We start from the raw sequence: 211,522 nt of genomic DNA, 5'->3' as shown, positions 1-211,522 counted from the left end.
TAATTCCATCAGAAGAAAAGTCATCTGCTACTTTCATGTTTTATTTAGAGGGGGAAATGTAAATATGACTTTTCCTTCCCACAGTGTTGCACAAGGTATGAATACTGTTGTAACCATTAACCCCCAAATACTCTGTGATTCTGAATTTGTTTTCCAGTCCAGAAAAGCATAATCATCACAACAGTGCAATTAAATATTTTGGTAAGCCATTTTTGTGTGGGCCATCTGTAGTCTACTCAGTGGTTAGATTAAACAGGTTTAAACTATGATTTGTCGGTCCATAATTTGTTAAGCTGATATTTCCTGATCCAATTTCAATGGCGTTAACCCAACACTAATCTTCTGTAGTTATTGTGAAGTTTGAAGGATAGTTTTGCCAAAGCAAAACTTCAGGAACCTGTTCCTATTAAAATCTGCACACACTTCCTACAACCTAAAGACCCCTCATAAGTATAGTCTTGTACAGTGAGCCATATAACTGTATCTAGTCAAGCTTTTGTGGCAGGCAATTCCAAACTTTTGAATGTCAGTGTATGTCAATGTGTCTAGTATTTAGGGCTGTACAATTAATCCAAATACTACCAAACAAATGGCAGGGTTATTATCTAAAATCGCAGGAGCTGCAGAAATCACATCATAATTTTATATTTTTTCAGTTAAAATGAAATGCAAAAATTATTATTACAAATGAAATTGTGATTCACAGCGCAGTCCAGCAAAATAACCACAATATGGCTTTTGTTGCATATCATGCAGCTCTACTAGTTTTCTCTGCAAACTAAACTAAAATGATCACTCTTATAGCTGCCGGAGCTGCAATCATTTGCTTAATGTAGAATACTGTACTTGTTTATTATTCTATTCAAGTGGGGTTTTTTATGTGCACTGTCATGTGTCCTTTTTTTGTGAATGTCAATATGTACTATATGTTTCCAGTCTCTTCTAATGTTTTGATGAAGACCCAAAAATATTGGGCTTTGCTGGACCAAGGCCACTAAATCTTTAATTCTCAGCATCTAATTTTCTTTTGTTGTTAGATTATGTTCCACAATGTTCAGTCAACAGATGTAAATTGAATCTAAATTTATATTTTATTCCATATTCTTCTCTGAGATGAGGGACAGAAGGGCAGTTTGAGGTGTGTGATGTCCTTGCAGTAAGCATAAATAACCACAGGGTGTCACTCTTGCTCAATACACTGGACTCCTGTTTACTTTGACCGGTCCAGAAGATGGAACTGGACTAGCATTCTTGCTCATACCATCTGTTTTGTGTGGTTTTGCATCATTTCTGAACACATGTCTCCTTTTCCTGCATATAAGCATGTATTTATATTCAAAGTTATAACTACTTTGGTCAAAATTAACATTGTAAATGGTTGTAATTGTTGACTGAAAGGTGGCTCTTACAAACGTGATATCAATGCAATGCAGTATGACATTTAATGAACACAGAATAGACACAGCTCAAGATGTAATTGTACATATACTCAATTCTTAATTTCTACTCGCACATATTTTTCCTTATTCTACCCAGGCTCCTTTGTAATGGGCAAAACACTGTTGAATGGGGAGATGAATGAGGATGGGGGGTTGCAGGCTTCAAACTCAATTAAAACATGTAGCGATAAATGGGACAGGCGGTGTCCATAAATAATTAAAATGGCTGACATGTCAGTCACATTAAGGAAGGTTGGCGACATTTATCGTCATGGCAGTTGGATAGTGGCGATGATGAAACTGTTGACTTCCCAGTCAGGAAGTAGGTCACAGCATTATTAAAGATGTAGCCTCTTAGTATTACTGTGCTAAATATTACATAGCTTTTCATTTTTGACACACACACACGACCACTGTATCACTGTAGGTTATATTTATTTGCACTACATGTAAAATGTTTTGCACACAGACCTGTGCACACACCTCCACCAACACTCACACACAAACACTATCCATCCTGGTGTAATAACATCACCCTATCTCGTTTTACCATCTCAGTTTTCTACCAGTGGGTTTGACTTTGAACAACATCCACAGAGAAAATAAAAGAGAATTCTTTCATAGACAAACACCAGTCCACGGTGTATAAAGGATATTGCTGTTCAGTGTGATATTGAATTCTCTGAGTGTGTGTAAGAGTGCCTAGTTCTTTGCCAGCAACAGTTTCTTTTCAGTGCAGACACTCAAAAAGAGAGAAGAAAATAGACTCTGTTCTTCACTCCTCCCTTTGAAACTGGATGTAACTATAATAAAGTTTAGTTGAGGTTAGTTTAAAGAACCCTCCTGTGTCAAAACACGGTCTCAAAGACATCAGGTGCTAATACCAAATTTCTGACTGAAAGTATTATGTTGTATGAAGAGCTCTCATTTATAGATAGTGGGCATACACTCTCAGCCTTGGCTGTTATTTCAGTGGTGGGGCCAGAGAGCTAAAAGTTAGAAGAGGTCCTAAAAATATCATCTCTGTGCATCGTCCAAGATAAATTTGGCAGCAGGAGAAGACTGAGACTGAGAAGAAGAAGAAGAAGAAAATGGGCATCAGCGTTGTTCTAAAATAATAACAGCAAAAATAGACTATAGAAAATATAGAGGCAGCACAGTACATGTGATGGTTGCTGATGCATTTTATCCTATCATTTAGCTCCAATTTATTTTACATCCAGTGTTGGAAAGATTACTTTTGAAATATAATAGGTTACAGATTACTTGCTAGTAATATAAAAAGTAAGTGATTTTACTTAAAACAGAACTGCATAAATGTTGCACTCAAATTTGACCTAATGGCTTTGCTGCCTCGCAATGTCCAAAAATATATCAAGAGAGGTTATTCCTGCATGATTAAAAGATGAAAAGTAACAGAATGGATGCTACATATTGCATATAAGGTTTTACTGAAAATAATATATTGAAATCACCAACATTTTTTTAGTAACTGTAATTTAATTGAATATTTTTTCTCATTAATTGTATCTAATTACAATTTATTTTCTCATTTTATCACATAACTTTGTTACATGTAACTCATTACTCCCCAACACTATTTATATTTAACACTGATACGTACAATATCTATGATATTTAACAACAATCAAGTTTACACATACTTAACATGCTTTGTTTTTGCTACCATGAGTGCAATAAGTAACTATATTTACATACTGCTACTTTTTTTTAAAGACATTTTTTTGGGGCATATTTTGCCTTTAATTGATAGGAAAGAGTGAGAAGTGGGGAGAGAGAGGGAGTGACATGCAGCAAAGGGCCACAGGCTGGAATTGAACCTGGGCTGCTGCAGCAACAGCCTTGTACACGGGGAGCCTGCTCTATCCACTAAACCATCGCAACCCCTTCATGCTACTACTTGCTATTTGCAGAGATAAGAAACTGTACAACTTGCAATACTGCAACTTTCTTGTCTCTCAGTTTATTTGTGACTGTTTTATCTCACACAATTTGTGTGTACAGTATTTAATTCCTTTTATTTTTGTTTTCCCATGTGTCATTTTGTGTATTGTAGATTCTCATAGTGTATACTGGTTGAAAAAAAATCCATATTGTGCATCTGTTCTTGTGTATACATCTCTTCTTTTATCTCTTTAAATTGTTAACTAGAAAAAAAAATCAAGCTCTTCATGTTCATCTTCTGATTCTTGTGTGACTGTAGGTTATAGTTTGATCTAGGGAATAAAATAATATAAAGGAGAAAATAGAAAAGAATTTTTACATATTTCTTTACATAGCAAACAAAAGACACAAGAGGGCAGTATTGAAACATATAAAAAATCAAGGCGGCGAGGCTCTCCTAGCTATCAAGGCGCTGCAATTTAACCTCATGACCAGCCACACACTTGACTGCTGCATAATCCTATTGTTACATGTTCAGCAGACATATTGCAATGCAAAACACAGGCTGGTTTAAAATACCTCCCAAACCACCGGCCTGCTCAGTTTTAACAATCATGTCAGATTTATTTGCAAATTACACCAACATAAATCTTGATTATCAAGTTTGGGTCTCGCTCCAGATCACATGAACTGCGCCCCAGCTGCTTTGGAAGGTTGATTCAGTCCTTCCTAATGCATAATCCATGAGTTTTTATTTTTCCCTTGAAATGTGAGTTGTCTCTTTGAAGTGTTTTGTGGTATTATTATACTGTGGTTTGACGAGTAATAATGTTGATGTCTTGTATGAGCTGTAATTACTGGATCTGGAGGTAGGAGGGCAATGCCAAAATGGGCTTGAAGTTTCAGTGTGGCCGTGCTTTGATGTTTCATGGGTGGGTGGGTGGGGGGGGGGGGGGGGGGGGGGGATGCGAGGCGAGGCAGCTTTTCCACAGGAGAAAATACCCACAAGTTGCTGAACTTTGTCTGACAGACAACGACGTGAGTAACTAACCATAATGAAGCATAATGGCAAATAAAACAACTGTTCTTTTGAAGAGACTAGCCGTTTAACATTTGGCTTTGGTAATCAGAAAATGATAAATACTCTCATCTCGGGGTAATTATGAGTATCCTATAAACACTCATCAAATAATAAGCTTTCATTTTGGTATATACGTGTAAAACTGCACTGAGAGGGATAATGGGCTTTGTTTGCACTCAGTAAACCAAACCAGCTGCACTGCACTGCGTGATAATATTGTTTTTGTTGGTGCCATCTCTGGCAGACTTTCTGTGTTTGTAATCCACCGGCTCTTCCTCTTCTGTACTATAATGTCAACACTGTCCCCCAGTTCTGCGTAATGCAGTGACCTGAGTAAAAGCGTCCTTGGCTGTGAATGTTGTTGAGTCAACTGGAGGTGTGTTTGTGTGTGTTTTTGGCTGTCAGCGTGTGTGAAGGCCTGCGTACATCAGCGCATGTATCCATCTGTGCGAGCGTGCATGTGAACATGTGTGCGTCACCGCATGAGGTGTCTATGAGTGTATCTCCTGTGTGTGTTTGCGTTGCTCTTGAGCCTCATCCTGCAGAGGTGACTGTGAAACGATGGGAACAGACATTACGGTCGGAGGAAGAGGGGTTAGCAGGCAGGCAGGCAGGATATCCCATCACATTAGGGCTGCTGCTGCGCCCACTTCCTTCAACTCTTCCCAGGAAGAGGTCAGCAGAGGTCAAGCAGGCTCCTCCCTCTGTCATTATCCTTCCATCACCTGCCGTCCTCTCCCTGCTGACAACAGAACTTTCGCTTCTGTCTCTTCAACCTTTACTCTCGCAAGCAGCTTTAGCTCTTTATGAGCGCCCGCCCCTTTTCTTTTTTTCTTGTCTGACTCTGCCTTCATGATTCTCACATCTTTTTTCCTCTCCATCTGTTCCCCAGCTCTCTTTTATTTGCCTCTTTTTGCTCTTTTGATAGCCCTACATCACTCCCAATTTCCCTCTGTCATTTGCTCAGAGAACTCAGGGGTCTCTCTTTCTGAGATCTTTTGTTGAGTCTGCAGCTGATCTCTAGATTGCAACAGAGATACGAAACACCCACTGCTGCTTTCACAGGCAGACTGGAGACTGAACTGAATTCTGTCAGAGGAGGATCTCTGGTGAGTTTTTAGCAAGAGAGGAGAGAGGACTGGCTGTGTATTGTGAGCCTGAAAGCACAGCCTAATGTGTGTCAAAAATACAGCTAAAATCTGGGGCAAGTGGTAATGCAATATAGATGTTATGTCATCATGAATATTTCATGCAACACAACAATGTACTGCAATAGAATAATATATGTATATTGACTAACCTAAGCAACAGAGGTGATAATTTGACATCTTTATATTCTGTGTCATGCAAATTTAAAGTGAAATCTTTCAGCCATCTTGGCAAAGCATGACAGCTGCCTGGAAAAATGTCATTCACTTAATTCATGTTTTAAACAAAACGTCAATATTTTACTGTGTCTGTAAGTATGCCACTCAAATTAGTGATTTGCTTCTTACTTATCGGATTTGAAATCCACAGAGTTGCACACATCTTTATACTGCAGATCTCTCCCTGTTTTGAGCACTAAGACGCTCCGCGGTTCACTCGCATTTGAGTTGTATTTGCCTAGATATGTTTTGACTTTGTTTGAGCTCAGGTCTCTTAATCATCAGATGCTTTGGCATCATCCTTTGTCTGGATGCCTCCTCCTGTCTGAGGGAATGTGGAGTGAACTTGCTTAATGAGGAGACAAGAATATTTTTCCATGATTTAAACAGAGATCACAGAGCAGACGTCCAGAACACATCTCTCTCAAACAACACACATCTGATAACAAATCAGAAACAGTGTAGAGAGGCTAGATGAAAAACACTTACCACAGGAATTGTTTCTGTCTCCTGTCAAAAGAAACTAGACTCGCATATGAGAGATGTCCACATTCAGTACACATGGAGGATGGTGCAAAGTTTTCTGACATTAAGTATACAGTTTGTATCACCTTCAGTTAAACGATCCATAAATTGGGTGAATATCATGCTGCTAAACACAATTCACTTTAGTTGACCTCAAATCAAGAATCACATAATGTTTAAACACTAACATGTCCATATTTTCTACAACATCAAATTATCTGTGAAATGTGCAATCCAGCATTTAGTGTCTATGACAGATTGTTGAGTTACGGCTGTTGAATACACCTGTAATGGCTGTGGTTGGGCCATTATCCTCCATGATATCTGGTTATTATGCCTGTCTGATTTATGCTGCTTCTGTCGACCCTCACCCATAGTGACCTACATTCACTTTCATCTCACCCATCAATCATTTAGCGGTTCAAAGCAAAGGTCTGTCTGTGGAGGAACGCAGCGGGCTTGATCATAATGGCATTAATTCTCCACTGGCACCATTAAAAAAGTGGCCAATAATATGTATCTAAAGGTGCTGTCACCGTAGCGCCGTGGATAAAAGGGAATACAAACTACAATACATCAAGGGATGATAAATGGGAAGCAGATTGTTTTGACGACTAAGCAAGCTGGTATCATCACTTGCAGTAAATGCAAATACTGTGGTTCTTCAAGGTCAAAGTCCAATTTAAACAAATTCTGCTTCCTGTAATGCTGACCCCTTCATCCATTCAACCCCGAACAACCACTGTGCAGAGATAATGCAATAGAAATAACCCCTGCAGACTCTCAAGAAAAAAAACAACAACGACTCAGCGGACAATAGTGGTGACAGAATATGTAGCTGAATGCAGTGGCACGCTATTTACACACAGCAAGGGTCAGAGACAGACGTGGAGATAGACGGACAGGCAGACAGAATGGGAGTGAGAAGGAAAGACAGAAATGCAATGGACTGAAAAATAGATGAGCACTATGGGTGTGTAAGGCTGGATGACTTATTCAGTAGGGACTGTGTGTACATGTCATTAAATCAGCCACTACCCACATGCAGCCGCCCAGGTGAAGTTAAAGGAGGAGCTAAGTGAGAGAACTGAGATGCTGGGGTCGAATCTGGATCCGGATTTGGATCTGCATCAACGGGCCGGGATGGAGATGGGAATAATAATATGCACTGTCAGGGGAACATCTGCTTCCACTTTGTATGCTATTGTAGTTCTTCTGAGCTATACTGTGCTCTGCGGCATCATTTCCTCATAAAATCAATTCCATTCAACACCTGATATGCATTCGTAGGTGCAATAAGGTAAGGTGAGGTGCACTGTACTCCCATGGTGTGTGTACACAAATATTTTGCTTGCTCATGTAGCAAGGAGACAAAGGTCGGCTATGCTTACAGCAACACAATGTGTGATGGAATGGTAAAGCTGGACAAACTTTTTAAATATTCACCCCCCAAAAAACAGCAATAAATCACCCTGTTGCATTAATTATTCCCAGTGTAGCAGCCTAGTCGCAAGAGGAAAATGTTGGCACTATGCAATTCTGCAAATCCCAAATACGTTACATTTACACGCTCTATATATATCATAGCAACTTTCCTTTTTTGTGTTTTAATTGTTTTTTTTGGCTTTTGCCTTTAATCGATAGGACAGTATTGAGTGCAAAAAGGGGCGGAGAAAGAGGAGATGACCTTCAGCAAAGGGCCACAGGCTGGAATCGAGCCCACGGCCGCTGCGGCAAGGACATTGCATTTGTACATCGGAAGCCCGCTCTGTTCGCTGAGCTAGTGGACGGCCATCATATCAGCTTTTCTGAAGTGATGTAGCATATGAGCTGACTTTGTCATTGTATGATGGGGTGGGTGGTGGATGGTGCGTCACCTAGGCAAGACACCCGCCAAGCTGCAGACTGCTGGTAGATAGTGCCACAAAAACTGATAGTGTTTACCAAGACATAGCTGCATTTCACGCCAAGATAGTGGCCAGGTGGTTATTGTGCCTGCTGTAATGTGCAAATGTAAGGTATCTATGGTTTGTGGAAACGTACAATACCAACATTTTTTCTAGAAATTGGGCTGAGTGTAGATACACCTCCAAAATCATTTTATGGTACCATTGTGGTAAATGGACCTACGCCTTTCTAGTCATCTGACCACTCAAAGCGCTTTTTACACTACGAGTTACATTCACCCATTCACACACACATTCACACACTGGCGACCGAGGCTACCATACCAGGTGCCACCTGCTACTCAGTTTTTAACACACTCACACACCCATGGAACAGCCATTGGGAGCAATGTGGGGTTCTGTATCTTGCCAATGGATACTTCGAAACCAACAAGAATCTCCTGATTAGTGGATGACCCGCTCTGCCTCCCTGTGATAAAATGAATGTTAAATACACTTTTATTTCTGAGTGGGACCAGTATTGCCTAAAGTCTCATCTTACCTGACACATCTTCTACTCATAATGGATTAAGAACTGGCCTGTGGGCAGAGAACAGTGAAGTGTGGATGGATGAAGCTGATCTCAGGAGTTGGTTGGAGCGAGGACTGTCTGGCCTCTACTCTTCACAGCTTGTCTGGCTCGGGGTTGTGTCTGGGCTGTGGCTGGTTGTGAGAAGAAGGCCCTCAACAGCAGGGCCAAGAAATTAGTGTCATCTGGTTGAAAAGAAAAAAGCTATTTAACACATGAATTATCAGCACACAAAGCAAAAGCGCACGTCCTGATAGCGTACAAGTTTTAATTATATATAACATTAGAATGCCAACATGTCTCTCAGGGCTTACATGAAAAGATTCTGCTAATCCATGCGTGTAATTTTTTTTACAATGTTTTACAGGCTTTGAAAACTGGTAATTTATGTCACACATTTTTGTTAAAGTTTCTTTTGGTGCATAAACTCCCACACATAAGCAATTTATAGGTTGAAAAACAGAACACACAGACACTGACCTTTGAAAAGCAAAAGTCAGAACGGGAAATTTCATCGTTACAATGCCTAGATGCCACTCACATCCAGGGACACACCGGTGTTTAAGTACGAGTGATTTTGTGTTGACAGCACCTCCAACAGGGAAGCAAATTACAAATGGAGCCCATCAGGACTGTGAGGGACCGAGCTGGCAGGCATGAGGAGACACGGGGATTTTCAGAGAGAGTTTTTTTTTTTTTTTTCTAACCTGAAATGAAACAAACAATTTACAAAACATATGCAAATTTATTCTGAGCCAACAATAGGGGTGAAGGTAAGCTCTATATAATAATATACATAACATTAACTGAACAGACTGAACTGAATACTGAGGAATCATATATATCTATGATGGCTGATCGGACCATTTTTGAAACATAGGGGTCACTCAAAGACAAACAGTATCAGCTAAACTACAAAGAAAACAAAGCAAAACAGGACAATCAGTCTATCAGTATATTATTACAGCAAATAACCAAAACAAAAGCACCAACAAACTGATTATCTACAGAAATCCTTCAAGTAGAAATTCCCACCCCCACCCTCTCCCACCAAGATGTGGCAGGCACTTGGTACATTCTGATTAGCCACTTCCTGTTTATAACTGCTCTGATTTAGGTGGTGCACCTTTTGTTCTAGCCTGACAAGATGACCCTCCAGCTGCAGCACCTTCAGCACCGGTAATTCAAAGACATAGAAATTAAAGGCAATTTAAGGCAAACTTATCTAAAGACAAACTAGTGTGAGTGTACAGAAGTTCACTAAATGTGTGGGCTACAAATATGAACCAATGTACTGCCAACAATGCAAAAAACTGAGTGTGATGTATGAAACAAAAGCAGTGTGTCATCATTTTTCTGTTTGCAAATGTAAGCGCAATGTGCATAAGGCCAAAAGATCAAACTTAATGAAGCGAAAATGAACTATTATGTGTGAACTGTAGGGAAAACTAAAGTGTGTGCAGGAGGGAAACTGACATTTAAATTGCCAGTGTGTGTAGGATTTAGTGGGATATATTGGCAGAAATGGAATAAACTATAATAAGTGTGTTTTCCTTGGTGTATAATCACCTGAAAATAAGAACTGTTGTGTTTTAATTACCTTAAAATGAGCTGTTTATATCTACAAAAGGAGCGGGTCCTCATCCAGAGATCCCCATGTTGCACTGCCATGATTCTAACTACCCACTAGTTTTGGCATTTTTGTGTCAGCCACTGTAATTATCAGCTGCTCCGCATGAGAACATCAAAAAAACAGATTTTTAAAAAGTGAAATTGCTTTATTCAGTTTTTTTTTACTGTTTTAAATCACCAGGTCTGTTTGTTTTGGAGAGAAAGACACCTCTGTGGATAATTCACCACCTGAACAAATAACACTGAAGGAATCTTATCCTGGAGAAGTTTCAGCTGGATGCGATCTGCAATCCTCACCACTAGATGCCACTAAATCCCCCTAAATCTCACACACTGTCCTAAAAATCAAGTGTGTGGCACCAGGTGTGGCCATCACAAGGATGGATACAAGCATACATGTTGTCAGTAACCTACATATGAGGGGAAAATTGATGAATAAATCATATGTCAAGTAAAGGACTGAAAACTATCTACTACTATCAATAATAATGTGTTTTATGATGGTTTATTAAACAAACAGCTGAGATAATTAAAGCACTATGAGATTAAATGAAAAATTATGTGTTTACAGTTAACAGAAAATATTGGAGCCAAAAACTCACCCTCTTTGTCAAAGAAGCCACCACTCCAGTAAATGACCAGGTAAAATAATGTGAAACGACACCCCTGTGCTAATAACAACTACCAGAAGTGAAAGTGACCAAAAGAACATGTGCAGCCAAAGAAAATTATAAACAACAGAGGCTAAATACATATTCTGGCTCCTACAAGATCAATATCCCAAATCCAGTGAGACACAATAGATAATTCAAAACAACAAAATAGTATTTGAGCATGAAGAGTGCATGAAGAGTCATTCTTAACCTTGTGAACACGTATCACTGATGATCTATTCGAACTGAAGGGTCATTTGGATATGACCTCCCCCATATATGTTATCACCAGACTGATGTTCTATCCTCTCAGTGAATATTGAGCTTAGAGCAAGGGTCTTAAATGTCTGTAAGGCCAAGGACCCCCATAGATTTATACATCATGTTTGTTTCTGAGGCGGACAGTATTTCAGAGTCTCCTGCTTGAAAAGTTACCAACTAATCCATCATGAGTCATAAGACGTACACTAGAAACAATAACTAACTGTTAACTAACTAGTTTGCCTCGCTGTTATGGGCAGGTGCTGCATAGCAATTAAGCATTTGCTAGCTACATAATTGCACAAAGATTCATGGGTAACAGTCAGCAGTTAAATTACAGTTGCAGTTTTTTTTTTTATGAATAGGGCAATTTATCTTTGCTAATAATGAATTGGATTCATTTTAATCTGCATTTTTTAAAAAAAAAAAAAGGAAAAAAAAGAAGAAGCTGAAATTAACACTTGATTTACCAAACAATAATCTGGTGGCCACCTTGCAGTAACCCTGAGGACCCCCCTCAGGGGTTGCGGACCCTCTGTTGAAGACCTAGGGTTTAGACAAATAAGAATTAATCCAACAGTGTTGCCGTTTGTTTACGCGATGACCCAGTTTGTTTGCTTGAAACCTTGGGGATATTCTCTCTTCACCTCACAGCTCCATTTGCAACGGACGTCAACAACCTCTTTCTCTCTTCTTTCAGACCTCATAAGCAGCTTGACGTCCATTTGTGAGGTAGATGAGGGAAGGGGGAAAACATAGACTCACGTGCACAAGCACTCAGCCCCCCACCCACACATAACACTCACATGCACACATACATACGCACGCATACATACACACACACCCTAAGTCCCATCTGAGATTCTAAAGACTATGCTCTCTAACTGTCACTCCTAGTTACAGACCTATCATGCAGAAATGCTGACTTATTCATGGCTTTCATGCAAACCTGGATGCACAGAGGAAACTGAAGCTGGCTGGGGCGAGGCCCAGCAGGCTCGTGTGTGTGTGTGTGTGTGGCTTGTTTTATAGTACTATGCTTACTGTACCTTACTCAGCCATGCTTTACATCATTTTGCCATTACAGGTGACACACACACACACACACACACACAGGGTATACTGTATTTGCTGATGCAGATGCCTCTGGCTTACACTCTGAGCCCATTTCTAATAAGGCTAATAAGACTTTTGGCAACTGTTGACCACATATTGATGACAGGATAAAAAATAGTTTTTACAGTGAGTAAGGGAGGATACATTTTATCCTTGTGTTATCTCATCATATTTTTATATCACACTATATTCAGTGATAGTAGCTGGGAGCAAGGCCTTCAGATAATGGTACCCATCTGGTTTAGAAACGCCTTGATCAGGACCCTGTTAGCGGCCAATATGCAGCACTATAGCAGCATAGAATCATTACTAACAGGGTAACTATAATTAATGATGATAAAGAATAATTAAAATGGTTAAAAAACATTCACACATACACCAAGCCTATACCTGTCATTGTTTAGAGGTGAAAATAGTGCTAAGCACCTGATGTTTATGTGTCTGTATGGAAGTTGAGCAGCAATCAGTCATCTCTGAATACAAATCAGTTATCCAAAACCTTTTGCCGCCAGCAGCAGGGCTTCTTGAACTTGTGGAGCTGATGGAGGGAAAAAAAAAAGTCAACTAGAATTTTCTTGGAGACCAATTAAAATGGTGTGAAAGTGTTGCTTGCCAGTTGATGGTGTTAAAAATGTGAATGCTCTTCCCGTGACACTGGGTGATTCTTATTTCCTGTAATTCTTACCATTGTCTACTAATTATCATAATATATCACCACCGAAACTGCGTGTGTGTGTTTGTGCTGCATATGTGTCTGCGTGTGTGGGTGAGGGATCTTTACAGCATTGAATTCATAACTAGGGCATCTGACTGTCACTCTCTACAGGCTTTTCTTATGATATATTCCGAGCTCTGCTTACAACTGCGAGCACTGTATACATGCGTGTGTGTTAAACTGTGTCGGTGTGCGCACAAACATGCATATGAGTGGATGTGTGAGTGACATCTCGCTGCCTGAGATAACTAATGAACATTATTCAGCAGCTCAGGGGCAACAGTATCTCAGTTTATTCTGTTTTTCTGTAGTAAGTGACAGTCCATCACGCAGGATCTGTTAAATATTGCTCTCTAGTTACTCACACACGTAGGTAAAAATGTACATGCATACTGGAATTACACAGATGAATACTATAATATCCCTCAAAAAATCCTGAGTTTAGTTTTTTGCGATTTTTAGATGCAGTCAAAAGTAAATGTTTCCAGCTGTTTTATGTTATATCTTTTACCTGGTGTTATAATAGTTTCTGATTTGTCTTTGGGGGCGTTATGGTGATACATGAGTACTTTCCACATTGTGGCCCATGTGCTTATTGTTTAAAAAACGGCTGTTAAAAGAATCTCGAAAGGGCAGTTCGCAACAAAATCAAAAATATATTTCCTCTTACCCATAGTGCTATTTATCAGTCTGGATTGTTTTGGTGTGAGTTGCAGAGTGTTGGAGTTATTGGCCGTAGAGATGTCTGTCTTCTCTTGAATATAATAGAACCAGATGGCACTCAGCTTGAGGTACTCAAAGTGACAAAAAATTCAATTTGAAAAACTCAACAGCAATGTCTCTTTCCAGAAGGAATTTGTGCATCTACTCATGGACAAGAGGCTCGTGCTTGTGACACCCTGAGGTGTAAACATTAATGGCATCTTCCTCGACTAGCTCGGTGATGCTAGGTGAGCTAGCAGTAGATGCTAGTACAGTGATATGGTCAGTGGGTGTGGGTCTGTAGAAAGAAAATAGTTCCCAAACAAAACTGCTCACAACAAGGTCATGATTTCTGGAAAGAGACATTGCTGCTGAGTTTAAATGTATTTTTTTTATTGCTTTGAGCACCACAAGCCGAGCACCATCTGGTTCTACTATATTAAAGAGAAGACAGACATCTGAACGGCCGATATCTCCAACACTCTGCAACTCACCTCAAAACAATCTAGACTGATAAATAGCACTACAGGTAAGAAGGAAAATATGTATTTTGAATTTTTCGTTGAACCATCCCTTTACTTCAATTCTTGCTGTTTAAACACCCATGAATTCATACTGTATAATTTCCGCAGTTCAGTTTATATATTAGTTTAGTTTTGATTATGTTTGATGAACCTCTGCTGCGAACAGACTCAAGGGTTTTGGAGTGAATAATGTACAGTGACAACAGCTAAATAATTTCCCTCTATCAGGCCTAAGTGCCTAAAATACAGCTGGGACACCTGTGTACACCGCTGAGCAAAGTGTCTAACAGTGGAACACAGTGGTGAACACTTCATCTCCGACGCTCTGTGCAGTTTGTAAGATTTATTTAAAATTTTATGGGCCGCACAAACAAATGTTTCTTCTGCTGGAAAACTGTGACGCTTACACTGTAAATTTATTGATTTTACTTTACTATAGTACATCACATTAATGTAGGGAGCTTTGGGGATACATGACAAACAGCATATTTAGATGACAGTTCCTCCAACAAATCTACAATATGGGACACTTTTATATAAATTACATGTGGGCATGGGTGGATTATGAGACAATGGGCCCCTGGGCACAAACATACAGAAGGTCCAACCACCTCTCCTACATATGAACTAGATGCACAGACTCTTAAGTAGTTTTGCCTCTTTTTCTTATTGTATTAAATCTCTGTCATAATGCACCTGTTTGGTTTTGTCTCTTTGTGGCAGTTTTGTGTCTCTTTGCCTTTTTTGTGTTGCTTTTTGCTATTTTGCATCTCTTTGTGGTCATTTTTAATTAATTAATTAATTGATTAATTAGTCTCTTCTAATAGCTTTTATGTCTCTTTGTAGTCATTTTGAGTCTCTTTGTAGTAGTGTATCTCTTTGTGGTCACTTTGCGTCTCTTTGTGGTCTTTTTGTATCTCATTGTGGTCATTTTGACACTCTTGTAGCTTTGCATCTCTTTGTGGTCATTCAGAGTCTCTTGGTAGTTGCTTTGCGTCCCTCTGTGGTCATTTTGAGTCTCTTTGTAGTAGCTTTGCATCTCTTTGTGGTCATTTTGAGTCACTTCGAAGTAGCTTTGCGTCTCTTTGTGATCATTTAGAGTCTCTTTGTAGTAGCTTTGCATCAATTTGTGGTCATTTTGAGTCCCTTCGAAGTAGCTTTGTGTCTCTTTGTGGTCATTTTGAGTTTCTTTGTAGTAGCTTTGCATCTCTTTGTGGTCATTTTGAGTCTCTTTGTAGCAGCTTTGCATCTCTTTGTAGTCATTTTGAGTCTCTTTGTAGTAGCTTTGTGTCTCTTTGTGGTCATTTTGAGTCTCTTTGTGGTAGCTTTGTATCTCTTTATGGTCATTTTGAGTCTCTTTGTAGTAGCTGTGCATCTCTTTGTGATCACTTTGGGTCTCTTTGTGGTCTTTTTGTATCTCATTGTGGTCTTTTTGTATCTCTTTGTGGTCATTTTGAGACTCTTTGTGGTGTTTTTGAGTCTCTTCCTAGTCGGCACATGTTCATTTGAGTGACATTTCAGGGGTCAGGTTCAGGGGGTCCTGAAACTCAAGCCCCCTGGTCCTGTGCCCAGTAGGCCTGCCCATTAATACATCTGGTTCCTGAGAAAACTCTAAAGTGCTTTGTTTGTTTTTCATGACAGTTCCACATTATGAAGGGAATGAGTATCAGAATCCATTATATTGCCAATGCATTTTCACATACAAGGACTTTGCTTTTGTGTATATGTGCATAACATAAACAGGAAAGTGGAAAAAAAAAGCATGAGCTCGTTTGTTGTGAAAGAGCTCCGGGTACTATAGCAAAACTCTGAATTAACAAACAAAACAGAATGCACAAACGCATCCGGGCAGCCATCTGCGGAGCCATCTCTTACTTACAGTATTCATGATATGCACTTCAGTAACCCCCATGGGGTAAAAATCAGTTCATACCTCAACATTAATCTACGATGGAAGCAATTAATTCCCATTGTTCTTGTTAATTTGTGATTGTGCAGTGGTTAGGCATTTCTTGTGAAAATCCAGTTTGAATTTGAACGTTATAGCTCTTTGTATATCAGCTGTTTCATCGAAATATGTTTTCCCCCGAGAGCAGTCTTTAATTGTGTTTATTTGGGACCATATACAACAACATGACTCTCACATAAGGAGAAGAGATGCATTGCACCAGATTTTGCTACTCACTAATTTCCATCTATAGTCTACTTTGTGACATATTAAATCTCAGCAGATGGAGTCTGTCAGCTGTACAGCTGTCTAATATCATCCCAGACTCTTTTTGCTGATAAATTGGCCTGGTGCCATTCACAGTGAAGAGGTTTTTTTTGTCCTATCAGAAATCAAAGATTTCTCTTTTGCAAAAAGGACAGGATCTTAAAATATGAATGCACTTTAAATTAGCTTTTCTCCCCGCTGAATCAAACTTTTACCTCACTGTGTGTGTACTATAATGAACACCTGGCAAAATAACAGAGCTTCTAATTTAATATAATATTTTGGTCCCTCTTATAGCCCTGGGGTCTCTGCACACTCTCAATACATTGGACTGAACCTGCACAATGTCTCCAGAAACTCATAGTATCACTTCCAAGCCTGTGGCTGTTTACCAGTGTTTGACTGGATCCTTATAATCCCCACTTTCCTGTCTGTTTTCAGCACGATCCACAAGTGAGTATCAATTATGAGATGACAGAAACAGCAGAATACAGTCTATGCTATAAATGTGAATACAGCTGCCGTGCTCCCAGAAGTCACATATGGAAAAGTTTAGCAATCAGCAGTATGTTAGCCACAATTTCTAGATGTAACTACTTGTTTACTCTTTTCCACTTTACACCCTTTGGGGAAAATAAACAGGCTGCGGTGCCCATTACTACTACTGAGAGGAGCGGTAGCAGACAGATTCAGTGATTGGCCTGCAACAGTACAATAACAGTTACCACTGTAAATGGGCTCTGTTCCTTTCTCAGCTGTCTGTATGATCCACAGGTGAGCAGCAGCCATTAGGACTCTGGCAGCAGCAGTGGTGGCAGTTTTAACAAATGATGCTCCTCCAGTGGTCCAGCTGTAAAACACACAGCTCAGCAGGCCTCGAATAGACATCCCATCACCTACATCATATTGTGATATAAAAGCACAGCAGAACACCTGTGACTCCAGCACACCCTGAACGTCACACAGTCCAACAGATACACTGCAGGCTGGCCATGGGTTTGTTATTGCTTAACAAGCTGATTCTAAGGTTTTGTTTTGTGTGGGAACTGGACACTGTTGGGGTGTTTGCATTTGAATTATGTCTCATTAAGTTAAAACATACATACACATTCAGTGTTTGCATATCTGCCACAGTGGTGGAATGTAAGTACATTACCAGTAAGATTTTGAAGTAGGCCTTGAATTTTGAGGTGTTGGTACTTCACTTCAGTATTTCCACTTTACCTCATACTTCTCATTCACTGCTTGTTTTCAAGGAAAATATAAAAGATGGAACGGTCATGAGGTCCGTGACAGCGTTCAGTGAGCCAGACTTTGGTGTCAGTACTATTGGAATTAATGGGGCGAGCACTGCAAGTCACACTTTAACCCATCATATCCTTGTTGTTTCAACTTTGACTTAAAAATCCTTCCACTGGATTAAATAACACATTACGTTATGTCGACCGGTGTTTTTATCCAAATATGCACGTTTGTTTTCCTTGTTATTAGTCTGTCCTGCAGCTGCATCTCAGCCTCTGTTGACAGAGCCATGATCTGTTTGGAGACCAATAACAGAGAAAACAAACGTGCATATTTGGATAAAAAACATTGGTCAACATCACGTAATGTGTGTTTTTTAATCTGGTGAAATGATTTCTCGGTCAAAATCGAAACAACACCAAGATATCAGGGGATAAAGTGTGATTTGCAGTTCCTGCCCCATTGACTCCAATAGAACTGAAACCAAAGCTCCGTGAACGCTTTCACTGACCTCATGACAGTTTCTTCTGTCACATTTTTCTGCTTGTTTTAAGGAAATATTGCACTTTTTTTACTCCACTGTTATTTTACAGTTACGGCTGATTGAGTTCATTAGACAAATTGAGAAACATTCACTTAGTCAAGGCCGTGGGTGCTTACATGGAAGAAAAAGTCAGTAAAACAAAATGAAGCCCTAATTAGTATTTCTATTATGGTCTTCTACGGTAGGTAAGTTACTACTAACTAAATATTTTGCAGATTCTGGTTTTACATCTTATAAAACATGAGGCATTTTAAAGATTAAAATACCCAGCAGTTTGTGAAGTTGTTGAGATTAGCACCATGAGCAGCTACAACATTAAGTAAATACTAGATGCAGCCATCAGTGCTAATAAGACAATAAAAGCACCACTCTGTATAATGAGTACTCTACTTTAACTAAGTACAACAAGCTGACAATATTTACCATAATGTGTTTTCACTTGTGTAAAAGTCTGAATATACTCTTTGTGGATCTCTACTGATTGTGGTGGAAAGTAACTAAGTACATTTACTTGATTACTGTACTTGAGCGCTCTTTCAATGTAGCCTACTTATATTTTACTTGAATATTTCCACTTTATGTTACTAAATACTTCCACTCAGAGGGGTAAACATTACTTTTTAACTCCACTACATTTATTTGACAGCTGTAGTTACTTCCCAGATTATCATTTTGGCAACACTTCCATGTCTTAATGCATTATAAACATACTTATAATGCATTACGATCTGTTTATAGCACTTTAAGCTTTTATAAAAAGTCATAATGCTTTATTATAATCATAATATATTATAAAACATTTGTAATGACTTGAAATGTCATAACAGTTTGTAATTGCTGATCACTGTGCTTATAATTATAAATATACAGTGCTATACACAGATTATAACACATTATAGGTATGTTTGTGATGCATTATAGACATGGGCTTGCAAAAAATGTTAGAAAATGACCAGTAATTATGAATTCTTGATCTTAAGTCATTATAAAATGCTTTATTATGTGTTACAATATTGTTATAAAGCATTAGAAATATTTTTTTTTGATTTTCTACAGTGCTATAATGCATTAGAAGTTTGTTTATAATACATTATAGACAGAAACTGTTAATAAAATGTTATACAGAATGCAATACATTGTTAAACATTAGGATAGTAGCTTTAAACTTTTTTGGATTGTAACCCTTTCTATAAAAAAAGCAGTGTCTAGTTGAGGCCCCTTGTTCACACTGACATGTTTACGAGTTGTTAGCAGCTCCATCAAAGAGACAGTTCCCCTCTAAACTTCTCAGATTGTGTTCTCAATGTCATCTTGTCAGTGTGTGTGTGTTCTAGGGCCTCATCCCACATTTCACAAGACAGCAAAGACTAGAGAAAAGTTCAGTTCAGTTCAGAAAAGTTCAGTTTTTCTGCAGAATAACAACATTTGATACTTCAAGTACAGTTTGCTGATTATACCTCTACAGAAGTAGGGTTTTAAATGCAGGACTTTTACTTGTAAGTATTTTCACATGAATGTATTGGTACTATCACTTAAGTACAGGGAGAACTTCCTCCACCAGAGAGGTGAAGTGTCAGAGACGCAGGAAATTACTGCATGTTGCTACAAAGACTGTCACTGTCTGGAGGCAGGTGGGCGCAGTTCTTTTAGTATCTTCTCAGAGCAGCACAGGGGTGTGAATTTGTTACAGGGAATTACTGGAGGCCAGTAAAATGAGCAGATGTGTGTGACACTGGGAAGGTAATGTTTAGATCAAGTTCCAGGGGTTAGAGACGAGACAGGCGGGTTTAAGAGCTGCTGTATAGTCTACTGAGGAGATTGGAGGGGGGAAAAAAAGCCTGGGTATGGAGCTGAGCTGAGTCCCTGCAGAATCGCTGGTGTGTGCCTGCTGTCTGTCCCAGCCGGGGATGTGATGGTTGCTCTATTTCAACCGTCTCTCCTCCACACACAGAGTCCTAATGCGCCTGGGACAACTTTAGCAAGATAAGCGAGATAAGCTCTGACACGAGCATATTTCCACAGTTCAAACTAACTGGTGTGTATCTTGACATTATTGAGCTCGAATTATACCCTGCCCGCCTCCCACACTTAGCAACACTTCCACTTCAAAGTGTGTGTGTGTGAGAGTGTGAGAGAGAGTGAGTGAGATAGAGAGGGAGAGATTAAAGAGTTAGTGTGTGTGAGATACAGGGAGGGTTGTATGTAGTTTGTTTTGGTTCAGGGCTCGCAGCATTTGCATTGATGTTAGCAGATCAAAATGCTCTTCACATCTGGTTTTGTGTATAGTATCCATAATGATACACCTGCATGTGTCATTGGCACACAGCAAACTTGCACTCAAACCCATCTCTCACACAGAATTTTAATGAAGCCTGCTGTACATTATACTGTAAAATGAGATGTATGATATATGAATGCACTGCAGGCACTTAATTGCCAAAGAGGTGCTTGTATTTGCATACGCCTCAACCACATTTTAACTCGTCTGTTTATGATAAGATATGTTTTTAACAAACCGTGCAAACAGAATCCAAATCTGCCCGAGAGAAACAACAGAGTGATTATGTTTCCGGCATCACGTGCACAACCCTGCCTGCCATTTGCTTCAAGTGCGTGATGGTAAATGAGTTTTGCTTTTAAAACAAATTACATGATATCAGATGAGGAAAGGACTGGCAGGCATGAGCGCATTAGTTTGCATTACAGAACAACGGTATAGTGTTTGGCATCAGGCCTGTGGAGGCAGCACTGTACGGAGCTGTTACAGTAACAAGACAGCAATAGTGCCTGACAGGCCACTACTCAGGAGCACAATTACACACACACACACACACCTACACACACACTGCTGCTTTCACAGGTGGCCTGTTATTATATAATGATAAACCCAAAGCCTCACACACATTAGCTTTGCCCCCCACACACACACATTCGCAGGTGCTGGTCTAGCGGCCAGTCTGCGACGAGCCGAACTACATAGGAGAAACATGGATTTGTAACTTGAAACTGCTTTATTACTGGTTTTAATCTCCTGGTTTCATTTGTTTTGGAGAGGAAGAGACCTCAGTGGATAATTGGGCTCCCAGTTAAAACCTCCTAGACCAATAAACACTGAAGGAATTCTAACCGCTTGGCACATGGGAGAAGTTTCAGCTGGTTGCAATCTGCAGTCCTCACCACTAGATGCCACCAAATCCATCACACTGCTCCTTTAATTTTAATGTTTTTATTGGAGGGTAACCAATGCACATGTTCTAATACTGAGGTTGACATGTCCCCTGTGTCCCCCCTGAAATCTACACCTATGATGTCTACACAGGTGTGTGCAAACTGTAATGTAATGTAACTGAAAGCATGTGCAAGGAGGCGTGTTTGTGTTTCGTGGCAGGCTTGCAGTTTTCAGTCTGACAAATTGATGTTGATTTTGGCTGGGTTAAGGCCCGGAAAGTGTGTGTGTGTGTGTGTGTGTGTGTGTGTGTGTGTGTGTGTAGGAGAAAGAGAATATGTGGAGCATGCATCCCTAAAATCAGATTGTGGCCTAAATGTACCATAAATTGACGCAGCAACTTTTTGAACTTTGCTGTTGTTTTCAGATTTCACCTGATGGTGGCCCCTCAGATCAGATCAGGGCCAAGTGAAATAAGGGCCCATTTGTTAAAAACTACAAAGCATGTGTTTCTGTGTGCGTGCGCGCGTGCCAGCCTGGGACCACCAGGGAAGAAAGGGCAGTCTAGAGAGCAGAGAGATCAGACAAGAGACGCTCTGTACCTGATCACACTGTGATTCGCATCCACTGCGCACAAAAACCGGCCTGCGTCTTTATTGTGTCCTCAAAATCACCGTTGACAGTTTGCATGACACAGAGCCAGCGCATGTTTCCAATAAACCAGTTAATCTTATTTAAATTTACAACTAACCTCTTTAACGTTTTCTTTTTTCCCCCATTCCGTTTCGAAACTATTAATAGCGCGCAGGCTTTCTCCTTCTCCAACACGCATTCTTATGAAATGCCGCTGCGTAAAAATAGAAATACAGTTGTCCATAACTGGCACCCATTGACACAATACCTCCCGTTCCAGGGCCGTAGCTCCTCCCAATGTATGTGTGAGAGAGTGTGTGTGTGTAGCGGGTGGGTGACAGCTGGGCTCGCAGCGCTCCGCTCCAGTCTGGTAAGAAGCTTCATCTCCAAATAGGATGACCGTCGGCTTTTGTGGAAGGGACTGCATTCAGCTCCGTAGCTAGTTCTGGGACAGCCGGTTCGTTCAGTTTACCTGAAGGGAGTTTAAAAGCCAAAACGTCGCTTGTTTCTCTCTAGTGTGGATTTCCGATGGATATTCCGATTTGAAGAGGTGTGATTTGAGCGCGGCATGTAACAAAAAGAAGCGCATGAGAGAAAAAGTAGCGCTCGTATTGTTATTCTGAAGCGAGCACCGTCTGAACTGCTTTTAAAAGCCGTACCTCATGGATTACTAAAAGACAGAGCTGTAAAATCACTCCGAGGCATATCCATTCATGAGCTGAAGGTAAGATTTCTTTGTTTATTTCAAACTTTAGGTGCGCTTAGCGCCTGTACCAGTCTTTCTCCAGCCCCGGAGGCTTGTTTTCTGTACAGCCAGGCTGCCGGGCGACAAGTGCACACGCTTCACAGGGTTACTTTATCAACTCAGGGTGATTTCGCGTATTTATATGGCATTGCTAAAGTTATAAAATAATCACAAAGTGGCTATTTTTCGGTTCAAATGAGATCTGCGATGCTTTCCTACAAGAAAAAAACCCCACACTCTGCCGATACAAACAGAGCACAATTTCGTGCGTAATCCCTCTAATGCTGTTTACCCTTATGGAATAAAGAAGTGTCAGTCTCACAGGACATATAGCGGATCACATTGGGTGTAAACGCAAGCAAAACAATAACACTATCATTCCGGGGAGCAGGTACATGCACGGCAAATAAGAAATGTGGTTGTGGGAACTTGCCCGGACCGACTGTTGTCCTCTTGGTGCTCCGTCTGAAGTGCTTTTTTTTAACAACCTTGCTGACTCTCTAAAGATGTAATAAAACCACAAGAAAAAAAAAGCAGTTGTAGGTTGGAAATAAATATGAAACACTGCAGTATTTACATATGAGTCAACTAAAATATTCATGCCTAATTTGCTGCGAAAATGCTTAAACACAGAAGTGCTTGCTCCGTTATCACAGTGCATGATGGGATTTTCATTTGCCATTAATTTTCACATGATTGGAAATTCTGAATTAGAGTAGCAATTTACATGTAGACTAATGATGCAGCCGGTGTTTACAGTCCTTTTTTCTGTTTCTCATTCTTTCTCTAAAACTAATCTGAATCACAGAGATGTGCTGTGAATTAATTAGTCATTTTACATGCAGATTTTAATCATTCTTAAGTGAGTTACTCTGCAAGCTGAGGCTTTTTCTCTCCCTGCTTCCACACACATGCACACGCACATACACACACACTGGTTAGGGTGTGTTCAGGGATTTCAAGCTACCAGGAGGCGGAGTGGTCACCATTACTGTGGTCCAAAAGATCAATCAAATGTTTGTAATTCTGAACCAGGAGACAAAATTGCACTGGTCTCAGAAGTGGATTTGCCATTAAATGAAGTGCTGCTGCACATTATTTCTTTAACAAGCTGGGAGAGGAGATAGAGGCCTCACAAACCACATCCAGCAGACTAACTGCCAACACCCAGTCACTCCCAGTGGTTTCCCTCTCTTCTCTCCTCTCCTCTCCTCTCCTCTCCTCTCCTCTCCCAGTATAAGACCCCCCCCCCCCCTCCCAGAGGCACTGGGGAAAAGCTGGAAAAAGGATTCAGCAACTCTAAATGTAGGTTATAGATTATCAAGTGTGCAAGGGGTGATGATATAAATGTGTGAATCTGGGGAGTATTGAATGCCCACAGCAAAATGCGCCTCTTGTCAGCTGATTTTCAGCAGCAGCTCATAGTGTTTTGGAAACGTGATTCTAGTATTAGCCTTACAAAAAAACAAGAAAAAAGAAAGATTTCATGCCAGCTCTGAGAGGAAAGGCTGTTGTATTTCATCTGTTTTTTCCTGAAATCACTAAAAATATTTGGTGCTCCCGTACATATATTTTCATCTGTGACCTTATGTTTTATTGCAGTCAGTATACATACTATGCTGGGTGTTACACATAGATCTTGAATGTGAAATAGCAGAATGTTTTACCACTGCTCATCCTACAAGACCAGCCTCAAGGCATTCAAATGTCCTGGAGGCATTTTTTGAGATGTTGCAGGGGCTGTAAATCCCACCCCACTGTTTCATAAAGGGTACAACACCACAAACCAGAGTGCTAATCCCGCTGTTAACACATTATACATTGACATGTTGTGGTGCTGCTGATACATGAATTACAGCATGATTACCTTTGTCACAGCCGCCCGCCTGTTCTCCTCCTGGTGAGGCAGAGTAGAGCACAGCGACCAGAGTTGTTGCTTGTATTTGGAGCAATGCTCCGTGGAGCATTTGATCCGCCGATCCCCTAACAATGGCAATGGGGATGGCATTGTGTGTGACTGATGTGGATTTGTCACACTGTATGTGTGTGCATGTGTGTGTGAGAGAGGGGCAAAGAGAGGCAGAGTTAGTATTTACCTTTGCCAGTTAAGGACAGATGCAGTCTGAATCTGAATACAGTAGTTTTGAATAATTGATAAATGGCTTTGCTCCCGAATTGGCCCTCTATTATAAACAATGAAAGCGGTCAGCTGCTGTTAACCATTGCTCCTCATTCAGATAGTGTCAATACCCAGCATTCAATAGTGTGTGTATTTATGCATATTTTATAAAAGCCATGTTTTATTGATGCACGTCCTTGGTGTGTGGGCTGGCTGGTGTTTTTTTTTTGTTTTTTTTTTTTCCTCCAAACAATTAGAGTGCGAGAAAGCATCAAACCCCTCTCACTCATCTGGATGTGATTTATTGATGCTTAACCCATTTTCCAGATTCCACCATCTTTCTAAATTGCAGCTGCTTCAATTACACTGCCTTTAACGCTAAATGACAAACCCGCTCCAGTTCTAGTGGAACATGAAAAAAAAGAGGAATAATCATGAGTGTGCTTATGTGTTTTAGCACATTTTGTTTCAGGTCAGCGTAATCAAAGAAGCTTGTGTTTTAATGGAGCTGTCCATCACAGATGTTACATGGCACATTTGCTGGTTTTAGCTGCGCTCAAGTTGGCTCTCCTCGCGGAGTCAGTGGGAGTCTGTTGTGATTCAGAAGGTGAAAAAAGAAACAGGAAGAGATTCTGACACGCTATAACAAATTACACAACTCCCTCTCTGTATAAACATTTTACTTAACCTTCTGCTGCTCCATTCCTCTCTTTTTTTGGTCTCGATTTCCCTGACCCTCTGAAGATGAACCCATTATTTGATAAATGCATTTCATTTCATCTTGGAAAACATACTGAATGATATTATACAGAATCACAGGAGATGGCAGACCTACTTTTAGATTTCCATGTATCTGCTTTGTTTATGCATTTAAGCCAGTCGTTTATTTGCTCACCACCCACCATCCTTTCAAGTTAACTTGGAACATATTGCTCCCTTGTTTATAGGAGATGATAAATTATATTCAGGGCACTATAGAGGCCTAATATATCTCACCGTGCAGTATGGTCCAGTGTGCTCTATTCACAGCATGGCTCATTGAAAATGTAATCACTCGCTGATCAGTTGCTTCAGCGTGTTGTTTCATGCTCTCTGTCTTTCACACACACACACACACACACACATACACACATGCATGGAAGCATGGCGTTTCATTGTGTTGTTCTAACTGGCTGCTTTCCTCCACTTAGCCTTAACCCTTGCGGCTCGCTATAAATGACTCTATGGTGCATCCATTGAATTAACCGTCCATGTGTTAAACACTCTTCATACTCGTTACATTAGCATAATTGATTGAGCGTGTTGTCTGTGCCAAGAAAGCCAGAGGCAGGAGGAACCGGGCGCAAAGGCTTATTTGGGCCGGGCGCTGCAAGTCAGTGGTAGAATTGGCGCAGGGTCTGTTGGTGTTTTGGCTGTTGGGTCCTTGGCAAAGCTTTGTTGTTAGAAATTAAGTGAATTAGAAAGTGATAGCCAGCCCATCTACAAGGAGATTGTTGAGGAGCCAAAGTTTTACCGCGTGCGTGCCAAATGAAAACATTCAAAATCAGCTTTTAACATCAGGTTTCTCTTTGAGGGAGTTTGATATTTTAAATACTTAGTACATGTAACATTAACATGCAGTAATACCTTTGTCACAGTTGAGTTTGGTAGCCTGTCATTACTCAAATGGAACGGAAAGGAAATGCATTTGCAGGGATAATCCAAAAGCAGCGGGGCTTTGTGTGATTTCCTGAGAGATGGATGAATGACTGGCCTTGAAAAGAGCCGAGTCTTGTACTTCGAATCAGATGATTTAAATTGCAGTACACAGCATTAAAATATGATGTCCTAGTTCCTGTCCTGCTGTTGTGCTTTTACAGGTGAGAGCGGCCAGCTGTGAGTCATGAAGAGAGCCACAGTCTGTTAAGACTCATTAGGGCCGCATCCGCTGCTGAGGCTGTGGTTATTTCTGTGGTTAGGATGCTTGTTGGAAGTCAATAAGGAGGTGTGTGTCATGAGGATGTTAAACTCTGCCACTTCTTCTTTTGCTCGCTTAGCCCTAACTCTGCTGATAACTCATGTGTCTTCGTGTTAAGTCAGACCCTTTGCCATTTTCTGTGTGTGTAATGCCGCAAAGCACGCAGGGTGGCTAATGGTGGGGGGGTTTGAGTGTGTGTACTCGGCGTGTGTGACTCTCTGTGACTAAGCGTGCATGTTTGCGTGCTGTTGTTCGAGTGCATCTGTCCCTCCTCCCCAGGCCCCAGCGATTGGCACTGCATCTCTCATCTATTAATCATAGAGAGCGCTTGCTCTCTCATTCCGTTGCCATAGTTTCAGGACCTGAGACAGTGTTAGGGGTGCCTGGCTGCCTGGAGAGAGGAGAAGTGAGAGGAAGAGGAGGAGGAAAGGAAAGGAAAGGAGAGTAAAGGAAAGAGGTGTGACTGTGGAGGAAATGAGGATATAAACAGTGGAGCGAGGGGGAAGGCAGTACAATTGAAACAGAGCAGAGGAGGAAAGAGAGGAAGTGATTGAAAGAGCAATGGCAGGCTAACACACCGAGCAGGTCCTCACACCGTGCATGAGTGTGCTTCAAGAACCAAAATGGATTCCATTTTTATCACAGCAGTGAACCCTCTGTTTCCTTCTGTGCGTGCATCTTTTCAGTCTCTCTCCCTTGCACACGCACATATATAAACTCCCTCTCGCTCTGTGCTCTCCTTCCTAAAGAGAGCAGAAGAATATATTCACAGTAGGCATCATCGTGTGAATAGCACGCTCGTGGGGCTGGTGCATCTCCAGTGTGTCACAGTACATTGAGCGGCTGTTATTTCACCTTGCTTTACAATGGGAAAGCCTTCCACTGAGCTGAGATGGAAGATGGGCCAGGGCCTCCTGTTTCATGCTCAGTTGGATGTGTTGATGGTAAATCATGCTGGATTCATGTGTTATTCAATGATGGATCACTACGGAAATAAACCACAATGGAAATTTCCAAGGCGGGGAATACCTCTTGCTATCAAGCCTTGTCTCTCCATCTCTGTCTCTGTATTTATCTGCCTGCCTTCCTTTCTTTTCCTGTCCTGTTTTCTTTCTCTCCACCTCTCCTCCACATTTAGATTTTTCTCTGTGCAGAAGAAACACTGAACACACACTGCTACTTTCAGAGAAGGGCTTCTTGTTTTGGCTGTAGGCTTTGTACCTCCCATATGACCTCATAATCTCATTTGGGTCTTTTAATGGCTAACCATGCACTAATGTGGTGGTTGTATTATCGCCTTGTCTCATCACATCATACCCTGCTTGTGAGCATTTCCAATGGGAGCTTTCGGAGAGTGGGCAACCGGCAGCACTGTAATCATGGGATTCTCAGGGCACACACAACCTCCTTTCTCTCAAATGCGTGTACACAATTACACATAAACTCACTCATACTCGCACAAAAGACACATGTAAGTGCACACGGATTCGCGCGCTGGGGCAGTTTCTTTCATGTCAGAGGAATAAAAGAAAGCTTGTCATTGTTGCAGTGGTGCACAGTGAGTGCCAATGGGCAGAAACCCAAGAGTACCTGATTGTAGAGTACACTGTGTAATTCTCCCTTCACCATGTATGGACTTTCTGCAGGGGAATTACCATTAGGGGACAGAAGGACAAAGGAGGAAGTGATAGGGTGCGTTTGCTTTTTGTGCTGATGGCACCGGGGCGCTTTTGTGCCTTTGAAGTGATGGGATTGCAGGTGACATCATAGCAGTCGCATTCTCAGGTGCAGCAGGTGAATTAATCCAGGTGGGGGATGAGGCAAGGGTGTGTGTGTGTGTGTGTGTGTGTGTGTGTGTGCAAATCCGCCGTGTTAATGCTCTTGAGTATCTGTGGAAGCAGGCATGCATAACTCTGTGTGTGTGTGTGTGTGTGTGTGGACGTGCATTTGTGTGTGTGCATCCGTCATCAAAGCAGAGGAAAGCCGGTGTGTAAGGTGATCTGTATGCTCATGGCAGAGCAGCAGTCGTACTCTCCCAGAGGCTATAAGCCTCGCTGAATGTGGAACAAGCAGCTTCTTCTTCCACAGACCCGCTGCTGGTTTCCATGCGCTGGCCAAACAAGGCTAGACAGATTTGGTTTATTATCCATGTTTCTGGATTTCCTCCACTGCAACATTTCTGTTCAAATTATCTGTCAGCTGGGATGAAGTTTCACATAATCTAATATTGCTTTCTATCTTGTGATGCAAACATTTAATAGCTGGCCCCAAACCTGGCAGGACGGGCTCAGCTCAAGCAAGCATCCACTGATATCCTAGACAGCAGGTAATTTGTAACAACCGTCCCCAGCTCATCTGACACACTGATGATGATGATAAATTGCTTGTAATTGGCCCTGGGTGAATATTAATTATTTCCAGGTGATTGGTAAATCTTTACAATAACTTGTAGTTATTCTGACACATAAACATGAGACGTAATAAGGAAAGACTTTCACAATCTGCCATACGAAAGCAATCAAAACAATTACGATGCGTTCAAGTTAGTCACTAATACCTGAAACCTTACACAACCAGCATTATTAACATTATTTATATTCGCAGTATTCCTTACAGCAAATAGAAAAATACAGACTGCATGTGTTTCTTCAGAGTTTTCCTCAAACCCTGTTAAGAAATCAGTCTTCTCCTGGTCACAGTGGCTGGCAGACTACAAGTGATTCCCCCGAGGGTCCTCTATTTCAGAATCCAATCAGGCAGAACTCGGAACAATATTACCTCTGTGTGTGTGTGTACATTTATTACATAGCTAATGAACAAATTGCAGCCATGTGGCATGGCCTGGTGGCGTGGTTGCTGAAAAAGAAAAAAAAAAAGCAGGCTCACACTCCACGCACACACTCCAGCCTTCAGCCACTGTCTACCCCTTTCCCTCTTTTCACCACAACACACACACACACACACACACACACACACACACACGCACACACACGCCCAACCACAAGGCCCCCAGTGTTCTTGGCCTGTCTGTCCATCAGCTCATGCGGAGCGCTGGGCTGGGAGTACTTATCATCACTCTGCTGAGTGGAGGCCTCACAAAAGGCCCACTCACATCACACACACACACACATACATGCACACAATTCAGTCAGCACAGGGAGGCTGCTCGGTACAGCCAGGGCCGCGGACTGATTAAATGTATGGTGTGACAGCAGCCTGAGCCGACACCGGGAGAAAGGGAGCCTGATAGGCAAATGGGGACTAGCGGGCAGGTAGACAGGTAGGAGGGCAAGCCTATCTCCAATGAAATACTTTAATTTGCTTTGCCAAATATCTCATGGAGGAACTGTTGCCTGATTATATTCACTGGGAATGTTTTTACAGTCCAGGAAGTGTAACATCCTCATACGAAGTCACAGAAGAGGTCAAGGTGAATGGTTGGTATTCAAACCCAGGAAAAATGGTTTTGGTAAAGTGAAGGCTCACTGGCTCGCTGCCTTGCTCTCTCAATGTCTCATGCTTCAAGTCAGCGTTGACCTTTTCAGTTTTTAACCACAAGTGCACTTTTAACCTCAACCATGTCTTTTGAGTTGCCTCAACATAACCATAAAATGTGAAAGGAAAAGTTTGACATTTTGTGAAATAACACTCATTTGCTTTCTCGCTAAAGTTGGACATACACTGTACGATATGAGCCGATATTTGAGCTGCATGACTCATGTTGGAGTCAGACCGAATTTCTGCTTCGTTGGGCGTTGTTCGCTGTGCAGTGTACAGAGAGGATGAGAACCAATCACAGCCCGATCAACTGCTCCCAACTGGCTGTTGGACATTCAGATGAATTCCTAACATGTCAGGAATTTTGGTCAGCTGTTGTCAAACTCTTGCACAGCAGAGCCATGAGTCGATTCCCCAACATAAGTGCCTTGCTGTGCCCACATGAAGTGGCATACAATGCAAAGTGCCATAATGTGGACGGAAATTATGGAGGCCAGGTTGGTCAAGCTGTGGAAACGGTATATGTGACTCTTTGATGTTTCTTCCCCCTCCTATCACGACGAAAATGAAATGCAAATGCAAACAAACTGGTACCTGACTAGCAGCTTTCAAAAGAATCTTCATTGAACACTGAATGGCTGCAGGGGCCAGTGGGCCTTTTTATTTTCAATTTTACATGTGCAGTGTGAGCACATAAATCGTGAGCTTTGGCCTTACATCGCAGAAGATTAACTCGTATAGTGGGAGTTCGAATTGAATTGAACAACATTTCTGAGCTCAAATCGTACAGTGTATGCGCAGCTTAAGAGTTTTGTATAACATGATTGTTACCACTGTTTCGTCTGTATGGTGAATATGAAGTTATAGCCAGTAGCTGGTTAGCTTAGCTTCGCACAAAGACTGGAAATAGAGGGATAACAGCTAGCCTGGCTCAGTCTGATTGTAAAAAAAGTTAAATCCATGGTGTAAAAGTGACATATTGTGGTTTCACAGGGAATAGGTGTCAGACTGATTTTTGACTGGCAGGAGTCGATTCCAGCAGCAGAGACTTCAGGAAGCTGCTGTTCCCAGTACAGAACACCCATTAAACCCCAAGGTGTCATTTTTACACTTTGGTTTTGTAGAGGTTAAACACACAAGCCAGTCTTTGGAGGTGCTGCTAGGCTGATTGTGTTACTTTTGACAAGGCCAGACTTGCTGTTTCCCCTGTCAACAGTATTTGTGCTAAGCTAACCGGCTACTGACTGTAGTTTCATATCTGCCATACAGACATGTGTGGTATCGATCTTCTTGTCTACCTCCGGGCAAGAAAACAACTGAGTGTAGTTCCCAAAATGTCAAACTATTTCTTTCATCATGCATCATGATATAAATATGTTTCTTATAAACATTTTGCATTGGCATCGGACGTACACACAATATGTTATATATGAAAATGTAATCCAAATATCAGCATGTTTCTTAAAATGTGTCAGTGCAAATTATTGTGGTTTTATATGAATGTAATTTTCAGGAGACAGGAGGAAACCTTTTCGGAAAGAGACAGGCTGGAGAAACAGACAGACAGACAGTGATGGAGATACTCAGGGGTTAGGGGGCGTTGAGGAAAGCACAGACTCACAGGGGTAGCTGGGATATCTAAGTAGACAGGTATAGGGAAGGCAGCCTGTCAGAGAGAGTAATAGAAAGAGGCTGGACGGTTAGCGAGGGGAGGCGGGTGGTGAGGTTTTTAGGCACACAGAGCAAAGGAACTCAACACATCTCCTTTTCAAAATGAATTCTCGTGAAAAGAAATAATATTTCACCTCGCCCCCATACAAGCCCCTTTAATCTGGACAAAAGGTGCTCTGTATGTGGGCAGGTAATCAGGCGAGCAGTTTGATAGGCAGGAAGACAGACAAGCTGTGAAGCAGGAAAAGAGAAGTTGTGCCTTGCATGATAATGTATTCATTCATCCCCCACTCTGATAATGTTCACAGCATGCTTGGCTTGATTCATTCATCACAGTCTACTGGGGGCCTTTTTACGTTATTTGTTAAAAAGCCTCTTTGCTTTTCTAAACCTGTTAAGGTTTTGATTTGTGCGTTGACTGGATTATTCAGGAGGTGATTGCTTCTGGGTTTTGTGAAGGTGTGTGAGGCTATGTGCATGCTTTTGAGCTAGTGTCTTATTTGTGTATGTATGCAGTCTTGGCGCATAAATAGGCGTGTGTAGAGACTGAGAATTCTGCAATGAGGCCTATTTTGGTCTCTGAGTAGTTTGGTTTGATTGGGCAGTGCAGCAGCTGCATACTGAAACGCTGTGTCTTTTGATCTACTCTCATCCTCAACTAATCTGCGACCGTCTCATCTGTATTCGCTGATAAGTACTTTGTGTTTGTTTCTTGTGGGATCTGTTTAATTTCATCCAAATAACCGAAAAATCCTCAGTTTTATTGATTGTGGTATTATACAGCAGTTGAACCCTTGATTATTTAATTGGGTTTGGAGTCTCAGGAAGAAGGCATGGCTACGCGCCCAGCTCCTCTGAAGAGAGTTTGATGAGTCAAAACTGGTCAGACATCATCAAAGAGAATTATTCCTGTTTTCAGAGGAGATTATTAGACTGTGTGTGTTCGAACCTGTTTGCATAAAGGCTTTAAGCTGCTGTTCTCAGCTGTACGACAGGTAGGAAAAACAGAAGACAGACAATTCATTAGACACCCCCTCTTCAGTTTCTCTCCTTCTCCATCTGCGTGTTTGTGTCAGAGTACACGTGAGCTAACACGGGTTGCATGAGATCTAGTAATGCTAGCTAGTCTAGTAACGCTAGCCTGGTAACTAGATAGGAAGACAGGACAGCAGGTGAGGCCTTGGACTCATTGTCCCTTAATCATTTACAGCGTAGTTGGGACTTATTAATGAGGAATTGCTGTGTTTTTTTTTTTTACAACTTTGCCGAAGTAATTTTCTTTTGTCTGTTTTGTCTCTTGGTTTTAATTAATATCCATATCAGGAGACTGTAACCAGGTTTTCAGCCGTTTTTAAACTTGTATAATTACTATGGAAATTAGAAAACCTCAGTCCGTCTAACTTTTGGAGCATTATTTTTTTATAGTTCCTCCTCAGCCACTCAGTTATTAGAGAGAGTATCATTGCTTTTGTCTTGTTTTTATCACATGGTTCCACTACCGTGTCTCCATCTTGAGTTTACTCTGCAAAGTTACAGTATGTTACATCACCTCACATGACAACAAAGAAATCAGACGGCAATGAAAGGAGGTGGGATGAGTCTTTGGAGGTGCAGCTCTGACCTAGATAAGATTTGGAGTTTGGAGCGTTGAGTTGATCCTGTGGTGTAGGCCTATTGTTGTCATTCAGTCTGTACCTGACTTTCATCTTCATCCTTCTCTCTGTGCGGTGGATTTGTGTCTCTGTTCAGTCCTGTGAGGTGCAGTCATCCAGGGCCAGCTGAATTCCCTCAAGCTGACTGGTTGATTGTTGCAGACTCTATCTAGAACAAACAGGTTTTCATGCAGCCAGCTGATAAGATGGGACATAGCGGTGTGTTCACACTGGCGCCGCTGCAGCACTCATTTGTATCACACATTAACAGGTGAAGGACTTGGTGTGTGTTTGCAAGTGTGTGTGTGTGTGTGTGTGTTACTGAGGCTGTCTAACTCTGGGTGACCCAGACTTTGGTAAATGAACAGTCACAGATAGCACAGACTACTTGGACAAAGACATTTGTAGGCACTACAACACTGTGAAGAATGAGTATGCAGTTAGAAATAATTAGACTACTTGTGTACATTATCAGTGACACACACACACACAGGCAGTGGTGACAGAAGTATTTAGATCCTTTAGTTAAACACTTCACCCACAAAATGACCATTTGTATATCAGTTAGTCATTCCAGGTTTCCTTGAATTTGCAAAGAAAACTTTGTGTTTCTCGCATGCCTCCACAGATAATGGCTAACATATTGATTTATGGATTGATGGAGGGCCACTTTTAGCCAACAGCTAAACTATATCAAAACACCCATTTACAAACTCTCACAACTCGTGCAGTATAGTCTCATTTATCCAGTCATATGCTCAGTACTTCCCAACACGTTTTCACCTAAACCTTACTGTTTAAAACTAAACTGAAAGCTGAACTTATCTGCCAGACTCCAATACTAAGGGTTTTAACAAAATGCATGTGTTTAGGAGGCACTGAACAAATCACTGAGACTTGGATTATTCTGCACGAGTTGTGTGAGAGTTTGTAAACCCATGTTTTGATAAAGTTTTGCTGCTGTTAAACATGGTGCCCAATCCATCATGAATCAAAACATTTGCAGTTTTCGGTGGAGACATTCAAGAAAAACAAAGTATTCTTCGTGAATCCAAGGTAACATGGCAGGACTAACTGACAGACCAATGACCGCTTTGGGGATGAAGTACCCACACTGTGAAAACGCTCTGTAGAAGGTACAATCAGGAAAATGTATTTAAGTATTAAAAGCAGAAGTACTCAATACAGAGAATTTTAAATCAATTTAATAAATCAAAATAATGAAAATATGCTAAATAAAAGATAAAGCAGCAAGTCCTCATATTTGAGAAGATGGAACTATTAAATGTTTTTTGCATAAAAAATGACTTTAAGGATTATCAATAACAGTGACTAATTGTTTCAGCTGAACTTGAATATTTTCAAATGGTTTGTGTGCCAAGATTACTAGGATTAAAAAGTATAATATTTCCCTCTGAAGTGTAGTAGAGTAGAAGCAGAAAGTGGCATGAGATTAAAACACTCAAGTAAAAGTACAGTACTTAGTTACATTCCACCACTGCACACATCCACACAGTTCCTAGGCACACCTGCATGCATAGATGGATAACTGAATGAGCCTACCAGGCAAAGGGCCAGGACTCAGGGGCCCGAAAGGTCAGGGGCCCCCTGGCATTCATCTGCATAATGTCACCTAAAATTACCGACCAGGACGAGACTCAAAATGACCACAGAGAAACAGAAAAAGACCGCAAAGAAATGTTAAGGGCCTGCAAAGAGACACAAAATAACTACATAAACAAGCAGAACAACCAAAAAAGACACAAAATGACCTCAGAGAAACACAAAACTACAAAAAGATGCATAACAACCACAAAGAGTAACAAAACACCAAATATCACCACATAGTCTGTGTCTTGTTCCCATGTAGGAGAGGCGGTGGGGCCTTTCACATGTCTTTGCCCACAGGCCCTGTGTCTCAATAGCCACCTATGCCTGCATGACATCACATGCAGACACATGCACACCAGCCTGCAAAAATAAACATGAGCATGTGAACTCAAGAAAACATGGCCTACAGCTGATAAACCTGTGACAGCGGAGCAATTAAATGATATGTTTGGAATGTGTCTTATGTTAGAATTTAGTACATAGCTGGGATTCTACTTTTATTATGGCAACCATGGTTTTATGTGCTGTCTAGGTGTCTCGTGGTACATGTTGAGCATAACTTGGAACAATATATGTGGTGCTTTTACGCTCAAGAAAGACTGAGAAAAGCCTTTTTAAGAACATCGCGGGAGCCAATTTAGCACTGCATACAAGCATGTTATTTAAATTTCATAGAGGCGATTCACTCACCTACAGTGTATCCCACTCGTAATTCCCCAATTTTTAATATTTGAATAGTTCATATTTCATTCAGAGCCGTGAGATGTGTTGATTGCGGAGGGCAGAAAACTGCGGGGTTTCAGCTATTTCCATTTCCACTTTACACCAGCGTCTCAGCTTTGTTCAGGGTGATTGTCTGTACGAAGCAGCCTACGTGGCCTCAATTATCTTGGGAGGCTGTATTCCTTACCTCCACCACTTGCATAATAAGGCGTGACTTTCTATTTGAGTGCTCTCATTGCCTGTCCCACCCTGGAGGCAGTCAGATAGTTATTCCTTCATCACGGTGATTTCCATGCTTGTAACACTGGGCTAATTACTATAGTAAATACTGCCTGGGCTGTGACTACAGCAACAACTGAATGGGAAGGGTGAGCACGGGGGAGATGCATTTAATTAATTGATTTTTATTTGGAATCCTCTGCGAATGATTGGAGTCAGTCTGACACAACGGAGGAAGAGGGGCGCTATTTTTATCTAAAGCACCTTACCGGATAGCAACAGAGTGGATTTTTAGCATGGATGAATCAGTCTGTTAACATACTGTTGTAGAGTGCAAACTTCGAATAGGTACTAGGATGTACTGGCAGTCAATTTAGGATAACACAAAAGGAGCAAAGTCTCCCATTCTGTTCTGGCCGAGCAATTTCTCATCCGCCTTTCATCCCTAATTCTTTGTGCCACTATATTGAGATTAAATAAAGATTGTGGTTGGGGGAGATATCGATTTTGGTGGCTAGAACGGTAGCCGATTCTCTGGAGCTTTTTATAGCCATTAGCAATAGTTATTCATTCCCTGGGATGCATTGTGTTACATCTAAGGAGGGTGTAGGAGCTGATGGTGAGATTGTAATCAATAGAAGCATTAATACTGTTGTCTTTCCTCTTCTCACGAATGACCACTGCCTTCCCCTTTTAGACCAAACCACTGCTATCATGAGTTGAGCTCATGGCTCAAATGTGCTGAGATATCGTCATCATATGATATGGTCATAAGAGTGCAGTAACAAAACCATTGCGGGAAGGTTACTCATAGGAACAGCTTGCTGACTACAGTAGGCCTGCCATATGCCTCAAGTAAACAAAGCTAAAAGGAGATATTATTCACAGCAGGATGTAATGAGGAGCTGAATGCGGAGAAAAAAGGGGGAGACCCGACAAGTGAAGAGGCTTTGGTTACCCTTTTAACTGATAGCTATCTCTCAAATGGACGGAGAGAGGAGCGCACCTGTATTGCAGTCATTTGTATAAGAGGACAATTAGTGTATTTCATTACCTGGTGGATGATGGAACTTTATCCACCTCTGAGGGGGTTTTATGATGGAGTTTGATGAACAAATATGTGTGAGAGATAACAGGCTTTAGATAAGCTTTTATGGCATTATGACGGTTAGCTGGAAACTCTAGATGATGTTCACGGACACATACATGCATTAGTACACACACTCACACTCTGGCACGCAAGTATGTGCACAGAAGCAATCGTATATCATAGATACAGCTTCTCAATGTCACACATACATTCAGAGCTACACAGCTATGCTATGGGCTGGGTTGCGTATGTGGTATCTACTATCAGGGTTTTGGGCTGGGTTCTGTGTATCAGGTGTCGGTGAGTCGGACATGTGCTGGGAGTCGGGTGACTCTGTGGTCAGATGAAGATCTGATCCGTGAGAAGCCTGATTCTCTGACTCAGGTTTTCTTTGTTTTGTTGGTGTCAGATGCAGCTGGAGAACACAATTAAATGATGAAAGGAGGTGAGTCAGGATGTATTGACTGGAACTATTAGTGGATCAGTTTATCGAGAAATATTTTGATAGTTGAGTAGTTATTAATCAGTAGGCCTTTTATTACTAGACTAAGTGATAAATTGATTAATTGAGAAAATAAATGGCAGATTAAATCATTAGGAAACAATCATTATTTGAAGCCCTGGTATGGATACAGCATAATTAATGCATCATGCAGTCACACAGGTCTCATTTACACTGTGGATACTTGGATACTTGTGATACGTGGATACTATTTTTTCCACATCACTTTTTTAAAAACATAATGAGAATGCTTTGAAAAAGTTTTCTCTGTACAAGAAAACATACAATACATCCTAAATACAGAAGAAACAAATGTGCATTTTCCAAAAATGTAACATAAAAAAGTCCCCCTAGGCTACTGATTTTAAAATGACCTAAAAACATGCATGTGCTGATGAGTAACTTGATAGTTTCTTTTTTGACTAAGTTTTCCATTCTCCCTCTGTAAACATGACAACACATGTATGATATTAAAGTCCAGGGGTTTGTAATTTAATGAAAATTAATTTAGGTGGTGCCTGTAACACAGAAAGGACTGAGGACTAAATCATGCCTATATGTGTGTTGACAACTCATTAAATGAGAAAAGTTGATCGATGTACAGGAGAATAAATATTTGAAAGCAATACAGACTCCCTGAGAACCTTACTGCATTATGTTTAGTTATATATTTATATTTTGAATCATCACCTGCGGCCTGAATTTGGTGCTTCCTTCACATAAATAAAGACATTTCCACTATAAATTGGGGCATAAAAATTCACCAGAATGCAGGAAATAAAGTGTTTGATGCTCAGAACTTCCTTGGAGCCCCCATACTGTATGTGCAGCCTTCAAGGTTATGTCCTTTTGATGCATCGTTTTTTCCTGACTCACTGTAATAATCTACTTTGACCACATACCAATTCACTCCTACACTGACTGAAAGTACAGATGTTGAAGAGTGTTTAAAGGATATTATTTCCTTTGACCCCTTATGTCCTCACCACTTTTCAACACACACTGACACCCTTGTTTAATCATCATCATCACCATCATCTTCTAACGTAACATTTATCAAGATAGAACGTTTTATCCATATCGCCTGCTCGTGGTGCAGCACTGGTATCTAAAATCTAATCAATCTAATGCCTCAGTCTCAGGGAGAATATTGAACCTCACACACTCAACACAAATAGAAGATTGTTTTGGCTGATGGTTTTTGGCACCATCACTCCCTACAACTCAGCTGGGAGCACTAAGGTATGACACAATGCTGCTGCATAATATAACACTTTGTCACACCATCTGTTGTTCCCAATTTCTTTCAATTACAATATGTTCGGGAATTTGAACATCAAAGTGCGGCCAAAGTAAGAACACTGAGTCATGGTTTGTAACAGCATGACGATTTCCTCAATTACAGATTTTGGCGATGTGGTGAATGTGGCATTTCACCTTCCTTTGTGATGCGATGAAAAGACGTGTCCCAGTGAGTGTAGAAAGATCTGATTGCAGGGTGTATTCAGTGTTTCCTGCACTGAAACATACTATGGATCTGATATTTTCATGTTGAGAAAAGAGAAGAACATGATTCCTTTGAGTGTTCAATCGAACCTATCTGATTGTGTTTCTGCCCACCCACCCTGCAGGCCAAGGATGTAAGCTATAGCGGTCGATCACAAAGAGCCATTCAAGAAACTTCCCCCCCTAGATCAAATGTATAGATAAGAAAAACAAAGTTGCATGATATTTCCCCCTCCTCTCTTTCAGTCGATACGGCCGTTCTTTTGTATGTAGCGGGCCTTTTCTCTCAGCCTTTAAGGCAGAGAGATGCAGAGGAAAGTATCGAGTCACCAGAAAAGCGGATCTACCTTCCTGCGGGGTGTGAATTCCAGTTTTGTCACCACAGGAAATATTACTCACATTTGCAGTTTGCCCTTGCACACATGCAGATATTTTGACCAGGTAAGACAAGACAGGAACATTTAGTGACGTCTGCGGTAAGAAGTACTTACTGCTGTGCTGGATTTGAATGAAAAATGTAAATTGGTCTTGTTTTTGTCTGTCTGGTTTATGCTAATTACCCGGTTCTTTTTTATTTACTCTATACAAACCTGTTGTCAGAACCGCAGCCTCTCCTGTGCACGAGAGGATGCTTCCAAGAAAAGGTCCAAATTCCACAGGGTCTTTAGAAAAGCAAATGGAAAAAGCTTTCATGAACAGAGCGCAGCTGAATCACAATTCTGTTGTGATCACCAACAGTAGCAAAACAAACATTTATTTACATGAGAATGTCTGCCAATGACTTGAAAATAGCAAAAAAAAAAAAAAAAAAAAAAAAAAGAGCAAGGAGTACCTGTTCTCCTCCCTCTTGAAGATTTCGGTTGTTGACATACTGTAAGATTTGAAGTGTTTCTGTGAGGAGGAGGCGGATGAGGAGAGAAGAGAAATAGATCTGCCTTTGGTGGAGGTTGGCCTCTCAAGTGCACAGTATGGTGCTCTTGTAGTTGAAAGTGTGTGCATGTGTTTGTGCGAACATGTGTGTGAGTGTGTGTACATCAAACGTTTTTGTTTCATGTGTTTTCTCTGTGCTTATGCCCGCCCCGCTGTGAGCTTGTGTGTACTTAGGTGTGCGTGAGCAAGCGTCTTTGCTGCTCTGTCGACCCCCCATGAAGTAAATATTGCAGCGCTGGGAAAGCAGACCCAGGTGGACCAGGCCGGAGCAGCAGAGGCGAAACAGGGCAGACAACCTGCACACAGACCCTTCTTTATACCCCATTAATAACAGAGTTCCACGAAGGACAGCCTGAGGCCAGAGAAGGTCTGTCAAGGTAGTTCATTGTGTGGTAGGAAGTGAGTTGTTCATATGGTAATAGCTGCTGGAGCGGGTTCCTTCAAAGCCCGTTTGTTTTAGTGAAAGTTGTAGTCACTCATTGAGGGGGACTGGATGGAATGTGACAGGGTGCACTGCTGTTTAGTTACTGTAGCTTAATTGACCCTGAGAAAGGCGAGCGAAGGCGGGTGAAGGAGGAGGAGGAGGAGGAGGGTGAACGGAGGGTTAGTGCAGAAAGAGAGTGGGAGAAGAGGCAGAGGAAGGGGGAGGGAATGAGAGAAACGGATGGAGCAGTGGGGGACAAAAAGCGAAAGGAGAAATGGAGAGAGACAGACGGAAAGAAAGAAAAGAGCGGACGCTTCATTATGGCAGAAGCAGCTCTCCGCTGGAATCTGTTTATCTGTTCAGTCGACAGTAAAAGTCTTATTGGTGAACACACAGCACAATGAGATGGATTCCTCTGAAGTCTCCTCTGCTAATGAGCCAACTTGTCCAGAATCATCATCTTTCTAATTATTTACTTCATTTTTATTTATGGTTCCATTTATGCTTTTTCTGTTTATTGCATGCTGATCCGCTGTTTTATTTTCTGGGTCAGGGAAAAGCTGAGTCTTGTCTTTTCTCATTAAGCTCCATTAAGATAACAGTCACAGAGATGTTGTGGCTCAGCAGGGAAACATTTTTGAAAGGTTTTTGGCAAAATGGAGAATTCTCCACCTATGGGATCATGGACCTGCACTTACAGTATGTGAGGAGCCTCTCTTCATGGGAACAGATATTTGCTGTACTTAGGCACAGCAGTAATTTGAGCTCAATACTAATGTCAGCATGCTAAAATGCTGAAGTTAAGCAGGTATAATGTTTACCACGATCATCATCTTAGTTTAGGGCGGCACTGTTGCAGCTTCTTCCCATAATCCAAAGACATGCAGGTTAGGTTAACTGGTGACTCAAAATTGCCTGTAGGTGTGAATATGAGTGTGAATAGTATGTGTCAGCCTTGTGATAGTCTGGCGACCTCTCCAGGGTGTACCCCGCCTCTCGCCCAATGACACCTGGGATAGGCTCCAGCCCCTTCACAACCCAGAATGGGATAAACATTTACAGATACTGGATGGACCATCTTAGTTTAGCTTGTTAGCATGCATTTGCTAACTAGCACTGAAGACACAGTTCAGCTGAGGGTGATGGGAATCTCCAAAGAAATAGAATGAGGGTAGAACAGACATTCCTCTTCAACTCAACACAACAGGATAGTCAGAGTGGTGGACATTTTTATGTGTACCGTTGCCATTGCAGAGAATTTCGACCATTGTAACCGGGCAACTTCTGCATAAACTTCTGTAGAAACAGACTTGTGACAAGTGCGAACTCACTGAAGTAAGGTTTGCATTAACGGTTTAACGAGCAGTGGAGTAGGCTAGTGTGAAGCACGGCGGGGCATTTTTTGTCACCATTACTACTTCCTTGTTGCTAGGAAGGAAGTGAGGATTGCTAGATTTAATTGCTTCACATATCTGTTAGCAAGTCATCGAGTTCTATTCATTAGTGTCTCAAACTAGTGACTGTGACGCACCTTACAACTCTGTTGACATGTTCTGTCACCATAACAACTATCAGCATCATTTTCTTTTGAACTAGTGAAATGACCACAGCACACAGTTTGATGCCGGTACTCTCATTCTGTTTCTTCTATAGAGATTTAGATTTAGATTTTAGTTTTGCAGGTATTTGGTCACAAACCAAGCTTTTGGACAATGGCAATCCATCCAAAAGTTTTGTGATATTTCAGCGGTGGACCAACAGGCAGATTGGCATTGCCATCCCTAGAGCGGCTCTGCTAGCATGGCTAAAAAACAGATTTAAAACATCCAACCTGGTAACCTAGCTGAGCTTAACTGAACTATTATTCACAGTTTTGTGATAAAAGGGCCCTTACTGGGACTGCTATACCCGCTGAGATCATTAAAGTTTAATCTTAGTGTTCACTCAGTCTCGGCTGCACCAGTCCCCTTCGGAAGAGGAAGCTTTGATAATACTTTATTTGTCTAAGCTTTCATATTCAATGTCAAGCTGTTTCTTTTCCTAAAGAACACAAAGTTGTTAGTGGACAGAGATATTGTGTGTGTTTCTGTGTGTGTGTGTGTGTGTGTGTGTGTGTGTTTGACTGTCTGACATTCCCCTGAAGCCATTACTAGGTAGGTCTAATCTGACAGATGTGATGGATGATGACACAGAAGTTCCACACACACACATAGACGTATTGTGCGTGGGCTGCACTGCCACCTTACACCCTGATCTTTAACTCAAACATTCAGGGAAACAGTTCAGAAAAGACTTGCAAGGCCGCAGACAGAGACATAAAGAGTCAGATAGCCAGTCCTGTTCCCATCTCCTCAGTATGAAATCTCTCTTCTGTCTCCACTCTACCCCGAGGTCACGAGCTAATCAAAAATGTAGAGACCTCCACAGACCTTGGTCAGCTTCCCCATTATTTGGGTTAAAGCTGAGCTGCAATCGGCGGAGCTATTTTAAGGCGCCGGCTGCTGCTTGCCCTGTACTTCCTATATCTCTCAGTGGGAACACGGAGTCATTGATCTATTGCCTAGCAGCCCTCCTGCACCCCCCCGCCCCTCCTCCCTTCACTGAGAACCCACAAAGCATCTTTACCCTGCAGCTTTCACCTTCAGATGGCATACCAGCTATACTGTGAGGAAACAAAATATCAGTGTGAAAGAAAATCAGTTTGAAAATACTTTAAGTGACACCGTCAGCCTCACATCACAACACCCCGGACCTCTTGAATGACGGTTCTGCTTAGCGCTTGCTATGAATTGTAGTTCATAAATTATAGACCCTGAGACCTTTGGCCTGTGCAGTGTTTGGGAATAGAAAAGTATTCCTCAGGTATGTGAAGTGAAACAAAGATAAAATGCTGCCTGACTCTCCAGCCAAGCATTAAATAGCCTGGCTGAGCACTACTGCTGCTGATGAGGAACAAAGAGCACATGAGCCTCTCTGTGAGGAGTAGATATTTTTCTGTTTCTGGTTTACTGTATTGCAGAGGGGAGCTTCTGGCTGTTCTTAAATATATATAACGACTTTTTGGAGTGGATCATTTAACTGCAGAGTGGCTGCGTACATTTTCTGTATTGGATATCCTTTTACAGAGCTGGGGATCTGAAGCGCTTTTTGTGGAAAATACTCTTTTCCTCATACATTTTGGACAGTTTGGCACTATAGTACAGTACCTATCCAAGTGTAGTGCACATTTTAACTGAATTTACAGAAATCTGCAAAAGAAAATGCAAATAAATGTGCGTTAGGACCGATTGTGACATTCTGAGCCGGTTCAGATACCAATGTTTAAAATAACAACTTGGCCAGTAGCTGATGATGATGCTGATACTAATGTAAAGTCATTCAGCCCTTCATTACACCATCTTTCAAAGTGCACAAATTCAATCATACACATTTATGAAATAACAATAAAACCTTCTTTCACATGTGCATGGCATCCGTTGCCCTCTTACCTCATGTCGTAATGTCAGAGTCGTGTCCTGCCAGTGGCTTCCTCTCCAAATCAACAGCTGTGTAGGCTAGGTAATGTTGTCGGAGTGCAGCTGCAAGTCACCGACACTGATTCCTACGCATCAGGAAAACATTAGCCACTATGGCATTTATGTTTGTATCATGTATTAATTTGAGGATTGTTACAGTCTCCTCATCGCTATATATAATAACACACCATTATTTTTAGCGTCTTCAATGGAGAGTAAGCTTTTGTGACAAATAAGTCATGTTTCATGTCGCTAATTTCATTTTCATCTCACTTTATCGCATTTTGTTTTCATTGATGCATCAACTTTTCCACCTCAGCAACTCAACCTCAACATTTTCTCCCCTCAAATTTACAGCATTTCCACCCTGATTTTTTTAATTGCAAATGCACATAAAATTCTCCATAAATGTCACAATAAAATTTCACAGTGGGTTGTTTCCAATAACTTGTGATGTTTATGTGACCAGGTATGAGGTCATTTTGCAAGGCGTCACCTGTTCTGGCTTGTTGGGACTGAGCTCAGTGACACTAGGGGAGGAGGGGGGAGCAGCAGGAGAAAGGATTGCTGCAGAAAATTAAGGTCCACATATATCCCACATTCATCTTCCTCTCTCTCTCTCTCTCTCTCTGTCTTTGGCGGACTCTTCTCTCATGTTAAATTCTTTAAGCTCTCTGCTGATGGTCAGCCTATAAGGAGGTTAAAGGAGAAAGTGGCACGGTATATTCTGGCGTATGTGTGTCTGAATAGATGTGTATTTATGTCCTTGTGAAGGTTAGTACCAGACTGTCTGCATGTAGCTCGCGCTCCTAATCTCTCATATAAAAAGTCAATAGAATCTAACTGTTTTTCAAAGAGACAAGGAGACTTAAGGGATGTTTGAATGTTAGAATAGTTGAAAGACGCAAGCTAAGTCATTCAGATGAAATCCTCTTGAGTCTGAGTTGAGACATAATGAATCATTTTGACTCATGAAAGCCTTTATCCATACTACAGATAGGGGGAAATTTGCCTTTTTAGTACATGCTTGAAATAAATATCATCAGATGGCTTTCAAAAACCTTTTCTTTTCCCTTAAAAGCTAATCCAGCGCCAATAAGCAGAGGGGGGAGGGGTTCGCCGATGTGATAACGCAACTATTGAGACATCTCGTCACTGTGACGTGTTTTGCTTCACCAGCAATCATGGCTGTTTGTTCAAATGTTCCCCCCGCGCCTTCTCAATCACCACTTTAGTTTACATAGCCTGTCCCCCCCATCTGAGGCTCTGGCTGCAGACTCTCCTGCTATGTCTTTGTTTGTTTTGGTAATGGATTCCAAGTTGCTATTGTTGTTTATGTCACTTGGTGATTGATGGGAAAAATTCACCTTCTCTTAACCCCCTCCCCTCCCAAAGCCATCCTTGTATGCCTTCCAGGATGAACACACAGCGAGACGAACAAGTCCCATCCTATTCTCCTGACAAAATGACTCACTGGCTTCCGGATGCTCGCTTTTTTGGACCAGCGGGCCGTGCCTTTAAATCAAGAGGCAGAGCTCTCTGAAAACAAGGTTGAATCTGTGTGGCTATGACAGTGCAGCCTCCAAAAGGAAGGTTGAGATTATATGCGTGGACAGTTTGGGGGTCCCTCTATTCATCGGGCATGTCACCCCATGGGGGAGGACTAATTGGTGGCCCCAAAGAGCCCCCTGTTTTGTCCCCGGTGCTCACAAAGGCGTCGGGGTGCGGTCGCACAGAGGATGGGGGTGGAGGGACGCAGCAGCGGAGATGGAGAAAGGAGCAGGTTTCCCATAGAATAGTTGGCTGGGATGAACTGGAGGGGGGCCTCGCCACTGGGTTGCAAGGGGACACGACACACTCATTCACTCGCTCATTCACGCACACACATATACACACTCTCAGTGGGGGACTCTGGTGCCAGTTGCTGGCCTCCTCCTCTACAAATGATCCAAGGCTGACCCACATAGTCAGCCATGTGTGAGGCTTCCCTTTATCCTGCAGCCCAGTTGAAACATTGAGTTATGGGTGTTCTCTGGTGCTCCCTGCCTTCTCGGCTGGGACCGCACTGGGGCCCCATGTGGGCTGACATTGTTCACCCCGACCCAAGGACAATGAAGCTGTTGGCTGTGGAGTGAGAGAGAGAGAGACAGGGAAGGAGGGGGGGAAGAAGAAGAGAGCGAAAGAGATTGAGATGGACAGAGTGAATAATTGAGAGAGGATGGGAACGGTTGCAGATGAAGAGATAGAAAGTGTTTGGGGTAAAAGAGACAGAGAGAGATTGCATCTTTGGTTACGGAGGGGGGAGAGATAAGAATCTTGGATGACAGAGGTGAGGGGACAGCGAAAGATAGGCATGAGAGATACCAAGAGTGAGACAGATGGTGAGACAGACAGCGAGCAAAACGGCCGAGCCTCTATGAGAAAGTATCGATTGCAGCGTGTGCTGGGTGTCTTCAGCTGTCGTAGCTGGATTCAGAGCGAGGTCGTTAGTGTCTGCGAAGCATGGAGCCACGGACATTAGTGGCTCTTTAACAAACTCTGTATTGATTGGGACTTAGTGGAAGACTTACATGTATACCATGGGATAATGTCCTGTATGTAATTAGCACCATTGGTCTGATAGTGACATTGCACAGGACACAAGGCCCGGAGTAAAAGGGGGAGACCATCAGTTCCAATCAGAAAGATGTAACAAGTAAAAGCTTAATTTCATAATTCCTCTCCTGGCAATTTTTATGAGCCTTTTAGCCTGTCTGCCCTCACCAATATTCCATCTAGATTCAGGCGTTTTTTTGTGGTTAAAAGCAGCTGATGAAGCTGATACTGATAGTTTATCTTAAACGCATAAAGAGGATAAATCAAGGAATGGGAGCTACGACTGTATCATGGATCATTTAACGCGTTCTCATTCTCTCCTCGCCTCCTCCGTTTCTCCCTCTCCATTTGACCGTGATTAGTGACTGGCCCGGCTCTCAAAGAGAGCAATATAATTGACAAATGACTTTAGCTAATCAAGTGATTGCGGTGATTATTACTGAGAAAAAGTGTTACCTCATATGCAGCATAGCAGCTAAAGCACACAATTACAAAGTGCATGGTGGCGTCCCCAGAAGTTTTTCATAGGGGTGGCCAGATGGGGCCACTGAAAATCTTGGGGTGGCACACCAGAACCAAAAGCCATAAGTGAATATGAGGAATTAGCTGATGCTGTTGAAGTATATAGGCTTGTTGAAAACTATGTCAATATGAGACTTAAGGAACTGAATACTGATATACTTTGGTTTCTTACTTTACAGTTACAAAACCTTTACTGGAAACATGCCTTCCCATTGTTGTTCCCTCACCAAAATGTAGCCTTTGAGGTGTTATTTAGCCTCACCAACAGACTCTGCCAACATGGATGGTGCCAATGGATCCAATGGATGCCTTAGGTTGTCTAGTTCCACAACATAGCACTACCTTTGCACCAGCTTAAAAGTGAGTGCAACGAAGCCTTTCAAAGACACCAATATCGGCTTCCAATTATTTTTGCTAGAGGGGGTCAGTGGAGGTGGGGGGACAGGGAGTGGCCCCACTGTGCAAATATTCAGATGTAGATGTAGATGTACTTGCTTTTACACATATTGCTCCTGCAGAGTATCTTCTGTAAAATGTATGCAGCGGTAAGAGTACAGGGTAGTAGTCGTCTATTGCATGTGTGCACATATGCATGCCCACACTTACTGAATTAGATGTTTACATTACCCAAGGCAAACAATTTTATCTGTCAGATCTCCATTTCTTGAAGTAGTCCCTCTGAGCTATTTGTTTTGACGTTTTGCAGCATTGGTGTCCACAGTCACAGATGAAAGATGGTGCTGAATGGAATGATAAAAGCTCCTCACAGGCAGCTGATGTATGTCAGCCGTCATGTTTTTAGGTATATCTGCGAAGATCAAATGCTTGTTCGTGTTGGACAGCAAAGACTTTGTGGAAGTGTTAGGTGGCATCTTTAGAATAGAGTTTGGTATCAAAGGCTTTGTCGCAGTTAATTGTTTTTAGCGTTAAAGAATATATGGCCAAGTACTGATTTACATGCCTTTGTGTGCATCAGTCAGTAACGCTTTTATGTTGATTCGTTAGAGTTTCAGTTTTATTCTTGGCTCGCTTTGTTACTTTCACTAAACAAAGGATTGCATGGTTCTGACCCAGTGTGTCCGTGTATGGGTTGCCATTGATGAACACTCCCCATGTGCATCTTCCAGCACACACACAAAACCAGTAGCATGTCATCAAAAGCTTAGACTTAAGCGCTGTGTGTATGCAGCACGCTCCCTTCTGGAAACCATTTTAGAGTGGGGTAAAACCACATGAAAGGTCTGCCCCTATCCTTCCGCCCATACCCCCATCCCTCCATCATTTTTTTTCCCTCCTTGCCTGCTTCCCTCCGCTGCTGTTAGAAGATTAGACAACTTTACTGGATCTTATAATCAGAGATGTCAACCACAGATGAAAATGCCCAGACAAATGCATTTTGATAGCTCCCAAGAAGAGGGAGACATATGCAGGCCATTACGCTTTTTCCTCAAAGACAGCTGCTGCCTCTGGATCTCAGGACTCCCTGAAAGTCTCTGGCATAAATGGAAGGTAATTACCATATCAGAGATCAAGACTCTGGGCTCTGACACCACTTTTTCAATTACTCAGAAAGGTTGTTAAGATGCAAATTCAACAAAATGGCTGAAACCCCCAGAGAGGGATACAGTTTCACACCCAAAGCCGCTTCTTGAGTTTCTTAGCTCATCACATTTTGACAGACAAAGACGGAGAAAGGGGGAGAGATAGAGGCTGGGTGGGGTGATGCAGGCTATCTATAATTCATTCTGTTCGTTAGCGTGACAACCTAACATCTCATCCGAGCACAAAGTTCTCCCAATTGAGTATTCTTGGTAGTGTGTGTCTTCGTTTGCATGCAAAATCACTTCATGCAACCTTGATTCAGGTCTAGTGTTGTGCTGGTATTGTGCGTAGAGTTTGAAATCAAAAATCCGGTGCATGTTTTTTTTGGAACTTGAACTTAAATCTCTCCTTACAACAAAGTGGCTTGTTCATTAAATATACACAAGAAAGTTTGTTTGTCTTTAAACAATGATCTGTATTTTCCACTCTGCACTGGTGTTCAGCCTGAAATCACCTCATTCAAATTTAATCTGTAAGTTTGTTTTCAGACTTCTAATATTTAGTTTCCTTGGATGATACCTTGTAATGAAGATGAATTATGCAGCCGCGATGTACAGAGTGGTGCTATGTGTCTCTGGCCATAGTTATGCAAATCTTGGATTCTGCCTTCAGCATGAGCTCAGAGGAAATGATTTAAATGTAAGTGGAAGACTAAAGATTGTGAAAATTACACAAAGACTACATGCATTCATGGCAAACGGCACAGAGATGACAGAAAAATGTTTGCATTGTAGGACAAAAGATAACAACACAGCTACTCGTGGTCCTTCATAGAACAATAGAGCTCGAGCTGACCGCCCGACTGACTGTGCAGCCCATCAATGGCAACCTTGAAAAAGCCCAGCGCTCTTCTCTCATGGACCTAGCGAGATATGAATGGTATGAACAATGAAACTGGCATCGCTTGTGTTTTCTGCCTCTGAATCATTTTTACAGGAGTTGAATAAAAGTGGAAATCAAACATGTTTTGTGATGTGTCGAAAACGTCTTCAGGAGATATGACTGGACATTGTGTTTGTTTATAATGTCTCCCTGTGGGATAAATATGGATACAAGTAACAGCAGCAAGACAGATGAGGGCAGGCGCAGAGGGAACCAGTAGAAACAGTAACTGAAAGATGTGGATGAGCAGCTTGGTTTGACTGGCGCTGCCAGGAACGCTGGGAACACTGAGTGTGTGTGTGTGTGTGTGTGTGTGCGCGCGCGCGCGTGCGCGCATGTTTTTGTGTGAGTGTGCCAGGGCCTGGAGGAGGGAAGTCTTTCGCTGAGGTCATGCCATGTAGGCTTCTACACTGGGGCCCACCCTGCCTGGCAGCCACACACACACACACACACACAGATAGAGACTTAAAGAGACTCCACGGCTCTGCGGTATGAATGGCTGTCTGTTAACTCTGTGTTGCCCTCATCATGATGGCCTCATTATGATGAAGCTGAATTGTATGTGTGTGTTTGTGTAGTTGGTAAGAGAGGGAGAATGACCCATACAACGACATAAAGGCCTTCATGTGCGTTCATGTGCAGCATGTTCATGTAGTGTGTGTGTGTGTGAGTGTGTGGCCTTGCTCCCGGGGTATTCCTATGTGCTGGAGTGCTGGAGTGTATCAACAGGATGTTTCTTCTCAGTGAACACTTGTAGGATGTCTTCATAAGGAAGAGGGCTCCTACAGTTTCGTGGAAAGCACTGAAGGGCTTACGTAATAATTCATCAGGACTACATATTATGCACATATACATAAAGTTCGCTTGCTTTTCATTGTCGGTGCCATGCACAGTCTTTCCCTTGACAATCTATACACAGAGCTCATGCATTATGCAGATTGCACAAGAGGACTAGTTTGCTGTGTGAGGAGAGAAAAGTATGACTCCATAGCGAATTATTACAGCACACAATGTTGTTTACACATTCTTACATATTCAGAAAGAAAAGGCAAGAGAGATACGATGATTGGAGTGGGGTTTTTTTTCACTTCTCCCTTGCCTCCCTCCATCTTTCATGCTGCTTCTTAGAGTTAATAAAAACACTTTGGTTGCGAGGGGGGCTTTATTTGCATTTCCACGCCATGCTTTTCCATGCCAGTCTTTGTTTTCCTTTAAGTAAACATCTGTGTATCCTGTGTGTAGCGCCCTCTCTTTCTTCACCCTCTACTTTCACTATCCCTCTCTCCTCCTCCTCCTCCTCTAGTCTAGCACTTATCTCATTACTCCCTTGCGTAGATTATTTGTGGCGCCTCCTCACCTCACCCCTCTTCAGCCCCCCCCACACATTCACAAGAAACCCTCGTATTTTCACCCTGTTCTCTGCTCCCTCATGCCCTACTTTCTCCTCCCTCTTTTCTCAAGTAGTGTCATCCCCCTCGCTCCCCTGTATCCCATGTGCACACTCCCCTCTTTCTCGTCACCCATTTGTGCTGCTCCCCGTGGATAGAGCCCCCATGGCTCCACGGCTCCCATTCACTCATTGGTGCCATCGCGGCAGCATAATAACTTTTAATCGTCAGTCCTCCCCGAGCTCCCAGTGTTTCATTATGGCCTTGGCTCTGCTCCCTGCACAGGCGATTCTGATTGTTGCTGGAGCTGCTCTCAGTGAGCTTATGTCGGCCTCCTACTTGATTAGAAGAAAAGAAAGAGCGAGCACATGAGGAGGGAGAGTGAGCTGAGGAAGATAAAGACCGAGCAAGAGATATGTTTGCTCTAGGAAGGCTGTGAGAGAAAGAGGGACAAACAATTAGAAAAGAGAAACGGCATATCACACAGAATTTGAGAGCGTTGCCCAGTCTGCACAGCGAGCCTGCAATAGACGTCACCTTTGCTTTTAAAATAGTTAATCTGCTCCTGGAGGGACAATGACTGCTTTAAGTCCCTCTTCTCTCTCCTCTCTCCCTCTCTTCTAAGTCCCTCCCATGAGCTAAACCCCTCTGAGGCACATTGCTCGGATTAGCTTGTGTTGTTGTTGCATCTCCTCAGCTCTGCAAGCACCAGCTTTAGATACAAATGCAGCAGTTATATATACTGGGAGTGCAGTGCATATAAGGGTAAGATGCTTATCTGTGAGTGGAGGATGGTGATAATCTGACGGTGTTCATACACAGAGTAAAAAGAAAACATAAATCTGGGGAAGTTAAAGCTTTTGGCGAAACATATATTGTGGTATTACTTTTAATGAAGCACACACAGCTCCAGTGCCTCTTGCTCCATGTTACACTTGAATGAAAAGCAACAAGGAAAACAGAGTTGAAATCACATTTTTATTGTAATCTGTGGATCTATCTCATGCAGAAGTCGGCCGCCACTGCTCTCTTAAAAATAGTATTCAGTGTTGCAAATAAAAGTCTTTGGGTACTCGCCCAGTGATGTTCTCTGGCTGCAATTTCTATGTCATTTCCCTCAGACTGTATTCAGGCTCTGGCTGGGAGGGTAATTTTACCCTGACCCATCTGAAAAATATAAGACAGATGTGGTTGGTTGAATTCTGATTCACATCTTACAGTAGTTCCACAGCAGTGTGCAGTAAACTCGACTGCTTGTGCTGTCATCTGAGCGACCGTAATATCATTGGAGATAATGAAATGAACTGTACTGACATATCCAGTGTTTTTGAAAGAGATTATATCTTGCACTGCCTCTAGATTATCCTGTCCATTTGGATTAATGTGATGCACTGTATGCATTTTAATGATGTGGTCACACACTAACAGAGTCACATGTAAATACACTGAAGGGGTCGTTCAAATCTACAATGTCTGACCTCAAGTGGCCCTCATCTCACCCTGTCTGCTAGAAATTACATTTATATACTACTAATTTATTTTTCCAATTATGTTTTGTACAGCGACGTAATTGCTGCCTGGATTATGTTTCCTGGCAACCCAAGTGCTACCTTTACAAGTGATAGAGAGGTGGTCAGGGTGTGTTGCTGCAAGTAAGTATTGTATGCAAGAGCGTAATTTACACAAGAGCAAGGAAACAAATGAAAGTCATTGTCAGTGAACATTTTGCTGATATGTTCAGTACTGACATTTTGTCAAATGGGAGATATGTTAATTGGCAAAGTTTCCTCATTATGCTAATTGAAGATGGACACGGTATGTCTGGCTTTTGCAGATTAATAGTGCAAGGCAGGTTTCTCCCTCCTGTCTTACCTATAAACTTACTAGTTACTGAAGTAACTATCAAAGGCTGTGGGTGAAGTAAGAGCACGGGGACAGCTCCTCTGGGTAACTCGATCCACTTTAATGACTGAAAAAGAGCGTTGGACAACTGAATATTGACAACAATAGTGGCCTCTCACATCTTAAATATACCACTCTGCCAGACTTAATCCTAACTCTCATTACCTGCATGTAAGGTGCGCGATATTAAAAAGTTCCAAATTTAACGTAAAGAGCAAAATAGAATATGTAAACAATATATGAATGTAGCTAACATTAAATTATGTTTACACAAAAAACATTAGAAGAAGAAATTTTAAATTGTCCAACTATAGAAACCATGTAAATTTAATTTATCTAAAGGTCCATAGTCTTTGTCTTTAAAACCTGTCACCTTTGACCTCTTTCCTCGTTGGACCCACCTCCAGTGAGTCAGCTGTGTATCCTCGTGGCACGCTCTGCTGCTATGGCACGAGGGGATTAGCTGCTGCTGCCTGTTGGTGTTGTCTTGTCCACCAGCCGATTTCATCAGCAAGTCAACAGGCGCCAAGGAGGCAGCGGAGGACTTGTAGTTGAGCAGTCCTGAAGGGCCGTTTTACTTCACACGGACAGTTCTGACAGCACTTCAGCTGTCAGTTTCGGTCTTTTGACAGATGTAGAAATGGTGTCAAAGGGCAAAGCAGATGTCTGTGTGCCTCTCCAAAAACATGTCAGATGCATACCTGTGTGTCCTGGACTGTTTCTAAAGACATGTCTTAGAGTCAGTGTTACATAAAAATGCAGTGTATTTTTATGTTGCTCTGCCCTCCAAGCTTTAAAGGGTAACTTCAGTGTTTTTCAACCTGGACCCCATTTTCCTATGTTTTTGTGACTAATGGAGACAACTTTTGAAACTAGTCCAGTATTTAGCGAGAGTGTTGCAGTCAGCAGCCACAAAACAGGCTGCAATGTGCGCACTCAAGGCGTGTTCGCACCGTTATGTTGCCTGAAAGTGCTTGTCGTTGCCACTGACAGACTCAGATTGTTATAACAAGTGTCCGACAACATTATGGAAAGGTTCCCTACAGAGATAAGAGTAAGATCCTTTTTGTTTAACCAGAAACGGCCCTGAAACCACTGTCGCCAAAGCCACCAGACTCCATTTAAATAAACAGTAATTTAACCATCATAAAACACACTTTGTTTGAAGTCGACGGAAACAAAATAAGACTCATAAAAGCATCTTGGTTCATCTTTTCACTGTTCAAACACTCACCAGTTCTGGTTTGGTTAAAATAAACCCTTAAGTCACCCAGTTAGATGTAAGAATATGCTGGGTCTATACATACTGAAATTGCTATTTATTTGAATGTCTGGTGGGTTTGATGGCGATTTAAGGGCTGTTTCTGGTTAAACAAAAATACGCTTTAACAAAAACGTATGTATCTGTAGGGATCCTTTCCATGATGTTGTCAGACACTTCTAATTACAACTTGAGCCTGTCAGTGGCAGAAATAAGCACTTTTAGTGGACGTATGAGGGTGCATATATATTGCAGCCTGTTTTGCAACTACCAGCTGCAGCCCTCTTGCTCAATACTGGACCATTTTTTAAAAGATTGTCGTGCTCGTTAGTCACTCAGACACAAAAACATGGGAAGATGGGGTCCAGGTGGGAAAGTATAAAAGTTACCCTTCCTAGAAAGAAGCTGGCCACAGAGCAATCACACTGGTCTCAGCTGTAGATAACATTTGTCATAAAACCAGCTACAAAATACAGTAATGTTCATTCCCAATTTAAAATATTTAGAAGTGCAGTGTCTGAAGTTGGAGCCCGTCTGCCAAATCTACCTGAATACCTTCACTAAATCACCTCATAACCGTCCGCGGTAATTGTCTCCTAACCTGTCAGTGCGTGATTTTAATTTGTCACATTAATATGCCACAAGAGAATGAATCTCTACAGCATCATTTCACAGATGGCTTATCTTTGCAGAAGAAAAATGAAAATGAAAAATGAAGTCTTCTGGAAAGTTAACACTAAATTTGTTCCCTCAGAAGCTGCCGAACTGATACCGATTAACAACCCGGGCTGAGAAAGAAACAAAGATAGTTAATGATCAGACACACAGTATATTAAATGTTTTTTTACACATGATAATGAATTCTGTCTTAAGTGTTGAAGTTCTCTGGACTGGTGCAGGTGTTATTTTGGGCTAGAGATGATATACATGAAATACTGGGTAAAGGATTTGTGGTTGTATTGTTACCATTAAAACCATATCTTCAGTATTGTGTCTGGAAATTGGAGATTTTAATGAAGTGAGGGTTATATTCTACAACAGCAAACATGCTACACATGATGTATTTGGCTGATTTTACTCTGTTTCTTGTATTTTTTAGTCTGAAGATCCTAAAATTTGGATGTTCTAAGATCTTTAATTAAAATAAAACAGTGGGATTTAGCATTAGGATACAGTAGGTATTGTATTATGCTATGTAAATCCAAATCCAAAAAACCTCTTAGGTGTATTACCAATTATCCTATTGTTGTTTTATCCTTCCTTTGCAGATTTAGTTACCACAGAGGTTTAAGGTAAAGATGGTAATCTGCAGATCCTCCTTAAACAATGAGACTAGATGCATGCGGACGAATCCGTACTGCCGCGCTTCAGCTCATAAGTCAATTACACAAAGACAAAAGTTTGCATCAGAGTTTTGGTTTCCAGGAAGAGAGGCAGCTTTTGAAGTCCTTAAAAAAACTTGACATGGTGAAAAATTACACAAAAAGAAAATGCAACTTTATGATTGCTTGGTTTGTTAAAGTCCCTTTCACAAAAGTAGTCGTCTAAATTCTGCAGGAGTATTCCCGTTAAGCCAGCTTGATCAGGGTATTAAGCCTGAGCATTGTCTGACAAGATAGCTCCTTTGCATTGTTTTCCGTTTAAAAATTGCATGTCGGCGGAATTAAATGCACAAACAGTTAAATGGTTTAAGTTACCGGATGAGCAATTTGATCCTCTTATGTCTTTAGGGACCCCTAACTCTGTCAGTAAAGCACAGATTTCATTGTTGCAGCTAGCAGACTGTAAAGTGCCGTCTTGCAGGCTTTCTCTGTGATTGCGTGCACGTGAAGGTGCGTGTGCGACGCTACGGGCCCTGTCCTTGGATTAGAGATGGTGGTGCTGGTGCTGGTGGTGGTAATGGTTTGGATGGGATCATATTTGGATGGATGAAAGGAGGATTGGAGGGATGGATGGGAGGGAGGGGCAGGTTACCCCAGGGAGGGACCCATCAAAAGGAGACAGAATGAGGGAAACAAGAAGAAAGGGAAAAAGGAGGACATTGCCTATCCTCCCTTTTTCTCTCCAAGGCCAGTGTGACAGCAGCTGAGGCCTGCTTACTGTTGCTGCCTTTTAGCTGAGTGGATATTTGAACCTTGAGCAACCCTCTCCTCCTCCTCTCTCTCTTTGTCCCTCCCTCCTCCTCCTCCTCGCTCCTTCATTTTGTGTCTTCAATTCCATTAAGTTGATTTACATTATTCAGACAAACTCATTAATCACATTTTCCCCTGGATATAATCTGCTTGTCAATCTGAAGCCTGGTGAGGGTGAGGGGAGGGAAGTGTAAAAAAAAAAAAAGGGAAAAGAAACGATTGAGGTAAGGAAAAATGAGGTAGACAGATGGATTATGTTCTGCTGGAGGGTCGCTCGGACTAAACAGCCAAACCAGCGCAGTTCACTGTGATTACCCTCATCTTTATAGATATTTTGTCTGCGTGAGGAGAGCCAGACTTTGTATTTATCTCAAGAGCCAGATGGACATGAGTGAGATAGAGAAACACCGAGAGAGGAAGCGAGAGGTAGAGGCGGAGAGGGGAAGCCAGAGACGGGGGCAGAAATGGGAATAGTCAAAGAAACTAGAAACTAACAGAGAGAGAGAGGCAGAGAGATGTGGAGTCGGGGGAGGCTCCAGCCACAGTCTTTCAGTCGATGATGATGAATTACTTTGACAGAGACAATCAGGATGAAATGTTAATGCGAGTGTGCCAGAGGATGCAGTCACAGCCAGACTAAGTCCTCCTATGGGGAAATGAGATGGTTAGTTAGAGCTCACAAACACACACGCACACAGAGGAAGATGCACTCAGATGCACACATGCTCGCCCAGATATCATGCAACAAATCACTGAGGAAATGGAAGTTATATTTGCTGGCGGTTTGTTCATGTATATATATATATATCGCCACAGTGAAGGATGAAATGTATGAAATGCCACTGCTCTGATGACCTTTGTGCACAAAGTAGGTGTGTGTATGTCTGGACAGTGTTTGCTTCCAGAACTAAGAGGAGATACTCACACAGTGTACCAGAGGCTGCGTGGGCTGCTGGCCTTGCCTACAAATCCATATTTTCAAATCTCAGGATGCGCTGTCACACAACAATAGAAAACTTTTGGCACTCAGATCTCCTGTGCACTCTGTTTGCTTTTATTTTATCTCTTTTTAATGATGGTAGTTTTGCAGTAGCCCAGAGTCAGAAATAATGGATATATGTTTTTCCATGCTTGCTGCATCTTCTAAAATGGGGGGAGCATGGTCTGGACCTGGGCTGGCTGATGGCTTTATCCAGACCCGTGACCAAATTCTGATAAATTAATTAGAATAGAAAATAATCTTCACAGAGCTCTGTCCACCCCCGCCCCACCTCCCCAAACAGTCGCAGCTAGAGACCGCGGCCACAGCTAATCCAGTTAATACGACAATAGCTCCACTCAATTGAGCCAATCAAATTGATTGTTTACCGTGCGTAGACGGTTCGCCAGAGAGAACAACAATGTAACAGAGATGTGAGAGAGATGACAACATGGTGTAACTGACCCTGCTGCTCTGTGGCTACAGACTGTGTATGAGACTGTTGGTCTGACCCAAGTAGCACGGCACACCTTGACCATGTTTGAATCGACTTACGGCTGTGAGTCAGCTTTCTCGGCTAACATTATTAACACCAAATACTGTTCCAGGCTCACCAACAAGCACCTACACACGTTCACAAGAATGGCACCAACTTCATTCAAGCCAAGATTCAAACTACTGGCAGGACAGTCACAGGCTTGTTCCTCTCTCTAGGAAAGGAAATTAAAAAAAGAGGCACTTCTTAGTCAATTTATTCAGAAGATTCTGTCTTGTTGTCTTCTTCTTCTTCTTCCACAAAAAGACTGTTTGTAAATCAATTAGTCATGATGTGTTACGTTGAATTTGTGAGGGAAAACTTTTCTCACATGCCTCCACGGAAACAGTGAATACATCCATTTATTGGTTGATTTGGGACTACGTTTAACAACAGCAAAACTATGTTAAAACATCAGTTTACAAGCTCACACACAACTCAAGCCTCATTTATCCAGTCATGTGCTTAGTAACTCCCAAACTTTTCTAAAACCATAATTTAAAACCGTTGTAAAAGTGAAACTTATTTTTGCTCTTTTAAAAGCCGGAATCTAATACTAAGGTTTTTCTTAGTAGGAAGTCATGTGTTAGCATATGACTGGATAAATGAGACTTGGATTATACTGAATGAGTTGTGTGAGAGCTTGTAAATGGGTGTTTTGATATGGTTTTCGCTGCTGTTAAATGTGGCCCCCAGTCAATCAATAAATCAAAATGTTTGCCGTTTTCCTTGGAGGCATGCTAAACAAAGTTTTTTTTAGGAATTCAAGATAACACAACGTGACTAATTGATTTACACATGGTCACTTTGTGGGTGAAGTTTATTGTGCTAGAGCTAATTTTGTTTATGGTAATGATTGCTACCAGTATGTATGTTCCATACAAGTGCCATACAAGTTGAATGTGTCTGTATGTTAGGGTTAGTCTTTCAGTTTCAATAACAATCAATACTGTGGAGATGAATGGGTTTTCAAACTCCTATTTCTTAGCCGCACCGGTGGAATGGCTCTATGGCAGTCTGTTGGTCAGCTGGTTGGTTGGTTCAGACTGAAATATCTCAACAACTACTGGATGGATCTCCATTAAAGTTGTACGTTCATGATGCCCGGGGGAGTAATCCAACTGATTTTGATCCTCTGACTTTCTCTGTAGTGCCACAATGAGGTGGACTTTTCTAGTTTCCAGACAAATGTCTCAACAACTACTGTATGTGATGGATTGCCATGACATTGGTTACAAACATTCAACAAAACAAGCAATCATCAGTCATCTGTGAAAGAATATACAGCAAAATGAAGGTGTATAGGCCTGCTGCTGCTGCGGCAATATATCAAGATCTCCTGGCTCTCAGTCATTTGGATTTGAGAAAGAGTAGCTGTTGTTCTGTCTCTTTCAAAAACTAAATTGTTTGAGACAAAAAAGGGGGCCTTCCTCCACATGATTCATCAAACTCTCCTGAAAAGTGGACTGACATGATAACTCTTCATCCACTGAATAAACAGTTATGATAGATGTGTCTGCTTAACCAAAAAAGGCAACTTTTATTTTGCTTTTTTCTCTCTCTCTCGATACTGCCCCTTCTCTCGCACACTTGAGCAATCATTCCCCAACTTCTCTTTAAACTCTTCTTCAGATCTCTCCGCTAACTGTGAGAGCGTATAATAAAGAGAAACTGGTTTAAACCATTTTTATACCTGATGTACTGTAGTTTTGCTGTCTGGCAGCCAGTCAGGCAGACAGAGCAGGAGACAGACAAAGAGAAAGACAAAGAGGCGGGCAGACAGGGAAATAGCTCGATTTTTTTTTCTTCATGGTTTTGATTGAAGGGAAGCAGTAATCTTGGCATTAGCTTAACATCACGGTGAGTGGGCTTGACAGGCTCTGGTTTCCCCTCTGTGTTTGTAAAGCTCGGGAGCTGCAGGTAGGCACACGCCCACCATCTGACTGACTGACTGTAACACAACACCTGCAAGGGCAAGCGCATAGCCACATGCCGGATCGCACAACAAACCATCGCTGCAGCCTCTCTCCTGAGTCTCTTCACACTCCATCCTTCATTATCACTCAGACTGAGAACAATAGGTCAGGGCTGAAGCTCTCGCCACCTTCCGTCTGGCTCCCTTCACTTTTTATTCCCCCACCTCCTCCGTCCTTATGTTGACAGGAAGTCGTAAATGCAGATCTTTAGATGTTGCCCGAGTGAGGTAACAGAAGAGATTAGAGGGTTACAAGGTTAAAGATGAAAGCCAGAGGACTTGAGGTTTTTAGCAGAAGCCCATGTGTGTGGTACAAGGCTGGAGCCATGGAGTCGACATTTGGTGGGGGGACCAAGTCTGCAGAAGGCTCTGTGAAGTTTGAAGACTCATTTCCTGCTGCTATATTATATCATATATCATAACCAAGTACAACTATACAACTATGTAATATATGAAAGCTGCTGCTGTCCACATAAATTACACATTTTGTGCAACATAAATGATTGACACGTTAGTCAGACTTAATGTGGGCTATCTGAGAAATAAAACATATAGTTGAATATGTTGTGAGCAGTTGGGTACGGCAACACCACTTGGACAAACCACAGGCAGAACTGCAGTACACCATAATGCAAGGACTAGCAGTAAATCCAATTATGATTATGATTACATTTGCTGATTATTTCGGACAGCAGTGCATGGTTGCCTGTTGTAGCATAGCATTTTTTATTTATTTATATTTTTTATCAATATACTGGGGGACTTTCTGGGCATAATTGAATATTTAGGTGCAAATGTCCCCCCCCCAGTATATATTCTTATTACTGCGTTGGTGTGGTATATTCTTATAAACTCTTTGTCTGCTGGTGAGTGGCTGAAATAAGTTCAAAAATAAAAAAAGTAATCAGGATTTGTAAGCGTGAAATGGGAGGCTGTTAAAGCTTTTATCACTTTGGAGGAACAACACTTAGTGAGTTATGGTGTGAAAAAGAGATAATAGATTAGAAACAATAATTGTGTCCCCCACCTTCCAGATTGCAAGTTTTCAGCAATTATGCAGAGTTATCATAAACTGTAAAACTAGGTTTTCTTCCAGTTCACTGCTCATTTGCACCCTGGAAAATAGACTAACTCTGTAAAGTCTATTGTGTTTGTTTCATTATTTTGAATGGATTATAACGCATCTGTCGTTTACTGTTGAACACACGCACATTTGTGTCTGTTGTTGGGTGAAATTCTTAAATTTCCAAAGTGTTAGCCTCGATCCAAAGAGAAAACAAACCTTGTTTATCATAATGACAATGAATTTGAATGTAACTGGTAAAAAAGATTTTATCTGATGACTGTGATTTTCCCTAAATCTATTCAATCAAGCAAGTAATCCTTTAATTGAAGTTGGAATATGAAATTAAAAAAAGGAGCTGGCAGCAGTCTTTTGTTTTCCAGCACCAGAAACAGCAACAAAAGAAGTGTTTTTTCAGTGTGTGGGCAGTTTATATTTTCTATGTTTAAATACTTTTGTTCTCTTAGGATACAAAGAAAGCAGTAAACATCAAACAGTCCAGACGGAGTCCTTTCATTTTGTGCCTTTTCCTTGAAAGCTAACCTGGTTTGGCCTGGCCTGGTACAGCTCAGCTCAGCTTAGCTCTAAGACCCCACAAGGGAAATTTACAGCCATGATGTATAGCCGTAGCCACTGAATTAATGCAACATTTCCATTAGAAAAATTGCATGACACAGCTGATATAAGAAGTTAGCGATCACAAAGACGCTGTGACACAGCATGGAAAATTACTTATTGGAGAACCGTCATCTGTGCTTTGCTGAAATTTGTGACGGGAGGCAGAGACAGCGACTACACGTTCCTGTGGAAGGGCAGAGCTGAGGGAGTAAGATGCTGAGAGGGATCTTGTAGCTTGTAAAATAGTCTCCCGTGACACTTGAAATAAATTTCGACACAAATGTCAATTATGTTCTACATATTCTAACACTTATGAAATCCAAAGGAGGTGATTTGGATGTAATTTCATCCTGTTCTCTGCCAGTTTGTTTGTGATTTTGAAGTCTCTGAAGTTCAACCTCTGCTCATTGAAACTGTACACTCTAATTGCAGCATAATTATGGTGCATATGAGACACGTGAGTCTCAAGCGGCTGTTAAACAAACACAAGGTCAGATTCCCTTTGTTTTAGTACCACACTGTACTTTCTCAAATCTGTCTTTCTTCATTTTATTTTCTCTGTTAAAACCTCTCTCTGTGTCAACTCAAAACCCAAAAGTCCAACTGTTCCAAAATGACCTCCCTTAAGAAAACAGCATGTATTTTTAGTTGTCACAAACTGTTACATTTACAATTAGCATGTGTACTTTTCACTCATGCTACCCAACCACCCAAGCATCTAAAGTGCTGTGGGCACTTGCATTACATTGCTTACAGTAGGCAGCAACAGGATGAACATAGGGAGAATTGTATTTCTTTCCTCTATGCTGATCACATAACATTTTTTACTTGATTCACTTTTATCCCGAGGCTGTCTTTTACACTGCTGCATAAATGAACTGGTGGTGCTGCAGAGCTGCTTCCCTGTATTGATTTTGTGGTCTCATTATAGAGAACGCACCTCTCTTGTGGCACCAGTAGGCTATTCATACAGCTCATTACATAAACCTGGCATTCAGTGTTTATTAACTTAGGCTCCAGTGCCAGTCATGCAAATAAACTTTTCTGACATTAAAAAAACATAGTGTTCTATTTTTAACTTGTTGTTGCGATGTTAATTGTTGTTAAATGAGCTCAAGCAGGACTCAAAGTGCTGCATGCACAGCAGCCATAAACACATCTTGAGTTAACTGAGGTTAACTCATAATCCAGCCCCACGTACGTACAACCTAAAGGGATTTTGTTTGCAGGCTCGTAAGTAATTGTTAATGGATAATTAGCCTATGCTGCTAAGTAGGCTTTGTAGTTAATGCGTTCAGCATCTTGCATATAGATTTTGTTTATTATTTATGGCTGTGTTTTTGCTCCTGGTGTGATTGTAATGGAGATCACAGCAATGATAAAGACATAAATTGCCTACTTTCAATAGATGGACAGCTTTTTTGATGAGAAAATTGCAGTTTTTGCTGCCTTTTACAGACTGAGACCCTGTTTACACTTAATCCCCTCTCTCACGTGCACAGCAAACCTGAAGTGATGCAGACATTACTCAGAGGAGCTGAAAATGTGAACGCAAATGTCCAAATCAGCTGGACTGGACAGTAAATGGACTTGGTCCTGCGGGGTCCCTAGTGCTGAGTCCTAATATCCGATTTAGCCCGTATGTGAATAGAGCATATCATTGTCATGAGAATTCACAGCGGGCGAGTGGGTGACAGTGTCTGGATTGGAGAGATGATGATACTCGGGAAGTTCTGTTGGTTAGGACCGAAGCCAAAATGGACACATTCAAGGAACAGCAAGAGACTCTGTTGTTTATGACCAAATTATGAACCAGCTACATGACCATGATGTGATCCACATCATGCCCGCCCCTCACCTAAACCAAATTTCTAGTGGGTGAGAACGCTTCTTGACACAGGCAATCTCCTGCTGCTCGCTACATGTGTGAAAGAGAAACTCCAGACAATATCTGGGCCTGATTCTCTGGACACTGTCCGAAATTCACCTGAGAAAACAGCATTGGTTTTAAAATGCTTGCTCGGTGATCAGACCAAAAGTCGACAGTGCTAAATACTAGCGTAATCAACCATCAAGACGCATTCTGATCCAGTCAGTCAGACCGCTAGCTGAGGTGGTCTGGGACGTATTTCACCACGTCTTTTGTGCTAGTGCATCCTGATTCATTCACAATAAGGGCTACATCATCAGGGTGTGGTGACAGTGTGCCAGAGCTTTAACTTTCATTTTTATTTAGTGACAAGTTGGTTGAAGTGTTGCATGGAGACGTTTTTGATTCTGCTGATGACAATATCTGCTGTATCGACACAAATGCTAACATGACTAGTGAGTGTGTGGACACAATAACTGTGCGGGGAGCCCTATGACATAACGAAATGTGAACACAGGTAGTCAGCTGAAGATGCATCAGAGGCACAGGTGTGAACACTGATGCGTCTTGGCTGTCCACTTGTGTTTGGTTCACTGAATTGCATTTTTAAACCAAGTGTAAACAGGTTGTGAGTGTGGGCTCAGCCATAGTTTTGTATTCTTGTTGCTGTGAGCAGTGTCTTACTGCTAGTTAGCTATGCTTGTACGCAGCATTTTGTGGGTATAGTGACACAACTGGTCTAATTGCACTTATTGGCTTGGCTCTAATCAGGTTTAGAGACAGAGACATTGGTTTCCTGAGGGATTACATGCTTATATCACTTCTGTTGTGTGTCTTCGAGAGAATCTTTTTTAAATCTCTTCCCTCTGCTTACTTCCATCTCTTCCTTCCTGTCATTCCTCCGCATCTTTCCCTGTGCAGTGTAATTTAGTGGCAGTTAAACCAGCTTTCTAAAGTATTTCCCATGTTGATCACTTTGCTTCTTGTGTTGTGTTACCTCATCTGGTGACATAATGGTAATGACAATCACCACTCTGCTGCAGACTGACAACATTTATTTGCAGCAGGCTACACAACACTGTGTAATACATTTTCTTTTCATACATTTTGTTTTGCACATTGGCGGGGTGTCTCGATGATCTGCCTGCCTGAGCATTGTCATCTTGTTCATTAGTTTTACAGCTGGATGCGAGCTGTATCACTCCTACAATATGGTCCGGGGAGATAACAACATTCAGACAGATTCATTCTGTACATTGGCAATACAACAGCTACTGTGGTACAATGTGTTGTCAGTCAGTGACTGTGGCCTCGTGCAGCAGCGGGATTGAATGTCCTGGTTTATCGGAGATGATTCATAATGCTATTGGATATGATGCACTAACAGAAAACAAGATACTCTGTTATCAGTATCACAACATCAAGGGCCAACACAGAATGTAATTGTGTTTAGTTTATTCCATCCTCCATTATAAATATATATATTTCCTGTCATAGAGGGAAATGGAGAGAAACGGAGTCTGTGGGATGAGGTTTTATTCCATTCTGAAGATGTATGTGGTGTTTAGCTGCAGGGAGGGCAGGGGAGCTGAGGGAAGGAGGGAAAGGAAGAGTAAGAGAAAATGTAATGTACAGAGAAGTGAATAAGGAACAAGAGACAGACAGTAGGAGAGAGAGACTTAGAAAGTGTCTGCCAGTGGTGTGCTCTGCTCTCCCCTGACCCATGGCCAGCACATTACCTTAATAGAGATTAGCATCATGCTCAGTCAGATCTGATAGGCCTGTTGCCGTGGAACTGAAGGCCAGCTAGCCAGTTATCAGCGAGGACACAGACTCAATCACTTAGCATAATGGAACCTGCATCAAATGAACTGGGAGCTCAACAAGAAAAATGCCATTAACAGAGCTGAAATGATTTTCTGTGATGGTAAAACAGCAAATGAAATCATGCTACATTTACAGACTTTATGACCGAAACAGACGCACATGGTATCTTGTGATATGGGGCAGCATTTTTCACAAGGTAACGTGGCATTTTTATGGCTTTTTGCTCCTTTCTTTCACGTCACAAGGACGTATAACTGATGATATGTGCTCACTGATGTCTCCGGTGTGCTCCTCGCTGTTTGCAGCATTACGTAGCTAATCGTGCCGTTACTAAAAACGCACGACTGATGGAGAAAAAGTGGCACAGTTCAATGCGCTGCAAGCTTGACGAACAGCAACACAGAGAGGATTTGGTTAGGTACACAATGAGGCACACATAGAGATTGTATCACACCTTGTAAAACTCTGAAGCACACCTATTATGAAGAAGCAGGAGGCTGTGAGACGTGAAAACTGCACCAGATGGATACAACGACAGAAAACCATCACACCTCTTATTCGGTTCCTGCAGGCCACCCGCTTATATCCTGTGTCTGCTTTTCCAGTTTAGCTGCACGTACAGGAACAGAACACAACAAAAAACAGCTGCATAAGTCGGTTGTTAAGGGTCCACTGTGTAGGATTTAAGGGGATGTATTGGAATATAATAAGTATGTGTTCTTTAGTGCATAATCACATGGAAATATGAATTGTTGTGTTTTCATTACCTTAACATGAGCTGTTTATATCCACATAGGGAGTGAGTCCCTGTCTTGATCGCTATGTTGCCCCACCATGTTTCTACAGTTACCCAGAATGAATAAACCAAACACCAGCTCTAGATAGGGCCAGTCACGTCAGCCACCGTAGTTAGCATTTAGACTTTTTGCCAGATGTCTTGTCTCTCTGCCACAGAATTCCACCACAGCACAAGGTTAAACACAAGTGCTATTTTATCATCAAAGTCTCTCTGCCTCGGTCCAAGAACAGAGGTCATGTCGGTTGCAGATACTGATGCTTATGATTTCCATGCCTTCATACATACATGCAGTATTGATTATAACTTTATGGCTACTTAGTCAAGGTCCAGCAAGGATAAAAAATTCCATTTCTTCCCTCCAAATCTCCTTGAGCCTGTTATATCCATAGTAAAAACCACTTAGTGAGCCGCTGTTGAATATTGACTTTGAGACTTTTCTCATTTACAGTCTGGGTCTGTCGAGGAAAAGGGTTTGTAACTATTAGTAACTCTTGAGCCAGACAGCTATTGTTTTATTGATTGCGCATCCTCTTTTATTTGTGGGAAAACTACCCCAGGAACACAGTGTCCCTCAGCTACTTCTCCCATACTCCTCTAAATACCCAATCTAATTTCTGCCATGACTCAAAGTACTTATGCATGAATTGCTGCAAGTCTATCAAGCTTTCCTCTCTTCCCGTTAGCGAGGCAGTTTTTTTTTCTTCTCTCCCTTCTAGAAATTACATAAAAAATCATTTTAGGGCTCATGCATTTTGGATTTGGAAATACTTAACCAGAGACCCACAGAAATGGATTTCTCTGTTATGCTTCTCTCAACCGATGGCTTAGCTGATGTTTACTGAGGACGAGAGCCTGAGGAGGATGTGCTTAACCCCTTGAAGTCTTATCTGCCCCTGCATTTAGTTCCTCCTGTACGGGACATTTCTAACCATACTGTCATATGTTTTCAACCCCAGGCAGCCTAATTTAAGGCATTACTTGACTCACCAACCTTACAGGCTGGGAGTCCCAGGTCTGTATCATGACTAAGCATAGCATGGCATGGCACAGCATCGCCTGAAGGCACCCTGCAGTCGGCCTTCGTGAAGTGAGTTTCCAAGTAAAATGTGCATTATGCCGTGTGACAGTTTGAACACCCCCATCGCTGCTCCACAGGGCGCTGAGCTTCAGTCATTCCACCATCTCTCTCTCTGTGGAGTTAATGTGGCATTTAGCTCAGTGACATTCTGCCATTTTTTTAAAACTGCTATTTCTTCTCTGCTGCACCACAGGAGAAACACTGAGTCTCAGTTTGTATCCACCAGCTCCCTCTGCTCTTTTGACCAGGGTCAAATTCTACACCAGATGAGTGATCTTTATGCAAAATGACCAGCTCCTTTAAGGACTGACACAAGTGTGGCCTGATGTTCTGAGGTATATAAAGAGAATAAACAGGGTGATGTCAAACAATAAGGGAGGCAGGCGGAGTACCGTAGCATCAGACCAAAGAGATAATTGGATCAAAAGAGAGACAGAGAAGGCCATGTGCTACCAAGCATGTCCTTATCAGCAGCAATTTTCTCTGCCTTGCCCACACAGCTCTGTATCAGCTGCGTCCAGATTGATTAAGTTGCCCCGCTTGTATCGTCGCGAGTGATGATTGACAGGCCTGGAAAAGGTTCTGATATTTAAATGCAACCTCGTTCTTTTTTTGGGGTCAATCTCTTAAGCACCAGTTGTTGTGTGTGTGTGTGTGTGTGTGTGTGTGTGTGTGTGTGTGTGTGATGTGAGCTGGGCTTTGTGTGTGTGTTTGAATGTGTGTCACAAAGTGGGGGCTTGTTTTGATTCATGCTTTTTCCAGACAAAGCTAAGGAGCAGCCTGCACTTTTTCGTCTTTGCTGCCATTCTCAGTGAAATGAAGAGAAGTGAAAACAGAACTAGAAGGATGATTAGAGTGGAGAATGGGAGTAATGATGGTGATGATACCATAATGAATGTTTTCATTAAGTCTTCAAGAGGTAGTGAAGGGGACAAATGGCTATGTGGGCCTGAGAGACAAAGAGTAAACAGGACTAGGAGTCTACAGCTAAGCTAGCAGCTCTGTGAGGCTGTACTGCAGTGCTTTGAGCTAAATGCTAATGTCAGCATGCTAACATGCTGAAGTTTGACCTGATCATGCAATAAATTGAAAGTTAAGGGATTACCAGTATGATTACATATCAGCACCAAAGTCATATCAGTCTATTCAGCAGTTGTCCATACATTGGACAATAGGCCCCTGGGTGCAGATATGCAAATCCCCCCTGAACGCTCCTACATAGTTTATCTCCTCTATCTCTTTTATAGTTGTTTAGCCTCTTTTTGTGTCGTTGTTTTAGATCTCTTTGTAGTCATAATGCATCTTTTTGTGGTTGTGTGTCTCTTTGTAATAGTTTTGTGTCTCTTTGTGGTTGTTTTGCTCCTTTTTGTAGTTATTTTGTGTCTCTTTGCAGTTCCTTTGCATCTCTTTGTGAAGATTTTCAATCTCTCCCTAGCCAATACATAATTAATTTGAGTGACATTTTGTAGTGAGGGCCAGAGGCTCCCACTTGCACTTTGGGCCCCTGGGCCTGTGCCCAGTAGGCTTGTTCAGTAATCCTTCTGTTGGTTGGTACTTGATACCTTCAAAGTTTTGACAAAAATAACCTAGTAACATCGAGCCATTTAACGGTCACAACAAGCTCTCTGTTGCTGCTGTCTCTGGAGCTGGTTTCCTCAGCCTTCAGTTTAATGTCTGCTGTGTTAGCAAGAGCTAACACAGCAGACAAACCAAGACAAACTCAAACTGGCACCTAATGGCTCGACTACCATTAAACCTGTTATTTACCAGCCGTGTGGTGCAAATAGTTAGCCCTGTCACTGTGTGTGAGGCCAGGTGGACTCACACTCCTGCAGCAGCCATACCATAAATTCAGTGGTGTGGTGAGGTCAGGCACAGTGTTTTTGACGAAGTTGGCAGCTCAGCATGCCGACCAAAATGTTCCAAGTATTGTTATACTACATGCCTCTCCATTCACATTATAGGTAAGGAATGGAGACCTCTATTGGTATTGGTCAATGGTACTGGTATTGCTACTGGTATCATAATGTTTTTTAATGATAACCAGCCCGAAATTAAATGGTCAGGGGTTTACCAAAGCCAGTAGGGTTCATCCTCTGTGGACTGTAAATCTCTGCACACAGTTACATATCAGTGTATCCAAAAGTCACTTAGGTGTTTCAGTCTTGTTCAAAATGGTGGATCTGCTATACTGACTGGCCCACCTCACCTCTCCTAGAGTCACAGTGTTAGCATGGCTAAAAAGAAAAAAAAAGTGAATGTGAGAAACCCACAGAGTCGAGCAGAAAAGCTTTGAGAGAGTACAGGGCCATTTTCAGGAATATTCAGCAGGTATAAATGCATTTAAAAAAAAGCCCCTTTATTCTTTGTTTTATGTGTTGAATAATTCTTGGTCATGTTTCAGGCTAATCTAACTCTGTGTAGCATATTTTTGTCTAGTGCTAAACCTTTTAGCTCTTTGAGGTTTTCCACAGTCATTTTGGGAGCTCATCACTGCCCCTGCAGCCTAACAAGTTCTTGACCTACTTTTAAAAACAATGTAGTGAGTTGTAGGTGGTTATCTCCTCTCATCTTTCTCCTCGGTTGATTTCTGCTGGTGGCGGGGTTGGTGTGATGTCAGTTTACTTTGGATCATTCTAAGACAGAGAATACCCATAACTCCCCTCCTCTTCCCGTCTCTGCTTTGCTATCTTTTCCTTTCTTGTCCTCTCGTCTCCTCTGGTCTTTCCTGTGCCTTATTTTCTGTTAATTTCCTCTATTCTCCTCTCCTCGCACACTTTCATTTTACTTTTTATTCTCCTTATTTCTAAATCTATGGTAATTTGCTGCAAAGAGTGTCCTCAATACATCCTGAAAAAGGATATCCATTGCTTTGCGACAGATAATTGTTTTTAATGATTAAGAAGCACAGAGGCATGTCCAGGCCTAATGGCTTTTAGATCACAGAGGCAGAGTTATAAAGATAGCAGCTTATCTCCAGTCACTGAATCTCTTTGTTAGGTTGCCGTTCTTCCAAGTTGGCGCTTTGCCTCTGTTCTCTCGCTGTTCTTCTGTCCCTCGTCTTTTTGAGTCATCTTTGGCCCGCTTCCAGAATCAATCCGTCACCTCTTTAAAGGGAGACGTTCTTGCATTTGGGCTTCTGTTTCAATAAAGGGCCTGCAGCGACAGGGTGCCTCATTCATGTCCACTTCATTGTCTTTTAATAATCAAACCATGATGGATTACCTCCATACAGATATTCATTCAAAAGCAACATCTAAGGGATGGAAAATGGGGGAGGAAAAGGGAAAACACCAGTATGCTTTTTGATAGCTGGAGGGCTACTTGCGGGAGTGTGTGTGTGTGTGTATTTGTGTGCTTATATTGGATGCTAGTTTGGCTCTTGTTTTCAAAAAGACAGGCAGGTTCCTCCCTCTCGCTCCCTCTCCATTCTCTCCTCTTATCATGGCCTCCTGGGTTCAGGCAGACAGCTCCTCCTGTCTTTTCTCTCTGATTTATCAGGCCGGGGCTGACAAGTGTAAACACCTGCCAGAGGATCCTCCCCATTTGGGAGCCCTAGGTGGTTGGATGTGTTCCATTTTTTATCCCATATGGTGGATCAATGCATTATTCTCACCTGGCTGTCTGTCTAACCTTCTCTGCACAGTCTTCTTCTCCTCTGCTTTTATACCTCATCCAAAACACCATTTCCTAGAGCCTGCCTGCTAACAGGTGTTTCTATGGATGGTGGCCTTTATGTGGCTGAGTTGTTAAAGTGTACACTTTTAGTGTGGTCTGGCGTTGTGGGTGTTGTGTTCACACCCGTGTGTAGGGTCTGTTTCTGCTCTGTAGCGCTGTGCGGTTGTCACACAGCAGAAACTGAGTTGCTGAAATTCCCCCGCTGTCATTCATCCACCTGTAAAACCACTTTCTCTTTTATTCAGTTCCAGCAATCATGAAGAGAAGCACACAGGCAAACTGCTTTTTTCGCTCAGACATGCTTTTTACTACTTTTATTCATGTTCAAAGCATGACTTTATCTCTAGTGGTATAGAAGTGTGCTGTTGGGTTGGATTTTATTTGTCCAGCTTTTGAGCTATACCTTAAACACAATGCAGGTAACTTGAAATGCTCACAAGATTACAAAAATTACTTCTAAAACCTCTCAAGAGACAATAGGTGCGGTTACGAGGACCCTGATATTCCAATAAAAGTCAGAATAATTGCCTAATCAGAATGAAAATGCCTAATGTAACCACATCAGTCAGAAGAGACCGGTGCAATTCAGCCCAATCAGAAGGAACTGAGAGCTGTGGTGTAAACCTTTGATAATCCATTCATTGGGAAAATATTAGTTCCTTGTAACCATGTAAACACTTCATCCGATTGTTTCTCTCTGGGTGGAATAAATATGTTATTTCTGTGTCTGTTTGCCCCACGTGTGGGTAACATTAGCTGAGGTACGGGGTGCGTGCGTCACACACAACATGCTGCAACAGCTATTTCTACGTGCTATGTGCCCCCTCATTTTCAAGCAGTGGCCTCATGTAACATTGTTGTCACAGGCTGCAATATGGAGTCCAAGGACATCATGTATTGTTACTGGTTACAGTAACCTTCATATGAGATGTTTAGGGAACACTGGTAAATTGTAACATCTGTAGATAGTCTGCATGTGAGGCATTTAGGGGACATCTGTAATTTGTAGCTACAGAAATAACCCTGGGTTACACCTACGTTACTTAGAATTAAATTGTATTAACAGATGTACCCACTTCTTCTCCTTTTATATTTCATGTATTGCATGAATTGAATTTTCTCAGTACAGTTGGGAATCCCCCCCATCCTCTTCTTCTTCTTCTTCTTCTTCTGTTATATATCAAACAGATTAGACGCTTCACAGATTAAGTTATATTCTGTTTAAATGCTTTGGGACATGTTAACGCAAATCTTATTGGATCACTTCATTGAGTGTTCATGGAAACAATTCAGTTAGGATCTCTCATTAAAATAAATTCAGTGAGACTGAAGAAATATTGCTCATGAATTGTCCACAGAACATGTTGTGAATGGTTTTCTTTTGAGCTACTTTAAATTGCCCTGTCAAAGGTGATGTCTGTGGATCATCATGAGTAACAGAGACAAATATGTGTCCTCGTAATTTGGTTCAAACCACTCTTTTATTAGTATACAACTGAAGAAAAAATACAAACACTCTTTATGGTACTCTGCCTGCGTCACCTATTACAAAATTCCAATTAAAGATACAAATAGCAGCACCTCCTCCACAATTGGTCACCGGCCACAATTACAGACACATAACAGCACATTGCCAGTAAGCCACCCCTTCTCTTTGGCATTCCTGTCATCTGTAAACCCTTCAGCACCAATCTGCGGACATTACCCAGACTGCCAAATATAAACACAAGCAGGCCGCGCTCGTATGAAAGCTGTCAGACAGCATTTACAAGAAGCTGCTACTACCTTCAGACTGAACACTTCCTTTCAGACCTGACGAGAATCAAGTACAAAAAGACAGATCTCTGTTGTTCTCAGTAATGACAGTGACATGTTCTGAGAACATCGTGTCCATGTATAAACAATGTGATCACGTGGGATGTGTGTATTCTGTAGACAGAACATACAATACGAGTGAATGCTGTCCTTAACCAACAGGTCAAGTATTCCATACAGCTGTGCTATGTAAATCCACTTACATACATAGCAGCTATTTAGAATATGTGACAACGACTCAAGGACAGACTGATGGCCATGAAGCAAACAGTGAGCAGCACAAAAGAAGTCCTCCAAGTTGTAACCCCTCATTCAGAACGACACATACATTCTGATCTGATAACCCCATCAACAGGACCACATCAGTTAAAGGGGAACACCACCCAAATAAAGAATTCCAATATGTTATTTCCACGGCTCAGGTGAGTTCAATCAATATTTGAGAACATGAGTGATGCTCTTAAAAAGCCAGAAACCAGAGATGTGAGTCTCAAACTTGTGATGTCATCAAATAAAGTCTGGAGCTGCTCCATAGACAATGAATGGGAGCCTGATTTTGTGGACTCACAGAGTGTTTGTTTTCTTTTTCACACCCAAACATACCAATATACTCTGAACATTCCCATGGGTGCTCTCAGTGTCATCTATAACATCTCTCCTAATTCATTCCCTACGGAGCATCCCCAGACTTTATACTAGGGATGCACCAAAATGAAAATTTGTGGCCGAACCTGAATAATATTAAACGCTTGGCCGAATACCGAGTACCGAATACTGAATGCTGTTTTTTAGTTTTTCATTAGTTTTTGCAGATGAACCCCCTCCAGATTAGTGTTGTCACGGTACCAAAATTGGGACCCACGGTACGATACCAGTGAAAGTATCATGGTTCTGAGTAGTATCACGATACCACAGCAAAAATGAGGCAGATGTGCCTTTTGTCATTTATAAAAAGATAAAGCACTTTTCTATAATACATCAATGATATTTCAATGGAATAAATTACTTATTGACTTATTCATACAGTACAGGCCAAAAGTTTGGACACACCTTCTCATTCAATGCGTTTTCTTTATTTTCATGACTATTTACATTGTAGATTCTCACTGAAGGCATCAAAACTATGAATGAACACATGTGGAGTTATGTACTTAACAAAAAAAGGTGAAATAACTGAAAACATGTTTTATATTCTAGTTTCTTCAAAATAGCCACCCTTTGCTCTGATTACTGCTTTGCACACTCTTGGCATTCTCTCCATGAGCTTCAAGAGGTAGTCACCTGAAATGGTTTTCCAACAGTCTTGAAGGAGTTCCCAGAGGTGTTTAGCACTTGTTGGCCCCTTTGCCTTCACTCTGCGGTCCAGCTCACCCCAAACCATCTCGATTGGGTTCAGGTCCGGTGACTGTGGAGGCCAGGTCATCTGCCGCAGCACTCCATCACTCTCCTTCTTGGTCAAATAGCCCTTACACAGCCTGGAGGTGTGTTTGGGGTCATTGTCCTGTTGAAAAATAAATGATCGTCCAACTAAACGCAAACCTTATGGGATGGCATGTCGCTGCAGGATGCTGTGGTAGCCATGCTGGTTCAGTGTGCCTTCAATTTTGAATAAATCCCCAACAGTGTCACCAGCAAAACACCCCCACACCATCACACCTCCTCCTCCATGCTTCACAGTGGGAACCAGGCATGTGGAATCCATCCGTTCACCTTTTCTGCGTCTCACAAAGACACGGTGGTTGGAACCAAAGATCTCAAATTTGGACTCATCAGACCAAAGCACAGATTTCCACTGGTCTAATGTTCATTCCTTGTGTTTCTTGGCCCAAACAAATCTCTTCTGCTTGTTGCCTCTCCTTAGCAGTGGTTTCCTAGCAGCTATTTGACCATGAAGGCCTGATTCGCGCAGTCTCCTCTTAACTGTTGTTCTAGAGATGGGTCTGCTGCTAGAACTCTGTGTGGCATTCATCTGGTCTCTGATCTGAGCTGCTGTTAACTTGCCATTTCTGAGGCTGGTGACTCGGATGAACTTATCCTCAGAAGCAGAGGTGACTCTTGGTCTTCCTTTCCTGGGTCGGTCCTCATGTGTGCCAGTTTCGTTGTAGCGCTTGATGGTTTTTGCGACTCCACTTGGGGACACATTTAAAGTTTTTGCAATTTTCCAGACTGACTGACCTTCATTTCTTAAAGTAATGATGGCCACTCATTTTTCTTTAGTTAGCTGATTGGTTCTTGCCATAATATGAATTTTAACAGTTGTCCAATAGGGCTGTCGACTGTGTATTAACCTGACTTCTGCACAACACAACTGATGGTCCCAACCCCATTGATAAAGCAAGAAATTCCACTAATTAACCCTGATAAGGCACACCTGTGAAGTGGAAACCATTTCAGGTGACTACCTCTTGAAGCTCATGGAGAGAATGCCAAGAGTGTGCAAAGCAGTAATCAGAGCAAAGGGTGGCTATTTTGAAGAAACTAGAATATAAAACATGTTTTCAGTTATTTCACCTTTTTTTGTTAAGTACATAACTCCACATGTGTTCATTCATAGTTTTCATAGTTTTGCCTTCAGTGAGAATCTACAATGTAAATAGTCATGAAAATAAAGAAAACGCATTGAATGAGAAGGTGTGTCCAAACTTTTGGCCTGTACTGTACTTCAAAAACAGCATCAATAAGTGATTAACATAGGGGGGATCAAAATAAAATAAATAAATGAAATAAAAATCAACCAGCCACCCTCCTCCCCTGACAAGTCCCTCCATAAGTGACGAACAGTCCCTAAAGTGCGGTGAGGTTTGTGGGTCGTTACCTGCCACAAAGAGAGAAATGTGAATGGCTCGTTTCTCCTCTGATACGCCACATACCTGTGTGCCACCACGGCTCAGCTGTCCAGGTACTTTTGGGCAGTCATGACAACAAGTTATTCACCTGGAGCCGGACTTCTCCGTCGCCGGTAAGCTGTTATCATGCGCCACCGTATTTGACAGGAATATGTATTCCTGTCCATGTCTGTGACCCCCGTTCAACCCACAACCGGTGGGATTCGCCGTTTCGTTTCTGCTGCTGGTTGAAATCTGTACTCACACAGCGTGCTGAATGATTTATTTTGCCAGCACAAAACTATTTTTAGTCGCAAATGCGAGTGCGGTGACGGACAGAGTAAAATATTGCCACACTGCCGACATTTTACTCCGTCCGTCACTGCACACTGTTTGATTGCGTTATCAAAACACACCGCTATTATTCGGCCTTGCTTTTCACTTATTCCACCGAATACCGAATGTGTGTTTTTTGCAATATTAGGCCGAATATATCCGGTTACCAAATATTCGGTGCATCCCTACTTTATACGCTATGACATCACAAATTTAAGTTTTATCACTCTTGTTTTTGGATTTGGGAAAAAGTTGTTTGTGTTGTTTTATATTTTTGGACTGTCTTAGAACATGGGAATAACATTCATGAATTTTGAAACTGGGTGTGGTTCATATCTGACAGAACTATTAAATTCCCATTTAAAAAAAAATGATGAAACCATCATGTGATCCTCCACCGCTGTGGCTGAAGTTTGGTTAGGTTCAGACCAAAAAATGTCTTGGGTAGGGTTTAAGAAAGAACAGCTGCCTGCCATGTTCAAGTCTGACTCGTTGTTGACGCATCCCTCCACCCCAGCCACCTGCCTCTGTGGACTTTGTGGCTGTGTAACAACGTCACACCACTTCCTCCTTTCCCCCTGACGGACAAGGCCAGTAGAAGGCTTAATCACTTGAGTGTAAACATACACTGTTTTGAGGCATTTGCTTGAACGACTCACGCTGTCTCTTGAGGGCAGTTTCTAAATCAGAGGCATCAGTCAACAGGTCTGCTATGATGTAATTAAATGGCAGCCTCTCACTTCATTGCGCAGTCTGATGGCTTGCACAGTGGGGGCCTTCAGGAAAGTAATGGCCGGGACCTTCTCAAGATGAACTAGTTGTGTGTGTGAGTGTGTGTCGCCCAACCAAGTGTTGATTATGTGGACTCATGTTTTCTGTTTGTTTGCACACTTAACTAGACAGACAAACTAAATGTCGGCAACATTTCCTTCCTTTTCCTCACCTGAAGTCCACTGTGGCTGACCTTTTTGCTCTAATAAATGTGTTATGTTAGTGTATATTTAAGCTCCCAGCGCCCATAGCTAACATGTTGAGGGTACAGCAGTAATAACATCATTAGGCCTGATAATGTGTTTATTGTTAAAGCTAATGCAGTTTGGGGCAATTGGCCCCATGGGGCTGCTCCGTCTGGGAAGAGAAAGTGGCTAACTGAGTGTGTGTCTGCTTTGAGTTGCATGAATTTGTTTATTGCTAATGGAGTTTGTGTGTTTTCTTCAAGTTTTCTGGTCGTAGCTGTGCACATTTGGGTCTTGCAAGGACACAAGGTGACTGAGGAATGTGTGTGTGTTAGTTATTCATAAGATGGCGTGGGTATGTAGAGGAATTCTGGGGGGTCCTTGTGTTTTTATTACCTGCTGGTGGCCTCCTGCCAGCATCCAGCTTGATTAACTCTACCCTCTCTGCTTCCACACACACTCACACACACACACACGCACTGCCAGCTACTTTATCACAGAGAGTGTGCGGGAGGTGTAAGGGAATAGCAACTAAGGTTCTCAAAATGTTATCTATTAAAAGCCTGAGGAGGAGGCACAGGGCTCCACTGTTGCGCTTTATGTCTTCTCTTTGGTTGCTTTTCAAGGAGAGCTTTTACAAGAGAGGAAATCCACACACTTCCACCTGCGTAAGTGTGGTTTTTGCTAGTAGGTAATTTATAATTGAAGTTTGAGCACATGTAAGCCTTGATTCCCGGATCCTGATGTTCTCAGTTTGTGTGCTTAAACATGCAGACTACAGTGCTGTACAGACAGTAGCAGTTTAGATCAGGATTTAACACACACACACACACACACACACACACACACACAGTCTCACTCACACACAAGGAGGCAATTTGCTCTTCCACAAAAAGAGCGTAATTCGGTAAAGACAGACTGCGTCTCGCTCCCTCCTGTTACCCATGTGTGGCAGCTGGTAATGAAAGGGCCACTGGAAGGCTTAGGAGTTTCACTTAAGTCGTTTTGTGCTCAATTTATTTTGTGTATCACAGGAGGCAGTGTGAGATGGATTGGCTAACAGTTTTTAGCATCCTATTACACCACATTGATATAGATGGAGGATGTACCTCGCCTTCAGCGGCAGACGATTTTCAGCACGTGCAAGATAAATGTCTGGAGTACGATCAATCCCATGAGATTCATTTAATGACACTAAAGCATCTACATCCACATGCTGCAGTAGAAGCAGCTATTATAGTGTCACATTTGATTCAGACATAATCAAGTCATATCTAGAAATATAATTACAGAATAATTCCTTTTATTAGACTAGTACAAGGCCGGATCACATCTTGTTTTCTTGCTCAGTGCAACCCCCATTTGTCATTCGCTGCTCCCTCAGGGTGAGCCTCTCTGCCTCATGCCACTTCCTGCTCATCAATCAGTCAATTACCAGAGGACTTTGGGTCAAGGTTCAGAAGGCAAACACAACCTCCACAAGCGTTTACTGTACTCTATAGAGGAAAGAGAAAGCCCATTTTTATTTACAATTTGTAGAAAGTTGGAACACAGCGCAAGAGAAGCACGGTCAACCTTCGCCGTATGATAAAGGTGAGGGTGAGGGAAAATCCATTTTAGTATTTTTCTCTTCATAAAATATAGAGTGCGGTGCAAAAAAAATAAAACAGTGTAAGGATAAGAGGAGTAGGCCAAGCAGTGAGAAAGGAGGAAGGAGAGCGGAGCGGCTTGTGAGATCAAGGTCGTATCCAGGCTTTAGTATTGGTATTCTCCTCAGTGTTAAAGTGATTCTCCCAGTGAATAGTGTTTTCATTCCTCTCCTGAATGAGATTCACAGGAGCATGGAGAGAGGGAGAGGGAGAGAGGGAGAGAGACATGACAAAGAAAAGAGAAAGTAATTCCCTCCCCTCTCTCTCTCCCTCTCTTCCTCCCCCCAGTTTGTTCCCCCCCCCTTGGACATACAATAGCGAATGAAAATACAGCGTGGGATAAACAACTTTTATCAGACTGAAGCAAATGAAATCGACTATTTTATTCAATTCTTCATCCCTGAAGCATCCCTTACTCTATCTACCCGGCAACATCTCACCCCTGCAGCTTTAGCCGAGGAAAAAAAGAAGAGCGTGCTTTATGCAAATTAAATGCTTTATTCTTGATTAGATTACAGACGCAATAATTGTCTAGGATGATTTATGGGTGTAATTTGTTGCCACAAACTGCAGTAGAAAAAGGCTCAGTTGCCATGGTTTGCGCAATGAAGACATGAGATCAACACAATTTAGGACATCTGTTATAAAATTCACGTCACGTGGCTCGTATAGATTACATTAGAAAATTAACTTGTTGAGGAAATTGTGTTTAATAAGATTAAAAGGTAAATGATCAAGAAAAAACACCCAGGTGTTTCTTTTCCAGGAAACAGGCAGTCTTCAAGGTTATCAGGTGGGCACAGAGAGTCAACAGTTGGCATTTAAAGGTCTAGCGTGCAGGATTTAGTGGCATCTCAGGATGAGTTTGCAGCACTGACACTTCATCCATGTGCCAAGTGTGTAGGAGAACTACGGTGGCCAAAATGGAAAGGGGAAAACGAGAATGGCCCTATCTAAAGGCAGTGTTTGATTTGTCCATTCAGGGCAACTGTAGAAACACGGCAGACTCCATGGATGAGTACATACTCTGTATGTAGATACAAACGGTTCATTCTATGGCAACGCAAACACAGTAATTAGAAATATTATATACCATATCTGCCGATAGATGCCCCTAAATCCAACACACTGGACCTTTAACGGAACAGTGTGTTGGATTCAGGGGAATCTAGCAGCTAGCAGTGAAGATTACAGATTGCAGCCAGCTCACACTTCTCATGGTTATGATTTTCAATGTTCTCTGTTCAGGAGGTTTTTAAGGGGCTGAATTATCCACAGAGGTCTCTTCCGCTCCAAAACAAACAAAACCAGTGATTAAAAGTGGTAAAAACACTCAATAAAGCAGTTTCATGTTTAAAAAAATCAGTGTTTTTCCAATACTTAAATTGCTGAGGGGCTGCTAACTACGGTGACTGATGCAAAAATGCTACTACTGGGCTACTGTAGAAACATGGCAGTGCAACATGACGATCTCTGTGGCTGATCCTCACTTCATATAAAAGGCTCAGTCCGAGGTGACGAAAACACAATGGCTCTTGTTCTCAGGTGATTATACGCTAAAGAGAATAAACTTAGTATATTAGATTTCATTTCTGCCAATATATCCCCCTGAATGCTACACATTGAACCTTTAAGGTAGAATCCAAATGCAATAAGAAATGAGATGAAGAGGAAAGAAAGGGAAACACAAGCCTCCGGGTGGTTCTTAAACCAGTGCTGTAGTAAATTGGAGAGTTTAATAGCCAAACTGATGCACCATATCAGCCTGCGGTAGTCATCTGCCTGTAGGAGTTAGGATGTGGGATTGCTACCCTTGTAGGAGACTGACAAGTGGGAAATTAGGTACTTGCCATTCCATCCCGCCCCATCTCCAGGTACTGCTGATACTTTACAGCAGGCTAATCTCAACAAGAGCTCTCCCACTTCACTAAGACCCTGTCACATACAGAGAGAGAGCAGAAGAGAGAGGCACAGAGATCTTCTCTGCCTGACATCGATCTATGACGCATATTACCAGCATAATCCAATTAATTCTGTTTCGCTTGCAACGCAGCTCCCCTTGAGTCATCGAAAATGCATATATAAATATATCTCTGACAGATTGCAACGGGCTGTGCAAAATGCACAAACAGCTAATTCAGGTGGACTTGAGTTTGTTTGACTAACTCCTTTCTTTTTCCGCCTCTCTTCGCTTTCTCCCCCTCCTCCAGGCTTCTGTGTTTCTTTGTTTCACACAAAGAATGCAGAAACCGCGGAGGGAAAGTAATTGAGGAGGCAGTCAGGTGAAAACAGATTTGTTTGACAAACTTTACTCTTTTTCCTTGTCTCCTTTCCCCCCCCATCTCTTTCCCTTCACCCCTCTCCATCTTCTCCTTGCCTGCCACTTCTGTGTCCCTTTGTACAGGCTGAGGTAAATCTGTAGTAGAGGACCAGCAGCAGCAGCAGCAGCAGCAGCAGTGTTGGTGCGACCATGAGGTCAGAGGCCTTGTTACTCTACTTCACGCTACTGCAAATAGCCGGGGCGGGCTTCCCCGAAGACAGCGAGCCTATTAGCATTTCACACGGCAACTGTAAGTATATTTTTCTTTCACTCTTTCTTTCGTTCTCTTTCGTTCTTTCATTCTTTTTCTTTCTTTCATTCTTTCTTGCACACTGTCGTTCCACTCATTACAAGTCCTCCCTTGCTCTCTCCCTGCACTCTTTTCCCTCTCCTCTTTGTCTTCCACTTCGCAAATCCCCCTCCTCGGTATCTCTCTCTCTTGTTCCATCCTTTTGCTCCTCCACATCCCTCTCAACCCTTGCTTCCTCTGCAACCCCCACCTCTCCCTACACTGAATGGATTTTGGTGGCATGGAGTGTAATTTGGCGCCCAAGGATAGGCCCTCTACACACACTAAAATGAAGGACTTAAAGCAGCATTTGAAACGGAGCCCACCCCACATCAAAGGATAATCCGCTATTTTTCTGTTGGGCTCCTAATGCTGTGTGTGATAGTGTAAACGCTGTTGCAGGCTACAAAGATACGGTCATTGTTTCCTCTGTTTCTCTGTGTGTTTCTCCATCTGTCCTGCCCCATCCGACTCTCTCTGGGCCTGACGCTGTACCTAACACTGCTAGCCAGGAGAACTGAGAGAGTAGCCAGCCAACCAACCAGCCTCACATAGACCTGCTCCTCTATCAGAGCATTTGTTCAAACCAAATGCTTTCATCCAAAGCCACTAACAATAGAACGATTGCATGGCATAGTGCAGCACAGTTTTAGCCTACAATTTATGGTCACGGGAGGAGTTCAGCCAGCAACTGTGGTGGCGTTTTTCTCATCCAGCTGAGACACATGGTTTGACATTTGACCTAAAACCCAAACTCAGAATGTTCGTATTACTACAATTACTGCAGTTATAAATGTAACACATGCAGGGATTCATTTTTGTCCTCTCCTTACAGACACAAAGCAGTACCCGGCGTTTGTAGGCCACAAACCTGGCAGGAACAACACGCAGCGGCACAAACTGGACATCCAGCTCATCATGATCATGAACAGGACGTTATACATCGCCGCCAGGTGGGTGATAATAGCTGTGTGTTCAGATTTTTATGCCTCTGTGCCTGCAACAGCAATGGCCGGAGGCATTATGTGTTTGGGTCTGTCCCATTCTTGTGTGCACAATATCTCCATATCTCCAAGAATGCCATGAGAGAATTTCTTGGACTTGGACTTATGGATGAACTGATTAGAATTTGGTGGTTAAAGGTCAACGTCAGTGAAATCTCACAAGTCACGTTTCTGGCCATAACTCAAGAATTCACGCTCTAATTATGACAACATTTCACACAAATGTCTAATTGGATATAATAATGCAGTGATGACATTTTCGTATCCAAAAGGTCAAAGGTCAGCTTCACTGTGACATCATAATGTTCTGCAAAAACACTTTCTTGGCCATTATTCAGCGTCATAACTCAGGAACAGAAGGGGAGACATTTGGTCAGATACTGAATTGGTGACACTAATCTTGGGTGTCCATCTTGAAACTGGTGATTGTATAGATCTGTGCTGCTGCAGGGAAGATGTGTGAAACCTCAGTGTTTTAGAATCTGTAACTTCTTTGAAGCAACATATGTATTTGAAGGTGTATTTGTACATGAGTCAGGACAGGCATGGATGTAAACTGCAACTTGACTGTTTGGTAGAGTCATGCACCTGCGGAACAAAAGTTTCAGACAGAGGCTGACAGGAGTAAAACTTGTGGTTATTTGGAGCGTCTTCTTGAATTTACATCTGTCTGTTTTTGTGGAATAAAAGTGCTGGCCACTGTAGATTAGGATTAATTAAATCGCACAAGTGACGTTCCACCAGAACAATTGAATCCATGGTCCCATCTCATTTTTCAGTAGCTGATTGAAGTTTCAGCTATGACTGATTGTCATCAATTATTGCCAGTTGAGGATTGTGAACCCCTTTTAACTTGATAATAGCTGAGGGCTGAGTGTTCCACAGCAGTTTTGCTATCGAGCTGAACTTTGGAGCCCTGCTGTGCTGTTTTCTTTTAAAGTTTTTGGGATCAGGGGGAACTAATTCGGAGCAAATTGCTGAGACTTTAAGTCTGGACTTTTTCTCTCATTACCTCTTTGTTGTTTTCTATTTTGGGTTCGCCGTCTACTAAAACCCCCTTAACCTTGCATGATGTCTCTGAAGACTAGTGGCCTGTTTTCATTTAACACCCAGGCAGACGTACAGTCACAAACACACCCCCACAAATGCAATTATACAGATGACTTAAATACTAATCTCAAAGAGAAGACTACTTGACATAATCCACATATTGGGTTTTAAATGCACCATCCAGACAGCCTTGATGCACATTGTGTGCTGTCAATAAACAGTAATACCGCACTAATACAGAAGTTTTGACTCTATTTGTTGGCAGCCTAGTTGCCCTCGTGAATCGATTCTAAAAAACTCTTTGATTCTCTGTCTGGCTGTGTTTTTTTCCCCTCTCGTCTGTCACCTGCCTTTATTGCTTCATGTCTATCCATCAATGTGTTTTTCACCTGCGTGCCTTTAATTTTCAGTGACTCATCTTTCAGAGATAATATAGCTCAATTACACCATCTGGAGACATGGCGAAAACCGATATTGATTTTGTCTTCTCTCTTGTCATCATTATTTTAGAAATGTTCATGTTACTTCACCTCACGGCAAAGTGAGGGAACTGTAAAAAGAGTCAGGTCCGCAGCACAAACAGGCAGGTTTACCTTCAGAGACTGTACAGTGCAATGTTACAGCAGCATTTAAACAGCCTTAATAAAATGGATCCTTTTCCGTTTGTTCTGCGCCGTCCATGGCTAATTGAGTGGCAGGGTTGATTGGATACTGTTAAAAGCCACAATAGGGGTCTTTCTTTGTTTTCCTCCCAAGCATGTCAAATTAAGTGGCCGAGGGAGGCTGCTGCTTTAAGTGGGGGAGCTTTTTAACATATCTGTGGTCATTAAGAGGAGGTGTGTGGAGAGAGGAAAAGGAAACAGAGCGAATGAGAGAGCCTGTTTGTGTGTGTGTATGTGTGTATGTGTGTGTGGTGGGGTGCCGGAGACTCTGGTCTGCCTGTCGCCCACCTGCTCCATGGGGTGTCGGGGGCCTGAGGGGTAGAGGAGGGAAATGAGACAGAGGGTTTATTGGAGGGGTGTGTTCGTGAGAGTGTGTGTGAAAGACAGAGAGGGTGTGTGTTGGCCAGAAAATGCCAACCAGTTGTCGCATGGATTTGAAAGTGATTTCTTGAGTGTGATATGTGGCTGTACATGTGCATATGGAGGTACTTTTGCGATGGCAAACATGTGTCGGTGTGCCTGTTGCCGTTGGGTATGGCAGCCTGTGATCGTGCCTGCAATGGGTTGTGTTTGTGCGTGCATGTGCGAGGTCACCTGGTGCGTTGGTGCCACACTTGCATACTTGCTTAAAGCAGACCGGAATTCTGACACATGGCCTGAGGTATGTGACCCCTGAATAACTGGAATGGCTGCCTCGGATTAGACCGAGCCGGACGACCGCCATTGATCCTGACACAGAGAAGAATGTTGGAGTCAATAACATGGACCCACAAATGACGGCCAGTGCACAAAGATCCATCGTTGCTAACAGGATATCGATGAAGACATGTAAAAGTTGAATGACAAGCAGTTTAAGGCAAACAGCGGAGACAATCACCACTTCAGAAATCAATGTGAAAGCGAGCCAGCAGTCAACCCAGCAAGTCCAGAGCTACGAAACAAGGAACAATGCTGCAGGAAAAAAAACTAGGCAACATCAGTAGTTGCTTTTATGATGGTTGTCCAGTCAAATGACTTGTTTATTCTGGGGCCAGCATCACACAGCTTTGCCATCATGCCTCTAGACCAGCGAGGCTCAGTTCTTGGTGCGCAGCAGCTTGCAGATGGCCACTGTGAACACAGTCCAAAGCTCAACACTGTTTCAGGCTGTTTTTTGAATGGCTGCTCAGTGTATTAAATCCCTTTGGCTCCTGTTTTGGCGCTGGCAATAAAATCACAAGATTTTTAAGCTGTGAGATGCATACAAACATAGCAACTGATGAAATTGTAAATAGACAAAAGTGGCTTAATCCATAGAGGGAAAGAGGCAAGTCTTTGGCAACGAAGGAACTCAGCAACAGATGCAGTGATTGATAATTCATCCACGGGTTTGAGCCTTGAATGAAATGTATTGATTTGTTGGAATCAGGCACTCTTTTTGCAGTCTTGTGTTCAACCATTATATGTGGGCAGTTATGGAGGAAAATGGCCTCCGCTGATGAGGTCGCGGCTTTTCCAATAAGTGCAAAATATCATTAGCCTTCTTAGATTCATATATATTGAACGTTGATTATGAATTCAGTACATGACTAGTTTAGACCCTTAATATTCTGATTCTCATTCCTTGACTCAGTTTCCATCAGGTGTATTATCTGGAGGGACAGTGCGGCCTGATAAGAACTCAGACAGCTGTCTTTTCATATGCAGGCAATCAAAAAGCCTTTTGTTTGTTCAGTTTTAACAAGACAGGCATTGGACTGCTCGGTCTGGTGCTGCTTTCTCTCGCTCTTCATGAAATATCTGCTCTTATAAAAAGAGCGATTCATAACAAGTTTCTCTTTATATCACAGATGCAGCCGCTCACAGAGAAAATAGTTATGAATCATAGCAAGAGCTGTTTGTTTGTGAAGATGCTGATGAACATTAGATTCAACCTTGTTACCAAGTCAGCTTCTGTGCAGCTGCTGTTTCATACATTTTTATGGTAGCAATCAGCTGTACATTATTCATTATAAACTGAGACATGATGTGTATTAAAGTACGTGTAACAAACATAAAAACTTTTTCATGTACTAGCTCAGTGCTTTATGTGTGTCTGCCGTCATGCGTGCTTTAGGTGTTTAGCAGCAGAGTCATGTCCCATAAAAGCAATAAACTGTTTCTGATGCAGTGAGAGATGGACGCAGGAGCATTCCTATCCCAGCAGTCCATATTTCATGGTCAGGATACACTATGTACAGCATTCAGAGGGAATTCATCACAGGGCAACAGGAGATTTATCATTCTGATCTCTGGAAAATATCTGTGTGTGTGTGTGTGTGTGTGTGTGTGTGTGTGTGTGTGTGTGAGAGAGAGAGTGTGTGCAATGAATATGGGTGTGAAGGTGTGTGTACAGCCAAGGTAAGCCATGCCATGTCCCTCTTCGATGTGTGTGTGCAGCCCAGACATCAGAGGAAAATGATGGCATTGTTAATTTCTACAAATTACAAATGTTACATTTGCACATTTCATACATATCATATCAACTTTTCTAAAGTGACATAATATAAGAGCTGCCTTTTTTTTGGCAAGGCGGAGGGGATGGCATGATACCTTCGCCAACCAACAATAAAACTGGTTGATGTTTGCAAGTTTCTTTTGTGTTTCCAGCAGCTTTTCAGGCACCAAATGTAGCTATTTTTAGCGACCCATGTCTCTTTCTCCAGCAGGGATAGTGGCACAAAAAGCCTGTTTTTTACCGAGACATTGCTGCTTTTCCAGCAGCTTTTTAGGCACCAAATGTAGGGGTTTTTTTTCCCAGCAGGGATAGTGGCACGTAAAATGTTTGTATTTTACAGAGACATCGCTGCTCTTCCAGCAGGGATTGTGCCCCCAAGTCTGAGTATTTTTTAGCAAAAATATGATCCTTTCCTAACTATATCAAAGTGTTTTTGTGCATAAACCTAACCACACCTTAACTTGTGTTTGTTGAACCATTAAGTTTCAACATATCCACTATATGATAATATGAAAATGTAACATGTCAGTGATATGCAGAATCGTACAATGCCAACATGTTTGTGTGTGTGGCTTCAATCAATGGGTTTGATTGAACTTGCTATGTAACAGTCAAACAGACTGTGTGTGTGTGTGTGTGTGTGTGTGTGTGTGTGTGTTTGTGAGAACTACTTTAGGTTTTAGTCTCTTAGAGTGTGGACTTTCTTTGTTGCAAGAATTCCATCAACTGAAGAGATCAAACTTCAGTTATACTTATATACACACTTACACTTATATAAACAACAACTCCATTGTGAGAACAACGCATTTTGGTTTGTGGCCTTCATCAGAGTCCTCATAACACGTTACAAAGAACAGCTGAATAAGAAATTATAACAGACAACCACTCATAGACGCACTTATGTATCAGGGAATGAGGCACCCGCACAGAAATGGGCTGAGTTATCTGACAGAGGAAAAAGAGATGACTGGTGGGTCTGTATATTCAAAAGTAGATTAAAAACATAAGGTTGAGTGCTCGTGGAAAATGGAATACAGAGAAAGGCAATCCAGGCACTCCAAAATATATAAATGAGGAGGCTTAATGGCTTAATCTTTAAAAGAGCCAAATGTCAATGTCTGACAGCTTGTCTTTCTTGTCTTGTTTGACTTCTTCTCACCCAATGTCACCACGTTCCAAGATCTCAGCAAATGTTACGAATAGAAATAATGAAAAATCAGGTAGTATAAAAGTAGACTTTCCATTTGAGATCAGATTTGAGAAGAATGAGGAGAATGAAACAAGCAGAGAAGGAGACAGACACTCCTACATAATTGTGCATGTGTGTCTGTGAATGTGTTACTGTATAGCCTGCCTAGCGAGCATGCCCCAGGTCTCTCCACATGCAGGGCATAGTCGCCATTCCCGGCCCTCAGTCGGCTTTCACCATGGTAACACCAACCACACTCTGTTTACACCCCTCTATGAAGCTGGGAAGCATGGGAACCAGAGAGAGAATGTGTATACGTGTGTGTGTGTGTGTGTGTGTGTGTGTGGGAGAGAGAGAGAGAGACAGAGAGAGAGAGAGGGAGAAAGATCAGTGTGAGAGTAGAGGAACCGAAATTTGTGGTTGCCGTTAGCACTCACACAGAGACACAAACATCACACAAAGGCACATGCACACTCAAAAATCCAGATTACCTTCTCTCAGTTGAGTCCTCTGGAACAGTCGAGCCTCTGTGGCCGTAGTTCTTCCCTGTCGGGTCTCTTTGGGTCTCGCAGCGGAGGCCACTAGAGTCTCCATTATTGTAGCTGCACCAAATCCTGTTAAAACCCACTAATGACGGGGATTACACGGTTGCCTCCTCTCCCTCTCCTCGCAGCACCAGCAACATCCAGCCACGTCCACACTGTGAAACAAAGCTCGCAGCTCCAGTAGTTGTAATCACCTGTATTAAAAGTTGGAAGAAGTTTCCATTCAAAACGTATTTTATGTAAAACACTTTCTTTCTCTGAAGGCTTTGACAATTTTAGCAGTCCATCCTGGAAAAATATACTTCATATATTCATGCTCTCAAATTAGTGTCAAATTATTGTAACAGCAAGAGCTGAAGTTACAGGTTGATGTGGCTCAGGTTAGTTAGGGAGGAGCAGCTGGAGTGTTTGTGGCATTTTAGACGTTGTGTTTTGATACTGAGGTTCCCATACAAATACTTCCTCCTTGTTTTTATACAGCTGTGGTGCTGCAGTGTATTTTGTTTCAGCATTACTGGCTTAGATTGGCTGCTATCAGGTGCACATATACAGAGGGTATTGTGCATTAAAAACAGTGTGGTGTAATCAATGACACCCCTTTAATATATAATAAAATGTAAGGAATATTGCTCAAGGGTATGTTCAGTTAGTTGCACATAATTAATTCATTAGCAAAAATTATGTTATTTAAACTCCCTCTCCAGGCATCGATTGAACCCTAAAAAATTCTTCTTTGTTCATAAAAATTACATCGGCCCTATTTAGAGTTTTTTAAAATGAAAAACATCTCTTCCTGCCTTAAAGGAGCTGTATACGTCCTTAAGAGCATGAATATAGCAGCAAACCACTATTTGCTATGTAAAGATGTAGTGGAGTAATGGCGTCCTGAGCAGAAAATGAAGTCACACTCACACTGTGTGTGCTGTAATCTGAACTTCTCTGTTTGCTGTTAGACAGTCTAGTGGCACCTGTAAGTATATACCACTGGTTAGCAAATCCCCAATGCTCTGCACTGCGCTCATACGGCAGTTACCGCTGTTAATGGTGTCCTGATCCAAGGTGTTTTTGTGAATGCATGGCACCCACCCTTCGGTTTCCCTCCAGGTTAACACAGCTGTTCACGCTGTTGAGAACCATGTACAGACAAGTTGAATCAGACTCTAAATCATTGCTCTGGATGCTGTTTGCAGCTCCTTTAAAATGTGTCATAGTCAAACCTTTGCCTTATTTAGTATGTGCAGACCTATGAATATGAAGCCACTCACCTGCAGCTCAAGTTTACCTGCTGACCCTCGTCTCTGCTCATCTAACACCCAAACCTCTGCCTGTAAACAGTAATAGATAATGTGAACCTTCATTCTGACAATGTGTTGCAATGTGTTGCTGATGTTAGATAAACCTTGTTGCAGCTCTGACAAGTTTAAGTGAAACTTGACTTGTGAAATGATAACACATAGTTTACACCTGACTTCTCTGACTCCTCTGATACCCCTCATTTTGCCAGTATAAAGCTCCGACTTACAGGATTGGTTCCTTATGCTGTGTTCACACTGCGAGCGACACAGCAACAGGCTACAAGTCATTTTTGTTTGAAGCCGGGGACATGAAGCTACAAACTGATGCCTGACACTTGTCGCTGCACACTACAAATCAAACTTGAGCTGGTCTGCACTTTTTCAGCACTCCAAAGATGCAGTTACGGGTCAGCCAATCATATGCTTTTGTTTCTAAGTGTAGTACTTAGCTTCGTAAGCTGACACTATGCTAGCTTTTTGTGCATTGCGTTGCACACAGGGATGCAATGGGGCAGTGAAATGTGATGTTAAAGTGGGGCTCAGACATTGCTCAAAAGCATAGTTGTTGTTTATTTTTATCAAATAGGCCCACAACCTTTAGTGATGTTTAGCGTTGCTTTGTGGCAAGTAGAAGACACACAAGATTATGACGATGTAACTACATTGACGAGCACTTGAGCAGCACCTCACCGGTGACCAGACGATAATGTAGCTGGTCCCACTGTTGCATTGTCACTCGTAGTGTGAACACAGCATTAGAGTTGTGACGTAACAAACCAGGTAGTTTGAGTCCACGTCCTGGAGACTGTCATTAGTATGCTGCTGGCCAAAAAAGGAAATGCTCAGTCATGACATTATTTCACTCATGATATTTCTTGTTACATATAAAAGACACCTCATGATGATGTGAACAAGGTTAAAAATTTCAGCGAGAGGGGTCTTTAAAAGCACATATTTCTACCTCGAGAGCATGAATAACTAATTCCCTTACTTACTTGGCTCTCTATTGAAAAAACTCGAGATGTGAAAAATATTTTAAGACTAATGGATACATTTCAATCAATAAATGTAAAATAAACCACGTCTTTTATGCAGTTAATATGCATGCCTGCCTAACGGTGCTAAGTGTGCAAGCTCAATACGTGCCCCTCACCCAACTGACCCAGCCACACAAAAACACACATACACTCATATGCACACACACACACACACAAAAGGAGATGTGGAGCGCATGTGAAAAACCGTAATGAGAACTTCAACCTTCGAAAAGAACAACCTGCCTCGGCTTGGGGGTGAGTGAACCCTGGCTTGTTGTATTTCATGCCACCACATCAGCGAGGGCCTCTCGTTGCCCTGAGCCCATTCAGGACCTGAACAACTCCCTTCACAGCCCAAAGGTGCCTGCTGGCTTCCTCGGTTCCCTCCCATCCACTTTGTGAAGAGGATTTGAACCAGGGAAAGCCAAAACAATGTACAATGGACCCTCCTCTACCACCCATGATCCAGTTATGAAGAGAGAGGAATATGGGTGAAGAGGGTGATGAGAGAGAAAAGGGGTGGGAGGTAGAGAGGAGGGTGGACGTGCAGGCATTTAGTTTGTGGAAAGAGGGGTGGTGGCAAAAGGTGCGGGGTGCATGCTAATCGGGTTCCTCTCTTTTCTGCTAAAAGGGTGCGAGATAGTTTGACAAAGGCCCAGCAGATGGACCAAGCTGGCCCGTCGTCACCCCAGAAGAAATGCGCTGTTATGAAAACGACATTCTTCCACACAAAGCCCCTGTGTTCTCATGGCTATGCATGGCTACATGTCCGCTGGAGACCCTCTATGTCACTCAATCTCACACTCTTGCCCGCGCTCAGTTGGTCTACTGTCTTGCCTTGATCATTCAGCCCTTTCTCTCCATCTGTACCCATCCTTTTACAGCCATATTTGTGTCTAAGAGGATATTTGCATACCTTCCACCCTACTCACACATTTTTGCTGCAGAATTTCGGGAAATGCTGAACCCACGCCAAGTGATTCACATTGACAACCAATGTTCTGCACTTATTGGCTGTAAAAAGCTTTTGTTATTTCGTTTTCCTCATCATCTCACCGTGTTTCCAATTTCATAGCACAGCCACACAAAAAAATAGACCCTCATGTTTTGTGTAAAAGCGCTGCGCCATCCTCATGGTTTACAGTTGAGAGATGATGGGAAACAGAATAATGACGGGCAGCAAAACATCTTTTGTTGGATTTCAGTAAATGAAATGAACAGTGTCCAAGTGAAGGCCTGGTCACACCACACAAACTCTGACTGTAAATTTGAGTCTGAGACTTATTTAAACCAATTAGATTTGGGTCCAGTCCAGTGGTTGGCATAGATCAGAGGTTTTCAAACTGTGAGGCTTCCCAGGGGAGTGCTGGAGAGTTGTAGGGAGGGCGGAGAGAGAGAGAGATCCAATGTCCTCTGCATATTAACGTCCATAAATCTGCTTAAAAGTAATAAAAAGACGTTCCTTATAACTCAAGAGCTTGTCTGAGAATCTTATATCTTTTAGTCTTCTTCCATCAAAGTAATCCGGTGATAGTTTTTTGAACATTCGTGGGTACATTATAAACTGCCACCAGCTAATTTGGCATATGGTGTCAGTTTGCCAAGATATAAACAAATAAAGGCTTAAAAAACGGGGCTGACGTTGTAGCCCTCAGGCATGGGCATAGTGTCAGACTTTAAAAACTCCTGGTACAGATTAATTGTGATGTAGTTCAAATAAATAGAAGATAATTTCCCTGATAATTTTGACGGACCCAATCTGAAACATGGCATGTGAATGGTTCAAGATTCACCATGAAATTTATATAAATGTATTTTTCTATTTATTTTACCTTTATATAATCAGATAAATCAGCCGAGAACCAATTCTCATTTACAATGACAACTTGGCAAAGAGGCACTGACAGGAGGCAAGTTGATACAAGACATTAAAACATGGATACATCATCATCACTAGGAACAGCAATCTGGAATGAGTGGCAGCCAAAGGAGATGCAGACTTAAGCACTGACCATACTAATGACTTTGCTAGAGTGTAAACTGTGGCTATTGTTCGAGATATTGTGTAGTGATTGTAGATATGAAGGGGTTCTGCTAGTAATAGTTTTATGAATGAACTGATACCAGTGGATCTGCCACCTGGTATGGTGTGATGGCCAGTAAACTGAAGAATACAGGTTGCAGTGATGAGTGTTGAAGGGGCACTGGTGACAAAGTGAATGGCAATATAACTGATGATGTCCAGTTTAAAACAAACAAACTAATAATTCACCTATGAAGCGTTACTGTTATCCATGAATCGATATTATGCCAACAAAAATGCTGCTCATGCAGTCTTCATACACTCCCAAAGGTCCAGATGATCTAAATCCAGTGAAATATTTAGTCCAAAAACATTATTACATTCATGGTTATCAAAAAAACTGCTTTTGCATCCATTCAAATGTTCATATTCTCCACATATTATCCATAATTTCTTCTGTTTGCATGTAAATATGCAGACTCCTCACTGTCAAAATGGTGGCTGAACTCTGACCTTTTGATTGACACCTCACTTGAGCCAAAAGGAGTTTTCATCACTGTTGCTATGGCCTCAACAGCCAACAAGGGCCTGTGTTGAAACAAAGGCCCTACCTTACTTTGTAAGGCCTCATAGCCAATCTATAGCCAGCGATGAGCACAGTTGCTTATGGGTCAATAACACTTCTCACCTCAAGAGGAGCTTTGAACTCTACAGCCACCATAGACTGTTATAAATGTACATAAATGATAAGCAAATTGCTTCTCTGTTGTCTTATCAATTCAGGTTGTCTAAAAAGATATTTCTGTCTTTGTTGACTTGTTTTTCACTCACATTCACCCATTCTGTACATTGTTATACCCTCTTTTTGTTGGAAAAGCGCCTGGACAAAGCCTTAGAAAGGCATGTGTACAATGTTTATTTTCTGTAATATTGTTACCTACTTTGACTTGGACTGAGTGAGGCTTTGTGCCATTGTCCCATTGTGTTCTCCAGCTAATACCTCCCAGTCCTAGTCATCTGCGGCATCTTTTTGAAGACAATAGTCAGGCAAAGATAAAAAATACTTTATTTCAGTGTATTGAAACTTATATAACTCAATGACAGAAGGACTTATAGTGATTCCGACTGTCGGGTAAAACCTTTAGAGGTTTATCTTTCAAATGAGACCATGCATGTACATGTACCAAAATGGAACAAGAACAGCTGTCAAAGTACTTCGGATATGCCTTGGATAGGCATTTTAGGTGAATTTTGGTCAATAGGTAAATTTGGGTATGCCTCACATGGGCATTTTAGGTGAATTTAGATGAGGTAACCCTTCAGAATAACCAAGGTGTGCTTTGCAGTGGGTGAAAGATGCTTCATTACAGTACAGTACGGCAAACCAATTCTTGCTCCGACTTTGGAGAGCAGCGTATTATGTGTGTTTGAAAGGAGAGTGAACTATTGAGTTGGATACACAGGTATTCGGAGGGATTGTGACTAACTGAGGCAGCAGTTAGAGGGAGTTGGTGAAGAGGAAAAGAATAAACGGACTGGCATGTACAAGTATTTTTATTTACACACTGCAGAGAAAACATTGTAAAAGATTCCCAACTCATCTTGTTCTGCACTTGAGTTGTTGTATGAGTTATTACACGACTTTATTAAAAAAGAATTCACCTGATCTAACATCCTCGAGTTAGTTCCCCTCGCACGCAAATTAAGTAGAAGAACTCATACAACATTTTACACCCTCATAAATCATTTTACAAGTGAAATGTAAATGTGTAAATCTGTAATGTAAATTGATTCTACTTCAGGAAACAATAAACAATAGAACACTATTTTCTTATTTACACCGAACTTCTGGAAGCAGGCTGCTGCCTAATAGAATTAGGTCGTATCATTACTCTTTGCCACGGTTTTTCCCTAACAGGATGGCAGCTTTTCCTCAGACCAGTTGTTTAGTCTGAACTATTCTCAGCGGGTAAGATCTGTCTTGAAATCTGACCTCGGCTTTCGGCTGCTTGGTCAGTGGGATGAGATTTGAAGACTCAAAACAAGGAAATGTTTGAAAAAGCCAAAAACATGAAATGCTGATATTTCCAACCACTAAGTTGAAAGTGGGTTATACTTTGTAGGACCACACTTTGTAAGTTATATATAGGCTCCACATTGGTGCTCTGGCCTTCAAGACGTTAGAGTGGGCAGTTAGAGCAAGAAACTAATCGCTAATCTCACTTTTTACATGATCTACTGGATGTTACAGTATGTTATGTCCTTGTGTTTCCTGGACTTTCAGGTATACGCTATGCATGTATTCTGTTTTGCTTGTTTATTTCATTTTCATTGCATAAATCTAAAGAGCACTGTACAAAACCATTAATGTAAAAGACGTAGGTGCAATGAGCAAAGGCTTTAGCCTACAAACCTGCTTTGGTTTGTCACTGCTTCAGAAATAATGACTAATTACTGTTATTTATTCATTTATTTTCTTGTGTGCATTACAGTTTTATGAGCTGGAAAATGACTAAAATAAATTAAAGTAAAATAAACCAAATTAGGTAACTGGCAGAAAATGAATGCGACTGTTTTATTAACTAATGGATCGTTTCGGGTATTTTTAAAGCAAACATGCCAAATATTATCCTGTTGCAGCTTCTCCACTGTGAGGATCTGCTGCTCTGCTCTCCTTATTTGTAAATTGAATATCTTTAGGTTGTTTTTTTGCTGTAGCTACTGAATCATTTGATTGATAAGGGCAATAAAAAAGTAAAGAAAAGAAATGTTAGTTGCAGGCATAGTTTCACTATCCAATAACTCCAAAATAAAAAATAACAGTGTGTGAATGAGAAGCTTTTCGGTAAAGGATGTCGCACGTCAGATCATACCTCATAACTTCGCCCAGAAAATAAAGGCAGTGAGGTGTCAGCTGTGATGGATTATGTATTTCAAGTAGGTCTCAACTCTCCGCAAGTTGATTTTCATAGGTTATTAAATAAAAGGAAACCACACGCTGCCTGGAAGGTAGAAAGACAATTTTAAGACTTCAGGTTTGCTTTGGAAAATGGTCTGCAATAATGTTAACTATATTCCATTTGTAGTTAATGGTCTACAACATACAATACCACCAGTGTAGTGCCTTTAAGACCCTGCCTTTGCTCTCCGTCCTCACCAGGAAGTTATATAGATGTGACTCACACACCAGAGGGCAGTGAATATGTTGTAATATGAGTTCAGGTACAGCATTGAAGAGGGGAAAGGGTGCATGTGTGTTTGTGCGAGCATGTTGGGGTAAAAGGATGGGGGTCTTCTTGCACATGTGTGTGTTTAGAGAGCTGGTGTTGACACAGACACAGCCGCTCCATTGTCCTTCTCCATCTCAAGCCAGGATGTTTGAGGGACGCCTCATCGCTTGGCTCCCTCTAATCTCAGCTGGAACCGACAACCCTGCGGCTGGAAGGCCTTGGTCCCTCGAGGACGCTGTCAGCACCAGGACAAGAGAGGCACAAGACAGGGAGCATAGCTGGGACGGTTACTGTCGAAAATTATGGAGCAGTCAATTACAGATTACTCATGAGCTGTTTTAAAATTGCAGGCAGTAAAATAACCCACGGGATTACACTAAATCCGCCAAGTAATCCTCTGATTTAATAGCTTTTGATTTAGTTTTGTCTTTTTAATATAAAGTTTGAATTTTAATATAAAGATATAAATGAAGTTCAATTAACAAGTCGGGGAACTTTAGGAGCTGAGCACTATACGGATATCATCCATCACTGTTATCACCTTTTTATCTCTCTGTTTCCATTTAAATGCTTCTTCATCTCTGTCTGTCCTCTCTCTCTCCAGCGTGATGGTGTGGATTGTTTTTATCTTTGACAAATTAAAGTTGCCATTTTAATAATCAGATTTACTGTAGCCACATGATGTGTATCCTGTTACCCTGGCAGCAAGGTGAAAGAAACACTGGAACACAGAAGGGCCGTTCAGGAACCCTGGAAATTCAATCCAGATCAATTAGCCAGAGTAGTGAAATGGCAGTGCGACCAGAGAGCCTTAATGAAAAACATTTTGCAGCACAGTTTGAGGTTTAAGCCTGAAACTCTGGATTTTTAGTCACGGCAGACTGCACAGTGACAGTCAGCATCTGGCATCTGCTCATGCAAGTGAACTTGAATCAAGGAAGGGCATGGCATGCATCACAGTGACCTGCTGTTGACCTCCTACTTTCCCTTTTCTCCCTTCATGGCTGAATAATACATGAAAATGTTTTTAAAAATGAGAACAAACTTGATGCTTTGTGTTTAGAAATACTTTAAGTCTTTAATAGATTACAAGGACAGATGCTTTGTGTTGTTTATTAGTCTTGATTGTGTTGGTGTGAGTTGCAGAGTGTTGGAGATATCGACCACAGATGTCTGTCTTCTCTCTAATATAATGGAACTGGATTGCACTCAGCTTATGATCAAAGCGCCAAAAAACAGCAATGTCTCTTTCCAAAAATCATGACCTGGTTACTCAAGATGGTTTTCTGGCTCTCTCTTGTTGTTAAAATTTACAGTCATTCTGCTGTTCTCTGCTACTAACCAAGAAAAAAACAAGCCACGTTATATTTTTCTTTTGAAGACCTTAATCTCAATTTTTCCCTGGGGTATTGGAAATGGTTACCAATGTCAACATTTTTCAAGGTACTTTATCATGGTTAGAAATTCCAGTATCGTGACAGCCTTAATTCTTAGTATCTACATATAGTCATTATAAGTTATATGACACACCACCCTGATTGAGACAAGATAGCTGAAAATCTTAACTGAATAAAACACGGTGTACTTAAGAAGAGTTGTGTGATGTGCAATAACTTTGACAGATTTGAATTCCAGTGTAGACTTGGAAGGAAATGACAGAAAACACAGAAAAAATTTTAACAGGCAGAGAATTCGCCCGTGGCCTCACCGGAAATGTGTCCCCTCTCCCACCACAAACGCAGCGCTGTTTTCTTAATTTCAACTGCTCTCAAAGATTAATTATTCAATTTAAGCGTCGTGGCTGATAATGTACAGTAGACTGTGTTTTATCCTCGAGGAGATGGCGGTGGCCCCCAGGAAAGCGATATAAGTGGATTCATTTCAAGATGCCTGTTCCTCCAAAGACTTTATTAGATTTAGTTAATGAGAGAGCAAGGCAGGCTGACTGGCTGAGCGCAGGTTGGGGAGCTGGAACGTAATTAAGCTGTGAGTCTGACGATGCCACTGTTACACACTTTGATTAAAAACACGTTCAACAGCTAATCTCTAACAAATTAAAGCAGTTACATCGTTTGGCACGGTCACCTTTGGCTCTCCCCTTTTCTTTCTGTCTCTTCCGCTCACACCTTCTCCCCACCCACACCCCCCCAACAACCGCAGCTTCCCTCTCCCTGTCTGCACCCTAATTCTCAACGGTAAGTAGGTGTAGCATAGTCCACCAGCCGGTCCGTCTGTCTGAGATGTAGTTAACCCTTGTGGATTTTATGTCTTCCATATGCCCTGCTGGGGCCTATATGGCCGGACTGTGTAATACAGGGGAAGTCTGTATATTTCCAGGCCAACACACACAAGTCTTCTTGTCTGAGCTATAATGAGTGTTAGTATAGATTTCCTGTGGCTCAAACACTAGGCTTAATTGACCTGAACAGCTCTGAGTGACTTGGCACCTCCCGTCTCAACCTTCCCCTCCTCCCTCACCCCCCCTCAAGACCTTTCTCTGGGACAAAGAGGCTTTTGTCCCCGGGCCTGCGCCACAGCGCTCTAAACCTTTGTTGACTGTTTCTGTCTGACAGAGCAAATAGCTCTGGCCTCCTTTTGTTTATTGTCATTTTTTGAAGTTTGAACAAAGTTTATACAAAGCCCCATTTTCTGACGTTGTTTGCTGCCTGCAGGGGGAAGAAAAGAAATGGGTTTATTGTTTGTTGAATTTTTGACAGTCTGCTGCTGTCTGACTCTTATCTTCTCATCTCTCTCTCCCCTTTCTCCCCATCCCTCTCGCCCTCCCTCACCCGCTCGCAGGGATCACATATACACGGTGGACACAGACACTGCCAACAGTGACGAGATCTTTTTCAGTAAGGTGAGTGAGACGTCTGTCTCTTTGAGGACGTGTTGTTCTCAGCGTGCTGTGATTGACAACGTAACCCTAATAACCCGGCTCTGAGTGTGTTTGTGAGTGCACGTGGGTGTATGCGTGTGCCTGCCAGCAGTCTTACTCACCCGCTCACCGGTGTGAGCCTGCCATGCTCGCCGTGCTGACCCCGTTAAGAAGATTATCCAATCAATCAGCTAGCAAACCGCTTGCGTCATCCACGCTCATCAGTGGAACAGTGGAAGGACCGTGTAACGGAAGCTGAGAGGACAGTAGAGGAAGTGAGGGAAGACAGGACAGAAAAAGAGGGTAAGATGAGATGAATTGCAGAAGGGCGAGAAACACAAGATGGATGCAGAAGGGAGGAAGATCCCACTGTGTATTTTTAGATTATTCGCCTCATATTTACACAGGCCCTGGGCTGTAATAACCCACTCTCCATTCCATCCCAGCCACTCCTCGCTGGCATCATTTGCCCTTAACATAATGCATTCAAACAGAATTCAAACAAGGCCATTCTCGTGTATACAACAACCAGCCATCCCTCCACCTCATCCACTTCAATGTCAAAGCCCGCTGAGTGGGTCTTAATGAGAGCAGGCTGCAGATGAAAGGCCGATGGGAGACGCGCAGATTGATTGATGACTGAGGGTCTTTAATCAGTGGCCGAGCTCCAAACATGTTGTACAACAGTGGCGGGTACGTGGCGGTCTGAACCAGCGGCTCAGCGCTGACCCTTAGGCCACACAAGGGTGGGGTGGGGGTGGTGGTGAAAAGTGTTGAATGTGTGTTTATGTGTGTGGCTGGATACCAGATATAACTTTGCATTGACTGATAAGTGTGTGTGACAGTGAAAGAGGCTGTGTACGTTTGTGTGTTTGCAGTTGACTGGCAGGTATTGGCTTGCGCTGACCTACAGGCCAAGGCGGTGTGTGTGTGTGTGTGTGTGTGAGTGTGTATGTGTGTGTGCACAAAGATTGCCAGCCTATCAATCCACCAAAATGAGCTCTCAGCTCTGAGGTGGGATCTGTCCTTGTACAGACTCTGTTCTGATCCGGGGTCAGTATCGTATTTCCTCCTCCCTGGCAGAGAATTAGAAGTTCAAGGAGGTAAACTGATCTCCAATCAGTGCTTAGAATAAAGTTCACCTCGGAGCAGGTGCCTCATTAGGGGAATCAATGGCGGAGAATCTCAGATGATGATTATTGATCACAGTATAGATCGATTATTGAGCTCTGTAGTGCCTTCTGTTTTCTTCTTCTTGTTTACTCTCTGGCTCTCTCCTGCTCCTTCTCTCACTCACTCCTTTACCTCCATCTTTTTTTTTCCCCAGAAAATGACATGGAAGTCCAGACAGGCGGATGTGGACACTTGCAGAATGAAAGGGAAACATAAGGTAGAGAAAACACACACTAAAACGCACAACCCTGCAACCTCTGTGCTTTCACCCTAGCTTCATTTATAGAACAAATGTCACCCTATTCTTCCGAGAACACTTAGCGGATCACACAGTGTATGACGCAGACAAGCTGCAACAGATGTAATTTCTCACAGTCTCTCTGTTGTTTTTTTCTCCCTCACATACACACACGTGCACAAGCACATTAACAGACATAGAGAACTTGCAGGTGCAATAACACCCTCCCTGCAGGTCATATAATATTCTGCTATCACAGTTTATATAAGTGAGAAACTTCATATCAAAAAGCAGTATATAATTATCTTGATTTAATGTGCGCTCCAAAAAAAATGTGAAAAAATGAATAATAATTTAATTATTGTTCTTCAAAGGTGCATTAATATGTCTTAATGTGCTGCTTCATTAAATGATTATATGCTTGATATTTGGCACACATGCTTCTCACTTGTCTGTAAAGCACTGCATGCTGTACTTCAAAAGAAAGAAAAGAAACAGCGTCTTGTTTTAAAAACCACATGTGGCTTTCAGTGTGAAAGTGTCTAATATAAAAGACACTAATATCACCATGAACCTGCTTTCTTCTTTCTCTCTTTCTGCCTCTCCCGGCCCGCGCTCCCCCGAAGGATGAGTGTCACAATTTCATCAAAGTCCTCCTGCAGCAAAATGATGACACCCTGTTTGTCTGTGGAACAAATGCTTTCAACCCCTCCTGTCGAACCTACAAGGTAGACACACACACACACACACACACACACACACACACGCACTCACAGAAAAACAGCTCTTTGGTGCTCTTTGCCCTTTTTTGACCGCAATGACAGCGTTCGTCATACATACTGTGCACATATGGTCTCTTTATTTTTTCCTCTTTATGCACTCATACACACACTCAGGGATATTTTTTACATGCAACCCCAACCTTACAGGAGTTTAGGGGAGGATGGCTGAGCTATGAAGCGGCGGACATAGACGGATGACTTTCACAACTCAGCAGGCCCTCCTCCTATGTCTTTATCTCCAGATGTACTTTGACACGCTCGATTAAGATGCAGAGAAACCTAACTATACCTTCTTGCATACACAGTTACTCACACACACACACACTGAAGGCGCACTCCTGAAATCCGATTCAGCCTTCCCTTGTAAACAGATGCCAGCCTCGCCGTATTCACGCAGGCATGTCTGGAATCGTTTCAAGATTCCTTCAGGAAAAGCAAAACCACCTTGTGAAGATGCGTTTAAATGACCTCGGGTCGAGAAAGAGAGCAGGTAGACGTCAAGATTGATTTGATGGGCGCAAATAGAGATGTCAAGAAAAGACAGACATAGAGAGAAAAAGGAAGACCTGCACAGGGAATTAGATGGACAAATAAAACGGAAAAACCAACAAATGAAATTGATTTTTTGGTGTACAAGCAGACAGACTTAAAAAACAGACAGACTGTGTTCAAATTGTTGCTGAAAATGTCCCATTTTTTCCTTCCCGAGTGACATAAGTCTTATGTTTTTGATGCCTTAGAGTGAAAAGTGAACAATGCTTCCTTTACTGTACATTGAGTAAATCTTCATTCACAAGACTACAGCAGCTGGGCTGACCTGACAGCAAAACATGAAACTGGAAAGAAATAGCTTAGTGTAATTGGTAATTGTCAAACTTGTAGCAAACTATGGCTGACCCAAATGCTTTGGAGCTTCGAAACTTTGATTATTGATGTCAAAATCAGTATTCAGATGCGTTGTTTTTTAAAAATGTATTTTGGACTTACCCAAAAAATTGTCAAATAGCCCATGAATTAAAAAAGAGGCTATCCAGCATTATTCATTATGCATCAACATTAAATATTTTAGTCATTCTCAGAAAAGGACATGGACAAACTTAGTGATAGTTTGTGACTCCCCCTTTCTCCTATCTAACGCCAGTCACTAGCAGTCCAGCACTACTGAGACAGTTTGACCGCATGTGACCAACTTACAGATACACCAGATGATGAAAATGTTGAAAATGTCAAGTGAGTGGAATAGTTTCAAAATTTGTGAAGATGATCCCAAAAGTCCAGTGCAAGATATGCCAAAGAAAAACTGGTACTGTATGTTACAATTCTACAACAAGCTTTGCAAATCCCCTGAAAACTGTAAGTAACAGCTCAGCTGTCTTGTAAAGTATTCCTTTTGTAGCTATTATGGCTAATATGTGACCTGCATGCTAACAGAGTGGCTAGATGTCACATTATTATTTTAGGTGCACTGACTGATCTCCTTGCCTCTCATTTACCCCCTGACGCTTATCCAAGCTTCAGCTAATTGCAGATATTTCCTCACTGACGCTTCAATGCCCAAAAACTGGTATTCAGGACAGCCCTATAGCAAACTTTAAGGCACATAGTATGCCTGAAAATGCCCAGGAAACTGGGTTTCAGCATTATTGTCATTTCATTCAAGTATCTGGAGGAGTGATATTGTAGAGTAGCTATGAGCTGCCATCCACAGGAATCAGATATTAACATCATCATGCAGGCGTTCAGGAAGACAAACAGAACAACTCAGTCCTGAAGGATGTTATTGTTTGGTTTGTGAGGATGTGATGTGATGGTCACAGCACATGGAGATGTTATCTAGGTGGCCTGTGGGGAAAACTCTCCTGTCTTGGTTCACTAGATCTGTTTACCAGAGAAACAAGACACCGCCGCTCCATTGCCTTTGTGGTTCGGCATGCTAAGCACACAGAGTGGACATCCTTCAATTCACTGACTTCGCCTGCAGGGAAAGTGGAATTTATGTCTCTGCATTTATCAGGCGTGGTTAGCTTTTATAGCCCCTCCGGTTATGGTTTCAAGGTTTGTGTTTTAGCTGTTACTGCACTGATATTGCAGCTAGTCTGGTGGAGTTAAAGGGACGTGTTGTAAAACACCGTGAGGCTTGGTGAAATGGGCATGCATACACACACATGCACACTTGTCTGTGCAAACATAAAAATCAATGCATGTTGTGCATAAATCACTGCACATGATGGGCGATGTTAATGTAATCTCAGAATATATGTCGGTTAAGAAAACAATTTAGTCATATTGTGAAAGGCAGCACATCTGTCCAAAACAATGTGTTAAAAACGGATTTGTTCAAGTGTTCTTGAACATTTTTCCATGTTTCAGATTTGCTCAGCCCAATCAGCCCTTGCATATTTTAGTGAGTCTGTTTAATGTGCATGCAACTGCTCTGCTCTTTAAAAATTTTGTCCACTGAATGCTCTGTAATTATTTTAGTTGAATTAAATAGCCATTTCAGTCTGGAAATAATTGAATCAATATGCCATGACTAAATTCAGATTAAATGTAAAGGCTGTAGGAAAGAGATATCATTTGATGGCATTTAAAATTTTGCACTGTCAAATCACCTCTGATCACTCCACGCAAACATGCAAATGCACGTACAAATGCCTGGGCACATGTGTAGGGGAAAAACAGAACTGTGTATGCCCCCATGCAAACAGTGACAACTGTGCAAACAGGCAAACACACACATTTTACAAAATCATCAGACACACACAGGCACAGTGTACTGCAGGCAGGCTGGCAGCCTCACCGGGCAGATACCAGGCCTTTGATGGCGTGCTGGGCTCATCCACTCTGCTTGGTCAAAAGTGTGTGTACATGTTTGTGTGTTTGTGTGTGTGTTTGTGGTTAAATCCACCTTGGCCACAGTTTGCCTCTCCATCTCCCCAGTGTGACAGCGCTGAAAAGAGCTTCTGTTTCGGGGCCAGCCTCATCCCACATTAATCAACAACACTGCAAGGGCGAGCGGGAGGGATGGAGGGGGAGCAGAGGTGGAGGGAGACAGCAGGGTGGGGGGGTGTTGAGGGTAGAGGGGGCAGCGAGGGCTCCTGCCCAAACCAGCAACACCCTATGCTGTCTTTTGTTCTTACACCTTCCCTGGCTGCTTACCTCTTTATATTTTTACCTCTGTTTGAGTCCCTCTTTTTTACAAACCTACCAGTTTTCTCTCTTCATTAGCTTCATCTTGTTATCCGCCCCTCACCTTGTTGGTACTGTCAACACAAACACTTACACATGCATGCATGCTTACAGAAAAAACACAGACCGACACCTTGGCAGCCATGGCACAGTCCTCTCCCTGGGCACCACACAACACCCTACTCCCTTCTTCTATTCATCCTCCCTCCCTCCTCCTCCTCCTCTCCTGCCAGCCTTAATTCCTCTCCCCCTCCATTGCTCCCACCACTCCGCCATCTTTCCCTCTGTTGCTTTCTCCCTCTGTCACTCCCTTGCTGTGTTGTAATAATAAACACCCCATCCAGCTGGGCTGATATATGACTGGAGTCAGTTTCATCGCCTGTTGCCGGGCGAAGCCGGGGGAATCAGTGGGGAGGCTTGGAGGCAGTGGGTCCCAGGTGATGCGTCCTCGACTTGATACTGGTGGACTGAGGTGCATTGGGAAATTTCATCTGTGCCGAGTCTTTGCGTTTGAATTATGATTAAAGCACACAGAGGAATTTATTGTAATCAACAGGGTGAAAATACACCCACACATTCCTTTTTTATACAACAGCTTTTCTAGAGGATTTACATAACATCCATTACAAAGAAAGACAATAGCATACAGCGTAAAAGGTAATTAGTTATTTGATCCATTTATTGTCATTTAGTCTAATGTTTGTTCGGCATTCTTGTTCTAAAAGATCAATCATTGTAGGAGCTGAAGCGTCAGATAAATGAGGTTCTTCCACAGTTGGTTGGAAAAACACAATTCTTTCAACAGCTGCAACGACTCCAGTTTCGTGCTCTCCTGTAAAAGGTGGTCAGGGAATGGGTTCATCCTCCCAGGGCTTAGAAACAGGTTGCAGAGAAATGGGCCATGACTATTAATCTCCCAGGGAGATGTGTCCTTGTTTGGTTTACACAACCGCTCCTGGCCCAGGTGTGAACTCATGCACTTGACCTTTATAGATGAAGAAGGTTGTGCAGGTGGAAATATGGTTTGCATACAAAGAAATGTGTGGGGATTAAACTCAGCTGCAAACAGTGGGACACTAAACTGAAAATGTATCACCATGCCGGAATTTTATTTTTTTTGTTTATTATGATTAAGCTGTCTGTGGCTACATTTTCTGACACCAACAATTCGGACAAAACCATTAACCAGGTCAGCGTATCCTCATACAACCGCTCGTATGATATCTTATATCTGATATCCTATAAAACGATTCTGATGATGTTGAATCAAAATGCACTGACAATGGTTTGTATGATATCTAACTAATTACTAGCCTATGAATGGCACTGTCACGTTACATACTTAAAGTAAACCCATGTACTTAACCTTAAGTTATGTAGATTTTGGAAGACAGTCATGGTTGGTTGTGACGTTACATACTGTTGAAGAAATTTCAGAGCTGATGATTTAATAGAAGAGAATCACAAGTGTAACACTGTGTATGCCGTCCAGAGATTCTGAGGGTGTCCTTGCCCAGTTCTTGCATTTAACCCAAACAGTATTCCCTTGCGGGTTACTCCACGTTCCCAAATAAGCTTATTCAGTTCCGATCTATGGCTATGTGAAGTTTCTATTGGTTGGCGCCAAATCATCTCGACTGTTTCTTACAAAATGCAATATCTAAAAAGAGACTCTTGTCTGTTTAGCCTAGAACATAGGGCAATCTCCCACCACTTAACCTTGGGAGCTATGGCAACAAAGCCAGCTAGGCACCCTTATCTGGGCAGTGGTACTCCCTCCGCCACAACTGGGAGAGGATAGATGGAGTGCATTCGTAACAAAGGTCAAGTAGCCTGACCTTGAGGCCTCTTTTAGGCCTTCTGCTGACCCAACTGTTACTTTGAGCATAACTGTCATCCACGTCTTTTTAGTGACCAAGGCTAAAGGCTGCAACACAACAAAATTCCTTCCCATGTACTTAACGTAAAGTTAGATAGGTTAGGTACAGGAAAACAATAATGGTTGGGTATCATCATACTCGTACTTAATTTAACGTTACGTAAGTTAGGTTTGAGAAAGTAAAGCTATGTAGGTTAGGTCTAGGAAAAGAAACACAGTAGGGAGTCAAAAAGTGACGATGTGCTTTAAAATAACTCTGAGTTCACTCGGTTCACTCGAACACTGGTGTCCTGGGGGAAGGTCTTGTGTTACTTTGACCCATCTACCACCCACACCATCCTCCGTACACTCACATTATGCTTTATATACAACTTCTTTCTTTACTCCAGTCAGTGCATTGGTTCCTGGATTGCAGCTTATATAGGACTTCTTGTGCATTATTTTTCTTGGGTGTACATACAATCTAGGTAAACCACCAAGATTATTTTAAAATCGCTGTTGTCACGAAAAATTATATTTCTTTCCTATGATACAAACAAGAACAAATTCAAGCAAACAGTCAGTAAGTGGGACAGTGGCTCAGTTTACCCTGAGTTTGTCCTCAGTCAGACTTCATAAATCCCTCAGCAACGATAAATAAAGCCCATAAAAGAGTCTTATCCAAACAACAGAGACACAGAAGCAGAACGTGTCCCTCACCCTGAGTGCTGAAGCCAATGCTGAAACAATTATAACGCTCCTGATGGGCATGTTTTGGATCTACATTGTGTTTGTCTAATTAATTAGCATATAGCCTATGGAAAGCACCATTGAGCTGTTGTAGTAATTAATTCATAGATACACTGCACCCTGAGCCAAGGTTACTGTACATTTGCTAAGTTACAGTAAATCCCAACAGTGTGTTGTTAAGGCAGTGCTGACGAAGTGTGACAGCGCTATGGTTCCTTTCCCATTACTTTGAATTGTGCTTCTACAAAGCTGAAGCACTTCTTTCTTTTTTGCAGCGAGTGGAGATGACAGCATAATAAGGTTTGCCTGGTAAACAAGGTAAAAAAAAAAAATCCATCTGGCTGTTTAAACATCAAATTTCTTTATGGTAATGTTTAAAAATATTGTGGTTGCGTGTGGCAGTTTTATGGATTGCTACAGGCCGTTTCTAAAATATTGGATATTGCTTTGGACAAGGCTTAGAGCATTCAAGTGAGCACACCCGGCTGTTGTTTCTCCGCTCATGCCAACCTGACAGGAGACTGGGGTTGTACGTGTATCAGCGGCCGGGCTGGGAGTGTCTTCCTCTGTTCAAAAGGCAGGAATAGATCAGTGACAGCCAGCCAAGCCCAGTAGACAGAGGTCACTGCCTTGGTGAAATCAACTGAGGAGACGGAGGGGTGGGGGTAGCTGCTGTGGCGTGAGAGATATGCGAGTGTGTGTTTGTGATGTGTCAGAGGAGGAGGGACTGTTTGTGTTAGGTGGCTGACACAGAAGCTGCTGACGTTTCAAGCTTAGCTGAGTTACCCCGTCGCTCTGTGCACCCAGACGCTCTGATTCAGTGGACGCACCTGACCTTCAACCACTCGCATCCCTTATGATTAACTCAACCCAATCTATAATTACAGTCTCTCCTGTCTAATAACAATATATATCTTCAAACCGGCACATCTCCATATATTATCATGCTATAATTTCTGAAGAAACACAAGGAACGAGAAATCGAGAAATGCGCTGGTGCTGCTGCTGCTGGTTCTGTGTTTGTTGTAAAAGGTCACTTGTAATTTTCCCTGCCAAATCAGCCTCAACAATTTCTCTGGCAGGCTTTTCCAGCATTGCGCCGGAGTGTGTGTGACCTTTTTAGTGGGCAGATGATAACCGTTTCCGCCGAGACAGGAATAGAAAACAAAATGACCTGTTTAGAGACCAGAAAGGGCGGCGTAAGCAGTTTGCAGCCTTGGCAAGCTACGCTCCCCTTTGTCAAGAGAGAGGGAGGGAGAAAGTGAGGAAGCGAGGAAGTAGAGTAGAGATAGAAACAGAGATAGAGAAGAAAAATGACTATGTATTGTAAACTCTGTAGGAAAACAGTGTGTTCAGTAATCTTCCCTGACCTCGGCCTCTGGCCAGTGCAGCATGGCTTTTCTTCCCTCCTCTCTTGAGTGTGTGTGTGTGTGTGTGTGTAAGTGTGCATCTCTGGTGTTTATCTGGGGTGAGAGTGTCCTTAGGCATGCTGGGGTAGACAAGCCATCCCATGGTGGGATGTTACTGACCTTTCACCCACATCTGATTCTCTGCCATGCCCTGTCAATTGCACTGCAACCAAACTGGGCGCAAAACAAGAAAATCTTGTCTAAATTCCAGTTCACAGAGATCATCCCACTAAGCTCTAAACTACAACGGTGGTGCTTCTTAAACAATGGACGAGGCCTCAAATAGCACATGGAAATGGGACTAGTGAGTGAGTGAATGACAAAATTAGCAGTAAGTTTGGATAAACTACACACCCAGTGCTAAGAAAAGCCATATTTTCCATTGTCTAGGTGCAGAATTAAAACTAGAATCTCTCCTGAAATGTATCAGGGAACAAGTCTTGCCCAAGGAAAAGCACTCAGCACAAGACAGAGTATAAAATAATGACTACTGTATGATATACTATTTAAAAACGTCTGTGGTTAAGTAAAAAATTCTCACGTTCCCTGCTCAAGGCCATGTGCTCACCCACTTTTACTCTGCCCATTTATTTCGTCTTCACAGCAAAAGCACAAACTTAAAGAATCAGGGTGGGAAAACACAGCAGAACATGGGTTGAAGATCCGTCTTGAGGGTTGTTAAAACTCTTCTTTAACACCACTGTAGTTGAAGGATAAAGCATGGCAGGAGGAAGCAAACCACATCCACCCATGCTGTGGAACATGTTGATGTGGAAAATGTCAGCTTTTGGTAATCTCCCTCCATGACAGTTTCCCAGATACTCCCAGATGGGCTGCTTTGACAGCTCTCCGAACAACACCAGAGTGGCATCCACGGGATATTAGTTCAGGTCGGAGTCAGATGGACACACTCCTGGGCTGGGTACCACAGCTTTTTTGTGACAATTTTATTGTGACTCACACCACATTTCTACACTTCAACACAGTATTTTTTTTTTTTTTTAGCAGTGCTTTCAGAGTGTCATTGTTTTGACATTTGAGCTCATTTCTCATTTTCCTCCAACTGCGAGACAATATTTCCTGTCTGAGTTGTATTTCAAGACCATTGTTTTGTTTGACAACACTAGATTGTCTTGACCCCTCTGTTGACCTTTCACCTCGTTTGTGACCCTAGATGGACACCCTGGAGGCTCTGGGAGAGGAAATCAGTGGGATGGCACGCTGTCCATATGATGCCAAGCATGCCAATGTTGCTCTCTTTGCTGGTAAGATCAAATGCATCTTCACTAATGTCAGTGTTGTTTAATTTTGCTTTGATAGCCTGACACCAATTAGTCAGTAACTAATCACCAATTAACAATTTATTTTAAAGAAAAAAAAAATGACATGAAATACAAGAGGTCTTTCTTTTTAGCTTAACACTCCATTGAATCAGTGAGATAACACCAAATTTCTTAACACTATGCATTTAGAGTTGGTGAAATTTGAATGTTTTGTGGTGTAAATGTTCTGCCTTTTCTTTTACTTTCTGTTGGTTTTGCTGACACACAGTTAGCTAGCTGCGTTAACATACGGAAACAGAGTGCCCACCGCCCACCCTCTGGTTTCCAGTAGTTAGCCTTAGCCACTCCGCACTGCATATGTTGATTAAAATGGTAATGCCGTCCTGGTGGCGGGATGCCGTTATCATGGATATATGAAGGCCACCCTTAGGTCCTTTCCCAGGTCCCCCCGATGAATAAGCGCCTACATTTTGGGCCGCAAAACCCCCTTAGCATTGTTAACTATGTTAGCACTACTAACTGTGATGACACTCCTAACAGTGCTAACAGAGCTAACATAGTTAACAAACAGGTAAATCAAAATTGAGTTACTTACTTACTGGGGTGACCGGGGGAGACTAGAGGGTGGACACAATACTTCCACAGCAATGCTGCTGGGTCAGGGAGAATCGCCAAATGATGTAGATCCTACACCAAACAGTTGCAAAATTAACCTATAGACTGAACAACATGCATAACTGGTCAAAAATTTTAACCTTTGACATCCCTTGGCCATCTGTATATGTCAAATGATCAGTTTGCTTGTCTGTATTTGAAGTACTTGATACTTGATATCATCACTGTGATTTTCAAGTCCTCTCCTGCAGCTTAACATGACAGAAACTCAAGTTTCCATGAGGTGAAAATAGATGAAGTATGTGTGATAGTACTACCACTCACTGACTGCCATGAGGCAAAAACATTCATCCTAATTTTCTCCTATCTGCATGTATTAAACATTGGAACACGTTTGAGCTAGATGGGAAAGTTGAGTCTGTTTGAGCGAGGGGATTAGTTGTGGTTGTATTTAATATTGTTCTTAATACCCTGCGGTTTATTCTGATGGCAATACTCCGACAACATGTCAAGAATGAAAGCTGGGTCTGTGTTACATGCGCTAGAGCAATTCGTTGAACTCAAGGCCACATTTGCTCTGTGTCAGGAATTCGCTGCTTTTCAGAGCCCTTTGGAAACACATCAATGGTATTGTGGTAACGGCAAAAGCAGAATCATCTTTCTCTCGCTTTTATTGCACTTTTCTGTCGTCCTCTTTATCTCTCGTTCACTTTCTTTCGAAATGCACAAGATTAAAATAAGTCACAAACTGATGGGATCAGAATGAGTCAGCTTTCCGTTGGCGGAGTGAGATACTTCTGATGCAACGGACCCGCACACTGCTAAAGACATTCAGTCCCCATTCATATTTGCTGTGAAGCGATTTATGGCAGTATTGATGAGCTGTCCCTGCCTGTTTAAAGCTGAGGAGGAGAGTAAACGCCTTGCTTGACCAGTTAATGTGTAGCAGAGCTGCTTGGAAGGAGCTGGAAGCACTGAGTAATCAAGAGGGTTCCTCTGACTGCTATCCTTTCAATTATGTAGTTTGAGTTTCCACTGTGGTTATAGCCAAGGCAGGCTGAGGTCATGCTGGTGGTGGATTGTGTTTGTGGAGCATGTGTGTGTGTACGTATGTGCAGGCATGTGTGTGACTGCGGGTTTCTGTGAGGCTTTAAGACTGTGTGTATGCATGTAGGGCGTCACTGTTTGTTTGTGCTTTTGAAGTATGTTTGCAAAAGTGAGCAATTACAAATGTGCAACATGTTTAAGTGTGTGTAGAGCCTTGTTTGTTGTCCATCAGAGAGTCTCTTCAGTGTATGTGATTCATTCATTTTCTAGGTCTGAGCCATCTGAAACATTTTTGTGTATCCAGCCACAGAGAGCAGGAATCTCTGAGTGGCTTTTTGCGTTTTTCTTTTGACTGAACTTTCCTCTCTTCACCTTTTTCTCATCCTTTATCGCTCTCTCTTTCATTCTCTCCTCATTCTTCTGCCCTCTCTCCATCTCCGTCTTCCCCTCTTATTGCTCTTTCCGTCTCTGTGTTCCCTCTCCAGATGGCAAGCTGTACTCGGCCACCGTAACAGACTTTCTAGCGATTGATGCGGTCATCTATCGTAGCCTAGGAGACAGCCCGACTCTGCGCACTGTCAAACACGACTCCAAATGGCTGAAAGGTGAGTGGTGGGGACACACAAACACAAAGTCTCCGTGGTTGGAAAGCGCCAAGCTGACTGACAAGTTAGAAAACAAACTTGTGTTTTGACATGCTTGCTTGACCATGTGTTCGTGATTTATGATTTGTGTATATGTGCTGCTGTGTATGAATATAGGTATGAAGAGCAGGAGCACTTATGCTAATGTTGCACGCTCTGTTTGACACAGTCGTTTTGCCAACCTGCCCTGGTAGAGTTGATGTAGCCAGGAAATTGCTCTGCCCTGGGGAGAAACAAGCACAAGTCCAGCCTGTCAAAACTCAATAGAGAGATCCCTCTCTCCTTGCATGCAAAGTGTTTCGCTGATATGATGGATGATAGATTGAGGCACTCAAGGCTCACAGTCGCCGCTTTTCTGCATAATATGACAGAAATTCCGGCTGTTTACTGTGAAATATGGTGTCAGAACTGTTTTGTCACGTTAAAAACGTCACTTTGACTCATATTTTGTTTTATTTTTTCCCTCCTGCAGAGCCCTACTTTGTTCAGGCAGTCGATTACGGAGACTTCATCTACTTCTTCTTTCGGGAAATTGCTATGGAGTACAACACAATGGGGAAGGTAAGTACAGGCCCTATTCTCCTGCTATTGTTTGAACCATAATCAGAGGTGACTTCCTATTTACCGGGAGAATCGGGAAACGCCTGAGGAAACTAACAGGATATGGGTGTATAACATAACTGGAAGAAGGCTTTCAGGAGCTGTAAAGTGGCCAAACATTTTTCAGTAGCAGATAAACATTGGGCAGGATGCAGGACCTAAAATAGATCCAAAAAGAAAAATCTGTGGATGTCTGGAGATCCCATTTTGAAGTCTAAATATACCGCTTGAATGCACGTCCGCATCCGTCCGGCAACGCTCCCATTTGACCTATCGTCTGAATGTTTCCCAGGAGGAATTCCACCTGAGTGTCTCTGAGGAAATGAGACGGAGTGGAAGAGAAAAGGTTGAAGGAGAAACAGGCTCTCCTCAGGTGTTACAGTAACAGGCATTTTTCTATTAATCTTCTCAATTCAGTTTCGGACCCTGAAAGGGTTTAATTGGATACCAGGTAGGAGAAAATCCGTTATGGAAATGAATCGCTCAATATGTATTCTTCTGAATAAATTAAAGGAAACACACAAGAGAGGGTGAGAAAGAGAGGGGACAAGAACAGAGCGGAGGTAACGAGAAACACAGAAATAATGGATTCTCTGCCAGAAGTGACAGGCATGTGTTATACGAGCATGAATACAGATCAGGCTTCTCAATCTGTTGGGTGTTTTGAAAGCAATGTCAGTATAATTATGCGTGTGGTGGTGGAACTGATGGTGCAGAGAGCAATTTAACATTTAGTGAATGATATCTCTTCATTATTATAAAGTAGATTGGCCTTCCCTGACAATGTAAGCAGTCATTTGTGCTTTATGGCAAATTGATCAATCTGCTGTGGCAGGTTTGTGTTTGCTTTGGTTTTAATGTTGGATTGTTACATTGTTATCTGGAAAATGCAGAACGATAAATATTTCATTACACAAGTCAATTAACAAGCCTTGGGTGAGGTGTTTGCTCGGTGTGAGTGATCTGTGTATTTGTGCTTTGTTTATGTGAGTGTGTGTGCAGGTAAAACACAGATAAGCCAGTGTTCGGCTATCTTTAACAAGTAAAAGTGTGAGAAACTGAACTGCTACATGTAAAGCTGACGTAATTCCACATTCAGTTTGACATTCTCACCTGTTCTGTGTAAGACTTTTTCTGTAATCTCAATGCTCTATAATCCCACAGGGAGCAGGCCCATGTTGGTGGGTGTGTTTGACAGTGTGAGTGAATGAGCATGTGTGTTTCCCGCATGCATTTTTGCATCGGCTGTGATGTATGCATGGGTGAGGGTGTGTTTATGTGTGGTTGTCTGCAGTCGCGTGTGTGTGTGCTGAGCTCTGGTTTAAATGCATGTTCGCTCCCATTCGCACTGTTTACTCTGAGGCACGGTTTCAGGTCAGGGTTAGATTTATTGCTGGTAAGTATAGTGTGACAACGACTAATTACAATACTCACTGTGTGATCTTACGGCTGGGATGTAATTACAGCGCCGGCTCCTATTTGAAGCTGTATACTTTAAATTTTCTGTTGCCAGGTGCTGACTCTTTAACAGCATATCAAACACACCAATTTACTCTTCTGTGTCTTTAATTTGCTATAAAGTGATGAAATGTTGGATTAAGACACTGTTGTGTATGTTTCCATGATTTTGGAAACAGCAGTTGAGGAAACAATTTCACTATCAGGTCCATCTAGTAGCTGTGAAGGCACTTTCAATCAATTCAAATGATTTTCATTTTAAGTGGGAGTTTGTCCAGTTGTCATGGAAATGTTCAGTCTTAAAATGAAAAAAGAACTTTAGTCATATTTGCTTAATCTGTCACTATATTCTGACAGTAGTACACGAGACATATTGCTGCTCATCCACACGCTGCACTGACAACAGCAGCGTACATTGCAAAGACAAATAAACAAAAGAAGACCAACAATGAAAAGCAGGCATAAAAGAAAGCCAGAGCTAAAATGAGATAAACATTGGAGTAGCTCAGGTGGAGAGAGCTGCATGACCTGAAAGAATTTAAAACCAATGCCGGCTCGAGTATGCTCTAACTCTTTCTTTTATGCTTGCTTTTCATCCTCTGTCTTCTTTTGTTTGGTTGTCTTTGCAGTGTACGCAGTTTTTGGCGAAACAAGGATGGGCAGTTTTTGTGTTGCTTGTGGTTGTTTCTCAGCCATTGTGTTTGCAAAGCTCCTAAAGCCGTGCACTGAAGATACTGAGCTTGACTGAGCGATGGTATGTGTCTTTTTTTTTAATTTTTGTTGCATCACTTCCCCGCGGGCTGTCTGCTCCTGGAATTCAAACCGGACCAACATAGCGGCTTGTATGAAAACATTCTCAAATATTAAGAAGTTCACCAAAATGTGTTTCTAAAAACAGGCGAGAAATAAGCCATGCAGCTGCTGACTTTGAATCTGCTGTCCTTTTAGATTGGCAATGATTAGTATAAAAGTTTTCTGAGAGTTTCCAGTGCACTTATCGCCCCTGATTTGCATAATATAGCCCAGCCAGTACCAGAATGCATTGCATGGCCGCTTACATAGACAATGAATGGGGTTTTTTAATCATTCTTTAGTATGAAAATGACTCCGTATACAGTTTAGACACATGGGTGGCGAGCAATTGTTCAATTATTGACACTGCATTAGAGACTCCTCCTGGCTTTGATTGGTTGTTTTCTGTCAGGTGTACTACTGTGAAGATAAAGCGGCAGTTTCAGCATATATAACAGATTACCCACTTAACCTTGACAGACCTCTCACCCATGCCGGTGTAAAAGCTTTAAAGTAGCATGGATGATACAGTGTTATCAAAAGGTCCAGAACAGGTACTAAATTGTGGTGAGACTGTTTCTCAATGTAATATCCTCATTAAAATGCTCAGTGAGAAATTAAAGGTGTAGAGTTTGCTGGGTGTAAAAACATTTTTTTATATAGGAAATCATGGCCCTATTATGCTTACAACCTTTAACATAAAACTCAAAGAGGCTCTTCAGATGCATAAATGGAACTATTTCATATCCAAAAGATGACGAAGTGTGAAACAAAGTGCTTTGGTTACAGTTTTGTTAAACCAACGTCTGACCTTAAAGGGGAGCTCACATCAAAGTCTGTTTACAGGTCTTGGGGAGAACTACTGCACATGTGAAAATAAGTTGTGTAAAGCCTTGGTACACAAAAAAATTAAGAAATTACCTCAAGTGATGTCGCTTGAGGAAACACTGGTTGAAAATGAAAAACTTCTAGTGGTGTGGAGTTAGACAGCAGTGAGCTTTCCAGAACTCTGTACTCTGCTCCTGATCTTTGCTGAAGGTTAGCAGCCTTACGAGCCCACTTGAATCTCCGACTGAACTGTTGGCAGGCGAGTTGCATTGTGGGTAATGTAGGTGCCAGGTTTTGTCGAAGAAGATGTTCTGCTGCACCAGTTTTGATCATTGTCTTTTAAGCAGTCCATCTTGAGTCTGACACTGTTATAGGAGTGCAATGAGAGACTGCAGACATGACACAGATAACTGTTTATGTAAATCTCAGAGCTACTCGTCTCAATGTAACGTCTCAACTATGTGTCCCGTCAGGTGGTGTTTCCTCGGGTGGCCAGGGTTTGTAAGAACGACCGCGGCGGCTCACCCCGTGTCCTGGAGAAACAGTGGACCTCATTTCTCAAGTCTCGCCTAAACTGCTCCATCCCCGGTGACTCCCACTTCTACTTCAACATCCTGCAGGCCGTGACAGATGTCATCCACATCAATGGAAGAGACGTGGTGATGGCAACCTTCTCCACACCGTACAACAGGTAACTAAGGAATGGAGTATTAAATAAAGCTTTGAGAAATCAGCACCTTAAGAGGTTTGAGGGCAGCAACAGATGGAAGTGATTTGAGGTTATTTTATTCAGCTATCTTCTTTTCCTTCATCTCAAATGAGTTCACATGTGTCAACAACTGTTTTGCACTTTCCATTTATTAACCCGATCAACTTTCTCGGTTTGATGCTTTTAAAAATGCCCTCAATTCATCACCATTATGACAGTCTGACCTTTGTTAATGTTATTAGCGTGTGCCCCCGCTGTGCCTCTTGGCAACATGTAATTCCAGAGACTACTGGGTCAACATTTACATCCTCTGTCAAAACAGTTGTGCTGCCCTTTTGACATGCAGGTGTTTAATCATATTTTCCCCTTTTTACAATTCATATTCTGAGCTGCTTTCATATTTATAGGCAGAGGGAGTTGTTATCTAAATTGAAAATTACCACAAAGCCATAGAGCTTGGCTGATAGCTCGCACATATTGTAATTTTCCATTTTATGGCTGCTTTTTAGCAGATAAGACAATTGCTTGTGACAATGCAATTGAGCATGGTTAATGGACATTAAAACCCAATGAAGCAGTGCCTCTGAAAATTTCTATAAGCGCTGGTTTTGATCCTGGCATTAATTTTCCATTTCATAGTCAGGGGGTGAAATTAGAGGGAGCACATTCAGACTGTAGGCACTAGCACTCAGGGTTTGTGCCGTTTAATTGTCTGTCTGTCTGGTTGGGTTGTTACCTGGCCCAGTCGCTCGCTAAGTGGCTGGCTCGCTCACCATCTATCTGCCTTGTTAGCAGCCTGATATAAACAGGCATATGACTGTCTGACTTTCTGTACATATCCAATACAGTGGGCAATTACTGTAATTTAGCAGCTAAGCCAAGAATTAACAACTCTCTGACCTTGCGCTCTATAATACCGCCCTTGTGTATTCTGTCTCCCCGATGTCTCCATGAGTTTAACCCATGATGCAACAGCTAGAAAATCCAGCCAGCCTAGAGACATTTCTCTTTTAAAAGGATAAACAATTCCTAGTTTGAAATCGAATTTATGAGCGCAGATGCTTGAAAAATGGAGAAGTGACTCAGCAATTTGCTATGCATTGATTCCTCACAGACGGAAAGAGGCCAGTGGGTCTGCTGCTATCACAAGACGGGTGTTTTTCCCCTTAAATGACTGGCAATAAGATAATCTGTTGTCTGTATTTCTTGCTCAACAGTGGACTTGTGATGAACTTTGATGCCTTGAGGCCTCTGGGGAAACCCAGTGTTGGAGGGAAAGGTTAGGGAATGTGTGTCCTCATGAGGCTCAACAGGCCCAGACACTGTAGCTCATAGACTATTCAATGCAATAACATTGCCAGAGGTGGGGGACTCAAGTCAGACTTGAGTTGCAAAGTTAAGGACTTGAGACCTGCTTGGATAACGATGATAAAAGACTCGACTTGAGACTTGACTTAGACTTGAGACCAAACATGAAAGAGTTTATCCTTTTCGTGATTGTCTGCATTTCTAGATAGTGAGAAGTTACATTTTGTTTTTGCGACATCATTGAGTAATTTCTAGTGCAATGCACCCAAACCTGGCAACCTATAGCACACAGCAGACCAGCAGAGGCCAACGTACGAGGCAGCTTTCATAGAGGGGGTTAGTCCTATAATAACAAAATTTGGATTCAAGGATTATGTTGTCAATGAAGGAGGTAAGAAGAGAACAATTGTATGTACTGTTTGTAGCACAGAAATTAGTGACACGACCACAACAATATTCAACTTGGTCCATCACTACTAACTTATTCATTTGTTGTATGGTCAAATGTTATATAGAAAGCTAATGTACGACCAGATCATCAGACTTTCATACTTGACTTGCAACTTGCTTGACCTGAGCAATGATTTGACTCATCTGGCTTGACTTATAGCAGGGCTTCGAATTGACTGGCTTGAATCTCACCACAGTAACTTGGGACTTTCTTGAGACTTGAAGGTTAAGACCAAGCAGCAACTTCCCAGGTTGACAAATGAAGCCAATGCAGAAGAGCCGATAACTGCAGCTTATCGAATGTCCATTGGAGTCTGGCTCCAAAACAGAATAAATCCCCACAGACCCCTATGTTGAAATGCCTTTACAGCAGAAATAAGCATGTTTACAGCCATGTACAAAAACATTGTGGTCTCTACAGATAATTTCAACATTCTGGAAACTATGGGGGATGGATTTTTTTTTAAACTCACCCATTTACATTTTATTAAGGCCCTAAAGTTACCTCTTTCACACTACCTCTTAAAGGTGGGATTTTCGTGCCGTAATGCCGCCTCACTGTTCTGTATGAAAGGCACAATCACGGAATGGAAGGACAGAGTTGTCTCGCCTTTAAGGTGGCATCGAAAGAATTAACATCGCCAAAACAACCTTGCATAAACGGAAAAAACGAATAGGATTATGGGTGGCACAGGTGTGACATTTTGCTGATGTATTACGAGTGTGACCCACTGCAGGAGATTTAAAGAGCAGCTGATAGCAGTTAGCAGCTAACTTAAAGAAAGAAGAAAAGCGGACACCTGGTAAAAAAATAAGGTCCAGGAACTTCTTTACCTTCAAGCACACCTATCTGAAATCACACACTGGAGTGGTATGATGCTGCCGTCAATTTGGTTCTCTGTAAAAATGCAAAGACGAAAAGAAGCGAATTTATAGCAGTCCTATAGAGCGATCTCTGTGTCAAGAGGGCGTAAGAGTTAGATCCACCTCTCGCTCGTCCACAGCTCCTCCCTACTGTCCAAATATGGTCACATCTGGCTCCAGAAAGCCAAGACGTGGACTATCAAAATGCTGCACTCGAGGCTTCAAAATGGCACTGCACAAACCAATGGGTGATGTAATGGTAGCTACGTCCAGACTATGGTTAAGACTTAAGATTTGCTTGTGACTTGCACATGTGAGATTTACTCCCACCTCTGGTATATGGACTTGGAATTAGAAAAATTAATTAGCGCTATTTAGATAAATGGAGGAAACTGCAAAGTCTTTGTTAAATAAGTGTGGATAAAGAACTTGACACCTCTTATTTTCGTTATCTGGCAAAAACCTCGACAGCATGGAAAACTTGACTGTATCACCCAGTGTGAGCATGCAACAGCTAAAATGAGCCATTCTCGAGGGATTTAACCCTTCTGAAAGGGGATTGTAAGTCCATGTTTCTGTCTCTTGGTGATAGTCCAGACTTGGCAAGGTGTTTCTTTGATATGTTTAGTTGAGAGGATTGTTTATATGAGGTTTTTTTGTGTGTGTGTGTGTGTGTCATGGCAGTATTCCAGGCTCAGCGGTGTGTGCCTATGACATGGCGGAGGTGGCCAACACGTTCACAGGGCGTTTCAAAGAGCAGAAATCCCCAGACTCCACCTGGACGCCTTTTCCTGAAGAGAAGGTTCCCAAGCCGAGGTACAACAGCAGTTAATTAACCACAGCACACTCACACACACATGGGATTTAACACAGTCGCACACACGTTCAGTATAGTCACTCACACATTCTCTCTTCCTCTCTTTCTTCTCGCTTCTGGCTCACACACACAAGATATATGGCCCCCTAATCAATGTGTGCAACTTGTTGAATTACGATGTGTTAATATCACCACACTTCAATCACATGTTACGTCAGTTTTCCATAGATCCCTGCTTTTATCTTACGTCACGTTGCGTCACACCCACATACTGTATGCACAGATACTACCTCTTTCCACAGTTGCACCCCCCAACCCATTACCTCACCTCTCCCGCACATGCAGCTGCATCAAAGAAGGACTCAGTATCAACAAATGAAGCATGAGATCATTTTACAGATGGCTGGCTAATTCCACAAATGCACCAGCCTGATCAATCTCCCATCTATTGCTTGCTAATTAGCGCGCTAAGAGCTGCTCTCCTATCCTCCAGAAAAAAAACGCAGATTTACTACAAAGATCTGGGCCACGATAATTGTTGGTACCCTGTGTGTGTGTGTGTGTGTTCCCATATGGCTGAGAAGGCGGTTCCTCACCAGAACAGAGCCTGTCCTGTACTCTCTTTGCATTCATTAGCGTATATGTGAGAGTTTGCTCAATTAGCATGTAATTACCTGTTTGTGTTCCACAAGGTCAGGCGTTGCAAATATCCGATTGTTCCTGAAGCGATTGATGTGATTGATTTCATTTCTCATCCACTGCTGCGTTCAGACCTTTTATCTGCAGGCAAACAGACTGAGAGTTGTAACAATGCCACCTAGGTCTGGCCCTGAAGCAGACTGTTCTTCCATGTGTTAGACTCTCATACTGAATCATTTACAGATTTTTTGTATTTAAGAGATGTCTGTTTCCGTTCTGCTCTCCATATGTCTGCTGACATAAATGTAGCTACAGCAAAGCAAATGTTATAGCACTTGCTGTTGCTGCCCTTTTTTTTTTACAATGACAAATGGTTCTACAAATGTTGGCCCTTAATTTAACCATAAATCTGGAGGTCAATTAAACATTGGCAGCAACTGACTTGAACTCATTTGTCAAAAGAATTTTTTATAGAAAGTGCATGGTGAATAGTTAAAGCTCTCTGCAAAGACATGGTACACATGGATGTAGGAATGCACAGAATGGCTGAAGGATTCCCTTTCTACTCATGCCTACACAACACCACTTGAAAAAAGATGAATATGCATCTCTTGAGCACACAAGTATATATTTTTTAGAGTTCGGTCCTTACATGTTGACAGTGTCAGACATTCAGTGGCCAGCTGGCTGATATTTCTAGGACCTGGTGTGGATTATGTGGTGTGGCAGGGTATCAAAGACCACGCAGTAAAGGGATTTTACAAGCTCTCAGAGGTGAGATGCCTGCAAAGGGGATATGCTATCAAAAGCAGCTTCTCTTTTACAAGCAGCTCACCAACTACCTGTAAAAGGATCAGATAGATAGAATGTCTCAGTGCTTTACCCCAAGTCCGGGGAAAAGAAGACATCTTGTGTCCTCTGCTCTGACCAAAGCCTCCTGGCATGAGAGTTTAGTAATTTAAGGCTGCACTCTCATTGATTTTAGGGAAGTAGAATTTTCTTTCGTCTATAGGAGCTCTGTCCGTGAAGAATTGCTCATTCCCCCCAGAGTCAATGCAGCAGTTTTTCCTTTTGTGCTTTTTCCTCCTTCTTCTCACTACTTTTTCCTCCCCCATCATCCCTCCTCCTCACCGCCTTCCTCTTCCTCCTCTCCATTTGCAGGCCTGGCAACTGTGCCGGCACTCCATCCATGGAGAGGTACAAGGTATCCAATGAGTTCCCCGACGACACACTCAACTTCATCAAGATGCATCCTCTGATGGACGAGGCCGTCCCCTCCATTGCCAACAGGCCCTGGTTCCTCAAGACCATGGTCCGGTAAGTATTACACACTCCAAAGACTGTTGTCATGAGAGGTCTATGAGCCTCTTCAGCCCAGGACAATAATTACGTGAAGTGCTGCTTTGAGAGTCAGGCTCATTAAAACACAGTGGTACTCTACCACAAACCAGCCGCTGACCTATTTTCGCTGTAATAGAGGAAACACTGATCTACACTTTACTATCTCTCTCCCAGAGTGACCGCATAGTGATGTGATGAAGACAGAGTAAACAGTTTCTCAGTTTCTCTTATGTGTTAGCCATTTCATATTTACACTTATAAGCCCTTATTAAGAATTCAGCTATGTTCAGCCTTTGTTGCAAATTGCCTGTTTGGACCCTCTTAGGATATTTCAAAGAGAGGATGCTGGTGAAAAGTTGTTTTTTTTGTACTGATGCTGGCTTTTCTCTTGAGTTCCTGGAGTTGAGCCCATTTCCCAAAAGCCAGTGCACTGTGGCTGATGCCGTTTGATCACAAAGGTCTGTCTGGCTTTTAGCTACACTACGCTGAGACATTTCAGCCAGCCTCTGGGGGAATACGACAGCACACTGCCATCCCATCGGCAAGGCTAAACTAGCTGACAAAGCATTTGGTAAAAAGTAAAAATCTAGCTTTTAATTTGGACCTGCTTCTGAATTGCAGCTGCTCAAGATTTAAGGTTAGGACTGCTTGCCAGACCCTTGACAGGCCTCAGTGGTGGTAACATCACTTTAAAGATGAGCTACATTAAGAATTCTTCATAGGTTTTGACAAATGCTTTGCATCGTATCACATCTTGCTGCTACTTTGCTGAGGTCTGACCTACATACCGCACTGGCTTAGTCAGAATACGAACAGCTTTCATCAAGGTTATCCCTACAATTCCCTCTGTTCATTAGTGCTCCATATCATACAGCCATATTATGAATAACACATTGTTTCCATCTTTACATAATAAGCAATCAGACCATTTCATTTGATTTGAAATGACACCGCAGTGAACAGAGCCTTGCACGCAAGTCAGAGGTAGTTAAAAGCATTATAAATATATATATATATATATATATATATATATATATATATATATATATATATAAAAGCATCATGAAGCCATACGGGGTGGAAGAGGAGTGAGGCCTTTTATGATATCTGTCACAGTTTTGACGTACTGTAATACCATCCTCGAGCTGAAGTCAACTGGAAAGAAAATCAGTAATAGGGTTTGATCCTTGTTACACCCTGGAGAGGACACCCCAATATCCAGCAAGAGCTTTTGCTGCAAATTTGAAAAGCTTTTCTGTCCTGAGACTTGTTGTGCTGTGGCAGAGACCTCAGCTGGCTGGGCACAATGAATCAAATGGAGGGGGGGGAAAACACTCAGAAGAACCCCCTCTTGAGATTTTTATCATCCTGAATAGGAAAGACAGTGAATGTCTTGGTCCTTGAGATTGTATTATTTTTCCAAGATCAAATCCCATTGACACAGGCCTTGGTGCTGCTGTTATGGTTGAATAGATCAAAACCACAATAGACCTTCAGATTGTTGTTATTTTTGATTGGATAAAGCCGGCGACATGGAGCATTTTAAGAGATATTTAAAGGAAACAGAAGGGGAGATGGGATAACAGGATGCGTCTTTGTTGTTTTAATGGGCTCATGGTCTAAACTGTTCACTATTGTGAAGCTGAATTTATATTTATCGCATCCAAAATAAATCCTGGTCCTTTTTTCACCCATTTTCGCAAAGAGAACCATCAGTAAAACCATTAATGAGGGTAAAAGTGGGCTTCCTAGATTTCCTGATAAGCTTTCATGTTTAATCTTTAAATCCCATCTCCTTCAATTAAAAAATCATGAAAACAAGCATTTGCATAATACACACTGATGTGCAGATATGTACCTTTCTGATAAGTTTAAGAGTTTTTTGGCCCCGAAACTAATTGAGAGATGGATACTGGCATCTGTGATGCAATGAAATCAGATGGTAAAAGTAAATAGCCTCAAGAGGTATTTCTTAAAACCTGTTCTTGTTAGTTGATCACAAATAACACCCGCAAGCACAACAGGGCAACGATCCAAAACACACTGACGGGCAGGTGTCTGATTTGCTAAGTTGAATCTTCTTGGTGTGGGGATTTTTTTATTCTTTTTTAAATAATGAAATGAAAATTGAGTTTCATCCACCTGGTGCTGAAACTGTGTGATCAGCAGCTGTCAGTTAGAAAAGAAAGTAGCGCTCACAATTGTCGTCTGTTGCTTTTGTAGTGTGTTTCTTTCAGGGACGACCTGACATGCCCTATGGCAACCTGATTGAATTTCTAATGAAATAACAATCAATTAATGAGATTATTAAAACCGCGTAATCTCCCCTGCTGTGCCTTATCCTGTTTGAGATACCTGACGTGAATGATGGAGGCCACATCCATTGATTGATTGATAATATAATTATTATTTGGGGAATTAAGACACAAATTTAAAGAGGACCTATGATGCTTTTTCAGGTTTATAAATGTATTTTAGGTTTCTACTAGAACAAGTTTGCATGCTTAATTGTTCCAAAAACACGCTCCATTTTAGCACCTCTCTCTTTAAGCCCCCCTCCCAAAAAAGCCCAGCTTGCTATAATTGGTCTGTGCATTTCCAGCTTTTCCATATCTTGGCGTCTCTTCACCGTCACTGCAGCCCAGGGAATGACTATAACAGAGAATAGTGGCACCTCTTACTGTGAAAAATCACCAATAAAAGCTCACAGCCAGACATGTTCCAGCAGGAAAATGGTATGAAATTGGGAAGAAATTACCAGCATCGCCTACCAAAATTATATGTTTTCCTGACGTTAGCATGCAGCTTCATGTAGCAGTGCAGGCTATGCGATGGACCTCTTACAGTAGTGTGCCTGGAGCAGATGACCATATAAAGAAATCTGTCATGAGCTAATGTCAGCTTGTCTCAAAAGTAGAAAGTATCATTATTTGAAACTTTAGCCACCTTTAATATGAAAATCCAGCATTGTAATATGGAAATAAGGCCCCTTTAATCTCACCCCTTTTGTAAATGTGGTCCAGTAGAGAGAGGACTGCGCTGGGATAGAGTTCAAATCATTTACATTCAATCCCTGCTGGTGTTCTCCATCACCATCTGTTGCTCCACCGATGGCAGGCACCTGACTAATTAATTGACTGATTGATTGGTTAATTAGTTTTACTTGGTATTCCTTCTTCCAGGTACCGTCTGACGCGCATTGTGGTGGACAATGAGGCCGGCCCCCATAAGAACCACACAGTGGTCTTCCTGGGATCCGAGAAAGGCATCATCCTCAAGTTTCTGGCCAACATGAACAGCGGCTTCCTCAATGATAGCCTGTTTTTGGAGGAACTCAACGTCTACAACCCGGACAAGTACGTACTGTCGGTCTTGGTGTCCGTGTGGATGTGTGAGAGGGATGAATAGAAATAGTGCAACACATGGATACAGTTGCTAAAAACAAAGGGAGGTCAGTTATTGCATATGTGTGTGTTATAGAGAGAGCGTGTGTGTGTGGTTTTGTTTCCAACCATCTCCAGACTCGGCCAACCCGCCAACCCACCAGCTCCATCAGTACCAGTCAGTTCCCCCGACCCAAGCTATGTAGTGAAGCCAGCCAGCCAGATGGCTACTCTATCATTTAAAAGAGTTTTATCAGGTTACACTCTGCCCAACCGCAGCTACTAAATTAAAGACGTGGACCCTAAGGCTCTGGATAACGTAGCGCTGTGGTTCCCAACCTCAGTGGAGCCCAGCTCCTCCAAAACGCTGGCTGATTAAAGGAAACACACACACACACACACACTCGCACACCGAGGTCTGTGTTTGTCTTCAGAGCCAGCCCGGGATCCCTCGCTAATACATTACACGGCTGTTCGGTGCATGTATGGATGTGAGTGCGCTCACTGGGTACAGCGGGGTGAGTGAGTTAAGCATTGTTGTGTATTTGGAGTAGAAGTGAATAAGGAAAAATCAGCCACAGTATGACCCTGCCAAAGCAAATATTTAGTTGAGAGGTAATGGATGAGGGGGAACGAATGGCAGCACAAACAGAGGAGGGAGAATGAACAGAGGAGAGAGGCCCAGAGAGGAGAGATGGAAAGAAGCACGGCGAAGAATACGTTATTGTGTTAGACAGCCGAGAAGAAGGGAAGGATAGCGATGGCATGACAGGAGGGCTTTCAAGGTTACCACTGTTTATTATCCAACATGCTTCGGCCATGTGACGAGCCGCATGGAGGGGATAAAGGGCAGGCCCCTGCCTTCTCTCCTCTCCTCTCTCGTTGCTGTGTCTCCTTCTTGCCTCCTCTCTGTATCTCCTCTTCGCTGCCTCTATGGCTTGGGCCGAGCATTTGTCGGCTGCCAGCCATCTGGCTTTAGTCGCATATACAGTAAGTGACTTTGCCCGCCTGCTTCCCTGCCTGCCTGCCTGGCCCGATTGTCGTGCATTACCCAGTGTAGATGGACTCTAAGCCCTAATTGAGAGCGTTAATGCGGGACCAGAGCACTGCAAAAGGGGAGATTAAATCCCAGGAGCTGGATGGCGGGATGGAGAGAGGAATGGATGGAGGGAAGGGATAGAAAGCTTGACACGCCCAGAGGGATTAGAGTGTGTGCTCCTAGGAGGCAGAGTAGACAAAGAAGACTAGCGGGGATGGAGGAATGGAAGAATGGTGGAGTAGAGGGGGGAGGAATGGGTTAGTGTTAGTGGGTTTTACAGTTAAGTGCAGTGTTATTGCTGACTGCTCACAGTGCCCATCTGTCTGTTTATCTGTTGTATCTATATCACCCTTTCTTTATCTCTCTTTATCTCCCACTCTGTTTCTGACCCCATGTTCTCAGGTCCGGCTTTATCTCTGTTCTCCCTGACCTCACAGTTTGTCTCTCTGCTGCCACATCTTAATCTTCCTCTTTTTATCGCTTTAAATGAACTGTTAAATCTTATTTTATGGCCTCTTACATCTCTCCTCACCAACTTTTTTTAGGACTTTGTCCCTAAATAACCAGGTAGTTGATGGAAAGTCATGATAATCCATGTTTTATCCTCTTCTCTCTCCACCAGGTGCAGTATAGATGGTGTGGAGGACAAGCGCATCATCGGGATGCAGATAGACAGCAAGAGTCACGCTTTGTGGGTCGCTTTCACCTCCTGTGTGGTTAAAGTGCCACTGTCTCGCTGCGAAAGACACGGAAGATGCAAGAAGTGAGTTTGATCGTTGCACATGAAATTGTCATTGACAAAATGGTTTTGATTCCCTCTGATAGGGAAAAACACTATTCCACTTTACAACATGACGAGGGGCTGATTGTATGTGTGTTATACCCAGGTCTTGTATAGCCTCCAGAGACCCATACTGTGGATGGGTGTCAGATGGAGCCTGCAAACAAGCGGTTGGCAACCCCAAGTAAGTAACATGTTAACTAAGACGATCAGTATATAGATTTTTTTCACAGAAAGAGACATTTTGTCATAATATAAAAAGCACAGGCGTAAAAAGTAAATTGAGTGATGGGTGCATCCATTTAGCTGCATGATTGGTTCTCCAAAACAAATTTGCTGTAATTTAAAATGACAGTTCACCCCAAAATCAAATTCATATTTTCCCTCTTACCTGTAGTGCTATTTATCAATCTAGGTTGCTTTGGTGTAAGTTGTGAGTGTTTGAAATATCGACCGCAGAGATGTCTGCCTTTTCTCAAACAAAATGGAACTAGATGGCACTCAGCTTGTGATGCTTAAAGCACTGAAATATACATTTGAGAAACTCAACAGCAATGTCTCTTTCCAGAAATCATGACCTTGTTACTAAAGACCTTGTTGTGAGCAGTTTCATGTAGGAACTACCAACTGTATCACTGCACAGAAGGAAGCATGCATACTGCTAGCACTCATGTAGCACCACTAAGTTAGCTAATGTTTCAGTTTAGCCAAGGAGGATGCCATTATCTCACTTTGTCACAAGCACGAGCCTTTCATCTATGAGCAGATGCACACTTCCTTCTGCATGATGATACAGTACGCAGGTGTGGTTTGGTAGATAGAGAATAGTTCTTACATGAAACTGCTCACAACAAGGTCTGTGGATTATCTTGGAGCACCACAAGCCGAGCGCCATCTAGTTCCATTTTATTGGACAGTAGGCAGACATCACCACAGCGGATATTTCCAACAATCTGCAACTCACACCAAAACAATTTAGAGTGATAAATAGCACTATATGTAAGAGCAAAATATGTGTTTTTGATTTGGGGGTTAACCGTCCCTTTAAACTGCTGGCTCTAACAAAAAAAGGTGCAGCCTCTGATTCTAATCCAATACATTTTTTTTGTCAAATTCAGTGAATATCTCCTCATGGACCGCCAGCTGTTTGTTGTGTATGTGCACTGAAAAAAATCTGGTGATCATACACAGCCCTGGCTCTGTAAATGGGAAACAAACAAAGTGGCTCAGACCGAGCTACACAGCACTATGCCGGCTAATCTCCCTCAACCATGTCCCTGTACACGAGGCGCAGAGTTACACTACAATAGAGATATTACTGTAGTTTCCTAAGTAGCACTTTATGTGCCTTTAATGTGTATGTTTAGGAACATTTAGGATCTTATCAAAAGAAAAGTTTAAAATGGGAATTTACAGAGAAAGACTTCAAGAACCAGCAGCTCCTCTGATTTTGCAATTGCGTATAGTTTGTAATTACTTTGAAATCTGTGGAATTGAATCAATTTTACATTATATGACTTCTAAAGTCAATGTTTGTCCCCCAAAGCCTGAATTAATTGTGAAAGACCTTTCACTGCAGTTACAACACAGTCATACATTGTGTTGTATAGTGAGAGAAGTAATCAATGATGCCTGCCACTTTAAAAATCCCGAGACGCACATGTGTTTTCCGAGCAACTTTTATAAAACGGTATTCCACCGTCTCTGTCATGCCTGGTGGCATTCCTCTCTCGATTTGTCGTGTCTGTGATCTTTCTAATTTTATGGTGTGTAAGTGCAATTTCCTCCAGCTGAAAGGGCTATTGGAAGGATGAATGGAAGGAAAGTGTTGTTTGCCCCAGGCTCGGGGTTGGGTACGCAGGGCTGGGGAAAGCTTGATGGTCGCGGTAACTATAATTTGCGGCTGTAGTTATGACACAGAACCAGATTATGCTTTCTGAACAAACAGCATATGGAGTTTTGTGGTGGGAAAAACATTTTACAGATGAAGTCATAACAAAAGGACCAGTGCTCCAGTGGCTATTTGACGTTGAATGAATTTGATCCCCCCTGCTGCAAAATGATTGGTCTGGCACGCCAGTGCACCAAAGGCACACGTACCCACACGTACCCACAAGTACACACAAAACTTGTCCTCGAAAAACACACACGGAGAACTATCCTATTATTATTCCGTAAAGCTGCAGTGGACTGCTCTGATTGAGTTTCCGCTTTGGAGCTGAGGCCAACACAGAGGCATTAAAAGGGCAGATGACCTCCCTTCTTTACTGTACAATATTTCTAAGTGAGAGAGGGGGGTGCATTAGGGCCGGTAGGATCTATTGGTCCGTGGTGAGCTATTCAAAGCATTTGCCAGGCTGGACAGAAGGAGGAATGAAACGAGGGAGGGGAGAGTCAGAGGCATTTTGGTGTTAAATAACAAGGTTTGCTCATACAAACAGGTCCCTGCAGAGAAGGGACTTCTCTTTCTTAACACCGGTTACTTTTTCTTGTCCTCATTAAGATAAATGCCCCTGCTGCAGCACCTCTTCCTGTTTCCTTGTCCATTTGTAAACCGAGCCAGCAACCTATCTATCTTCTTACCTGCCCATCCCTGTCTGTGTCTATTTTTATCCACCTTTCTTTTTCTATCTTTCCTCTGACATATTCTTTCTCTCTTGCATGCTTCCCCTCCTTTCTTCTTCCATCTGGCCTCAGTGCAAGCGTGCCAGCTTTCCCATGTGGAGTTATGCCTCTCATACCTACTGCCCATATACAGCTTGCACTCTGGTCTCCTGCAGTATGGTCCCCAGTCACCCCCTGTTCATGCATATTATCTCTTGTGATTTTATATGTTTGTCATTATGTAAATTATGTACGTGAGTGTGTTTCACTGACAACAGATCGGCATATTAATAATTACTAGTTAATTATATACAGGAGCTCAATATGACATTCAGAGTATAGCCTAAGGATGATTCAGAGGTTGTCTGCACACAGTTCCCAAGGTGGAGGTGGCTGAGCTGGCGGTTAGCAGCTAATGGTGCTAATGGTGTGAACAGCACTAATAACAGCAACAGTGCTGACAGAGCTAACAGTGTTAATCGAGGGGGTGGCCGCTAAGCTTCTGTGCCACCTCTGTCCCGTTGTCAGCGGTTACCGTTGTTAGCCAGCGCAGGGACTCCCATGCACATTCTCACCGCCCACCACAACAACCAATTTCCCTGACACACCAAGCAAACGGTCAACCATCAGTCGATATCCAGCTGCCTGTGAGCATCTGTTGCCTTAGTTGTTGCGGTTTACGGTTGCGGCAATAGTCAGCCCTTACTGGCTGTTTTTATGGCCGATTCAGCATTCTGAATCAGCGTCGGAGCTGGTGGAGCTCGTCGAAGCTCGTTAGTAAGTGAAATCACTGTGATTGGCAGTTCAGATCAGAACATGAGAAAGAGAAACAGAAATGAGGAAACCATTTTCTTTTTTAGTCACTGAGCTCTTAAGCACAAATGTTTCTCAGTATTTTGTGTTATGTTCACTAGCACACAATAAATATCATTTGTTCATTCAACTTCTGCTTGTGGGTTAATGTGCTAACTGGCTGACTAGCGTCTTGAATAGGTCCTGTTGATCCTCTGGTTTCCCGCCTGCTAGCACAGATAGTTATTTCCTCACATAGACGCAGAACATACCTGCTAGTTGGCAGCTGGCTGTTGTCTTTGTGTTGTGTTCAAGCACAACTTTTTGGCAAAGAAACAGGCAGCGTGAGGCAATTCAACAGTTGGCCTTCATTGCCACTAGTTCTTTGATGTCAGTTTGAAGTGTCGGGGTCTTAACAGAGAAGCTCGGATTATAACACACGCAAACACAGTGGGACTTCAGTCTCTGCTTAGGATGCTATTACTCCACTACTGTTTGCTAATATATTCATGCTCTTAATATCATATAGAGCTCCTTTAAGCCATTTTCAGAGCCACCAGACCTGACTCATCTTTGGGTCAGGGGTTGGGGTCAGACACTGATGATATAAATATGCACACATATACTGACTTATTACCTTGTGAAACCCTCGTTAATTAAAGCCCAAGTTTACTGCAGGTATTCCTTCTTAAATCAAAGCAATGAATCAAAATGAATGGGAGACTTTGAGGAAGCATTGTGCATACTTACTTTACACTGTATGTACAGTGTATTGGGTCCCTGGTCGCACATTCACTCTTGATATGAATTATTAATGCTATTATGCCTGACCTGCATTTCAGCAACCAAGTCCCCTTTAGTGCAACCACACATCTCACTTAATAATCACATCTGATGCAAGATAATATAAAATGCTGCCTCCAGTTATGTACAGTGCAGTTTGAGTCTGATTTAAATATGCATCATGCGGTTGCAGTGGGATCTTAACCCTGAGCTGAACCGTCTGTAGTGTCACACTGGAACACATTGCAATTCTGTTGCTATAATGCAGCCGCTATGGGACCTGAACCCTTTAACTGAGGGTTCATACTATAGTTCATTCGCTTTCCTATGTGCCAAGTACGGCCCCGACGCTGCATCTGTAGTGTGACTACTCATTGTTAATTCATCTCGAGACCAATGGGATTTAAACCTTGTAATCTTCATCTCAACACAGTCTCACCATAGTCTGTAATGTTATTATCAACCATGGAAACCATGACCACAAGGTTGCCAGTGTTTTGGTGTTGTAGAGGCCAAACAACATTTCATAGCAGGGTGGTGCGAGGCGGTGAAGTCTGTGAGGAAAATCCGGCAGATACCAAGAGTGCTTGGGAGGCATTTGTGCTCAGACAGGTTTAATTGTGCAACTCTGCGTCTGCTTTGTGATTATGACTTTGTATGATAAGCAAATCAGATAAGCAGATTAAATGAACCCCCAGATATGAAAAGAGGATGCGGTTGTTGTTGTTTGTGTGGCTGTTATTGTGGTTGCTTTTGAAGGGAAATTAGTTATCAAGAGGGCAAAATTTACCATCTCCGTCCCAATTAAGGTTCTGTGAAACTAGAGGGAAAGATGAATAGTAAATAAATGAATACATTACATTTTTCAACAATCTCCAACATATAAATATACATGAAGGAGTGACTTTGACTTTGTTTCTGATCTGAGAAAGGAAAAGCCAAAATTCAATTGAATTTTCCTCCTGAAGCTCTCCTGTCCTTGTTGTCAGGTTCACGCTTTCGACTCTGATCAGGGGATACAGGGTGGATGATGCTGTTTTGGAAAATCATTCTTCTTCATGCTATAATTGTGACCAGTGGAGGGTGAGGAAGATGAGAGGCGGGTGGACAGGCAGGAGGAGGAGGACTAGTGAGATGGGGGGAGCTGAGGAGGACTGTGAAAAGCTGTCATGCGTGACTGTGATCCTGGTTGACAGTTGGTCCGCTCTGTTTCACAGATCTCCTTACTGCCTGCTTGGTGGTCTTTCAGGAAGAAAACAGGTCTCCGTGCAGATTGCATCAGAAAATAACATCTCCGAAACTCTCTACACCCGCTTTTTCTCCCTCTGTGTCATATGATGGCCCTCAAGCATGGTTACCCCTCACTGCCCTGGTCTTCGCCCATGTGATTGGGACTACAGCCTCATATCTTCGCTGAACTATGATGTCAAATACTGTGAAATAGGAGAAAGACTTGAACAAAGTGAAGTTCTCATAAAAGCATTTTCACTTTTTGTACATTTCATCCATATTTTTTAAAGTAAGATTTCAACACATTGGATAATCTGTTTAGTGACTATCTTGCCAAGATCAATACCACTTTCATGTACAGTGAATATGAAGCTGGAGCCAGCAGCAGGTTAGCTTACCATAGCATAAAGACTGTAAACAGGGGGAAATAGCTAGCCTGACTCTGTCCAATAACAAAACCCATCTAGCAGCACCTTTAGAGAAAGGAGGAGATGATGTGTCATGACATAAAAAGCATCAAAACATCCATGTAATGTTGTACAAATATTGAAGAAGTCCACATAAGGTAGACAATGGGTCAAACAAACACAGGACCTTCACCCAGGAGGCCACATCCTGAAGTCAGCCTTGACTTCTTTTAATAACTACATAGCCTAGTATGCTAGTACATGTAGCATGCTATGCTAGGGACATTTGTTGACTGTTCTGTGTGTCATGTGACATATGTCATGTTTTGTTTGTGACAAAAGTACTTATTTCATACCAAACCATATTGTTTCTCTTAAACTAACCAGGTAGTTTTGAAGTGGAACTGCAACCATTTTACGACGTTAAGGATGTGTTTAACACTGAGACTATTAGAACTGTAGTATACGTCAATTTCTGGGCAAATATGAAAGTCATTTTCAAGGCAGTGGAAATCGCCCTATTTTGTCAGTTAGATATGAGAGTGTGTTGTTGTCGTACCCACCTGAATATTTTATCACTCTCATCTAACTCTCAGCAAGAATGCCAATAAACATATTTCCCAAAATGATGAACCCTTCCTTTGTGGCTATACAACATAAGATAACAATTTGTATTACAGTCAAATAAAACATGAATCTATTTATATCAACACTTCTGGCATTGAGTCCTGTGCCAGCTATGGATTTACTAGCCTGCCAGCATCTCTCATAACCACTGATTTTAGGCCTCCAGGGCACCTGCTAGGTGTTCTTTGATTTTGTTCCAGTATAGGGCTTTCTGCAGCCTACATTGTGTGCAAGCATAGGGTACGCTGTGTTTGGGGGTGTTTTTGTAGTAAGCTTTCCTATAGCTTTGCTACTTTGTTAGGTGTGGTGAGCCTGCATGGCCTGGCCTGTTTTCCACCGCTGACCATGATGTCTCTGTTCCCCGCAGATCAGCCTTTGAGCAGGACGTGGAGCATGGTAACACAGATGGCCTGGGAGACTGCCAAAGTAAGCAGGCCCTCTTCACTCTTATCTTTCCTCCTCTATTCTATACCCCCCTACCATTCCTCTCTTCTCTGTTAAGTCAGTCTCCCTCTTCTCTCGGCCCTCCGTTTCCTTCTTCGCTGCTGTCACCTTTTTCTCCCCCGTCTGTTCCCCGCTCACAATCCTCTCTTTCAGCCTCTTCCATCCATCTGTCCCTTTCGGCTCTCATCCTCTTCTGTCCTTCCCCCGCTGTTCCTCTGGTCCCCCGGTCAATAGAGTGTTGTGTCCACTTGGGCGAAGACTGGGTTCCTTCTTGCTACGAAAGCACAACACAAACATTCAGCGACACACAGGGAAGGGAATTCACTTGTGAGCCGTCACAGGGCTCATGTTGAAACACAGAACAAGTCAGCCTTAAAAGTCTTGAAAGGCCTCTTTTACTCTACAATGTATATTTGATCTTTTCATGTCCAGAACAACTGTTTGAATTTGTCAAATGTGACACTGTGTTGATGTTATACTGAGCTGCTCGTTTTGCAAGAGAAACTTCAAAACAATTTGACCTCAGATCATTCATCTTAGTCCATTTCATCTCAATTTCAACTGTTTACTCAGAGAAAATGAAGGCAGCACATTTCCCCTTCAATTTCATCAGTCTGTTTAGTCAAGGGAAGCCATAGCATTGAACCTTCATTAGCTGCAGAAGCTATAGATCACCTCTGATTTAAAGTTTGGAGAACATCGAGCAGCCTGTCGATTCTGAATTACTCTAAAAGTCATGGCTTTTGATCATGTTAAAGCGTAAGCTCTCTTTACTGCAAGCAATAACAAGTTTCCCCTCATTTCTTTTCTTCTCCTTCCAGACACCTTTGTGGCGCTGAACGGTAAGTATCCCACATATACTGTAGAGGCAATCAAATAAAAGATAGGAGCCTCATTTCATCTCCCCTGACTCTTTAACTTCAGGCACACCTCTTCATCTAGTCAATCAATCATCTGCTCTCAAGGAAATGAAAACTCCTCCCACATGTGTAAGGGCAGGTTATTAATGACTCATGGTTTTAACTGAATTCATTTGGTTCCTTTCTCTTTGATAGACGTTCCCTCCAGTTACGAAGGTAATGACACATTAAAGCACGGTCGGTCAATTTCACTTCTCATAGTGTCCCCCCTCAGCCTGCCCCTTTTGGTGTTTAGAATACAGAACGTAGAATTACAAATCAGAATTTTAGAATTAAAAATCTTTAATGCTATTAATTCTATTAGACCTCCTCTCCCTCCTTGTTCCCGCTGCCCACTCCTTTTTATCCCCCGTGCAATATCATCGATTAGCCCTGACCTTTGCTTTGCTAATTGGATGGATCTGGTTGTTGGTGGTTTAAAGCCTTGATGGTGAAGAAATGCCTCAGTGTGCACATTAAGCAGGACATGTGTGAACAGAGGGAGAGGGAGCGAGAGATTAAACTAGCCTGTTTGGAGTCAGGAAAGATCAGATATGTTTCTGCCAACTACCACCAAGCATGTGGAGCTGGCACCAACTCTCTGCACGCTCGACGATAATACAAAAAGGCTAATGTAAACATGCACAGACGCACATACATTTTAAGTGCTGGCCTCTGCCCGTAAATACTCTCCTAATCATATCACAAACTGATAACATTTTCATCACTCAGGTCTTTTTATAGAATGATAGATGTGATTAGCCCGCAGCAAAGTCACTCTTATCCATCGCACCCACATATCCACCTTATTTTTATCTAATGGGAGTGTGCATTAGTTTGGTTTTCAGTGACTCCCTCTCTCTCTCTCTCTCTCACATGCACCTATACCTCGCAGCTGCCAGATCAAAACAGTCAGATCCATACAGAATGACAAGAATAGATATTTTGAAGTCTTTCCAGAAAGCCCAGCTCTCTCCCTCCTCACCCCCCTGTGGCTGTACCCCCACTGTGATCCCTCCCTCCTTTTGGAGATGCGGGGTCAGAAAAAGGCATCTGTGTTGGTGTATACCCCTATAGTGCTGAATATGCTCCCACAGGCTTGGCTGTGTGTTTCCAGGCGCATACACATAAACACACACACAGACAACACCCAGTTTACAACCCCCCAAACAAAGTCTCAGCCATTGCCCCAGCCTCTCCGTCTATCTGTCAGTGGTTGATATGGATTTGAAGATAAATAAATGCCCCCTCTTCATTCTTCTCTCCTCTACTCCAGACTAGACATCCTCGCCTCTCTTTTAATCTGTAGAAAGAGAGGGATGTGCATCCGTCGGCAGTTTAGGGCTTTTTTTTTTTTTTCCTGATCCGTGGAGGAGCTCTGAGGCTCCGAGCTCTCTCTCTATGTGTGTCATCTGCCTGAATTGCACTTCCCCTGGCGGTGGGGGAATGAATTATAAAATAGGCCTGTCACACTAATCTCTCAGCCTTGGGCCAATAGTTAAATAAATCATTTTAATGATTGCCACGCCACACGGAGGAGGAGGAGGCTCTGGGTGGTGGTGTTGTGTGTGGGTGTCTGTTGTGTGTAGTCTACCAGCAGCATCAACGTTAGCCCCCTGAAATGCCTTTCCCTTCTTCAAACACAAGCATAAACACATATTGAAAAGGCACTCGCACATCTGCAAAACACACACACACACACGCACACACACACACACACACACACACACACACACACACACATACTGCTGTCACCACCTCCGTGGAGAGAGCGTGTCAAAATGGGAATTGGGGGGTTGAGCTCCACAGAGGCTGTTGATAAAAGTGTTGTCACTCTTCATCTAGGGTGGATTTTTTCTTAAACGTGTGGCTTAAATACATTATGTTAAATACTGTATGTAGCTTGTGCAAAATTGTGTAGGGTGGCTTAAGTGATAGCATGTGGGATGGTAATGTGATTAGCATGGTTCAAAAATAAACAGTCAGACAAAGCTTATGCACAAACTCTGCTTATGAAAGGAAATGATTTTGTTTTTTAAAGGGGGGGGGGGGGGCGGCAGGCGGATACAGGAAAACACATTGTTTGAGAGACGTGCGGTGATAGACGGGGAGGAGATAAGTATGATCCATCATCCACAGATGAAAGAGTACTTTGTTGCAATTGTCACTTTAAGGTGTTAGAGCACTCACATTTCCACAGAGAGACATCCTGCGTGAGCTATTCTTGTTATAGTCTCATCTCCAGTGTAACTTCCTGGCTGTGTTATGACACCCTCTTCAACTGTTGGCCAGCAGTTCATTTAGCCATTAAGGGATTTAATTACAGGGAGGAGTCAAATCAGAGAAAATTCATTAACTGTTAATGACATATTTCTGATGATTGATCTCGCCATGTTGCTGAGGGCTTTTGCTAAATAAAGCTTAGCGACTGTGCGGGGTAGTAGAGAGGAAGCAAGAGAGGAAAGGTTTGAGGAGACAAGAAAGTAGACAACAGAGAATAGAAAAGGAGGGATGAGAGGAGAGGACAGAAGAAATAAATTAAGGGCCCGGTCACGCCATCAATGGCAGGCTGTCGGTGGGTGTCTGTAGCCCTGGTTTGTGTGGACTTGTCGGACTTTGTCGGCTGTTTGTTGGATGGTTCGGCATGTTGAATCGGCGTCTGACGCGATGGAGCCCATCAGTGAATTAAATCTCTCTAACTGGCCATTCAGCAAGAGAAATAGAAGTGAGGATAGCAATCAAACAACTTAAGTCAAGAGGGTGTGAGTTTGAAACAAACCTGTTATTTTAGGTGCTAACTGGCTAACTAGCGTCCTAAATCCATCCTGTCAATCTTGAGGTTTCCTTTTTTGATACAGATTACTGCTGCCTGTTGGTACGGAGAGTTATTTCCTCTCACACAGGTGCAGAAGGTACATGCTCGTTGGCTGTTAGCTGTAGTCTTTGCATTGTTTTTTAGGTGTAACCTTGGGCCGAGACATGCAATGTGAGGCGTTGCAACAGTTGGCCTTCGTCACCATTAATTGTTTGATGTCTGTTTGGTGTGTCTGGGCCTTTAGGCTGCGACTAATGATTGTTTTCGGATTAATCCACCAAGTATTTTCACAATAAATTGATTTATTTAGTCCATAAAATGTCACAGAAATCATAATTTATCATAAGCACATTTTCCCAGAGTCCAAGATGGAGTTCAAGAGATATTCAGATAAATGTCACACGAGATGACAGTTAACGGTTGAGAAGCTGAAACTAGAGAAAATGTGACATTTTGGCTCGACTAAAATGATTGATCAATTATGAAATAGTATATTTATTTTATTTATTTCAGCTTTCAAACTAACTTTATGAATTACAGCTAGCAGTGTACGTCAAATCAAATTGAACATTGCGCATAAATTGACTGAAAAGTTAGATTTAAAGTAACAGAAATCTTGAGAAAGGAAGCGGTGACGAGCATGAAGTACGACAGAGGCGCTTTACAGTTGAAGAAAAGTTACAGGCAGACTTCTCAACAGGAGCTATGGAAAGAAAGTTTGTCTCTTGTCCTTCATATCAAAAGTAGGCACCCTATGGTGATCATGGAGCAATGCGATTGTACTCTGCTCCGCACTGACAGGCCCGACGGAGCTTTGACAAGTCAGTCAGAACAGGAGGGGAGAGAGTGAGAGGGAGAGGCAGAGAGTGACAGAAAAAAAAAAGAAAGGACACGTCGATCCTGAGAAACACACACACACATTTGCTAATGAGTTGCCCAGGGTCACAAGGGAGAAACACTTTGTTGCCTCACACAGCCCAGCAGCTGTTCTCATGTGTGTGTGTGAGTGTATCTGTGTCTGTGTGTATGCTTCAAAGGAGAAATAAATGTGTATGTGTGTGTGTGCCCCTGCTGGCCTGTGCTCAGCCTGTCCCTGTCTGCCTCGAGCGTTGGTTAACCTGTGTTGTGTCCGGCAGGCCACCATCACCGCCATCATCACCACACCCTCTCACTCCCCACCTCAGCCCTACCCGAGGCCGCCGAGGGCCCGTTGGGGCGGAAGGACCCCCCCATGAGCTCAGACAAAGGGGAGGACCCCTACGTAGCCGTGCCCTCTCAGACTCAGCCCGAAGCCAATGGTAAGCCTTGGAACACAACAGTGAGCAGTCAATTTGGTCCATTGTCACCTGTGGCAAGGGAGGGAGGGAGAGGAGGGGAGGGAGGGTAAGGGAGGGGTCTGTGTAATTGAGATTTACGGCTGCCTGGCTGCTTCCAGCTGACGAGGTGTAGAGATAGTGGATCACTTTCTCTCTGGGGGACAAATTGCCTCACACTGTGCACGTAACCCCCCCACAGAAACATACGCAAACACACCTACGCGGTGCATACATATGCAGACACATACACAGTCTGGGCTCATTAAGACACATGTGCACACACGCAAACACTCGTGCACACTCTGTAGGATGGATTTATTATCCATGGACCGTAATGTCCCACAGGAGATGTAATATCCAGACCATTACACTCTGAAAAGGAAAATGGCGATGTATTTATTTCCTGGAGAAGATGGCCCGGGCGCCGGCTCTGTCATGCTTTGCAACACAGTGACATGACATTGAACGCCCTTTTCTCCTGTGTTAACAACCTGCCTAATGCTGTAGCGCCTCAAGGTTGGCTCGCTGGATAAATGAGACAGAGAGGAAAGGAGAGAAGGGAAGGAGACGATTAGGACGACACACATCAGAGAGGGGAAGTTAAAAAAAAAAAAGGTCACTGCAGTGCAGCTGATACATGTGTGTCCCTTAATAAAACTGATAGACCTATTACAGATCCCAATAAAACAACATACAACATGTCCCTGCTACATCATGGTCCATGCTATTAAAGGCAGCACCACCATGGCCTTGAGGAGATATTGATTATTAATAATGGTGATTCATCATGAATACTAGCAAGGTAGGGACTTTCTATAGACACACTGTAAATAGAGAAAGACAGAGAGAAAAACAGAGTAGCTAATGAGCTAAGACTGGGAGATTTTTGTCAATAAAAATGAATGTGCTGCAGTGTGTCTTTTCAAGCTGTAAACCAGCCTCAGTTTGTGCCTTTCATGTATTAACATTACATTCAAGTCACAGCACCATTTTTGCCCAAAAACATACACCCAGTGATCTTTGGCAAAGCTAGAGGGTAATTTGGCATCACGTACCGCGGTTCTGAAGCAGCCCAGTCACCAGTGGAAAATGTTGGCATTGTACATTTCTGCAAACCTATCAAACCAATATTTTTAAAATGACATGAGCTGACTGTCAGCAGGAGGCGAAGGGGATGGTGAATGGCATGACAATAGGTGAGACACCCACCAAGCTGCAAACCACTGTTCAAGACTAACAAACAACAAAACAGGTTGTGTTTCAGTGAGTCATTGCTGTGTTTCAGCAGTTTTTCAGCCCCCAAATGTGGGTTTTTGTTAGGGATCCATCGCCAGGGATAGTGGTACGAAAAGCGTCAGTTTCTTATCGTGGCATTGCTGCTCTTCCGGCAGAGATTGTGCCCTAAAACCAGGTATTTCCAGTAAAAAAAAAAAAAATCTTTTCCTAACCAAGTGATTTTTGTGCCTTAACCACAGCGCTGTTGAAATGTAAAGTTTCAACGAATCACCAAATAAGGTCCAAATGTAACATATCTGTGGTTTAAACATATAATGCCAACATTTTTCCTGGCGACTGGGTTATCTGAAGGTTTTTCCAGGATTTGTCCTTCCAACAGTCTGAATTTAAAAATGTTTGTTGCACCGTAACAAACATTATGATGCAACAAAAATGCTGGAAACAGCAATGACTCGCTGAAACACAACTGGTTTTGTTGTTTGTTGGTCTTGAACAGTAGTTTGCAATAGTCTAACCTATGTGCCACGCCATCTACCATCCCCTCCACCTCCTGCTGACAAAATAAAAAGAGTCTTTGAGGATGTTGGAAATACCCTCAGAGCAGTTGTGTCAAAAGGTATACATATGTATTACATCAGATACACAGTGATGTGACTCACACAATCTGGAGCTAGCTAAAAACATACCGTTTCTCATAATTACAAACGCAAAACGAAGGTGGTTTAGTCTGTCACAGTACATACTTCAGTATCACCTGTCTGTGAAGTAAACAGAAGCAGTGACTGCAGTGAATGTCAGCTGGAAGCAGTAAGGCACCAGTGGGTAGATCCAAGCACAATGGTGGCAGAGACTTCAGACAGCATGCCTACAGCCAGCATCACAACATGCTGTCGGTCCCCTTGTTGCCTTTACCTGAGCAGGTGTAATATAACTCAAGCCTCACGGGGAATGGTGAGGAATGCTATGCTTTGAGAATCATACATAACAAAAGCTGAATGCTGCTGCGATCATAAAAGATCCAGGAATCCTTTTCTTATTTTTTGGGGGGTGGGGGGTGGGGGGGTCCCAAGCTCAGGTAACGACAACAGGCCTTCACATTTCAAAACAATGCTTCCTGCTGTTTTTTCTGTATGATCATTATTATTATGATTTTAATAAGACACCTTTGTGGCTTGTTTCAGTATTTATCAGTTCTATTTCAATTCCAGCTCAACAGTCTTTTCTTTTTCCTTTTCTCTATACGAGTCGGCTCTGATGAGATTTGTTTGATTTTCTTGTGTTGGTTACTTGTGAGCAGTTCTTGATATTTTGCATGGCTTGGTCTGTGACCGTGTTTTTTTCTTTTTTAGTTTGCTATTTATATATTTGCCTTTTTCCTGCCTTTGATTGCTTTGATGGTATTAAGCACAGTTTTGCCTCCATGCAGCTTAATGCTTTTCAGCATGGCAAATTGAGCACCACAGTCAACAGTATTCATTTCCCGCTCCACCCATCCTGCCTCCTCTTCCTTCCTGTCGCCCTCAGAATTATTGGCTTCAGGTGTCAACTGTACTGTGAAAACTTAGCAAACTGCGCATGTGAAAGTGAAATGGGAATCAATATATGAGAAATGATTATGGAGTCAGAAACTTAGAAAATGACTCGTTTTTTTTTCCCGCATTTTAATGCCACAGAGATAAATACATGCAGCCCATTTCACAGAAGAAATATGGGATAAACATTCAACCATACCATCAATCTCTCAAATTAAGTAAAAAAAAAAAAAGTTTATGCTTGAGTGAAAATGCATCAGCTCATATCCAAAGTCGTTTGCGAGCTTGTTTGTGATTTAAAAGAAATTACAATTACTCCCCAACTTTTTCATTTGCAGTTGAGACATTGTGGAATCTTATCTGCTAATGAATATTACAGTGCTGCCAATATGTATTAGCCTGACACCACCAGAGTAATTAGAAATGCTGCAAAGTGATGAGTATTCACACACTGATGGTATTTAGCACCCAACAGCATCATTATCCGGCATTCCAGTGGGACCATCGCAGTTGCCAGGTGGCCGCTTGTGTTTCACAGTACATTTGAGCTTGGTGTTTGTCTGTCTGTCTGTCGGGGCCTCATCTGTCTCTGTTATATTTTCTTCCACCCCTGTCAACCTACCATACACCTCTCCCCCCCACGCCTCCCATCGCTCATCCTGCCCCCCCCCCCCCCCCCCCCCCCCCCCCCCCCCCCAGCCCACCACTTTCCACCATCTGCTGCCATTGTGATCAGTCTCCCTTCCACAGGACCTCTCATCTGACTGGGATGGCATGTTCCAAGGCTATACCTTACCTAGTGCAAATTAATTCCTGAAACCAATTTATGGAGCCTCCTCCCCTAACGCCCCTCCCCCCTGCCTTTCTCTGTCTCTCTTCCTCCTTCATTCCAGCACCTCCTCCTCCTCCGTCTCTCCCCTTGTAGTCTGTCTCTTCTCCAACTGGAGTCATATCTCTTCCCCTGTCTGCAGGAATGAATCCATGCCCTGCTTCCCCCCCTCTTGCTCTCTTTCTCTCCTCTTTCTACCTCTCTCTCTCTGTCAGGCTCAACTCTCCCCTTCCCCTCCTTACATCCACCCTCCCCCAACCCGACCTGTAGCCACCGCTGTGTTGCTCCAATTTATGGGTTCATTACAACAGCTATCCAGGGTAGAAGGGAAGGGGAGAGGTGGAAGAAAAGAGGGATGGAGAGAGGCAACAGGGGAAGAGACATGGGAAATGAGGGAGGGGAGAAGGCGAGAGAGACAGAGAAAAAAGGAGCACACGTGATAAAGATTTATTAAACATAACAGGACAATAATGTAGCAGCGAAGGTTATAAGGGAGAGAGCACAGAGATAGGAGGTAGACAAACTGGCTGAAAGACAGAATTGAACAAACGAGATAGAAGGAAGGGGAATAAGGGAGGATATAAGATGGAGTGAGATATTGTAGCTGAGCCGAGTGAACAACAGTGCTTCTCTCTGTCCCTCTCAGTCATCTGTTGTCATACTGAGCCACCATTTTTTACCCCTGAACTGTCTGAGCTCTGTATTTTATGTTTACCCAGCTAACTCGACTAATCTCAGCTGAAACTGTCTGGTGCAACCCTGTCTCCTAAAATAAAAAAGATTTAATCAGGATATATATCTACTTTGTACTTGCAACAGCAAATACATTTAGGAGGAAACACTGGGATTGTTTTTTTATCCTGATGACAAATCATCAGGAAATGTTGATACTGATCATATCAGCAGTGCTCAGACTCAAAAGAAGAACTAAACTTGTTTAGGGTCGTGTTAAGGCCCTTCAGAGCGCTTAGTTAAGGTTTGGAAAAAATGAGGGCCATTGTTAGATACTGAAATAGTCATCAGACAGGATATGTTTACTTTTTTTAAAGGGATACTTTGCTGATTTTCCACCAGCTTTGTAACATAACAATGTGGGTAGCATGGGTAAATAAATGTACCATGGAATATTCCCCTCCATCTTACCCGCACCCACATCTCCCTGCTCCTCTCAGCTCAAAATGCGTCATCTTGTGGATTTTCGCTGGCTCTAGAGCCTTTACTCGACTACAGATTATACTTCCTCCTGTTCGTATGCCTGCCACAATGGACATGAAGGTTATAGAAGCAGATAGAGAGAGAGAGAGAGAGAGAGAAAGAGAGAGAGAGAGAGACCACCCGTCTCTTTCTTTCTCTTTTTCTCAAACTCAAAACAAAAAGTAAAACCAGGCAGTGCTGATCATATAAAGATGTTGCTGTATTGTCTATGTCTCGCTTAAAATGTCTCCAGAAACATATTTTAGTGCACTTTTTTCCTGTAATATGAGAACAGGAAGTGGGCGCCATACTGTTTGCTGTATTGTAAAAGCAGAAGCTGAAAAAAACTGGATCAAACAGTGAAACTAAAATTCTGTTACTGCGTTGTCTATTTCTGTCTTCAAACATTTCCAGAAACATATTTTAGCTTAGTGTTTCACTGTTATTTGAGATTGTCAGACAAGCTCGCATTACATCGTCCACCAGCGGGAGGGTTTTTTCAACACATTCTCACCTCTCAACCTCGTCATGTATTGATGTTTGCTCATGGACTTTCCATGTCCACATACAGCGTGCAAGGTACCTTGGGTGCGTTGGTTGTTGACGTTCTGGGACACCATGTCAAGTTCCGTCTGTGACATGCATTGTCTTCTTTAAGATACACTTTCTCTTTCAAAATAAAAGCACTAGGTTGGTACAACACTGTGAATTGACCACTTATGGTTGGGTTTAGGCAGCAAAAAGGTTTAGATTTTGGAAAAAGAACAGGGGTTGGCTTTAGAATTGTACAGGATGCAAACACCGCTCTCTCAGGTGAAACTTGGTGTTTGTTGGACCCATTCACCAACCTGAGTTGGACTTTCGCCACCTCAACTTTTGTTGTTGTCCTGACGCATTTCCCCTGCCACCGCCGGGCACTGTTAAACTATAACAGCAACCAGCCGCTTATCATGCCAAAGTGAAAGGACGCCTTTTTTTGTTGGTTTCTAATGCCACAAGACACTGCCCAAGCACCAGATTTCACATTTTGCAGTGAGACCGGGCTCATTTGTTGGACAGAGTGCATTCTTGTAGTTGTAGTTTTGAACAAAAATGGAGCCACAGTCCTTTTTCTCTGGACATGTAGCATAAATGTCAAAACTATCTGCATCTTTCTACTGCATAGACAGACCAGTTATATAAAAAGACCATCTTTCCAGCAGTGAATACTTCTTTAATATTTAATTAACCAAAACCACAATCTTTCCCTATCTTAAACCCAAACACTTTTTGTCACCCAAGATGTGAACCCAGCTCTCTGGTGTCAAGTCCCAGCACTTTGTAGGCCCGTAATCCACCCTGAACACCCCCAGTGACTTGCATGTGGTAAATACTGTATACCTACATACGTATATACATACTGTATGTCGCACATTTGATAAAGATTTTGCCTGCAGTAATAATCCAGCAATTATGTTTCTCACTGCGCTGTAATTGAGAGAGCAAATTAGTATTACACAAACGTAATTTCTAGGAGACATGGCCATCTGCAGAGATGGTTGTGCATTCTCACACTCATTATGATTTGCAGGAGGAGTGTTTACAAGTGTCAATTGACTGAAGATGATGCTGCGTTTACATCTTGATAAACAGAAACTTGATTTGTGAATTAAAATCTTAGGAACCACAATATTTTTTTTCCAACATTATGTTTCCAAAACATTTCGATGATATTTGCCATTAGAAGAGAGCTTCTGTGGTTTATTGAGAGGTATGAATCCCCTTCATGGATTTCATGGTGATACCAGCTGTTTGACAGCTGCTCTGCAAGGGTTATTTTCAGCTGCAGGCAGCTCTCTGACACCTGTGTGCCAAGGTGAGGCTGGTATTATAGAGCAAGAGTATGACCCCAGCTCACACAGGGAGGCTGCGCTTTTTTTTTTTCCTGCCAAAAAGTCTTGATAGCTTGAGCATTTCACTTCACCTCACTTTCCAGAAGGCAATTGGGGGAAGATTTCACCATCATTATTGGGGGATGCCGTGTCAATCCTGAATGTTACCTGTAGTTATGGGAGGGGGGACCTGTCAAATACGTCCAATACCAGCAGAGAAAATAGCATTTTTTGTGCAGTGAATTTCTGGTTTCAAACTTCCGTACAATGTATAGCATGAACGTAACGCATACAATGAATTCAGCCTCTACTACTTCGACTACATGCTCATAGAAGAGCTGAAATGTGGGTTTGAATTTAGCTTTACTGGCGAATTTGCAAACACAGTGTCTGTACTGCAAACAGGAAAAGAATCCAGGCGCTCCAAACAAAAATGAGAATGAGGAAGGAAAGATTAGATTAAAAAGCCTTTAATATATTGGCCAACTCATTAAAAAGCCAACATGTTTCGACCACTGTTGGTCTTCATCAGGGCTGGAGAAACAGATGCACCAAGGTGTGGTTTCATCTATATAGCAGCAGCAGCCAATAAGAAACTATCACACAGTTAATGACATGACAGGTGAAGCCAATGAACCATGATAATAAATCACAGAGAATGAGAAAACAAGAAAAATACACAAAACATAACCAAAAGAAACATCAATCAAACTTAATAATATACCCATGAACCAGTATTCAACATATGTTCAAGATATGATAAACATATTAAACATAACAGACACATTAAAGGAAGCATGTAAGGTCTATATCTTCATTAAGACCTGGATATTTTAACACATTCAATTGATGAATCCAAAAAGCTTCCCTTTGGTTAAGTCTCTGTATTCTGTCACCACCCCTAACCATAGGTTTAATGTGCTCAATGCCCTCAATGCGCAGTACGGAGTCATTGGCATTGTGATATTCACTAAAATGCCTGGCGATGGGGTAGTCATGATTTTTAATTCTAATGGCATATTTATGCTCAGCTAGACGATCTCTCAGGCGTCTTTTGGTGTGGCCTATGTAGAAAAAACCTTCCTACAGTGTCTGTACTGTTGAAAAGACCAAAAACCCCAAAAAGTCAACTTGTGTAGTTTGGAAAAGGTCCGTTTAACCACTGATTTTTCCCTATTTTTAGCTCTGCAACCTTAACCAAAACAAACAACTAGTGCCAGCTGGAACAAGAGAGCATTTAGTAGCTATTTCTCTTAAACACAGCCAGTATATAACTATCACATATTACACTCCAGCTTTATTTCTTCTACCTCTACTGAGCAAAAAAAAAAAGTCAGGAGAAGGATTTCTTGGTTGTCTGATTATGGAGACTTGTCTCCTTTCAAATTTGCCGTCCTTGGAAGTGAGCCGACAAGATTAGACGCTTTAGTTTAACATGAACTCTGCTCACTGTCAGATGATGCATTTGGCTGGTGAAGTTTTTCCAGGAGCCTGCGAGGGCGAGCGCATTGGGTAATTTAATGTTCGTAGTTTCATATGTCCTTGCAGTAGAGTGATAGGATTTAGGTTAATCCTATAAAAAAAGGATGATAGGATTTAGGTTAAAAATTGGTGAGGTGGTCCTTTAAGACAGGACGCCTGAGCACTGTAGCAAAGAGGAAAAAAATAAAGTAATTGTTTAGTCATGTAATCCTACGAGTCATATTCCTGTCATTATAACACCTTCATTAGTGTATTAACAGCAGGATTTTGTTTCTTGCTGGCCAAAGATTGTGATAGGCCTTTGTGAAGCAGATGAATTCACTGTGGCTCATTGTGAATCATAATAGAAACAGTGGCCTGGATGTTTTCCCGGCATTACGCACTTCCCTTACTGACGTCAAGCTATAAGCCATAATTTCCTCCACTGATTAGCTTATTGTTCTCTCAGCCACTTTTATTTTCTACACACATTTGCTGCTCACTTTTCCATTTTAATGCTTTGGTTATGCTTTTCAGCAAGACCTCTTGCCTTTGCTGGTTCATACAAAAGCTTTGCTTTGTCTTTTTGGCCATGTGAGACTGAATCTCATATCATTGCAGCTCATCCTTTTGTGCTTGTGAAGCTCGTCTAACCCACATTCAGCTGTCATTATTCTGCTTTGAACTGATTTTAAATGGTCACGTTCACCATGTCCATGAGTGAGCCACTCATCAAGTAGATACAAGCTGAGTCTTTGTTCTGTGGAGGGACGACGTGGGACCCGTTTTATACTAAAACATATCTGAATAATTATGCCTGCATTTAAAGGTGGATGAATTACAAATCACGTCACTTGAGTTGTCCACAGAAGTCAGAAGCTTGCCGCATATTTTCAGCCGTCATAGCATGATCAAATACATATGAGTGGGTCACGGTCTATATAAAAGTGACTTATCAAGATTGAATGCAGGAGTTAAAAAAGTATTTCACCACTGGAAAGATGGTTCTTTTCATACAACTACCAGAATGTACTGTGCTGCACAGGATCAATAAATGCTTTTGCTGGTGGGTGATGTAATGCAAACTTGTCCGTTGTGATGCTGGAAACAATATGGTGGCCAGGTGGTCGAAATGATTTTGAATTACGGTTGAATGGTTGGCTAAAACATGTGTCTGTAAATATTTAAGGTGAGAAGTAGGCGACGCAGTAACACAATCTTGGTTCACATTTTATCAGTACTGCTTAGTTTCACCGTTTGATCACTTATCAGACTCCATTTTTACAATACAAGAAACAGACTTGCGCCACTTCCTGTTCACAAATTCTCATATTACAGTCTGACAGTGCACTAAAATATGTTCCTAAAGACATTTGAGGTCAGAAATGGGCTGGACAGTTACAGAATTTTGGTTTATACTTGATCAGCACTGCCTAGTTTCATAGTCGGATTGGAGTTTGGTCTGTGTTTGAGAGGGCATGAACGAGGATCCGGTCCCTCTCTCTATTCACTTCTACACTCTTTGTGTCCATGATGGCGGGCATACAAAAGTAGTCCAACGGGCATCAGCCCGTGAGCAAGCAAAAATCTGCTGGATGACGCAAAATGTGTCGTATGGCGGATTTGAGCTGCAAGATGAGCAGATCTGGGAGATGAGAGTACTGGGCGCAGGTAAGATGGAGGAAAGTTTACCACAGTTCATTTACACATACTGTCCACATTGTCATCATACAAAGCTGGCTGAAAATTGGCAAAGTGTTGCTTTAACGATACAAAAAAAAAAAAAAGCAGATGACAGATTTTCTCCATAGAAAAATCCACAGTTCTTATAAATTATGATTTAAGACCTCAACAGACAGTAAACCTTTGGTGTCAGGAAGCTGCTGTCTTCAATATGCCAACATGTGAGAGCAGTGAAATTCAGAAATAATTGGAGTGATTGTTTTAGTTGTTTAATTCATGCTGGGCAGCACTTTTAACAAGTCTATCCCCCATTAATACAAACAGTGCTGGTGTCAATTTAAGGCATCAAACAGCTGATGAAAAATGTTCCTGGGGACGTGTAATTCAGGTTGATTTCCTCTGAGTATTAAATACTACAGTTTGTATGCAGGGAGGTGGATAGGTTAGTACATCGGTGTTAATACCTGAGGAGCAGAATGATATAATTAGGGCTTTAATTATATCTTAACTGGCTCATCAGTATGCCGTGCACCGACTCTCGATTGTCTGATGAATGCTTTAATATTGAATAACACCATTAATGCGAGTGCCTCTCGAACGTAAACATACACAAGCCTTAATGGGATAATATCCTAACTGCGGATTAAATAGAACTTAATGAATTGCTGTCATCATCTAAACAGCAATGTCCTTTTTAAAAAGATGACAACAAGCAAGTCCCTGAAAGCTAATAAGAAGTTTCTAAAGCTCTCGCTGCAGCAGCAGAGGCAGAGTGAATGTGAGGCAGTAAGCATTTTCTGCTCCTCTCCTTCATCTTTTCTTCTACTTCATTAGTTGTCAAAGTCCGCTGTTCTGCCTTTCAACAAGTGACACATCAGTGAGTGCAGTTAAGTCTGATTAAGATTTTTATCATTTTGCAAACAGTGTCTCATAGTCAGAGGTTATGGCCCTCTCAGTAACCCCTCTGTGATGTTTAACTACCTTTGAAGTTTCCCCAACACCAACACAAAGACGAGCTCTGTGGGCTTAAGTCAGTTGGTGCTTGTGAAGAGATTAAACGAGTGTAAGGGTGCCTATGTGTGTCAGACAGACTGTGAGAGAGCATTCACGAGTTCCAGTCACAGCAGATTACAATGTTTCTGATTTACAAGTAAGTGTTGCCGACCCAGGCTGTTTTGACAGCGAGAAATATCTGAGATATGTGTTTAATATCTGAATGTTGAGGCCCGAGGCGGTGTGAAATTCAAATCAATTCAACCGCTGAGAGAAGTGTCGAACTGCAGGATGCCTTGCAATGCATTCTGGGGGCGAGGCAGGAGTTGAAACCAGACGATTATAAGTCACTGTACAGTCAGAACCTCAACAAGATGAGACTAAAGCAGAAAATCCGTGGGTTTTAGCAACACTTTGATAGTTTTCAAGGTCACGCCGTGAAAGTTTTGAAAAGTTTTGCCAAGATCATAAACAGGCCTCGGAAAAATGAGCGGCGTAGCCACCTTGATTCAAAACCCTCAAGTCCTGTGATTCGACAGAGGCAGCCCCCGTGTCCTCTGTGGCTACTTACATTCTCTTTGATGTTAGGATGAGAAACAATTCCTCACATGAAAGATGGAAGTCTTCAAAGTTTCCTCTTTTTCTCTCTTTTGTGTTTTACTCGAGGCCTTGGGCTAAGTACCCTCCGGAAGTGTGTGTAAGTGTGTGAGACATGAGTGACGGATGGAAGGGGAGAAAAAGTGAGAAAAATAATGAAAGGTTCCTTTCTTTTTAAAAAAGAAGCAGACAGGAAGAACCATGCCGTGCAGGTTAAATAGGGCTTTAACCTCGGTTCTCGGACCCAGAATAGAAGACAAAGATCTCGCCCCACAATTCGCCTCCTTTACCAGAATGGACACCCGTTTGGCTCTGCGCCCCTCCGTCTTTGTTATTCAATGTGGAATCCAAATCCCTGGTCGAAGGAGGTTAACCTTTAGCCGCGATAAATTCACTGTCATGAAAATTCATAACAGTTTTGACTCACTCTCTCAGCATGTAAGCACTGTAGACAGAGATAGATGAATGTATTTACATTTAACAAGGATTATGGAAAAAAGAGAGATTTGCCAAAGTATTTGTTTATGCTTGCACTTTCATTTTCTTACGTAAATGGTTTTTGGAGATTGTCAAGGCTTCTCACCTCAAGTGAAGCTGTATTCCTCCTCCGCTTTGTTTGTAGAGCCGTTTAACCTGGCGGCTCTCAAATGCCACCTGTCACCATTGTCGTCTCTGCCAAAGGATGATAACTCACAAAGACCACGAGGTTATAATTGCAGTCTTCCCAGTTCCCCCTGAATAGGACACTTACCATATGGAGGCTGAGCAGTGTGAAAGAAACAAGAAGAAAGTCAGAAATGTTATTCATTGTTTCTGTAAAGGAGGGAAGTAGCAAAAGGTGGGGAAAAAAAAGATCTATAAGTGAGGACAAAATGAAAGATAGCAGCGAGGAAATGTATCTCTTTCGTTCTCAGAAGTTACTGTATGGGATGAGAAGCAGATGTTTCGTCAGACAGGCCGGCCATTTGGTCACACTAGTCCACAGCATAACACATGTCAGCCGTTAATGCTTCGCTGCAGATAGCACTCATCACTTCTCACTCTATCTACACAGCAGGGCACGTCCTTGATAAGAAACGATTTTGGCCAGGAGAGACGTTTTTAAACCTTTTGTTTAACATTAAATGAGTTACGGCTGAGCTGCGTGTTGTCAGCACTCTATTAAAGAGAAAGGTGAAGTTCTGTTTTTACAATCAATGAGGAATGATCTGAGCAAAAGTAACTACTCTTTTTTTATCCAGGTTGAGATTGAAAGTCAAAGCAGACACTCAGGCGCTGCTCAGTGCTTTATTTCAGCTAGAAAAACGTGATTTAAGTCATGTCTCTGGACTAATGAAGTATGACTGCAGCGAGCGAGGATTATGGATGTTAGTTTAAGAGAGTCTGGATTTCAGTTCCATGAGAACAGATTACCATGTTGTCTCTGTGTCTGTGTTATGTCTCGCTGAGGAGACACAGAAAGAAGATATTCTCCGAATGCGTCCTCGGTGACACAGACGAGCTGAAAAGCCTAAACACGATTACCCAGCCCCTTCAGGATTTTACAGAATTATTGCAACTAACACTTCATTTTGTGGCATCTTCTTTTGGAAAATTACACAGCAAATTGAAACCCTTCTATGATGATCAGCAAGAAAAGTGAAGTGACTCATAAAAACAAAGCATGTAAGACAAGATTGCAATGATCTGTTTGTTGACAATTGTTTGGAAGACTGTGTCGCTGTAAACTTTCATTTTTGCAGCTCATACTGAGGTAATTTCATGTTTTGTTTTGTCAGTTTCCTGTGGACAAACAAAACAGACATGTTAAATGTCATGTTCAAGAAGCTATTGAGTATTTACATATCTGTAATATTATTTTTATATGCAGTACATTAGGTCACTTTTGATAATACATTTAGTTCTTAAAAGTGACTTTGTAGTTGAGAAAATCAGACATAAACAAGGTAGAGTCATAAAAACAGCATGTTATAAATGCAAGTCAATAAAAACAATCTTTAAAGGTCCAGTGTGTAGGATTTAGGGGCATCTATTAGCAGAAATGGTAAATGATATTCATAACAATGTTTTCATGACTTTAAATCACCTGAAACTAAGATTTGTGTTTTTGTTACTTTAGAATAAGCCATTTATATCTACATACAGAGCGGGTCCTCTCCCACAGAGTCCACCATGTTGATCTACAGTAGCCCAGAATGGACAAACCAAACACTCATTCTAGATAGGACCATTTGCATTTCGGCTACAGTTCTTCTGCACGCTTGGCACACAGGATACTTTGCAGTTCTGCATTTTCACTGCTAAATGCCACTAAATCCTACACACTGTAGCTTTAAAGTTCCTCTCCCGACATTTGTTAAAGACCTAAAACTCATCTCTGTTCATCAGCATTACATATTAAGTATTTTTTTAATGGAAAAAAAAAAATCCATTAATGTCTTAAAATGGCTGAGATGTAGCTCTACATCTTTCCCTTATTTAGTATGTTCTAATCTATGTATATGCAAACGAGTCCTGCCTCTTTCCCCACCTGCTGCTTGCCTGCTGCTGGAGCTTACCTGCTCACCTTCGATTCTGCTCATCGCTTTCTACAACGCTAGAAACTTAACAGTAAAAGATAACATGACCCTTTGAAAGTCAAAGTGAAATTTAGCTTCAAAAAAATGATACATAGCTACGCCTGGCATCTCCTCTGATGCTCCTTGTTCTCGCATTCTTTCCCCAGGTTGGAGTTATGATCTGAGCATTGTGGGGGTCTCTAAAATAACTAAAATAACTAACCTTAAGGGCAGAGATAACTAAATAAATAAATAATACAGTTATGCTTAGGGTTTCTGTTGTGACAGAAAGACAGAAAAATTGACAATTAACACTCATACAAACATTTACCATCCAGCTTCTGCTACAGCTAGTCTTCAAGCCCCAGTGTTTAATTTGCGCTCACCATAGCGGGATAACTCAGGCCAGTCCACCTGTTGTGCTGACCATAGTGCTGGTGACGTATGCTACAGCCAAATTTTTCGGGGTGGAGCTCACGCTTGTGGACTTTTGTTCAATATTATGTATGTGCATCAATCTACATACCATGTCTGGTTTGGCACAATTACATGAACCTTAACAGCCCTAATGTTTGGGGACTAAAATAAATATTGTTTATAATGTATCAGTGACCCCACAGATGTATGATTTTGCTGCTTTCATGGGAGCTCGACAGACTCCTCCTGGCTCCCTCTGACTCCAACCCTGAATCCTGGCTCCTTAGATATGAGACATATGAAATCCACACTGTTTGAATCTGTGTTTTTGAGATTGTCATTGGTGCACTTCCAAGGCGGAAACGCTCAGACATGGCGCTGACTGCATATTTTGCTCATGAAAAGTCTTGTAGCTTGAAAACACCATATGGACGTGTTAACAAGGTTAAAAACTTGATTTTCACTGGAACGCATCTTCAGGAAGTGAAACTAAAAAATGATACAGTCATAGTTATTTTCATCCATTCTCGCCACCTTTTATGTAAATTCCTAGTAAATGAAAATGATTTTTGAAAGCTGTTATACAAATCATATCACCCACATGGTGCTTATTTTAGAACATAGATTCACTGTAAACACACCTCCTCTGTAGAGGAGACACACACATAATAGCATAATGGGTTATGTGAAGTTGAATTCCATTCATACATATAAATATCAGGTTGTTCCTCTAAGTTATATCCCCCAGAGTGACTGAAAGCTCCCATTTCTTTGCACTTTGCAGCTTTGCAGGATTTTATGACCTCAGAGAATTAAAAGAATCTTCCACATGTACTGTATGTGCTGTACGGTGAATAATATATACCATGATCAGACTACACACGTGTAACCGAGTCACGTTATCAAGACCAGAGGTGCACTGTGGGAGCTTTTTACGTGATAGAGTCCACCTGCCTAATCCCTTTCTGTGGTAACTGATCTGTGTTGGCCACAGGTCATGTGTGAACGCATTATAAATCTCTCTGCTGTGGACTGGTGTGTTTAACCCAAGGAACAGAGTGCTGCATTAGATGTCTACATTCATCAACAGGCTGGAGGTTATCATCTGTGGGCATGTCTGTGTGAGCATGTCTGTGTGTGTGTGTGGGAGGTGCACGTGTCCACACTTGTGTGTATGCGTGCGCAGATTGTTGTTGACCCCATTTTATTACACACAACCTGCTGCTCCCACTCTCCCACCGCTAGAGTACTTCATAGCTGCTTTTATTGAATTATCTTTTATTTGGCCGTATCGCAGGGCTTCTTTGCCAGTCTTTGAAAGTGGCGCTTTCATAAGACACTGATGACACAGCTCATTGGATTTAGTGCCTAATCAGAAGCTTTTTAATGTATTCTCTGTGATTCATGAGATTGGATCCAAGATTTATGAAAAGTCTCCCATTTGCATCTATGAGAAGAAAGGGTTTGGGTATTTCAGCTCCTTTATCGGCGCTCATATCTTTTTTCATTTCAGCAGAGGGTTTTATCTAGGATTTAAAATGTGAATCATAATCACCCCTCCAAAACACATTTTCAGTCTAAGATTGGATTTTCGGGAAATATTGAATGTTGCTACTTCGAGCTTTCATTTGTGCTTGTTTTGAAAAGGTGTTCCTCATGATGGGATAAACCCAGCGTCATTTGCATGTTTTTCATGAAATGATTTAAATCTTTTTACCCAGAAAATGTCTTTTGATTATTGTAATCCAATATCATTTTCTATTTTTTGGTTCGTCTAATAATAAGCATCTTTCCCAACCGCTCTGTTTATATTAGAAACAAGTTCCCACAGTGCACAGCAGCAGCAGCAGCAGCAGGATGATCTGTCCTTCTTTTAGCCTGCCAGTCTGAATGTCATCTCCATGTCTCTCTGCAGGTGTGATCCGTGAGAGCTACCAGAAGGGTCGTGATCAGCTAGTTCCCGTGACCTTGTTGGCCATCGCTGTCATCCTTGCCTTTGCCATGGGCGCCATCTTCTCTGGCATCATTGTCTATTGTGTCTGTGACCACCGGCGGCGAGACATGGACCTGACAGGCCGCAAGGAAAAGGACAGCCACCACCTCCACTCCCGCCGGGGGTCCATGAATAGTGTGACCAAGCTGACAGGCCTGTTTGAGACACAGGCCAAAGACGGACGCCCCGAGGCAATCCTCACCCCTCTGATGCACAACGGGAGACTGACGCCGAATGGTAAGATGCTGATAAAAGCAGACCAGCACCACCTGGATCTCGCTGCTCTGCCAACGCCTGAGTCCACCCCCATGCAGCCACGTCGTAAGCCCAGCCGAGGCAGCCGGGAGTGGGAGAGGAACCAGAACCTCATCAATGCTTGCACCAAGGACATGCCACCAATGGGCTCCCCTGTGATCTCTACAGACCTGCCCCTGAGGGCCTCGCCGGGGCACATTCCCAGCGTGGTAGTCCTGCCACTGCCGCAGCATCAGCACCAGCTCCAGCCTCATCTGCAGCAGCACCAGCAGTCCTACCAGCACGAGTACGTGGAGCAGCCCCACCATAGTGACCATGGCATGGGCCTCGGTGTCATGGACGACCAGGGGGCCACCCTGGAGTACAAGACAGTCAAGAGCCCCTGTCACAACCTCACCATGGTGGATCCAGATGGTGTGCTGCCGCCACGTGTGCCCCAGCGAGAGGCCTCTCTCACTGTCCCTCCAGCCGTCCCACAGATGGGCAAACGCTTGGAGGTCCACTCATCAGTCTACGGGCTCCGGAAAGGATCAGCATCCGGCGCTTCCGGATCCTCCGTCCTCAAGAAACACAACACCAACTCATCTAACTCCTCCCATTTGGCGAGACATCACAGCTTCCGAGTGGAGACGCCACCCCCTGCGCCTCAGAGGGTGGACTCCATACAAATGACAGCACAGGGCATATCTCTGTCACGGCAGCCTGGAATGAGCTCCTACGGTTCACTGCCTCGAACGGGCATCAAATATCTCAAACCTGATGTCCCCCCCAAACCCTCCGTAGTCTCACTCTCAACAAAAGTCAAGTCCAGTGACTCCTGCACATAGTCAGCTAGTTAGCCAGTCAGTCCAATGTGAACGGACAGTAGTGAAAGGTTTTTTCTGAAAGGGAGAAAAAACAGGGAATACTGTACAACTTGCATCTCCTTTTAGTGTTTTTTTGTTTGTTTGTTTTTGGTGTACAGTACAGTGAAAAATGCAACACCGTTTTTTTAAGAAAACACTTTCTTTTTATATAAATATGTAAATATTCTACAAATGGTTGTCGTCATTTGTTGCCGTCATCGAGCTCACGCTCTGGCTGGCTCCCAGTTCCTCTGTAAACACACATGGGAACATGTGCTACTGAAACAGAAGAAGATGATGCTTGTCCTGAATATTTCATCCAACGGCGCCCTGTAGCATCCAAGACGTCGGCTCTCTCGTTTGTGGTGTCTTTGGCCACCGGGACTTGACTTGATACTTTATCACGCTGGTAAAAAAAGCACACAAGAAGACAGTACGAGGGGGTTCGGAGAATAATCGTTGTACAGTACCTTGAGGACTAGGGAAATCTGAGCGAGCGAGCACTCAGAGAGACTGAGCTCGGACTGAAAGGACAGACGGCTGATCTGAGTTCTGTCAGAAACTGTGAAAAAGCCTCTCAGTGTTACAGCAATCAAGTCCTGCCTGGGTATGACCGAAAGCCTTGGCCAGAGGAATCTTCTACTGTACTGGTTACTGAATAACACATGACTGTTAATACTAATAGCTTGTTGTATTTATTTTTATTAAGTGCTTTTGAAAAAAAAAAAAAAGACTGACTTTCTAGGCTCGGAGAGAGAGAGGGAGGACAGAGAAGAGATCTTTTAATATTAATTAATCAAGTGTGAGAAAAAAAACGTATTTAAAGTCATTAAACTGGAGCCCGTAGAACTTTCTTGATGACTGAAGGTCCATTAGGTCTTACTGTGCGCTCAGTGGGACCTGCAGCTTGAGATATATGTGACCTCTGTGAAGAGGAGGAGATATTTATTTAAACTGTGCCAGACAGGGACTTTTACCTTCATGGACCAGACTTTCCATTGTTTTAGACCAATCATAAAAAAAGACTTCCTGAATCTTACCCTTTCACTCCTCCAATGAGCATCCCCCCCTCCCCCCCCACCCCAATCAGCACTGTGGTTTTGTGTGAGTCAGTAACATTTGTCCTGATTGGTTGCTGGCTTACCAGTGCCATCAAAGCTCACTGTTGCATGTTGCAAAATATATGAGAAGCAGCTGCAGCAACAGTATGGGAATCTGCATACACACACACATAAAAAGAAGCTGTAAGTGACGCTGCGAGCTAACGGAGCGCTATGCCTCCATCTGGGAACGTTTTCTAGCGGTGCCGCGCAGATGAGCAGGTGAAAAAGAAAACTACAAAATCATCTGTATTGCCTGCTTCTTTTTCCACATGTAAATTTGTGCCTTACACCCTAAAGTAGTGACAATGTTTTCTTTAATAGCTGTTAACTTTGTCTCCTTGTAGTATTTTTTTATTTTTCTTACGTCATGATATTTCCCTGGTTTGATAAAAATGCAATTAAAGAATGTAGGTGTTATTGTTGTAATTCTGGTCCCTAGACATAACACACTTACAGTCCGGAGGGAGGAGAGGAAAGGAGGATTTCCCTTTCTTTTTTCACTCTCTCTGTCACACACATACACATGCACACACACACACGCATACACACTCATCTTTGTGGTTCATTTCTGATTGTGCCATTAATGCGCTTAATTAAAGCAACCCTTTATGTTGTGCTGGCAGTGTCGATGAAGACGTTGTGAGTGTTTTTGATTTTATATTTTATACAATTTTAAAGTCCTGGTATTTGTTTTTACTTTTTTTTTGCTGTCTGTTGGTTTGGAGTGATGGTTGATTGATTAACTGAACAATTAACATTTGTTAGTTGAGAAGGCCAGTGTATGGGTATCTTTCTGGTGCACTGCAATAATAATGCAACACTAGCAAACACATGGTGCGGGGATACACATAAGCACCCAGAGGTGTACTAACACAGCTCTAGGCTGCTTGTGTGCATCGTAACACTCAGTTGTTAGGCGGTTGCATAAACAGGCTGGTTCCTGTGAAGAAAGCTGACATTTTAAAAACATCAATATTAAAAAAAGTACCTTATTTAACCCCCTTTTTGTAAGAGAAAACAGTTCGAGAAAGTTTAGTTTTTATTTTTGCTTCACTAACTCTCCTTATCAAAGCCTTATGAACGGCTGAGAGTTCAACTAATCTGACCTTTTATCCGCTTTTACTCCCTTTTTACTTGAGGATTTTTATTGATCACCCCCCCGACACCTAAATCAACGGAGCACTCCCTTAGTGTTGTATGTGTAGATAGGTAAAAGTTTCTTGATATCAAGCAATTTTGTTTCTCAATGGAGAAAAGCCAACTATGTCTCAATCCACAGCTGACGTGAGAAGGACCGTGTAGGATCTGTGACCTGACTAACGTGTGTACATAGACGCTTGCAGGGTAAGGTTGCAAATGACGGGGGGTCACGTGCAACAGATTAGGTCGAAGCAGGAGCCGGGAGGAGGCTGCCCCTTCAGAAACAGGTTCTGGGGTCAGCTGAGACAGTTATCTCAGTGAAGGAGAAGTGTGTAGGGTTTAGGGGGGATATACTGGCAGAAATGGAATATAATATAATAAGTATCTTTTCTTTGGTGTGTAATTAGCTGGAAGTAAGAATCGGCATGTGTTTGTCACCTTGAAATAAGCCATTTAGAGCAACATAAGGAGCGCGTCCTTATCCACGGAGTCCGTCATGTTTCTACAGTGGTGCAGAATGGACAAGCTAAACCTTGGCTCTATGTAGAGCCATTTGCGGGTTTGCATCGGCTAATGTAGCTATCAGCACCTCCGCGATGAACCTAACACCATCAGAAAAACACAGATTTTTAACATGAAACAGATTTGGAGAGGAGAGGAAGATACCTCTGCGGATAATTCAGCTCCCGATGAAAACCTTCTGGATAATAACCACTTAAGGAATCCTAAGCAGGAGTTAACGTTTGGCACATGGGAGAAGTTTCAACTGTTTGCAGTCTGCAGTTCACACCGCTAGTAGCCACTATAAATCCTACACACTGCTCCTTTAAGGCGATATGATCTTCAAAGTGTAAATGACCCACTATTAGTAAGAAGGGGTGCGTTTACTCCAGAGCACCACTGCATTATAGATTGGTTACTGGGCTCTACAGGGCCCTATTTAACACCCTCACATATTACGAGGAGTGCATGACCCAGCAACTTTCCCAGGCCTGGAATAATGCTGATCTACGACTAAATATCTCTTGTCTTGAAATGTTCAGTTGTGGCAGCTCACCTCGGAGAATTACTTACACAGAATGTGAACACGAAAATCCAGGTCTGTCTAGGCCAAAAGGTTAAATGTCCACATCCTGTGTAGATGAGTAAATTTAGCTGTGGGTGCATTTGAGATTCTGTAACATCGAGCGTTTGATGTCAGTGGGGTTTGAACATTTTTAATGACTGGACTGGGTTTGACTGTGAAGGCTGCTGTGGACAGTGAGGTTCTTTGGTGTGTGCCTTTTTTGTCTTTCACCCTTGTTATAATACACTGCTATTAGATGCAAATCGACTCTCTTCTCAACTTCTCAACCTTTTGAACTTTGTAAGCTTGTAAAATATTGTGACGTCACAAAGTTTTTTGCCCTACTCTCTCCACTTCCTTAACATCTGATTCACAGCTTAATGTATGTTGTAAAGAAAAAAACTCTTTAATTTAATGCAAAATGTAATTAAAAAAAAAAAAAGAAAATAAAATTCTTGTCATGAAGACTGTGATATGTCCTTGACTTTTTCTACTTGTTTCTCTGCCTGAGGTGGTTATACATATCTTTATACAAGGAACAGCTTCGGTTGTTGAATTGTGTGCAATGCTGTTTAGGGAAAACCAAGCCAGAGCTTTGCAAAGGATTTTATGGTTCTTTCAATTGAGAAACCATTTTAGGAAAATATGGTACTTTCGTGACCTCAAGTGCACTATTCTTCTTTGCTTGTAAAACCTCCATCAACCCCTCGAGATCTAAGAAACTTTTCTCAGAATAAGATTCTCCTTCAGATACATAGCACGTCTGTGTGGATGAAAGTACTTTAAAGTGAAGTGAAAATGATTTTTTTAACTTCATATCTAATAAGTGAAAATAAGTCTAGGTTATGAGGGGTTGAGGCCTCCGTTGTACTATTGATCCTGTCGGTTAAATGAAGCATACAATGTGATGGAGATTGGGGGCAACTCTCTGTTGGCAGACTAGTACAGGAGGCACTCTAAATCACCTTTAAAACTACAATACATAATTGTCCACAGAGGCATTAGCAGAAGTGTAGTGAAGGTTCAGGGTAATCCATTTAATCCCATATAGGAAATCAATAAACGATTCAGAAGTTAATTGCAAGACAAAGGAGGGATTCCAAAAAGTGGGTGATAGTTTATTTTCTTTCGGTTCAATTTTAAACTTAAAGGGTAACCTCGGTTTTCTTCAACTTGGACCCTATTTTCCCATGTTTTTGTGTCGAAATGACTAATGGGAACTCCAATTTTTGAAATTGGTCCAGTGTTAAGTGAGAGGGCTGCAGCTGGCAGCTCCCAAACAGGCTGCAGTGTAACCAATTGGGGGAAAAGCACACCAGCAATTGCAACTGTGAACACTGCAGTCCAATGACTGGTCAGTGGCGGATGGTCACTCTGCTCAGGGCTGAATTTTTGGCTGGTATGATGCTTATGTAACCACTGTTCATACCATGGAGAGTTGTATTAGTAAACTGTAACTATAAAATGAAAGGAAGTTTTGCTGCCTCTTGCAGCAGCTGTAGTCAGAGAATTGATTAAGTCACTGGTCCGACTGCAGACGACTTTTAAGGTGGAACGTTAACTTGTAATGTTACTCAATGCATGAGCTGAAGACGTGAATCCATCAAGACACCTTAAATATTCCATATGACAACTTTGACCATTACTATAGTTTTTATATGACATACACTTTTAGTAATGAGTGGATCTTCAAGCGTTTATATATATTAATTTCAGCCAAGTTATTTTAACGACATATACTCTAATCCTCACTCGGAGGAAAAAAAAAATGTGGCACAGCGCATTGTTCCTGTGGGCTACTTCAACACTAAACCCCTGAGCTTGCCTGAAAAGGAATAAATGCACAAACCTGCTATTTTTAAATATCCCATGGAGAGAGACTCTCACTGTGTTTTATTTTGTTCTGAAAATGTCAGCGTGCAGCCTCATTCTGTGGACGATAAACGAGGTGCAGACTTCCATCTGTGTCACCGATGATGAGGAAATACAGTGAGTGCTGGACGGAGCAGTGAGTGACAACAACCCTGCCCACATTTAAGAGTACTGTTTGTGGTGGAAACTGAAGGGTGACATTTGGTTCAAAGGTACCATACTGAAAGTGGTGGTGGAAACAGGGCTTAAAAGTACTTGTTTTTGCCACTGGAAAGCTCAGCTTGTTATTACAATGATCTGAAAACAGTATGGAAAGGATACAAAAACAGACCTTTTTGTTCAAGAGTAAGATACTTTTTGTTTCACAGAAACAACCCCGAAATTGCTGCCACCAAACCCACCAGACTTAATATAGATAAATACTTATTTTATTATTGTGAAACCTCTTCATTCAAAGTTAACAGAAGCAAAATAAAACATACAAAGTCCCTCTTGGTTTGTCTTTCCACTGCTCCAGCAATTACCATCTCTGGTATGGTGGATATAAACCCTTAGTTCACCCAGTTGCTAGCTCTATACGCTATACATACTGATTATTTAAATGGAGTCTGGTGGGTTTGGCCGTGGTGTTTCTGGGTAAACAAACACGATCGTCTTAAACAAAAAGGTCTACCTCTGTAGGGATATTTTCCATAATGTTATCAGACAGTTATAATAACAACTCAAGCCTGTCAGTGACAAAAACAAGCACTTATAGTGGACGTAGATTGACGATACACAAACAGCATTGCAGCTCGTTTGTGGCTGCAGCCCTCTTGCCAATACTGGACCAATTTAAAAAAAAATTGTTGCTGCCATTAGTCACTTAGACACAAAAACATGGGGAAACAGGGTCCAGGCTGAACGACACTGAAGTCACCCTTTAACAGCTTGCTAACAAGATTGCCACCTTATAAGGTGATAATAAGTCAGTGTTGTGTTAACACCTTGTTTCTGCTGTTAATGTCAGTTTAAATTTTGAAAATACAATAAGAGCCACCTCATTTTAACAGTCACCTCATTTTCAAGTTCTGAAGATACTTTGCAAATTAAACTTGTCCTGTCTGCATTGAGCTGGAGAAGGTTGTGACTAAATGTCAAAGCTGATGGCATGTTATGTAAATTGTGTGGAGAATACATGTAGGATTTGGCAGAGGATGAAAATAAACTACCGAATGCAGAGGAGAAACCTGGTTAAAGATAAAAGGTGATAATATCATGTCAAAGCGCCTTTGTCTGTCCCGCATCATAACGCCATGACTGGATGTCTCCAGGTTGGCACAGATCTTAAAAACAAATCTAATCCCCCTCAGTGCATCAGTGCTGACTTACACTAACCAGAACAGCTCTTATATCAAATAAAGATCTTCAGTTTCATACGTTTCATAAATGTGGCTTTGGCAGGTAGCTTGACAACTCGTGTCTTTGATCCACGGGTTGAGTCATAAGTTACAAGCGTTGGTACAAGTCGGCTTGGAGATCAGATAACCAGGATGTGGTGCAGCTAATGAGGCCTGTCACTGCCTCCACAATGGCGCATTGTGCAGTCTCCATTCAGGCAACGTGTGTTGTTGTACAACTCAGAGATCAAGATTCAGATATTCACCCCTAAATCTTTCCCAACATGACAAGGGCACAATAGTATCTAGTGTGAGTTGGTTTTATCACAGAGTTAGTCAGTGTGTGGCTTCATGACCTCAAAGGTCAGTGTGTAAGGGGTCAAAACAGGTGACTCTTGTGTGTGTGTGTGTAGAGATTTGATAGACCCAGAGATAAAGAAGTGTCATTGTCAGGACAGTCAGGAGGCATCCAGTGCATGCAACCTAATCCTCAACACTAATGTTATATGAACCACAATCCCAGAGTGATTAAGTGGTTTTATTATTTCTGCACACGTTAGTTAGAGAATAGATATTATGTTCCTCATTTGTCTTTATATTGGTGTCCATGTAGTATTATAGTGTTAGTGTATGGAGTGTTAAAGATATTTACAAGTTCCCTTATTTTTGCTTAGAGTGCTCAACAAACTTGATGTGTGGATGGAAAACATTCATTCATCTTCTAACCGCTTCATCCTCTTGAGGGTCGCGGGGGGAGCCTATCCCAGCTGACATCAGACGAGGGGCAGGGTACACCCTGGACAGGTCACCAGACTATCGCAGGGCTGACACATAGAGACAAACACTCACATTCACACCTACGGACAATTTAGAGTTATCAATTAACCTAGTCCCCAATCTGCATGTCTTTGGACTGTGGGAGGAAGCCGGAGTGCCCGGAAAGAACCCACGCTGACACGGGGAGAACATGCAGACTCCGCACAGAAGGGCTCCCACGCCCGGGATCGAACCGGCAACCTTCTTGCTGTGAGGCAAGAGTGCTAACCACCACACCACCATGCCGCCCTGGATGGAAAACAGAACAAGTAAAACATAAAAACAAGCATGTTGCTGTCATTATATTAAAATTAAATTTATGGCATCATGGGAAATGTTTCTGTTTATATAATTCCAGATAACGTCTGATCAAGATCTGAGCTGCTTCTGCGTGCTGAGAGGAATCTGCGTTTATCTTGTCTGTATGTTTGCATGTTTTTTGAAAGCTAACTAACACGGATGAAATGGAGCAGTACCCCTTTAACTAAAACAAAAATAAATTAAATCTTTACAAACATAACATAAATCAAGGCACAAGAAACACAAATATATTCCTATATATATATATATATATATATATATATATATATGTGTGTGTGTGTGTGTATATATGCAATTATGTACTCAGAGGTGCGTAGAGTAGCCAAATATTGTACTCAAGTAACAGTACTGTTGCTTTAAAACAATATAACTCAAGTAAAAGTAAAAAGTATTTTGCATTAAAACTACTCTGAAAAGTACAATTTATCCAAAAAGTTACTCAAGTAAATGTACGGTAACTGAGTAAATGTAACTAGTTACTACCCACCTCTGGGTAGGAGTTATACTGGGCTTTAATGAAAATAAATCAGTTAACAAAATCATAAAATAAAGCCTGCAGGCATTATCATTTGGCAAGTGAAAACTCTTGCACAGAAACACTAAGAACTGCCCAGGTATAGGTGACCTAGTGGAAAGGTATTCTTTAATATTCAGTCCACCCAGGTTTCACAATTCACAAAAGCCCCCTCAGACAGAATAGGAAAAGACAGAAGAGTTGTCTCAAAAAGGCCTGGAGACCACAGTGTCTGGCTGACAGAATCTGCCAACATGAAGTCTGTACTAAGTTGAGGAAGGATCAGAGTGTCCTGGGTGTGCATTTCCCTCCTCTCTTATGCCCACAAGAAAGGGTGTTGGCACGCCCTGATTGGCCCAGAGGGGAACTGCACCAAGCTGCTATCAATTCTTACTGAGGAGTCAACAGGTGATCTGAATAACCCTACAATCAACTCAGGGGATTGTGATGTTCAGCTAAAATGTATTGGGAGAAGGGAAAAGACAGCAAGTACTAAATAAAAACTGCCACACTACATTTGGATTGACTGTGTGTTTGTCTAGCTTGACTCTGAGGAAGATAAAGTACTGTGAAAACATGCACTACTAAAGGCTGCAACTCAGTCTGTGTGATCCAGTCCTTTTTTCCCTGCAACAAGAGTTAATCACAATATATTTATTTATTTAATCTGATAAATCTCCTTAGTTGACCTCCAGTGTTCAAAGTTGTCCATGCATACTTTAATTCTACTACACAAGCTCTCTTTTCAGTGCAACAACAACAATTACATTGTTTTGCATGATTTTGGGGTATCATTAAAATAATAAACACTCATTTGCAAGTTTATTAGGAGTGCTTATGTAAGAAGTGCAGTGGTGGGGGTGGTCTGTCTGAGTGGCAGGGGCCAAAAACTAAACAAGGCACCGGCTGCATTCGCTGGACAGCAACACATAGAAAGTTTTGTAGCATGTTGGGCTGTTTTCTCCATTTTTAGGCCCCTCAATAGTGCACTGCATCGCTTTCTCCACTGGAAGTCACTCCCCTGACCCCCCTGAGTCTACCAGTGAAAAGATGTTCATTTTTTTGTCCACTCTATTTACAGGGTATATAATAGAAACCCCTCTCAGTATAATGCAATAAAATTTGACAGCTCAAACTACATCCTACAATATGATCAGGAAGAATGATCACTACCTCTGCACAAAAAACTGGATGACACAACCTTGAATAAATTTGGATTTATTGCAGGGCTGTCTGGACCTCATTAGTATTAGCATTATACCCATGGAGGGATTATTGAACATGCCTACTGGCCATAGGCCCAGGGGCCCGAAGTGTAAGAGGGGCCTGTGAAATGTCACTCAAATTAACAAATACCGACCAGGAAGTGATTTAAAATGTCCATAGATGTAACAGAACTGCAGAGAGACATAAAATCACTACAAAAAGGGGCAAAACAACCTCAAAGAGACATAAAAACGACCAAAAAAGACACAGCATTAGTTAAAACAGACACAAATTATCTCAAGGAGACACAAAACCACTACAAAGAGACACAAAACCACAGAGAGACACAAAAAGAGGCATTATGACTACAAAGAGATGCAAAACAATGACATAACAAGAGGCTAAACAGCTCATAAGTGTGTGTGCTTTTTGCACCAGTGAAGGAGAGGTGGGGGGGACTTTTGCATATCTATGCCCAAGGGTCCATTGTCTGATAATCCACCCCTGAGTTTACCTACTGATTTTGGCAACTGATTGTATATTATTTGGGCAGTGTCTCAATCAGAGATGCAACTGAGAGTGCCAGGGAGAGAAACCTGTCAATAAAGAATTACGTGAGGTCACTGCACGCTCTACCAGTGCAGAATCCTGAGGAGGCAGCTGCAGTGTTGCTGTACTTTTGCAGCTTCATACACTAATACCTTAATACATGTGGTAATCTAGAAGTAAGTATGAGTTGCTCTTTGATTAGCAGTTGCTGTAGAAACACTGTGTGCTGCAAATCTTTCCAGTGTAAATCAGTAGCAGTCACTCTGGCTCATGACCTGACATTACGACCTGTCGATCCAAGAGCTCTTTCTCCTGCCAGCGACAGCTACAGAGGGCAGCCTGCCAGACTTACAACAATCCCAGCAGCCACCCAGCCAGCTAACCAGCTGACCAGTCATCCAGGCATTAAAACCCTCCAGCCAGCCTTTAAGTAAACCATGTAGTCATTCATGCAGCCCCTGCCCCCACCAGTCCAGCGCAACTCTAATCCACTCTGGCCGCGGCCTGGCAGTGCTCATTTCGAGTGCCCTGCAATCTGTGGTCACAACAAGCTTAGCCATGCGCTAATCCTCACCGTCCCATCATTATCCCTGCATTGATACTGATACCGCCGCTGCTCTTAATGGCACACATCCTAGAGTATTTTTATGCATTTGTCTGCCAAAAATCGCTTGCTGCAGCCACAACGACACAGCCACAAAAGAAAGAGACACAAAAGCACAAAGGATAGACACATAAACAAACGGAAAGAGATAATTATTTGCCTTGTCAAAAACAGCCTGCACAGATTCAAATAAAGTCAAAATACAAGGAGATGCAGCACACACACATAACACACTCCTGAGTAATGTGTCCACTGAGAATTATTATGGCTCTCTATGAGTCATTAATGGAGGTCAATAGGCCCCTTAATGGCCGTTCACCATGTTGGTTGGTTTGTCATTAATGTGTCAGCGTTTAAGTACATGTGAGCTTCATCGTGGAGTCTGTGTGTCGTTGTTGTTGTGTGTGTGTGTGTGTGTGTGTGTGTGTGTGTGTGTGTGTCTGGCTGTTGTTCAGTCTGTACACAGCACAGGGCCATAACTGAAAGTACCAAGCAGGAGTTCACATTTTAAAATCAAAGATTCACTCACGGTGGATATTTTATAAGATAATATCAGTACTTTTGGACGGTTAAAATTTGATTACTTTTAGGCTGATAAATGAAAAAAAGGATTCAATATTTCTCTTTCAGTTTATTCCTGGCAAAGTGGAGAAGGCCACATTTAGACCTTCATTTAGGGAGGTACAATTTGGAGAAATTATTCAAAATAACCTCAGATAATATTTGAGCTCAGACCACTTTGTGCCTAGGACATCCACTCCTGGATGCTATCATAATTATGGGTAACATTAAGGCCCTGACACACCAAAGCAATGGTAGTCATCAGCCAATGTCGGGCCATCAGTGGTTGTTTGTGGCCCAATATTTGCAGATTGTCCCACACCATTGACCCTTGTCGGCCCTTGTCTGCGGCTTTTTGGCCAATTGAGTATGCTGAAGTAGTGCCGAAGATTGCATTTCGGCCAACGTGTTCCACCTCTTTTGCTCTTCACACAGACTGTTTAGCTGCCGCCCAAACATGATTGGTCAATACTAATCGGACTACAAATGGACTACAAATGAAAACCAAAACACTCCTGAAAGGCAACCAAAATCTTGTACCATTGCCTACATATTCAGCATATGTATGCAGATATCTGTTTATGGAGATTTGTCAGCTAGAAACTGCTAAATCAGCTGTAGGCAGCATTTTCAATTCATTTAGCTAAAGTTAGCCTAGTTAGCTAGCTGGCTACGGCTTTTGAAATATGTCAGCAACAGTGGTATTTCAGTCCGCAGTCCCTGACTATAAAATAAGAGGCTGTTTTTGTCTACCGCTGTCTGAAATAAAAATATATATATCGTGGTAGCCTAATTCTGTCACTCTTTACATTGTAAACTGCATATATAGTGCACAGTACTGAAATAGAAAGCTTGACAGGCATAGCAACAGTAACTAAAGGGGGCTGGGCTTTGTTAAGTGTCGACTGGGGAACTTGGATTTGTGACCTCAGTATTTGTAAAATCCTGACAATGACCCTGACAGTGTGTCTGTCTGTATGTCTGCCAGGTTTCCCCTACAGCAGTGTGTTATGCTGTGTGTCGGTGGGTGTGTGTATGTTCACCAGTTCTCTCTATGAATGCCTTTAATCCTTGACTCTGAGGAAAAACAAGCTTCCAGGGGAGATGCATTGCTCATTGTTGCTCTAAACCCACCCCGACAGACTGCTCTTCACAATGAACTAGAATGTAATAAAAAAAAATTTACAGGATTAAATTTAGCCAGCGTTATTGTATCTGCACTTTTGTTAAGTATTATAATGGTATACAAAGCCAAACCTTTGTTGCATCTTGCTGTTAAATAATGATTTTTTGAAGTCAGTGCTCATAAAGCATCACAGTGGTAATTTTTGCTTTGCTGAGGATCTTTGTAGTTTAACAGCCAGCAACAATCATTCACACTGCACCTTGTGTCTTGTCCACTCAACAATATCTGCTCCACTTCATATGAAGCTGATTAGGTCTTGCAGTAATCTGGACGTTGGCCAAAATTCAGTGCAGAGCAGACATTATTGCCTTGTCGAATACATAAAGGCACACTGGAGACATTTTATCCTTGTAGGAAGCACATTAACACAACCCAAGCACTTAAGCTGCACTAAATGTACCTTTAAGGCATTTAGGTGGCCTTGTTGTGAAGTGGAGAGACCTGCAAAGGTGTAAACAATGAAATAGGCCTTCATGTTGCTGCTGCTGCTGCTGCTGCTGCTATTGAGTCATGAAGCCTGACAGCCACAGAGTGCAGTTGTAAAATTCAGAGATTAAAACAGAGAGAGGGATTTAAATTATGATATTATCCACATATACTCAGTGAAACTGAGCAGATTACACAAACTACAATACAATCATTGTGTATGTATGGTTATGTAAGTGTATCTTAATGCATATTTCTGAGAACTATAATGCCCACATTCATACAAAATTCAAAATGTTGTTTCGAGTACTCCATTAGCAATGAAATCTGCATTTGTTTCATGAACTTTAACCAGAAATCCATTAAAATTTCCTTGAACAGTTATGATATGATGGCTCACTGAGGGGATGCATTGCACACTGAATACTGTTGTGGTGATAACAGCCTACCCTTGTATGATTTCCAGTGCACTGAAGCATGCATCATTCAGCTCAAACTTCTCAGAAACCGAGAAGAATCCAGCAGAAGATTCTCAGCGAGGATTCACGGGAACGAGGGCGAGAGCAACTGTCTCTCATGCTTTGAAAAAAAGCCTTGGGCTGTGAAGAAGCAGCAAGAGGAGTATACCTCTGAGACTTCTGATGGCAGAGTGAGTAGCAAAAAGAGCCAAGCCTTGTTCTGCCGTTATAAGCCCTGCGCTGCATATATAGACGAACGAGCAGGGGAGAAATTGGCAGTGGGAATAAGGGCAAGACGGTGTAAATTTGGTGCACAAAAGGCTTAAGGGGGCACTGTGCATGCATCCCTGTGGCCCCGCGTGCACACATACAGTGCAGCATGCACGGGGCTTAAGAGGTGGCTGAGGAGAATGACTGGCGAGGAGATCAAAACAAAGCCCACGGGTGATGTTGGAGGGGAGCTCGGGGACCTGGGATGGAAGTTTGCTCCTCATCTGCCTGTCACATGCACATTTGGACGTGCACACGCTCACACACGTATTTAAGAACTCTAAGAGCATAATGACCATAAGAGAAGGAGAGATAACCCAAAAAAAAAAGGACTCACCACCAAGAGAGAAGAGTCAAACTCACATGCATTCATGCACACATACATGCACACACAGCATGAGGCTCTAACTGGCAGATATTGCCAGGAGTGCAAGGATAATCCTGTGAAAAGTGTGTTTGTGTGGAGAAACTTAGTTTCAGTGGCCAGGAGAAAACACCCTCAAAAAGTTGAGAGAAGATGCCAATCAACTTTACACCACAATAGTCTGTGACCTGGTTTCTCAATGCTGTCAGCCTCTTTGAGGAGCGAGAATCACAACAACACAGCTACATCCAATTACCTTCGTTTCAGGGCATTTCAACATTTTCCGTAAACATGCCTGCTATTTTCATAGTCACAGTTCAGAGCTACGATTGGCCTGATCAGAACACCGTATTGGTATATATAGTCTGGAACAAATAGTGTGAGTTGTATTTGCAAAAGGCTTCGGTGTGATGTAGTCTTCCTCCAACAGCGTAGGTGCAGCGAGTAGCAGGAAAATGTGGTGATAATTTACGGAGAACCAAAAAGTCAGAATTTATGGGAGTGCAGCTCCCAGTAATGGTGTCATCCCATGAGGAGCCCAGAGTCACAACTAGGGTGACAAAGATATAAATGGTAAATGTCATCAGATTTATGATTGCGCATATGTTGTTAATTTTGCACAGGACAGACTAATCAGTGCGTTTGCATATAAACAACTCCCTCCCAAAGCCGTAAACCCGAGCAGCTCCACTGCTTTCTATCGCTGTGGCCTTCTTGAATAAAAGCGAATGCAGAACTGATTTTGTGGCAATGACAGTTGCTGTAAAAATATCAATTTGAAAGCTATTTCGAGAGCTTTAGCCTGGCTTTCTATCTTCCAATAAGAGGGAGCACAAAAGAACATTTGAGCTTGTGTGCACACCTATACATTCCCTGAAGTTCTCCCTTACTATTGAGAAATCTATATCTTTTTCTGTTGATATATATGTTTAACCTTTAAAATGGTGAAGTACTCTAAAGGCATCAAAGTGCTTCAACTGAAGTAGATGTGAAGTGGATGAACAGTGTTTAAAACCTCCTCCCCTGAGGATCTGTCTGTCCTCAGAATAAGGGGCGCTGCAGCCACCAAGTTTTGTATCTTTGCCGAAACCGTAGGCTGTATGTAAAGGTGGACAATGCGTCTCCACTTCCTGCCACTTTGCCAGAAATGAAGCCAAAATGTCCCGAATACAAGTGCTGCTGTCTTCATCATTTGGAGCCAGAGTCTGGGAAGTAGCAAGCCCATCTGTGCGACCAATTGCAAACAGCACCATTGATCATGAGCACACCACCCATTCTCATTCCACCTTGTCATATATGCCTGCTTTGTTACGGGATCTTAATGTCAAAATATGATGTGCTGGATAACCTTCTGTGTTGGTTTTGAACATTTACGGACAACATCTCAGCATCTAGTTAGGTTTAGAACTAATGTCACGTCATACAACATGTGACATATGTCACTGGTGTAGCATGCTACACAAACTATCACACAACATTGTTCTTTTAATATCTCAATTGACCTTTGGTTTCACATGGGAAACAAACAGTGGGCTCAGGTGAAAGTCTGGTGTTTGTTTGACCCATCCCTCCTGCCTACCCTCCCCATATGGACCTTCTTACTCTTTATATCACAGTTGTTGCTGGTGGCATCAGAAATAGCAGCAGCCAGTGCGTTTCATACCACTGTGACAATAGTGGCTGTGCGCCAATGGCTGACACTGCCATCCACTGATGTAGCAGTGGTATTTGACATGTTCAGTCGTGGCCAGCAACGTCAGAAATAGCTGCTGCTTGGTGTGTATCATACTGCCACACAAGATAATTCTGTGCGTCGGTATCTGATGCAGAGAGCATTGACACACTGATTGGCACACAGCTTTCAGTCATGACGTGAAAACCCCCTTTTTTTAATAGCAAATAACCAAACTCTTGAACATCAGCATGATAAGAACTATCTAAAACGACAGTAAGCACCTGTTGGAAGATTTTATTTGACGCAAATTTTAGTTTGGCCCATGTTCCATCTTCTAACATGGGGGAGGTGGGGTTTATGACCTATACTGCAGCCAGCCACCAGGGGTGATCAAGATGTTTTGGCTTCAACTAGGGGAGCTGTCATGTTGTCCATCTCTATACAGTCATTGGCTGAATTCAACAGCAGAAGTTCAGTTTTCTCCATCAGTCTTTCCTCTGTCACTTTTCATGTGTGCAACATGGATGCCTTTGAAGAAAGATTCTCCAAAAGTGTTGGTCGTTATCCCCATTTAAATAATTATCCTGTCTCATTTCCAGCAGGTTTTTTGTCCTCAGATGTGGCCAATCAGAACAGTTATGGACATTTTTACCATCAGAACAGGTGGTTACTGTCAGCGGCCAAGAGTAATCAGAATGCATTATTAAGCTTGGGTATTCTCTGTGACCCAAAATGTTAAATTTTAAATAAGTAAATAAAACATTATGATCCAATAAATAATTAAAACTTTATTTCATCCTGTTTCTTTTCACAAATAGAGTTTACTCCAACTCACTTTTATTTCAGGAGCATCAGCAGCTTTTAGTATAGTTTGTTCCTTTTCCAAAATCTGTTTTTATTTCACAGCAAGATTTTGCCAAAACTCATTTCAAATTGTCACAATAAAGTATTTGATTGTCAAACATAAAAAATAAGGCTGTTCGCTCATTCAAGCCAAAGCATCACAAGCATATAGATTACGCCCATGTAACCTCATCGATGGATCATATCCCTGAAGACATCCTTATTAGAACTTCCGCTATGGTCCTTGACCCAGAACTTGTTTCAGTGTCCCTGCAGTCATTAAAAACGTGAGAGGAGGAGGAGGTCAAAAGAGTAGCGTGTTAAAAGTCTCACCTCCCTCCCACTCTCTCAGGCCACTGTGACAGGGCACAGGAGTGAAAACACACATGTGTGAAAGTCTCCATATAGTTGTTCATTCACTGACAGGGTTTTATCTATTTACCCTGAATGAGAGAATAGACTTTATTTTGCCTTTCCACTCCAATGTAACATCTCAGTTCACTTAAGAACAGAGCTGCTTTTTTATGCTTCGGCAGGGTTTATTTTCGTCCCGTCCTTCCTCTTTATTTTATATAATCTTTCATTGTGTATTTATTTTGTTCAGCTCTTGCCCTTGCTGTTGCATCAGAGTTTTTTTTTTTTAAAGCCTTCAGATTAACACAAGCATGCAAAATTAATGAGCGTGTCATCGGCAATAGAGATTCATGAATGTTTACTTTTAACACCTCTCCCTAAGTGCTGGTCATCCAGGAGACGAGACATTAACAAATGGATGAAATGGAAATTTAGGTAAAGGATGAAAGCAAAGGGATCTTTTCATAATAGCTGCCTGATGAAGTGGTTTCTGCAAGACATTCATTGTCTTCACTTAAGACCACTTAAGGACAGACATTTTAAATGGACAAATAGATTCTCCCATCAGGCGTACAAATAGTCATATACTGTGAAAATGATTATAAATATACACCTAACTTGAGACTGTGTGTGTATAAATGTCAGTAACAGAAAAGAGTCCACAGCCTCGCTGGCAGCTCTGTGAAGCTGTCGTTTGGCACAGAGTTGCTTTGAGCTAAACATGAATGTCAGCGTGCTAACACGCTCACAATGACAATACTTACATGATGATGTTAATACTTAAATCTCCATATATCATCTACAAAACACATCAGGTGGTCTATTTAAGCTGCAGCTTTCCTACCCACCTCGCATAAACTGCAGCTGATGGGAACACTAGTTTTGCAAGTGATTAAAAATCAAGGTGTTGGATAAATTAAAACTTTGACCTGATAACTGAGCTCAAGTTAAAGGTTGGAGGTTGACTCAACTTAGAACAATTCATCCTGTAAGGAACATGACTTGAATAGTTTCGAGGCAATTCATCCTTGTAGAAATATTTTGCAAGAAACCACAAATGAGAAGTGCCGTCAGTGGCACTGAAGGAAAAGGGGACTCACCAAACTCATTAGTTTTTGTCCTCCAGAGACATGAATGTCTGCACAACAATTTGTACCACTAGAGATAGCAGAAATATTTCTGGACAAAAGTGGTGGACGAATAGAGCGGCGTTGCCATCCCTAGAGCCGTGCCACTGTGTCCAAAACAATTTTTTTTTCCTGCTGAGGAATGACCACCGAAAAAAAGTGCCAGTAATAGAAAGTAGAGACAGAGGCATCAATGCTGGAATGAACTGCGCTTGTGATAATGAAAAATGGACCCGCATTTGAAAATGAAAACATGTCAGCTTCCCAGAGATAGCCATCATCCATCCACCTCACAGGATGGTCATTCAACCAGGACTTCAACTGCGAAGACGTGGCACCTGATGGCTGCTGATAACTGTTGTCATGGGAGATTGTTTGGGCTTGTCAGACACAAAGTAAGGACAGACATGTTGGCTGGTTAGTGCGATCACACGTCTCTTTCAGCAACCAAACCCCGAAAACAAGAACATCTAACAGAGATCACAGAGGGACTTGTGAGCATGTTTCACCACGCATCAGCTACCCCCAACACTAGCTGAGCGGGTCAGATCATAGACATACAGACGCCGTATTGACTGTGTAAGCTTGTTGCAGCAATTTTGCCAACATTGTCACCATGTTGGAGGGAACAAGATACAAATAACCAGGGGAGCTGCATTTTATCTGGATGAAAAAGCACTTTATATTTCTCAACTGATTTCATCGAGTCGTTTTTATATTCATGAGTTTATGATCTACATGTAGAAGGAAAAAAATGTTATAGGCTATAGGCTCTAATCAGTGCTAGACTGTTACACCCACGTGAACTAAACTACTTAAGGTTACATGGTGGGAAATAATTAATCATCAACTGTAGGAAGGAACTGTAAAAACTCACATCTGTCAAGCATCGATTTGACTTTTTTTCCTTGGTTAATACTTGTGGAAACGTCCCTATAAAATATAATTTAATGTGGAAGTAAACAACCTTTTACCCAGCTGACATGCAAGCTAAAGCTTTCTGCTTATCATTAACTCTTTGATCATAACAGAATATAGTACATTTCACCACTGCTCATTTCAGAAAGGCAACCACAACAAAATGTGTTCTTGTGTGCTACTACAAGTAGATTACAAACCCTTGAATATAAAAAGGACTGATTGCAATCGGTTGAGAAATGGAAATGTTACAGTGCTTTTATCTCAGAAAAACCGCAGCTCCTCTGTTTACTTGCACTTGTTGAGGCCCACAGGCACGTCTTGCTCTCTCCAATATGGCAGCCACGCTGACGCACAATCCATCAGTCAATGAGATATCTATGTTTTTATATCTATTGGTCACATCACCGCTGAGATAAACATGTTTCCTTAAACCTTTTCATCACATTGGTTTGATGAAGAGTCTCCAACTGTCTTTATATCACTTCAGATGGTGTACAAGCTCAAAGACAAAACTGTCTGACCTTGTAACACCTGGCAACTGTTGTCAGAGAGATTGTCTAGTTTGCCTGATTCAGACATCAATGTTTGTCTGTATCAGATGGAAAAGAGAAAAGGCTTGGTGTGATAATCATTTCTCTCACCAAACCTTTCACTTTCATATCCAGGACGCAGCTCGAAAAGGACAGCCTTGACACTAAGACGGATAGATAGCTGCTGTAGAAAGTTTATCTGAATCTACAGCAAAGAAAGGTGGAGGAGGTTTTTTAAACACTTTGTACATCATCTGGTGCGCTTGTAATGAAGCCAGATGTCGGACTAGGTGCAAAGTAAAACATCCTTACAATAGTATTATCTATGGCTCTGTGGAAGAATGGACCCAGATGGTTGAATTCTTTTTAATGTGTCCTCAGCAGCTCATATTTGAATGGAATTACAGCTAATGGAAAAGACAAGCATCCCCAGCTTTGTGTATTAAAACAGCAACAGGAGTGAGGAAAAAAAGATTACAGTACGTGGGAAGAACGGATGCTTGTGTAACATCTTTGGCTCTGACACAGTCGAGCGGAGTCAGCCTCGGACTAAGGACCGAGGTTGCATTGAAACACGCCCACAAGGCTGCATTTACTTTAATGTACGGAGAGGAGCGGAGAGGGCACCGGATGTTATTTTGCTTGTAGAATCTCGAGGTGAGCATCTGCAAAAGACGGGTGAACTCAAGTACATGGATGTGGTATTATCACAGGTAATGCACAGAGATATTGTGGGTATAAAGTGACAGCTATAAAAGTGCATCAACAATATTGTGATGTGATGCAGTTTCAGTTTGCTGCCATTACCAGCGAGTACTGTAAGCACATAAAAGGAGAATTTCATTGCCCTGATTTATAGCACATATGAAAAAATGATGTGTTAGAATACAAGATGATTGTCTCCACATTCAGAATTATGGATGCCTTAAAAGATGAGATGCTCATAATTTTATATCCCTTTTAAGTATATGTGCATATGGGACAGTTTTAGTTTGTGTCAGTCAACAGTTTTCTTGAGCCACAGGCCTGTGTAAGCACTTCCCCACTGCCAGATGAGCATCCTCCCATATCTTCACACATTACAGCCTCTTTGTGGTATCAGCCCAGCATTCACTGTGAGTGTATGCAGGCGTAGCTGTGTGTAGTGGTGGCTGTCGTCCTAAACTGCAGTTCTGATATGAAAAAAGGGGGATATCTTACTGAGCCACAGATGTGGCCACTGAAAGCAGTATCTGTGCTCCCCAGAGGAATAGTTTTTAGAAAAGCCTGCAGAAGTACTGCAGCACTAAGAAATGTGAGAAGAAGCTGGCTAAGCAGTTGATAGCAGGTGTAGAGAGGATATAGAGGGGTTATAGAGGGACCCATTTAGCAACAAATTACTGAGCTGCCCATTATATGATAAACATTAATAATGACTTTATTTTTATCGCAGCTTTCCTGAAAAGATGCGGACTTAAGTGCTTCAGATAAAAGGATTAGATGGTGACTAAAAGGGACAGCAGCACCACAATTATCAACACATGTGCAATGGGCTGAACAATGGATGCTATGGTAGTGAAAGCGTGGAGTTACACCACAAAAGGATGGAAATATTGTTGTTTTCAAGCTTCCGATTTTACTCTAAAAACATCATCATTAGTAGGTCCAGGTTTAACAGCTGAGGTGAAAGCTGATGCTCAGTTGCTTTAATTTCAAATTGCAGGTTTACAGTCATTTGTCCATGCCTAATAGGGACAGGCATCACAAAATACTTTAGGCTATAAATGCTGTGGTATGTGGCTTAAGTTTGTGCTATGTACTTGTCCCTCAGACACTTAATCCTGCTGAAATGGAAATCTTCTGTGTGCCCTTTTCACAGCCTTCAGACTGTTCATATTCTTGCCACATCAAACTTGAGAAGACATACAGTCAGGGGTCAAGAAATAAATTCAATACAGTGTGGGACCCATTCTTTAGACTTGTTGAGAGGTTCAGTTTCCTGGCTGCTCCTGAGCAAATCACATAAGGGCTCCATCTCATTTTCTGGATTATTTGTCCTATTTGGAACTGTGATGTACTAGAGTGTAAGATTATATGATTATACCTCACTTTATGTCTTTATTGGGTTAGGGTTTTAACTGTTTGTGTTTATTTTTAGGTGGGGGTGGTTGTCATAAATGTTTATTTCCTCTGTATAAAAATGTAAGATATACAATAAATACTTTCCCTATACAACTAAGCATTAAAAATCAGTTCATAAACAGGCTGATGATGCAACTGGCCTGAGCTGTGTGTAAAATAGCACATCGTACTCAAAGCTTTTAACGTCATACAAACAACTTTAAGACCTTTTAGACCACTGCTCAGAACGTGTACTGTATGTAGACTTTATATGCTAATGAAATGTTTGATGTCACAGGATAAGGATGTATTTTGATTTATCATTTTATTGTAGTCGTTGTCCGTGTACTCTATTTATTGTCCGTGAATTATTGTCTTTTTCATAGTTTGTCTCCAACTTTGCTCCAGATGTCAAGCTCGATTCACCAGGAAGTTAGATGTTTGAATTGTTTAACATGTGGTTATACATGTTGTTCATACACAGCACTCCTGGGTCCTCTTGGCTGTTTATTTAAACAAGAGATTATGCAGAGTTCATTTTTCTCTCTGTAATTAGCATCACAGATAGAGGATTGTAAGAGATATGCAACAACAACATTTGAATACTTAAGGTTCAGGGTCTTTGGTGGATATGAAGTACGGAGTCTTATTCCAGTCTCATATTGTTATGAACTTGACTCCCTCTATTACATTGTCCTCATGTATTGACAAAAAAGTTTTGAGGTACACTGCATATATGAATAGCACATTTCCAGTGATAAATATATATACTAATTGTTATCATAGTTAGGTAGTTATTACTTCCATATTACCACTCCCTACCATGGAACCATTTCTGTCTTTTGTATGGGGACACACGATCTTTATGGGGAGATAGCAAGTCAGTGTTTTCCACATAGAAGTAGTATACATTATCTGAAAGCTGGGAACCTGATGATTAATTGGATGCAGCCCAAGCTTTTCTAGTCATAAATATGGTAGCTACATTGTGTTTTGGTTAGGTTCCTATTCAAAGTTTAGAGTGTATAGGGACTGAGAAGATTATGATGGAAGTATATGACCGCCATTCCCATGCTCAGTTATGCCTCGTGAGTTGTTGCAGCAATTTTTAGGTTGATACCTTTTGTTGCACAGATTTAGGGCTACATTTAAGCTTTTTATCACTTGAGAACTGACAAAAAATGGTCAAAAAAACCTCTAAAATACCATATTAAGACACCAAGACCTTGAGGAACGCTGTAGAAAAATCAATGCTGTGATTTGTTTTCAGGAACTTTTGACATTTGGAGATTTCTGTCAGAATTGCATTTTTGTTTTGCAATGAGTTCCTTAGGTCTTCTGCTTTGATATAATAGCAACATCTTCACTCTCGCTTTAAAACTCAGCTCCCTATAGGCTCTGAAAGACAGTTATGTTGACCAAGGGCGGCACCAACCTAACAGAGTAGAAGAGGTTGAAGTAGCATCCTCACTATCACGCAATTTTGGATCAGTGGCATTGTTACTGATTGGTTGAGTGTGTGTGTGTGTGTGTGTGTGTGTGTGTGTGTGTGGTGTCACCATGACTGAGCTGGCTCAGTGTCCTCTGCTCTCATATCAGCTGGGATGAAGAGCTGTGTACAATCCATCAGCTCACAGCTGTGACTTACAGCCTGGTGGTTGGTCAAGGTCGCCTGACACACACACACACACACACACACACACACACTGTCCTTGCCTATACATCCTCATGACACATGCAGCATGTCTGTGCTGTAACTGCGCATCACTGAATCCTGACAAGGCAAAACAAAACACACATGTCAAAACTAGTTCCCTTTCAGCTACAGAGAAACTACGTCATGTGTATTTGAGTTGAAGCAAATCACCACTGGGATGTCCTGTTGGCAACTTGATATATGCACCAGTATCATTAAAGGTCATGGGTTCAAATGTGGTTAATGATTCCCTTATTTCCCTGTTTCCCGTGTGTGCTCACATTCGCCACCATATGTTGTCTAACAGAGCATAAAAATAGCTGTGGAAAAGTAGATTAAGTGTCCTACTTTGAAGCAAACAGCTGCACACTTTTTGTGTGGTTATGAGTGTGTTTACTGTGTCGTCTTTTTTCTGGAGTTGGAGGACGCAATCACCTTTCAAGAGGCTACTGAAGATCAAGCAATCTCATGTGAAACTGGCTAATATTCAATCAGAGCCTGTATTCCCATTGCTTAAAAACAGAGAAATGGCTGAACCCAGTTTGAAGATGCCCCCAGTCTGAACAAATTGATTGCTTGTCATAATGTCCGTCCAATTAATTTACCTTTCGCAGCTGAGGCTTTGTGGAGAGGTTGGCTAATTGCTGCTCCCTCCGTCAGAGCCATCAGAGCCCTCTGCAGAGAGGGAAGCCAAACATGGAGCCAGAGGAGTACTGGCCATCTGGAGAGACTTTTTTAACAGGCCGGTCAAATAGTGGGGAAGTGGCGTATTCACAAACACTGATATAAAATAAACCCCAAAAGTTCCTTGCTGCTCGATAGTTGAGCTGTAGACCTCCTCCCTGGAGACCAGCGTCACATTTTCCAACACAAATTTAGCCCTTTTTAAAGATTCATGGGTGAAATTTTTAACTTAACAGCTTCAAAAGCTGAAAAAAACTTTTTTTTAAAGAAAAAGGGATGAAACAACACAACATGAATTGCGCTTGAACTTCCATAAACTTTGAATGTACAACTGATTTAATTGGGTCTGATACTTCTGAGCTGGGATCAATAAAGGTGTATCTTATCTTATCTTATAATTGTCTATTTCACAGGAAAAACAGATGGCAAGTTTGATTCTAGCACTAAAATAGTTCCCACTTATGTTATTTAGTTGCTTCTATGAACACCTGGAATGTGAGAGCAGTTCAAACTCCATTCTGAGATTTTAACACCCAATGAGGCATGTTCTAAAAATAAAACTATCGCTGTTCTCCCTCACACACGCAGGTTCACCTTTATTCCTGCCCGTGCTGACGTTGTGTGGTCCTTGGTGGGGCACACACACCCTGCTGTTGTTGCCATGATGCTGCGTCTCTATATTTAATTCAGACCACACAACTCTGTGTTGATAATAATTGCGCGGATTACCTGGAGCCATAATCACATGATGTGTGACGAGGAGAAGGTAAAGCACTGGCCATCTGGTGTGCCTGGGTGCGGCTGAGCCAACAAACACACACACACACGCACATATTGTATGTAAAGGAGCCAGCAGGCAACGCACACACAGATCCACACACTGTCAAAAAAGGAAAGTATACCTTGACAACAAGCAGGAACAGAGATGTCCTCATTCAACCCATATTAACCTGTAAATTAACCTGTAAATACACTTTAAACACAAACAGCATGCCAATAAATTAGGCTGATGTTGACATTTTTTAATTATATGAAACACTGACTGTTGTTCATTTGATGTCATGCAGTAAAATCTCAAATTGAGGAGCTAATGTGTCCTGATTTCAGCTATATATCCTGTAAATAAACCGTATAATCCTATTTATTTATTTATTTTATTTCATTTTCTTTTTAGACATGTAAATATTTAGCATTACATAGTCAAATTGAAAGATTTTGAAAAAAAAGCCTGCATACTGTATGGACAATCTCAGATTTAAAGGGACAGTTCAGCCCAAAATCAATGATACATATTTTTCCTCTTACCTGTTAGTAGTGCTATTTATAAATTTAAAAATTTTTATGGTGTTGAGTGTTGGAGATACTGGCCGGAGAGATGTCATGGCCCTCATGGCTTGAGCTTGTAGCTGGAGTTAATAAATGAAATAAAAGTTAAATAAAAATTAAATTAAATTAAATTAAATTGAATTAAATGACCTCCGCTCACCAACTGCATCACTGCACAGAAGGAAGTGTGCATCTACTGCTAGGTCAGCTAGCACCACTGCTAGCTAACAATACACAATATTTTTTACATCTCACACTAGCACAAGCACGAGCCTCTCATCCATAAGTAGATGCAGGCTTCCTTCTGCACATTGATACGGTTGGTAGGTGTGCAAGTCAAGTTATGGATGGGTACCAAAACCTGGTCTAAAACAGGCCTGCGGTCTAAATTATTAAAGACCATAGTATTGATAAGCTCTAACATGATCAGTTCTTTTATTGGTACTTCAACATTAGTGCAATTTATTTTCATGCTGCAGCCTCTCCTCTGCTCTCTGAACCAGACCTCCACAGAAACACACACACACGACACAGAGTGAAGTCAGTGAACATCAAAGCAGAGCAGCCACGGGGAAGAGGAAGTGAAGATAACTCAAAAATTATTTGGGCTGAGGACAACTTCACTCATTACTGTAAGTGCAATGAAAAAAACGACATTTATAAGCCAACACTTTATCACTACACCTGTTCAACAAGCAGAAACATGTAGAAAGTGATATTTCAATCTGCTCTGTGCGCAGTCTCTCATCCACTGCTGTTATATCTCACACAACCACAGCGCACTAGCTCAGCTAATGGCAAATTGTTACAAACAAGCTAAAATTGAAGCTGTCTGTATGTAGTCTAATTGTTTAGCTTAGTTTGCCAGTTATCTTAAAATTTGGTAGATTCTGTAAACTTATGTGCTGGCTGGGATGAATAGACCCTCCTCCCTCTACCTGCAGACAGTGAATCACATCAGCAGAGCAAGGAAGATGGAGGAGAGGATAAATGGCTGATAGTGACTGATGAACTACACTTCACTCAGTATTGTGATGTCAGGAATGTTATTTATATAGTACCTTTGCTGTCGTAAATATTACTGTTGCTGCTCACATTTAGTTATATTTAAAATATTAAAGTCTACTCCTGTTCTGAATTTATTCTTTTTTGAATTAATATATTTTCTAAAAAGTAATTATTTAGTAATGAAAATGAACTGAAAAGAGTATCGATAAAGTACCAAACCAATAAGGAGCATCGATAACTGTAGCAGTGTCAATAAAATATAACGATACCGATCCCAGAGCTGAGTGCCATCTAATTCCATTATATTGAAGAGAAGACATATAGCTCTATGGTCGATATCTCCAACACTCTGCAGCTCACACCAAAACAATCTAGCCTGATGAACAGCCCAACAGGTAAGAGGAAAAATGTGTACATGAATTTAGGGTGAACTGTCCCTTTACGGCTAAAATAATTGGTGTTTTCTTTCTAACTCTAACTACACTGCACATTAAGCATATAGTAACATATAAACAGTCGTGGACTGAGACAGCAGACATATTCACAGCCTGTATATGTCCTTCAAGGTTCCTTTTTCTTGCCCTTCACCCTCTAACAGTATCTAGATCCTTTGTTTCCTCCTCCCTCCTCACCTTCCCCCACCAGCGTTGCATCATCTCACATCTTCTCTCCTCTTCCACGCCCCTGCGCCCCGCTATCACAACCCTGCATCTCTCTCCTCCTCCTGCCTATCAGCCCAGCCTCCAACCTGTCACTTAAACCTCAGAGCTATGGGACACAGCTGCCGGATATCTGTAACCTCTATGCATACATACACACAAACACAGCCACACACATGTGATTGTCCCCTGCTGCCTCTCTGGACTATAATCAGTGGGGTCTCAGCTGCTGGTCTGGCCCTCTCTTCTCTGAGGGCTGCAGACATCAGTCAGGCCTCCGGGGGGGATGAGTTCCTACCGTCTGTGTGTTTCCGAATTTTCAAACATTTGGGGACAAATTTGGAATTTAAACCAGTTGATTGGGGACGGCTTGTCTAATTAGGGACAAAACTGGTGCCCTCTATTTGTTTTCACTGCAGCTGCATTCAATGTGAGCTTAAACAGCTTGGACCTGTGGGACAGCAGCGAGTTTAGAAGCAGCTGAACAAAATGGTGTTATAACAATGTGCGCTGATGTTTGATCCCACATCAGACCGCGGGGCTGACTCAATAAAGTGTGTGTGGCAGGTAATAAGCTGGCCACATCTCATGACATTGCCCCCTGTCAAACTTGTGTAGCTACATTTTGCTTGTTATACTGTACAGTGAGCAGACTGAAAAACTGTCTGACCAAAATGGTTGATATTACAATGACTTAATGAATGCTGCCTTCAGATGCATATTATCAGAAACACCACGATACAGCTGAGTTGATCACAAATAAGTAGTTATTTGTATTTACTGTATCAGCTCCAGCTCCAATTGGCTTCAGTCAGCAGTGATGGAAATATGACACATAGGTGGAAGAGCTAATTTTAGCACCTTTGCTGCAAGCAGCACTCAAACATCATTCAAAGTTTGTCTCCTCTTTTTTTTCATTGTTTGTCTTGTTTTTATTTTACATAATCTTTTGGCTGACTAATTGCTCCTGTATTTGTCTGTTCTTCTTCTGTAATCACCTTACTGTACAATATAAAAAGAAAAACAGAAGAGATATTTAAAAGATGAGTAACCACTAACATTTTCATTGGCCTCCATGTTGCTTTCCACTGTACTCAACTGTTTTCCGGCCTGTCCGTGACATTAAACGCGACATACCAGAAATAAACAGGCATACTTGTCTACAGCAGAGCCAAGTACAAACTCAAGGTCTACTGGGAATAGGGAAGGGGTTTACCTGTGTTTAAAAAGACCCACATGGACACCCTAATTTTGCTGGGATAAGGGTGTAACTTGCTAGGATGCAGGTACAATGTATCACCCCAAACATTAAATCCAACATATTCTTACTCTGACCTTGTCACATATCAACGTTTTGTCATGGACTTTTCTATGTCCTGATACGATGTACAAGGCACCCTGTGAGCATTAGTTGTTCACGTTCTGGGACACAGTTTAAAGTTCTGCCTGTTACATGCATTGTCTTCTTCCTAATTATGCTTCCATATTCACAGAAAATTTCTGTACAGTCAGTCAACAAAAATACGTGGTTGGGTTTGGACGCCAACACTGCTCCCCCAGGTGAAAGTTGGTGTTTGTTGGACCTATCCACCACACGTCCCACTCACCCCACTCAAACTTTTTCCACCTTATTTTTGCTCACGTCTCCCCCTGCCACCACCCGGTGTCGTTAAACTAAAAGGGCGAACAGCTAAAATTCTGACGACGTTAAAGGACGGCTTTTTTCGTTGGTTTATGACGCTGCAAGTCACTGCCCAAGCCCTGAAATTCCACAACTTCAGAGTGAGACCAGGTTGTTAAATTCAAACCTAAATCAACTGATTTATTTGGCCATTTGGAAGCAGCAGAAATATCTGCAAGCTTGCATCACTGAAAAATGATCCCCTTTTAAGTTGAAACAGTTACTTATTTACACATCCAGCAGTTACGGAGCAAAGTTATCACTCATTGCGAGTCATGTTTGTGGCCACCTGATGAATGCAAGTTCAGTACTGAGTCTCTAGTTTAGTTCTTTAGTTCTCCACTAGCTCCTGAGAAAAATATCTGTCTCTATAGCTCCTAAATGCATCAGTATGTTTACCAGCTAGTCGCTAACTGTGTATGTCTGATATCTGGTGCTGAGCAGGTAGTGTACAGTGTTTTTTTGCTATAAAAAAAACTGCCTGCCTGCTGCAGCAGCAGAAAACGACACTATCAGAGCAGTGAGAGTAACTAAAACAGTAAATGAACTGAGAGATGCTGAAATGTTTCATAGAGCAGATTTAGCTGATAATCCTCTGCAGTTTCATTGCTAAGAGCGACCCCTTTCTCATACAAGTAGCATTGAAAAATATATGTGATACTTTTTTGATGTTATATAGGCCTATGAATAAAGAAAATAAGGAAGTAGGCTTTTGTGCAATAAATTTGTAATAAATGTGTCATCTTCTAAGAAGCACAGTGTGGAGGCAGTCTCTGACAGCTATGGACCTGTCAAGTGTTTTTTTTTTTTTTTCTCCTTTCCTTCACTAGTGTTGTGTATGTATGCGATGGTTAGGTCTACAGGGAATTAATTTATAGGTCAATGCAGTGCCCCCAAAGGAGACTTAAACCAACAATATGTGTCTGTCTGTATGTATGTGTGTGTGTGTGTGTGTGTGAGGGAACCTCAATAATGTGTGTGTGTTTATGGGTGTGTGTACTGCATACTAGTAAGCCCAACAATCATGGGTGTACGGTACATGTGTCTGCTGCTGTGCATATGCTGTGTTGTGTGTGCCTGTTTGTGTGTGTGTGTGTGTGTGTGTGTGTGTGTGTGTGTGTTCTCAAAAGCCCTGAAGGTCAGTGGTGAGGTGATTATACTTCAGCCGCATCCAGGTTTGGAGCACAATCTGCTGCACTTCCACATTGATTTCCTGTCGGTCCAGATGGAAATTCATACTGTACTGTAGCCCCCTCTCTCTCTATCTATCTATCTCTCTCACACAATAACACAAACACACACACACACACACACATACACACTCACACACACACACACACACACAGACACACACACACACACACACACAGACACACACACACACACACAAACACACACACACACACAGACTAATCATCCTCAAACTGATGAATGATTCCAAAGTTAGCAGTTAAAAGGTGAGGGATCAGGCTGTGTTTCTGACAGGTCACTGATGGTTTCAGTGAACGGCTGGAAATGTATTCTCTGGGATCTGGATGAACTGTCAAATGAGGTTATAGGAAAAGGTTTCATCTGGAATTTTAATTCTCAAATTTAAAAAGCCTGACATGTTATTGAAATTCAAATGACCACCTCCCCAGTATTTCTCAATCTTACCGCATGAATATGAATGGAGTGATAGCCTCCATCTGATTCTTCCTTAATATGCATGAGAGGAGGAGACTTGATGAATAGCCCAAATCTGTGTACTGATCTCCATTTGCGATTATTGGACCAAGAAACCAATTGTTCCATAATGAGAAGCATTTACGCCTGCACTGGATGGACTTTTAATGCTATTTGGGCCTGGCCCTGTTACACGAGGGGTCAAGGGTTGCACATCTCGTAAAGGGAGCATCCGTCACACTTGACATTTTGCATTGACCTCTGCAGGGAGTGGAAGCTGAGAGGGCGCTGACAGTTCATCAGCAAAGGTGCAACGAATGGAAACGCACAGAAACACAAGCAGGGAGGCATGTCATGTGGAAATGTGCACACACATATACATGCACACACTCGTTCCAATTTCACCCCACGCTTCCCCCATCCCACACACACGTTTAAAAAGCTTTTTATTTCAGGCAGTGATTGCTGGCTTTAAGCATTACTTGTGAATGGGGACTACCATTAAGGCTTGTTCATTGCTCTGCTAACAGCCCCGCTGCCAATGACAGGTCAGGGCTGTGAAAGTGGAGTCACATGAGTGATGACATCAATGGCTGGTATTTATGCAAAAAGCTGCCGCAAATGAAAACCATAATGTGGCGCCATGCCATGTAATGGATTTCAATTCACCACATTTGACCTGTACTTTACATTTCTATTTATTTTTTCTTGACTGAATGGCTACTTTCTATTTCTCACAATCTTGACAAGAAAGTTGACAATTTTAGATTTGGGAAACTCTTCTTTAAAACATTTATCAATGATGTAAACTGTATTTGTGTTAATGTAAATGTACTTTAAACTTCTACTCTACTACATTTCAGAAGGAAATTATTTTTTACTCCATTTCATTTATCTGACAGCTAGTTACTCTGCAGGTTAAGATTTTAAAAATATATAACGAGCATATAAAATATGATGCACTTCTATACAGTAAATGACCTACTTTATATACTGTTGGGTAGTTTAAAGACATATCCACCTAAACAAATTACAACATTAAAATGCTGCTTTTATATTAATTAGTGGGGGTTTTAGTAAAAAAAAAAAAAAAATCATGCAGCAAAAGTGCATAATTACAAGTACTCTATTAAAACACATCATATTTGATAAGCTTAATATAGGTCTTGTATGTAAAATCTGAATCTGAAAATTAGGCTACCTATTACTGCAGGAAATATATAGTGGAGTACAAATTATACTATATCACTCTAAAACAGTGTTGTCCCCTAAAAAAATCTCTACATTTGAACAGGCAGCATGGCAGTGTAGTGGTTAGCGTTGTCGCCCAACAGCAAGAGGGTTGCTGATTTGAGCCCAGGGTGGGGAGTTCAAACCTCAGGGGAGTTTGCATGTTCTCCCTGTGTCAGTGTGGGTTTTCTCCAGTTACTCCGACTTCCTCCCACAGTCTAAAGACATGCAGGTTAATTGGTGACTCTAAAGTGGCAGGAGGTGTGAATCTGAGCATGAATTGCTGTCTATATGTGTCAGCCCTGTGATCGTCTGGCGACCTGTCCAAGGTGTACCCCCACCCGATGTCAGCTGGGATAGGCTCCAGCACCTTATCAACCCCTAACAGGAAAAGCAGTTATGGAAAATGAATGACAGTTAACATGTTTTAATAATTAAGACACCTGGAAAGCAGAAAGTGTTGAACATATCAGTAAAATGTTCACTGACGATGTATTTCAATTGCTTTCAGCGAGAACAGGCAATCTTGTTATACACCATCCACTCCTAGTAACTACAGCATTATTTTCTTATTACCTTTTTTAATAAACATTTAAACTAGCTCACGACTTTTCCCTAACCTTAACCAGAGTTTAATTGTTGCTGAAACACAAGGCAGGAGTCTGAATGAGGTTCTGCAATTTGTATACCCAAGATCCTCCCCAGTTACCTCCTTCCACAGTACACGAATATAACATTTCAGTACCTGAAAGACACGTTGTCTCTGAACATAATCCAGGCAGCGATTTTACGGCTTCAACAACATAATAAAAGAAGCAGTTTAATAAGATACAGACGTAATTTCTAGGAGACAGGGTTGTCTACAATGAAGTGGAGAAGAAGTATAAAGCAGCGTAAAATTCGAGTATGAATAAAGTGTCTCAAGATTGTACTAGATTGGCCATTCTGCATTATGAGTACTTTATTTGTGATACTTTGTGTACATTTTACAGATATTACATACTTTCACTTTAATAAAAAAAATGAATTCATGACATTTACTTGTAATGGAGTGTTTTTCTCATTTGGCATTACAGTACTTCTTCCTCCAATGCATACAATAGGACATTTCTATAACAACTGTATTATCTATTGTGTCTTTATGCTATTATTTAAAAGTGTTTTCCAAAGAATGAGTTTGATAAGGTTGAGTAGTGTGTTTGTGTCTGTATGAAGAGGGTTGGATGAAGATGACTATTCGTTGAGCTGTTTTTCCAGCTTTAGGAGTATTTTTTTGCTTTCTCTCCTACACACACACACACACACACACACACTTCTTCCATAATTGATGTGGGAGATGAGGCTCCCCAGGGGTCATCTCCTCTCTCTTCATCCCTCCCATTTTCCCCAGCTGTTCTTGGCTGTCTCCTGCTCACCTTCTCCTCTCCTCCTCCTCCTTCTTCCTCCTCTTCTTCATCTTTCATTTCACCCCTCCATCCCCGTCCTTTCATCTTGTCCACCCATTTACATGCCTGCTGGCCCTCATCCATTTAATGTGCTGACGGCGCTGAGGGTTACCAGCTCGGTTCCAGCAAAGCACTCATAGCAAGATGCCTTTCTTTTGCACCACCTCTACGTTTGCCCTCCTCTTGTGTGTCTCTGTATCTATATCCGTATCTCACTACAAACCCACCCTCCCCCACACCCACACACACACACACACAGAAGCCTCACTTTGCAATTTGTGCACACAGACTAACACACCTTGTGTTCTGTCTCTCTCTCTTGCTCTATCTCCTCAGAGGCTTTTATCACAACGTACCTGGGTCCCTCTCCAGATGTTAAGTGTCTTCCTGGCTGGTGGAGATAGTAAAGAGAAGGCACACACACACACACACAAAGACACACACTCACTAGATAGAGATGTACCATGGTGGGGGTAAAGCTGAATTACTGTGAGAACATCAGAACCTCTTAATGGATAAGTCACACACACACATTTCCACACACTAAGAGCTCAGACCTCGCTGGTCACCCTTTGGTAATCTTATATTTTAATATACAGTCCGGGCAATATATCTCACCTCACATAATGAATTTACATACAGCATGTCTCCATTTATCAAACATGACACTGGTTCTATGTAATTGTCGCACAATGTGACTTTATGTTGCATTAAATTCATTTTTAGTGGATTTATTATCGAGGTTACTGAGATGGAACGTGTTTTATTGCTCAAGTAGAAAAAAAAACACTTCATAAAATCACTCCAACTGTCCTATGAAAGAGCAGGTCTTTAATAGTCTCTGCTATATTGAAAAAATATTTTGTTTTACAGCCCTTGCACAGACGCTAATCAAAATGTCCTGATAAATGCAAATCTGTGTGAGACATGAAACAAGTTTTGGGAGATGTATTAGCATCAAATTCAAAATTAAACTGATCAATTTTCAGGGGACCAGAGCGATTAAAATCATGCTATCACGGGTTTTATGAAATGACTTTTAAGGTTTCTGAATATAAAAAGCATGATTGGTAAAGTTTAGTATAATAAGCAAACTCTAAGGTGTCCAAACACTGCAGAGGGTTACTCTCGTAGAAGATGCTGCCTGATTGGACCAGAGAGTCTTTCATGGGTCACGCTGTAGCCTGAGGAGGCTGTCTGGTGCCTCTGTCTGGTTAGGGTGCCTTGCAGGCAGGCCTGGAGCCCAGAGAGGGCCCCTGCTCCCTTGGGAACATCTGACCATCCTCCGATCATTAAACCGGCAGATGGCGAAGGACTCAGGACTGATTGGCATAGACTTGCTCTCTAAAATGTTCTCAGAAAACAACAGCTATATAAGTGAAAACACGGCCGTATAGAGAGGCTACAATGAATAAAACATAGAGGTGTGACTCCTATTTGACTCCTCCATTTTGACATTTTTTTGAATTTGAAAAGAAAAAAAGCACAAGCTCTTTGACACATGAATCACGGCCTACAGATAAAGGAGAAACTGGATGGATTTACATGCAGCGGATATACTGAGCTGATGCTGTGTGGCAAGAGAGATAGACTATTTTGAGACATCTCCATTTATATACTAGACAACATGAGGGAGAGTGACAGGGAAGATGGGCAGAGGGAGACATGAAACAAAGTCTGTGGGCTGGAATCAAACCTGCAGCACCCAGGAGTATACGTCTTTACATTGTACACAGAAAACATGACGTCTGCTGTGTTGAAACAGGAAAAAATCACGGTGGTGAACAGGAAGAGTTTACTTTTGCCTTCGGAAAGTTAGCGACATCTTTACTCAGTGTGTCATGGATTTTATAGAATCATGGGAATTAACGTGAGCTGTTTTGTCATAACAATAAAAACATGAATGCCAGATGGAGCACATCTTAGGCCAATAATATTGATAAGACATACAGTAAAGAATGTGAGAGGGGTGGGGGTAAAGTAATGTGATGGCTTTCAGATGCTCATATGAACAGGGCTGTTTTCAGAAATGCAACACAGTCTTTCCATTCTCTCTTCCTTCTTAAGTTTTTTTGATTAGGCCTATCCTCCAGCTATTCTGGCTATGTTCATGGGTAATTTGGTCCTGCAAATGGTGTTCAGCTGTGCCCGTTTCACAACCATCATACCCATCATTGATACAAACAAAAGTGCTTTTGGATGTGGTTTTGAGAAGTATAATGAAGACTGAATCAAACTACAAGATATATAAACAAGTCTTGAAATTTTTTGTCATGCTAGCAGCGAGGCTTTATTGATGCCTCTATGGACCACTTTGGTCCAGATTGAAATATCTCAACAACTACAGGATGGATTGTTATTAAATTTTGTACAGACATTGTTGGTCCACAGAGGTTTGCTACCTGAGGACTATTGATTACCCTCTGACTTCTCCTGTAGCATCACCAGCAGGTTTACATTTGGTGTTTCGAAGCTGATTTTACACAGTGGCCAAACATAGACGTACAACTTCCGGGACTGTCACATGACACCATGTGGCCCAAAGAGACCTTTTCCCATAGATAAACATTGTAAAAGAGATGTCTGTCACATCCCCGTGAAACAACTCATTTCACTATCAGGATCTGATCTTCTCAGTCGGATGACATTCTGCAAGTCTCAAAGAGCTTCACAATCAAATCATTTTATCTCCATTCAAGCATAAGGCTAAACCGAAAGTTAGCCGCTCAGGTGACGGAAGTCTCTGTGCTTGCTTTATGGTTCCTACAATGGGGAGGATCCAGGTAATGTCATACCATGGAAATCAAGCTTTTTGGCTTTATGCGCCACAGAGGCAACTTCCATAGGCAACGCCATATCCAGTTCTCTTTATACATTCATGGTTCTTAGAGAAGTAACCCTGCATTCATGTAGTGAATAATAAGAAAAATTAGTTCTCAACTGGAAAAATTTCACATGAACGCCCCCAAGAATTGGTGGAACAACTTTGAAAATCTACAAAGGTTGACATCATATATGCAGAAATATGGCAGGTAAATGTTTGAATGTTTGGTTGAAGTTATAATACACATATCGCATATCCATTTTTTTTGCTCACCTGTGATTTGTAATATGGTATTAGGTTGTAAGCTTTAGTTGCTGTCCACGTAGAGTGACCTAGATTAGTTCAAACAGTTATTTCTGAGCGTTAGTAAAGCAATATAGTGGTCTTGGGTGATGTACTGGTGCAGCCACAAGTCTGGGATAAAATCACTTTATAAAGCTTCAAACTGTTACTGACATGTTGTTTAAATGCAATGAAATACAACACATCTTCTTTGTGGCGTCCATGTTGTTTCCACATTACGGCTTAAAGTTCATGAACACACCAAACTCAGAAAAATGACCTCCCAACTCTGTAAATGGGACTATCCGAGGGGCACATAAACGCAGCATTAGCAAGTGATGTAAGTATTTTGTACCACTGTGTTCAGTACAGTCTCACAGACTTATTTCTTTTACAGACATCCTTCTTTAAAGGGCTCTATGAAATTCTGAGCATATGAGTTGTCTGGACACCGGTCTCGACATGGAGGTAGCTGAGACAGCTGCTAGTTCCATAAACAGCACTAACAGCTGCAAGTGCTGACAGAGCTCGTGGTGTTAACCAGGGGGAACCGGAGATTATAGGTGCTACACTTTCACAATAACGACATCCTGATATCAGCAGTAACTGCCACGAGTGCAGTACAAAGCAGCAGATAGCCAGTGGAATACATGCACTAACATGCACACACAGCCAGACTGGCTTACTACAACAAAAACAGCAGAGAACATCACAACACACACAAAGGTCACGTGACTTCATTCCCTGCTTAGAACGACATTGCTCCATTATATTTTTACATAGCAAGTTTGCTGCTGTATTAATGCTCTGAATGTCGCAAACAGAACCTTTAAGGAGACTAACATCTAAGTGCAGAAAATGCCTCAGGAAGAGTCAGAGTCAAAGGGCAGGTGTTTTCAGGTCTCTAAAAGCTGCGACAGAGGCTTTTAAAGTGGTTCAATCTAGTTAACAGCACATAGCACCAACATCAAAAGAGAGGAAAGGTTTAAGTTTATCTCTCATGAAAACAGACTTTAGAAACTCATGCAAACAATAAAGTAATTCACTGCAACAACTCATTCAAACAAGTTTCTTAGTCATCTAAATGGAGGCCAGGAAAACAAATTAACTTTGCCTCCAGGGTGCTTCTTGAGCAAATCAGCATCCCAGTCTGGGAAACAGTCAACAGAATATCTGATGCTATTAGCAATGACCTGTTCAGGAGATTGAATCTGAAAATTAGAAGTACAACTGACTTGAATGACTTGTGGAGACTGACAAAGTTTCACTTTCATGTAACAAGAAAATAAGCTGATAAAAACAAAGAATGTTAAAAGGGTGGGTGAAATAAGCTAAGGCTTTAGCCTGCACCTTTTCAGTCCTGTCTTGTTTTGTTTTGTTTTATGATGCTAAAACAAAGCATTAATTTAATGTTTATTTATTGTCTATCTACTAGTACATTGTTTTATACGTTGGAAAATGACCGAAATAAACTAAACTAAATTTAAGTAATTGTTATGGATCATTTCTGTTAAAAATGAAATATCCGGAAATGAGTTAGCACGTTACCATTCCTGGCTCCCTTGTCTCGAAGTGAATGGGTTTTTGGTTAGATGCCTGCATGAAATACATCATTAAATACTCCACTTGTTAATTGTGAAGCTTTTATGTGTCCTAACACAAGGCGATTGCTAAAACATGGCTGATTGAGACAACAGATCATGATTGGGGGTGGCAATAGCTCAGTTCATAGGGAACCGGAGGGTGGCCAGTTTAAGTCCCCGTCCGGACCAAATATGGATTTTGGACTGGTCGCTGGAGAGGTGCCAGTTTGCATCCTGGGCACTGCTGAGGTGTCCTTAAAGGCACCGCTCTGACATCTCTCCATTTAATACATGTATGGGTCCTGTGTGTGTATTTCAGGCTTGCGTGTATATGACAAATTGAATTTCCATTCAGGGATTAATAAAGTACTTCTTCTTGTTCTTGTTCTTGTTCTTCTTCTTCACCCCGATCATTGCTTTACAGCCTTGTTGTGGTGGCAATGTTAAATTATGCAACCCAGTGTGGTTCCTTTATAGCCTAACGTTAGCTTTTTACATCTGGTGATGCATTTAAGCTCCAGCAATCATTTAAGTGGTGTTCATTTGTCAAGATTATCTTGATGAACAAAACATGTACGTATCATAAACATTTGTTTGCCACTGAGCATATTGTCTGCAATTATCAAAAATCCAATGAAAAAATTGACCAGGAAACCAGGGCGCTGCTAACTTCCACGTCAGCCTACAGAAAAACATCCCTGAAGTATTCTTTCACAGACCCCCCTGTTAAAGACCCAGGCTTCAGGCCGTCATGTGTAACCCATCAAAACTGTTAGTTAACAGATTAACGGTTCACTGTTGACATCCCTAGTTTAAGCATGTCTCTGTGAACAGATTCATCTTGCAGACTGACACCTTGAAGCTCCTCAGCAACATAAACAGCTGACAGCAGAGCCTTAAACATATTGCAAACATACACCGGCACATCAGCATGCGTTCCCTCTGGGTTTAAACACATGGCTCCCACACATGCTGCACATTAGTCGATGGATCACACGATTACAGTGGTTCACACTGGTTGAATGGGTGGTAATCATGCATGTTGCAAAGTGTTTTTCATCATGATGAACCCTGTATTACTTGCACGCCATGCATCTGCTAAGCCTGAGAGAACAAATAGCTCCGTCTGAAATATTTGATCAGACATGCACACTAGCCGACACACACACACACACACACATACACATACACAGGCTCGGAGCGAGACTCAGTTATGTTTACTCCTCAGAGACAAGCTCATTTACAACAAGTGCAAAGCAGCTTTTACCATCTCTCACATAGTTCATGATCATGTAAACATTGTGACAAGTGTGTGAAGAGGACCACAGCACGGTAGCACTGATGGATGGGGTGAAGCTCAGAGAATCTTTCTTTCTATTTGATTAAGACAAACACACACACAAACACAGCCTCTCTAACCACTACATGGTCCTTTCACGTGTGATAAATCTGTAACAACCAAATGCAAAGGAAGTGATGACTTGATTATAGCTGACACCAGCTAGTGTTGCTTTGATCCAATGATAGAGAGGCAAAGTTGGCTTGATATAATTTAGTTCAAACGGCCATTTATCTTCCTCAATTTACCACCGGTTATCAGTGAGGCTTTTGTACCTCCATCGCAGCTGCCATGCAACCAATTAATTAATTTTGCAGAGGTCGATGAAATGTTTTAGCTTCAACAAGTTAGTGTGCTAAAGTCACTGTTTGAGAATCAGCCGTACCTGCAGGGTTTTACTGAGATGAAAACTGTTGTTCTTGTTTTTATCTGAGACCTCTGAGTGAAAACAGGTTAAGAGGGATCAGGCAGGTTAATGAAGGAGGAGTGAACGTGTCTCGGTGTGTATCTGTGTGTGTGTGTGTGTGTGTGTGTGTGTGTGTGCCTGAGCACAATTTCTACTGGAGATGGTGGCAGACACGTCCCCCTCACATTTCAAATCCTTTTTTTTCATCCCTCTGACCTTTAAAGTTTCACTTTCAATCACTAAAAGAGCACTACACTGTGCCCTCTGACCATCCAACTGCCAAAATCCAGATCGGAGAAGCTCTGAGTTGATCAGAATGTTAAAATGCTAATCTGGGTGGCTTTCAGTTATTACTTTGTGCTCACAGCATTTCGGCTTAACAAGCAGAAGGCAAGTGATTTGCAGACATTTTTGCCTCTCAGGCAAAACACAAGCTGCCCAACAGCAGACACTACTCAACTCCCCCAACTCCTCTGCATTTTTGGGAAAAGATGAAAATTTAGCTGATTTTATTCATTGATTTTTCTCCAAACAAGACACTACAATTACGATCACCTATCAAAGAAATAAAAGACTCTTTGAAGTAAAGACAGAAATAAAACATTACTGAGTTAAAAGTTTCTTTCTTAACATTGAAAATGGCAGATAGATTTTCCTGTCAGACATTCTTTGATATATAACATAACATTTATCAAAAGAGTTTTAGTGTTATTTACACACTAACATTATCATGGAAAGCATAACAACCAATCTAATCATAATTTATTATTGGCTAGATAATGTACATTTATATAAATTAAGAAAATAATATTTATATTACTTGTATACACTTATATATAGTGTTGGGAAAGTTACTTTTAAAATGTAATAAGTAATGAAACTATTTTAATTTCTTCATCAAAGTATTGTGACAGATTATATTTGATTCCTTTTCGATTACTTTTCTAATGTGACTGATTGCGGTTACACTTGGTTACTGCTGGTAATCAAGCTTCACACTGTAGAGCAATGTTAGAGCTTTTTTTATTTCAGAAGGAAAATATTAATCTCATGTCCAGCAGTGCAAGGCATTCTTATAAGGCAACATGTCCACTCACTTTGGTGTGGTAGGCAGGTTGCAGATATGGAAGAGTTGGGAAGCGGTGCAAATTCAAACAAGAGACCCAATCACTCACAGGAAATGTACAGTTTCAGCTCATTACCCAGGCTTTTGTAAAATAAACTCACAACATAGTTAAAATACCTGGTTTGTACCTGCTACCTGTTTTTACCTTTATTTTTCCAGACAACAAAAGCACATGTTTAGGTTAAGATAAAAAAACATCATGACTTGGTTTAAAATAAGTAGGGTTGTTATCAGTGTCATGTAACGTCATGCTACACATACCATCACACAAAGTTGTTATTAAAACTTCACTGACTGTTGGTTTCACATAGGAAATGGACAGCGAGCTCCTGTGTGAATGTCCTAAGTGTGTTTGACGCAACCCCCTCCCCCACTGCCATCCCTATAGGGTCTTTAAACTACAGTAATTGACGGCGGAGTTCAAAACTGCAGAAAATAAACACTGCAAAAGGTGCCTTTGTACGTTGGTATCCGACATGGACATCCACTGACAAAGCGGCGGTATTTGACAAGTTTAGTTGTTGCACGCTGCATCAACACTACCACTGAGAAAGGTGCCTCTGTGCGTCAGTATCTGATACTGAGATCACCGGCAAAGCGGTGGTATTTGACAAGCTGAATATGAGAACGGGCTGATACTGCCATATAAATGGATCCTGTCTGGATGTAGAGACAGCTGTAAGCCATCCTAACCTTGATGGTGTCACACTTAAATTTGTCCAAACAGCTTTGCTGACCAGTGTTGTCTGGAAATATGCCAAGAGATAGGCATTTCTGCAAGGTGAGAAAATGCAAAGCAACAGAATGAATATTACGCTCATGTATCTTCACATGTAACCCCTTTGTTATCACCAACAATTTCAGTAGTACGTAAATGTAATTGTTACTCCCCAACACTACCTATGTAAGAATCTCTGACTTCACTGTGCCCCCACCTCGAAAACTCAAGCCTACGTCCTTGTGTGTGCCATGTTAGCTAGCTCAGCGTGCAGCAGCAGTGGTCCTACCTCGTCTTGTTGTAAATCTCATTAGAGCATACATGCTTTCCTACCACACGACAAACACACACCTCTCTAATCTGCCCCTCTGTCCATAAGAGCCTCTCTCCCATACACACACACACACACACACACACTCACAAATATGAATACCTCAACAGCTACAGGCAGACATACACTGAGAGACAGATGGTTAATTGCAAGCACACGACTTAACATGCAACCTTACTGAAATCCCACGATGCCACTAAAGCACTTACAGGTATTCAGTTGAGCATAGAGCACGGAATATTCGTCACACACTCTGCAACACACACACACACACACACACACACACACACACACACACGGACAACTTAATCCATGCTGTTGGCAAAGGAGTCTTGGAGCAGCTGCCTTGCTACACACGATGAAGTAGGCATCATCTGGCTGCTGAGAAAAGCCTGTCAGTTATCACACATTTGGACAGACGTACTACCCTACACTTCCACACACACACACTCACACATGCACATAGTCACATACGCAAGCTCTTGCAGGCACACACGTCACACAATTAATTATAAAGTGAGCCATACAGATTGAATGGAGGTGATCCGACAGCTCATCCTCTCTTCTCTCTGAGTAACAAACACTCGAGTTTCGCTGCAAAGAATACGGCCTCATGAATTGTTAACTATAACTCTATCAATAAACAAAAAGAGCAATAAATAAACCACTAAGTTAGTTACAGCAAAACAACAGGCTGGCAGGCAGGCAGGCCGAGAAAGACGGCGAATGTCCCCTTTGTCTGTGTGTTTTTGTGTCTGTCTGAGATATTCTGCACAACAATGCATGCTATAATAATCTTGAGACATTGTTGATTATGGATGGGGTGCAGGGATTTAGGGGGTGATTTACAGGAGAAAACATTGGGAAGGCAGGCTTGAAGGAGACAAAGGCAGTCTGGAGGACAGTGGATTCCTGTATGCTAAAGCGTATGGAGAAATGCGCAGCACCAATAGGATTTTCTCAGTGGAGTCCAAGGTACTGGGATTTGGGAAACAGGATTAGCTGCTGTGTAATAATGTGGATGTGATGGGGGCAACGTGCTCAGAGGAGTCAGCCCATGTGGTGTGTGTGCGTGTGTGTGTCTATATGAGTGTGTGTGGAGTGGGGGGGTTGACGGGAGCAGTCAAAGGGATTAGGAAGGTCCCAAGAATAAGATGTTCTTCTCCTCTCTTTCTCTCTGAGTTTAAAGATTAGATTTTTTTTTTAGGACTGAGGGTTGTAATGAAACATGAACGAGGTTGGTCGGTTCAGCAGGTGTGGGACCTCGCTCACTCCCTGGCATTCACACACACACACTGACACAAACACACAAACAAATACACACAATGTCACAAACAGGCAGAGTCCTCAGGAGAAGATGACTAAGCCTCCTCCGACGTGTATAATCACTATTGTTTAGTTTACAATGAAATGAAAAATAACTTTGCCAGCTGACGCATTCTAAAAAGAAATGCAAGAAGCAATTGTTGAAATGCCCTCAAAACATACATCATTTCTTTTTTCATAAAAATCCAATCAAAGTCTTAGTCATCAGCAGTGTTGTTGTCAAGACCACCGAAACTGAGACCAAGTTCAGAGTGTCTGAATTACTTTAAATTAAATGTAAGACCAAACTTGCAATGGAAATACATAATAAAAGTGAAAATATACGCTTTCTAAGTAAACACATTGATGACAGTTCAAAATGAACAGTAAGGTGAAATGACTCTGATGATTCTCTCTGCACAGACAAAACAAACTAATGAGCAGGCTGGCTAGCACGACTTTAGTTTAAAGATGCAAATTCATTGCACAATCTAAATGCGTAGAGGGGGCGAAAACAGGGGCATTGCACTCATACAGGTGTCAAAGTCTGTTTACTGCATTTAGTAGTGATTCCCTTTTTAAATAATTTTTCCAATAGCGCCAACACTGGAAACTCTTGTGATGACATGACTAAAAAACATTTAAATCCCATCCAATCTGAATTTAAGACATCTTTTCAGACATTAAAGGACCTGCAGCCACCCTGAAGTTATAACCAAAAACCAGAGCGCATCAAGACCGAGGGAAAACCAAGACTTTGAAGGGTTGAGACCGAGACAAGAGCAGTCTGGCTTTCACACTGCATGAAACACTTAAAAATGTGGAACATGCAAACCATTGGCACTCATCAAATTGGTCTGAGAAATACAGAGTCCCATAAAAACACTGTCAGAAAACACATGAAGATTCCTCCTCATTCACCTCTTTTATTGGCATACTGTGCATGTGCTTCTATGTTAAAGTGTACCATGAGAAATGTCTTGATAAAATAATCAGAATGCATTACACATGGATTTTATGTGTGTGAATTTTCCTTTGTTTCTTTGTGCCAACAAATATAAATACTGAGAAGCTGAAATCAGTGTAACCATCTTTATTGACTCCTTTTTGCACAGGTAACTTTGCGATATCCCTGCAGTTGTGTTCATGACCAGTCTTGAAATATAATCTTAAGTCCTCTTTGTCTGAGACCAAGACAAGGCCGAGCAACAATGGTGAGTCCAAGGTGAATACTTTAAAAAGTGGTCCAAAGACCAAGAGTGGTTGGGAGTACTACAACACTGCTCGTCAGTAATTTGTCTTTCTGATTATTATGCCAGGGCGGCACGGTGTTGAGATGGTTAGCACTGTCGCCTCACAGCAAGAGGGTTTGAAATTCGAATCCACTGACTGACTGGTGCCTTTCTTTGTAGAGTTTGCATGTTCTCCCCATGTCGGTTTTGTCTGAGGTCTCTGGCTTCCACAGTCCAAAGACATGTAGGTGAGGGTAGTTGGTGTCTCTAAATTGTCCATAGGTGTGAATGTGAGCATGAATGGTTGTCTGTCTCTATGTGTCAGCCCTGTGATAGTCTGGTGACCTGTCCAGGGTGTACCCCGCCTCTCTCCCAGTGACAGCTGGGACAGGCTCCAGCTCCCTCATGACCCTTAACTGAACAAATTAATTATCATGCTAATGTAAAACTTTGACAAACTCTATGACAGTCCTAGTACAGAATGATAATTGTTTCATTTTAATTCCTCAGAATATACTTCTATATTCATCATTCAGCGACTTGCAACCTCAAACAACATGGCAACAACATTTATGGACGACATCTGAGCCATCCAGCTTGGTGTTACTAACACTAACACAAAGCCTTACGGCCTCTAAGTTCCTCAAAGGGTGCAACCGCCACAGACAGGATGATAAAGAGAACCGGATTCTTTTCATCAAAATCCTGTTTCTTCACCAGCAAAGCTACCTGAGGCTCAAAATCCTGCTCAGTGGGGTTTAAAGAGAGGCAATAAAAGCCTGAAATTAAAAAGAAAACTTCGGCACAGCCAGTTCTGTCATACTCCATTATCACCACATCTGTTGTTATTCCTGCTGCCGTCCCTGTTGCATCAGCTTCTTTATAACTGCGATTGTTGTGTAGCAACTGTTGCTTCTTCACAGCTTCCTGTTAGGGACGGACATTTGATGTGTGTAGCTGTATAAGTGTCTGGTTTTAGGCTACAAATCCCCCTGTTTGAAAGGTTAACTCCAGAGATTTTACACATCAAGGTCTGGTTACAGGTCTTGGGGAGTATTACTGCGTATGTGAAACATGTTTTATAGAGCCGTCTGTGGCTCCAGAGGGAGTTGCGTAAAGTCTGATAAATTGTTGATAAAGTGTATAAAACAGCAGCCAGGGCTGAAGACTGTAAGTTTAAGCATGAAAACAAAAAATCTGGTGGTGCAGAATGAGAAAGACGTGAGGTTTCCAGATCTCTGTAGCATGCTCCTCACCGCTGCTCAAGGCCAGCGGCTCAAAGCTACATTCACCACTACTAGCATAACCCTCCATCGACAATATTATAGGAGTGCAATGCTAAATCAGTGGAGAGGCTCTTTTAGGACTCTCAAACTGAAGTTGAAGTTGAGTTGAAGGCTCCATGTTTATGATCTCAGTGGCAGAGAGTCCCTCACTAACCCTAAAATCCAGATTTGACTAGAAATAAGTTAACTTATGGAAGCAATACACCGTCCACACTGTCCAATTTTTTACTTTAAGTGCATCTAAAGTTAATTAGAGACATTAAGGAAGATTGGATCCTTCATAGATAAGTACCACTTTTACCACACTCAAGACACTCAAGAGCACTGGACACTTTGAATACATTAATTTAATAACTGAACATATATATTTCAGCCTGATCTCATCTCAGGGCGTCAAACATGGTGGCCTGGCTGGTGTCCCTGGGTGTGATACAGACACACAAGGCACACTTGTAGTGTCTGTATGGGTGTTTTCACACCTGCCCTGTTTGGTTCAGTTCAATCGAACTTGCCCCCTCAGTGTGGTTTGTTTGGGCAGGTGTGAACACAGCAGTCACACTCAGGTGTGCACCAAAACAACAGGACCCAGACCTTCTTGAAGAGGTCTCAGTCTGTTTAGAAATTACCTCTGGTTCGGTTTGTTTGTGGTGAGAACGTGTTCCGACCTCGATCCGAACCAACTGCAGTCACATGTCACATTGTTTGGGTTAAACATGAGCATGCTATAGTCCTGGAGGATTATTAATGTGCACCTCCTCCTGTACTGCCTTAATATGCACATTCAGCACATCCAATGCATCAAAACATTGTTTTCTAGTTGGAGCCGAGCCTCGTATTCAAACTGTATGGTTTGACTAAAATGAACAATGACAGCAATATAGTCCACAATGAGCAGCGCTAAAATCAACCTGTGTAGTTGTCCCTCCATTGTGACATTAGAAAGTGTCACATTTATCTTGCAAGTGTACTCTTCTTCAACGTTTGGTTTAATTCCTGGATTTTTCCAACATGGAAATTCTGACCAATCAAGGGCAGCTTTCTTTCATCTGGTCCGCTTCTAAATGCTGCCGTGAGAACACGAACCAACTCTAGGCTGTTATGCAACTAACAAAAGCCCAGTGCAAACCCATCTGTGGCAATGAGGTAGTATAGAGAGCAAGAAAGTTTATGTAACATGGTAAGGAGGTGTGGTGGATGGTTCAAACAAACACAGAACTTTTCCTCAGGAGATTGCTATTTGTGTCCCATGTGAAATCAGAAGTTAATGTTGTTGTTTGTTTTTTTTCAAACTACGTAAGGGTTTTAGCTAAAGTAACGCTCATCAACAGAGGATGGAGCACACAGTTAATAACAAGTTTATAACGGGTACAACGATAAAGGCACAAGACTCACCAGCAACCCTCAGTGACCAACCGGCCAATCTGCTCGCATAAATGGGCTTTGCAGTCTTTGTTGTGATACTTTGTGACAGACATATTATTCAGCTAAAGATAGACAGTAGCTGAAGAAGTGGCAGTGATGAGACTTGCGCCTTTTTGAAAGTTCAGAGATGTTCAACTAGAAGTACTCTGACCGGTCAAAGCACTTTGAAAAAGACGCTGGTTGCAGGGCTTTTTCTCTACTTGGCCACACACAGTTGCATATGCTCTCTCCTCATTGGGAAGAACTTAAGAAAAGATGCTAGCGCTCAGAAAAAACACTATTTGAACACAGGCACTAAAACAGTTAACATCACGTGACATACAACTTGTTAGTTTTATTGCCTAAAACTAAAGTATTTTTGATGACAAGATCTACTCTTCCTTTGAACACAAAAGTTTATTTTGAAAGGACACTGTATCATGTAACGGACAGGCATTGACATGACAAGAACATCCAAACGTGACACTAGAAGGGTACTAGACTGGGTCACTGACCTAGCTGCCTTCTTTGACGAGTTGGGAGTGTTGATATTTCATAGTGACACATGTCCATTGCACAGCCATTGACACTAAAGATAAATGGTGAGTGTCTGATTACATTTTAATTAAAAATAATCAAACAATTACAGGGTGTAAATGGTTTCCTGCTCCACCAATTTGAGACTGTGACACTTTTAGTAAAAACCTCCATAGTGGCTGACCTTTATCATCAAAGAGGAGACTTTCTGCAACACATTTTCAGTCCAGATAATTTTTCCAGACTACACACTGGCTCATTTAATTATTTTAATCTACATTGGACGCTGAACCAAAGAACTGAGAGCAGTAATTCAAGGTTGGACTGTGACATGGTTTGACCTTTGCATGTTACTACATTTACTCAACTACATCTTCCTCCACTGAAAACAGCCCAGTAGTGGAGTGCTGTGTTGTAGAAGAATCTTAATCTTAGAAAATCAACTTACTCTCTGCCTCTCTTTTCATATTTCTGTTTACTATTGTTCTGCTTTGAACAAAATATATTAAAGTTAGAGAAGTTGTGAAGACAGAATTTAATATTACTACATTTTCACCTTAAGGTACCTGCAGAAAAACAAATACAGAGACAAGAAAAATAAAACCAGGAATAAATAAAGGCACGTCAGTTTGTATTACTGTGGTCTTCACAATAATAACATGGCTGTCCCTGGATCCACTCTACCTCTGTCCTCATCTGCGCTTCATTTAATGTCACTGCCGAAGAAACAGAGCATTTTTCCAGACAGTAGAATTTGGAAGCTGAAGTATTGCAGGGCTGCACCACCACCGCCCTGCTGAACACAGATCTGGAGTGACAGGTTAGGAAGTGAATAGTTCTTCCTTTTTGCTCACAGCCCTGACCTCTGATCTGTCATCTCATATCTACAGTATGTTGCTCGGACGAGCCTGCTCCTGTTCCAGATCACATCCAGTTCAACTCTCTCTTCTCAGTAGCAAAATCATTTTTCTACATGTTTTACATGTTTTTAAAGGTCCAGTGTGAAGGATTTAGTGGCACTGAGCAGTGAGGTTGCAGACTGCAGCCAACTGAATACCTTTCTGCTCACTCCTCTCTTCCCAAGTGTGTCAGACAATCTACGGTGGCCTTCAGGTAACTTAAAAACGTTAAAGGCTCTTTCTAGAGCCAGTGTTCAGTTTGTCTGTTCTGGGCAACTGTAGAAACATAGCAGCGCAACAGGAATGAATCTATGTTCCCAAGTTCAATATTCTGTTTACACACATCAAATATTGTGTTTTCTCTCTCCTCTTTCTTAATTTTAACCTGTTTGGAGTCAGATGCAGAACTTCCATTTTCATGCGCTTATACAGGGCCAGGTCACAGGGGCAGCAGGCCAAGCAAAGCACCCCAGACGTCCTTCTCTCCAGCAATGCTTTCCAGTTCCTCCTGGGGGACCCCGAGAAATTCCCAGGCCAGGTGAGATATGTAATCCCTCCAGTGTGTTCTGGGTCTGCCCCGGGTCCTCCTACCAGTAGGACGTGCCTGGAACACCTCTAACAGGAGGCGCCCAGGAGGCATCCTGATGAGATCAGATGAACCACCTCAACTGACCCATTCGATGCAAAGGAAAAGAGGCTCTACTCCGAGCTCCCTCCTAATGTTTGAGCCCTTACCCTATCTCTAAGGCTGAGTCCAGCCACCCCTACGAAGAAAATTAATTTTGGCAGCTTGTATCCGTTGCTCTTAATCCATACATACATGGAGAAATTATACAAAAATAGAAAAAGAATAAGAAGTAGCCTGTGAAAGAAAGAAAATTGCATTAGGTATAGTTTAGGAAAACGAGCAGGAGCAACTGCAATAGGCTGCATGCATGGTTGGCACATGAGCATGTGGAGATGGCATGTGCCATTTCCTAACCCTGAAATGTTTAATCATTATTGTTCACCTTTTTTCATCTTTTTTCCCCCTCTCTTTTAATTGCTTCAGTCATTGGTCATCTCAAGATGCTGGGAGTGAAGGGACTGCACACAAGGAGAGCCATCAAGAACATCACTGATGCCACAGAAAAGGTGTCAAGATGGCTGTAGATCAAGCAGGGAGATCCGTGGACAACTAAAGCCACTTAGACACAAGCCGGGGCCTTGGTCGCCTGGGTGAGGCTGTATGATGTTGAAAGACCCGAAACACCCAATGACCCCAGGATACATCACTGATGATGTGTCTAAGTTGCACCAAGAGGTGTTTGCTTGAACAGAATGGTTGATAAATTCTTGTTATTTCATATTCAGGGCTGAAATATGTTGGGTAGTTTTTCTCTATACATAAGAAGTAACTTTTGGGGCAAGGGCACCCTGACAACTAACTGAGTAGAGTACATACCATTAAGGAGTTATACCCCTACGAGTCATGATTATAGTCCCCTTACCAAACCCTAGCGTGTTATATCAAGCAAATACAGAGCTGGGATTGTTCTACAGAGCTCAGAAACATAGGACTCAAGGAACATAAGACCCTTTGTCATGTTCCTGTTATGTGCCATGTAAATCTAGGGAACACAGCGGGGACATAGCGGATTCCCTTGAAGAGGACCTGCTCCCTGTGTAGATATGAAGAGCTTATCTGAAGCTAACAAACACAACAATTCTTAATGTTGAGTGCTTATACACTAATAAAAACATAATTATGAATATTACATTACATTTCTGCCAACAGTTTCCCCTAAATCCTAAACGCAGCTCCTTTAAGTGCATTTTTTTTAAATTATACTTTAATTTTATTGACCCTGTGGCTTCTTAAGGACCTTATTCTCTTAGTAGACATTTTTGTGTTTGCATTATTGTTATTGTTATCTTTATACACCCTTTATATTAGCACTTCTTCCACTTTTATATTGCAGCTACTGCCCAGCAATTTCCCCTCAGGATAAATAAAGTTTCATCCCGTCTCATATTACTGTGAACACACTACACTGTGTGCACAATTATTAGGCAAGTGAGTATTTTGACCATATCATCATTTTTGTGCATATTCTCCAACTCCAAGCTGTATAAACTTGAATGCTTATTGGATTTAAGCATATCAGGTGATGTGTATTTGTCTAACGAGGGAGGGTGTGACCTAAGGAGATCAACAGCCTATATCAAGGTGTGCATAATTATTAGGCAGCTTCTCTTCCTCAGGCAAAATGGGCCAAAAAAGAGATTTAACTGACTCTGAAAGGACAAAAATTGTAAAAAGTCTTTCAGAGGGATGCAGTACTCTTGAAATTGCCAAGATATTGGGGCGTGATCACAGAACCATCAAACGTTTTGTTGCAAATAGTCAACAGTGTCGCAAGAAACGTGTTGAGAAAAAAAGACGCAAATTAACTGCAAAAGATTTGAGAAGAATCAAACATAAAGCTACCAGGAACCCACTATCCTCCAGTGCTGTGATATTCCAGAACTGCAACCTACCTGGAGTGCCCAGAAGTACAAGGTGTTCAGTGCTCAGAGACATGGCCAAGGTAAGGAAGGCTGAAACCCGACCACCACTGAACAAGACACATAAGTTGAAACGTCAAGGCTGGGCCAAGAAATACCTGAAGACAGATTTTTCAAAGGTTTTATGGACTGATGAGATGAGAGTGACTCTTGACGGACCAGATGGATGGGCCCATGGCTGGATCAGTAATGGGCACAGAGCTCCACTTCGACTCAGACGCCAGCAAGGTGGAGGTGGGGTACTGGTATGGGCTGGTATTATTAAAGATGAGCTAGTTGGACCTTTTCGGGTTCAAGATGGACTCAAAATGAACTCCCAAACCTACTGCCAGTTTTTAGAAGACACTTTCTTCAAGCAGTGGTACAGGAAAAAGTCTGCAACTTTCAAGAGGACCATGATTTTTATGCAGGACAATGCTCCATCGCATGCGTCGAAGTACTCCACTGTGTGGCTCGCCAGTAAAGGCCTTAAAGATGAAAAAATAATGACATGGCCCCCTTCCTCACCTGACCTAAACCCTATTGAGAACTTGTGGGCCCTTCTTAAACGGGAGATTTACAGGGAAGGAAAACAGTACACCTCTCTGAACAGTGTCTGGGAGGCTGTGGTTGTTGCTGCACAAAAAGTTGATCGTCAACAGATCAAGAAACTGACAGACTCCATGAATGGAAGGCTTATGACCATTATTGAAAAGAAGGGTGGCTATATTGGTCACTGAATTTTTTTTTTGAAATGTCAGAAATGTATGTTTGTAGATTTTGAGTTGTTTGTTTATTATTCTCACTTTAATAGATGAAAATAAACAAGTGAGATGTGAAAATTTTCATTTTTCATTTAGTTGCATAATAATTCTGCACACTAATAGTTGTCCAATAATTGTGCACACATGGATTTTCTCCTAAGAAAGCCAAAACCTCACTTTTACTTTCTTAAATATTCAAGTTTGAGGTTTATTAACATTTTGGATTGACCAAGAGCACTGTAGTTGTTCAATAATAAAATTAATCCTCATAAATACAACTTGCCTAATAATTGTGCACACAGTGTATAGCAGTAGTTCCTAAAGTTGGGTGCTTTCAAGAAAGGCAAAGTTGTGTATTTTATTAAATATAAACTTAAAATAATATTCCACCACATAGAAAATGAGGCAACATGTAGTAACATCAATGATATATTGCAAAGGCATCAAACTAATTATGTATTATGCTGAGGCTATGTTTGGTGACATGACAGCTGTATAAAATTAAAGAAACTGCAACTAATGATTATTTTTATTATCAATTAAATTAATTAATCAGTTATAAATGTCCAATCCCAGTCAGAGGGCCCGAAGGTGAACTCTTCAAATTACTTATCTTTGTTAGTCCAAAAGCCAATATATTCAATGAACATTATATAATACAGAGAAAATGAGAAAACGCTCACATTTGATGGGTTAGAATCAAAAACTGGTTCACATTTTTGCTTATAAATGTCACACAGAAGCAATCAATTATGTTGTCAGTGGCTCTTTTGTTGATTAGTTAAAGGATGGTTCAATTCCTCATGTCTGGGCTGGAGATATATTGTTCAAAACTAGGCTGCTAATTCAAAACAGACCGTAAACAGAATGATTCATCACATGATTCAGTGCTTTGGTTGTTGAGTTGATATATTCCCTGCTTATAAATAACCACCAAGTTGTCTTACTCTGTATTCCCTTCGGTAGAGCAAAGAAGGTCAAATGTGAACATGATGTGTGCTGTGGTTTCTGTGCTGGCCTGGCAGTGAAAACCTGGCCTATAATACACACACAGAGGAGTTCTGTGGATCTCTTCCATTGTCGTAATTGAAGAGTCAACAACAAAATAAAAGGTCCGTCTTGACACCATCTAATCAGACTTGGCAAGTTGTGCTGGAAGAGAATTCATCACATGACAGAAAACTTAATTCCCTCTGCGTAACTGCAGGACATCTGTGCTGAATTGGCTGAATTGGTTTGTAACACACCGTGTTCACTGAACTGGGGAGCAGAACTTCCCCATCAGGTCCAACACAAGACGAGCTCCGGCTACAAACTACCCAGAGGGCTGCAACAGTCACTCATCTCTCTGTCCTACTTTCCCTCTTTTCATCCTCCTCCTCCTCTCATATCTTCCCACCCTCTAACTCCATCCCTCCATTTCACTCCATCGCAGGGAGGAAAAAGCAGCACTGGTCTGATTGCTTTAAAGTGCTATCGATAAAAACGAAAACACCACTTTCAGGATGTATCTGAGAAAATTCAGCAGGAGATTGAAAGCTGTTCTGGCGGGCCTGGATCATTGGATATCGTAAATTATAGTTTACCTTAGATAGGAGAGACATTTATTTAGCTAGCCGTAAGATTTCTGAGTTTCATATGTGAGTATTTGAATATGCTAAATGAAATGAAATGTAAACATCTGCAAAGGACAGCCCCCCCAAAAAACGAATAGATCTCAGGTTGAACATGCTGTAAAAGCAAACAAGCTCCCACTTTTTCCATTTCCTCATCTCCTTTCTCTATCACTGAGCTGACCAAAGCAAAAAGAAATGCAGGAAAGCCAATAACGGTGGTGGGAGTTTTGTACAAGCCTGCAAGGTGTAAAACTGGTGACTACACATATTGTAGATTTCAACTTGTTCATGACTGCATTTCATTTCAATCTAGATATGTTATGAAGTGAAGGAGAAACTTGTCTATGAGGCAGCTGTGGACATACTGAATAAAACACATTCATTCACAGATCAAAACAGACTGATTAACGGACTTTCCTGCTTTAACTACATTGAATGTCATTTTTTAAATAAATTATTAATATTTTAAGCATGAATCCATTGTTACAGCACGTCTGCAGCAAGTATTTAGATGCTCACAAATCCTAAAGGATAATAGGAGTTAAATGATTCATATACAAATAAGATATTGAACGGGGGACAGGTGTTTGAGGATGCTGCTCTGACTGATGCACGGCCGTTACCCACGTTTCACTGTTTGCCTTCATCACTAGCCTGAAAACAACACCAGGCTGCTGCAGTATTACCACACAGACCTCCACACACATTAGACTGGTCGGTTATGACTTGATATTCTGCTGTTTTATGAGGGAAACATCTAATTTTTTTCAGCTTTCTTTTAATTATTATTACTTAAGTTGTAATAGATTCAGCATTATTGAGTTACTGGTAAATTATTATTTCAACAGGACCAGCGCTGTGAGCTGAAGTCAAGGCGAGCAAAAGTGCTTGACTGGATGACTGCCAGCCACTTCCTGTTTCAAATTAAAAGCCCTCATTTCAAGTTAATATTCCTCTAGCATTTCATACGTTCCAGCCATATAATAGGTTTTGCCTTAGTCTTGTTTTTCTACCCCATGGCCCCCTTGGGGCTACGTACGCAATGTGATTACTTTTTAAACGTGTAAATGAAACCATACCCTAACCAAAGTACTGTTGTTTCCTAACCCTAACCACAGGACATGATGCAAACCCCCAGTCTCCGTTGTCAAAGTCCTGCACTCTGCACACTCATTCATCCACCTTGACTGCCTCCCTATGACTTGCGTACAGATGTGTAAGTACAAGTGTAGCACTTACTTCACTGAATAAACATTGGCAGTGAACATAATTCAGGCAGTAATAACGTTTTCCTTCAAAACTGATAAACCAATCTGTGATATATAAATGTAATTTATAGGACACAGCAGGATTGACTGTCAGTGATTTGGATGCAAACAGTTTTCCAATGCGCTAAAAGGTTATTACAGCACCTCCAATTTTGGTGCACTTACGATTGCTTTTAGCTGTAACCAAAGTGGTAGCAATGTTCCTGTGTGTCCTAATCTCAGCATTTACTTTGGTGCGTACATTGTTATCATAGCAAGTAGAAATAGTGCCCAAAACTATGAGAGTCAGATCAAAGTTATAATAAACTGTGTCGGCACTTCAGCTGCAGGACCAGTGATATGCATCTGAGCAGCACATACAAATAGAAAGAGACATAAACAGACAGAGACGCAGACAGACAAGGCAGACACAGAGACAGACAACGAAGCAGACCAATAGAGACGGGTGCTGCAGGTACAGCAGACAGAGAGAAACACAGAGAGTGACAGACATTGATGTACACAGGAGACGGAGGAGGAGAGAGAGAGAGAGAGAGAGAGGGAGGAACGGAGGATGGTGAGCTCCCCGGGCTGTGAACCTGCCATGTGTAGAGGCATGCTGCACCATCTGTGTTGAGACTGTTTACGCAACACACCACTGCTGCAGACACCCTGCAGATACACACCCCGTACCACATTGCATAGGACATCACAGGGCAGGGCGGTGGCATGCTTCACTTGGTGCAGAAATGAAAACAGCGACGAAAATAACAGCAAAAACAAAACAGAGTCAGGGTTGGGCCAGGCCACACGTCTGACACCAAACACGACAATTATGAAGTTTCACATTTATGAATAACATGCAAACTTTGATTACACGCATCAGCAGTAACAGCAGAGCCAACAAAAGTCAAACAGCACAGAATAGAGGAATAAAAATGAAAAGAAACATGGCAGCATGTTAGTGCCACCGCTTGTTACCCTGCAACACAACACGACCCTAAACAGCAATGACAGCCACTGACTGTTTCCTGTCAGGAGGCCCAGAATCACATGCAAACACTAATCATAACAAATTTAAATTTATCAGAACGGCAAACAATGAACCACGACACAGCCACCACGGTGTCTGCCACTGCTACACGCTGAGAACAAAGAGAGGCAAGAAAGGACAAGACAGAGAGAACAAACAACAGAAGTGATGTCATACATATTGACGGAGAACGCAAGACATGATGAGGTTTGTGAGGAGGGAGGATAACGGGAGTGAGAGAAAGAGGCAGAGCAAGTGGGGGAAATGA

The 211,522-nt window shown here is 41.9% G+C and overlaps 1 protein-coding gene across 3 annotated transcripts; it reads left to right on the top strand.

Annotated features, from left to right (window-relative positions):
• Positions 1 to 22,559: 22,559 nt before the first annotated feature.
• sema6a (sema domain, transmembrane domain (TM), and cytoplasmic domain, (semaphorin) 6A) lies at positions 22,560 to 156,751 on the top strand. 3 transcript variants are annotated; one of them, XM_033619230.2, is made up of 20 exons: positions 22,560 to 22,919; positions 81,049 to 81,214; positions 82,089 to 82,206; positions 98,564 to 98,624; positions 99,970 to 100,032; positions 100,680 to 100,781; positions 109,216 to 109,306; positions 111,472 to 111,591; positions 112,103 to 112,191; positions 115,782 to 115,999; positions 119,324 to 119,455; positions 121,257 to 121,412; positions 124,619 to 124,792; positions 126,481 to 126,621; positions 126,746 to 126,823; positions 133,450 to 133,508; positions 134,348 to 134,368; positions 134,582 to 134,602; positions 138,377 to 138,538; positions 154,843 to 156,751. In XM_033619230.2, exons 2-20 carry the CDS (start codon positions 81,115 to 81,117, stop codon positions 156,000 to 156,002), a joined length of 3,066 nt encoding a protein of 1,021 aa, XP_033475121.1. In that variant the 5' UTR covers positions 22,560 to 22,919; positions 81,049 to 81,114; the 3' UTR covers positions 156,003 to 156,751. The 3 variants fall into 3 exon arrangements, with proteins under 3 accessions (XP_033475121.1, XP_033475122.1, XP_033475123.1); XM_033619231.2 differs by lacking the exon at positions 134,582 to 134,602; XM_033619232.2 differs by lacking the exons at positions 134,582 to 134,602; positions 138,377 to 138,538.
• The last annotated feature ends 54,771 nt before the right edge of the window (positions 156,752 to 211,522 follow it).

Source organism: Epinephelus lanceolatus, chromosome 9 (assembly GCF_041903045.1).
Source record: "Epinephelus lanceolatus isolate andai-2023 chromosome 9, ASM4190304v1, whole genome shotgun sequence".
Taxonomy (NCBI): domain Eukaryota; kingdom Metazoa; phylum Chordata; class Actinopteri; order Perciformes; family Serranidae; genus Epinephelus; species Epinephelus lanceolatus.
Note: the sequence above shows the minus strand (reverse complement) of the source record. Positions and strands in the feature narration are given on the sequence as shown.

Coding starts and splice junctions, on each gene's coding strand:
- sema6a (XM_033619230.2), top strand. CDS start 81,115: ATGAGGTCAGAGGCCTTGTTACTCTACTTCACGCTACTGCAAATAGCC. Junction 126,824..133,449: donor CAAGCGGTTGGCAACCCCAA/GTAAGTAACATG, acceptor TGTTCCCCGCAG/ATCAGCCTTTGAGCAGGACG. Junction 138,539..154,842: donor GACTCAGCCCGAAGCCAATG/GTAAGCCTTGGA, acceptor GTCTCTCTGCAG/GTGTGATCCGTGAGAGCTAC.